Below are 287,018 nucleotides of genomic sequence, written 5' to 3'. Positions count from 1 at the left end.
CTCACAGTCTGTATGTACGTGCATATTTACACTTGCTCTTTTATCACCTTCTCCTTTTCTGAGTTTCTCTTTAGACTGTTGATAAACTGTCTGTAATGCTTAATAAAGGGGAGGGCGTTGGGTTTCAGAGGGTCTGACAGGGATTTGTGTGGAATAGCTGGATGCACAGGAACTACTGAAGTGTGGTCTTGCAGTCGGGCAGTACAAGCCGGCCGACTCCATCCTGGTGGGAGCGTGCTTGCTGCAGATAACAGCTGGTCTGATGGGGATGAAACTGGGAAAGGGTATTCTGTGTACTGGTAGTAAATCTTTCCTTGAGCTTTAGCTCAGAGTGGGCTAGCAAGTGGAATGGGCAGTGCTGGTGGCAGAGGAGGGACAGCCTGACTTGCAGATCCCCTGCCCTACACTCACCAAGTCTGGTTTGAGAGGGTGGAGAGGGAAATTATTTCTTCTCTTGCCTTTGTTGGTGTCTGCCCTCCTGGTCTCATGCAGGGCTGTGTGTGTAGTGGCTGCAGAAGCAGAGCGGGTGCCCACTTGTCTGTTACCTGAATCAAGCCTGCTTTAAACCTGGTGGAATTGAGGTCAGAGACTGGAGGTGGGATGCGTCCTCCTGTTTCCACAGTTAGCCGTGGACTGACAAACCCAGGAGCTGATGACACTCCACTGTCTCTGATAGGAGATCCTTGCCTTTTACCCCTACTTGGAGTGGTTGAGTCTGTCTGCAATGCAAAATATTCTGCCTCTGGAAGAGGAAATATTGGGCCTGCTTGTCTGAAATGCTGCAGGGTGGCCAAACATCCTAGCAGATAGAGATCATGTAATTCAGGTGGACCACTAAACTTTTAGGCAGCAATTAGGACTTATGCAGTAACTGTGAGTCAACTAATACATCTGGGTGTTGCCTTGGCATACTTCCGATGGCAAATTCTTCCTGTGTAGGCTTGATGTTCTTATATTCCCTGCTGGCCTCCCAAGTGCTCCACTTGGAAACCTGATCAAAAGCCTGTGGTGATGGCAAAGGGAGATGTCCTGTTGAATTCCCTGGCTTTCCTTTGGTCCTCTAAACCTGCAGATGATTCCAGGCAGTTTCTTTGATGCCTTCCTCCCCAGTGGATGAAGTAATTATGACTCCTGTGCAGCAGGCTAATAGCTCTGAAGACTTTAGTCAGACTGATTAACAACAACAACAACTGTGTTTTAATAAAAAATGTTCTGGTAAATCCTTCTCAATTGCAGCCCTAATTACTCTGCAGCCTGATGTGCAGCAATGGCAAAGCTAATGGGAGCACCTGAATCCAGTTAATGAATCCTCTGTTACGGCTTGCTGTGACTCACAAGATGTGCAGTGTTTCTTCTGGTCTCCCCTGCCCTGCTCCATTCCCTGGTGAATATTTGTGCTCTGTGTTGCCAAAGGTAAGGGGGTGTGCGCCTAAACTTTGAATGAATTTACTTCAGTGTATGTGCATCCTTCCTCTCATTATTTCAAGGGACTTCTAAGGATCAAGAGCCTGGGCTTTTTGCTTTGGTCTCAAGGTGAGCTCATTCAAGAAGTCACCAGTAGCTGCTATTGCCTGATAACTCTTCAGGCTTATAGGTTTTGGTGAGAAATCTGTTCAACCCTGTCCTCTGCTTCCCTGGCATTTATGTTAGAGAACAGAGTTAGGAGAAATACACTTGCTCTGTGCTAGAATTCTAAGGTAGTTTATCCTGCATCAGGAAAGAAAAAATAAAATGTATGTGGAAGTAATTTGTTTTGTTGGAACACTTTTTTTTTCAACCCTTTGTATGTAAACTTGCTTATGCTCTCTGGCAGTTCCCTCCACCCTCCCTCCTTCAAAAGGAAAAAGGCATATTAACCCTGAAGCAAAGTTCCGAGGTTATAAATTGGTGATACGATTTTGGAAGGCTCAGGAGCAGGTCTGTGGGCAAGCAACAGGGACCTAATGGTGCTTTTGGTTTTAAGGTGCCTTTTTTACAGGTAGAGGTTCTAGATAGTTTGAGGCTCGTTGTCAGACTGTTGTGTTAAAGGTTCAGCCTCAGTCACGGATAAAGAAGGATTGTTTGAAAGGAGCCTTTCAAAACTTCCCTCCTTGTTGACTTCTTGTTCTAAATATACTGTATTTCTTACACAGACTTACAGGATTAACTCCTGCACTATAAAATGTGCCTCTAACCATGTACCTTGTAACTACCATAATAGCAAGGAAGCCTGTCTGATGAATTTAGTGGCAGGAAGCAAAGTAAACATCTGAAGGATGTAATAAAGAGATTCAGGTGGGTAGGACATGGCAACATACCAGAGGAAAGACTTGACACCAGCTACATTTCTGGTCCCATAGCTCCAGTGCTGTCCTTGTCTGGACATAATGCAGAGAACCATTTGTCTTAACTGCTTATGGAGTTGGAGCTTGTGTAGAAGTGCAGATGTGGGGCCTGGAACGAACGACTGTCCCCCAGCTATGGAGGTATTCCTGGAGAGGGGAGGATACATGGAGAATATCTTTCTCTTTCCCACTGCTCACACTATAGCTGATTTCATGTATGGGTCAAACTGAAGAACTCCAGCTCACAGTGAGGGTATTAGTAGAGAATGTTGGATTGGGGTTTTCAGAGGCTTCATTAAATCTTTGAGAACTTGAAGACCTTGGGTAAGAGGGGAAGAATGCAAAATGATTCAAGTGTTGCTCTAGAGAGAGATGAATGAAGTTAGGAAGGAATTGTACAAATATTTATTGCATGCTGGCAACAGATTCTAGGCCAGCCCATTACAGTTGGAGGAGGGAATGGCACTGAGTTGTTTAAGCGAAGTTTAGAGGCAAAAAAATAGAAAAGGCTTGGATGATGTTTGGAGAGAGGAACAAAACCAAGCCCAGCAAATCTGCTTCTAAACGATAAGGAGCTGGAGAGCAGCAGAGGTGGTGTTGGAAGGTTTGTGTTGCTTTCCTGGGCATTAAAAGTGCATTATTGTCTCTGTGGCTGCTCCCACCTAGCTGGGACATGCAAAAAGCTCTCATGAAAGATGGGCTCAACATGGGAGAAAAGGAGTGCACTTTGTCTTGGATTTTTAAATACTATAGTGTCAGACTTCTGCATGTCTGGCCCTCTCCTGAAAGGGGGAAGGGCTGCTCTTTGAAGGCTCCTCTGATTTCTGGTGTTCACAGCATTTATCCTCTGCTTTCTGTGCTGGGCTTGTTAACTGGGAATAGATTAGGAATGTAGGAGCTGTAGCATGGGTAGCTACTGGTTTTCATTGCCTGTAGTGGGCTTTGTTGTTGTTTTTCTTCTTTATTGAAGAAATGAGTAATGTGTTCTGGGGCTGGAGCTAGCTTGGCTCTGACCTCTGACTCCAAGATACTGGCTGCCTTGGCAGTGACATTAGCTAGGTGACGTGGGGAGACGGGGAATGCTTGTGTTCCTTCAGTGCCTCCCAGAGGGTCAGATAGATAGGTTTTCTTGTGGTGGTGCAAGGAAGTCACTTCTCACCTCCTCCTCAGACGGAGCAGAGGTCAGCAGTCTCGCTTACATTGCCTGCAGTCTTGCTGATAAATATTTGTGTTTTTGATGTTTTGGAAGCTGAGTGCAGGAAGATCAAAACTCGTGCTTGTCAGCCCTTGGGGAGGGTGAGAACTGGCTGCTTCCCACATGTCATCTGTGGGATTGCTTCACATGGTTGCTCTGTGCTTGAGCAGTGTCTTGTCTGTCCTTAGAAGATGCTCCAGGTCCTTAGGAGCTCTTAATACAGGAGCTGGCCATGAAGGAGCATAGCTGTCAGCTGGGCAAAAGCAGGACCTGGTAACCAGGAAGAATGGAGTTTGTTCCTGCCACAATCTAACGCTGGCCACCTGGTTTTGGTGTCTTAGTGTGATGGCCAGGTATGACAGAGCATGGCAGAACCACATGTGCTTGATGCTGCTGGTCAGCAGCAGGCTGTCCTCACTTCACCTTACAATGGCAGACCAGATCCTGCCTGATGTTTCCTGTGCCAGTTGCCAGTGCTGAATCTGTCCCACTTGACTCCTGCTCCCAGCAAGGCTGGAGGGGGAGCTGTCCCAGCGAAACACCAGTTTCCTTCTCTCTGAACCTACTGTGGGAGTTTTTGGCATGCCCCTGAGTGGGACAAAGTTTTAAAATCCTTCCCCTAACCTACGGGGAGAATATTCAGGAGGCTTTCATCTTTGGAAAATGCACTGGGTTCTCTGGATGAAAGAGCTATTATTTACCTATCAACAACATAATCCCCCCCTCCTACAGATTGCAGGCAAGCTCCCGGGGCAAACGGCACTGTAATTAAGAACAAATATTTACTATGAAGGACTAGCTGAGGCCTGGCTGGGCAAGCAGCCATGAGCCTTGTCTGAACTTGCCTTCTGTTTGTTCCCCTTTGAAAGCAGGGAGTCAAAGTCTTTTGTCAGAGGAGTGTTTGTGAGGCACAAGATGGTGGGTTGGGCCTCCAAAGCAGCCAGGAGCCATCAGGCTGTTTGTTCCAAGCGTAGGAAATCCCTCCCAAGCAGAGTTACTTGCATCTAGAGGCAATTCCCTTCTCTGTTATGGATTGCTCTCAGGTAGATCTGCAGGTGAGGGTGGGTGCAGAGATAGACCTGCATGTGGGGACTGCAGCTGGTGCCATGCTATAAGCAAGTCTGTGGAAATATTTGTCTGCTCTAAAATCAGGAATTCATTTAGGCTTTGTTTGCATCTACTTTCCCTTTTGATTTCTGTTGCAATTCCAGCATTTACTTCCCAGGACTCTAGTCCTGGTGTTGAGATGCAAGGTGGCTTGGCTGCTGGAGAAAGCATGCCCTTACAAAGTTGTTGGGACTGTTTCATGGCTCAAACTCGCAGCCTACTCACCTGCCCTGTGCCGCTCTGGTCACAGCAAGGAGGGTGACAGGGATCTTGCTCACCTTCTGGCAAGGTTCAGCAAGCTGAAATTTAATAAATAAGTCAATTGTGAGTAATAGAAACAATTGCGAGGATGTGGTGTGTGGTTCAACCAGCTATCACTGCTGTGGTAATGCAACAAGGCATGTGATTAGACTGGGAAATTACTGTAGCAATACCAAGATTTACAGCATGAGTCCCACAGAAGGAGCAGACGTGGGAGACATACACAGAGCTTGCAAAAGGACTGAGTGAAGTGTCTAAATAAGGCCAGCACCAGCTTCCAGGGTGCTGAGGAAGCCATGGAAGTGACTGGAGAGGTGCACCGCAGCGTGCTGGGTTGTGTGTGTGGTGTAAACTCAGAGCTAGAACTTGTCAGAGTTTTTGAGGAATATGTCACCAGCTGGTCTGATTTAAGGGGTTTTTGGTTTCTTCCTCCTTGTTGTCGGGATGGTTGTGCCTTCTCAGCAGTGTAACAGCTGAAAACAGGGCTTATGGGTGCCTGTGCTTGCTCATGGTCTTTGCCTGGAGCTCTCATCTGTGAGAGCTGCTTTATACAGTAGATACCTGGTTTGTTTTTTTAAACTGAACTTTGCTCACAGAAAGAAAGGTTTATTTGAGTCTTTACTCTGAACGCTCTGTCTCCTTTTGTTTGGGAGCTTAGGTGCAACACCAGGGAGAAGGCAGGTCTTACCTAGTACAGCTAGTACCTGGCACAGCCTGGTACCTAGTCTGGGAGGGCTAGGAAGGAGGGAAGGCTCTCAGCTGAGAGCTAGGAAGTCACAGAAGAGGAAAGAAACGAGCTAGAGAGCCTCTGTGGGCTTGATGTTAGTGGTCCTTCAGAAGGTAAGAACAGCTTCATCAGTGCCTCATGCTGGGGCTTTATCAGTGCCCACCTCCTGCTCCAGCCCATTAGATGTGTGCAGGGAGACAGCCTGTGCACAGCCACTCCAGCTCTTGAATGTGACCCATATGTTAACGCTGGCGAACCCCAACTAACCCCATAGCTCAAGTGGAACAAAACTTGCTCACTGTTCTTTACATTAAACCCACGCCATCCTGGTTCGGGAGTGTGTGTGCTTTTTAGCTTCACTATCCAGACTAAACGCCAGAAAAGTTGTCAGGTTTCTGGTTTGGCTTCAGCAAAGTTGTTGTCCATTCCAGTGTGTCTCGTGCAGGGCTGTAGGAGGGGAGCGCTGCTTTTGTCATCTTTGCCAGCAGTCAGACATGGAGCCTCCCTCTGCCAAGCCTGCCAGAGTTTTGCTTGATTGTCAGAGGGAGGATGTGAGTAAAGCTGCCTGGAAGATGTGCTGTGCTTTTTGAAAAAAAAGGAGGCATTGAAGGTCTGGTCAGAGAAAACATAAGTTGATTCTTTGGGGAATGATTCCTGCCTCTTTTTTGTTGATTCCTGCTGCTGCTGCTCTTTCATGGTCACATTTGCTCCTTGGCAGGTTGAGAGACACTTGTATTTGGCATACTTTGGCCTGAAAAGGTGAGTTTAATTAAAGAGTGTCCCTGCAAGTATTTCTCAGATGAGGCCTTAGTTGCCTTGGCTAGTGTAAGATCCCGAAGCCAGATGTGCTACTAGACAGAGGTTGTGCAGAGACCTCCAGCATCCTGGTGCAGCAAGCAGTAACCAGGGCTGGGGAGACTATGTTTTAAAATTGTGTTTAGAGTTTCAACGAGTCTGTCCCTGGGACTGTATCTACAATGGAGAATTCCCTCATTTCTCTAAACTTATTGTGTTAAGGGGGTGGTTGCTGAAATGTTTCCTATTTCTGCTCTTCCCTTTCAGCCTAGAGACAAGCTTAATGATTACCGTTTGAAAAGGAAAGAACTCAAGATACTCTTTTCCATCTGAGGTTACAAAGAGACTTTAACACCTCATCTCCAGGGACTATCAACTGTGTTGTCTTTTCTGACAGTTATCAGACAAATAGATGAGGTATTTCCTAGCACTTCAGGTACACACATGACATTCTTGGATGGACCATGGGGAAAGGAACCCGAGGAGACTCTGAGGATCCCCAGAGAGGTGAGTGGGAGAAGCACGTTGCTGCAGCCTGCACAGTCTTACGCAGAGCTGGTGAGGAAGAGTTAACTCTGAGCTGAGCTGAGCAGCAGAGGGTGATTGGCTGAACATTGGAAATCCTCTCTTCATGCCAGGTGTAACAAGGATCGTCTGGTAAAAATGCGTGTCTGCCTGAGACACAGATCTGCCTTAGACATGCATTAGCACGAATGGAGCTTGCTGTCTGCTGGAGGAGCCAGGTCCCCAGTTGAGCAAAGCCTAACGGAAATTGGAACTGGTCCAGAATGTCTGGATGGCATATGATATTTACTGAAATATGGCATTGCTTGTGTAAGCAACACACCCTTCTCCCTCACTCTGGAAACCATCTGGGCTTCATGTGCGAGCGGTTAAAACCCAGAGCAGGAGAGCATCTGATGCTATATGGCTCTTGTGATGTGTTTCCCATTCGGGCCCCCTCCATGGGTGTCTCTGCATTTGCTGGCGTGGGAGTCTCAGCTATGCCCCAATGTCCTCTTAACAACCCGCTGAGGGTCATCTTCCTTTTCTCTGCGGTGGTTGTAAACAGAGTAGGGTTGTGTGAGGAGTTTGTGTAGGGCTTTGCTGATGGGGCAAGAGGCAAACTCTCTTGCCTAGACCAGGGTACAACCATTGTGCTGGACAAACCTTCCTCCATTCCTAGCTGTGTCTGCAGCCAGTAGCTCAGTTGATTCTGCTGATTTTTATAGCAGCTGGAGTCAAAGCTCCTGGGAATGAGGAGGGGATATTTGGCAGGACTGTGCACTTGCATAGCAAGTGTTTTTTCCAAAGGGAGCTGACCACCCTTAGGAGTGGCTTGGGACTGGGCAAGGTTCCCTGTTCTTCGCATAGCCAGCCTGAGAAAGGATTTTGTCCAGTTGCTTTGTTGTAAGGGCAGGAGGGACCAGGGAAGTACAGAAAATTCTCCCCTGCCTGCCTGAAATCATGCAAGTTTGGCTGTGCTTTTCATTAGCTTCTGGGATGGGGTTTAGTTAAAGGTAGCACCTCTGGGGTGGGGTTAGGGTTTCCTCTGCTGTTTTCAAGGCTTTCCTTGTAGCTTCCTTTCTGTCTGTGTGTGCACACTCTGTGGGTTTTGTTTCTTAAAGGGAGCGTCATATGACAGCCCCAGCATCTCTGATCTTTCTGGCAGGCTGATCCGTCTTCCTTCCTGAGCTTGATAAACAGTCCAAGAAGCTATGCCTGTGTGAGCGCATGTACGCCTTCGAGACCTGCAGCTTGCTTCTCCAGTACTTGGTGTGGTTTTTCTCTCCTTCCTGCATGGTTTCTGGTGCTTCTCTGCTTTGCCTTCCCATCTCTCTTCCTGCTGTGGTTTACCTGCTGCTGCTTGACATGAAGATGAAGGTGATACAGTGAACAACCATTTCTGAGAACTTCGACCTGTGCTCTCCAGCCTCACATGCTGGTGGCACACACTTTCTGAGGTGGTTGGAGTTTCAGGCACCCTTGACAAGATGTTGCAGTGCTTTCTGAAATCAGCCTGCTCTTTGAGTGGTGGCAGTTTCTGTCTGCAGCATGGATGCTGTGGCTTGCAGGCTACCCAGATGCCCAGTGCAGGCAGATCCTGTTAGAAGAGGAAAGCTACCTCTGTGTCTCTGTGCAAAGCAGTGTAGCACAGCAGAGCTCTGGTTCAGAGCACAGTGTGAATCGTTCCCAGACTCCAGCTGTCTTTGGCCTAATGTGGCTAAAATACAGAGAAGCATTAAAACAGCCTCTCTTGCTTCCAACCCCAGCAGCTTGTGCTTTTGTGGCTGGATCTGGCTCCAGCTCTTGGAAAGTGGAAACACCCTTGTGGAGACACCCATCAAGACCTGGGGGGTCTGGAGGTTAATCTTTGCACTTCTACTCTGAGAGGGTCTCATGGGCTAGGACTTCCCAAAGCCCTTTGGAGCTGTGTAATCTTTTGGGCTGAGAGGGATGCATTATCCTCAGTTCCTAAAATGGTGCGTATGTTTGAGTCTCATTCTCCTTTCCAGATCATTGCCAGATCTGAGTTCCCAGAACCAGCTGGACTAGCCTTGTATTGTGTCTTCAGCTCTTCCAGCTGAGTCTGTCCCTCTTCTTGAGTGCATCTGATAACTTGAGAAGTGACTTGTGTTTGTCCCCATCCTCCAGTGCAGGAGGAAGCTTCCCACTTCTGTGTTCTCTTCCTTGGTCTCTCAGAGCCTTGATGCGGCAGCTTGGCATTTGGTATCAGCATTTAAACAGGTCACTTCAGTACTAAGGTACCTTCTCTCCCCCTCTCCCTTCCTTTTTGCTACTTTGGCAGATTTGCCTTGCATGATTGATTGCATTTCGATTCATCTCTGATATTTAATCTCCTCCCTGGAGAAAGATGGGCAGGAGAGATGCTGTTGCTGCCCTGAGGTAGGAATCAAGAGCTGTAGAGTGTTATTTCATTCAGTCCCAAAAAGCCCTCTAATAACACAGAGGACGTGTTGTGCTATAGTGAAAGGCAGCTTTGAGAGATCATGTCATCTGCCCTCGCCTGGCCTTGTCCTGCCTCTGGCTGTAGGACTGGAATCAAAATACCATCTTGGATACTGCAGCTCAATTGATTGGAGCTGCTTCCACCAATTCCATCTCTGTGTTCTGGAAGAAGACCTTCTGTCCTCCTTCCCCATCCTGGTCAGATGACATCCAGGAAACTTGGTGTCCTGATGAGTTGTTCCTTTTTTTGCAGGGAGGTGACCTTGTGAAGGAAGCTGTCAGCTTTGGAGCAAGAGGAGGTGGGTGGGCTGAGGATGTTGGAACAGGAGAGTGATGGGAGGGAGCAGATGAAATGATGGGCCCCATCTCTCAGCCAGAAGGGTTGTCAGGGTGAGAGGGTTGGAACACAGATGAGCAGCTGTGAGGCAGAGGCTGGAAAGGGCTTTCTTTCATTTGTGCTGGATGATGTTTGATCCGTTGGCTGCCTGTCTCTACCTGTGTGCTGTCCTATGGGATGTCCAGCAGCTGTGCCCTCTTGTCCTTCTTCTTCCTCCAGCCCTGGGACCTTATGCTGGGCTGATGTCTCTTAAGGCTGAGCTGCTTCTGGGGCCCCTCTCTTAAGGGACTGAGGACACTGACTGATGATGTGCTTTGAGCTTTATGACAGACAGTTTTGGCCTCTTACCTCTAAAGAAGTGTTTCTGTTTCTGGTTTGCCACCACAAGAGAGGGGTGGGGAGTACCAAGACTTCCTTGAGCCAGTGTTGAGTGAAAGAGTAGGGATGAGAGCCCTGATACAGATTAAGTTCTCCCATATGAGACTTTCTGTGCCCCTCCATGTTGCCTGTGTCCCTTGGCAGAAAGGGAACAGGATGAGAACATCTGGATGTGTTATCTTGTTCTGGGCCATATCTCTCCAAGGTCATGCATTTGCAATGGCATCCATATGGCTCATGCCTCTGCCTAGCTGAGCTCTTGGAAGCCCACCAGGAGACGGACCTCATATGACTACAGAGGTTTTATATGGCCACCTGAAATGCCACTCTTTACCAGGACAGAGCCTACAGGGGCAGGTCTGTGAATGGAGCCAAGTCAAGACTCAATTTCTTCTGACCACTGCTGCCCCAGTCCAGCTTGTGTATCAAAGGCTTTCTGAGAGCAGGGTCCTGTGGTCTTGTTTTTCTCTAAGCACTTGTTCCTGCTTGCTGGGAGTGTCTGGTCTCTTCAGGGAATGGTGCAAGGGGGTAGTGAGTGTCCTTGCCTGGGTTGTGGCTGTGTTCCCTCCTGAAGCTCAGTACTTCACTGCCCCAGTGCTTCGAAGGAAGCTAACTGCAGCTTTATTTACATGGCATGGGTGGGGCTGTAATAAAGGAAATGAAGAAGCCCACACTAACAGCAATGGCCTTTGTTTGTCACCAACAATGCTGCGAGCCTGGCTTCACTAAAAAACAAATGCTGAATGGCCAGCTGCCATTCCCTGTTGGGCTCTGGCTCTGTGTTTTTGTCTGGAGAGCGGAGCAGAATCAGGCCCTTTCCTCGCTGCAGGTCCAGGCAGTGGGAATGATGTGATGCTCTTCCCAGGAATTACCATTGAACGAGGCACGTGTGTAACTGCAGTAGGTCGGGCACTCCAGGCGTTCTCAGAGTAAGACCCCCTCCTCTTTCCAGATGGTGAAATGTCTCTGAAGAGTTCTCACTTTGGATAGGCTTTTCTCTTTAACTGCTTGGCCTCTGCCCAAGAGAGTCTGTGTGGCTTTATGGGAAAGGATTTTTAGTTGAGCAGTAATGGTGGTGTGCACATTTGAACATGTGTATCCAGAGGATCCTTCAGCTGGGGGGGAAATTGCAATGTTGACCACAAATGTTTGTGCATATGCATTGGTTGCGCTTATCTGTAAAGTTAGAATCCTTACTCAGTTAAAGCTTCTGGTATTATATGTCTGTCTGTTATTCTCTGTCCATGCTCTGCAAGGCTCTCTTAAGCCTGTTACCACCTCCTTCCCTGCTGCATACTTGTCTTTATCATCTTCTTCCTTGCACCCAGCTGGAAAGTGGCAGCATCACTGGGCCTTGCTGCCCAGCTGTGCTGGTGGGAAAGAAGTGATTTCCTTGGGCTCTGGTGGCTGATAGTGGTGGAACAGCAGCGCTGAGGACCCAGACCTTCCCCTTGGGGTCCAGAAAGGAGGATGATGTTTCTGTGGCTCCCTGAAAGGATGTGTATGCTCTGTATCTGCAGGAAGGTAGACTAGATCTGGCTTCTAGGAGAATTCTTCTAAATGGATGGGAGGAAGATGAGATGAGGAGAGAGGAAGAGCTCTGAGAATGAAAAGGTGAGGATCATATAAGACTGGTGATATAAATCTAGGTTTGAAATTAAAGGTGTTTACTATTTGCTGTGCTGCTGAGACACGGAAAATGTTTCTGTAGGGACAGAGTGTGATCAAGTCGCTTGGTGGAGAGAGTCCTGTTGGGTTTTGAAGAGGGTTGGTTGTGAGATGGTGCTGTCTGTGCTAACAGTACTTTGAGCTGGTGTCCTGGGAAGTCCTCCCTGCTGTGTGTCTCTGCTTGTACTCTGTGATTCTCAGGTCTGTTTGGTGTCTTGAAGGCCTTTTGGCTCTGCAGGTAGAGGAAATGCTATATCAATACAAAAATACTGCCATGGGACTGATGGTGGAAAGAGGTCTTCTTGTCTGGGGAACATGGCTTTGGAGGTGCCTGTGTCTTTTAAAGGGATGTGTTGCTGATGGGACCTTTATTCGTCAGCTGCAGAGTAATGATCTTGGGAGATAGCATTAGAATTAGCATCAGTGCTTGTGTCCTGCAGATGAATATGGCTAATGCTGAAGCACGACTTACCAAAAAATCTCTGACAGCTTCATCCCTAGCTGAAACAAAACAGGGTTTGCATCCTTCAGGGGTAAAGAGGGGAGGGGAGAAAAGCAGGCTTGGAAATGCCAGAGCGGGGGACAAGCTTTCCTTTCTTTTGGTCAGGAGGTCAGGGGAAATGAGGCTTTTTGGTACATGTATCAGGGGTAGTAAGGAGACCATTGGTATATCTTTCTCTCTCTCTTCCTTACCAGGATGAGTTCCGTTGCAGCTGAACATAGTACCTAGAGCCATGAAACCTGCTGGAGGCTCCTATCTGCAGAGGAGGGACATTGTGTGGCTTCAGGTCATTTTCCAGCCCTACCTAAAACCTGCCTCGTGACCTTCAGGAAACTCGCTGTTCCTTGTGTGTGCCTCAGGTTTTTTCCTGTCTCTTCTTGGCTGGACCAGTTCTCTCCCTCGCAACATCTTGTCTTGCTTAGTGTCAGTGCTGTGGCCCCCAGCCTGAGCACAGCCCTGCTTTTGAGCTGGTAAGAACTCAAGCCTTTGTGGAAGCTAAAGCTTCCAAAGGGTCTGAGCTTCATCTCATCTGCTCCAGGGAGGCACATCTGGGAGGGAAGACATAAGGAAAAGTTTTGGCAAGATGGAGCAGCATGATTTTTCTTTTTCTTTTATTCAGAGCTTTGGTGGCCAAGCAAGGCCTGAGCGCCGCTGTTGCTTCTCTGTCAGCTTCTTCCACTGGAAACTCCAGCCCTCTTCTCTCCTCTACCTTGGATAAATGACTGCTGTCTCAAGGGCTGCAGGAATGCCAGATGGAAAGTGTTCCCTTCCTTTCAGACTCGCTGGGCACACAGGGCTGGTTTACAGCTTGCTGGTATGTGCTGGTTGTTCAGAGCTGACCAGGCACTGCCTCCTCGGCACGAGCAGAGGGAAGCCAGGCTCTGGGGCACAGAAGAAGTAAAGGAGAAGGGATTTGCGTGGCAGATGAATGCAGCTGACGTGCCTGTGCTGGCACTGCAGAGGTGTTGAGTGGGTCCCAAGCTGCAGGAAGACAATCTGCTCAGCCTCCGAACTATGCTGCTTTTGTTCAGGCCTCTTCAAACACTCCTCAGCACCTGTAGCCCAGGGCAGCTCTTGGAATCAAGTAACTCGAGGAAGAAGATGAAACGTGCCACAGGTTTGAGGCCACAAAGCAAATTAGTGGCATGGTTTGTGATACCCCTAGAATGTAATTTCTCCATCTGTGCTGGGTGCCACTGATTTTCTGGGGACATGCTTTAAAGGGGAAAAAAACATTCTTATATCCCATTCAGCGTCAGCCTTTTCTCCTTGATACCACCACTTGTAGTGCGAGGGCTTTCAGAAGGAATGGGGAGCTGGCAGTGGTGGGAATACCTACAGGAGAAAAGGCAGGGTGTGAGAACATGTTGGTAACAGGGGCAGTAATATGGATGGCAGCAAGGTGCCCAGGAGGGCACCTATGTGCTCAGACCTCTCACTGGGACTCCAGCAGCCTTTGGTACAATTGGAGAGGCAAAGTGCAGAGTGACTGTAATCTACAACCCCTGGGGAAGCAGCAGGAAGAGGACTTGTCCAGCATCGAACTGTTTTCAAATGGCACAGCCTTTAGAGAAGTGTTTCTGGAAGAGATGATGGGTTTTCTTCTTGCCCTGGCATCATCAAGGCAGGATCTCCTTGCCTTGACGGTGTAAATGAGTTGTGCTGAATGGCATTGCAGTTGGTACCAGTCAGCTTGGCTTTCTGCAAGGACGAGCCCCCTCAGCCTTCAAAGTGGTAGAGAGGTGCCTTGGGACATGGTGGGGAAGGCTTTGCAGTAAGACCTGAGCTTTTGCTCAGCAGCCCCCTACCCACTCTGTTTCGGAGGTGTATGCATGTGCTGTGGCAGTGATTGAGGTCAGATGGGTGCTCAGACCTGGTTCTCCTTCACTTGCCCTCTGGTGTTGGGGTGTGGGCTTGGGGCAGGTCTTTGTGGGTTGGTGAGTTTAGCTCAGACATGAGGGAGAAACAAGCTCACCCATTTCTGCCTCTTTGCAGGGCCCTGCTCCTACAGACAGTGCTTGTCCAAGCTCTGGAGTCCTGGTGCTGCTCCAAGGCTGCCAGCCTTGCAGAGAAGAAGATGGTTTTGTTTAGTTTGCTTATATGAAGAAAAAAGTCTGTCAAAATAGGGATTTGGAAAGGGGAGGGGGAGCAGGAAGTCTTCCTCTTGGCATTTATTAGAAGGGAAATGAATGTTTCATGTTCACGGGCCCTGCTGGATCTGCAGTGCTCGGGGACAGTGGTGTGGTGAAAGCCTCCTGACTTCTGGAGTGTGGGGAGCGAATGTGATCTGGAATAAGCAAGAAAGGGCTAAATATAGAAGGTGCTGGCTCCCATCCTGCCATGGCGGCGCTGCCCTCACTGCGCTCCTGGAGGCAGCAAGTTCTGCCTATTGTTCCGGTCACATTCCTCTGTCCCACGATGGGGCCTCTGTGATGGAATAAAATGAAGAGAAACAGATGGGAAAACAATAACCCAAGGAACAGGCCCTGAGCTTTTCTGGAAGCTTCCAAAACCCCATAAATCCCCAAATGCATTTGTGCTGGATTAGGGAACTGAAGCAAAGCAAGGGCCAAGTACTTGCCTTGCTGTATCCCATGTGCTCTTGTACAAAGACAGCTCTCTGGCGGGGCTCTACCTTGCAACACATTATTGTAGTGGCAACTCCTCTTCCTTAATGTTTGAATTCTGGCAACTTCCCCAGCTGTCCTTTCTCTGCCCTCCCTACCCTTTTTGTCTTGCAGGCCTGGATAAAGTGACTGCACAAGGAGCCAGCCCACCCCTCCATCCTTCTCATGTACAACTGAGCTGGCTGCAAGCAAAACATGGTGGGACCTTTGCAAGGCAGTGGTGCAGTGTCTCTGAGCTGCTGGTAAGTGCTCTACAGAACGGAATAACCATTAGTGACTGTGGGCCTCTTGGAAGGAGGGAGGGACTGACTTGAGTACTGAGCAGGGAATACGACCTGGTGGAGTTATCATGTTTGGTGACCATGAAGGTGTCAAAGGAATTCGAAGTCCTGATCCAGCCACAATTTGCTTTGTGTTTGAAGTCAGTGCATGATTGTTGCTACCTATGGTATCCCTTCCTTGATTGCGTGTGCAAAACTCTGGGCCAGCAGCAGAGAGGATGGATGGTTCTGGAGGTGAATGAATGAAGTTTGGTGCTTTCTGGAGAACTCTGCTTTGCTTTGCAAAAAGCAAACAACTTGTTTGCTCACTTACCTGTCTGTGAATTGGCTTTGCTCATACTCTGCCAAAAACTACAACTGTTTCTTTCTCTAACAGCTTATTTGCTGCTGTCTTTTTGGGATTTCCCAGGGGATCAGACCAATGTTGCAGTTGGCCCAGGGGAAGAGTGAGGCTGTGCTGTGGGGAGAAGGGGACAGGATGGGGGTGAAATGAAAGAAGAGTCTTAGTTTGAACCAACTGTCTTGTGAAACCTCATCTTTAGGATCTGAAGCAGGAAGAACTGCACATGCCGAAGCTGTGCTGCTGTAGCTGTGGTGTTACAGCATGGGAGCTGAATCGTTTAAAGCCAGATAGGGATCTATACACCAGTGATCTTTATCCTTGTTAAAATGCCTCTTTTCTCCTCCTGCATATATTCCCCAAGCATATATTCTTTCAGTCACCCTCCTCCCTGATAAGTCTGCTCCGTCTTACCACTGCTCCATGTTAAACAGCTATTGTTGCTCTGAATGGAGAGATCTATCGCTGTGAAAGTAAGGAAATGGTGAAACTATCCATGTGCTGAAGGGGCTTGGTCCAAAGCTACTGAAACCAATGTCCTGTTTAATGGCCTTTGAATTAGGTTTGATGTTACTCAGGCAGTTGCATTTGCAGGACACAGGTTTTCTGTTGTGTGAATGGTCACTGTACTAGGGGGTATTTTGTACAGACAGATGGGTGCTCTGGGATTGTAGTTACATAGCTAGTAGTAGATACATGTAGATTAATAGTTTATTGACTTTAGTGTTCCTTGCATTTGAGTGGGAGATTTTTTTTTCATTGAAATGATGGAGTGTTTATGCCTTTGCTTCTTTGAGTAAATGAAACCACATAAGAACCACTAAGTTGCTGGTAAAAAGCAAACCTGAAATGAGCACAAAATGCTGTGTTGTACACAGGAAAGCACATTGCTTCCTTTGACCGAGTGTTCTGCTGCCAAACTCATTTCATATCTTGCATCCTCTGCTGTGCTACAGCACTCTGATGCCCCCGATGTGCTCTTGTGTCACTGCTTCTACAGCTGGGTATAAAGAGCACACCTAACAAAGTGTATTTCAATGGCAGGGCCAGTCAGGTGCCACTGGCCCCTGCTCCAGTTCGTGTGTTTGCTTGTGCCACCTTGGAGGACTGTCCTCAGAAAGCACACGAGGACAGGGAACTGCTCCTGCCAGCCCCGTGGTGCTACAGGAAATGAATCTTCCTGTTTTGTTACCCACCTCGGTTCTATTTAGGGCGAGCCCTGCTTCCTGCTGAGTGCTGAACAAGGGACTGATAGAGGTACATTTCATGAGGGACATGAAATATGTCCTTCTTTCTTTGGGCTTGGAGCCACTGAGAGCCTTTTTATGCCATCTGAATGGGATGTGGGAGGAAGCAGGGGAGGAGGAAAAAGACTCCAGGCTGATTTTTCTCTTTTAGAATCTGACTCCCATTCCTGTTGTCTCGGGAGAGAGTGGTTTACACCACCAGCCCATGACCTTTTCTCAAATGCAAAGTAAATATTTTCTCAGCAGACTAACCATTGTGAAAGAAACAGTAGAAGGCAGGGACATGGCAGGTATCTTTAGGTATCTTGGGTCTAGTACCACAGAGCTAGGGTGGATAACACCAGTGAAGCCAGCAGGAAGAGACCTCTCTGCCTTTTAGAGAGGCAACTGTGCAGTTGCACAGAGGTGGGGAGAGCAAAGTCTGGTCACACAGTGAGGAACAAGGAAAGAAAAATCAGGGTCTCCAGTAGGTGTGAGCTCATCTAGCTCAGAGGTTAAGGAAGGAGAGAATCTGCCTGTTTGCCTTGTGTCACTCCAGAGGTACCAGCTAAAGCATTTTCTATGTGTGTAGGCAGGAGTCACTTTGGTCTAATGCAGTTACTATGAAAAGGAAAAAAAAAACCCAAACAAGCACATAGTAGGGCATAAACAGTTGAATCCTCAATTAACGAGCTGAACACATGGAAGAAAAATGTTTGGGCTGGACTGAAGTATTGAATTCCATTTGGGTGGGATGGCATTCAGTAATGCCACACCGCGAGCTTTTGTTTTGGAAACAAACCAGAGTCGTTTAATCCTTTCTTAACATTGAAGCTATTCTGTAATTTGCAGTTGGAAAGTGCAGCTTGGGGGAGCTGATTGCATTTCTCAGTGCCTGGTCTGTGCTACACACAACCCTGGTTGGGCTTTTTGTGCTCACGCTGAGAGCTGGTGGCAGGGTCTGCCTTTTGGAGGCAAGTGAACTGATTGATTTCACAAACAAAACTGAGTGTAGGCAGAACTATCTTCATGTTCAGAGCCCTACAGACCCCTTGGTCCTCAGGAATATAGTGGCTGGAGGGAGCTGTTAAGTCTCATTGCTATTATGGACAGGGGTTCTTGGCTAAGAGATCCTGGGAGGGATTGTGTGAAAGCAGGAACCCTCCTAAATGTGCTTGTGTCTGATTTGCAGGAAGAAGGAAAACTTCCTCCTCTTGTGATTTTAGATAGTATTAAAACTTGCGATAGTTCTGCCCCTGGATGCCCACCCCATTTTTGGAATCGTAGAATCATAGAATATTTTGGGTTAGAAAGGACCTTAAAGATCACAGTGGATTTGGATAACAGTGGTATCAAGTCCTCTTCCATGCAGTTTTGAAGTAGATTTTCTAAGAATGCTTTTGACTTTGATATGGACAGTTTGGTTTCCTTTGAGCTCCACACCATCTCAGAACAAGTTTATCTTGAAGCAGGAAGGATTCTTGCTGTAGTCCCTCAAGGCCTCATTGTGCTTGTCCCTGTGCGATCACAGTGCTTAGCTGGAGGCATTCACTTTTTGGAAGGAGTAGTTAAAGGAGAGACTTGCCCAAGGGCACAGAGGTGCTTGGGTAGGCAGCCTGAGAGCAGAACATACCTCTCCTGCTGCTGGAGCCAAGGGCATCAGCCAGCTTCCTCCCTGCTTCTTCCTCGAGCCTAAGCCTGACCTCACACTTGTGTTGATGCTTCTGTGATTTCTTCTTACAGCCTGGGAATGACCAAGTTTGTTGTTCCTTTAGCAGTCATTTAGCTCGTGCACCAGAGAACAGATAGAAACAAGTCGAGGCTTGACTTGTTCTGTTTATCACTCTAAGCACCTCAAGTGCACGTGGCTGTAACGCTGTAGCAGGTACGGCATTGTTTCAGCTTTGGGAGATGGGGACTCCACCTTCCCATTATCAAATCCTGCTGTAAAGCAGCACAGTGCTGCAAGCAGGTTCTCTGCTGGAGAGTGCTTTTGTTTCCTTTTGGCAAGTGAGTGACACTTAATGTTACCTTCAGTATCATGTTACCTTCAGTATCATGCATGTTTAACTTTTAAAGTAGTAGCTACTGTCCAGTTCATTCTGTCCCTTCCCATGCAGCAAACTAATCACTTGCATGTATGGCCGGAAAAGCATCTGTGAATGACTTCACCAGATAGAGAGCAATGGCAAATCCAGCTCATGATGTGTGTTAGCAATATGAATAGTTTACCCCCATTCTCCTGCCCCTTGTCTCTCCTGACAAGAGTAATGGAAAGTTAAAAGAATTATTTAATGTATAATAGATACTTAAAGAAACACTTCTTCCTGTAAAGTGTATGCCTGGGTATGGACACCGTAAGGAGGAGGATTTTGTCTTTAGCTCCTGAATGATGGGAACTCATAATATAGTAAATTACACCAATATAAAAGTTAATGTACTTGGCTTTAACACAGATATTTTACTGTTACTATGACTATTGAAAGTGACATCCATCACAGTGACATGCACCCAAAAAGGAAAAAAAAAAAAGCCTGATGTAGTTGTGTCTAATAACCCCAATTACAGAGCTCTTCTAATGCCTTTTTTATAACAATTTTGCAGCTCTGTATTATCTCCTATTAATGTAATTTCTCTCCTATCTATAAATTTCTCAGGATTGCCTCTTCCCCTCCACTTTCCATAATCACCATTTATTATCCACATGCTTCCCATAAAACAAGGCTGTAGGTGATAAAGAGAGATTGATGTTGACCTAGATACAGGCCCACCCCCAGCTTCTTTCCTTCTTTCCCCTCAGCAATAATGTGCTTGTTAGTGTTGAGGAGGCTCTAGTAAAAGGTTCACCTTCTCTCAGCAATTGGAGCTGAAAATAGTCTCATTAGCTGAAACTTTGCTTTATCAGCAAAGGAGCTCTTGGGAAGAGGTACTGGGATGGACTCAAGATGTAAATAAACAAGAGGAAACTCTATCCCGCTGCCCTGTCAGCTCCAGGACTAAGCTGGACCTTCATGGCAGCACACCAGCAATGCTTTTTGTCTGCAGAAGGAGGCTTCTTCATGCTCGCTGCCTAGAGGAACTGTGTACCTGGTGATGATTTTGCTCACGTAGTTTAGGGGCTTATTTTAATGTTCCTGAATTGAGCCTTTTCCATGGGCAGCTGAATACTCTGCAGGCCTTGCAAGGCTGCAGCATTTGTCAGTGCTCTTGGGGGATTTGAGGGGGGGCAGCCCTTTCTTGGAGGGGACAGGTATAAAACAGTCCCTGGCTCACTGAAGCCAAGGGATTTAGGATAATCTGCACTGGGCTGCAGGCTGCTTTACTGTGCCTCTTTCCAAACTGCTTTGTGCAGTTCTGTGTATTTGCCTGGAGTCTGCTGGGGCTCATTTCTGCCTGCCCAGGCTTCAAGAAGCACAGCAGAGTGCACTTGTCCTCTCTGCATCACCCCCTGAGCCAAGGGCCCTGCCAGGCAGGACATGTGTGACATCTGTGGAGACATGGGGCAGCTGCGCAGGTCGGGGATCCCTGTGAGTGGCCAGGTAGTGCCCAAGGAGAAGGAAAACTATTTCCCAGGAGTTGGTTAGTTTTCTGTTCTCCTGTTGCTAGGAAAACTTGGTGCTGTTGGCCAGCACTGGTAAGGGGGCAGTGGGTTTCTGCAGCTCCAGCTTGCTCACCCTTTGCCAGCCTTTGCCTTTGCTCTGCTAGGAGACTCTTCTGTATAGCAAAGGATATCTCATTATGTCCTGTCCAAAAGGGAAATGCAACTCAGAGAGTCATTATCTCTGCTATCCTCCCTGCCTGATTTTTTACCATGTTAGCATATTCAGAATTAACCACAAAGCCGCCTTGGTTTCTTTTCCTCCTTCCTCCCAGTTCTTGCAGTTGTACTGCACTGAGCAACTGAGGCATGTTTGAAGTAAAGCTCTGCCTGTTTCTCCCTATTTTGAGCTGAGTTTAACTCTGCCCTTTGGTGAAAACTGAAGGAAAGGGTCCAGGAAACAGGAGCAGGCATGAGAGGGAGTGGGTAGCAGGCTCTTCACATCTCCTTCGCTGGCTGGACTACAACATGATCCCTGTACAAAGAGTCGTTTTTGGGGAAGACCTTTGGAAGCTATACCTAATGAGGTTGTTCAGGCTGCTGGCATGGACTGTCCCCAGTGCTGCAGGGGGAAGCATGTGGCCCCTACATTACAGCTCTGTTTATCCTACCAGATTTTGGTAGAGTATTTGTGGTTCCTTCAGGGAATTTTCTGTAGTTTACATGTGTTTATTTCTTAGTACCCTCACTTTGTTTTTGTAGTAAAATAGTAATGAAAAGAAAAATCAATAAAGATTAACTCTGAGCCTGCTTTGGTAATGGGCAGTGCTTTGGTTAGGGAGGGAAAAGCTTATACTGAATACCAAGTTATTAATGAACCATTGGTTTGAGTGTCTCATTGCTGCCCTGAAATGTTGTTTATATGACCAGTATGTAAAGCCTTTGTATGGTAAATATGTCCAGTAACATACGGCATGCAGTAGCATTTCTGAAGACCCCTCAGTGGCCACCAGTCTGAACATCCTCCAGAATGAACAAGTTTTGGTTCTGTTTAGCTGGGGCATTCTCAGAAAAGGCTTGTTTCCTCCGTTGTTTTACCCATAGCAGTGGTGGGAGAGCATGAAGAGGTTACTGGTGATTATCCATGAGCCTGATCCTAGGGTTGCACCTTTGCCAGGGTACATAACTTTGGCCATGCAAGGGCAGAGCCAAGGACTCAAGATTGCCCTCCCAGGGCTGTGAAGGCTGCAGATGCTTCTGTCAAACTGTGGCTCTGCAGAGCAGGAGGCTTGCTCTTCCTCCTCCCCAAGAGGCCAGGAAACCAGCAGAGGAAGATAAGTCAGTGTTCACAGACAAGGATGAGCAGGAGTAGGTGGGCTGGGAGGTGGCTGGGCTGCCCCTGTTCTCTGTGGTGGTGTCAGCCCTGCTCTTTTTGACCAGAGCTGCATCAGCTCGCTGGCCCTCAGGCTGCAGCAAGAGGGGTGTGCTGGAAGGAGCCCCCTGTCTGGCTCAGCACACCATGGCTGCGAGGCCCCTTGCTGCCAGCTGCATGTTTGGGCAAGGGAGGATCTCTCCATGCAACAGGACACTGAGCAAAGGAAGGAATTATCTGCAGGCTGGTGGCTGTCTGGGCTTCCTAAGTAGTTACTTGGGCTGTATGACAGCAGCAAAGACTATGTTGTTGCCATACTTGCTTGTTTGATATGGCCTCTCCTCGATCTGCCATGTGGGCTCAGAAGCCCAGGCAGGAAGGTGTGCAGCCAGATGATTTTGGATTTTTTGTGGAGCACCTGAGAAACAAGTATTTATGGCAACAAATGAGCTGTCAGTTGTCCCTTCCTGAGCCCGCTGAAGTAGTTCAATAGACTTTTCCTCAGGTCTTCGGTACCTAGATGATGTGTGCTAACATATGTTACCTGTCTGAGTTCTTGAGGTGTCTGTTGGACCTTGTGTGGTGCGCATGTAAGTGTATTAGGGGAGGATTGACCAGAGTTTGGGTGTGTTTTCAGGATCACCTGGGAGGAACAGCTCTGCTGCCAACTCCACGATACCCCCTCCTCTTCAACAGAGGAAAGACTTCTGAGTCTGCTGACAGTGGCCCAGTCGCATGGGACGGTGGCAGGGATGTGGCTACAGAGAAGTCCATGTACTTATCTACTGGGAGCACCCACAGCTCTGCAGAAGCGCTCTCAACAGCTACCAGTAAGTAAGTCTTAAGATTATGATTTCTTGGGTCAGACACTGTACAACTCATACCTTATTGGGCCTTAATGAATGGAATCGGCATCTGGAAAGGCTGTAAACCTGGCTGTGCTGAGCAGATGGCACTGGAGGTAAAAAACAGGTTTAAAGACTATTATTTCAAGCCATGGCTTGATTTGGAAGTGTTGAAACTTGTGTGATGGGCATGTAGGTGTATTAAGGGAGGATTGACCAGAGTTTGGATACAGTTGGAGGATCCCTTGCCCACGTAAAGAACAGTTCTGCTGCCAACTTCATGATGGCCCCTTTTCCTGCCACAGAGGAAAGACTTTTGTCAGGAGCACTAAATTAGGTGCTCCTGCCAAGCTGGAGATTTTATGGCAGTTACTGTATTGGGAAGAAAGACTAAATAATGCCCTTGGTGCTACAGAAACAAAGGGTTCAGTGATGCCACAGCTTCCTATGTGTTTGTTCTGAAATCTGTGCCCAGCGCTGGAGCACATGGAACTGTCTGTTCAGTTCCTCACTCATGGGCAGTGAGGTTTAGCTCCTTCCCTTTGTGCAAGTCTCCTCTTGTTTCCTGTACCCATTTGTGACCTTCTTGGGAGGGCTGAAGCCCCAGGGTTTTCCCTCGAGGGATGATTGCTCATCCTTGAATAAGATGTTTACTCTTGCCTGTAATTGCATGGGGCTTTAGCAGCGCCAAACCCTAACTGTGCTTCCTTCCCATCTTATTGCTTTCATGTAGAGACATGGGTGTGTGAATCGCTTGGGGAGGTTCAAGTTGTGGCATGATAAGCTCCCATCTCCAGGCACTTTCCCAATCTAGTTTGTCAGGAGCAGGTTCTGCTTCTTCTTGTCCATTCCTTGCAATCCCCAGTGTACATCAGGGTCTCCAGGGCCTTCCTCCACTGCCCTGCCCACCTCTGGCCCACAGCATGTTTGGTAACCAGTTACTGGCTTAGAATCAGGTCAGGCATCCCTTATTCAACTTTGAAAGAAAGGGGAAGTTTGGAGTAATGGAAGGGAAAGGACCATGGGTCCATTCCACTATTTATTTTGCTTGTTGGAAACCAACCCCATTTACCAGGCTGCTTTTGGAAAGCAGCAATCCCTGAGCTTGGTTTTCATTAAAAAGGTACTCATTGTTTTTCCTCTGAGGATTTAGTGACATTTTTCAAAATCTTCTGTGCACAGTAATTGTAGTTTGTTGGTTTTTTTAAATCAAATTTTGTTCTGACTTTGTGACCACAATAAAGTTTAGGAAACTATTATTTGTTATGGGTTAAAAAATATTCTGAGAATCTGAGTGCTTTCCTTGATTACTGGATCATACTGTGCTGCTTCTCCCAGTTGCAAAACAACATTGTAAATGCTGCTTTCAGACTCTGGGGGATGTTCCCAGACTGATGGAGAGCTACTGTCTCCATCATTCACTACTCAGCTCTGGTGCTGGGACCGTGACAGAGAAACTTAAGGATAGATGTGATGCCACAGGGAGACAGAGAAGGTGGTATCTGAGCCCCTTCTTCCTTCAAGGTCTGTCTCCTTCCTGTCTTTCCTAGGCTCCAGAAATGGAAGTGTTTGCTTCAGGTATTGTAGTTTTACCTTCATCAGAGCTCATTGTTGGTCAGAAGCTAAGGAGTAAACTGCTCTCCAGCTCCCTGCTTCAGAACTGAAAAATAAGTTCTCCTGGAGACAATGGTAAAAGTCCTGCTGCAGAGAGAGCCCTGATACATCATATTAGCAGCCTCCAGAGGCTGTTCAATATTGCTTGAAGGATGGGGGTACAGTGGAGAGAAAGTTTCCCCTTGAAAGAGGATTCTTGGAAAATCTGTGCTTGCTTTGTAGGCAGGGAGCTGACCTTTGGGGACACCAGAGAAGATCTGGAGATGGGGAGGTGACCTGCAGTGACACTAGACGTCTGGTGTTTGCTGTAGCCTGGACTCCCAACTCCCTGAAAGCGTGTGAGCAGAAGGTCAGGGGAATACCTAGAGGTCAGGCATCCTGAGGGTCCTGTGTTCCCTCAGTACAGACCCAGTGAAGCTACTCACACATCACGTCAATGTAGATCATGTATGTTCATGAGAAGGGGAAATACGTCTTAGATGGAAGAGGCTGCTTAGCTTCCAGACTCGATTTGCTGCTGAGGTGGGGAAAAGATGGCTCTCTTCTAGGAGCTGAACCATCGTGTGTCAGGTCACAGATCAGCCTGCAGGTAGTGGTGGCTGTAGGGCACTATTTACTGCAACTAAATCTGAGCTCTGGCCTGTGAGTGTACACAGTACCCATCTTGTTACCAGTCAGTTGAGCCCTAGAGCATGACACTGTCTTTTGCTAGAGAAGCCCTCAGGTATTGTCTAAGGCATCTTAGAGATGATCAGGTTAGGCTAAGAAAATAATCTCTGCATGGGTTTTTTCTCTTCATCCTTTCCCAGAGGGGCTGTTGCCTTTCCATTCTCCCAGGACACACAGTGGCATTTCATTCCTCTGAGGTCAACTGACTGTGGCCTTAACCTACCAGAGAACATGAATTCCTCACTGCTTTACAGTGAGACTGGAGGGTTTTTAAAGAACATGCCATAATCCGTCTGTGGTTATGGTTTGTAAGGCAGAAGTGATCAAGTAAAATCTATATCCACATATAACCCATAGCAGCCTTCCAGTATCTGGAGGGGGCCTACAAGGATGCTGGGGAGGGACTCTTCATCAGGTCTGTAGCGACAGGACAAGGGGCAGTGGGTTTAAACTTAAACAGGGGAAGTTCAGGTTAGATACAAGGAAGAAGTTCTTTACTGTGAGGGTGGTGAGGCACTGGAACAGGCTGCCCAAAGAAGTGGTAAATGCTCCATCCCTGGCAGTGTTCAAGGCCAGGCTGGGCAGAGCCTTGGGTGACATGGTCTAGTGTGTGGTGTCCCTGCCCATGGCAGGGGGCTGGAACTACATGATCTTAAGGTCCTTTCCAGTCCAAACCATTCTATGATTCTATGATGCATCATACAGGAGGGAACTGTGAGCTGCTGTTAATCCTAGCAGAGGAGCAAATGGCTGTGTGAGATGGAAGACCATAGCGAAGAGAGCCTAAATGTATGTGACTGTTTCCATTTTGTCCCTGCAGTGGATGTCTGAAGGCACAAAATTATTTAACAAATAGCTTCATTTTCAGTTTATGGCCTGAACTGGGTTGCTCTGCACCTATTGCGTTTCACTCAGCCACTGGCAGCAGCTTGAGTCAGCTTTATTTCATCTCTCTCACACCCTTAACCCAAAGCTGCATGGTTTATGTTACTCGTATAACTGGTTGGGAATCTTTGGAGCTGATTATTTGTTAGTAAATGCTGCCTTATGTAGATGATGACTTTTAATAGAGAAATGTAAATTTTGGTTAAAATTTTTGTGGCTGCCACTTGTGCCCAGAGACACCTGCTACCCCTGGCACAGCCCAGATCAGGCACTCGAGCTAAGATGTGAGAGCTCCTACCTCCAGATCCAGCCCCACAGATCTTCAACTTCTTTCCCTTTCAGCTTTGGACTGTTGGCTCTTCTTGAATAGACACGTGGGGTCGTGTATGCTCTAAGCTGTGGGAGGCCCTTTTATTGTTGGGGTTTTTTTTAAAGGTTTGTATTTATGCCACACCAAATCTTAAATAATCCACCCCTGAAATATATTGCACAAGGACAAATATTTTTGTCTGGATTGCTTTTAATTCATGACTGAGGCAGAGGGAATCCTTCCAAGAGATTAAGCAGGAAAAATGCTATCTGCCCTTGGATTGTGAAAGTTTCTGCCTCTGAGGGGGCTATTTGAGACCCCTTTCAAACCCTGCCCATTGTTGCAACTTGCAGTGAGCCAAAATGCTTCTCACCATGATTGTGTGGCTGCTCAGGGGAGCCAGGCCTGGGCAGCTCCATGGGCCTTTGGAGCTGATCTAGCAATCGGTAACCAGTGCCCAAAATCATGGCACAAAGTGAAACACCTCAGAAATCTGGGATTGTGGCTGGTGACGTATGGGTCTGCTTTTAAGTTTGCTAACATGTGGGCAACTGGAAGCAGCAGTTTGCTTCAGTTCCTGTATCTACATTTGGGTAAGGCTTCTGGTTGACAGGAGTGAGCCCAGCTGGTCTCGAGTGAAATCTTGCCTGGTTTATCCGTAGGAGGGAAGAGCTGTATGTACCAGTTTTACTTTTTTTGTCAAGAAATAAGTCTTTCACCTCCAAAATAGAAAAGCTCTGTTGTGTTTTTGTGTGAACACCCACAAACTGGAAAGGCCAAATCTCTTGCTTTTCCTGTCCCCAGTGCAATTTGTAGGGAGCTGCCTTTGCTTGTCTACGTCCCCAGCTTCACTTAAGGGCTGTGTTTGCAAAGCTCTTCATGTCTGACCAGCTGAGCTCTGATTTGGATTTACACACAGATATTTTGAAGTCGAAGCAGAACACCCAGGAGGGTTCATTTGATTTTGGTTTTCCTTCTTAAGGGGGACTGTGAGACCAGGCTGCCAGAATCAGTTGGACCGAGTTGTGTATCTTCTGTCCTGAAGCCAGCTGACAGTTTTAAACCATCTTTAAATCAAACCTTTGTGGTTAAGATTTACTGGGAGCTTTTTTATAAATGAAAAGCAAAATCTGGTGCTCCCCACATGGAGGACAAATTCTTGAAGCTGGCTTCCTGTGCCCTGACAGAAACGGGGGGCTTTCAGGTACGTGTTTATGTGTGTGCACTGCTGAGCCCTGCAGTGCTGATAGACACTTCCAAATGGCCCTGCTCAGGAAGAAGTACTGTAGTGTTTGAAGGCAGAGCCTGTGAGCCTTGTGGATTTATGGGACCGAGGGCCCTGAAGTGGGTGAATGGGACAGGTACCTATAAATACAGTGAGCTAGTCTTGCAGGCAGAATAGCTACATCCAGCTTTATAAATAACAGAAGCCTTTTAGGTTTCCTAGGAGGTCTGGCAGTCTTACAAATGAATGTGCTGCTAGTTGTCTGAGACCAGACATCAGAAAGCTGTCCATGAGTGCTCTTGGCCCACTCTCTCTGTTTCCCTCTCTCTTGGTGGGGGTGAGGTTTTTTTGCTGGGTTTGGTTACTGAAGCACAGCCCCTGCCTGCCCTGCAATCTCTCAATCCATTGCTTGCTTAAAGACGAATGATTCATCAGGCCCAACCTGATAAAATTGTGCAAGCCGCTCACCAAAGTTAATCAGACCAAAAGGAAAGAGAGGAGGGAAGGGAAAAACAAAAACAAAACCCCCAGAGCTAGGTCTAATTTCCGAACCTCCCTTGGGAATTTAAAAATGCATAGATAATGTTCTCAGCCCAGATTCTCCAGCCTCCTCCAGCCTTCATTGAGAAATCCAAGAGCAACCCAGGCGATGGGTTTTGAAGTGCAACTTCCGATGTTGCAATGCGGAGGAACATGATTCAACAGGCCCCTGCCTGCGGCCGACGTCTCACTCATGGCGCCTGCTTTGTTAATAGCACTGGGGAGCAGGCGGCTGCGGTTGCAACCTGCTAATCACTTCCACTCGGATTTGTTGTGTCACCCCAGCAAGGATTGAGGTGAGGGGGCCGAGGAGCTGCTGGCATGAATCATGCGCTGCTCTGCCATGTAATTAGGAAAGAGCCCTGTGGTTCTCAGTGCACCGGTGAGATTTCTCAGGCCTGAAACATAATCAAGACTGCCACCCACTTCAGCGGTGAATTAGCATCAGCCTTGCTGATCCTGAAGGAGGCTGAGCGCTTGCTGGAGGCCGGGTTGCTTGGCAGCAGGAGAAGTTGGGGTTTGGCCAGACAGGGCAAGGCTGATAGCTAGGTCACTGCCATAGTGGGCAGGACAGGTCTAGTAGGAGGGAGAGTGGCAGCTGGGAGGGCAGAGTGCCTAGGGGTGCTCTCTCTGTGTGAACACCATCACTCCCTACTTGGTGTGTGGCTGCAATAGTCCTGCTCACATCCACCATGTGACTAAACAAGACAGAGTTGCACAATTGGTTGCAATGGGGTGTGCCTCTCCCCTGCCTGTGGTGCTCAAGGGGTTCCCAGGGTGCTGCTTCCACACCTGCAGCTGAAGAACATCCTTTAGTTTCTCTCAGCAGGTTGCAGCAGTCTGGTTGGCAGTGGGGTACTGCGCAAGACTCGCTGCCTTCAAGCCCAGTGTGGCCACAGGCTCCTCTTAGCCACCTGTGCTGTTGGCTTAGCAAGAGGATCACCATTACAGTCACGGTTTATGCCAGTTCATCTTGCTGTTCTTTGCATCCTTGGTGCTCTTGGCTTCAGGAATTACACAGAGCTCTGAGAGAGTATGAGGAAATGTGTTAAACCCTGAGACCTTCACACTACCCATGGCCTCATTCCAAAATTGAGAGACTAAATAGTCTGTGCGAATACTTCACGGGATTTCATCAAACTGTCGTGTAATTCTTCCTTTCTAGCCTCTGAGTCCACATTGCAATACAGAGGCATTCCCTTTACTCTCTCACATTTTAGGTTAATTTTGGGTTAGTTCAGTTCAGTTTTGGTATATTTGGTATTTAACAATATTGTATGAAAACATCTCCACATGATTTTAATTTAGAATTACATTACTGTGATACTGTCAGGAGAAAACCACATGCCAGACCCTCAGCTGCTGTGAATCAGCAACAATCCATTGATTTCAGCAGGGCAGAACTGATGTATCCCAGCCAAGGATCTGGCCCTCCCTTGCTTAAAAGGAAACCCCATGTCCTCACACTGGTTGCTGAAACATTGCATATCAAGATGGGATGTGTCTAAACCACCTCCTTTTGCTTTTCACCACTTGTGTCATTTTGTTTGTATTTTCCACTACTCCTCATTTTTTGCTGGGGCAGTGAAACTTTGCTGTTGGAGATAATTTCACTCTAAACTCAGCAGCTTTGGCACAGCTGAGTTTTGGGAGAATGGGTTTAGTGTTGCACTGAATATGAAAGATTAGATTATCTTCTGCAAAATAAGGCTGCTGGCTGTACTGTTTTACTTCTTGTACGTAACCTTCATGCTATACAAGCTGCGGGGGGGATGTTTCCTGCTGTTTTCTATTCTTTATGTGATGCTTGAAGAAGCCAAGGGTTGGTGTGTGATTGCACTCTAAGTCAGAGAGCACCTGAAGAGCTGGGTACCTCTTGAGACAAATTAGAGTATTTCAGACTGACTCTTGTGCAACTTCTCTGCAAGAAATAGCTTTCATGGGCTAAATGTCACTTCATTTTTGTGAGAAAGCATCTGCTTTCCACAGCACAGTTGTATTTTTCTGTTAGAGCTCTCAAAATGCTTTGTTTGAACGTCACAGATGGCAGCTGCATTATCCACTGCATCCCTTCCTTATGAGGGGAGACACGAGGGCATGGGAGAGAAGGAGTCCAGCTCTGCTTCCTGATCCAAATGGTCCCAGGCGCTCTTATGCCTGGCTCAGGGCAGGGCTACCCTGTCTGTGCATGAGTGTGGTCCATGTGTTTGAGAGCTTCTGCCTGGGTGACATTGCAACCTCAGCCACCTTCCCATGGCAAAAGGAAGAACCCCCTTTTTGACAGGTAACAGGAAAACCAGTGATGTAAAATGTTATAGGTTGGGTGTAGCTGCCACCCTTCATTTACTGCAGTTGTAAGAAATTATTAATGCTCCTTTGTGGAATCAGGGAACTGAAACAATGGTGGCCTCCACCCCAAGCACATGTCACTGCCCAAAACAAAGGCACAGCCCCAGCCTGCATAGGTGTGGACAGGTTTCCTTGGCTATTGGCTTGGGAGAGCCTGGCAGGAAAGGCAGGGAGAGCCCTGGGCAGAGCAGCAGTCAGTGCTTTGTGGGCTGAGTGATGCTGAAAAGGCAGCGGAAACAGGAGCAACTCAGCTGGGTCTGGTTTGTGAGCAGAGATTGCGAACCTGCTTCCTACATGGGCAGGATTTCTGCAAAGAAGTAACTGCCACTGCTGAGGGGCAGAATCCACATGGAGTCGACCCAAGGCTCTGGTTATCCACTTGTCTGAAAGAAAGTCACTAAAGAAAATGAACGGAATTGGAAAACAGAAGACATTGGCAGGAGAACAGCCTGTTACCGGAATATAGTTGTTGTATAGCAGTAAATGGGGGAGCCTGATTTGCCTGGCCCTGTGCAAATCCCACTAAGGTTTACAAAGCAAGAAGTGATGACTGATGCAGAGCAGAGGGGCAGCAGGGGGAGAGTGAAGTGCTTTAAAGCTCTCATTTTCATTTGACTCAGTTCCAGGATAACAGTCCACCCTTGATTAAAAATAACTACAGAAAGGAGTAGAGTGTTTCTTTTTTCTGTCTAAATCAAGCTTCAGGGTATCTTTTGGGAGCATCACAGGTTTGATTCAGCCTCCTTATTTAGCTTTTGTGCTAGCCTGTCATGCCTGAAGTAATACCATGGTGACTTGCAGCTGTGACAAGGACCTTGGGCTGCCTTCCTCGTTCTAACATAAAACTGTAAAGAAGACTTAGCAGTATCCTTGTTTTCACCCAGGAATGATTTTCATCCGGATGGCCTAATGGATCAATACTGGTTTGGGAGCCCAGAGGTGTGACTTGTATCTCTCTGAAGAATTTTTGGGAGAGCTGCTGGGAGCAGGGACTAATGTTTGCTATGGCTTTCTGTCACTTCTTTTAGTTCCCTTTGCAGGTGTGTCAGTAGAAACACCTACCCACTGTCCTTTTCAGTCTGGTTTGTGAGGAAATACATCCTGCATCATTGGCGTCATGATCTCCATCATGAGTGGAATTCAGCCAGCTGTGGCAAAGTGGAAGAGAACTCAGAGATACTAACTTCCAGCTATTTCCTTCACCCCTCATTTCTAGTAGCCAGGAAATGAGATCTAATTACTTTGCCACACTAAGTCTCAGCAAAAGTACAGATCTTCTTAGAAAAGAGCTGCTTGATCCTGTGGAGCCTTAGTACAGGAATCCCTGGGACACCCAGGACAGGACAGGACTACTGGACAGGTCCTCTGAATAGGTTTTCTGACTCCCTTATCTCCCATCTGCTTGGAATGGGACTGTAACAAACTGTCTCGCTCTCCACCAGTAAATGTCATCTTTTACAGTCATCACCTATGGGTGGTGTGAACTGATATAACCAGGGGATGAACAAACCTTTGCTTATTACTGGAAGATCTCCTAGGTTCAGGAGGGGAAAGTTGGCTTGATGCCTCCTCAGTAAGGTTAGAAGGTAGCTAATAACTCCTTTCCCCAGTGGTGGAGAGCTCATAAAAACTAGAGCTGGCCCAGCCCTGTGAAAGCCATGCCCTGGTCCTCCGGGGCTCCTCAGCCTCCCAGCTGAGACAGGGAGGAAGGATGTGAAATTTGCTGGACAAACTGAAAAATGAGGTAAAGAGGACATGCCCTTCCCTTTAAGGGATGGCAAATGAGGAAGAAGAGATTTAGCCCCAGATTGTGCCTTTTTTTTCAACAGGCACTACATTATCTCCAAGTAATCTCATCAACTAAAAGCATCGTTAAGTTTAAAACGGCTGCTTCGAAAGACTTGAGGGTTTGTAACCCTCGGGGGGTTTGTTGCCAGAATTATTAGGGGATTTGATTAACTTCATACATTTATCTGTGAAGATACTGGTATTTTCTCTCAAACCAAATGAGTTGCCCTGCTCTCTCATGGGGAGAGGGCTGAGAGGTGCCTTGCAAGCGGCTGGAAGCAAACAGGGCTTGCTCTGCCAATCCTCTCCAAGTGCTGTGAATGGCACTGCAGGGTATTGGAGATGCTGCTGTCACCTAAAGGATGTTTCCTGCTGCTGCAGACCAGTAAGAAAATCTCTTCTAGGCACTCAAGCCTGAATAACATAACAAATCCCCATGTTTCTTGGGTTTCTCCATGATCTCCTGAAGTGCTGCCTCACAGTACTGTCTCTTTCCCATCCTTCAGGGTGGCTGCGGTTGTTCCCAGTGTGTGAGCAAGGGAGTATTAGACACCTCCTTGTAAGGAGCACACACTGGCCTTACCTGCTGCTGCTTTGCCTTGCAGGAAGTGTGACTTGCACAGATCCTGCTGCTCAGCTCATGTGGGAGGAGGAAAGTGTCTTCATCCAGCACTGAGGTAGGAGTGACCACTTTCACATAGAGATGGGGCTTTTCATTTGAGGACAGGGCTTTTGCTGCTGCTGTTTGTCGTGAGGGCAAAGTCCTCCCATCAGAGATGGGGTCCTCTTGTGCTAGGAATGCACAGATAGAGAGAGGTTGTTCTAAATCACAAAAAATGTTAAAATAGATAAGGGGAAAGCTGGGAAAAGCTGCAGAGAATCACTGACTGTCCTGTGTCCTTTTGGTGAGCTAGTGGCACGCAGGCCCAGTGGAGTCAGTTCAGTGTACACAAAACTAGTTTCTCGAAAGAGGAAGTGTCCAGTGGTCCTTCAGCTCAAAATACCTGGTTTTGGCACATCACTGCAGCAGGCTCACATGCAGTCAGTGCATGTAGCCAGAGAAGGTGGCCGAGCTCATCACTGCCACAGTGGGCTTTTTTGTTCTGTTAGTTGTCTGCCAGTGCAGTGAACTGAATTGGCTCATGGAAACATCTCCAGTGCCAGAAATATCAGTGTACAGTGTAATCAAGACTGGCCCTTCCGACAGCTGTTAAGCCAGCCAGTCTGGTTTGCTCATTCCTGGTTCTTCTTCCCATCACAGGTGGGTCCTTGGGATCCCTGAAGTTCTGCAGTTTGCAACTGGTGAGTGCAGAAGTAGAGACCATGCTTTCCACTGCAATGCACGCAGCACTGTTTGCTCTGCTGAAGCTGCCTGCCGGGAAGCACACAAGCAGGTGAGTAGCTTACAGCTGGAGAGGGACTCCTGAAGTGAAAGAGAGGAAAACAAGGAGTGTCTAGTGTGTGTTTGAGGGCTCTTCGCAGAATCTGGCCCTGCAGTGACAACTGATGAAGACTTAACTTAAACCTTCACAGGTTCATTTTCTGTCATGGATGAGGAGTGGGCTTCAGGCTGTATATTTTTAATCTAGTTTGTGCTCTCTCCATCCAGGGGTTGAGATTGCAGCACCTCCTCAGCACAGTACCTCAGGCAGCTATTACGCTGGTTGCCAGACTTCTGCAGCTTCTGCTCTTCAGGCTGACTGCATGAGGTGGGTTGAAATTGCAGGGTTGCCTTGCTCACGTGATGAAACATCAGAAAAAAAAGCCATGTCACCCTGCTTTCAGACAGGCCCTTATGGCTGATAAAGCACGAAACTGGAGGGGGAAGGCTTTGTAAAGTAGTTAAGGATTAGGAAGTGATAGGTGGATTGCTGGGGAAGCTTTTGGGGTCTGTCTCTGGAATCTTTAGGAAGAGGCTGGCTGTACGCTTCAGCCACGCTACATGACATTGGGGCCTGTTTTAAGATGGGATGTGAACCGCTTGTCTTTGCACCATTCCTTCACCTTGTAAGGAATTCCTTCACTCCTTGGAAACACTACTTGCTAAGATAATCGGCAGTGATAAATGCTCATGGAATATTGCAACTGTGTGAATAGCTACCTAAGAAGGATTTGGAAATAGCTGCTCTTGGTATTCTGGGTTCAAGCTTTCAAAGAAGAGCTCCAAATAAGTAAGCAGGAAGGCAACACATGTTCTCTGAGCTGTGGGTACCCTGTGCTGAATGGGTGTGGGCAGAAACCCGTGCAGAAGCTGTAAGTAATCCTCGTGGCTCTGATGTGGTCACACTGAACCAGAGGCTTTGTGTTATATGTGAGTGCAGTGACTTTACTTTCTAATATTTGGCTGGCTTTAGAAACCATCTTCCTTTTTTCCCCTCCTGTTTTCTTCCACTTCCACAAAGCCAACATTTTTGGTTGGTTTGGGGTGTTTTAGTGACTAGAGAGGAATGTAGGCTTCTCAGAAGCACATGAGCTGTTTTGCTCTTCAGTTGCGTCCCTCCTCTGCCTATGGATGGAGACAAGGGTGGAGAGAATCAGAGTCATGAGGCTAAGGAGAGCCACAGGCATGAAAGAAAGTCTCTGAAAAAGGATGGAGTGGCAGAAAGGCTGTGTTTTCTCAAGGGATCTGTGCATTGCATGAAATGAGATGATCCTGATGCCTTTTCTGCAGCAGGTAATTGCATGTTTTTTGTGTGCTTTCCTTGTTCTTTGTGACCCAGAATTCCCAGCCCTTAGCTCTTTCTTTGCTCTGAGTCTTTTGATTTGTTCTTTCTTGTTCTCTTCTACTCTTTGTGCACGAAGCACAGGCCAGAGGTGCCTGCTACCCCTTTGACATCTCAGCACGACCGATGCTCGCCAGGCTTTGAAACAGAAGCAGCTGCAAGATGGGGCCTCCCAGCAGCTCTCCCATCCTGCTTCCGTTCTGTCTCCCTGCACACATCCAGAGGAGCCAGGCTGCTCTCAGTGCCATGGCTGCTGCTGCAGCCAGCCAGAAGTCATCTGCAGTTTGCCTCCTGTGACACTGAGTCACACGAGGGAGGAAGGCCTTGATTCAGTGTCTCATGGGAAGTGCTCTGGCTCCAGGCTTCCCTTCACGTTTCCTCACTGACACCAGTTCAGCACAGCGGTTGAATGGAGTTTGTGAGCTGCTGTCTACAGCTCACTGCCCCCTCTCTCCCCAGGGACAGAAAATGTCCTTGTGGCACTGATGGCTGTTTCTGGAAGAAGTGGCAGCTCTGTGGAGTTGGTTGCTTTGGTGTATTCCCTATTTGTAATGAATACTTAAAATACTTGTTAAAGATCATAACTCTGGTTTTCCGTTTCAGTTTTTTCACTCTTTCACTTCAGTAGTGGGGAAATAATACACATTTGTGATGGAGAGAGGGTTCTTTTTCCCACTTTCAAAAGAAATGCAGCATTTTAGGGAGAGAGGAAAGCTTCCCATTCCTTTCATCAGTAATTTAGCTTTAGAAGTGTCTAGCTTTTTGTTTTCTAACACCGTGGAGGAGATTTTCCACTTAGCCACCTTCTTGGAGGTGCTGGCCAGCTCTGCCTTGGCTTTGATCCAGAAGTGTCTGTGCAAAACTGTCCTGGAAACATCACTAGAATAGCCTTTCCTGTGAGATTCCTGCTTCCTGCTGAGCTGGGAATGCAGCTGGATTCGGTGGGATTTCCCCTGTGGTGAGGCGGACATGCTGTGGCTGCACGGTACCTGAAGTGTCAGGCTCCTCCTGAGCAGAGGAGGAATCTGGGAAGACCACATTCTACTGAAATACTTGAGGTTTTCACACTTGAGGGTTTTACTAGTAGGTATTATTTTAAATCCTTCACGGGTGGATGACAGCCTTTAGATTTGTCAATCTTAGGAAAGAAATTTAGTCTTTGGAGTATTGTGCTGGTGCCCCAGAGAACTATTTTGGGAGAACTAAGAATATGATATCAGCCATCTGGCCATGGCTGGGCAATATTGCTTCAATCTTTTATTCCTTCTTTTATCTGCTGTTGGCTCACCTATGGCAGGTACTGGAGGTACACTGACAGGGTCACTCACACTTCGGGTGCTCTGGTGGTGTTAGGGGCTACTGGACTTGTCTCAGGCATAGAGGGAGAGCACACTTCAGGTAGGGTTTTTAAATTCCCTCCCTTCCCAACCCAAAAGCTGCAGCTTTGTAGCTCCGGTTGTGCAGAGCTGGGTTGGACTCAGCAAACCCATTCATTTGCCAGCAGTGAGCCAACTGCCATCTGAGTGTAGTGGTTCTGTGTCATTCAAGGTGATGTTGGATTCCTAAAGCCTCTTTCTAAGTCCTTCGTTCCTCCTATTTCTTTTCCTGAGATCTGCTGTATTGCAGACAGGGAATCTGCCAGGCTGGAAGATGCAGCCTGCTACTCAGATCACATTTGCAGAGGGCTCATGCTAGACTTAAGCCCATATTATGTTTGTTCCTCTGTGGTGCTTATATTTGTCTTGTACTTTGTCTGGGAATTTGGATTGTGTGTCTTGGCTGGGCTTTGTCGTATATGTTTAATCCCAGCTTCTTTCCTCTCCTGCAGGGACTTGCTGGGGAACAGGAAGTAAATGGAGTGTCTTGTAGGAATGACTTGTGGGGCTTGCTGACTGCCAGCCAAAAACCCCATCCAGCTACAAAAGCAGAATTATTTTCTTAGCACCTCATCATGCTTCCTGCAGCAGCTCGGGCTGTCAGACAGGTTTTCCATCCTGGTAGGCTAGGAAACACAGGGTGCTTATTTAGGTAAGTTGGTGAATACTGCTTGGTGATCCCCTGGCTGAGGGGGCTGCGTGCACGTGAAGAGGGAGAAAGAGTCTTGAGGCATGAAAAGGGCAATACTTGGGCAAAATCAATACTGGAGGCTTGGAGTCAGGTTTCAGCCTTTTTCCTGTGCCTGCTAATTCCAAGCCCCAACTAGAGCAGGTTTGCTAACTTTTGCAGCTGGATGTGGAAGATGTGTGTGTGCATGCCTCAGGCACAGTAGAAGGCAGGAATTTTCCTAGGCACAGTCTTCCTGGAGGACTGGCTTTGGCTTTGTCCTGGCTCCAGGGTGAGGGGAGAGGGGAGCAAGGCCCAGCTGTCCAAGCATCAGTCCTGTCTGGAACCATTTCAACAGTGAGAAGTACCTGGAGTTAAAAAGGAAGAGACTAACTGTTAGAGGAAAGGAGACCTGCTCCCTGTATGGGACATACAGTCCCACTGTCAGTTCTCTTATGGAAAAAAAATCCTCCAGATCTTGACAACAGATGTAAGGAAAAGAGATTTGTTTGATCTAGCAATGCAGTTAAATGTAGTGGGCTTATTCCTTTTTGCTCTTCATTTCCCCACTGGCCCAGAGTGGGGAAATTCCTAATCTCAGCACTCAGATGTGCCCTCTTTGCCAAGCCTCATCTTGCCAGCAGCGCTTGTGTTGAGGCTGTGACTGGGAGAGCAAAGCCTGGCAGCTATTTTTCCAAGACTGGAGCAATCCTTTGCCAGTGTCCAAGGGTCTGCTGTGGAGCTGCTCTTCAGGGTTCTGCTGTGGAGCTGCAGGGGTCTTTCGAGCAGGTCCTGGCCAGAGCTGTCTGGTCTCCCCTATTCCAGGCACTCATGCACTCGTGGAGGGAATGACTGAGCCATGCAGAAAGCAGCTCTGACACAGTTTACAGCCCAGCATGTTAAGCTAATGCCGGTTGGTGCTGCTTGGCTGCACTGGCTGCTTCGTCCACCGTGTCATTACTTGTGTGGGTGACAGCCTGTTCATGCTGCTGCTGTTGCAAAGATGATTTCCAGCTGTGATTGTGAATGGCATTGCTGTCCTGGAGACAGACTGTGGTACCGCAGCTCACAGAGATCTGGGTTCTCCTTTTCTGCCTCTTTATCCCTTGCAAGGCCCATGGGACTAACTTACATTTTCAAAATTCTCATTTACTGTTTGGTCGCAGCTGGCTCTGGTTGTGCCCTGGCACCAACCAACCCTGCGGCATGGGACAAGAGACCTTTCGGCTGGAAAAGTCAGCTACTGTTTAAGCTTTGCCCAGGTGCTTAGGTAAGGGGTAGATCTCAAACACAGCAGTAAGCAGCAAGTTCAGGGTCACGGATGGCAGCACAACCATGGAGCACAGAGCTGCTGGGGGGGGTCAGTAATTGTCCTTGCCCCTGCCCACATATGTCTCCCTTTGGGAGATGATTACAAAATAATTTCTCTGCAGTTTCAATGGCACTTGCCGTCCCTTATTGCCCTCTCTTGTGGTCATGACATGTTTGATGATGGCAGTAATTTACGAACAATGTTAAAAGTACTCAGCTGCTACTCACCTTGCGGACCATCTGCTTCAGGCCACCCTTTCAGAGAGCTTCAGAAACAAGGTGCTGGGGGGATGTTGCTTGACCTGGGCTGAGGCTTAATTGCTACAAACAAGCCTAAATTACAAAGGAGATGTTACTTCTAGACATGGTAGTCTGAATTCCATGGCACCCTTACACATGCAGCTGGATGCAGTATATACTTTTCTTGCTGGCCAAAGCTGTTGAGTATCATTTGCTGTGTCAGCCTAAATGCAGGGCTGAATTTCACTGGGTAAAGTGATGCCTGAGTATGGATGAAAACCAGATGAAAGCACAATGTGAGCCAGCAGCTAGAAATTAAAGTTAGATGAATGTAAGCTAGAAATAAGGTACATGGCTTTAACAGTGACTGTTTAATTGTTGGCACCAATTACCAAGGGATACAGTGGTTCTCCATCACTTGATGCCTCTGTAGAAACTGTCTTGCTATGTCAGCCAGAGGAAATTTGGGACATCAGATGAAATGCAAGAACATTTTTATGCAGCAGACCAATATGAACATTCCTGCTGCCCTCTTAAAATCTAGAAAGCTAAACTTAGACATTTTAAAGGCACTTAGTACTCTCTAGAATAAATACTGCTATTCCGCAACAATCCCTCTTCACTCTCCTTAATGCTGTTTTCCTAACATGTTCCTCTGAGCTGGTGAATGGCAGTCAAAACTGGCTGTAAGCTGTTCATTAAGTGCCTTGGGATGTCTGTATAATGCAGAGTGGTAGTTTATACCCAGCTGTGAAACAGAAGTTGGTCTGTGAAGAGGCTTCATGCTGAGATCATGGCTTGCCGAGCATTTCTTTTGGTGGCAGAATGGTCAGAAGCTTCTCCTTCCACTCCTGCTCCTTTTCTGCTTGCTTGTTTGTTCCCCCCTCTTCCCCAATAAAGCTCCAACACTATGTCAGAATGTGTTTTCCTTCCAGCTGCAAAGGCTTTCATCTTGAGAGCTTTCTTACTGACTTTCAGCCTTGGCTGTTGTCTGTTGTCTCAGGGCTATGTGAATGTGTGTCTCCAGACCAGTCTGGGAATGTAAGAGCTGAGGGATAAGCTGGCTGTTGCTGAAAGAGACACCTATTGGGAGCTGCTTTACCACATGGGGGAGAGATTAACCAGGACCTCAGCCAAGGCCCTCAGCAGTGGTAACCTCACTGCACTCACTGCCTAGGCCACAGGCAACTGTGTGAGGGCAGCTAATGTTTCTGAAGGAGGTAGGACAGAGAGTGGTCTAGTGGTGGAAGGTCCAGGCTCTTTCCCTGAGATGTGGGGAAAATAAGTGGTTTGGAATCTTTGTGATCCTTGAATGGCTTTAGGCTATGAAAAGGAGTCTGGGCCTCCTGAAATGCCCTGTGCCACAAACAGCCCTACTGGGAAGGACTGCATTAAAATTTCTAAAATGGTTTCCTAATTGAGTTTTTGTTTGCTGGATACTTACTAAGGTGGGAGAAACCTTCAGAATTACTCTAAATGCTTATTTGTAGCTTTTAAAAGTTTGATTTTATGTGTCTCTAATCCTATTACCTGTTTTGGGCTTAGTAAATAAAACAAGCTTCAGACATTTCCTTGCTGAACCTAAGGGTGATGTCAGTGTTGTAATCTAATATCAAACCATCGCAGCGCTATGGACATGTTGATCCTCTCAACCAGTGAACTGACCAGGGGGTGATAAAATACACCTCCGCTTAACTGCATGCTCCTATGTAGGAGAAGTATCTTCCTTTACCTGACATTTGCTAGGAAGCCTCTCTGGCCTGCCCTGAAGGGGTGGGTTCCCTGAGGTCTGTGGGTTGCTGGGGAGGTTATGGTGGATGCTTCTGTTAAGCTGTATTCTGTAAACACAACATCTCCTCCTCCACCCAGTCATTGCCCTGCTCTCCCCACTCTCCCAAATCTCTTCTGCGTAAAAGAAAGTCACAATTGCGAGGTCAAGCTTTCAGATTCCTGGGTGCTGCTTGTGCATACTGTTGAGTTGGCCAAATGGTATTTGAGAAGTGCTAACAACCTCTGAGATCAACATAACAGATCGTGAGAGCAGATCAGACCTATGACACCCTCACAGAGAAATGGAGAAGTGTTGGAGGTCAAAGGTTTGAGCAATAGGATGAGGAAGTTAAAGCCCCATGTCTGAGTCATGGTCTTTCATTCTGCTCTTCAGATAAGGGGATCTTTGTGCTTTTAGAAGAACATTAGTTTTGCTTTCTAAATGTTCCCTTTAATTTCAAAGGGAGGAGAAGTGATTGTAAAAGAGGAATGTTTGTCTCTATTTTCTTTCTCTCCTTTCTGTAAAAGCCTTGTGAAAGCCCAAATTAAATTCACTTCTGCAGAAACGTGGCTAAGGCAGAGGAGGGGAATACGGTGCTTCCCCAGGCCAACAGTGAATTTTGGCCTGATATTGGCAAACGGCCTCTAGCTCACATGCTGTGGATGATCATCCGAGTCCAGACTTAGAACCTTCCATACAAGGAGCAGTGAAGCACTCTGAGATACTCAAACATGGAAAAGAGATGATTTTGGGGGGAATGTGGCAGAGACCTACGAAATCTGGAGTCACATGAGGAGAGTGAATAGGGACTGACCGTTCCTAACTTTTCCCATGCAAGAACTAGAGGCCAGCAAATGTGGGCAGTGGGGGCAGATTTCAAGCAGATGAAGGGATGTGGTTCGGGATGTACCAGGTAATAGACCTGGAGAACTTCTTGTCAAAAGGTGTTGTGGATGTAGGATGTGTACTTGTGTTCAAAGGAAGACAGTAGTGTTGGGAAGCAAGATTTGTTAGGGATTACTGAATAGACAAGTCCTAAAAATCTCTTCAGCTGAAAATAATTGAAAGCTAAGTTTGGGGAGGGAAGTACCATGTATTTTTGGCCTGCTCTTACTCTTTCCTAAGTGTCAATTCAGGTTTTGTTGGAGGCAGTAGTGGGCTAGGTGTGAACTCCTATGGCTGATGTAGAGTTCTGAGACAGGTAAGCCTGGAGACAACACTGTTGGTGTTTTTTAGTACCCCGAAAGAAGAATGAGCACAACTAAAGCTTTCTGGAGCATCCCAGGGGTGGCTGATCTTCTTAAAAATGGTTTCCAGGCTATTTCTAAATTGTCTGCAGTCTCAGTGATTATTTCCTTACCACACAAGCAGTGAATGAGAAGGACACAGGTTCCACAGGGACGTATCCGCTGAGGTATGAGGACTTAAGAGGAGGAGTAAGGCTGCCATGCACAAGAGGGGACAGAAGGCCGAGAGGGGAGCTCTGGGTGAAGGCACTGCAGTGGCACCTTGGAAACACAACATTTAGCAAGCTCTCTTTTGTTGGGAAGTTTCACCTGGTACAAACTGGTAGGTTTGGGAGAGCTGGGCAGGACCCACACAGGCTGCACTGGGCTAGGGTGGGAACTGGTCATGAAAGAGCAGCTCTGAGCTGGAAGGTGTGGGCATGTCTCTTTGCTCCATCTGCTCTTGAGCATAACCAACAAAAAGGAGTGATGTTAGCTGTTGGTTTTCTTAGAATGGGAAGCCAGGCTCTCTCCTTTCCAGATACTGCTATCAGCAGGTCTGGCAACTCTTCAGAGGGATTTTTGGGGGGCTGCTTAATGTCGTGTCTACATGGACCTTGTGTCTGGGAAATGCGTGTTCCCAGAACTGTTCTTCTGAAAGCAAAGCTGCAGTATTTTTTCCTTTATTTTTCACTCTGAAAAGTGAAACTTGACAATTTGTGTACCTGGCAGGACCTGCCTCTCCCTTTGCAATGTCTGCAGGGTGTTTTTGCAGCCAATTCTGCATACACAGGGAACTGGGGAGCAGGTGACTTCAACTTAACCTTCCCTCTGAGCTTGAAGAACAAGCCAAGGCAATACAAAAGGGACCTTCTAAGAGGCTTCTGCAGCTGCACAGCCCTTATACTGGCCCCATGATCTGTTTATCTTTTGCCTTCAAGGAAGTGTGAGAGTTAGGGGAAGCTCCCCCAAGTGGGACGGCTTAAAAGACTGTATCCTCTGCTGGGAGGTGCACATGCTTCTTTCTTTATAAGCCATTTGATATATTTTTCTCTTCCCCTTCTCCCCTGGCAGCAGGATCTCTGGCTGTTGCATGCTTTTCATTAGATTTTTCTGATTGTAAGCTTGTATGTTCTGACACAGGGTCAAAGAATACCACAGCAGGGATAAAGCTCAGCAACAGAATGGAAAGCTTGTTCTGGTTTTGATTACTGGACGTGGCCCATATTGCAGAGTGTGTTCTTGTCTGGAGTCTGAAGACTGAGTTAAGTATCACCCAGAAAGGAGCGTTCCATGATGCTCCTGCACTTCTCCTTCTGAAATAAGGGGGTGTCTGTGTATGAGAGTTGTGTCTTGGCCAATTTCCAGCCTCTCTGATGTTACTGTCACTCTTATCCGACATGTTCTGCTTTTGCAGTGTCCATTGGAGGAGGTTATTTAACTTCCCTCGCTCATATGAACAACTGCCACTGTTGTGTTTTTGGGTTTAGCTTGTTTGTCTCTAATGAAAGCTCCATGCTTAGCAATGAACTCAAATAACCAACTGCTTACTCAGCTTTGCAGTATTGTTATCTGAAGGTGTAATCACTTCCTACATCTTTGTTTGTCTTTACCTTGCTGCTCCTGCAGCTGCTTTTCTCTGCCCCAAGGCACATCAGCATGTGGGGAGGAAAAGCAGTTCCTGGTTATTGCTGCATCTTCCTTTGATGCCTTAGACATAGGCTGCTCTGTAACATGGAATAGTGTTCCTCTTATTTCTGAGGTGGGAGGACAAGGAGCCTTTATGTCTATTGTGAAGACTGGGGATTTTGCACCTAAGGGGGACAGTGGCAAAATCCATCTGTAACTTCTGGGAAGTGGAGAGAGGCAGAGGAGGTGTAAGTCAGAGGGGCTGATCCCGAGTTACCTGGTATGAGCATTTGTACTTAGATGGCATGAGCAATGTGGGCATCCCTCTTAGTGGCTGGCTGTGATACTGGCCAAGGCTGCAGGCTTGAGGTGTCAGGGCCCTGAGTGTACCTAATAGGGCTTAATGGCCCTGATGAGCCTGCCCATGGGCTCAGGGGCTCCATTTAAGCTCAGTCCATGACTTTGAATTTGTCTCTGAGCTGTGGCTTAGATGTTCCTGTTTCTCACTCCATGCAGTCATGCCTGTGCCTGTTCATGGACCTCAGACTGTGACCCTGACCCATGGCCTGGCCTCCTGGTTTGACACTGTACCTGCCTGGTGACCACTGCACTGTGTCTGATGCTGGTTACTGTCATGGGAGCTGACTTGCAGCTGCAGTTTGACTTCCAGGCTTGACCTGCAATATCACCAGGAATGATCTGGACTCTTGGTTGACCCTGGCTGCCGTCCCCAGGCTTGGCTGCTGCTCTTGCTTCTGTCCTGTGTGACAGGGCCCTGGCTGGTGAGTCCTGCCCTGCTGGCTGAGTTATCCTCCTGCAATCCTCATCCTGTAGGGAACTGCTGGCCCTTGCTGATCCCTGACCCTTTGGTCTCTCTGGAGGGGTGTTTCTTTAGAAAGACTCATCTTGGTGTGAAACACTTCCTCAACTGGTAACACAGCAAAACAAGAGCATGTGGCTTCGGGGATGTCCTGTCTGCCCACTGGGGAAGGTGACACAGTACATCAAAGCTGTGTCTGCCTTCAGATCTTCAGTGTGGTAAATAGGTTCTCACCAGCTCATTAGTTGCAAAATTAATTAGCATTCCAGCTGTGGGATGTGATACAGTTCTTAATCCAGCAGCCTGGCCAGGCAAGAGCTTCTTTTCAGCCCAGGAAAGCATATTTGGGGATTTGGGGGTTTGTTTCTTGTTTGCTTTTTAAACTGCTAATACTTAGAGTGTTTTCTGCTGGGATCAGCAACCTGCCCTGTACTGTGGGGCTTGCAACCTCCCAGGACAAGAAGAGAAACCACTCTTTTGCAGAATCCTTGCTAAACAGGTTCCCTGAAAAATATGAGGAACTCGTGATTGCTTGCTCCTTGGAAGCAAAGAGCATGTCAGATGCATTTACACAGAAGAAACAATAACAATCAACAACAGACAGGAGGAAATGGCCCCTCTGAGAAGAGGAGCCAGACTAAGGGAAGAAAAATGCTTGGGTAGAGAAGTGAGTTTTATGAGAAGGGGTAGAAAATGCCAAAAAGCAAAAAGGGTGGTAAAGGAGGGATGGGGAGTGGGAGCAGCCCCTGGCGAGGGGATGTGCCACGTCAGGAGGCCATGTGTGAAATGAAGTCTCCTCACTGAAAAGACCGAGCGGTGTAAACTGAGTTGCTGCAGCCTTGTCCCATGGGAGACCAAGACCAGCTAAGCAGAGTGGTGCATTTTGCCAGAGGGCAACTGTTTTGAGGGAGGGAGCAGAGGTTTCCTTGGGAAAGACACTGCCAGGTCACCCCACTTGCTTGTTCCTCATGGCATCTCGGCATCTCCTGACTGTGTTGTCACTGCGAGCCTCTGCTCTCTTGTTTCTTCCCAAATGGGGGGATTTGGGTGACCCAGCAGCCCTGTTGTGTTTGTGTGCCGTAGCCCCAAAGGAGCTTTATTGGATGTAGTACCTGCAGCTCACAAGGCACAGGTCCTTGTCAAAGACATAATTCATACCATGTTCCTGTGAAGCTTTTCTGACTGTTGTGGAGACAAATCAAGGCTGAAGAATCTTGTTGCAGAAGATAGAGACAATTATGGTTTTCCCACACAAAGTCACAGAAGAGTGCTGTTGTGTTTCTAGAGATTTGGGAGTGGATTAACTTGGAAGTCTGGAACTGGGGAGATGTGAACAACTTGAATCAAAGCTGAAGAAAATTTTCCTGTGATCCCTTGTGAAACATAATTCACCTACCCAGATAATGGGTATTGCAGGACTCTTATTATTGTAAAGCAGAATATGTTCCTCCTTCTAAACTTAGCTTGCCTTTTTCTTACAGTTTAGCAGCAATTTCTTCTTTTGTAGATCTTAAATATTGTCTGTATTATTATTGTCACTATTCTGCCTAAAGAAAATGTAAAGTAACACATCCCTGCTCTGATTATAAGTAAGATGCTAAAATTCTCCCTAGCTTACCTAACTCTGGGCTTCTAATGTGAGGACTGCACTGGAGCTTACCTGGTGGTGTGAAAGTATTTACAACTGTTCAAGCACTGTTCCTGCAGCCCGGACTGCCCACAGTGTCATCACTGGGGGGAAAAGATGGGTTCTTAGTATGTGTTAATTAACTTGCATGTGTACTGTCAGGTCAGGGTGGATCCTAAGCTCCCTGTCACCTCTAAATTGATGTGCTAGCATGTATACAGGCCTCTTGCATATACAAGATGTCACCTGTTATCTGCTAACTGAAATAAAGAATATGCATTTCTTTCCAGATCGTTACCAGCCACTCAGATGTGGTGTTCTCCTTTGCTGGGCTGTCCTGAGCCACTGTAGCAGGTGTTGGCCTTTGAGGAAACTCTGCTCTGAAGTGCATGTTGCTTTAGGTAAACCCATTTCCTCTTGTTCCTCTTTGCATGGGTGGGGATGTGGTTCCCTCTGAAAATTATGAATCAGCTAAAGATACACAACACTTCTTCAGGGAGAGCTGACTGGCGAGCTCTTGCTTTCACTCATGTTTTTTATTCTGGTTTGAGGCAAATCTAGATTAGCACCAGGAGTTGCATATATTATCATGACTCAAAAATGTCTTCAGGGACACTTTCTTATGTAACACCCGTTTGCCAAACTTACCTGCACACCAATTCACAGATCTTTCCAATCAAAACTGAGGTGATTGATTTGCTTTCAGATTGACCAAAGAGAGCATCAGCTCCTGAATTCTTCTATGTTGAGATCTCACAATGAAACAGGTACGGCCACTAGTTCCATATTTTACATGTGTTGATCTAGAGTAATGGGAACCTGCAACAGCTAGAAGGGATTCCCACATAATCCTACCTCCCACGCCACTGGAAGATCTGTGGGATGAAAATGCTTTCCCTCAAACACAGATTCTGGCTTGTGCAAAAGGCAGGATTCAGATGTGAAAAGGTTTTATGGCAAATTTTATATTCCCGGTGAGTCTGGTGTTGAGACCGCTACTCTTACATTAGACATCCTTTGACCAGTGGTGTTCACCCTTCAATCTGTTCACCCATGTCATCAATTAAAAGTAGCTACATGTTCAAGTAGTTGTTTCTTCAATATATTTCTTATGGTGGATGCTTCCTTCCATATCATAGATGCATGATAATAACACATTCACTGGGAGGGGAGCTGTGAATTAGCAGCTCTGTGGTGGCTACAAGCGATTACTTTCTTCCTTATTTGATTCTGTGTGATGCTATTAACCTGATACCTCTTCTCTTCCTGGGATAAACTGTAATCAGAATATGGGCAGTAGGAATCCTCTCTTCTGCTGATTTTCTGTGAGCCTCAGCAAACTCTTCTGTCTCCTTTTTGTAGTTGTGAAGTAGGCAATTAGTAGAAGTAACTTGCTTCTTGAGTCAGCGTGCGTGGCTTGGCCTAGAGACTTCTGCATCCTCAACTTCAGAAAGCAGTCCTTAACTACAAGCCTGGATCTGTTATGGAAAACATTAACAGGTAGCTGTCCTCCAGAATGAGCTGCAGAAAGTTGTGTGTAGTTATCCTTTGCAGCGCTTCCTTTTTGAAAAGAGTTGTCACCACTGATTAAGGACTGCTCTGAGGGGTTTGCTTTAAGATGGCAACCACATTTCCAAATACTGTGAAACGCTGGAGTTTTAAAAGCAAAGGTGAACAAGGAAGGGCAATTTTACACTCCTAGGAAGCTGGACCATAAAAAATACACCACATGTTGCAAGATGCTGTAGCTCTGAAAAATCAGGCTTTTCCAAAGTGTGTTCTGGGTAAGTTTGCTCTCTAGCTGGAGGAATGATTCCAGTCTCTTAACTGAATGAATACAGTCATCTTTCCAGCATTGCTGACACTGGTGCTTTGCTGCTCCCCTTTCTCTGTTCAGTGCTAGAGGAAGGATGAGGCAGTGGCTGGTCCTCTTTGCTGTCTGACAGAAGGTGAATTCTGCCAGTACTGCAGAGTGAAACACAGGAGTTAGCTCCTTGTGTGTCTCATTGCTTTACAGGGTCCTTGTGTTGCATAGGAGTGATGAGCACTCACATGGGGTATCTGGCTCCAGCTCAGAATATGTGAGGGTGGTGGCTGCCTCAGAATACTGGTAGGAATAGGCTGTGAGGCAGATACCTTGGAGTATGGAAAAAAAATCATCAGGAATAATGTTAATATTGATAATGGGAATGAAACTTTAGTCTTCATCATGATAAGAGATGAACTCTGGGTTAAAAACCTGCTGCTCCACAGGAACAGAACGGTTGATCTCTGTTCTTATCTATGAGATATGTTGTTGGCTTTTCCACTGACCTTCTAGTGGCTTGCTCAGACAGCTGGATCAGCTTGTCTTCTGCTGGAATGACCTATTATTTATCAGCTCATTATCAAAGAAAGGATTTAGTAAAAGCTTACACCAGAGGCCAAAGGGTCAATAACCAGAAACATCTGCTCTTCTTCAATTATACCTAGGAGGTGAATCATATGTGGCATTTGGCATAACCTGAGCATGTGAGAGGCCAGCACGTCTCATCTGTGAACTGGAGATACAAAGGAAGTGTTTAAATGGCTGGCTGCCATCGCTTGGTTGATCCTGAGCAGGAAGTTAAGTGTTCACTTGCTCATGGCTCCTGTATCTTCTACTATCCAACCTCTCTGGTGGACACAAAGCTTGCAGTGGTATTGAGGTGGGAGAAGCAGGCAGCTGAGAGGCAGTGAGATGAGGACTAAACTGTGGTCTGTGTACTCAACTTTCTTACCTTATCACCAGGAAACAGCTGAGAAAAAGCTCAATGGCTCAGTCTTTCAGGGTGATTTCTGAAACTCTTGCTTAGTTACACGTGAAGGACCCATGTGATGAATACATTCAGAAACAGTCCTGACAAGGTGGAAGGCTGAGGCCTGTCAAATATGCAGCAAAGGCAACGTCTGAACAGTGCGGGTGATTGCTGGAGAGAAGGAGCTGTGAATTGGTATCTAAAAGAAGGCAAATACTGGCAAAGGGCTGCTGCTTTCAGACATTCATCTTCAACCAGAACAGACGTGATCAGAAAACTCTGTTAGTTTCATATATTTGTTAGAGTGGATTGATCCTCTTGAATGTGTTGAACTTACTGTCCCAAAGCCAAAACCCATCAGGCACTCTGCTGCTGCTTCTTTAGCCAAGCAGATAGTCCTTGAGGGTTGAGCACTGTCAGAAATAGTCTCATCCCACCCAGGGGCTGTGTGGGACAGTCTCATTAGTGTTAAGAAGCTGCTGTATTTTTGGACACCTGGAAGCTGAGCTGAACCTTCAGTTGGTGTCTCAAGACATACTAACTGGTAAGAGATTGTGAGTAAACAGATGACATATTGTGAATTGGAGGGTCCTGGTGGTGTAAAAAATTGCATTTTTCAAACCCTTTGAATTTTGCAGATCTTTCATGAAATAGAAACTGTTTCATAGTTATTGATCTCTCTGATTCCTTCTGTGTGGGGAGGAACCACAGTATCCTGTGATGCTGAACAAGGTGTGCTAACAGAGCTATTAATCCTTTATTTCCCTCTGTGAAAGGCCTCAGCAGGCTACTGAAATGCTCCCTTTTGGCATTGTAAGTCCCCGGGAGCTATTGAAATGGAAATCAGGTTCCCAAAGCATCAGCCACAGGAGGAAGACAGAGATCTTGATTGATTGTTTTTCCTTAAACAAGGAGAGAGAAACGGGCTGAAGTTTTGGTGCAGGGGGAAATGGGGAAAATACCTTGAGGATTACACTTGATCATGGAGCGGCACCCTCTGTTCTTTAGCAGCCTTTAGAGAATTTTCCCAATGAAACACCATGCAGGAGCTTGGAAAACAGGGTCAAGAAAACACAAATAGGGATGAGACACATCTTTGGCAAGAAACTGTGTTTCTGAGGGTTTATGGGGAAAGTGTGTCATTTGGTAATTGTGAAAGAGCAGAGCAGCCTTATCTATGCACCAGCCTTTGAAAAAATGATGCCGTGTCAAAATCCCCCCGCATGCTTTTTCACAGTGTTTGTTTTCATCAACAGTTTTGGGAAGTAAGATGTGGTTTTCCTCTCTTAAAGCTGTTCTGCCTGTTTGGATGTTTGGCTCACATAGATCAAAATTGTGAGCAGAGACACAAATGTTCTTTGTTGATCATCATGTAGTAATTTGTTGTGCAGGCCTTGCCTCTGAAGACAGCTGGAGAGGTCTTCATGCCATTCCAAACTTCTGGACATCTCTGAGCTTCCCCTCTAGAAGGGACAGTTTGGGATGCAGATTGTTCAGGTCAGGGTGTTTTTTCCCCTGTAGCTTTTATCAGGACAGCATTACTTCTGAGTATGACATTTTCTCTCTCCTTTTCCCTCTGTTGTGAGATGTTCCATTGCCATCATGCCCTCAGAAGCACCTGAGGGTCCTGTTTCTTTACTCAGTCCCAAGGTAAACCAGCCTAGGACTATGTGTCCAGTGAAGCTGTCATTACTTGATCCTCGCCACAACATAATGTCTTTGCCTAAGAGATACTTGATCTAAGAACCTTCAAAGGCTTCACCTTGGAAGCCCAAGCAGCTCTGTCAGAATTAATTAGAAACATACAAGTGCACATGTTCTGGAGTGGCTTTTTGCAGTTCCTTACTCAATGAATGTGCTAAAAAGTGATCTTATTGTAATGCTGACTGTTCGCATTGAAGATTACAATTGTGTTTTTGCCAGAGCGAGGCTTCTAGATGATGAGAGGTGTTAAATACATGAGGTGCTGCTGCATGGCAAGTCACCCTACCTCTAGCTCTCAAACCAGAGAAGCTAGTTGCTACACTTTTCTTTGTCATGAGAAGACTGCCTGGCCCTAAAACTGTGCAAGAGCTTGGAGTTATAAATATACCCCAAATAGTTGAAAAGCCTTATTGAGTGCATCACTGATGGCAACACACTCAGAGCTAATTGTACTGTTGAATTATGTTAACAGAGTTTTAGGGGACACTTAGATTAAACTACAACTGCTGTGAGCTAGGGACAGTGGCTCTGGAAAACAGGCATCATCTGGAGCCTGCTTGTGTCCAGAGTTGCTTTTCTGGATCATCAGTAAACTAATCATTCCCCCTCATCCCCGAGATTCAAGTGGGAAAACCCATCAGAACTTGTAAATCTTGTGTTCCAAAATGTATTTTGCCAACTCTGCTGAGCAGGGGCTTGCAGACACTTAGACAGACTTGTGCTCTTAGTGAAACCAGTGGTTGTATTGTAAGGGAAAGGTGCATGGGGAAGGGGGATAAAATACTTCATTTTGAGCTGCCCTTCCACAGGGCACTTCAGTTTCCTTAAAACCTTTAGATCAAAAAGTCTGAAAGAGCCATCTGCAAGACAAAAGAGAGCAGGAGAAATGCAGAGCACCAATGGCTGTGAGTGCTGGGAGAAAAATCCTGCCCGCTGTCCTGGGAGGCCCAGCACTTGCACGCTGCAGAGCAAAGAGTGAAATGCAGCTGTCCTGGACAATATCTTCTGGGGAAATTCCTTCTTGGCTTGAAGTTTGGCCCCAGGAGACAGGTAAGGCATTCCTCAATCAGGCCTTGAAGGAGGAAATTGAAAGCAAAGATAGGAACAAGCTGTGAGCAATTCAAATTGCTGTAATTATTCAGTTGCCTTTGCACTAGTGTGGGTGATGTGAAGGTGGAGAGTGCTGATAATGCAGTGAACTATTACTAGGGAATCCTCGGGACTTTTTGATGACTTGCCTGATAACAGGACTGTACTGAAATGTAGACCAGAATCACTGTAGAAGCCCTTCAAGTGCTGAGTTCAAGATAACAACTAATGCTTGGGAAAGAGGTTTCCCTAAGGTCCTAGGCTAACCTCACCTGGGCTTTTCTGCTTGCCAGGTACTGTTACTCTTTTAAAGCATTTTACTCCCCGCTTGAGTGGGGTCAACCTTGAGATTCCATACAGGTTGCCCCTGCACTCTAGTTTTCAAAGCCATTGCACAGAATGCTGCCATCCTTTCAGACCAGTGATGGGGGAGAAGCAGTGACAGCAGATGGCTTAGGATATGTGAGCGTTAGGATATGTGAGCCTGAGCCTGGCTGTTTTGCCAGCCCAGCAGCCAGGAAGAAGGGGGCAAGATGAGCCTAGCTATGGGCGAGTGAACTGAGCTGTTCTACAAAGGCTTGGGCAGGCACATTCACCTAGCTTTTGGTCTCAGCTGTAGATGCCAGGAGAGGTGTGCATGCTTTCAGTAATGGTAGGGAGGGTCAGGCTTCCCCTGCTCTCCAGTGTGGTGACCCTAGAGCCAGGTACATCCAAATAGGGTTGTTTAAAATGCATATGCATAGTGTACTTAGAGCCCTTAGCTTTATAAATAACTATTTATAAAGGCTTTTGAAATGCAGTGATGGTGTCAGCACTGCTGCATTCAGACTTTCCACCCTCCTCTTTTTCTTTGCTGTGTGGCAGAACAACATAGAAGCAGCCATAAAACTGTGCTTGAAATAAAGCCTGGCATACCAGGAAGATGGTTCTGGGGCCTCAGCCAGCGGGTGAAAGGCAGGGTCACGGTGGGTTGGCTCACCTGTGCCAGCAGTGGGATCTGCTAATTGCAGTGGCAGGTGGTAACCGTTACCTTTGATTTGGTGGCCTGGGGAGCAGGGGAAGAGCTTGGATCCGAGTCAGGCTGGGCAGGAAGGGCTCTGAAATGAAGTTAGAGTTGTACTGGTTGAACAGGTTTGGAGTTTCTTGGCTTTGGGAAGCTTGGTCACTTTGCAAGTGCAAGAAGGGGAGGAAAGGAAGAACACTCCTGGTTTCTCATACGTGTGGTAGGTTTATACCGGTTTTATTTTCATTCAGTCTTGGAGGCTGACAGGCAGACCCTGAATGTTTTGAATCTATGGATCTGTGTGTGTTGAAAAGCTGGGCCAAGCTGTAAAGGCATCTCTCAAGGAAGAGTATTTTACTGAGAACTCTGTGAGTAATGAGTTGAGATCCTGTGTCAGGGCATGTGATGTTGTGCTGGGTGGAAGCAGCATCACCCTGAGAACTCCTGAGTTAAAGGCGACTGTGAGAAAACAAGTGACTGGATTTTATTGACTGGTATCTGTATTTGGGGAAGCAGCTCTACCTTCACCTCCAGTTCTCAGCCCTTCCCCGTCTCTTTGGTGCTTGCCTTGGTACTTCTCACCCTGGTTGTTCAAGTAATAGGTCTTTGTTCCTGGCCTTCTGTTCCCAAGTGCTTCCCCAGATTAATGGAAGATTAGAGCTTCTCCCAGCATGCATTGTTTGAAGTGCTTCATGAAACTCTGCATTTTCAGCTCTTGTACATAGGCTTGAAGAGAGTAGTGCTGGATGTTGCTGGTGGAGAGGCAAGCTGCATGTTAGCAGGGACTGGGGTGCAAGCCCCTGCCTAAACGTATCACTAAATGGCTGGATGCTAATCTGAGTTACTTGGTAAACTGTTAACCCACAGGATGCACAGGTCTGTAGAATTGTGAAAAACCCTGGAGACACAGGGGTCAGGTTTGTGTCTGTGGGTAAGCTGTAAGGGAGCTGGAATTTCAAAATACAGGAATTCAGAGGTGAGAAAACTGTTGCCCTGTGGGGAAGCTTTGAGAACGGGAAATGAGTTCTTTCTGCAGGTGGTTTCTGGTCCTCTCACCTTGTAAAGTGGGGAGGGAGGGACTATGAGGAAACCAGGATGGTAGAGAATGATAAAAAGTGGCTGCCTAAGTCAGCAGGGGAATTGCTGGGACTCCAGTCTCACAGCACTAAAATCCAGGAGCACTAGAACAGGGCCAAGCAGGAGAGAAGTACACGCTGGTGCTGAGATCTGCTTATAGCACTGAGCTCTGTTAAACCTGTGTGAGAACCCTGCAGCCAACGGAGGTGTTGAGCAGGAAGCTCAGCAGCTTGAGGGGAGTTCGTAGTCCCGTTATTTGCTTGCTTGGAAGCTCTCTCCAGCACAAGTTGCTTCAGCTGATAGATGAGTGGCTCTTTGAGCCCACGGGCAGGAGTGGGATCATACTGCTTTTAACTGAAGTTCTGGGTCTGTTTGACTTGCTCAGCTGCCTTGTTTCACTGACAAATTGTTCTGATGTTCTGATTACAGCATGTTCTGATAATATTGTATAAGCTTGAGTGTTGGTGGGTTGTTGTGATAAAACATCCCCAGAGCACCGGTGAGATGATGATTAAGCAGTCGCTTGTAACTAAGCTGTGTGTGCTGTACGTAAGTAATGGATCAACAACAAAAAGAAGCAGCAGAAGGGCAGGACAGGAAGAAAAGTGTTTCTGGAGAAGAATGTAAAATGGTATTTTGGTTTTTGCAGAGCATGTGGAGACCGTGGGTGGTTTGACTGGAACGTATTTAGAGTTCTGTCCCTGTCGTGGCTGAGGGAGTGAGCGATGGGTGTACTGTACTGGTAGGCGGCTTGTTCCCCACAGCATCACTGCATAACAGATACATGTACAAGCCACCCTTAACATGTCCGCTGCTCTTAAAATGATAAATCTCACATATTACATGAGGTTCCAATGCATTGCAGTTCACACAACAAAAGCAGGTGAGAAAACCAAGATGCAGAGCAGGGCTACAGTGTGCCCTAGGAAGACACAAGGTCTCCCTTCTTCTCAGCCACTTCTGCTTGGTGCAAAGACCACCCTACTTGGCCCATCCAACCCTTCAGGGGGTTTGCTGGTGTCTTACAGGTTCCTCAGGAGCAGCCTTCTAGACTTGAGCATCCAGTGTGAGCTATTTCCATCTTCCTCTGCCATGTAGCAGATATCTCTGCATGACTCTGAGTCAATCTGTGTCAGTCAGCTGTCCCAGGAGCACATGCAAATCTCATTTAGGCCTTTACAGAAAAGATGCACAATTCCCTTAGCGCTTGTATACATTTTCCACAGCGTGGTATTTGGCTGCTTAGTCACAGAGTTATCTTTGTGTTTTAAGAATAGACTTGAGTATGGTCTCCTTGGCTGTACTGCAAAAGAGAAGACTTTATTTGCCTTAGCACAAGCACCTTGGTATGAGTGTCAGATGTGCCAGCAAGTATGTGCTTAATTAAATAGGCTCCTTAATAGGTTATGTTATTGTTTTAGTGCTCTGCACTTGAACTGTGTCTCTGAAAGGACTGTTTAATGAATTTCTGAGGCTATCTAACAAGTCATGTTCTTTCTTTGCTTGTTATGTAAAATCCATTAATGTCTCCCTTTGCATACATTGTTGAATTGCAACTATTACGACTTAATCAGCTTATTGCAATTTATGGGATGGTGGAGCTAGGTTGGGGTTGTCTTTTTGCTTACTGATCTTATGCAGAATTAACCTGTTTAAAACAAGCAAACAAATAGAAACTCGAATTGTTTTGGTGTCCCTGCTGAGAAATACCTTCCCGCGACCCTCACTACCTGGGAAGTTTTCCATAGCTTGATAACCTTTATTGTTACCATAAAAGAGGGAAAAATCTGCTAGCAGTAAGCAAAGCTTTTGTGTTAGGGCATTGGCAGGACTCAGCCACCCTCAGTTCTTCAAGCACAGAACTTTGAGTATCTTCTTCTTACAAGCAGATCTCTCTATGTCTGAGTCATAAATACTTGGGGGTAATTCCTTAGCTGGTATAAATTGAAGTACTTCCACCAGTAGCTCTGAGAAAGGGCCAGAAAAGTACCCCGGTTTTTCCTATGCTTCCTTGGGAATTATTCAAACTAGGAGAATATCTGAAATGCCCATGCTAAGAGGGGTGAAGGAGGCTCCTTATGTGACAGCTGTGGGTCAGAAAGGGCACAATGTCCCTTGAAGGTCCTATCTAGTGGAGGTAGCTCTAGATAACCATCAGATTGAAGCATCATGGTCCATGCGTACCTTCTACTGGCTTAATTTCCTGTATCTTTACAAAAGCCCAGTGTGGAGTCACTATCCATCCAGGCTGTTCAGATTTACTTCCCTAATCAGGAGTTTTGCTGGATGGGAAAAATTTGCAGTGGCTCAGAAACCACAGTCAAATGGTTTGTGTAGGATGACAGTAACTGCTGTGCACCCTGGATATGTTGGGTGTCTTGCTACCCACTCCCTTGCAATGCCACGGCCTCTCTGGTCTGCACTGGAATGGCAATAGAGCAGTGTCAGCCCAGCAAGCCAGGGGCATAACTAGGTTATTTGTGGAGGATGCAAAGGTGAAAGTAATAATAATAGCTTGCCTAGAGCATACAGGGCATCTGTGGCAGATAAGCAGAACTCTGCCCGAGATCTTAATGGCAGCAGCATCCTTTCTTCCATCTGTATTGATTTTCAGATTCCTTCATGCTCCATTTCTGAGCTTTACCCTTGTTATAAGAAAAGTTGAGCTGCTTCAGTTGTCTCTCTCCTTTCTGATCTCCTCTTCCTACAGCTATCTCTTTTGCTCCTTGTTCTTGTTTGCTGCTATATGGTGCACTGAACTCCTTTGGAAATCAGCTGCTGCTGGTGAAGGCTGGACCTGTTTGGAAATGGCAGCCATAAAAGCCAGACTCTCCAGTATAACAAGGCCATTAAACCTCCTGTGGGAATTTTTAAAGCTGCCTTTATCTGCCCTGCAGAGAGAAGTGCAGGGAGAGGCTCTTGCACCATTGTTCCTCCTGCTGATGACACAGACTGGAATTACTTCTCCTCCAATGCTGCCTGCGTTGGGTTGAAGCTTGGCTTTGTGTTGTCCTAATCCCTCAGTCAAGACCACAGCAACCACAGTAACTTAGAGCAGCCCCGAGGCTCTTCCCTTATTCTAACACGTGTCACCAGCACATTGCTCAGAGATCAAATTTTTGAGGAGACTCTGACCCCGTGTCTCAGCTTCAACCTAAAACATAACCACTTGGTCTGGGAGATTCGGATTTAACATAAGCAACTGCTTAGCAGATTCAAAGCCTTATTTCCCTACTTTGATACCCTTCTTTCTCTCTTCTGTCATTTCATGTCTCAGCACGTGACTGTAGTTTTTGCTGGAAGGAGTCAGTCTCTCTGGGAAGTACAAATGTTCACGCAGTCTCATCTTCATTTTTGGATCAGAGGGATGGGTTTGGAGGGAAGACGGAGTTTTCTCATGCTGTAAGATTTTTCAAGATGGTTTTTTTTTCAGTGTTTTCCTCCCAAACTGGAATGAGTTTGACTGCAGTTTTGTGTTTCCTGGTAATTGTCAAAAATACCCAAACTGGTTGGCACCAGCAGAGAAGGCACATAAGGTACCCAAATTTCCTAAAACAAGAAGGTTTCTGGTCCATTCCAAAATGCCTCCCCCTCCCCAAATGTTCAGCTGGGAGATGGCTGAATGTGGTCTGTTCCCATCGCTGGATTAGGCCTCAGTGATGATGAGTACTGTGAGAAACCTCCTTGGGGAATTCCTGCCAGGCTGTGCCGGCATCACTTGCTGACTCATTTGGGAGCTTCCTCACGTAGCGTGGCTGCGTAGGACAATAGGTCAAAGTCTTGCTTGGTGCTGCAGTCCCGGAGCCCAGCTCTGGCTCACAACTCCATGCAGGAAGGCCCTGTCCCATCCTAAATCCCTTTTATCCTCCAAATTCTCCAGAATGTGAATGAACTCACCGCTCTGGTGCTTGAAGGGTGTTCCTGCTGAGGGAGAGGTGACCTGAGCACAGTGCAGGGATTGATCAGGGCAGCAGTGGTGAAGCAGAAGGAAAGACATGGGCCATGCTGGTGCATCCAGGTCTGGACCTGCCTGCTGCCCGGTCCTCCCTCGTGGTATTGCTGGCTTGTAGTAAAATGCTCCAGTACTGATGTACACAGTGGGTCTGGGGTGAGATTATACTCACTTACGTGCTTCTGACTGCACTGATCCTAGACTGCTGCTCCCCGAGGAATGTCGATGGATACTGAGGGTGTGAGGCACCAGGCAGGAGTGTAAGAGCCAAAATATGCACCTGCAGCATTCTGAACACTGAAGAACCTCTTGGCCATAGGCTGGCCACCAACCTGCAGCGGGGACAGAGGAAAAGCCTTTTTTGGAAAAGACTGTGGGCTTTGTGTAGCTCAGGAGCTCACCAAAAGTTGCTGGAATAAACAGGAGAGCATCATTCATCCCAGGAGTTATTAGATAGTGGGACAGAAGTTTACTTTTGAGCTTTTGATTTAATTTGTCCCATGTAGCATGCCTGCCTTTTCTCGATTTAAGAGTTACCTTGTCGTGTTTGTACCTTTTTAGTGTTCTAATAAGGCCCAGCCATGGGGCCAGAAGCTTTTGACTTCTGGCTTGGCTGCCTCCAAGACCAGATGTGATGATTCTACCTCCCTAATCTGTTTGATTCAGCCCAGTCCAGAACAGTTCTTAACTGGTGAAGAGACCAAGCACTTGTCAAAGTTGCCCTGCACGCACGGAGCAGAGCTTGATGAGCATTTTGGTCATTGTGGTTCCAGCTCCCTGCCTGGCAGGGGTGTTTGCTGCCTGCAGTGCTCAATGTCTGCTTCTGCACATACCGAGTTTGAGCTGTAGGTTTTCTTCCAGGAAATCTGTACTTGGCCTTATAACTTCCTGGGAATTGTTTGTATATAGGAAAACCTCTTCCTACTGTATGGGAAGGAGCATTCTCTGTTGTACCCTGTCAAATACATGTAAAGATTGTTTTTGTTAAATGAACTTCTGATGAGTACATGAGCTTGGAGTTTTCAGGGGCCTTGATGCAGTGGCTGCATCTCAGTGTTGGTGTGACATTTGTTGCATGGGCTCTGAGATGAACCTGGCAAAGGAGCAGAGCCACATGGATCTGTCCCTTGTTTGGTCTGGGATCCAAGACACAGAAACCACCAGTGTGGTTCAGTACCAGAGCAACTGGTGCAACAGAGTGGCCCAAAGTTGGTGTACTGGACCAGCCATAGACACCTTGAACCAGTAGATACTACTTTTGAGTAAATGTTTTGGGTCATCTTCCCATGTGCAGAGCCAGCAGCTGGCCCTGTGTTGCTGCTGTCAGCCTTCACTGCTTCCTGGTTTCCAAGGCCACTTGGGTTTGGTTGAGCAATGCATAACAAGGGAATGTCCAAGATGATGAACCTGTTCTTAACATTCTGACTGGCTCCCAGTTGCCCTCCACCCAAAGCTGACTTTGCCCTTCGGCCTGAGTGCTGCTCACCATGATTGCGGGGTGTCCTTTTAGTGCAGCAGAGCGAAATTCATCAGCGTGGAACTTGAGAAGGATAAAACTTTTTTCCAGTTTCCCAGCAGTAACAGTTCCTTGAATGGGGACTTACCTCCTCAGCACAGAGTTTACACTGGCGTACCTTGATGTTTGCAAGGAATGAGCCTTGATAGAGGTCCTGAGGGTAAAGCAGGCTTGAGAAAAGTGCTGTCAGTGTCACTAAATCCTGCCCCTTCTGAGGCTCTGTTGGTTTTACAAAACTGTTTGGATGTTGGTTGTGCAGTATCTGGTGTCCCTTGAGTGTTTGAGGGTCAAAGCAGAGCAGCTACATGATGTTTTGCATCTCGAAACTAGAAATCTCTTCTGGTTTTTTGCAGGAGGCTTCAAGTGTGAATTAGCAAAAAACAACCAACCCAATAACTTCCTCAGAATTTCTCCCAGGAAGACAAGTTTGGCAAGGGAGAGAGGGGAGAACTGGATAATTCTTTTGTAGAATTCATAACAATTCATTTTGCCACAGAATTAAGTCTTTTCCTGCATTCAAGCAGTTTCCTTTTACCTTCCTTACCTGAGCAGGTGGGAGAAAAACATGGCACAGCAGCAGCAAAAGGGCATAAGTCCGAAGAGAAATAAATCATCTCCATTTGCTGTCACTAGGTGCCAGGCAGTTGGCCTACACAAACACTGGTGTCCATCTGGTGCAGGAGCAGCAGAGTGTCAGCCCAGCCTAGCAGCTCTCCAGGTGCCAGGTACTTTTGGGTGGCATCACATGTTGAATGTTTCACAGAAAGAGAGCGTCTCTGTGTAAACATGCTGAATAAATACAGTCATTCTTTCTGTCCAGCCCCATCCTGTCAAGCATAAGGTACAGATGCAGGATCCGGGAGCTCTTCCAAATTAATTCTTTCCCCTCTTCTATTGCTGCCTCTCCTTTCCACCTGTGGTTTGTGAGCAAACTAAGGCCAACAACCTTGGCCAGAATCAGGCAGTGTCAGGCTGGCCCAGTTCTGCCCGCTGTGCTGCCAGTGCTTCCAGCATCCCCCTGCTGCAGACCTGCACCCGGCTCTGCCTCCTCATGGGCTTGCTGAACTCAGGAAGAGGGTTTGTTACCTTTGCTGAGGCAGAAATGTGATCCAAAATAGCTAGTTTGATTATAGGGGGGGAAGGTGTGAAGTAACCAGCTCTTTCTTATACCTGTGCTCCACAGATCTTGTGAACATAAGTACATAAGGAAGAATTGGGACAGGGTAACTCTTGTGCTCCTCTTCAAAGTGACTTAAAGGCTCAAGAGTGGTAGAACACCAGCATGTGACAGATCGGATGTGCCGCAGTTCAGATTTGAGGCATTATTTGTGCTGCTTGAAAGCCTAGGTTGTTAGAAGCAGTCAAGAAACTGAAACTGAGGCTATAGATAAGTGTTTGTGTGTGATTTTGGTTGAAAAGTGCTTAAGCAGCTCTGACTTCAGTGGAAACCTCACGAAGTTGTTTGATTTCTCTGATGTATATCTATTACAAGAAGGCCTTGACTCTTTCCTCTTTGACTGCTGAGGAGATTCCTGAGGACTCGGATAAGAAGGTGGGAAATACTATTTCTGCAGGGAGTATGTGAGCAGGAGAAGACGGTCTCTGAAGTGGGATTATGGAGAAATGTCTCTTCTGGGCCCTTGCACAGTTTGGTCCAAGATTTGAAAACTGTGTCTTGAAGGAGCACTTGGAAACTTGAAAAAGCCCTAAGATGGGTTTCTCAAGTCAAAGAATGGTGAATTTCTGCAACAGCATAAAACAGCCCTCTACGAGATGCAGCGGTTGCACAAACCATCCAGCTGAAGCACAGAGTGGTGATGGTATAACCTGTGCACTCAGTTCTGCATCTGGTTTTTGGGGGGCTGGAGGGGCTTGTCTAGCCTTCTGTTGGAGGAAACGGAGATGTCCTTAGTGTTATCCAGATTCTCCAGTTCCCGTCTGCTGCCCTGGCTGCCATCACGCTGCGTTCCCACAGTGGTGGCTTTATCTTTCCAGGTTGAAAGAAAACCATGTATGCTTGAGTGGCTCTCCCTTGGAGCCGAGGCCACCGTGGTGGCACTATAAAGGAGGGCACTGTGCCATGGCCCTTTTCAGCTTGAGCACTGCGAGGAGTCCAGCAGCATTTTGTTTGTGAGAGAAATCCCTCTGGCATTCTGTGTTAGAGCTGGATTTACTGGAAATAGGTCCTTGATGAAAACCTTCCTTGCACAACACTTTTCCCACCTACAGGCAATGGTGACTGGCGCAGTCCAAAAGTCTTCAACAGCCAGCTCTTTTGTAGAGGCCTGGCAAGGAGGCTCCAGAGCTGCAGAACAAGACTGAACTTAATGTTTCTTTAATTGGGGACAGTGCTGTGGGCCTGTGTATCAATGAGTAGGTGATGACCCTGCAAGTTCTCAGTTCTGCTCGCTTGTAATAGCTCCTTGGGGCTGTGTTTGGAAGGGTGTTCTTGGAAGAAGCTTGTATTACAGAGGGATGAGTGGACACAGCTGAATTTGCAGACCCAGATCTTGATAGTTTCTGAGGAGAGTGGTGGTGAGCTCCTTCAGTACTGCTCTGATCTTTTCAAATTGGTAGGATTGGGGAGCGGCAGTGTATATAGAGAAGAGAATGTGGGTTTCAACAATCCTGTATAATTTTGGGGAAGTCTCTGACTCTTGTGTTCTTGTCCTGCTTCCCATTCCAGCAATGCAGGTGTATGTCAGCATTCCTGTTGACTCAGCCCCCTATAAGTTCACGGTGAAAGCTTCAGTTTCTTCTCCTTTAATTGATGTGGTTTGCTCTGCTTTGCCGGAGACCGTGTTTATGGGCTAGATTGTGACTGTGGCCCCAGCATGTTACTCATGTCTACACAGATGAGCAGAGACAAACCTGGGCTTGTCTGCCTATGCAAAGGTGAAGTTGAATGTGAGCCAAACACCTCTTAGCATGGAGTCAGAGCAGAAGCAGCTGCCTGCCAGGCTCCACATAGCTCCAGTCGCAACCCATCAAAGTAGCTTTTGTAGCTGAGAGGATGGTTGCATCCCTGTTGCACATCATGCCTACCCCCTGGGAATCCCTTGCTGTACACCTTCCCTGCGTACAGTCATTTGTCATTAAATCCCATCCAAGTGTAAGAGGTGATTGGGATTTGCAGGTTTATGGGCTCATGACATGCTCATGGGCAGCAGGATCAGGTGCCGCAGCAGGATCAGGTGCCACAGCAGGAACTCTGCTCCTCAGGATGGCTTTCAGGGCTCAGGTGCAGAATGAGCATGCTCTCTTGGAGCATATCCTTACTCCAGAGTAAAACATGGTATCTCAAGAGGGCTAATCTTTCACATGTGAGCAGAAGACAGTGTTTGGATTTAAGATCTTCCAAAGAAGGTGGAAAAGCCAGCTGTAGTTATTTTAGGTCAGAATGGTTGTTCCAAACAGGTAATTCTTCACAGGGGCTATTAGTGCATGATGCATCAGCTTCAGCCAGGTGGGGATAGATTTGAAAAACAAGGATTATATTGTATTAACCGTAGGAGTGTCTCAAAGCTCAGGAGAGGTCTCTCCTTACCCCTCTGCCTGGTAACTGGTTTTTGGGTGAGGAAACAAATACAGAATGCAGAAATACAACACTGAGGTGGGAGATACATCGTGAACCTTGTAGCAGTGTGTCCACTGGCCTGCGGTCTGACTTCAGTTGACTTGATCTTCCGAACTGGGGCCTGGATGACTTATTAAGGTCTTTAAGCATAGCATGGGCTGCCTGCCAAAGAGGCTAGCTGGTGACAAAGTAAGGACCAGTCCCCTGAGCTGGCAAGGAGATCCCCCGAGAAGAGTCGTGCCTCAGAAAATGCCAGTTGTCGGAGACAGAACAATTTCTGTGGGAAAATGTTGGTTTTGATGAATTTCAGTTGCTGAAAAATATTGGAAGAAAATGTTTTGAAAACTGTTTGACCTTTTCGAAATGGCAAAGTTTCAATGTTTTTAGGTCCAAATGCTGCTTCATTTTGATAGTTAGCATTAATTGAAGGTTAAAAAAAATGTTGGAACTGAAACGAAATTCCTGAAAATGAATAGAAACAAAATGTTCTCTTCCTCTTTGCCTCCCCCAGAGTTCTTATTTCTGGGGAAATGGTGAGATTTTTTGACTTTTCCGTTTTCCTGAACTGGGATATTTAAAACCTCACAAGTTGTTGTGGGAGGGCATCCCACCCGCCTTGCAGCCACCTTCTCCAGTGCGGTTGCTAATATTAAAGTGACTGGTATTTTGTTTTGTGATGGAGCTACAAGCATTTTTCAGCCATCCCCAAGGGAGAGTCTCTGGTCCTGCGAAGGGACCGGGGTGCAGCCGGTCCCTGCAGCTCTGCCCAGCACCGTCTGTTGGCTTCCTGGCAAGTCTTGTGTCTCCTTGTCTGAAAGGAAAGAGTATGAGCAGTGTGCTGTGATTTGTGCTGTGGCTGAGTGACAAACGTGCTGTGTTTGCTGAACTAACACACTGGGAAAGCATGAAATGATCTCTTTAAATGCAGCACGGCCAAAAGGAGCCAGTTGTGTGTACAAGTCAGGAGCTGGGGCTCATGTCTAAACATATGGAATATAAGGTAAATAGGACTATGCAGTAGGGGGTGCCTTAAAGCCTCATCAAGCAAATACTGCTCACTGGTCCAGAACTACAGACAACAGGAATGTCATCTGTCTAAAGTGTCTGGAGCAAAAGCCTGTGCATCTGTGACATTTGCACTTACCAGACATCTTACTGATCAGATGAAGGACCTGGGGTAGAGGGAGCAGAAGGGCCTGAAGCTGCAAGCTTCATCCTCTTTGACTCTGCATTGGAGTGAAAATGCACATTTCTGTCTCCTTTCTTAAATGGAAAGGATTAATGTAAGATCTCTCATGCAGGGTGTGATGGGGAACAGGCTGTGCTGCCTTCCCCACATCTCAAGTCTGTTGCCATGTTTCTGGCTGATGCCAAGAGCATTTGTTGCTCCTCTGATTTCCATATGTTACTGTACTGGCTCCTTGGTTGGGGTATATTGTTTCTCTTTTTGAGGTGATGTGGGAGAGTTTTATTGCACCTCTTGGAATCTCCTCAGTAGGAACAAGAGTTTGCGTGTCAACTGTCCTCATATCAGGGAGGTGCCAGTGTGGATTTTAGCCTTACACAAAGGTTGTAGAGTTCAGCTTTGCCTTCTTGGGGTGTTCATGAAATAAAAAAGTAAAAGCGCATCCCCTCTGAGTCCACATAAACTTGCAGAAAGACTCTAGTGTCAGTAAGTGCCATGGGTTTACAGGTTTCAAAGTCATAAGCTCAAGGGCAGTTGCTGCAAATTAACGTATAGTGATGGTAAAATGATCTTTGTGCCAAGGGTGCTCCTAAAGGTCCCTACAAGAAGGCAGCATGGGTAACACACAGTCTGCAAGTAGAGTTTGGGGACCGCCCCATGGTGAGGTGTAATGTTCCTATAAACAACTAATAGTGATTTCAGGTTGGGGCAGTATTGGTTTTATCTTGGTCATTGACCTATTTCTGAAGCAGGGAGCATTTTGAAATCCTTGTCAAGCTGATTTGCCCCAAAAAGGGCTCCTGTAGGATAGCTCTTCTCTCATAGTAAGCCCTTTCTTCTTGATCCTCCTGTTGGTGTTGGCAGAAATGCCAAATATGAAAAGGTTGTGATGTAAGCAGACTATTTTATAGCAGGATATTTAAAAACGAACTGGCAATATGTTTTAAAAATTTAAATACTGTAATTTAAATATGTAATTTAAAAACAATAATGGCAAACAACAACAGAAAAAACCCACATGCAAATCTGAAGGACTTCTTAAGATGTTTTGCCTCACTCATATGGGTGCAGTTACGCTGGGAAAATGAAGGGGCACAAAAAAAGAGGGCCTAAGATGGCAAAATCAAAATACATGATTTCTAGGAGAGATACAGAGCTGTACTATATATATTGACTATATTCAGTGCAATAGTTCTGATGATTAATTTTGAAGCCAGTTTCTTTTCATTCACCTAATGCTTTGCACAGATCACTCTGAACTGCTGTTGTCTTAATGTGTCTCTCGGTACCAAGTCTGCTTTCTAAAATGCATCTCGCAGGTATTCTTATTTTGGGTACCCATGTAACTTGTGCCTTGGCAGCCATTAACTTCATCTGAATGCTTCTCTTGCTGAACATTTGTTCTTTGAAGCAGAATATAGGTGACGTTGTGTTCCACTGGTGCTCTTTTTGTGCTTCAGAATCACCTTGAGCTGGAGAGGGTGAAGTTTTCTCTTCTATGAGTAGCCTATGTTCCTCTGAGCAGTTCCTTCGATGAACAGGATGGAAGGCTTGTACCAAGAACTTACAGCTTTCCCCCTGTCTGCTGGTTTGCCCTAATAGTTGACATTACTTTCATTTCTGTTTTTTGTTCTAAATATGTAAAATGGGCTTTTAAAAATTATTGCTGTGGGCACTTGCCACAAGAGCATGGGCTTGGGCTGTGTCTGAACAGGGCAGCGGAGTTCCCTCTCTCCTCAGTGTGCCATTCTCCCTTCCAGCCTCAGCAGGCTGCACAAGCCATGTGCCAGGGTGCCATTATGCATGAACAGCTCATAGTGGTGCTGTGAAGGACATGATGGCTGCAATGGGCAGCCTGTGGTGTGCCACGCGATGCTCCTGAAAGGTGGGGATGCTGAGAAACCATCCTAAGCCAGCGTGGCCGGAGGTGGTGGTGTGGCTCTGAATTGTTCGGCTGTTGGCTTGTCCAGTGCTTTAGTGTGTCCATCGATTTGCGGTGTTTTGTTCTGCTCTGGGCATTGGCTTGAAGACGTGGAATCTGCTTTTCCTCCATTATTGCATTGAGGACTGGCCTGTTATCATCAGAAAAGGACAGAAGCTCAGATTCTGAGAATCTCAAAGGTTTTGGCTTATAAGGGGCCCTTCAAATAACTTCAAAACATTATGGGATTTTACAACCTTGGCATTTTTGCTTTCATTTTGGATTCAAAGAAACCCTTACACTTAAAGATTAAAACCCTGCTCACCAATCTATTCTTGTATCAAGTTCCATGAAAACTACCCACTCAGTTGCATCCATGTTAATTTTGAGCTGCTGTGTCAACCGATCAGAAAATCTTGTCACGGGTTTCAGCTGGGTACAGGAGTTTGTGCAGGAGACTTTCAGACTTGGAAGTTTCACATTTTTCTTGGGAGTGCTGCAGAATTTAAGCTGTAACTTGAAAGAGGGGGGGGGGGGTGTGTGTGTGTAAAGTAAGCTGGGCAATCACAGATCTATAATGCAGCCTGATTCTTTGCACTTTCATGTTCCCTAAATATGTTTACACTTTTCCATGAACGCACAACTTGAAGTTATTTCTTGGCTTTTCTGTCATCAGTGCTCTCTTTATTATTTTCTGCAGATGTAACTCTGCGTATGAGATTTCAACAGACAAATAATATCCTCTCTTTTCTGGGACTTTGGAAAGCAATGAGGAAAGCCAAACCAATCCCATCCCCCTGTCGTGGTTCACTTTGAATAATGATTGCTTTGTGGTTTCTTTAGTGCACAGCTTCAAGTTTGGAAGCGAAAGTAAAGCGAGCAGATTCTGGCCAGCTATTTCACCTGCCAGCAGGGTGCATTTCTTAGGTTTTACTGCTCAAGTGCCCAAAACTCTCCCTGCAAGACATTAACGAAGCAATTAATGGAAAGCACTTGTAGGTATCCCTATAGAGAATAATTGGTCTTCTTTTCATGTAAAACTCATCATTGGGAGTTACCTTATGCAGCTGGCCCTCTAAGGTGGCACCTCGTAAAGCCCTAAAGTACATGGGCTTTGGGCAGTTATCCTTCTCTGCCTGTTGTAAAATGCATCAAAAGTGTGATCTGTCTAATGATGTTACTAATTACCACTAGCTTAGTACTGGCAGTGCTCAAGTGGTGCCTGCCAGCATGGCAGCAGTATCCGGTAGAGCAGGAGTTCCCTTTTAATGAAGGGAGCTTGCTAGTTTGGTTGTATTAAGCAGCTTGCCTTGAAATACTGTCTCTGAAGCTCAGGAAGAGGAGAAAGCTGCCTCCTGTAGCTGTGCACAGGGATCCTCCTGACTGTCTCGTGTCAGGGAGCACAGGCTTTCAGGAGACTTTGAGACAGATTCACTCTGTAAGTAACGAGAAGTAAGTAATGGCAAGTAATGAGAAGTAAGAACCATCCAGGACCATGGATTTTAACAGGTCCTCTCTGTGTTTGGAAGTTGATTTTGGGTACTCCTACATGTTTGTGTGAAACAGTGATGCGGTGCTTTGTCTCTGACTGATTCAAGGCAGGGCGTGCTACAGCTTTGCTACCTGAGCAGTGGACGTAGCTTATGAACAAATACCAGAGGGTCCAAAAGGCCTCTTGTTCTTCCCAAGCATCAAGGGAATATTGCATTCTGGCTGCTTAAAGCTGTCTCTGGCAGGACAGGCTTTACTGGTTAAGGAGAGCTGATATTCCACTCTGACCAAAGTTCCAGTGCCGTGTGGCAGGCAGATCTGTGGCAGGCATGCTCCTTGCCATCAAAGCTTCTGTGTGTGGTGCTCCAGCCTGGGAGCTGAAATGTAGCACAAAGGGTAAACCAGCATCACCAAATCTGGACAACTCAGCCCGTTAGCCTTGAAGTTTACCTGCCCCTGTCTGCACCTCAGAATGGGGAACTGCCCCAAGTCTGTTGGTAGCTCTGGGTGGGAAAGCAGAGGTCACAAACAGGAGGCATCAGAGCACTGGCAGCCCCTGTCACAGGGTTTATTTAAGTAACTAATTATTTTACAAAGATGCTGCCTGCAAGGAAAGAAGGTCACGAGCCAGGGATGAAACAGAGCCTGAGACTGCTGAAGTGCAACGTCAGCTGGGTGTCAGAGTTGAGGAGTGGGCTGGGAAAGCACAGTATGTGCACGTGGCTTTGCCAGAGTCCAAAGGTTGTACCTGTGTGTTGTCTGCCAGCGATGCTACAGTCTTGTGTGACACCTCTGTATGTGCTGTGCCAGAGAGAAGTGCACCCTGGTGAGAGGATGATCAGGAAGGGGTGACCTGGTGCAGGCATCATAGCGTGCCTGCTTTGTCATCTGCCCTTTGTGGATGCAAGCTTAAGTTCAAAACTTGACACCTGGGATTCTGCTCATGTGCCCTTTCTGTCCTGGGCTGCAAAGGGTCCAGCAATAGAAAATGGTGGGCTTAGTAAAGAAAAAACTCTGCAAGATAGAAGTGGTGTTTACTTTCTCATCTCTTACTGTATTGCCTCTTTGCTATCCTCTCCCCATTCCAGGTCAAATCACACTTTTTAAGAACTCTTCGGTCATGATATTGATAAAGACAAATGGATAAATTACTTTAAAATCTTGGTGCTTTTAAAAGGAAAGGTTATCTGAGGCATGGTTTAAGGTGCTTGAAAATGTGGCAGTGGTAATTGTGCAATGAGAAGCAAATCAGTTCTCTCGCAGATGAATTACAGTATGAGTAATATGGCAGCCTACCTGCCAAAGTCATCCCCAGGGCTCTGGTGGGGGCTGGTACATCTCCCTCCTGCCTGTCTGAATTTGCAGTATGATTCCAGTGTATCATAGCTGGCTATCTGCCCCTGGGATGTCTGCGCCTTCCCTGCGAGCTGTGGTCATTGGGCTTGCACATCCTGGGTGAAACCAGGGCTAAGACTGGTGCAGTGGGGATTTCTGAAGGGTTTCCAAGGCCTGGAAGCTGCTGTGCTTTGGTGCAGTCTCCACACCTGAGGCTGTACTGATGGTGGAAGATACGCAGGAGGATCAGAAACAAAGGATGGAAGTGGGAAAGGTTGATGTGCTGGTGCAACAGGCCAGCACAGGGAGGGGGAGTGGAGGGAAAGGGTTTGCAGATGCAGCTCTCATGTGCTCTTATCTACCACCCTGGCAGCAGGCTCAGTGCTGAAACATGGCTCTTTGGGAACTGACCCAAAGCTTTAATGAAGGCAGGCGGGAGGCGCAGTGCATTCCTGGCTCTTGGGGGGCCCTTTGTCTCTTAAGGCTATCGGCTTTCTCTGAGGAGACACATCATCACCCAGCCCTGTGCAGGATAAGAGCTTTTGAAGTCTGTTTGATATGCGTCACTGCCTCTGTCACACAACACAAGACGTTTTCTGGTTTTTTCCTTTCCCTGCTGCAGTTTCACCCACCTGGTATCACAGGCAGAGATGAAACAGAGCTCAATCGGGTGTCTTGAAATAACTGGGGTTTGGGGAATGCGGTTTCCTAAAGAGAGTAATTAGCACCTTCAGAAGGCCTTAGCAGGAGTGAAGATGAGTCTCTCCCTCCTGTGCACAAACTGAGCTTTATTTCATTTAACCAGCTTGCTGATGGTCACAGCCCTTCTGCTGTGATCTGGCTCCAGGCTGTGCTTTCTGTGGCTGCTGTGGCCTCGGCTTCTCACCTGCGGTGACAGGCATGGACAAGTAGGCTTTGCCCTCTGCTCTTAAGCATTCCTCCGAGGTCAGGGCATGCTGCCCCTATCTCAGGAGGCCACACAGCCCCCACGATGACAATAGTGCCAACTGTAGTAAGGTATTTGTTGCTTAAGTTCAGGCTTTTGTCACTAATGCCTAGTAAAGACATACAAACAAACCAGTCTGGGCTTTTAGGGGCATTGCTAAATGTTTGGGGAGGGGGATTCCTGGTTTCTCTACTGGTGGCAGGAGGCTGCTTAGAACTTGTGCACTGGAGTGATGAGCATGTAGCTAATAGATTATCTTTTGTCTGAAGGCACATGGCTCCTGGCAATGGAGTAGTAAGAGCAGTTAGAAGCATAGGTGAGTGTGCTGGGTGGGATGACCTAGCCTGGGGACTCAGGATGCGTCAGGATGTGTGAGCAGGTGGTGTCCTGGTGAAACCAGGGTGCTTTCAGAGTTAATGTTTGACGGTGCTGTGTGTCAGGTGACCTCTTGCATTATAGGAGTCAAATCATGCATGGAGTTAACCAAAGGAAGAAGTCATATGAAGGGTTGGGGTGAGGTACTTAGCCAACAGGCAAAGCAAGCAAATGATGAATGAGGGTTAAAACAACGCTTCAGGTTATAAGGGAGACTCATCTGAGAAGGTATTTCCAATCTCTTGATTGTCTTTCTGATGGAGGGAATTGTGAGCACAATGAACTCTGCAAGGTCAATAATAAAACACATTCACCTTGGATCTTGCTATTTCTGCTGTGCAAGCAAACAGTATTTCACATGACTGCTGAGAAGGAAAAGCTCATTAAAGAACTGTTGTTTACTTGGCCTAGGTTCATCTTTAGTAGTCAACAGCAGACAAGCGAGTCTGGAAAGAAAAGCTCTGAAGGGATGAAGTGACTTGATCAAGATTAAAATAAGCCATGGCTTGAAATCAGCCCTTGTAATTCCCCGCAGGAGGAGCCTGCCCACTTGACCAAAAAACCCTTCTCTTGCTTGTGTTGCTGGCAGAGATCCTCAGCTCAGAGGAGGATACAAATGTAAAGCTTTTCCTGATGCCTACATACCTACAGTGGTGGCTTGGAGGGGAGTGAGGCAAACCAAACTGAGGGGAGAAGCAAGTGGTGCGTAGCCAAAGAGTCTGGACAGTCAACTTCCAAGAGGATTGCGTTGAGCTGCTGGGATGCGAGGATGGGGGTGAACTTGGCCTTGGAGAGAATTCTGCTGCTGTAGTCATGGTGCATTCAAAGGGCTTGAGGGCAGTCTTCTGTATTTGTTGGTACCTCTGCTCAACATATCATGTTTCTGCAGGTTTCTCCCCTAGTTTTCCTCTTTTTGGGAAGCTCAGCCTCTGAAAGATACTGTGCCTGCATGCCATGGTTTTAGGATCAGGCCTTAGATGCTTATAGTGCATCAGGGATGTTGTTCCTGAGCAGCATCTGAATTCTCTAGGATAGAGGCAAGGTAAAAATTTTATCGTTAGTGCTTTAATGGCAACTTCTGTGTGTGTAAGTAAAGTGAGGGACCGAACTCATCCCTGTCACACCTTTTTAAGAATGGACTGGCAAGGTTGAGCTGGTGTCGGGAATGCTGGTGGCAATTCCCCCTGACCTTTGCAAGCTTTCTCCTACTCAAAACTAGGGAAGCTGAAGAGGCACAACTTGCGGAGAAACCAGGCTTCAACTGCTGAAGAACAACACAGTTCAGTGTCATGTCCTGGGTTTTCTGGTTTGCTTAGAAAGAAGAGTGATGTCTCTGGGGACACCATGTTGGACAGCCTGAGGCTGATTGACTTTTATTCTCTCTAGTGGCTTTGCAGTTGATACCCATGTCTCCTAAAGTCTGGCTTGGTGTGAATCATGAGCCCGGCACTGATCTGTGTTGTCAGTAGCTTGGGTAAACATGCCCATGTAGCTGTCTAGAGAGGTAGAGCAGTGTGTGTTAGCAGAGTGTTCTTCAGGCTGAGTTGAGATTCTTGTCTGTCTCCTAAAGGACATCTGGGATTGACAGATACCTGACATAGTCTCCTGGGATACCCACTCATCACCTGAAAGCCTCTTGCACATGGCTGTGCTACCTCCAGAGCAGACACTGCTTTCCTGTGGAGGAATCTTCTGTGTTCTTGCAGTGGCTGTTTCTGCAGGAGTGTTTACCACACACGTCCTATGCTGACAGCTTAGCTTCTCTGACAAACTTTTGCCTGAGATTTAAGAGACAAAAGTACAGTGTTTGTTATTAACGATTGCCCCTGTCCTCTTCAGTCCACATCATTTCCCAGTCCAACATGGTCAAGTTACAGAATCAGTGTTTTTAGAGTCTGGATTCATTTTATTTGTGACTAGGCAGTCCTGGAGACACAAGCTGCCAAGTATCTGTCAATAATCAACCAGAGGATATCTTATCTTTTTTTTTTTTCCCCCCTTGGCTAAACACATTGTAAGGGCTAACACACCATGAATAATAGATAGTCATAAAAAAACACATCCCCTGTAAATCTGTCCCAGCTGTTACTAGGCTGAATTTATGACAGCAATATATAATCAACTGTTTTCAAGAAGAGGCTTGCTAAAAGTTGTGGGTCTAGCAAGAGATGTCTGCTTTCTGGCCTGTAAGAGTCCATCTGGAAATGGAGAACTGTGGGAGGTGTAACGTGGACAGAGACTTAGGGGCCTTGTTTTTGTCTGAACCCACAGCTGTTGTGCTCGCTGTCTAACCTGAGACAACCAGCGGGAAAGGGATTTGCAATGTCCATCTTCTGTGCAGTGTCTGGTGTAAGCAATGCTTGAGAAGTCTGATTCTGCTCTTGCTAACCTCCATCTGTTGCTCTACAGTTTTTTCCTCTCTGTACTGTGAGATGTAGGTATCTCAACCACCATAGCAAATGAGTTGTTAACTGTTGTACATCTTTCTGGCTGTCTACCCCTGATATTAAGGGAACTTGAATTTTCATTGATTTCCACTTGAATTCAGGCTTGAGTTCAGCTTTCTGATCATCTCTTTGGTGTCCTCATTCTGGTGGCTGCTAGAGCTCTTTGTTTTTAGCTGTTTTCCTGTTCTCCAGACTTTTTGCATGCTGGCTGTTTCAGGGATCTGGCAAATCATAAGTCAGCACTTTTCTACCCTTAGAATATCTTTTGTACAAATACTAGTTTGAATCATAGAATCATTTAGGTTGGAAAAGACCTTTAAGATTGAGTCCAACTGTTAACCCAGCACTGCCAAGTCCACCACTGAACTATGTCCCTAAGTGCCAAAGGCATAGAAACTGTCTTTCATTTGCATTCTGGTGTTTGAGACTTTAGGATCCATATTTTACGTGATCCTCTGTATAACAGTGATGGCTTCTATTTTTATGTAACAACATGGCTCCATCAGCCTCAGCCCTGAGAGGGTCCTGGGGAAAAACTGAGCATCAGAAATTGTCTCATTCAAAAAAGCCTGCGTGGAAAAGTGTGTCATATCATAATAGGATTATATATTAGGATTTAGGCTGCTGACAAATTAGGCTGACAGGGCTTCACATTGCTAATAAACTTGGAGCGAGTGTCTGAAATGCCTCTTCAATGTCTCAAGCTTAGTGGAATCCAGCATTATGGGAAGTCATTGAGGTGATTTCTGCATCCAAGCAACTGTATTGATACAAACAACATGCAAGTGCAGATAAGGGTAATCAAATTGTGTGCCTCAGGTTGTAAGATGCTATCTGCGTGGGCTGGGGAAGCGTGCTCTCCAGTGCTTGCCATGGAGGCTGGCGGCCGGCCAGGCCTCGCCATTGATTCGCCTGTCAGGCTATTAGGGAAGAAAAAGTTCCATTCAGCATAAATAACAGTAATGAAATCCATTGCTCAGCTGTTTTCTTTTGCTTTCTTAAAAGCATTGTGTCTTGGAGGTGACCAAGAGCAGCAGGTTATAGAATGCAATCTATTCTTCTGAGCCTTCTACCGTTAGTGCTTCAGTGTTTTTAAAGTCTCTTGGGATGGGTTAGGCATCCCAAAAGTGCAATTTCTATGGGCATACGAGCCTTTTCCATCTTTGACTCGGGCTTGTGGGTTTATAGGAGGGGATTCTTCCTGCCAGAGTAGTCTGGCTGTTGTGGTATTTGACTAACAATGAAGATATATTAATACCATGCCCTGGAGAAATGACTGCTGAAACAAACTGTCAGGCCAGTGCAAGACTTCCTGTCGTCTGAGAGGATCTGGGCAAAATCTACAGCCACCAAATAGCAGATTTATAGGCAGGGCTGTGGCAGCTGCAGTAAATCTCATGTCAGCTGAAACATGCAGATCTTTTCAGGCATGTTGCAAGAATGGCTTTCAGTGTGGTAGGGCAGCCTTCCCTGATCCCAGGCAAACCTCAGGAACTCTGGAGACACCTGGAAATTCATAGAATCACAGAATAGTTAGGGTTGGAAAGGACCTTAAGATCATCTAGTTCCAACCCCCCCGGACACCTCACACTAAACCATGTCGCCCAAGAAAAATTAATAAAATTTTAATTAATTAATTTTAATAAAATCAAAGAAAATTAAAAAAAAGTTGGTGGTGGCAAGTAATACCAAAATATTTCATTGGGCTGAGATGCGGGAGGGAGATAGGTTTGTTACCAGAGTTACTGCTTGTCTGCTCAATGCTCTTCTGAGTTTTTTGGTTGTCGTTCCCTCCATCCCCCAGCTGTGTTGTGTAGCATGTGTGCTTTCTGAATGTTGTGCTTGGTTTTTTGAACAGAGGTAAAGGATCAAATACTGCTTCCATTGTAGAATGTAGGTAAGACCCATCTGTTCCTCCCTTTTCCATATCTAACACCTTGCTTACAACATAGTTAGCTAGAATGTATTTCAGTGCTGCGGACCTCTGTGCCTTGGGTTTCCAGGTGTATTTTACTTGTCTGCAGATCCCGCTCCCTCCAACACAGGCTCTTAGAAGCAGTTTCATTTCAAGGGAAGGGAGGGATGGGCATTTCCGTGCACACAGAAAAGCTACAAGTGCCATGAGATCTGAGCCTCTTGGCTTCATGACTTCTTTTTTATTGCTGGCTGTATGATTCACTGGTTCTGATCAAACTGATTTCCAGCAATAAACAGCACAAAGAAGAAAAGAAAGTGTGTCATGTTGATAATACAGTAAGTGAAGGGACCAATGACCTTTAACTGAAAGGAGGGTGAGCCAGTCCTATTGCAAAAGAGATGGCTCATCTTGTTACGTAGCGTCACACCACCAGGAACTTGGGGCAGTAGAGAGATGAAAGCATGGGAGGAAGATAAAAGGATGAGTGGCCATAGCCCTCGATGCAGGCGAGTGCGTGTACTGCTTCCTGCCACATGCACCTGACACAGGCGCATCTAAAAGCAGGATTTGTCCCACACCTAACCTAGTACATGTGGGCAGTGGATCTGAGTGTGTGTGCGCCCATCACAGCCGTGGCTCTAGCCTGGGCTCTTTGGTTTTCATCAGTGGCCTGGGCTACCAAATCCCCCCACCCCACAGCCTGGAATCTGGCTTCCTGGTATGAAAGAGCAGTAGATCAGCACCGAGGCTGGGTGTGATGGCAGGGCTGTTTGTGTGCCTCTTCAGTGTATTTCTGTGAATCTTCAGCCCTCCCTTAAGAGGGAAGACTTGGTTTGTACTCAACTAGAAGGTATTTTGGATTGTAGCCTGTGAGGTGCCTGCCAGTGTCTCAGTGCCTCTACCTTGCAGTTTTGGGGCAAAGTAGCAGTGCAGCTCTCACATACTCATTGACCTAAGGAGCCTAAGCCTTCAGAAAGCAGCCAGGGAAAGTAAATGTGAAACTGAACTTTGACTTCATGGGTTTAGCAGAATAGAACTGAACTGCTGTAGATGTGAAAGAGCAGCAAAACAAGCTCAGTAAAGCAGTATATCTTCCTGGCTGTTGGGTGGATGTTCATGTTGTGGTCAGCAGGTCTATCTTGTGGTTAGGGAGTCTATCTCCAATTGTGTTATTCTTGCCCTGTGTTCTTTATGGTGCCTTTTCATCTGTCTCCTGGAAGATATGCTCAGCTGAAGAGATGAAATGGCCAGCCTGAATGGTTCCTTCATCTCCAAGTGGCTCACATGAGCTCATTTCCCCAGGTAAAGCCTTTGCAACAGTTCACAGGTCCAGGGCAGCTCTTGGAACTGGGCCCTGCTCCCATTTACTCTCAGGGTTCCACGTAGTCACTTGCATTTCTCATCCCTCTGCATGACATGCTATCACCAGGCATCTTATCAACATTAGTGCTGCCTTGAAGAGAGCTAATATATGTGATAAGGTCTTATTGCTCATTTCTCAATCTGTACCAGCACTACTTGCTCAAAAATAAGATTACGGTGATCAAAAACCAGCGGGACAGTCACCTTGGATAGTGTTGTACTCCTGAAAATGTGTACGTGACATACATCTTTATCAGGCTGTCATTTAACAAGGAGAGAAGCTGTTGTACTTCTAACAGCATATACTGAGGATTTAACATTTTTATTATGTGGACTTTATTATTTTAATGAATGCCTATGATTATTCAGTTTCACTGTTTAGCAATAAAGAGAGAGACATTGCCTGGCTAAGTCCATGGCCCTGGGTGAAGTCTCAGTGATGGCTGAAACCAGGCTGCTAAAGCAGCCCTGTTGTTGTCATATACTGTGTAAGGGATAGAGCTCGATGGGAAGAGCTGACAGGTTGTTCTGACAATAGCAAATCTCAGAAGTTTAATTGTAGCTGGTTTATTTTTCTGAACAAGCCAGATCTTTCTAGTTCCACTTTAAAAATGAATGGTTTAACTAGGCAGCCTCTTTATGGTGAAATGTGTATCTAAAGTGAAGTGTATTTCTTCATCTTCCCTTTGCTAACGAAAAGCACAGCTACAATAACTTGCCTGGCGAGGGAGAAGTGTTGTATCTCCATAGATTTTGGGGTTTTTGGTTTTATATGGAAGATGCCCTTAAACCTCACCTTGTGTTGTTAGTTTTTCCTACCTGCAAAAAGTGCCTTGGATAAGGCTGACACAAACAGAATGAGGGGGGAAAAAAGTGTCAAGTTAATTTCTCAGTTGCTGCGAACTGTCGTTAACCTTAAAAAGACACTGCTTTTAATGTCTGTTTGGTTCATTCAAAGCCATTTATCTGGGGGCATATTAAGCTGGCACGGGTACGCTTGTCAGCTCTGGTGCTCTTTGCTGTGGATTTGGGTTTTTCAGCAGTGGAGCTAGATGATCTGGCAAGGGCTAATGTTGGTATTGCTGGAGGTTCTCAAGGAACAGATTCAGTAGACGTCTGTCTGGAAAGGTGAGCTGTAACTGATCTAGCTTGGGACAAGGAAGTGGATGAGGTGGTGTTTGAGAGCCGGCTCACCATGTTGACCAGATGAGGGAAGGGCAAACAGTGACGTGGCTGTTTGGAAAGTACCCTCAGCTGGTTTTACAGTGCTGAAAGAAGATGGGAATGCCGACTGCCTCCATGATGGCACATTGTGCATCTTGCTTCTCCTTGCCCCTTCATCCATGTATGAGGCTTCTCATCCATGAGAGGATGATGCTCGCACCATCCAACTTTCCTTCTGCTGTTGGATGTTGTGAGCAATGCACTGTACTCTTCCAGACTGTACTTGGGGTCTTGTTGCCTTTAGTTCCCTCTTGTTTCCTTCTTCAAAAGGGCAGCTGAGCTTCCTTGGCTATACCGAGCCTGGGAAGAGACTTATCTCATCCTTTATTGGTTCTTGACAGTGGCTTCAGTGCATAAACCAAGCATGTGGTGATACTTCCTTCTGGGATGCGCTCTCCTGCTCTCCAGTGGAGATGTGTCCTGTGCTTAATAGCTTCAATGGGCTTTTCTGTGAATGTATCCAATTGTTTTCTGAACCCTTGGTAAGCTCCTGCTATCCTTGGCATCTGCTGGCAATTAGCAGGTTTACAGGTTGTGGTTGAAGGTGGCTGTGATACTTTCTTGTCCCGGTGCTGGGTTCTATTCTAAAAGCTTTGATCAGCCTTGTTCCCTGGCAAAGCCTGTGCTCTTGGATCTCCTCCTCTATCCTTCTCCTTTTGTGTTAGAAAAAGGTGAAGTCCACAATGTCAGCTAAGAGGGCGTTGTGTCTGAAAGCAGGGGTATGAGTTAGCAGCACAGGAACATTCAGATAAGGTTTTTCCATGTGCAAGTATATTGCAAGGGTTTTTAAAGTCACTGCTGTATGTGACCAGCTCTGTTTACTTAAATACCCAGTTTCTCATGTGCAAAACAAATTTCAAAGGCCTCCTTATCAGTGACTGGAAGAGAGAATTCTATGGGAGGGCTTTTGCACTGAATTAGATGTGAGGTGTAAGTAATGGCATTCCCATGACCACACCATGAAGGATGTAACAATGTGGCTGTCCCTGCTCTGCCCTGGCCTCCCCAAAAACCTGTTAAGATGCCATTTTGTGCTGGCTTTGGATCCTTTTCCTGTTAAAGCATTACCCTGGGAACTTGTTCCTTCTCAGCAGCTCAGCAGAGATTGTGGCCAGAACTGATCCACCCTGAGCTGTGCAATCAGACAACAGAGCACCTTCAACCTGAAACAGCAGGAAAACGTGTTGATTTCTAGCTGCCATCCTCATTTCTCCTTGCAGCTGGTTTAGAACATTACATGGTCTACCATTATTATTAATAAATTCTAAATGAGAAAAAATGAGATTGTTTTAAAGCCCCAGTTCAGAAACGTGTAAAAATTACAGAAGCATTTGAATTGCTTGCACACCCAAGTTGTGTTTTCAAAAGCTACTGTGGGCTCCTGTATGCCTGATTGCAGTTTGCCATCAGGGATCTAAGTGCCTCAGGAAAACATAATTTTCTTGCTTTACCCTCCCACTGCTGGGAAATCACACCCCAGATCTCCAGTTGGGGCAGATTGGAGTCTGTCCCAGGAAGGGAGCCAGAAAGAAACTGGGGTCCTTGAGCTTGTTCAGAGTCTGCCCCAGGCATCTCTTGTTTCCTGAGCAATGAATAGGTACCTAAACAGTGGCCCTTTAAAGTAACCCAGCAAGTCCTGACTCTTGCCTACGCAGTACTCAGAGGGACAAAAGAACATTTCATAATTGTTTGTCCAGATAAACAAGTGTCAAGCCTGCACTGTGAATTAGTTGTGGTGGCTTAAGTTAGCTTTTTATCGGCAGAAGAACACTTGTTGTTTGATCTCTCAGAAGAATGCCCAGGTTGCTCCTTTGCTCACTCGGTTAAGTAACACATGCGATAAGGGTTTTCGTGTGTCAGGTATTACTTTATACTGCCTAGAGGAACAGAGCTTTTGCTTTAAAAAGAAAAAAAGGAAAATCAAGGTAGCTTCCTAAAATTCCTGCGAAGGTCAATCAGTTTAGACCAGCTCTGGTCCTGAAGCTGGAAAATTACTTCAACTTCAGACAGGGTTACGTTTTTTGTAGTCAGAAGTAGGTAAGTGGTAAGAGTCGAAGTTGAAAGTTAAAGCTAGCTTATAGGTCAGAGGTTTTCTAGGTCTAAGGAAAAGAAAAGAAGGTGGGTTAGCTAAACTTTAAGATGGTGATTAAGTGTGGAAGGATCACAGCTCTTGTGCACTCTCTCAGAAAAATAAAATCAGTCTTTCTGTCTTCAGTAATACCACTTTGGAGTGTACCAAGATACTGATGCCGAATGGGTGGCTGCAAAAGAACCCAAACCAAAACTCAAGGTGCTGGCGGCCTTCCTCTTATCTTCAGTGAAGAAACAACTGGTTGTTCACAGCCTGTGACATGTAGTCATTTGAAGGTGGTTTGCAAAATGGTGAATAACAAAAACAAGGACATTTGAGTAGGTTTTGCACTGTGAGGATAGCGATGCTATCACCTCTGCTAGTAAATCCTTGCAGTATATAAATAAAAGCGACTGCCTTAGCCTCGTGTCTTGGCTCAAACGGGGATGCTGATAAAGTTACTGGGTTTTTTTGGAAGGGATGGAACATAAAATTGCCATCTCCATATAGGCCCCAGTGCGTGCAAGCAGCCCATCACCTTTATTGTGCCAGTGGGGCTGCCTAGGTGAGCAAATTCTTGCTGGGTAGTTTATTGATGTTGATGTGAACACTTGTGTTAGCTTCAGAAGGTTTAAGATGAAGTTCCAAATTGAAACAAAGGGCCCATGATCCTTACAGGTATGAATCGTACTTCTGCAACAGGTCAGTTTTAACTTGCCCATTGAAAAAGAACCTTCAAAGTTCAGAAGTGTAGTCAGTCTAAATGTATTCTGCCTGCCAGCTGGAGGGAATTCCTTGTTGGCCAATAGAACACTACTGGCCTCTCTGATACAGCTGGTGAATGGCCAGTTATATAGACCAGTGTGGGTCTTGCTCTGCATGATAACCACAGATTGTCACGTAGCACTTTCTATTCATAGATCTTCAAGCACTCTGTGGAAGTACATTTTATTGCTTGTACAGAGGGCAGAAAGGCATACAGAGCGCAGTTACTCATCCCAAGTTCACCAGTGGCAAGTTGTGGACTCGAAAACAGCTCTCACTGGTTCTAGTCTAATACTTCTCAATAGGTAACTGTTGCTCCCAATGTGGTAATTTATCAGCAATTATTTAGAGTGCGTAGGATAGGGAAAATTCCTAGGCCAGTCTAATGAAGATCCCTGTTGAAAGCTAAATGAGTGCGGGCGAGGAGGAATTCTTAATGTATGGCATTGGAAATCAGCATAATGGATATTTGAGTGAATGCCTAGGCTCTGATTCAGTCCTGCAGCTGGTAAATGCAAACTGTGTGTTACGGGAATGAGGTCCCTTTTGCCCTCTTGAAAGAGACAAACAGTTCAAGAGGAGCAAGTCACTTAACTTGCTGTTAGTGACTTCCGGGGTGAAGTAAACTTTACTTTCTTCTTTTACCTTTCATGGCAAACGTAGGGACAGAGACTCTGCCAAGACACCCCTCGCCTTGAGTGTGTTAGTCCTGGGACTGCTGGGAAATGAGCTCTGCAGCAGACAGATCCTGCTGAGGTTTGCATCCTGCTGTGCAGTGCCCAAGCTGTTAGCATGATGGAAAGACATGCAGTGGGAAAGGGTGAAATGCCAGCTTGTCTGCTGAGGGACAAGGCAGGTCTGGTACTTCTGTGCTCCTTGGAGGATATCCTAAATTTGATAGCAAAGGAGAAAACAAGACCAAGCAGCACAAAACGCAGGGTGCAAAAGGTTTCTGTTCAGGCTTGTGGATTGTCCTAGGTTTTGGTACAGAGAGGTGAAAGATGGCAGGATGCTGGTGCAGAAAACTTGGATCTTGTTTCGGTTTTCCTTTTTTTTGTAGGCAAAGGACAAATTGGAAGGTCAGGGAAAATGAGAAGTCGCTTAGCTGGAATATTATTGCAAGTTTGAGTGACAGTAACGCTTTTCCACTTACCTATTTGTAAGAAATAGCTTTCAGTGTAAGAGTTTACCTGCAGAAGATGGAACACAAGGGGAAAGTCATAAATTTCAATTTACAGATGCAGAGCTGAGCACAGAGGGATAACTGGCCTGCTCAAAACCACACAGGTGATGTGTTAGCGGAGCCCTGGCCCTGCTCCAGTGCCACTGCTTGCAGACTCGATCCAGGTTTCAGTCTCTTCCCATTCCTGCCGCTCCTCCTCCCCTATTGCAGCACTGTAGTAACACGCTCTTGGAGCGGGTCCATCAGCCAGGGAGAGGCTCGCAGCTTGCTGTACCAGGGCCTCTGCCAAGTGGCTCCATTAAGAATCGCTTTCATGATTACAGCGCTTATGCAAGCAGGGAGCAGGCTTTTGGGAGGATGTTTATATTGCACAGATCCTTTATCTGGCTTGGCTATCTCCTCATTACCTGCATCGAAGAATTGCCTTCCTTAGTGGCCAATAAAATCAAATTGCTAAATCCAGCTTTGTGTAACCCTATTTACCTTTTGTACCAGATTAACCTTTATCATATTTGCAAGTGTGTTGGGAAAGTAACATAAACAGAGGTAGGTGGTGGAGGCAAAGGCTAGCCTGAGAGAGCCAGCAGTGCCCTGTTTGCCAAGGGCCCACAGATAAGAGGAGGCTTGTGCCAGGCAGGGAGTTGCAGCGAAGCTGTTGCTGAGCTGGTGCTGATCAACATGATAGTCATAGGAGTTTTGCACGCCTTCGCTGGGTTAGCAATAATGGCTGGGGCTTAAGGTAAACAGTGAGGAGCCCAAACATTGCAGAAGTTGGTGGTGGGGAAATGAGTCCTCAGGGCTAGCTTTGGCAGGCAGCTGCCCTGGGTGACTTGGCAGCTGGGATGGTGCCAGCCTCACGTTAGCATGCCCTTCCCAAAACACACCGTGAGCACTGTCACCGTGCCGCTGCGCTCAGCCTGCGCCTGGGGCATATCCCAGCGTGTTCTGTGCCGAGGCGCTTAGAGGAGCTGTTCTCTGTGAGCTGTGGAAGGACTTCAGGTGGCACGGAGGTTGCTGTCTGCTGGAGAAGATATGGCAGGACCCAGGGACCAGCTCTGGTGGAATAACAGCTCTGTGGCCTGTGTTTTTGCTTGTGTGCCCCTAGACTAGGAACAGGAGGGTTTCCAAAAGTTCAAATGAGGGGAGCTTCCCATTTTTCTGAGAGCCTGCTCTGTGGGACTCACTTGGAGCAGGTCTGGTCACTTGGTCACGCTGTCCAATGGGAGCTGGACCAGTGTATTTCATCTCTTTAGGAGACAAAAAAAGTATTTTTGCCTTGAGATTGTTTATCAGTGAACAAACCAAGTACTACCTGGACGAATGATCCCCTTCCTCCCACACTGCAGAGCGTGTTCTCATGTCTTTTGCCTGCTTGTGTATTTAAAGCAAACATGTATGTACAAAATTCCACAACAAATACAGACCTGGCAAAAATTTCTAGGATAGATTAGTCTTACAACTGGGTCTCAGGTGCAGTTTGCAGTTTGGCTCATTTTGAGATCTTGATGCTTAAAGTTCAGGTGCATTTCCTAGAAAGTGGCTGTACCATTTTTAGACTGAGCAGCTGAGAAGTGTGTGGATGAATAGCTATGTGGATACATGTTCAAATTTCTGCCCTGGTGTTTTGTCCTTTCTAAGGTTCAGAAAAAGCAGCGAAGGAAATATTGCATGGATTTATTCAGCAATAGTTAATTTCATACCAGGATTTCTGGACTTGTGGACTATTCAGTGAATTTGAGAGCAATTTTTGCAGCATTTGGATGAGCACTTGCCATTGAGAGACGTATTGTAGCATCACTGAGTTCACAAGGCTGAGTCCCATGAAAGGGAAACTGGAGCTCCCTTTGGTTGTCACTCCTGTTTGACTGAATGGGAATACTCATCCCTTTAAACACCAGCTCCTCAAGAAGCGGTGTTAAGCTGAATCCTGTGATTTCAATTGAGCGCCTTGCCTCATCCTTGGAAAAAGAAGTCCCAAACCCTTGTTTCCAGTTAGGTCTGGCAGGGCAGGAGAGGCTTCCTCTGTTCCTTAAAGGAAGAACAAGGATGCACAAAGTGCTGTTTGCCTTTAGGGCAGGATCTTGGGGTTCTGCTGTCTGGAAGCACAGAGCAGAGGGAGGAGATCCCAAGAGAAATCTGGGTGTGCCAGTGTTCCCAACGAGAAGTGGGTCAGAGAGATCTTCTCCCATCCCTGACCTGGAAACCCCAGATTTGCCCTGGGGATGGGCAGTCTGAGCAAGTGTCTGGGCAAGGTGCCTTTAATAAAATATCGTGGTGAAGTGTTTGCTTTCAGGAGAAGGGACTGAAGGATAGAGAATCAGCAATATTGGACATCTGGCTAGACAAGCCAGTGGGTTCAGGGCTCCCATAGCAGCACTTGTGGTCAGGCTTAGATTGCAGGAAAGAACAACCTAAGGAACTTGAAGGACTTTTCTTATTTGGAAAGAGGTAAGGGAAGAAAGGTGCTACAGTTTAGTTCAGCTGTCTAAATAGCTTGTTGCATGGTGAGCTTTCGGGAAAGTATCTTCAATGAGGGGATTTAGAGATGGTGCCTCTATGGGAATCTCTTTTGGTCTATATCTAATTGTAGACCCTTCTTCTGCTTCCTGAAAGTGTGTGGTGATAAAAGGAGCAGCAGGATACAAATGAGTGCTGGCAGGGCATGATTTGGTGTAAAACAGTTTCTAGTGGGAAAATATGTAACTGGAAATCTGAAGTCTTCAACTACTGCCTGTGTTTCAGATTGCTTAAATGGACCTCGAGGGTAAATGTTGTGGTGGCTCAGGATCTGGAGTCAGTGTTACTTCTGGGCCATTGGTTTGCAGCTGAGCCAGTTTTGTATTAAAGGAAGTCCCAAGCAGGTGCCTGCAGCATCATCTCACTGCAGCATCATAAGCTGGTGCTGAATTCCTTCTTATGGCTTATGCACTAGTATAGTCTTTTCTTACAATTACTTACCTTTACCGTTTAAATTACAGTGATTTAATATAAACTCTTCCCTGCTCCTGTCTCCTAACAAGGTAGTGCTAATATTTAATGACTTGCATTTTCTTACCAGAGATGTAAGTTTTGTTGCTGCTTGAATTGCTACTGAATTTATCCTGAGGGTGTGCCTGCAGGCTGTATCTGACCAAGCCTTCATCACATTAACAGTAAGCTTGTGTTGACAACTATCCATGTAATTTCAAAATGTTTTCTTTTTCACCAAAAGACATGACAGAAGTGAGCACATAAGCATGTGAGCTTATTTGGTGATTCTGCTGATTGCAGAAGAGACTTGGAATCAGGCCCTGATAACAGCAAATTAAACATCAAAACCAATTCCTGAGAAGGTACATCCTGTACCAATGCCAGAACTGAAACCTTCTGGGTTTCAGCTGGTCTTGTTCTTACAACCATGTTATGTGATTCAGTCTGGGATAGATACTGTGCTCACTGAAGCACTTGACCAAACTCCCTGCATCCAGCATGGATGCATCCAGATTGTGCATTCAGAGTGGAACTAGCTTCACTCGGTTCTAAGCCTGGGATGCAGTTTGGACATGGAAGAGGTGAAGCAATGAGAATGTGGTACCCAAGAATATGCTGCACTTGAACAAAGACCAGTTACTTTGAACTCTTTCCATCCTACTGTGCTGTTAACAGTAGGAGTGTGACTTGAGTCACTTTTTAAATCACTTAAAAGAGTTATATCACAGAAAATGCAAGCTCAGTGGAAATTTTACTGTCCTGGCCGTTGCAACTTCTTCAGAGCAAGCAGCAGCCAAGCAGATAATCCCATCTTCTCCTATCTGTGTCTTTGTCCTTCCTGTCCTGATATGAATTTGATCGTGATGTCTCTGTGTACTGGCTCCCTTCGCAGGCTGGTGGGGACAAAGACATTGGGAGGGTATCAAAAAACAGAAGAATACTCATTGAGACCTGCTTGATTAACCAGCCTCACTTGCAGAGTAGGCCTACAGCAACAGAGAATCGTTAAAATAGGTCCAGAGATACTGGCAGGACTCTAGGCTTGGCTTTTGGTTTGTTTGAGTGGTGAAATGGTGAAATCAGGTCTAAGTGTCAAGGCTCAGTTCTGAACCTGCAGTCAAGTATTATCCTCAGCCCTTTTCCATGAAGCTATGAAAACCTTTGCTATCAGAAATCAAATGTGAAATAGAGCATTTCCAATTGACAGGTGAGAGAAAGGTCCTAAGCAAAACTGTTGCTTACTAAAGTGAAAAATATGCCTTCCCCCCTACAACTACCATATTCCTTCCAGGCCCATAAAGTGCATGTCCTAGGAATAGAATAAAATGCTAGTTGGCCACAAATGTTCCCATGAAAGAGTTTTTATTAGAAAATATTGTTGAAATTAAGACCTTTGTGGGAAAGGATCAGATTTAATGAATTTCCTGTTCTGAAAGTACTTTAGAAAACAAGTTTAAATTTGTGAATACATGATTCCCTTTTTTATGAAGAGGGGCTTTTATTTAGAGACACACTCCCACACATTTTGGCATAAACATCCATTTGAAACTTCATTATAGCTGCACTTTTAATGAGTTCCTGGAAAAAATGGCCATCAACAGTAAAAGGTCAGGCCTTTTGGGTCTGTCTCCTACTTCCTTTCAGTGCTCCACGACATTTCACTGAGCCATCGCTGAGGTCTGTCCCCTGCAAGCCGGTGGCATGTTGGCAGGGAGGGGAACACGTAGTCCTAAGTCACCACCCCATCTTGGGGAGGTAAAGAGGACATGGCTGCCTTAAGTTATGTAGGGAACAAATGTAACAACCCACAGGCCACAACAGTTCCTCATCCTTTCTTCCCCGCCAAGGGCTGTGATGGAAGCACACCCCACTCCTCCACTATCTTCTGCTTGCCTTACATGTACTTGTAACGCTGTGCTCTATCAACCTGTTACATGCGTGCCACTGACCAGCAGATTGATGGCCCTAGATTTTGCTGTGTCAGAGTTTTACATATAGTGTTGTTCTTTGGTTTGTTATATATTTTTTGCACTTCCCAGCATGTGTGGACAGGGCAATCCAGCTTCCCAGCACTGCCATCCCAGCGCTGTGTTGTGCTCCACTGTACAGTGTAGACTTGCCCTGTGTTTTCCCCTCTCCCTATTCCCCTTATCTGCCTCATCCCCAGACAATTTACTCCTTAGAATTTGCACTGGAATAGGAGCTAGGAGGTGTGTAGCTTCAGCTGGGAGAAGCACTTCTGTAACCATACTGCAAATCAGAACTGTGCTTTCCAGACAAGGCTTAGTTTGCCCTTTGAGCCTTGATCTAGCAAAGCCGGTGCTCACCTTCCAACCTGCTTTTAGTCAGGTTGCTATGCATGTGAATTTAGGCACCCAGTTAAATGGTGTTTGGCATCCTGTGGAGAAGCTGTATTTCAAGGTGATTGGTTCTCATGTTTTTTTTATCCTCCGTATCCAGTGTTCAGGACTGTAGTGTGAGTGACACAAAAGACCCGACATGCTGTGGTGTACGGAAAACGTAATAGTGTTTTGTGGCTGTTGTCCTGTCCTCTTCAGCATCAGGGAGTATGACTGGATCAAAGCTGCTCTACATTATCTGAATGCAAGAAGTTGGTGATCTCTTACTTTTCCTTAACTTTTGGCCTGGTAATCGGCCAGAGCCTGCTGAAGCCAGAGAAAAGACTGCTGTTGAATATAATGGATCAATGTGTAGGCTGGATCTGCACTAGCATGTTTCAACCTTGTTCTCTTTAATATTTGGAATAAGCTTTTTTTGCCAGTTTCCCAGGATATGAGGGCTTGAGAAAATTCAGAGCAGCACAGGCGGTATGTGAGTCACTCCGTGTGTGGAGCCTTTGCCCAGTCATCCCCAGATTTTCCACATGATTTTGAGCAGACAGGTTGTGTTATGGAACAGGAGCAGATGAGTAAGTTGGTTATGGAGGCTGCTGTGCCCATCTGTCGTAGGCACGTGTCTCCCATTGCTCCATGACGACTGACCCATTCATGTGGGGTCTGCAGACCTCGGCAGACCTCTTCAGCCTGGAACTCATTCTGAGTGGGTGCTTGGGACAGATGAATTTAAATGATGGGAACGGGCTCTTGCTGCTTCTTTGCTGATTGCAAACATACTGACAGGCCATAAATTATGGATGGCTGGGGAGTTATGTCAGGATTCAAGTAGACTCTTGCCATGTTCTTGCTTATGCCCCTTGTCTACTTCCTTCACTCTGTGGTTTCGGGAGCATCACAAGAGATGTTTCTGGGCTGAGACTGCCACAAGTCTAAAGGCTCTCCATCGGTACAGGCCTGACTTCCCACTGACACTGCTGTCTCATTGCCAGCCTGCCAATAATGCATGGCTTAAATGCCATTGCCAGTGCCAGAACTGCCAATGACACTGTGCAGGAGCTCTCCTGGAGCTGATTGCAAAAGATTGTAAGCAATGAGTAATTTGGGATTGTGTCCCTGCTCATGCTTAGCTGGTATATATATTCAACCCACATGCCTATGAAGTTAATAGGCAAAACTCTTGCTGTTGTGTAGGGCACCGGGATTCACAAGGGGAAAGGTTGCACATGGATCTTGTCCATTTCTCTGCTGTTACTTCTGATAGTCTTCCCAGCTGGCCCATCCTGAGTGCAGGCATTGATAGAGAGGTTAGGGGGAACTGGTGATACCATATGTGTGTGGCTTGTTCAAGGACCAGCGGGTAAATAAGAGGGGTTTTGCCAACAATGTCGGGATGTGGAAAACAGAGTTTGTATCATCTGTTTTGGAGTAGCTGAGAACATGATGGGATGTTCTGAACTTCTGATGCTATGTTTATGATTCTTCTCCACTTTTCCTTGCATACTCTCTAAGCTGTTGGTATCTTGACTGAAACTGGTCTACAGCAGGGAAATGGAATTTGTCCTGAACCTTCATTTCTCTTTTATTACAGTCTACCAATCTTTCCTCTTCTGTCACACAGAGATAAATATTGGTTTCATAATTAAAGACTCTGTCAGGACTAGACTCTGTCTTAATAATTTTATACAGTTTGTTTTATATGATGAAATTAATAAACATCTCTTATCTCCAGTGCATACTCCATAGCATGTGTAGGAAACAAAACCATTCTGACAGTCACAGCTGGGCTCTGCTCCCCTCAGCTTGGGTAGCGTGTTGCTGAGCCCCACAGTACTGGCCAGACACGTCCTGCCTTCTCCCAACGCAGTCCCCTGTGTAAACCAGATGGAGACCTGGCTAGTTCGGGAAAGGCTGTTTAACTCCATGTCCTAAATCACTGTTCTGTGTTTCAAAACTCTCACAATTGATCCATTTAAAGTGGCAGACCAACAAAAGTTTGCAAGTTGAGCTTGCTTTAGTGATAGTGCTGCTTCTCGCTAGAGACATATTGGAACCTTTAATACTTCCTCAGGTTTCTTCTTTCTCCCCTCAATTTTACCAGTACCTACTCCCCAGTATTTTATAAAGGAAATACTTTCTGGCAGTTTTAGAATAGCTATGTTAAGCAGGAGCTCTCTGCAGTCAAATCAGCCCATCACTCTCTGCTTCACTGTCCCTCTTTGAGGGGGGAAAGGAGTATAAACCTCTTCTTGGCACGTTCCCGTCACCTGGTCTTCAGTATTTAACTGTGCTGGGGATATGTTCTTCCTTTACCCTCAATGCCTGCCTTCTGCAGTCAGATTTAGCTTTTAGGGAAAGGAATCCATCTCTTGAAGTTCTGCCTTTCCACTGACTAGAAAGAGCATAGGGAGTCAGAGGTCCTGCATGAGGAGAAAGATGAGGCCATTAATGAGCTGACATGGACAGAACTGGTTCCCTGATTTGTGGAGGACAGCTGGAGTCCCTGTTTGATCCTAAAACAAGACAGTTCCTTGCTCAGACCAAGCAATCTGGGAAGATGCTTGGATTATTTCTTTTGCTTCTCCCTGGCAGTTCCCTGCCTCCTGTACTGTGGGCAAAGAGGGAGGGAAGAAGGGGAGCCTGAAGTAAAGGTTACACTGTGCAGAGGACTGCATTGAAGATGTGCTCAGAACCTGTGCAACAGCCTGTCCTGGGAACACCATCCTCACCCTGCTCATGGCTGCTGCTTTTCCTGACCTCTAACTGATCTCCTTCCGCAGTCCTGGTCTGCATGGAGAACTTGTCTGCCTTCCGGTTCCACAGCTGAGATGTGACCTTCTCTTCCTGTCTTATCTGGCCTGGGCTAGACCAGCTTTCCTTGTTAAGCATGTGCCCTGCTTCCCTATAGAAAAACAGTCTGCCTTGCTTCCAGTGAATTATATTTGACTTCAGTGGTTTGCATCATGTGCAGTGCTTCCTGCTGCATTGCTGTAACAGCTTATTTTATCATTATATTTTATCAAAAGAGGGTGCTGAGGGACAGAAAGCATTGAAATTGAAACTAGTCCATGGCCAATGAGCCATCTCCAAGAGACACCCCATGAGACCTGTGGCTCCTCTTGGAGGAGTTCCTGTTCTACCGACATTCTTTCACCCCAGAAAATCCCTTTCAGAGGAAGGGAAATAAATGATGGTTAGAGGTGGCCTGAAAGAGAACTAACAGGGTTGGGGAAGGAGAGGGCTGTCTTGTCCAGTTTGATTTGTTTCCAGAAGGTTATTTATGCTTCCTGCTATTTATCTTAGGACTAAACGAGATAATTAAGTGAATACAGTGATAGAACTCCATTCATCTGGGGTTCTCAGTATCTTGGAAATGGTGTTGTGGCTGCTTCTCAGACAAGCCAGTCTCTCTCCGTTGCTTTAAGTGGTTTGCTTCTGGCACAGGTCACATGGAGTGCTTTACTTCACCTTAGCTGAGGACAGGAGCAAAGTGCGTTGCACAAGGCCCCGGGATGAATCCATGACATGAGCAGAGCCCTCAGCTGTAAATTTCTGCTCCTCAGCCCTCCCCTTTCGTTCTTGACCCTGGTGTTTTGTACCCTTTCACACACACTCCGTTATCTTCTGTTTCTTCTGCCTCTTTTTCAGAGTGAGTGGCAGATGTACTGCATGAGGTAGTTATCTCTGAGAAAAGCTCTGCAAATGGTCTGTCTGCAACAGTGTAGGAGGACTGAAAAAGTGTCATTATTTCTCTTCTCCTGTATAAGTCCTTGGTTTTCCATAGCAGGGCCTGGGATGTGCTGCAGAGAAATCCATGAGTAGGCTGTCACATGCTGCAATGTATGATCTCGAGAGTGAGAAAATCCTTGTGGGATAATGCTGATACACTCTGGAAAGACTCGACCTGAGTGCATGAGGCACTGTGGTAACCCCCCAGGGGTGGTACCGTGTCTTCCAAGCAGAACAAACACTTGCTATTCCAGGTCCTATTTCTATCATTCCATTCCTGTACCTGGAACGATCAATTTCTCCGTTAACTTTTGGCCAGTTCAGGCTCTTTCTGAGTCAGAAATGTTTAACCTCATGGAAATTACACACTCCTGGTAGGTTCCCAGCCCTCACAGTAGTCAAATTCCAGTCCTTGAGCTCCCCACAGCCTTTAGGGTGTTCACTCACAGGGTGTTGACAGTTAGTGGCAAAATTGGTGCAAGGTTTATTCTGTGATGCCCTGCTATGACTGCAGGCATCCAGCCTCAGACAGACCTGCCTGTCAAAGCAAAGTCATCTCCTGAGTTGTGCACCTTGAGGAGGTCAGGGTAAGGGTACATGGCACTCCTGGCCTAGCTGTTCCAGGGAGAGGGGAAAGCTAAGCTGTGTGTGCTATTTTGGAGAAGAGTAGTGTCTACCCCATGAGACAGCGTAATCCTTTGGAGGCTTGTGTCAAAGTTCTGTGGTTTTAGTGTTTGTCTTCATGTAGTACCCATTGAAGAAATTTCTTCTTGCAGAAAGACTGTCCTGGCAGAGCTGGGAGGATGTCTTTGGGAAGACAGCAGCTCCTTTTCCAGTTGGAAGGAGCTGAAGCTGCCACAGTCTAGCTTTTTTCTAGGGCAAAAGAGTTCTTTCTAAGCCACAGCTTTAGAAACTTGCTGTGCTGACTGATGTGGAGGCTTGAAAGCGAGCACAGGCACCAGGAACCTGCACTTGTGAGAACATACAGATGTAGTTTAAACGCTAATTCAGTCTTTCTGGAAGTTCTAGGAAAAGGAGAAAATGTTACAAGCTGTAAGAGACTGACAAGGCAAGTGTGTGTTCTTGTGAAGTGTCTGTCCCACACCAGGCACAGCGCTCCCTCCCGCACAGAGCCCAGAGCTGGTCAGGAGAGCAGTGCAGTAACAGTGCTGTGTGTGCTCCCTGCTCTGGTTATTCTTTTGAAAACCTGCTCACTGGGCTACAGAAGCAAAACTGCAAGTCCTTGACTCCTGAAATTCTCATTAAAACACTTCCACAAAAAAAAAAGAGTTGGGTTTGATCTGCAGTCTGAAATATTTGATTAGAACATCAAAGGGAGTTTGGAGAGAGGAAGGGTTGCTTGATAGAATTAGTGTTGCAATTTACCTGACTCGTCTCCAACTCTAGATATTTCTGACATGGATGTTGTAATCTAATTTCTAAATTCCTGTGTTTCCCAAATATTTGGCATTTGGCTTTGTTTTTCATTGGAACCTTCTGAAAAGTCAGTACTTACCTAGGCAGTTTGGTATAAACAGTCACTGAATCATGACAGTGCTCTTCTGTACGTGTTTATATACGCTTATAGGAAACAGGGCTCTGATTTAAAGGCTGTTCTGATCAGTATCAGTGTGTGGGAAATTTAGGTAGAAGTCTTTCTGGTGGTTATTACAGTATAACAGCTGCTAACGATAGTGCTCTTCCAAATCATTAAAAATGTGCTTACAACTTCAGTAGCAATAATGACATCTTTGTTCTGGTGATGCCTGTTGCTTTGAACTGCTGCAGTTTAAGGGTCAAATCCAGCCACCACTGAAGTTGAAAGAGATCCTTTAGTTGGACTTGACTGGCCTTTGTAGAAGCAAAGTTCTTCAGACTGGCTGAAGTATTTCTCCCTTGAACAGAATTTTTAAAAGGCTGAAGATATGGGTGAAAGCTATTGCTTACAGGAGGACTTCAAGGTCTTCCCCTTTCCCCCATCCCTGACTGTAAGAGAGAACAGCAGCCTTTCTGTACAATATGCAGGTGGTTCTTTTAAAACCAGATACAGATTGTAGCTAAACTGCTGAGACTGTTAGGTGCCTCTTAGAGCATTTCATGAAGAGAAGCTGGTCAGCATGACAGTGAGACTAACTCGGGTTTTGGAGGCATCAGGGTACATGGTTGGTGACAGTGGGGACTCACAGGTCACGGAAGGAACTACTAAGCTGGAGTGAGTTCATTTTCTAGTGTCCAGGAGGACACGGATTTCGAGGGAGCAGAACAAGCTAACATCAGAGAAGGAGATCCCTTGTGATACCTCAGATTAAACACCCAGAATAAATGCAGTTCAGGTCCAAAGGCATATGTGCACAGGAGATGACCTTTTCTATCCTATAGCCACTTTGTGGAGGCTCAGTCCCACCTCATAAGTTTAAAATAAAAGAGCTTTGAAGCCCTCTTCTATTTACATGGCTTATAGTTGGTAAGCATGGCAGTGTGAGTCTTCAGCTGTGTCCCTTTGGAACAGGCTACAACAGAGAAAGCAAGGCTGGGGGAGTTGGCATGATGTTGGACAAAGCCAGTGTGTTTGTGACTATGCCCAGATAAGATCTTGCACTTAAATAGCACTTCTTATTCAAAGTGGTCACTGGAGAAATGCATGCTGCAACCTTTCTCTTTCTGTTGAAACTGTGTTCTCCAAGGCACTGCTGATAAAGCAGCTGATGTTGTTCTGAAAGGTTCATCAGGACAGGCAGTGAAGAATGCTTACTTCTTGCTTAAACTTCCAAAGTGACTAAGCTCTGGAAGAATAAACAGTAGCTATTTGCCTGTCATTAAATCACCAGGAATAGGCCTTTTCTCAAGAGCAGCTATAAAGTCTGTGGTGATGACTCTAGTTTGGGCTGTACATGTTAAATTATATCGAAGACGTAGTCCCTAAAATAGTGCAGTGCCCTAATGCTGCGCTTGCTGCCTCACCACTGAGTCAGACACCGCTTCCTGAAGAGCTCACGTTCTCCTGCGGGATCTCTGCTCAGCGCTGCCCACACCCAGTCCTGTTGCGTTCTGAGATGGGCAAGTCATAGCCTGGGGTCAGATGGTTGCAAGCTGTGCTTATGGTCTTTGTTCCTAAGACTACCAACATGATGCTTTCCCATCCTAAAAGCAGCCAGATGACTCTCGCTCCATCCACTTTGCTTGCTTGTACACAGCTATGCTGGTTGGGACCTGCCTCTGAGTAATCTCCGTGCCTTCTCTGAAGGGTGGTGTCTTAATAAGGGCAATGACACATGGTTTTGATATAAATTTATGAAAAAACATCCCTAAATAACCAGGACAATTGTTTAAGTCATATTCCTTAGAACTGTAGTCTCCAAAATTTTTGATGGCATATCCGTTTCACTCGAAAGTTGCTATTAGGAAGAACACCCCAGTGCATACTTCATGGAAACTTTATCCATATTTTGTTTAGTAATGCCCAGAATCTAGAACTTGTGGACCACTTGCTTCTACTTTTGACTAGTGAAATAAAAACTTGATCTGGGCTTTCAGTGTACAATCAAACCGGAAAACTGGAAAAGGTTTGTTGTTGAGCAGTTGGTTTCCAACTCTATTAGGCTCCATTTATTTCTAACTTTATTAGGCTCTATTTATTATCAAATCTATTAGACTTTATATATTACTAACTCAAACTCTATTTCTTACTAACTCTATTAGACCCCATTTATTTCCAATGCTATTAGGCTCTATTCACTTTGTAGTGACTATCTCTACTTTTTCTAGTGTGCACCAACAGCCCCATCGCCCATGGCCACAGCATTGGTGGTGCAGGTGGGACAACATGGGGCTGTTGGGCTTTGGCTGTGCGGTGGCATGGGCATGGCCATGGCAAGGGCTGCCGCAGCATGGGCAGTGCCAGCTGGGGGTTGCAGCCCAGGGGCCCAGCCCAGCTGCAGCACTGCAGGAAGTGGGAAATCCCAGCCCTGGAGCCAAAGGTGGCAGCTGTAGTGCAGGAGGTGCAGCCGGTGTGGTGCTGGAGGCCAGCCGGGGCCTGGCTGCTGGGTGGTGCTGCTGGGCTCTCCCTGCCCATGGCTCCAGCAAGGTCAGGAAGTGTTAGGGAACAACTCCTCCACCCCCGCAGTGGTTCCCCGTATAAGCTGAAGATTTTGGTGACTTCTGGGGTGCTTTTCACCCAGCTCTGCATCCAGGCATGATGCAGCTGCGGCTCTTGCTTTGCTTCCTGCTCTTGTTTTGCTTCCCACTCTTGGCTTGCACCTTTTCAACAGTTGGAGATGATCCTTCTTAGAGCTAGGGCTATAATGGAAGTGTAACAGCTAAAAAATTTAAAAGTTTAAGCTCAATTGTTAGGTGAAATTATTAAACTGCTTGTGGACACTGCTTCGTGCTTTGGCAGGTGAAAGTCTGGTGAGTCTGTAACAGTTTAGTACTAACTCTGAGGCTCTGTTTCCTACCAACTCTCTCAAGCTCTCTCTACTGACTCAATCTCTATCTATGAAAAACAGTGTAAATAAGACACTATTGACTTGCAGTCAATGGGCTGTGCTCTCTCTAGGCTGTGCCATGCTGGGGTCCATGGGCCAGGTTGGGGCTGTAGGTGCAGGAGGGCAGTGTTGGGGCCTTGGCATGGGCAGAGCTGAGGCCGGTGGCAGCAGGAGCACTGCAAACTCTGGAGGAGCAGGAGCGTGCAGGCTTGGGCGGCCGGATGGTGGTGGAAAGCAGAGGTCGGGAGGGATGAAGCTCTCACTACCTGCTGCTCTGGCAGGCTCTGGGCGTGTGGGAGCAGCAGCCCTTGGAGACGGATGGGCAGTGCCGGGGCCAGGAGGTGCTTCAGCCCATCGTTTGGTGGGTGGAGGCGCCTGCGTGTGCACCGCAGGCTGTGCATCGGGGCTTCTGAAGGGAAGTTCCTCCTCCTCCTGCAGAGCACCCGGGGCTGTCTGCTTGGTGGCACCTCTCCTCTTGCACTGCTCCAGCAGCTGGGGATGCTCTCTGTTAAAGCTGGGGTTGTAGTGGTAGAGCACCTGCAAGAAGCAAAGGAGAAGAGTTAGTTGTCACCATCCTGGCACTGGAAACCCTCAAGCTATGAGAACTAAGACTGAATTGCAGAAGACTAGCACGGATCCTGAAAAGGTCTCTGAGGGGTGTTTGAAACCTAAAGTTCAGGCTAAAATGTTCCTGATGGTCCTGTGCAGTCATTGACACCCCTGGGTTTTCACTGTCTGGGGGCAGAGCAGTGCAGGATTTTCAAAAGCCTAAGAACTGCTTTTGAAAGCCCGGTGCCATGACTTTTCAGCAACTTCAACCTACACAGGAGCAGGCAGGTAATAGTGTGGTCCTTAGATGTATTTTCTCAGCATTCAGCAGATGCCACAGGAAGGTGTCAGGTTTGGTAGAGCAAGACATGGAGCAAAGACATTAAATAAACCGTGTTACGCTGAATCTGTCTTTGCACTTGCTGAGTTCACACTAAGCAGATGCAACCAAACTGTATTTTATCTGTCTCTACTAGTCAGAGAGACTAACTGAAACCTTCCTGAAAACAACCTGAGAAGGAAATGAAAAAGACTGCTCACTACCATCCCCATCTCCTCCTCTACTGCAAGGCCCTATTTAATGTGTGGGTCTGTCTCTCCCCCACAACTATGGAGAGCGTTGATTGATGACTTGATGATCTTAAAGGTCTTTTCCAGCCTAGCTGATTCTATGATTCTATAATCGTACGTGCAGGGCAACTGCTGTACCTTGCTGTGAGAAGAGGCTGCTGCTTCCTCGACCAGGAATTCAGGCATGGAGGCAGATCTTTGGAAGTCCGGCTGTACTTTGGTGAATCCATAGATGTTCAGTTGCCGAATGAAAGACCTCATCTTCCACGTGGCAAAAACCCTGCCCAGCACCTCCTCTTGGAAGAGAACTTCATCGATGGCCACGTATTGTCCTCCCTCACTCCACCAGATGGACTGAAACTGGCCACTTTCCAGGATCTTTCAAAGCTTCTGGGGAAAGCAGAGGCCTGAGAATTTGGTGTCTTGGTCCCTGCTCCCGTTGGAAACAGCAGGGACTCGGATGGTGTTGTGTCCCTTGCTGCCGGGCTGGACATCCTGCTCCTCCTGTATCACTGCTTCTGCTGCACCACAGGGTGCTGTTTCCCCCTGTCCTGGAGGGCCGGCAGAAGTCGTGTTTGCCGACTGCCCCAGCTCGTCCGGAGCAGAAAGGGATGGTGTTGGTGCAGGAGACGGCTCCCGTTCCATTTCTGCCATTGCCCCTGACCGACGGCTCGCTCAGCAGCCACTGCCCTGCAGAACCAGGCCTAGTCCCGCCAGGCAGCGAGGAGAGGCTGCTGGCGCTGACTGACTGTGGGTACCAGCGGGTGCTCTCACATATCACTGGGGTGCCCATTCTGCACCATGGTGATGTTGCAGTGACGTTGGAAGATGGCGGCCTGGCAGCAGGGAGCGGCAAGGGGAGACATGGTTGAAGAGCCCTTGTTGCTTGTCCCTGCAGAGCCACCGGTGATGGGCCTCCAGAGCCCAGCAGTCCCTGAAGCTGTGTTGAAGGGCTGTAGGCAGCGAGAGGACCGCGCTGTGTGCGCCTGCAGCCAGGAGTGGGTCCGCAGGGAGGAGCGGGGACGGCTGCAGCGTGCGGCATCGCGGTGTCCATTTGGGAAGCTTTGGCATCTTTGGCACCTGGTGCAGCCTGAGGTATTTTCTCTCATCTTACTACTTGTTACTTGGGAGAAGAGATCAACATCCGCCTCACTACAGTATCCTTTCAGGTGGACTCGGGTCTCCCCGGCTCTCTTTTCTCCAGACTAAACAACCCCAGTTCCCTCAGCTGCTCCTCACAGGACTTGTTCTCTGGATCTTTCACCAGCTTTGTTGCTCTTTGGATGCCCTCCAGCACCTCAGTGTCTTTCCTATAGTGAGGGACCCAAAACTGGATCAGATTGAACGGGAGAAAAGCTATTAAGTAAAAATATGACAGGATCTACATCACCTCCTACTTTTCCACTGTGGTAATGCAGTGAAGAAGCATCATCTCCAATGCAAAGAATCCTTTTCCTGCTCTAAAAGTGCTGCTTTCTAGTACAAGATAGGAGTTTGGGCCAGTTTATTGCCACTAATGCATTTATGCTGTGGAGATGGACAAGAAGGCAGTGCTCACATCGAACCAACTCCATTTCCAACCATTATGTGCTCCACATTGAAGAAATGACCACAGGCCATCTGCTTATCAAAGCAATGCTGAAGGGAGCAACTATATTTTTAGTCTTACGTGAGAGAAACAGCCTGTTCTTTGGATTAACAAACACTCCAGTTAAACAGTCTAGGTTTCAAAGACCAATTTCTCTAAAGCAGCTGTAGTCAAAGATCTGTTAAAGCTCTCTTCAAATGAGAAAACGCTGTACCGTCACTGACTGGTTCATACTTTACATTGTATAATCATTGGCACTAAAGGTATATTGCAGAAATTTGGTAATTAAGACTAATTGGTGAAATTTAGTTACTTAACTGGTATAAATGTCAGCAATCAGTCTTAATTACCAAATTTTTGCAATATACCTTTAGTGTCTATTCTGGTGTAGATTCCGTGCACAATACAAGTGGAAATAGTTTATTAAACAGCTGAACTAATGGGACAGTGGGGGTTGTGTGTTGCTCAAAAAGAATTAGAATATTACAGAGGAAAAGCAACACTAAACTCTCAAACCAGGGGAAAAGTTGAAATACATAATAATTGACATAGCTAGCTTAAAAACATGATGGCAGCTGTTAACTGTTCTGGTGCAAATAAAAGCATTTGATTCTTGCCTGAGAAACCAAAACTCCAGTGATGATGGTTATTGGGGCTGAGTAGGAGCAATGGGGTCCTGTAGTAAGACATACCCAAAATCAATACTTAGAGAAATCAGGTGTGTATTGAGGATCTAAAAGACAGGCATTTCTTACAGGGGTTTTACAAAATATTTTTAAATACTATTGATACTCTACAGGACTAGACTTTTAAACAGTATCTGACATGGCTAAAATGTTCATCTAAATGCTAGAAAAGCAAGTGTGAAACCAGCCCGCTAGGAAGGTTCACAGATTATACAGCTCTTATCTCTCTGGACAAGAAGTACTAGAATGGTTAGAGCATCAAGCCTGGGAAATGAGACCAGAGCTAAGGTTTAGGGAGCATTTTCCAGAATGTTTGGGCCATCACAAGTCAAATATTTTCAAACAAAACTGTAACTGGGTCAGAAATGTGGTATAGTAGGTTTGGGGTTTGTAGTTTTGTAACAGTGGGGAAAGTACAGGTTAAAGACCATGGTCATTGCCATGGAGAGCAATATGGCTTTTTAGAAGGTACTTGGACTAAAAAGCTAATTTAATAGATCAATGTGAAGTTTTACGTCAGCAGAATTGAGAAAGCCTTGGAAAAAAGTTTGCTAAAGCGCATTTGCTGTTTACAAAATAGAGCTAATCATAGTGAGTGGGTGCAGTCAATATTGTACGTAATGATAAAAAGTAAAAAGAGAAGCTCTTTGTATTTCACAGCTCTCCTACCACTGTGTTAGAAGAAAGCACAAACTTACATAAGGAAATGAGCTAAACAAAGGATATGAGTACATTCTTTTTTACTTGCTTCCAGGAGAGTATGGGGTTTAGTACAGAATTACTTAAAATATGTGTGTGTAGCATGCATGGTGTGTACAATTTATAGCTGTAAAATATTAATATTATCCACGGTGGCATTTTCATTACAATCCTGCACTTGACTGAGATCTCTGAAGGTTGATCAAAAACCTGTGGGGAGCAGAACTCCCCAGCCCATATCCTTTCTTCTCTTTTCTCTTGGGAACCTCCTCTTTCTTCTCCCACCTCTTGTTTTTGACAGTGTAGTAACTATGTGCTTTGTCAAGTCCAGCAGAGTGCCAGTCAAAGTTTGTCATTCAGGCTGACCTTTGTAGGAGACTCTTGTTGCTTCCAAGTCCAGTGAAGAACATGGTGATCGTGGTGGGTATTTCTGTTCCATTAGGAGTGCACTGGGATGCAAGAACTGGGCAAAAGGTTTGCAAACTGTGATGGTGAGTGGATGGGGCTGCTTGTAAAGAACACCCCAAACTGTGATCAAATACTAAATACTGTGGGGAATGGTTTGGAAGGATGGGTTACCTAGTGGAGGTGCGGGCAGGGATGCCTCTCCTGGAGGTCAGGGTGGATCTCTGGAGGTAGATATGACTGGATGAGTTTGTGAGCCATCCTGATGGGGGGCCAGAAGAAACAGCCAGTCTGGTGCAAGGCTCAGGCAGAAGCTACTTTAGCTCCATTTTTATTTGGCAGATCTCTTGTTATTGCAGGGGCCTAGGCTATATGTGGGCAGCATTGTTTGCTTCATCCTCATGGCGTGTTGCAGGTATCGTCTCTTCTGTTCAGGCACTTGGCTCCCTGCGAGGCTCTGGAAGAGTCAGGTATGGAGAGGAAGAGTCCTGGAACAAGTACTCTGTGGGTCCTAGTAGAGGAAAAACTTTTCTGTAAGGCTTCCTGCAGTTTTGGGGAGAGTGATGTTGGTGGTTCCCATGTCCTCTTCTCACCTTGTGTTCGCTAATGTTGTTCTTTGGGAGGAAGGCAAAGTTGTAGAGAAAAAGAAGATGGACAACTGACTCAGCTATGTGTATGGCCTTCAGTAGCCATACGTAGCTAGCTGGAATTGTGTGGGACTTCTGCCTAATTCGTGATGATTGCCTGATTTGAAGACATCTGAGCTTGGGACCTTCAGATTTACAGCTTAATGTCCATGCCATTGGTGGTCTGTGTCCCACAGTGGATTGTGAACAGTGCCAGGTAATAGAGTTAATGAACTGTTTTTTAAAGCATGGTTTGGGGAAACTGGCACATGGCTCCTGCTCCTGTTGTTCTCCTGGGCAGAGCTGTGGAGGCCATCTCTATGCTGCAGAAAGGGAAGTTCTCCTTCACCAGGTGGTGTTGAAATTGTGCTGTATTTTTTGTACAAACACCCATTAGCACAGGATCTGAACACCTGTGAGGAGTTGCTGTACCAGGATGTGGTCAGGTTCAGAGGTGCACAATCTGGTGAGTATCACATTCTACCTCTTTAATTGCCACCCCACACAAATCTTTTTTTGGCAGATAAATCAAGGAGGGAGGTTGGTGCATGATTCATTAACATAATGCTCAGTACAAGGAAGGCAGGAGTGGACAGGTGGAGACAGGACTTCCAAACGCTGTAGGAGCAGCTCTCTGAAGCAGCCTGGAGATGACCGAAGCTTTCTTTGAGGTTGAACTCAATGGTTTTGGAGTAAATCTCACTGTTACCATCTTCCACCTTACCCCTGTGGTCTCCCTGTCCTTCCTCTCCACCCTCTTACAACTGCTCCTGCCTTATTCCCACTTTAGGCTTCTGTTTCCTTGCCCAGCCTTGCTGCTAGGTGCAGCCAAGCAAATGGGGACTCCAGGTTGGTAGGCCTGGAGAGTGCAGCAGCTTGAGCCCTCCTCCGCATCATCCCTCACTACTGGTTTTGGCTTATGTGACCTTGAAAACCTGCCTATTGAAAAGAGAGAGGCTTCCAGAAAATTTCAGAGCTAGCTGAAAATCACAGGAGGACTTATAGGACCGTGTGAATGTGGGAATGAGAATTAAGTGGAAACGTTTGACTTTGTTACTTAAATAACTGTTTACAAACAGGAGAGAACTTGTGTTTGCTGATAGTAGAATGTTCGTCCATGAGCAATGAGAACTTTACCAGGCCAACCTTTTGGTTGGGTGTAGCTCAGTGGAGCAGCTCTGCCTGCAAGACACCCTGCCCTTCCCTGCCCCCTTGTTCTCTTGGCTGCAAACTGGAGGTGATGGTGTGTGACAACATTGCGTCAGCCAGCGGAGATCCAGTCATGAGCAGTAGCCTAGACTCACCGTTGGCATTTATACTGCTTCAAGCTTATGGTTTTTTCCTAAACTGCATTTTCAACTAGTCTTAAGCTGCTTGTGGCTTTTGTTTGTGTTTGGCAAATAACTACAGCTAAGCTAATAGTTCAGAAATTAAATATTTCATATGGATATATTCAGAAAACCAATGTGTGGTGGTGCTCTTCCCTGTAGCTGGCTGGTGACAGCACTGCTACGTAAGGCACAAAACCTAGTTTCAAATCCCATCTCTATATTTAGATGCAGAATCTGGATTTAAAAGCCATCATAGAGTGACCTTGTCAATTGACTGGGGGCTATTTTGTGATGGGTTTTTCTGCTTTCTAGCCAAGCTCTTTGTGGAGGTGTGTGCAGTCACCAGGGACCAGTCTGTCACCAATCTGAAGAAATGACTAGCCCATGTCTGGTGTGCTGGGTCAGCTGTCATGGACTGTCATGCTCTGTTCATCAGAAGTATTCATTTTCTTCCAGTTACCTCTGTGCTACTGTTACTACCAAGCACCTTGGAGCACTATTAAGTAGTAATAACTACTGATACAAGTGAGAGAAATCTAGGTTAATACATAGCACATCAACAGAGCTCCAGGAGGAGCACGGAAGGGAGATTTTGTCTTGTACAATGCATGAAGCTCCCATGGATGTGTCTGAATGCAGGCTTACTACCAGAAGAGTTACACTCCAAAGGCAAGCGGTTTGGTTCCTGGGTATTGGACTCTGTCAGGTCAGTGAGTGGCAGAGCAATACTTACAGGTTGAGCCTCTGTGGTTTGCTTTATTTTTGTATTTATTCTTGGTTTCTTTTTTATCCAGAGGTCTTTGAAACCAAATGGAAGCTCCAAAATGGTGTTTGGAGTCAAGTCCTTGGTCTGGCTGTGGGTACATGGAAGTGAGCCAGAGTGGTCAAGATGGGCTGTATCACTCCAACCTGCTTTGAATACCATCTCACAGACCTCTTTCCTGTACTGTAAAGAGTCTTGTGTCTCCCCATTATGCTGAGGCAGTGAAATGAAAAGCTGAGTGAGCTGCACCTCTGCACAACGCAGTTGCATGGGGAGGGGTTTCTGGGGAAGAGCACAGCAGGATACTTGTGCTCGCCACCTGGAGCTCTTGGTTTGCTGCAGTGCTTGCAGCATCCCTGCAGTAACTCTTCTTTAGCCAGGACAGAGCCTGCAGGTGCAGGTACCGTGGTCTGTGTTGCAGGGCGAGGGGCTGCTCTGGGGAGAAGCGGAAGCGAGAAAAACAGTATTTTGTCACCTGGATTCCTGTTGTAGGCCATGTCCTGTCAGTGTGTTGTTGCTCTCTGGCTGCTTGTGTAGTGAATTTAACTGTACACAGGTCAAGAGTGGGGCAAAGTATGCAGAAGTTGTTTGGGTTGTGGTACTAGGTACTACACCTCGAAAGCCAGGAGTCCAAACCCATCTGTAACTGTGGTGGTCTGCAATTCTATGCTATGCAGCTGCTTGGAAAAGGACATGTAGGAAAGGTTTCTTGCAAGGACCTCTGAGATTGCTTAATACATACTAATTGTATTTGCCCAAGTGTTGTGGCTGACCATAAAAAATGAGTGGAACAACATCAGAAACCTCTTGCAGTTCCCTTCACCACGTTTGTCATCTTCCCCTCTGTGCTTTCAGTGCCTCCTCTCTGAGGTGACCAGCATCCTGGCTGTCCTGCTCAGATTGATTACCCTTAACTTCAATCAATCTGGTTGAATTTAGCTGGTGTAGAGTGAAGTCCTAGTATGGAGAGCACTGTCTGTACTTGTCTAATGGGTCAGCAGCTTGAGGCTGTTACCTCTTGCCCTGTCACTTGTGTTGACCTACAAGGGTAGCACAGGTGATGCACACTCAACTGTAGCTTCTTAAGGTGAAACTTCAGGACTTCCTGGCTGCACACCCAATCCTTCTCCTCCTTTTTGTCTACTCTTGAGAAGAACAAGCTCTGGTACTGCTGTCCATCCACATGATGTTCTTGCGGGGGCTTGCTCTAGTCTGTAGCATTAAAAAATAGAAGGGGTGTACCCTGTTATCACCGTGCTGTCTCAAGAACATGGTTGTAGTCATGTAGAACTATTGCAGTCTGTTTGTAAGACATGATATAATTGAAAAGTCTGGCACATTTCCCACAGCAAACATTGCTAATCCCCACTAGCTAGGATTAGTCACCACTTCTTACAAGCCTTGACACAAAGCTAGCAAGTTATTCGGTTAATCCACGCTTACAGGATAAATATTGCATCCTATGGGAAATTAGGCAGTGTCTTCTTCCTCTCCTATTGTACAGTGATGCATTGCCTCTTATACCTGAAGGTGGAAGGGAAAAATGCAATAACATGTGATTGATGTTGGTAGACACCTGCTATCACAATGCAGTTAGATCATCAGGGAAATTTAGTACAAAATAGCTTGCTGAAACCAGGCAGCAAATATAAACAGCATCTTTGTGCTCTTCATGGCACTGGAGAATTTTCCTGTTACGCAACAGCAAGTACTCCATGCCTTACAGCTGCAAGACTCGGTTCTAAGTGTCCTCTTTTCCTTTTTACTGTGGGTTTTTTCCTCCTGTGATCTCAGGCTGTATCTGCAAGTAGTGTCACTGGAGTTGGTTGATGTATTTCCGATGAAACTGAGGTTGCTGAGATGAAGGTGTTTCGGGCTCTGAACTTTTGCAGAGTCCAAAGTGCAGCTCCAAGTTTCCTCATGGACAATTTCCAAAAATTGAAGATCTTACAGAGTAGGTGACATGAGACTCCCATTTTTCTGTGCAAAATAGCTGAGTGGATCTGGAAACACGAGGTTCCAGCTGTTGGGCAGCTTACCCAGGGAAGCTGGCTTGAAGCAGAGCACCAAGAAAGCTCAGAGACTTCAGTTCAGCAGCCCTGCACATTGCAAGTGTCCAGTGAAATCAAGACCACCAGTGGACACAAGCAAGGCACAAGCTCCCGTTCTGGCTGGCGGCCCCTTGGTTTGTGAGGAGTTGTGAAAATTTCTGATTTCAGTGTGGTTTGATCCAAAAACCGTTAAAAATTTTAAAAAATCGTTGCTTAAGTAAGTATTCCCTTAGATGCTCAACTCTTCCTATGGTTTTGACCAACTTAAATTACATTTTATCTTAGGCAATGGGATAAATAATTACATACATGAATGGATGTTTCTTCACCTCACTGATTTGTCGTCTCATTGGACTGAGTTGTGTTTTCAGGGATTTTAAGCTTGAATTTGACTCCCAGTCAGTGAAGTGGAATTGTGAGTCTTAAGCATGGTGCTTTTGAAAAAAGAAGACTCATGCTAAGAGCTTTTTCTGTTTTGACAGTCTATGTAGTCACACACATTACTGTGTGTCAGTTCCCTTAAATCTGGCAGTGAATTATGTCCCCTCTTGCCCCATCCCCAAAAATTCTTCGGTGACCATGTGTGTGACCAGCCCTGACTCCCCAGCATCTTGTCTGGGTGGGTGCCGGCTGCCAGGCAAATCCTGGCATGCATATCATAGCAAGTTGAGGTTTTCACATCTGGTGATGTCTGTGTCTTATCCTTGTCCTTTGCTTTGTGGTGTCGGTTGTCTGTCTTGGAAAAGTTAGGATTCATCCCATCATTAGCAGGCTAAAATAGTTATACACATGATGTTGGAATTACAGCAGGCTAAGCATTTAAATTGTGTTAACGCTGTGAGTCCAGCAGAAAAGCAGCATTTTAACCTCTTACTTGTTTCTACTGATCCTGAACGTGGTGGGGACAGTTGGCACGCTCATTATCTGTTTAGAAGCTCTCCTACCTGTAGTTTAGATTTTTAAATACTTCTTTATTATGTTTCCATCATATTTCTTCAAGACAGGTCAGTAACTGCAGAAGGTGCTCAGCTCATCCTGTCTTTGCTGGCTCTGGAACCAGGTTGTGCCTGAAGTCTTTTCTTGAGCAGCATCCTGGCCCTGTGTTCAGGGTGGCCGAGCAGAAAGGTCCATCCCTGCTGGTACCTCATCCAAAAGCTGTAATGTGCTTTCCCCAGAATGCACCTTTTGTGTCTAATATATAACATTGGTAGGGTGCTTAGAGAAAATACAGCTTTCAGGCTGCCTTTGTAAACTGTCACTATGCTACAGCTCATGGAGGCCAGAGCTGCGTTTCTTTGGTGCCTGGAGATGCTCACTGAGGTTGCAGGCCAGAGGTTACAGGCCGGTTCAGATAAATCGCTGAGTCAATTGGAAATTGCCAGCAGTATTTTTCTTCCCTTCTGTCCCCATCTAGAATTTACATGAGAAGGTCATGTTACTGTTGTTTCCTGTTCTACATTCCCTGTCAGACAAGGTCATTTTCAAAGCCAATGACCAGTTAAGCTTTAATTCTGCAACCATGGAAAATTATTATCAAAGGGGACAAGCTTCAAAGTAGATGATTAACCAGCACATCCGATGACTGGTTACATTTTAACAGACTCCTTTTGCACAACTCCCTTCAGCTGTAGCAAACTTGAACTCATATGAAAATGAGATGTATTGGGGTGACTCTCCCTTGTAATGTGGCTAAAGTCCAGTCCTGGCTGAATAAGTAGATGCTAAGAGAAAGGATATGGTCGCCTCATAACAAATTCCTAGGAGCTTTCCCTGAAAGCCCAGATATTTTCCCTGTTCCCAGTCCCTTGTTATGGCTAGTAGAATTTGTTTTCTGTTGCCAGGACTATGAGATGCATAGTCTCAGTTGCACTGAGATAGGTACAGCCTCTCATAGTCCTTAACTAGGGAAAGCATCAAGGTGGATTAAAGCCAACCCCACTCCTGTGTTGGCTTAGCTTTTGGAGTAACTAAAAGCCAGGCCAAGTTTCTGTGAGACGTAATTCATCAAGGAGGGAAATGCACAGAAGTACAACGGTGCCAGGAGGAGCAAAGTAAGGGCTGGGTTACAGCAGCATGGCCTAAATTGATCCTTCTACTATTGCATTTTGGAAATGTTGTTTTCCTAAAATGAAATGTTGTGAGGCTGTGCAGTGTTTTGGTGCCGCGCTCATATGCAATATTTATAGTCTTCTCATCTGAATTAGCTGCAGAGTTTGAATGTTTTGCTTTTAATAAAGGAAAAAGAAGGCTGACAAACCAAAGGGGAGTACAGCTATGCAATGAAACCTCATGGAGAGGAAGACACTGTCACAAGGGGAGCTTTGATAGTAAATTCATTCAGTACTTTGTGTATATACTGCATCAGCCTTTCCCTTATGGCTTCCCTTCATTGTGGTTTGAAAGGTGCATTGAGGAACCTCAAGTCACCTTGCTCCAACCTGAAATGTAGTGGATGCTGATGTGGTTAAAGCCATTTGGAGCAAAACCATTAGCTGCCAGGCACTGGTATCTGTGGAGCTCTGCCCACCTATGTTAGCAGAGCGTCTGGCACTGAAGTTTACCCCTTGTTGAAAACTCACTTAAGATGACTTTTTCTGCACTGATCCTGTGCCACTGCAGCTAGCCTGCTTATGGGTGTCTAACCTAGCTCCTGTACCCTGGTGTGGATGTGTGTAGCCTGGCTGTGGCTGTCCCTGTTTGACTGCAGTCTAGTCCAGAGTCCAGCTGGTTACACAAGAAATAAGCTGAATTTGCCTTGCTGGTGGTGCCGGGGGAGCATGAGGCGCAGAGGCAGGTATGCAGCCCCATCCTTGGCATCGTTCCTCAGACTCCATTATCTCATCTTCCCTGGATGACCCCTACCTGCTCACATGCAGCTGAGGGCAGAAGTTGGCCTTTACTTTGGTTTATTTACGGCAGCTTCATTTTTGTTCTTTTTCCCCTATTAGCAATAAGGAATGAATTCTGTTCTTCGGTTAATCAGGGTAACTGTGAGCAGGCTCACGCCTGTGTACTTGGAGGCTGTGTTTGAAAGCTGGCTGATACCAGTGTTACGGTGTAAAGCTGATAAATCTTTAAAGAGAAGGTCACAGGGCTGCCTGCAGAGGCCTGACATTAGCTTCTGCTGGCAGTGATAGAATCTGGTGGTGTATGTCTCTGCGGTATCGAAGAAGGATATCTAAAATTCACCTCTGCCTAAAGGGCTAATCTCCTAAAGTCCTTCCGAATGGATTCTGAAACAGGCTTGAGCAGGGCAGGCATTCATGTTTGTCTCACAGGCTATGTCTGCCATCCCCTTCCCCATGAATAGCTTTGAGTCAGCGCTTTGACGGTGTTGTGTGCACAGCTCATTCGGAAAGCAAACTGGCGTGTGTCTCTGCTGGGCAGCTGTTAAAGAGAGCTGCAGCACTGAAGCCTCTGGCAATCAGAAATCTGGTTCTAAGAGTTTTTTCCTTTTTTCTTTCTAACCACATGAATGGAAACTGGGGTTCTCACTGAGTGGCACGATCCCCACTCCCAGGCCTTATAGTGAAATCTTGAATGCTTGGATGCAGGACTAGAGGAGGAGCCAGCACAGGCAAACACATCTTGTTCCTGTTCGAGGTGATGTCCTTGTGGAGACAGGCTCAGTTATGGGACCTGTGTGGCTACACTCCAGCAGCAAGTTCATCACCTTTGTTGGCTGCTGTTCCAGTTGTTTAACTGTTTGTGAGAAGTTGTCCAGGATAATAAACTGAGTTTTGTGCCTGGTAAAACTTGTCCATGAAATGCAAGTTGAAAACAGTGAGACAGATGCTTGTCTCTGATGATGCCAGCACAAAGTTTCTGGGAAGAAGATCTCAGAATAAACCAGCTGCTACAGCTGGGGATAAAGCTGACAAGAAGCGGCCATGGAGAACTTTTCCAGGTCTGAAATAGAAGCTGCTACATTTAGGGGATATTAACTGGTTAACCATCCTTAGACTACTGTGGCTACAGCAACACTGCTGTAACAGCAGCAGCACAGGCATTTGCTAACCCCTTTCTCTGTAACTGCACTGGGATATGTCAGTCCCTCATTTCCTTACTCTCATCAAACTTCTGCCTTTTCAAATGCAGGATGTTCGTATAAAGACGTTTAAAAAGAAAATCCAGAATTGATTTTACATGACAGACATTAGTGTCAAATTTAGGAAGGTGGCCAAAAGGGGAACAGAACTGAAGAACAATTGAATACAAGCATTTTTTCAGTACCAAGAGATCTGCTGTGACCTGGAGCGTTGTTTTCGCAGCAGCCTTTTCTACCTCTGAACAAGAGAGGATTCATCAAGGCATGCAGGGGAATGCCAGCGGGAGCAGTGGTGGCCTCAAGCCCAGGTGGTCAAGTGCTTAGGTAGTTTTGAACTATGCTTTTCTACAGTGATTATCTAGCTCCCTTCTTTTGTTGTTCCTGCTTGAAGGACTGCAGTGTAACTGCTCCCTGTTGCAAGCAAGGACCTGTCTGTTTGTGTTACAGAAGATTCCATAATAGAGGCCTAGATTTGGGGTATGCACATGATAGTAATACCTTTGAGACCTCTCCGTCAAGCTTAGTTAAGATATTACACCAGCTGACAGAGCCCAAGACCATGTAAAAAGCTGGCAGCCAGCGGTCCCAACTGGAAGCTGTTTGCCACAGAATTAGGCAGGGCCAAAATTTGCTGAGCCTTAGAGAGCGAAGCATTGCTCCTCTTTTCCACAAGGCTGAGGCTGCTTTGATGCACACTGAGGAGCTGGGTCAGAACTGGATCTTGTAAACAGGCATGAAGCCACTGCCTGAATGGCTTTGCACCTGATTACACTGGAGGGGCTTGGCTCACTCTCCTATTTCCTCCTAGTTTGACACAAGGTTAAATGTAGTGTTTGCTTTTGTAGTATAGTCTGCTTTCAGTGGTTTATATTGCATACTATTGGTGGGGAGTACCTAAGCACTGAAATGTCAATGATAGATATTTCAATTAACATGTTTGCCTGCTTTATTGTGGTGTTTTGTTATGCTCATGCTGTTTGTAAAGGGCCAGGGGATCCCATAAAAAGGAACATACTGCGAATCTGTATTATTATATGCCTTCTAGTGTCAGCCTCAAGGAAATCCCAACTGTATGTCTGTTCTTTAAGGACGACGGCAAAGAATCAGCCCTCTAGGAAAATTCAGGAAAGCATTAAATAAGCTTTTTCCGATTTTGATAGTTAAACTGCAAGGAGATAATTTGTAAGTGTGATGGATATACCTTATGGCCTGTGCCAGCACTCCCCAGATACCAGCAGTGCTGAGGGGGCCAAGCTGGTACCCACTGGGCTTAGGTGTTTGTGATCTATGCTGTAGGTCTGTCCTTATCATGGAGAGGCAGTGGAGTTGGAGGGGGCTAAGGAGCCTGGGATGCAGGAGGCTGTAAGAGGGGTGAGGGGGTTATAAGCAAGTCGATAAAAAAGTCGATAAAATTTGGTGGAGAAAAGCCAGTCCCAAGCAACTTGAAGGAAAGGCAAGAGCAGCGAGACCTATCTAAAAAGCCTCATGGAGGCATTTCTGGCAGCATTTCTGGGAGGGGACTGATTCTAACTTTAACAAAGCTCTGATCACAACCTTTTTCCAAGGCTTTTACAGGACGACGCAGCTTAGTGTTGCAACAAAATTGGGCTTTTGGGCTTTGAAATGCTCTATAGAGCCTCCCTGTTGGCAGCCACATCATCCCAATCAATAACATCAGTCCATCAACCTTTTAGAAGCACTTAGTAGTTTGGGCACAATCAGCCTGGTTCAAATGCAGACCTAGAGTGTTGCAAGTTTAATAGCAATTGGTCCTGTCCCTGACTGGTATGAACTGAACCTCTGCTGGCATCAGTGGGCTGTGCTGATTTGAATGAATTCAGGACTTGATAATAAAGTTGCTCCTGAAAATCCATTTTAGGAGGTGCTGCTGTTAACGTGGGTCTGTATCTCCACCTTAAATAAAAATGCAGAGTTGACTGCTATTAAATACTGCTATTAAATGCACAAGTGACTAAATCATATAGTAATAGCAGCATGCAGTTATCAGCTCCTCACTGTGCCCTTCAGAGTGATGGCTCCGGGGGCTCAAGGCTCAGCAGAGGCTACCCCTGGAGCAAGAAAAGCCCACACTTTGCAAGAAAGTAGGGTTTGGGAAGCAGCAGCCAGGTGTTTGGCATGCGAGTTCATCTCAAGCAGCATCTGCTTGAGTTGTACAGCACGGCTCTGGCTGTTCCGTTATTAATGTTCCTGACTCTATTTTCTTTGTAGAGTGAGTTCTGGATCTCAGGATAAGCTCTAGGGTAACAACAGCATCACTGTTCCCACCATTCTCACAGCCTGTGCTCATGCATTGTCTCAGGACAAGGGGGAAGGAGGCACTGGAAATCTCGGCTTTCCTTTAGGATTCCTAAAGGGTACCCAGCTTGGGTCAGAGACCTCCACGGTGCCAGAGTGTTGCTCTTGCTCCATGAACAGATGGCTCATAGCACTGGGCTTTGTTACATTCCTTGTCCTTGTTGCTTGAACCCTGTTTAGAAAACGCCAAGTGCCTCCAAGGTGTTTTATATGTGAGAGTTGACTCACCTGCACCTAAAGGCAGTGGATTGAAACCTGAGCATTTGTCTAGAAAAACAAAACAGAAACAGTGAGGTGGCTGGTGATGGTTTAAAGAGGTAGCTTTGAAGATAGGATTTTATCTTTAAAGAGGGTGTGCGGGGAGGAGGAAGCAAGTAAAGAGAAGCATGTAGCATTTGTGTCTGCAGTCCTTCCTTTTTTTTACTTCATTATCTGTCTGGAAGGTGATGGAGAAATACAGAAACCAAATAGTTGTTTGCTTTTAAAGTATTTTAAATCTTTCACCTCGAAGGTTGGGAGAGCCCTGTATTGGCCTTAAGCCCTGTGGTTTGGTTTGGGTTTTCTTGGGGGGTGGCAGGGAAGGATAATTTTTTTCCCTTCTCACTTAGGTGAGACTTGTTGAAAAATTCCTCCAAAATGAAACTCCTTTGGGCTTTATTCCCATTGTTACACTGGGAATAAATGCCATTCATGGTGTACAGAGCGTTGGTCAAAATATATAGCAGGCCCTTTGCAGCACGCTCTCTGTTGTGTCTAGCCTATCATACAGGGATTTCAGTTATTGCAGGACATAACTCAGAGTTGAAGTGATGCCACAAAATTTATTATATAAATCTTCACAAAGACCAGGGACAGGAAGAAGGGCAGCGCACTGGGGAGCGTTAATGCTGGGCATAGAGAGCATGTGATTTCTTTCCACTGAGCAAAGTTCTGCAACAAAGCTTGTTCGCATCAGTACAAACAGCAGCAGAGGTTGTTACTAGGACAGCAGCTCCTTGCCCTATTCTCCTCTGGAAGCCAGGCTTGATGTTACCATGACCTCCAAGGCAGGACTTGGGTTGTTCTGCTGGAGGTCGGGCTTGGTGCATGCTGAAGAGAAGCCCTCTTTTCCATTTGGAAGAAGGGTGGTATATCAGTAATGGATTTGAGGCCATCTCTTCTCTATTCTTCCATTGCTTTGTTAGGCAACTGGAAATACTGGCAGGGTCACGTACCTTGTTTTCTCAGAGGCACGTGTTCTGCCCTGGCTTCATTTCCACAATGCCAGACAAGTTCTTATAGATTATGCCAACCTGAAATTCTCTGGGTATGAAAACTCCTGTTAATACACAGAGAGTACTGTCATACATTCGAATATCAACTTATCACCTAGTTAGAGATAAGACACTAGAAGCAACTCTGCCAAGGGAAATGAGAAGAGATTCCCATGCCACCGAATGAAATATTATCTTGTGTAAACCAGACAAAATGTGAGTCCTGAAGCTCGATGTTGACCCAAACTACAGCTGTTTCAAAGCAGATCCAACAGCACTGCAAAGTACCTTTTTCTTTTTTTCATTTCCCCTAGACAAAGCACTTACTGTGGAAGTGAGGATGAGAATGAACAGGCCACCCCATCAGTCTGCTGCTAGATCAAACCTGGTAGGAAGCCCAGCTTCCAGCTGGCTTGTTAAGTGGCCAAAGGAGGCGAGACCAAAGCCCATCTCCCAAATTCCAGGTGTGCAACCAGATCCAGGAGGAGGCTGGGTCAGAGCAATTCCTCTCTCAACACACTTCTTTTTTCTGTCAATCATTTAATGGTTTCCAGAACACTGGAGGCTATACGGAATGGCCTTTTTCTCTGTAAATATGTTTAAGTTGGTGCAACCCCCGGCTCTGGCCTCTCCAGCAGCTAGTGGCGTGTGGTTGCGCAATCCCACCGAATGTGAAAACATACTCTGTTAGTTAAGCGGCAGATATTGGTCCTTGTTGAGCAAACCACACCTCAAGACCTTGTTTATAACAAGATGGGAGGGACTGCGTTTGAAGACTGTTTCATGGCAACTGAAATCATAATTAGCACAGCTATCTTCGTATGTTGCAAGATAATTTCTCTTCCGGAGGGGGTGGATGTTAAAGTATATGTAAAGAATCGATTAAACTGAAGGGCTTGTTGCTGGCTTGCTCCCTAGCTGTGCTGTGGTACACAAACTCAGATAAGGTGTATCCTTGAGCTGTCATTGCAAATTAAAATGCAAAAAGTTAAAGGGGTTTTGGGAAAGGATCTTCTACTGCTTTCTGGTGCGCACATCGTACTCTTTGCAGGGAAAAGAGCCACAACTGTGTGACTTCTTGTGCTGGGCGTGAGCGAAGCAACTAGTTCAGTGCAGTGAAGACCACTGTACAGTCCTTCAATTCTTAAGCACGGCTGGGAGCAGGAGTGAGTGACAGCACAGCAACCTTTATGGTATTAGCTATAATTACAGACTACTGTTCTTTGTCAGAACAGGAGGAAAAATCAAATATTTGCTACTGGGGATAAATGGAGAAGCAAGAGGTCTTTCTGAGTGTGTGTGTGCAGAGAGCAGGCCTGGTCCTATGCTCTGAAACAGGCTGATCTGAAAGGTGTCAGCATCTGCTGCTGCTCTTTGTCAGTAGATACAAGAGACGCAGTGATCATGTATGAAGGTCCAGAGCTGACAACATGCCATGGCTGACTTTGGAGCTCTTTGTATTTTTAGCATTGCTGGTGGCAGATACCGGCAGCAGAATGATCCCAGTTTCCTTTGAGTGAGAAATGATTCACGCTTGGTAAAAATAAAGCTTGATGCAAGCAGCCCTGTATCCTCTGAAATGAGGAGTGCAGCTCTTGAACTTGTAAAAGGACCTTTTCTCCCCAGTTCTTTAGAGAAGACTTGCAGGGTTCTGCTGTTAGTGTGGCTCGCCTCTTTCGGGACAGTTCTCCTGAACAGCATTTCCTGGGAGCACTGTCTTTTGCTCTGGCCTGGCACTGAAGCTGAGCATTAGGAGATTTTAAACTCTGATCCAATTTTGCATCCCCAATACTGATGTGAATTGTTCTCTTCAGCCAGATGTTGGTCTCCTCAATAAAGAAGCCTGTAATAGTTAACGCTTCCCTCCGACCATTCCTCTGATGTGTGAGAGACAGTGTGAGCTTGTGATACCAGAGCATCTTGTTGCTGGCCATCTGCTCTGGGTGCTTTTTGAGGCAGAGAAGAGATCTATTTCCAGACAAGTAGCACTTGGTTTCAGTGGGAGAATCTGGATCTTAAGCAAAGTGTTTTACATAGATGTGAAATAAAGAAGGGGGAGGGAGCGTGACTGGGAAAAAATATTTTAGTAACACTTGTGGTTTACAAGGTCTTATTATAATATTTCAACAAATGGCATGTGCATACCATACAAAGGCAGCTTAGAAACAACCTTTGGAGAGTTGATACCTCTTTTAATTAATTAAGTACTTGGGCTGCATTAAAGGACATTCACCATTGTGCCAGGAACACGTGATTTTAGCACAAAATACTGAGTCTTTACATCTTTGAAAGTTATTAGCCCTATCTAAACCCTTTTTCTTGTAGCAACACATCGTATGCAAGGTCGCTCCTCTGAGGCTCTGTCTGCACAGTGGGACTGAGGTAGAGGCCTGAGTTTTGCTCTGAGATCTGTTGGGGTGAGGCTTGGTGAAGGATGCAGTTCCCTCACCCAGAGCTGTGCATCCTCACATGAACACTCTGGACTGAGTGGAGCATCTCATGGTGTTTTCACATGCAGCAAAATACATGGTCCTGTAAAATCAAGGTTGCTTGTTCTGTGCCTGCTCTGTAGCGCAGAGCTGCTTTGTGTGTATTGGTGTGCAAGGCAGATGAAATGACTCAGCTTTAGGAACTGAAATAGTGATTCAACTAAAAGTTTGAACAAAAGTTGCAGGAGGGCAAAGAAAAAAAGCCTTGTGTGGACTTTCCACTGTTCCAACAACTCTTTGTGACCTTTCATACAGCCAGATAAGTGGCTTTATCAGACAAAAACCTGAAGCAGAAACCCAGCTTGTTAACAGAATCACTTGGGTTGCAAGTGACATTTCTTTCCTTCCCTTTACAAGCTTGATTGCCACATTTTAAATGGCAACATTTATTCTGAGAAGACTTGACTGAGACCTTAGCCATATCGTTGATTTATGCACCAGATACTGTCAAATTGTATTTACATTAAGGAATGAGCTGTGAGCAGGGAACTGGAAACTGGCTTAAAAGGTGAATATCCTCTGGATATCTAGGTTCAGATCTTGGGTCACAGCTTAAAATGAGTATTAGCAACTTCTAGAGTCTACGGGGGGGGTGTTTATTCTTTGGGTTAGGTGAGAATGGGTTAGGTGAGACTTGAGGTGCATCTGCAGAGCAGCGTACAACCATATGTAAGAGGTTCAGAGGTTCAGTTTATCAGTTGATATATTAGATTCCTTCATTCATCTGGGACTTTGAGAAACCTGAGGTAATGAAAGATATCCCTCATTTAGTGGGAAAGGAAAGCTGGGTGGGTAATGAGGTAATGAAGTTTCTGCAAAACCACTTGGAGCCACAGCCAGGAATGAGCAGGAACTACAAGGAAGATGAAGTATATTGCCTTCACACGGCTACTGTGTGAAGCTGGGAAAGCTTGTGTGTCAGTCATGGTAGTAAAGCATGAACATTGCTTTGGGTAAAACCCTGTAATCAGCTTGAAGGAAAGAATTAATAAAACATCTTAAGTATGGTCTTGGAATAATGTCCTTAAACATCCCCATAAATGTGACACCGCTGAAGGAAGTCTCTTCTTAAAAAGCTCTATGTTTGAATATTGCAATGAAAAATTGTACTAATTGCAGAATAGACACCAAAGTATCGGCATATCTTAGCAGTGTCTTAGCTCCAAACCAGCCATAGAAATGCCTGTGTTCCCCTTCTGTTGTCCAGAAGCAGTTTGCATGTTGGGGAAGACAGCCCTAACCCTGTGGCATCCTCCTGAGCAATCAGCTGATGTTCTTGGAGTCTAAATATCATAATATTTGGAATAAATCTGAGACGTTAAGTTAGAGCTCATTGCATGTTCTGTACCACGTAGCTTGCTGGGTAGGTCCTCCCTGGCCCCAGCTGGGCAGAGTGGTGGTTGCATCCAGCACTTCTTGCAGGATACTGATGCAGGCAGGCATGGCTTGGTGCTCTGGGGTTGCACAGAGGGTGATCTTGACGCAAAAGGTTGAAATCAAAGAGCCATGCAGGTTTGAACACTGCTTCTTCCCAGATGTGGTTTAGGTGGCTAGCATGAAAGGTAGCTATCTGATGTGGTGGTGGGTAAAGTCATGTCTATGTGGTGCTGACATAACTGGCCAAAATAATTAGCACCGTGACTTCACAGAGAGTAACTATATAAGCTGCTTTTGATAATGTGCTGCTGTTGTGATGACACAAATTGACAGTGTGTTTTGTGGGAACTGGCTGCTACTCAGCTTGGGCTCTTTGTAATCACTCTTGTTGGGCTTGAGCTCCAGCTTTTCATTTCTTTGAGACTGTGTTACTGATATTGAGGAGACACTGATATTTCAGATCCTTTCTTCATTTGGACTTCTTCATTTTGCTTTTCATTGTTTATAGAAACTGGTCTATTCTAACACTATCCTGGCTAGATCTCATTTTGAGCTGATGTTCAAAAACACTCTACTGCCATATGAGGCCAGCTAGTGAGTATTTGCCAAACAGAAGCTGGGCAAGCCACAGCGGGCTGGATTTGAATGAGTGAAGTAAAAATGGAAATTATAGGAATGTAATTTTGAATGTCTTGGTGAGTCACAGTCTGTTTGTTAGCAACAGAATGCCTTTTGGAGATTGCCTGAAAACTTGGGAAGAGTATGGGATGTATCACATCACCTTTGCTCACTGTGAATAGACTGTTGTCCTGCTGTGAGACTCTGGAAAACAAGAGTTTTGCTGGCAGAGTTGGCTTCAGAAACAGGAATTATGTAGCCTGGGACTTGAAACACCAAAATCAGAGTACAGTTATTCTCCATTCTCTTTTCTAGATAGATCTGTGATATTCAAAGAGGGAGAAGAATACAGAGCTCTCTGGTCTGGAAAATGTTGTATTTTGATGTTAATCTGAAAGTAGATGGGAAGAAGAGCCCTGTCCAAATGAAGGTGGCTTTGTGGTTTATCCTTTAATAATCATCTTATCTTAACAGGGAGGCATAGCATCTGTGTGATGATTAATCTCCAACTCTATTTGGTTACTGAATGTTATTCATTAAAAAATATGGTTTAAAGTAAACATATTGTACTGCCTTGGAGAGATCCTGCTTGAGAATCTCTGTTTCATTTGAAGACCCTAATTCCCTGGCACTTTTCAGTGATGACTATATGGGTAATACCATTTTAAAAGTATTACCTGGCAGATGTGATTTGTGTGTGTTGCCTCCATATCAGCCTTCTGTGCTCTGAGAAAATGCAACCAGGACACAGTCTGTCTCTATGCTGCTCATTGCCATGTTTGCTCTGAGCATGGTCTTTAGAGGAACTTCTCCATAGCCACCAAGAACCATGATTTTTTAACATGTGCATGGTGCTCTCACCCATCCAAAGCATTTGCTTGGAGTGGTTTTGTAAATAGCCTATAGTGGGAACACAGAGAATTTTCAATGACCTAATGAGGAAGGAAGACACTAATGCCCTAGGTCTGCTCTGGTCATTTTTGCCTAATCTCTAAGAAGAAACCAGGAGCACAGGCATGATTGGAGGCCATGCTGCTAATGATACTCGTCTTGAATGTCACATTCCTTTTTTGCTATGCAAGACCAAGAATTTTAGTGAATTCTTTACAAGCTGGTTCACAGTCTCAGTTAAGCAACACATCCATTATTCATTGAGTTTATGATGACAGTTCTAGGGACGAAAGAAGAGTAGGGCTTAATTACAGTGGGTATCAGAGCCCCCACCCCCAAAACAGGTTGTATAGAAGAGGAGGGCAGGCAAGAGAGGGAAAGGACTGGCTGCAAGGCCCTTGGTTACAGACTGAGCCCTGATCTCACTCAGCAATGCCTGTGCTCTAGTGCTGTGTGAAACGACAGCCTGATTTCTGCGCTCTGTCTGTGTTGGTGCGGGGGCTGCAGAGAGGAACGCTATGAAGTGTGCGAGAACATGACATGAATGGAGAGCAGAAGATTTCTCTGTTCCATATTTCTCTTTCTTCTTTTTCTACTCTTTTTCTGTTCTGGCTTCTTTTTGTGTCGTGTTTGGAAATGAGCTGGGCTACCTTGGTGAAAATGTTAGTTTTAAGGTGTGATGACTTAGAAACCAGGGCCAGTCCTGGTGAGCAGGGAGGCTAGATGTGGATGTGAGACAGGCTGCTTGTTCCTGGGCTCACAGCCTTCCTGAAGGCCAGGGGAACTGGGAGGGCTGAGGCTGTCATGGGTCTGTAGTCTAGTGGGTCAATTTAACTTCTGTAGAGTGAGCACTAAGTCATGCCAGCAACGCACATGGGCGTTGTATATGGCAGGTGAGAGAAGCCCTAGTTTTGGGAAAGTCAACCTGCTGGACCCGCGGGGATGTTTTTCACACACACATACAAATCTGTGTTTGACTCTGCTGGTGCAAGTCTGGATGATCAGTAAGGAGAGAACATCCATCAGCGTTGCAGGGCCTCCTTGCTCTGCTTAGTCCTGTTCAAATGGGGCTTGGTGGTGAACACCACAGGGTTGTGCTGGGACATACTGCTCAGGGAGCTGTACTGCTTGGCATCCATGGGCATCTGCAGGGTTGTAACAGTCTCCAGGGGAGCTCATAGTGACTGGGGTGGCTTGGAACCTCATACCTTGAGCATTTTGAAGATTCTTCTTTTGGTTTAGTGGAGCGCTGCTTGCTGCTGCTCTCACTGTCCTTGCCTGGGGGTTAGGCTGTCAGTGCGGTATCCACCCAGCCAAGCCTTCTTCCTTCTACTTCAGAGGCATCCAAGTTCAGCTCCCTGGGGCAGAGACACGGACTCAGAGGTACAAAGTTCAACTGCTGTGAACTCTGTCCTAATTTTGGCACTCCTCCTTAAGTGTATAGAGGTGTTTGTATAACCTAGGTATGCACTAGCTAGTGTTACTTGTAGCCAGATCTGTACTTTACAGCTCTTCATGGATCTGTCTTCCACCTTTCTGTTTTACAGAGCCCTTCACACCTTTCTCAGCCCGCTAGCTGTGTTTTACTGTCGTAAAACAGCCTTCTAGGCCATGGATGTGCTGTAGTACATACCTCTGGAGGTGCAGCTGGGGGGTTTTATCATCTGCTGCCCTGCTCTTCCTTCTGTGGAAGCACAAAAAGGACTTCCCTGGGGTACTCTGCCCACTGAGGAGCGCACTCAGCTGCTGGGACATGGCTGTTGGGATCCCTTTGGCAGTGCAGACTGTGTCAAAGTTGTATTATGCACCCAGTGCTCATATACAGATTTTGGAGTCAAGGCAGGGGGCATCTTAACTACAGATTTGCTGTGCTATGAACTCTACTGGAGTTTGGGAAGTTTGGCATCTCACTATCCAGGAGGGGCTCAGCCCATTTTTTTATCAAAGTAATGGTCTTTTCTTTCTGTCTGCTGCTAGTAAACTTGTAACCTAAAGAGAAAGGAATAAATTGGGAATGGCTGCAGTGGAGCCAATGGAAATGGGCAGGCACAAAGCTGGAGTCAAAAAGTTGATTTTTGAGTCCAATATTGTACTTTGGGGTTTACCTTCTGGGAGGTTGGGGAGAAGTGGGTTTGCTTCCATTCCTGCTGAACTCCTACAGAAAAGATACCCATATTCTTCCATTTTTATGCCATCATAATACTGATCTAAATTGGAACAGCACATGCCTTTTTACAAGGGCATGTAGAGATAGGATAAAGTGGAATGGCTTTAAACGGAAACAGGGTATATTTGTATTAGATCTTAGGCAGAAGTTCTTCCCTGTGAGGGTGGGGAGGCCCTGGCACAGGGTGCCCAGAGAACCCTGTAGCTGCCCCATCCCTGGCAGTGTTCAAGGCCAGGTTGGACAGGGTTTGGAGCAACCCGGTTAGTGGAAGGTGTCCCTTGGAACCAGATGATCTTTAAGGTCCCATCCAGCCCAAATCATTCTATGATTCTGTGATGCCAAGAAGATATCTTTCCATGGAGAACTTGTTAAAATTATTTTTATTGACATTTTCCCTATGATTAGAGATCCTTTCAGGATCCTTCTTTTTAAGGAGTGCAGTAAGTTACTGTGTGAGCCCCTCTGCAGCCGGTGCCAATGCCAGCCTGCCTGTCCGAAGGTGGAAACCAGAGGGGCCAGCCAGCAGGTCCCCTGCAGCACAGTGCCACCATTGGCTGCTTGCACCCAACTGCTGTGGTAGCTGTCAGGGAGACACAATGATGTGACTCATTTTCCAAGCTGCTCCCTTTACACTACAGTAACTGTTGGCAAAGACTGAAAATTCAGTGCATAACAAAATAAATGGGTAACTGTGGCTGGGCAGTGGGGGTAAGCATGTGTGCATCAGTGAGCATGTCTTTGAAATTTGTTTTTTCTTCTGTCTGTGTTTTAGATCACTCACCTTGTGAACCTTTGGGAGGAAACAAGTGATTTGGGATCTGAAGGAAACCTAATTCAGTGCTATCCAGTATTCTGTAGCTGCCTGTTGTTGGTACAGATCTGAAGATGCAGCACATGTGCTCAGAGAAATGGAACAACATGCCATGCTACGTTCTTCAGCTGTCCAGGTAAGCAGCTCCCTCCAGTCCACACCACAGGCTCTTACACTTCAGGGTAATAAAACAAGATGTCTTCATAGGGGCTTTGTCAAGAAACTCAAGAGCTGTGCACAGAGAACATATTTGAGGGATTTGCAATTAAAATGAAGGGATGAAGAACTCTGAACCCAACTGGAAAGTCCAGCATGAAGCAGGGGAGCAGAGGTCAGGCACATGGAAAGATACGTGCTCCTCCTACCTTGGAGAAGGGCAAGTGTCACATCAGCTCCGTTAGCAGGGGAGCAGGCTTGCTCTTGAAGGTCAGGTTGTCAAGAGCTGACTTGCTCAGACAGACCAAGATCTTTTTCATGAAGTGAGCCCAACTCCTGCTTGAGTCCTGGGGTTTTTTTCCAATTTCAGGGGAAAAACCAGCTGTTTTGAAATGCTGTTTTGATTAGGCCTGTGTAATACAGCATCCTGCCTTACTCAGCATTCAGTACACCTAAGAATTGGGGACAGAAGGCCCTCTGTCCCACAGTGCGCAGTACTTCTGTAAGCGTGAGGAGGTGTATTAGTTAATTGTGTTATACAAAAAGAACACTCTCTGAATCTGTTTCCTTTTGATGTTATGACTATCCCTTGGTGAATGTTAGTGTGTGGGTAATTCTGGTTACAAAATATCTCCTTGCTTACTATTTCCTTATCAAAACTAGAGGGAATCAAAACTCTCCCATGTGGAATTTCTGGGACGAGGTCAGCACTACTTGCTTGCCAGGAGTGTTTTCTTGAGCAGAAAAAACTAGAGATCTGGCTGCCATTCATGTGGCTGGGTTTTGTGTGCTCTTTTTTGGTTTGGCTTTTTTTCCTGGCAGTGCATTTAGATGATTTCATATGCTCATCATGCTCAGGATTGTCAGGGTTGCTTGGAAGTCTTTTAGATCTGTACTGTCTCAGGTAGATGGCTGACAAGCCACATGTGTCCCCGTGGTTAAACTTTTTTTATTCCTGGTTTGTCTGCTGGGTAGGTGAATACTGGTTATATATATGGGGTTTTGTATCTTCATTTCTCTGTCAATGAATATCAGACTAGCATCTTCAATATAAAGTCCTGTAAGGGTCTTAGAGTGGAAAAAGCTGGATGTGACCTCAGTGGTAATGCCACTGAGTTCTGGTGAGATTTAGACATGCCAGTGATACAGACTGGGATGGTACAGTTGTTCTCTGTTTGTTCCTTTGTCATCTGCTACACAACAGGAGCAGCAGCAGGGCTTTTCTACAAAAAGATATTTCCTCTTTTAGGTCTCTATGTTGCTGTAGAAAATATAGAGCATCCTCTTTCACTTTTAGAAATGAATGAATGTAAACAAAGCACCAACTGTGTGGTGGCCTGAAGGCTGATGGCCAGTGTCATTATCCTTTAAGGGCAAATGAACAGCAACCTGCAGTTCAGAGGCATTGATTTGTGTTTCTCCCATGAGATGCCAGAGTAGGAATAAGCATGGATCCCTCTTGTGTTGCTCAATGCTGCTGGACCAGTCAGTGTCGATGGCAAGAATGTTTGATCTGCTGTTGGTCTGTGTTCTGGACAGGGATTTGGAGAGGACACAGTAAAGGTGATGTTGCAGGTAAATGCAAGCTCCCAGACAGAATCAACTCTGAGACTGTAGGCTTTCCTGCAGCCAGATGATGTTAATAGATCCCACCCTCCACTGCATGCTTTGGAGGAAGGCACAATCTTCATAATAGGGCAGATTCACAGACCTCTATTTGCACCATAATCATCTCTGGAAAGACATTTCTCACTGATTAACATATACTCAGAACCATTTGCAAGGAATAGGCCTGATAGTTTTGTTTTCAGCGTACCGCAGACATTTGGTCGTATCTTCATCTGGTGAAAACTGGCATCACTTTGTTGCCTTCCCAAGTGAGTTTACAATGAGTGAAGATTGGTCTTTCTGTTCTCCTTCACATGAAGGTCATGTAACTTCTGTGGCTTTGTGCAGTATGTTCTTTCTAAAAGGAAATGAATGTGCAGTTGTCTTTTATTTTGCAATGATCTTCTAAAGTACCCAGTTCAAAGATTGGGTGTGCTTGACACACTTTCCACCCATTTCTTTCAAATTAATAATCCTCTGATGCTTCTCACATGATCTGTTGGTCCTGCAGGGGTTTGAGCTTTGATGGAGGAGGAGTCTTTGAACAACAGGGGAGGACTGGAAAATCTGGGGAACTTCTGTTTTAGAGGCTTTGATATTGTGCTGGTACTCTATCCTACTGTTAGGCTGCTTCAGTATTTCCAGTCTCAAAGGGTCATTCCCATAATATATATGGGCAGGATTCTTACTTGGCTTATCTGTGGTTTTCAGAGGTGCTTGGGAAGACCATAATAACTTGCCCACTCAGACTACCAGTACCTTGTTTTCAACAGGGTCAAAGAGTAGGATGCTTCAGAGGAACAATGTAGGAAGTCGGAGGAGAACCAGCCCCCACTGAGGAAAGATCTCATCCTAAAGCCTCAGTAAAAGAGCTGGGAGGCAGACATTTTTCTATCCCTCTCCTTTCTCCCCTGCGATGATTAAGAGTGTCAGCTACTACTCACTGTGAGCAAAGGTTTAAGAATTTCTCTCACAGATAGTGGAGACATGAGTTGTTCTACAGGCCTACTGAAATCAGGACTCGGCTTCCTGCACAGTCATGCTTTGAATCAGATCCCCCAGCATGGCAGGGAAGTGGGTTGTTAGCCGGGCATCCTCCAGAACTGCCTCTAAAGGAATCCTAAAGATGAGAGCTCAGAGCACTCTAGGAAGCTGGAGAGATCTTGAAGCATTTACAGGAACAAACTGACCTGAGAGGGTTTCAGGCACTGCAAGCTATGAGGAGGAAAAGTCCCCTTTGAAAGCCAGTAGATTTTGGGCTCCAAAAGCCAGCAGAGGTTTTCAGGAACCACTGCCTTTTCTGAGAGAAAACCACAGTTTGAACTACAAACCCACAGCCATCTTCAAGCTATGGATAAAGGCAGAGTATTGTTAAAGTCCAAGCCCAGCAAGCTTGGCACAAGTGGTTGGGAGCAGGAAGCATCCTACAAGACAGGAGCTCAATGCCTGAAGAATGTCAGGGTGCATCACAGAGTAATGGGGGAAGAAACCAGCAGGTTCACAACGAGGACTCAGATCTGTTTTCTAACATTTCCTTTTGGGCTTTCTCTGGTGTCGAGGGAGAGCTCAGTTTATCAGCCCTTTCCTTAGTAGGGGCACCAACAGAGACGTCCTGCTCCGTTTAACCCCCAGTTTTCCTGAACTTTGTAAGAACTCGGTATGTTCGTGGCTTCTCTTGTTCCAATTCCAGTTGAAATTGGTCAACAATTCCCAGAGGCAATTGGGCACATGGTGTGACCCCACATACGGGTTGTCTTTCCCTTATGTGTTGGGAGGAAATGGCTGCAGATCACTTCTGTGGTGGAAGTTGCTGCTTTCATAGGTCTGATCTCCAAGAAGAATCACTTCTAAAGAGAAAAAAGTGACTGCCCTGTGACACAGAGTGCATCTGTCAGTGCTGTTTCACTTTGAGGCAATCAGTAACTCATCTCAAAGGTCTTGTTTGCACTTGATGCTGCCTCAGAAATCCTGAGTCACTCTTTACCCGAATTCACCCTCATACTGTTTACTCTATGGTTGTGTGATGGTTGGAAAGTCCTGAAGTACAACGAAAGCTGAAACTGGCTCCTTCCTAAAAATATATTCCTGCTGCTTTTATAATGAGAAAGTAGGTTGGATGTCACATTCCTTGATAAAACAGCTGCGTATCAGTCCCAGCATTTCTCAGGTGCTGAGAGATAGCTGAGTTTCGCTGTCTGCTTGTGATCAGGATCTCCTGGCTCTTGAACTCCAGGAGGGCCAACACAGATTTATACTGCCAAGATATTAAATACAAATTGATTTGTGTCAAGCACAAACATGTCTGGCTGTTCTCTCAGTCCCTGCCCTGAAGCAGTTATAGGTCTGTATCAGTGCAGAGGAACCAAATGAACAATTTTCTTTCCTATTTTCAACCTTGAAGGGTGTTTGGGGCCATGCTCAGCTCAGCTCTGGCCTACGTTTGCTGCTATGTACATGCATGTCTCTGTTGCTTGGATCGCTCTGTCTTTGCTGAGGGTTAACGTTGTGTACCCAGCTAGTTGCTTGGGTCATCTGAAGTGCATTTACGTTTATTCTGTGGTAACTTGGTCACGAATTTAAGCTCTGAAGGGCACCAAGCAATTGTGCTTATCAGGAGGAGCCTTGGTGCTCACCTCTTCCTATCGGGCCCTTTTCTGAGTTATCTTCAACTTCAGTCATTGCTGGCAGGCCCAAGAGCTTAAAATCAGGCAATTGTTTGAGTATTCCTTTAGCTCTAAATAATTAAATAGTGAAACCTCTACAAAAGCACCTCTGAAAGCTGAAGAACAAAAATACAACTGCCTGTAACGAAACTTTCCTGCTGGTAGCCATAAATCAGCAGCTTTTCAGTAGCTTTTGATGAGTGTTTTAATGGGGCCTATCAATCTGACTGCATTTAAATAGTTTCATCCACTGTTATATTACCCAAGTGCTCACAAATCCTCTGATGACAGAGATAACTCGAGAAAGATTTAGCAGAATATGAGTTTAGCTGAAATTGAGCTGACAATTGCAGACGTTTTCTCTAACGACTGCCTGAAGTCACTGGTGTGCATCTTTCCAGGGTGCACAGAGAGTATGCTGATGCCATTTTGTCTTTTGTGGCAGCTCAACTATTGGCCTTCCCATTTCTCCTACCTTCATTTTCAACCTGTAGGCAATAGCATTCATTCCTGTCATACCTGGCCGTGGAGGACAGGGAGTAAAAATTCAGATAAAGGAGAGAAACTAGAAAAGCAGTGTATGAGCCAATATCATCAAGAATGTGCGATGGTAGAAAATTTGGGCATCTACTGCCACTTCTGGGTCATATAATTCACTTTCCTCTGGCAAAGGATGCAACGCAGCTACTTGAGACTCTCACCCTCTTTATTTTGCTCCTGTTTCAAAGCTAACAGTAAAGAAAAAAGGCATCCATGTGGCTTAGGAACTTGAGGACGCATAAATTGAGGGTTTTAGGCACTTACCTTCAGCCAGCTATCCCAGAGACCATTTGAGCTGTAAAGCCCATCCGTCACTTTGGCTACTGACGCCAGTGCCACTACCGGAGAAAGATCAGTCAAGCTGGATTACAAAGTCAAAGCCAGAAACGGCTTTTGTGGGAAGTGGTTGAGAAAGTCTCATGTCTTAATTCCTCATTGCGTAGGAAATAAAAAGGGAATTGTGCATGAGGGGTGGGAATGCCCTGTTTCTCATTATCTGAATGCATGGTCTTGAAAGAGAGGGTGGAGCCCCTGTGCCAAACATAAATCATATTAATGTGGTTTGGTTTTGCCTTCCAGTGTTGTCTTCTGGGAGCTGGAGTCCAGGGCTTTGCATTTGAACTCTTATATATGGCTATTAGTAAGGGTGGGTTATTTTTTTTTGTGATGAGAAAGAGCCAGGCATAGGGAAATGGTAAGACCAGGCCCCAAAAGTGGAGTGAAAGCTATTTACTCATAAGAGAGTGACCACCATGACGTTACAGATGCAAAGGCAGGCCCACACCTCTGTGCCCATTCAGCAGCGGTGGCTGTGCTCTGGGTGCTGGCTACGCTGCTGGCTTCGAGAGCTGTCACAACACAGCTGTCACTGGGGCTGGCAGGTTGGCTGTGCCACGGGGAATGGATGTAACTGATGGCATCTGCCCGTGCCGACAGTGGGGATCCCCTCTGGCCCTGGCAGCTCGGCACAGGCTGCAGCAGGCTTGGGAGCCGCAGCTCCGGTAGAGCGGGAGGAGGAACGCCTGGAAGCATCTATGGGGCACGCGTGTGAGCACAAGGCAGTGATGTGCACTGGCCCGTGAGATGCACTGTGGTGTGATTCAGCCACCACCCTGTCCCCTGGCTCGGTTCAGAACATAAAGCAACTCAGAAGCCTTAGTTTTTCTTATTTTTTGCCGTTGGAAGCTGGGGGTTTTGATAGGTATGTGTGCCGCAAAAGAGCTGCTTCTGTCAGGACATTTCAGGGCTTTTGGGGGGACTGTGTGTGAGAGGGGGAACCTAAGTAAAATGCCCAGGTTTTGCTAACCAAAACCCAGCTTTTCCCACACATTTACTCCCCAGGGTGGAATTCCTTGAGGGGATGATTCACTTGGATTTTAGGAAAGAAAGCTTACTGGGAACCAAAGTCTCCTTCAGAAAAATACTGATAAACCTTTTCCAGTCCCATGAAATGTTTCTTGGAAGACAGGAAACAATTCCCTGCATCATCCCTGTGGTTAAACAAGGCTGAGCAGTGGATGGGCAAGATGAAGCTTGATGGTGGTGAAGGGCCCTGCATGCCCTGGGGCTCGTGGGCACAGGCTCTAAGCTGGCAAAAGACAGCAGCTCCCACCCATGCCTGCAGTGAACCACGAACTGCAGCATTAGGAATGTGCCCCAGAAGACAGCTCAGTAAGGTCTGAACAAGAAGATACAAGTATTTACTAAAGGCTAGGGTCCTAAATCTGTCTTTGGGGGAACTTCGCACAGACATCCACTGAAAACCAAGGAAGTGGCATCCATTTTGGATGCCCCTAACCCTAGTTAATCACCCCCCCAGCTGAACCCATGGGAGAAGGTTCAACACTATGTCATTTAGGTGAATTTGAATGAAAGAATGATGCAGCTCAAAATACATGGCTGTAGCTTGCCCTGTGTGGTCTGGTAGTGCCAAGATGCCCTCTAAAAAGTTGTTCCAGCTTTTCTGGCAGCTGACTTTTAGGAGCATCGACACAAGGCACAACTGCAGTGCAGATAACTTGCTCCTTTCCCCCGGCATAACTTCATCACTGGCAACTTTGCCCCCCATCAGATTTGATTAAAGACTCTCAAACTGCCTTAAAAATGGAAAGAATGGGACTATTAATTTTCATGGCTGCTGACTGCAGTAGGCATGTTGCATTAGATAGTTCAATGGTTAGGTCAAGCTGTGGTGTCATTATAATGAAAGAGATGCGCTGTGCAGAGAAAAGCGAGCTGGGTTCTGCTCTGTGGTAACTCCCCTACTCTGGTCTTACAGGAGTATTTTGACTTGCATGTCCCATGGATGGGATATCACATCACAGTGAGTGACTTCTATAACTGCTGCTGGTGTTGGCTGTCTTGGCAGAAAGACCAAAGACTGCGCCATGGGGAATGAGCTGTGGGCTGGCTTTAGAAGAGACCCTTTTAGTTAAGGGTCAGGGCACATGGACAGGCAGCAGTGAGGGGGAGCGTGGACAGACAGCTGCCACAAGGCTGCAAGGCTGCTTATTGCCACATGTTTCACTGTCATTTAAAATTTGGGTGTATTTTTAATTCTTTAAAAAAAACCCCAAAAACCAAAAAACTGAAAGAAAGCAACAGGAAGAGGGTCTGAAATAAAAGGTTGCAGGAAATCAAATGAGCAGCTCCCAAGAGCTATCTGTATGTCTGGGTATCACCCTGGGTGGAACATGGCTTGTTTTCCAAGATTAGCTCTAACCTTTTATGGCTCTGTAGTGAGACCATGAACACCAGAGCATCTGTACTGGCTTTGTCCAAAGGCTCATCTTAAACCAATACCTGTCCCTGGCTGTGACTGGGAGCACATGCTTGCTTCTTGGTTGTATTTGAGAACTCTTTGAGTTACTGGCTGGTTTATGTGGATGCTATGCGAGAAAGAAAGAGGAAACATTGGTTTGAGTTGTAGATTGCGAGTGTTTCAGAATGACCTTGCAGTCTCCTGCATGCTGCGTCAGCCATCTATCAGACACTGGTGCTGTTAAGTAACAGGAGTGTAATCTGGCCCTGGGGTTATTCCATGTACATCCCCTGCTCCTTTTGTGGTTTTGAATTTCCCTAAAACGGTTTTTTCCTAAACTTAAGCAGTAAAGATGAAATCCCCCTTTGATACATGTTAATTCCTTTTTGTAGATGCTATTGTCTCACTGAGAAAATGAATTTGAACATGAAATACCATGTTCCCATTTCTCCACTCTTCCCCTCTGCATCTGGAGACTACCATCCCCTTTTGTATATGTTTTGATATAAAGCTCTTGTTGTACAGCACCTGTATACATCGGAATGTGCTACCTGTAGGCTATACAGCTGCTTCTTCACTGAGAAGGGGTGAATTTCTACCTGTTAATCAGAGCTGCAATAAGGACTGGACTTCCAGTTCTTGCTTTTATTTATGTAAGTTGCTTTTATTTACCTAAGTACAAGCCCTCTTCCTGCTCTTGGAAATTTCCACTGGCTCCACTCATATAGGGCTTCAGGATTTGACTTCATCTGTTGATTCTATCCATTTCAATAACAAAGTTAAGTTGGTAACTCTGAACTCTACTCCCTAGGAGACAGGCTCTGACATGGCAAATACCATACCATGTGCGTGACACATTTAGGTCCATTGCTTGGATTTATGTCTGTCTCCTCTAGGGAGGTAAACTAGTCTTGGTCAGAAAGTAAAAAAGTGTAAATAGAAATGCACTAGTTTAGATATCTAGATGACATCTGTAGAATTAAAAATACTTGAAAACTTGAAGTGGAATTAGGGAGATGGCAGCAGTATCCCCCTGGGCTTTATGTGAGAAGAGCTGTTGCATTTTGGGGGAGGAGAATGAAGTGCTGAGGTGTTTAGGTGACTGCTTTGTTTTGCTTCATCATGGGAAGAGGGATGGCATAAAGGGGAAGGGAGGGGGAGACAGTTTTTATGTTTGGGCATGGACTGGGAGGGAAAACATGCTGTAAATATTGCGGCTGACACAGCAGAGGCCCATTTGGCCAGGAATATAGGGCAGTAAACGCAGTCAGGTGATTCAAGGGTGTTGTGCATAAGTCTGCCAGGTAGTTAGGCGAGAGCCCATCAGGAAATAATTATGGCTGATAAGGGGAGCTTGTAAGGAGGCCAGCACCTTCTGTGACCATGAGAGGTTTTAATGATTAACTGTTGTGGAAGGGCTAGGAGCACATTCTTCCCTTTCTTCAAAGTCACACCCGGCTGCTCTCCTGCATCATTAAGTTCAGCACAGCCCGGCTGAATGGCAGACTGCTGTGCTGGGCCTTGCTGCCCAGTGTGAATCAGCTTTAATTCAGCACAGCCTCTGGGGTGTGAATGGGGAAGGTGGTTGCTTCCAAGAAGGGCACAGGGGGCAAAGTGCTGGTCTGCCCAGGTGCCTGGATCTCCTGGAGTTAGTTAACTCCTCAGGGAACCCATCCTGCTCCTGGGGAAACTGGGGGAGATTGCTGTCTCCTATATATTGCAAATGAAACCCCGCTCTGGCAATAGGCTCATGTGTAGGTGGATGACAGAAAGCTGTGTGGCTTGAAAATGGATTTGGGGAAAAGACGAAAGAGGCAGAAGAGGGAAGTCTCCTGTGCTTTGAGTAGGTGCAGCAGCGTATGGCTCAGGTGCTTCAGGACGGGTGCACTGACACACACAGAGCGTAGCTTCCCAGGACCTGGCCTGAATGCTGGTTTTGAACATCTTTCTGTTCCCTTATGTAATGGTGAAAACAGCAGATGTCAATAAAAACAGCTCTTGCCAAGGCAATGTTAAATTGACAGTCTGCGGGTATTTCCCTGCTGCAACATTTACAGCACAATATGGCCCTAATATTTTGCCTTGCTCACGCTGTGTGCTCCAGTTTCCTGGGCTCACACAAGAGAAGTGAGCTATCACCATCAAAACTTCCGTTCCAAGGAACTGGAACATGTAAATATCTCAAAGGCGGGTGCCAGGAGTATGGTGCCAACTCTTTTCAGTGGTGCCCAGTGACAGGATGAGGAGCAGTGGCCATAAACTGAAACACAAGAAGTGTCACTTCAACAGGAGGAAGAACTTCTTTACGTTGTGGGTGGCAGAGCACTGGAACAGGCTGCCCAGGGATGTTACGGAGTCTCCCTCTCTGGAGACATTCAAAACCTGCCTGGACACACTCCTGTGTAACCTGCTAGACGTGGCCCTGCCTTGGCAGGGGGGTTCGACTAGATGGTCTCCAGAGATCCCTTCCAACCCTAATGATAATGATTCTGTGTGAACTGCGATTAGTGGTCCAGACTGGTGGGATTCCATCTTCTAAACCACTTTGTCTCCGTTGTCTACATTTACAAGGTGCTGTAAGCACACACAGACCTCGTTAGGAGTATATGATAGTGCTCAGGATAAATGAGGTAAGATTTGTATATTCTGGCTCTGTATATCCCTAGGGTTGGCCGAGGGGATGCAGGGATGGGGGCCAGACAGCAAATTGGCCTTGCCTTTAATTGGGTCAGCCATTTGCAACATACCAGAGAAAATCACCAGCTTTCGCATGATAGCTTTCTTCTGTGCACAGCTTCACCTGTAGCAGCGAGGGCACAGCTGTGCCTGGTGCTGAGCAGGCCCCAAACTTGTAGTCTCCAAATTCACTCCATGCAGGGAACTGGCCTTGACTATTAAGATGGCAGTGATATATTAAATATAGACAGTGGGAATGGTGTCAGGGCAGGAGTCTGGATCTTGAGTAGACTTTCCTTTGCAACCTTACTGTACAGCAGTTATTATAGTGTTTGCTAATTGATTTTACTTGATTAATGCTAGCTAATGAATTTTATTAATTAAGTCTCATTTAGTGATTTATATGATTAGTGTCCTGGTTTCAGCTGGGATAGAGTTAATTTTCTTCCTAGTAGCAGTGCTGTGTTTTGGATTTAGGATGAGAATAATGTTGATAACACACTGATGTTTTAGTCGTTGCTGAGCAGTGCTTGCACTAAGTCAAGGACTTTCCAGCTTCTCACCCCACCTGTCCTGCTGTAAGCCTGGGGGTGCAAGAAACTGTGAGGGGACATGGCTGGGACAGCTGATCCCAACTGGCCAAAGGGACATCCCAGACCATGCGGTGTCATGCTCGGTGTATAAACTGGGGGGAAAGCTGGCTGGGGTCACTGCTCAGGAACTGGCTGGGCATCATTCGGTGGGTCATGAGCAACTGCATTGTGCATCACTCGTTTTATATGTTCTAATTCTTTTACCATCATCATTATTATTATTTTCCCTTCTGTCTCTCTCCTATTAAATTGTCTTTGTCTCAACCCATGAATTTTACTTCTTCTCCCCCCAACCCCCCAGTTCCCTTGCTGATCCCGCTGGGGACAGGAAGTGAGTGAGCAGCTCTGTGCCGTTTAGCTCCCTGCCAGGTTAAACCAGGACAGCTAGGCACAACTATAAACCTGCACGGTCTGTCTGAATTAGCACTAATTTTCCCTGCGCAGATTGCCCCTGGCAGGACAAGGTGCTGCCGACCCCGTGGACCCACTGTGCTGGACCCACAAGGCATGTAAATGTGTGATGGCAGGCCAGGGGATTTGGGGGCAAGTACATGGGCTATTGTTGGGACTGTCCACAGTCCCAACAGGTAACTCCTGTGTCGCTCTGCATCTCTGTATGTGTTGTATAACCTTGGCCAAGATACAGACTCCACCATCATTTCTGAGAAAATGACGTTGCTAATGTCTGTAATCGATAGGCCATGGCCCCGATTCAGCAAGACACTTAAGTACATGGCTGATATCCATCACACAGGCTGGTACCGTGATGGATTGCTTGCTTTTTTTGAAGAACCTGCTTTTGCATTTAAAATTGGATTTGTGATAAAATGAGTCTTTTGTACCTACAAAGAGCATCAGCCGTGGCCTGACCACAAGGTGCCATGTGCTCACAGTGGTAATAGGATACAAAGCTGGGAGATGCCATCATGTGGAGAACAAAAAGCTAATGCAAGCCAAGAAAAGGGAAAGACTGTTACCAAGCGGTGCATTTGGCCTCTGTGGCCCTTGTTATGGCCCTTCTTCCCTGCACAGAAGGTTGATGCAGAGATCACAGATTGTGGAGTGGAAGGTGTGAATTCAGTTAAAATGCATTTGGCTGTCCTTAATGCTGGACAAGCACACAGTGTCCAGGAGGGAGGGGGAGAGATTAGACTTGCTTGTGAACGGGCAGAAAAGTGGTTGGTGATTTCTCACAATGCATACTGCGTAGAAGTAGGAGCTCTGGCTTATTTTCCATGTGCAATTAAATGAATCCTTACAAGGCCCTATTTCATTTTGTGTTTCTTAACAAACATTTTTATCTTAAAAAGAATCTGTAATTTTATTTGTAATTGTTTCTGTTTTATTTGAAGGACGAGTTAGGAACAGTTGTGAAGCAATTGTTCATTAGGGCTGTAGCTGGGTTTCATTTATTTTTCACTCTGTTCAGCTTGGATAGCTTTTAATCAGTTTAATACTTATCCTTTCATTTCACTAATTGTTATTTATTCCATTCAATTACGCAACTTAAAAACATTAGTTTCCCCTCACAGATCTCCTATAATGACCCCATGAAGGGTCATTATACAAGGTTGAGGATATGAAGGCATAGAGTTTCAAACCACCTTGAGAAGAGCTTCGAGTGGCTGCCTTGTGTGTTAGGAGCCTGAGCCATCGCGAGCAGCAGAACTGGGATTCTCCACCCACTTAGATGTTTTTGAGAAGTTGCCTCTAAACTGTGTTTAAGCACTGCAGTAAAGCCCAGTTAAGCAAGGAGTCGAGCAGAAGCTTACTCTAAAGCACACAGCCAGACTTGCCCCTGCTTGACAAACCATATGCTGGGAGTTCAGTTCCTATCATCAGGCGTAGGGAATGGCTGGAACCATTTGTCTGCCAGGAAGCTTTGCCATAGGCATGTAGCAACGAGGGAAGAGTCTGAGCTTCAACTGTTGAGCTGGTATCACCTGTAGTTATTCTCTTGACTGGGGGGAAGTGGTGTGACTTATGCATCCATCAGAGCTACTCAGCAGTGTTTTGGGGCTTGTTTATTACTGCAGTGCCAAGTGAAGAACCGCTGGGACTCAAGGTCACCCCTCTACATGCAGGCAGCCACGCCTGGCCATGGGCTTTGTCTCTGTGTTACATTGCAGGGAGACAGGAACTTTCTCAAGTACTGATATTTTGGCAGAGCAGCACCGAGTCTTGGTGGCTGAAGAGCAATGAACTCCGTGCCCCTGCCCGGGTTTCCGTTGTCATGGCACTGGGAAAAGAGATCTACTTAGCATGGAACCCTGGGTCCTTTCCCTCAAAATCCATTTTGCCTGGTGTTACTGATTGCTGTAAGAGTTAGCATGCCTCAGCGGCCTAAAGCAGAGCTCACATCTCCTTGAGTTTCTTGGAGTTTAATGGTCTTTCTTCAGCGCGTGTAAAATCAAATTGAAAACTCAAAAGCCATTGTGGCCCAGGGCCTGCTGTTCTTGCAGCACCCTGCTGCTTCCTACCCGGCACCGCCGGGCACTCTCAGTTCCTCTCTGTGGGAAGGCTCCAGGGTGGTTTTGCAGCCAAAGAGTATTTCCCTGGGGGAACTACTCATAGGGAGCTACAGGCATTTTGCTTTTAGCTGGAGCTGATGGTCAAGCTGAAATGAAGTGATTCAAGAGTTTGGAGAGTTATTCAGAGTCAGGCTCTGGGAGAAGCTTCCCTAACTCTGCATTCAGCTAAATCCAAGGGCATTGCTCTGGCTTGAGACTCAAGTTAGCAGTGTTATCTCCATTGGTTCATCTCCTGAAGCAGTCAGATGTGGCGTGATGTATCCTGGAATAGATGGTTTAGTTTAAATACAGATGAATTTGCTAGTGTCTCAGTACCTTGGCTTCTGTATACCATCTTCCTGTGATTTCAGTGGCCTTGTGCTCAGGCACCTAATGATAATGGGTGATGGGTCCCTCCACTGCTTAATACAAGTCTAGAAATACACCTTAGTTGATGGTTGGATTTAGAAGCTGAAATCAATCCCCTGCTGCTTTTTATTTAGCCAAGCATCCCTGCTGAAGCTCTGAAGTGTTAAAAGAAAGCGATCATCTGTGGGCTACAGGAGGTAAGGCCACCAGAATGAAGTTTGGACAATACTGGAAAGAGTAAATGTGAAGGGCTCAGAGCCTTTTGTCACAACTGGAGATGGCTCGTGTTGACCTTACTGAGAGCTGTTTGGTGCTGTGTACTGGGGGATAGTGTCTGTGTCATAGCTGGCACTAAGAGTTGTAAACTCAGAACTAGAAAAGTACTGTAGAGCCAGGAGGGTTTTTTTCAAGCCCTCTAAGCATCCCTCCTTCACAGTGTAGAGGCACAAGGCAAGACCAGCCAGGAGGGGCTAATTCTGTAGTAAAGAGGAGATGCTTTCTCTTTGACCCTGACATCTTTCAAAGCTTCCACAGTGCTGGAATTTGCCATAAAAATCAGGAAAAGGAGGTTTTCCCTGGATTAGTGTTTCCCCAAACTTGGTTCAGCATGCTTACAGTTCAGAATAGATCTGGTTGGTTTAATTTGGTTGAGAAGTTAGGAGAGCCTGGCATGGCTGGACATGAAGTCGTGCATTTGTGGTCTTTATGAATTCTCTTGTGAATGTATGGAAATCATGTGTCATTATTTCAGCTCGCAGTGCTGGAAATAGTGCAAATAAATGATTGTGAGTCAGAAGAAGGTGAATCAGTGTAAGTTAGCTCTGCTGCCACTCGTTTAAGAGCACAGGCATGACATGGGCAATTATTTGGCTAATTAGAGAAGACTTTTGAGCATTTAAATCCAGGGTTTTCAAAGAAGCCTAACAGAATTAGGTACCGAAGTCCTTCTGCTGTCAGTGGGGCTGGGTACATACTTCCTTTAAATGCTCAGCAGAATACCCGAGGCATTTTATTCAGATGTTATGGGAGCAGCGTTTCCCCTGGGTGTGTGGGAAGCATGTTCCTACCAAGAGGGACAGAATGCCTTTAGACAGACACCTACAGCCTGAACCAGCCCCTGCTAATTCCCACTTCAGTCCTCCACTCACGGAGTGTGTATCACGGGGTGTGAGTGGGAAGAGCCCTCTGGCCCAAAGAGCTCTATGCCTGCAGTGTGGTCTAAGGGTGGCAGCTCTTTCCCATAGTCTTTGCCAACAGTGCTTGGAGACGAGATCTAAATGTATGAGCAATGGCACTGCCCAGCATAAAATGTGAGAGGGCAGCAGTTAGTCCCATGTGAGAGGTCACAGTTAGGATGGTTTCTGCCTGCTCTGCTGATGTGCAAAGTGACTCTTGTGTATCCAGCAGTAAAGTTGCACGTTTCTGACAGGCAAGCGATGTGCTCACGCAGGCACTGAAGCTTCCAGCAGAACGTGCTGCTGTGTCCCCAATGCAGCAGCCACTGTAAATCTTTGCAGCCTATTGATTTCCACCCCTCTCCCCTTTCTTTCCCCCCCCACAGGCAGTATGCGTGGGCTGGTGCTGTGCATGTCAGGTGGGCAAGGGTTAAATGCAGTCACAGAGCTGTTGGCTTACCTTTGAAAGCCTAGTGGGAGACATGTACCTCTGATCTTGTAAAGGATCCTGGTTTCTTGCTGGCAGCACAGCCTGCTCCAGTTAGAATACGAGGACTGAAACAAGTCTGTCCCCTGCTGCGGTGGTGGCACTGTCACTGCTTTTGTGGTAAGTAGGGCAATTTCAGTGCCAGTCACCTCTCTGAATACAGCCTTGCAAAGACATGTGCAAAGTCATTGATTTTTCTTTAGCCCCAGCATGTTTTCCCTCTGTGAGATCATGGAGCTGGCAGGACAGCCCTGCCTGCAGAGGATTTGCTTCCACTTGGGCTCCATCCAGGCAAGACAGGAATCCTAAGTGCTTGCTCCTTTATGGCTCATCTAGAGCAGCAACACTTGGTGCTTTCTCTTCCAGTTCACCCTCTCAGTACAGAGATGGCCCAGGGGAATTATTTGGGTTTTTTTTTTTTAATCTAATAAATGGGTTTAGCCAGGACAGGCAAAGGAGGAATGAAAGTATCTTTATCAAATGGGTGTGATGGTCATGTCATAAAGACCTGGCAAAGGCTGTTGTACAAGGCAGTGCAGAAACACAAGCACCAGAGGTGAGACACTAACGTGCCTTCATGTCGTGGACCAGAAATCAAGGTGAGGGGGCTGAAGTGATGTTAAGGCCATAGTGGAAGCAAGCAGCAGGCTTGGGAACTCGTTCACATTCCCAAGTGGCAAGGCTCTTCAGTGTTGCAGTCTTCCCATACTGCTTCTGTTCTTGGGAGCTTTTCAGGCCAGTAGCAATATCCGTGTAGGAAAACAGCCTTTGTCATCTGTCTTTGACAGACTTGTTTAAGGCCGTGCCTTGAAGCCGTGTACAAATCTAGCATCCTTTGGCAATAAATTATGCATTGGGGAATTGTACTGTAGAAGAACCAACTCCAAAGGCTGCCAGAGGGTGCCAGGAACTTGTTGAGTGTGAAATCTCAGCCTGACCTGAAATCCCTGACAGGAATCACTTGCTGCCCTAGTGAGTAGGCAGGTCCCATGCTGTGTTATACAGAAGGTTGTCCAACACATCTTCCAAACCCAAGACTTCTAGTTGCTTTCAGGGAATTAAGCCCAGGCCACCCCAATCTCCCTGGCTCTGCTTGTTTCCCAGTGAGAGATCTGTGCCCAGTTATGTCATCAAATTCCTGCATGGCTTATGGGTCCCAGCTTGAGAATTCAGCAGTTAGAACGGAGCAAGCAGCTTATTTGAAATCCCTATGCACCACTCCATAATTAAGAACAAGAGAGAGATTTGCTATTAATTAGCTTTCATTGACCCACTTTTGACCCTCCAAATGCTGTTGCGGTACACGAGGTCTCTCAGAAGGCATGTCACCCTCTCTAGGGAGAGATTAATCTTCATTACTGCTTCTGCATTAGCCTGGCGCTCTTCGTTAGTTCCTCATTAACGTTCTGGCAGATCCGAACTGCCAACTGAGGAACTAACATTCACACAGAACATTGTTAGGAAAACACAGTGCTTTTGGTACAGTGATGGCCCAGGGCACTGCTGCCCAGCCGTCATGGTGAGGCCCTGGCAGCCCTAACTAGACTGGTAGCAACAAATGATGGTCACAGATAGCATGGCATGTGCCACAGGTCATGTTAAACCACGTTGGTTTTGCTCCTCTCTTCACCTAGACTGGTGTCTCCCTTGGTTGTCCCATCTGCATGTTGCTTCAAGTCACCAGAGCTTCTAGGTCCTGCTTTGGTTGAGTTCCTGCTGCCTCCCATCACAGAACAGCCTCTGCTTAGCCCCATGGAAGGATGCAGCTGAAACACAGAGCACTGACTGAGGTACAAGCCCAGGTTCCCTAAGTAATACTAATCAGGATACAGCCCTGTGGTTTTTCAGCTGGGATGAGAGGGGAGGAATCCAGCAGAGGCTGCCTCGCGGATATTTTACCCAAGAAAGGACAAGTGGAGACCCTCCAGCAGGTAGCCTTAAAAATAAATTCCAACTGATTTTTATCAAAAGAAATCACATTGTTTTGCTACTCTGTGACCTCCCTGTGGCATCTAAATTAGGGGAGGGGCTTCAGATAGCTTCCCTCTACTACACTAGCATGGTGTTGTGAGAGTTTACTTGGCTGTGTCTGTGCTGTGGTCCTGTTATGACAACAGCACTGCTAACAAGGAATAACAGTATGGTGTTGGTTGCAAGTCACAGCTGCTGCCCTCACAGCCCGTTCTGCAGGGGGATAAACTGAATCATTTCTAGTGACTTGCTGGGAGTCAGTAAATGTGTCAATGGACAATGAAGGGGTCAGGTCTCCCGGCTCCCAGGGCTCTCTGATGTACTTGGCTTTGGACTTTGGAGAGGAGAGCACACTGCTGGAGTCACCTGGAAGTGGACAGACAAAGAAGTGGAGCCTGCTGTTCTCTCAACTACTTCAGGGTCCCACAAATCATTATCTAGAAGTGATTCATTTCTTTACAAGTGCTGCAGATGAGATATGTATCAGGTCTGTTGCAATGTTGAGTTTCATTGAAAGCCTAAGGTCCTGGATCAAGGGATTGTCTCTTTTCAACAGTGCATTGCAATTGCTTAAAGAACCTGCTAAATCCAGTCCTTTAGGGCTCCACAATTCAAAGGGAAATAAAGAGAAACAAAAATGTATTTATTTATTTTTTGTAAGAAACCAACCATTGCTTTTAGATTGCTTGCATATGCATTTGGAATCTTGGGGACTCTTAGTGCTGGTAGAGGCTGCTCTGGGAATCTGTGAATAGATTGCAAGTGTCAGTGGTTGCAAGTGTCAGTGGTTGCAAGTGTCAGTGGCTAGACTAGGACACACATGGTAGAATAGAATAGACTCTTTCATTTGGAAGGGACCTACAATGATCCATCTGGCTGACCAGTTCAGGGCTGACCAAGTTAAAGCATATTGCTAAGGGCATTGTCCAAATGCCTCTTAAACACCGACGGGGATGGGGCATTGACCACCTCTCTGGGAAGCCTGTTCCAGTGCTTGACCACCCTCTCAGTAAAGAAATGCTTCCTAATGCCCGGTCTAAACCTCCCTTGGCACAGCTTTGAACCATTCCCATGTGTCCTATCACTGGATACCAAGGAGAAGAGATCAGTACCTCCTGCTCCACTTCTCCTCCTCAGGAAGCTGCCTCCTTTTCTCCAACTAGACAGGCCCAAAGTCGTTAGCTGCTCCACAGAGGACATGCCTCCCAGCCCTTTCACCAGCTTTGTTGCCCTCCTCTGGATGCATTCAAGGACCTTCACGTCTTTCTTAAATTTGGGTCCCAGAACTGCCCACAGTGGTAGATCTAACTCACCCAATGGCCTTGGGGTATGGTGGCCCTGTCCCTTAGATTGGACCAGAAAAGAGCAAGCCCTGCTTTCCATGGGGTCAGGCAGAGCTGTGTGGTGGAGCGAAGGAACCTGTGTGGGTGAGCTCACCTGCGTTACCCAGGGCTGTGGCTCTGGACACGAGCACGTGCTGGGGATGAGGACCTTTTATTCTGGGCAGCAAAGGTAGTGATCAACACCCCAGGCTAAGTCCTCAAACATGAGGCCATTTTCACTTGGGAACCAGAATGAAGTTAAGCTGTAGGATGCCCGTGGATCTTATTTATGTGCTTGGGAAGATGGAAGTCCTCAAGATGCAGGCAATCCCTTCCCAAAGCACTTTTAGCTCAAAGAGTGTAACGCCACCAGTTAAGGTGGGGTAATGCAGGAAAGATGGGAAGGAATTAGATGTCATGCCTTAGATGTGTCTTGGTGTCACTGGTGTTAACCTTCCTCTGGTGGAACAAGAACCAGAATGCAACAGAAATGTAGCAACTGTTTGGTCAGCTGGCCTGAGGAAGCTCAAAAATATGAGAAGTGCTTGTGTAAACATGGGATGTGTTGCCTGCGAGGGAACCTGGATGGAACCAAATCCAGTTTCAAGCTATTTCCTCCTTTCTTCACCTACTTGGAGTGCCCCAGGGCTTTGCAGTTACTTTGTAAGGTGGTTGTTGGTGCAGGTACTTGGGACTTTTCAGGATGTACAAACAAAATCTTCAAATCTGTTGCTTGGATTCAAAGTTTCGATGTTTGGACACATCAGCGATGTGGTATGTTCCTAATCTCCAAGTGGATGAGGGTAGTTCTGATGATCAGGTTGGAGAGGTAAATACTCACCACTGCATATTTCAGTCTTAGTTTGAACAAACAGCTAAAAAATGTGATTTATTGTCTCAGCAAACATTCCTGTCAGGGAACATATTTGCTAGATTGTTGGTGAAAAGCTGGATCTGAAGGGATGTGAACTTACTCCAAGGTAATTTTGTTTACACATTTCAGATACATGATGGCAAATAATTTCGCTTTCTGCTCTCAGTGCCCCAGTGGAAGCTGTACACTGACTGGGAGAAAGGAGTTTCCTACTAGACTTAAACAAATCTTAACCTCTGTCTTAGCATGAGCTGAAGGGCTGAACTCCTTCAGACTGGGATTGGCAAGACAGAACCTTTTGCCTGTGGAAAAGGGAGCTTTTCCAGTGGTAGTGTGCTGTCCGGGACTCTTAACAGTAGTTTGAAATACTGCTGTGGTGCTCAGTGGGAATTTTGGGGGAATCTTTGGTCAGCTGCAGTTCCCATTGGTGCTGTACTGGTTCACCCCTTCCCTGGGGATGGAGCCCGTGTTTGGCAGACCTCCAGCTGTGCTGTGTCATGGGGGGATGTTGCTTGGTGAGAGATATCCTGGCCATCTTTCCATATGCAAATAGTTTCTGGAGGACAAAACTGTAATATTTCTATAAGCCAACATAGTGAAAAATACCCCAGCCATACGTTTGCTGTTCAAGCCTACTGCAATGGAAAACTTGTCATCACACCTACCCATTAAAACAGAACCTTCAGCCTAATCAGGTAACAGTTGCAACATTACGTAAAAATAAAAACCCCTCAAGGAGATGAAATATACATCTGGAAGGGGTAGAAATAGCACTGGCAGAGGAGATGCTTGGAATAAGGACTTGTCAGGTGGGGGGTGTTGAGATCCGGGATGTAGTTGTGGGAAGAAGAGAGCTGCTGCGTCTCCCAGCTGCAGCGGCTGGAGATTAGGGATAAAGGCAGTGTATGTCAGAAACGTCTAGACAAGGTGGAAACTTATTACAAGTATTGGGGAGGGAAAAGAAAAGAAAGGGAGAAGAAAGAAGAGAAACAAAGAGCCAGCAGATTGCATGATTATACGCTGCCTAAGGAAGACAGGGTGAGATTATAGGATTCTTTGGGGAAACTACATGAAACAATTACATGTTCAATTAGGTGCACGATGTTAGGGGGGTTTAATTAAAAAAAAAAGGGGGGGGTGTTAAATGCTCAAAAAAGTGTGGAGGAGGGTAGTGAAGTGCTGAGCTGAAACCCATTTTTAAATCTATGTACTGCATAGAGGGGGAGGAAGAGACAGCAGAGAAAAGGATGCGTTTGACACGTGTCAGAGATAGCAACAGTTCCAGTGACAATTTTAAGGAAATTAAATGGAAATGAAAGGGAAGCGTTTTAAAGCAGAAGTCCCAAAAGCACTTAAAAATATCGACCATCAGAAAAGCTCAGTGTCTGTCAGCAGTGGGGGATCAGCTCCTTTCATGACCAGCATGCTAAGCTCAGAGGGCCAAGCCTGCATCAGCTCTGAGGCTCAATGTGGTACACAGCAAAAGCTGTGTCAGTGCACAGAAGAAAGTCTAGGGAAAACCAGCTCCTTCCAGCAAGCCAAAGCTCTTAAATCCCAGCTTCGTCTAAGGATGAGTGAAAGGATTGGGACTCTTGGGTACTGAATTATCAGCTTCGTGCCTTCTCTAATTCTTCAACGAAGCTGGTCAGAGCAGTTCATAAGATCGTGATGATTTCATGGGGTTTGCCTCCTCATCACCCATCCCTTTTGCTGTCCTGCTCCAGGGGGGTGAGGAGTGGCCCCAGCCCCTGGCCATGCTCTTCACCCTCACCTCAAGGTGACTTTAAGGGGGACAGGCTCTTTGCTGCTCTTCTCAGCTGCCTGCTCTTGGTGCACAATTGCCGTCTGCAAGGCAGGGCAGCACAAGGAAGTGTGTTATGAAGCAACTGGAACCGAGGCTTTGCAAGCACAGTTTGACTTCCTGATTTCAATTTCTCATGGTCTTGCAAGGCCACCTAATACACAATTTTGGGTGTGCCCAGTGGTCTTCCACTAAAAATCAACTGGCACTTGGCTGTCATCACTTAGCCATGACACCGTGTGGCCTTTTTTTCCTTAGGGCCATGCTTTCTTTCGTTTCTCTGCCCCACTCTCATTTCAATCTCTGTCCATCTCATAGGTATTTTCATCCTTCTCAGTTCTACCACACCAGCAACAGAAGCAAGCGTGATATGACACCACTGTTACTTCTTTTGGACTCCCACTGCCTATGTGATCCAGAAGATCAGGCAGCCTGTGTAGCCTGACACAGAGAGGGCCCACAGATGTGCGCTCCAGGTTCTAAGCAGGCAAACAGTGAGTGTGTTCTGTAAGGAAGCGAGAGATAAAAAAGACACTGGCATGTTTTCATTTCCTCAGGAGCACATCCCAAAAAAAGCCCACAAGAGGGTGAGTCATGCACAGAGGATATTGGCCTCTCTGAGTTGCAGCTGCTAGTTTTTAATTCTATAATTTTAATTTACCAGACAAATAAAATAAAAGAAGGAAGGAATGACTGGATAGGACGCATATAATTGTCTCTCTGTAGGATTCTCCCTTCTACAGCGTGGATGTGTGAGATTGGCTGTTGGATCTCAGGTCTTTGAGCTACAGAGTTGGTCATGCACAAGTGAAGTTTGTGCAAACACAGCTGCAGGCTTCAGGTACAGTTTTGTGAGCTCATAAGATCATGTCATTGGTGAAAACAATGAAAAATAAAATGAATATTCTGTCTTTTTGCGTAAGTACTTTAACATTAATCTGTATCCTTCATCCTTTGTTTCATACAAAACCCAGGCACTACAAACCTGGGAGGAGTGGCTGATAGGCCAGAGGGTCATGCTGCTGTCCAGAGGGACCTGGGCAGGCTGCAGAAATGGGCCAACAGGACCCTCATGCACTTCAACAAGTGTGGAAGTGCAAAGTCCTGTCCTTGGAGAGGAACAACCCCAAGGCACCAGTACAAGCTGGGAGCTGCCCAGGTGGAAAGCAGCTTTGCAGAGGAAGGACTTGGGGGTCGTGATGGACACCAAGTTGAACGTGAGCCAGCAATGTGCCCTCATGGCAAAGGTGGCAACTGGCATCCTGAGCTGCATTAGGCAGAGCACTGCCAACAGTGGAGGAGGTGATCTTTTCCCTCCAGTCAACACTGGTGACATGTATCTGGGGTGCTGCCTCCAGTGCTGGACTCACAGTGTAAAAGAGGAGTGGTCATACTGGAATGAGTCAAAGGCAGGGCCAAGATAAGGGGTTGGTGTATTATGTGTAAGAGGTAGGGGTGAGAGCACTGGGGTGGTTTGGTCTGGAGAAGGGAAGGCTCGGAGGGGGATCTTATCAGTGGACACAAATGTCCACAAATCAGTGGACATTTAAACTTAAGAAGAAACTCACTGTGAGGGAGGTCAGATATGGGAACAGGTTGCCCAGAGTGGTGGTAGAGTCTCTATCCTTGTAGATACTCACAACCCGACTGGACGTGATCCTGAGCAACTGCCCTTTGTGACCCTGCTCTGAGCAGGAGGTTTGGACTAGATGATCTACAGAGCACCCTTCTGACCTCAGTGATTCTGTGATTTTATTCCTGATTATTACCACTAAATGAATTGTTCAGCTGTCAATGAGTTGAGATGATTTAGAAAAGAACTGAAGCGATTCTGTATTTAGCATGAAGCTTCCACTGGGCCGGTGTGGATTAGTTGAGTCAGACCAGTCTGTCAACTGGATAAACGTTCCTCTTCCATTTCTGACAAGGTCCTCCCTTTGGCACGCTCTGAGCAGTAGAAAGTCAAGTGCTCTAGTGCAGAGCAAAGTCATAGAGAGTTTATGACCTCTAAGTCTAGGAACCGTTTTTGTTAGGTGAGTAATAAATGGAAGAGCAGGGCTGTAGCAAGATCTTTTCCATATTTCAGGTCAGAACCTCTTCAGTTATCAGCCATCTCCTGCTCTCAGGCTTGGCTGGAGTGAGCACAGATGGCATTTTTTAGGGTTCATGCCACGAGGTATGCAGAGTTGGTTGCAGACACAACAAGGCACATGGGCAAAACAGTACCAGTACTTCAAATGCCAACTTAAGCTATCTCACTGAATAAGGAAGCAGTGTGGGAAGAGTTATGAATTATTATGAATATTCAATTTGATTATAGTTTGTATTGTTGATCGAATAGAAATCCTGCTTGTTTCTCCAATGGCTGGTACAACTTAGAGGGTGGGATTTCAAGGTCTTAATTCATGAGCAATAATGGAAAGATGAGATTGAGTTTGAATTCCTGACACCTTCTTCGTGACACTAAGAAAAGTAGTTTCGAGATATGACTGTGCCCAGGGGTCTCGGGAAGGAGAGGGCAAAGAAGTCTTAAAGGTCAGGTTGTAATCATGGAAAGTCTGGTGGGACAGCCTTAAGGTACAGGCAAGTCAAAGGTTCTGCAAAACTATGAGCTCAAGCAGCCAGTTCTGGGGTGGATGCGGCTAATGGTACCTTAGCTAATGGACACTAAGAATGGAAACTACCCAGCTCCTGCCTTGGAAGATCTTGCACTTCCTAGCCTAGGCCAGCCTGGAATGAACTGAAAGTGGCTGAGAGCAAAGTTCCATATATATGTGTTGTTCTAGGCTTTTCCACTATCATATTTTGTTTAAGGCCACCTCTGTTTCTTTCTGCTTTTTATTGCGGTATCCAAGCTAGCGGCACAGGAGGGGCAGAGATGAGGGATGGGTCTGGCAGTTGTGCTTCTAAAAATGTCTAGGACAGACCTGTGAAAGCATGAAGATACTCAGTAAAATACCTTTTTATTATTATCATTATTTTTGAAAGATATGGAAATCCTGAAACTGTAAGGTAGTGGAAAATAGCTCTGCAAGACCCTCTTCATATTCCTCTCCTCTCCTTGTGGATAAGAGGGTATGGGTTTCTAAAAGCAATTTAAAGTTGGAATGCAATGTTCCTATTCCCCTGACCCCTCCAACTTGCTTAAGTGAGGTAAAATACAAACTATTGCAGATACCATTTCTCTAGTATGGGAATGCACTTCTGTACACACTTCCCAGGACTATACTCTTGTGTCATGAAAACTAATCCTATACTTTGAATATGATACTGAATCAGATTCTGCTTTTTCTCTGTGTTGATTGTATGTAGTGAATCAGAATGGCAGCCTCTTGCCCTACCTGGCTTTTCTCTGTAGATTTAGACTTTTAATTTTCATCTGAAGATACTAAATATTTCTAGGGGCTGCGGCACTAGGAAATGCTGCTCCCCTCCGAGCTATGGTGATCAGGCTGTAAAAAGATGCCAGTACAACATTGCTGTCTAACCTACTGCTGTTATTTCTGTGCAATGCTGTCAGAGAAAACCAGAGCAAGTGGAAAAGGCATTATTCAGCCTAGAAAGAAAATTGTGGTAGTCAGGGATGATAGGAAAGGTGTGATTGAAGTTCTTCCTGTAAAACATCTTGTGGCCTACTCCACTGTCTCATTTGCAGCCTTGCTGGGGTGTCAGGCAGGACCTGGACGTTAATGAACACAAGGAGGCTTGAATGTGGCAACTGTTAATTGCAGACAACTGTGGGAGTGATGATGCCAAGATTGTCACTGTAATGCCAGAAGGATCCAACTGGAGTGCTTAAAATTCAGTCATGCAGGATTGTATTTAGAGCCTGTTCTCACCTCTCACGGTGCCTCTGCGCAAATCCCCCTGGATTATCATAACTCCTCAAAACAAGACGCACTTTTGAAGTTCATAAATTCAGGTAGAATGTTAGCATTTTTGCCTGTCTAAACAGTGGTTGTCTCTGGCTGTTCCTTTTATGTGCTGGCATCTCCTTTTACACATGAGGGTGTTGAAGATCCTCCGCAGCCTGCCCAGGCTCTGCTGCCCAGTGCCAAATGCAGATCACATCGTCCCTGCCTGGCAGGGCAGGAACAGGGAGCTGGTGGCAAAGTGAGCCAACCTCTTCTGCCACAGGCATGGCTGGGGAAGCTCTGCTTGTGTGTCTTGAGCTTTGAAATACCTGTTCAGGGCACCACTGGTTCCAGAAAATGCTGTTCCCTTGGATGGGAGTAAATCAATATACAGAAATCCCCCACCTGGTACTGAATGTACCATGTTTTTATGTTCCTGTTGGCCTCGATGTTTTATGTATGGTTCCTGTGTAATATTTGCATAGGTAGAATTGCACCAATGTCTCTTTCTTCAAAATGTTACCCTGCTTCTGCAGGGGCTGCCACCAGGCATAGAAGACAATCAGTAGGCCAGGAGGAAACCTACTGTGGTGACTTCATTGGCCTCAAGCTAATCCTCTGGGGACCTGAAGGAAAACATGAAGTGGTGCCAAAACTTGAGCTCAGAGTGAAACTCAAGGGGCAAGTGCAGCCTCTACCTGAATCATGTCACACGTTCCTTAGTCCACCCTGTGGTAAACCTGCACGAGTCCAAATACTTTTAAGCATTATTCCAGAAAAGGCAATACCCTGAAGACATGTGTCCAGTACACACAGTGTATGCAGGTGGGTAGAAAGGTGCACAGAGCATGCTGGTCTCCTCCTGGAGTAACCAGAGGCCATTACAATTGCCCTTGTCCTCGCTCAAGGAGTGAGTTGTCATGGGAAGAGGAGACTGCCAAGTGTTTGTGAGGGTTAAAAGTGGAAGAGAAGTCAGGGCTGGACCCAGCCTCTCCTCTGCCTGAAGTGCTGGGTTTGAGATAAGTGGATGTCAAGCCTCTCTCTCAGCTGCTGCATCAGGAACACAATGTTGGGGTTTTGGTTTTTTTCCCCATTAATGTAGCCAGGCTGACCCTTGACTTTCCCTCAGGGTCACGTTACATCAGCAATCGAAGGACACTGCAGGTATCTGGAGCCACTGCCTGCAAACCTCCCTCTGCCAGCATGCCTTCATTCTGAGGCAGCGAAGGGCTCCCCAAAACCTGCAGTCTGCTGGTGGCTGCTCATGGACAGGAAGGATCACACAAGAGCCTGGTCCTGGCATAGCTTTCAGCCCTTAAAGTGCAAAAGGTATCTCTTAGAAGGGGGTTAAACGCTGCATTTTCTCTTTCATGTGGAATTCAGAGGGTGGTTGTTTTGGTTTTTTCTTTTTTTTCTTTGGATTTCTGCTGAAGAGCACTGCAGAGATAATAGAGACCATCAAAATGCAGCCCTTCTCATTTCAATTGTGGTTCTTCGTAGAAAACTGTCAAAAGTAAACAATTCGAATGTACCTTTAAAGTAAAAAACTGCAGGTTTTGCACAGGAGTGCTCAACAGGCAGTTTCCATTTCAATTTTCCAACTGAAAACGAAAAAATCATCTCTATGCAAGATATGGGCTTTTGGTGAATCAAATTTGTCCTGGGCAATTGGGTTAGGTCAGGCTTTGAGGAGAGTAGCCTTGCCATGGGTGGCCACTGCTCCAGCACCACTTGGGCCATTGCCTTCATCTTGCAAACCCTGGCTTTAGCTTCAGCTCCCTGGGCTTATTCCGCACCCTACTTCTGATGGAGGGTGCTGTAAGAGTGGGGCTGGAGTGTTGTTTGCTAAGGCAGAGGGTTCCTGGGGTGTGTATTTGAGTTAACTCTCAGAAACACAGGAGGCCAAGCAACCAGCAGGGTGAGGGGAAACTGGGCTTCAGGAGATGGTGAACAGCAGGGACACCCCTGCTGGGGTGAAATAAATACCTCCTAGAAGGGGACTGTGCGTTATTCTCAGCACCTGAGCCGAGTTGATCTTTGATTTAGGGTGAGGTTTGGAAGCAAATTGAAGAGTTAAGCATACAGCAGTGGCTGGGGCTGCCTTCTGCAGCTCCCCAGGAGACTTGGACTAGGAGAGCTGGTGGCAGGAGAGTCACGGTGAGTGTGGTGTTTGTGCTGCTGTCTGAAAAGGCACTTTCCAGTTTACCCAAAAAGCAGTGGGCTTGTGGGGAGAAGGGGGGCTGTTAAGTTGCTCAGCAGGGATGAGGCAAGGAGGGGCTGGAGCCAGGCAGCAGCACTGCTGTGCTCTTAGAAGTGTGAAGCTGTCTGTGTTAAGCATCTTGGTATGTAATAAGCTTTGTAAGTTAGATGCAAAACCAGTTGTGTCTTGGCTGCTTTGCTTCGGGACAGCCATCTGTAAGGATGTAAGACTTTGCTGTCCCAGCAGGGTCTCAGATTGGTGGGCAGCACTGCCTGCGTTTTGGGAAGGGAAGGAGAGCTTGTGCAAGGGCTTGAGGTGGAGATGGTATCCCAAAACCCAGAGCACTGGTGGAGAAGCTGTGACCTGCAAAGATGTTCTCTCCCCTACTGCTGCTGGGTCTGTTTCCAAAGGGAAATAGGCTGTGCACAGTCTTTGATGTGGCCTGACAGGAGGAAAAAATTATGTTTGTGTCTAGCTGTTGGCATGGGTATTCTGGAATGGGATGTGGGAGGAGGTGGAAGTTGATGAAGTTGTATTCTGTGCTCATTACTGCAAGTTTGCGGGCTCATAAGGAAACATGCAGTACTGTATGGGGCTGACTTGTCCATCAGCCAGGGGAATGATGCCTTTGCAGTAACTTTGGTCTTTGATACAGAGCTGTGGTTGGGGGAGAGCTGCTTCCTTGATGACACTCGGCTCCTGAAAGTGGTGTACAAGTGACTTTGGTCTGGTGAAACTCCCTGAGCTTCCTTGTTCTAAGGGCAAGAGCACAGTCACTGGGAAGCAGAGGATCTGGCACTGAGTGGGTTCTTTTATCTGTGTGTGTTCCAAATGCTTTGTCTTCAGTGTTCCAGAGGTGGCCTCCAATATCCCATATAAAGGAAGGAGAACTACTGTTAACTAGAGCTCTAGAATGCAGGTGCTCTGAATTGCAGCTGACTTTCCGCTTAGGAGAGCTTAGGAGCTGCAGGGGATGATGCTGAGTGTGAGGAACAAGCCTTTAACTCACTGACATACATTTCTGCTCAAACAGTGTCTCGGTGTGACATGTTTTATTCCTCTAGTGGCCTGTGGCTGCTCAGTAGAGCAGAAGGCTGCTGGGGTGTGTTGTTCTGGTGCGTTACCCTGAGTCCCAGGAGGACCTTACCAGGCTGGGCATCCCTCAGCATCGGGGTTTGCTTGGGGCTGGGTGCTGCTGGAGGGGAGGGCAGGGCAGGGAGGTGTGTGCTGGCAGTAGTGGGCATCAGTAGCCATCTTCTTGCGGGCATCTCCTGAAGGTGCAGAAAAGGGGTGGGATGGACTAGCGATCACTGATTTGAGCAAATGTGAAAATAACCAGCAACTGTTTCTTGGCTTTCATGCCCATGCTCATTTGCTGGGCTGCCTCATCTTGCAGGGTCAGAGAGATGCTGGAACTTCAGAGAAGTGTGGTGCTTGTGGGCTGTGTTAGAGGAGTGTGTGTACACATGCAGAGTCAACCCCATGTGTGTGGCTAGAGGACCTGAATTGGAGAATTCATCATATAACTTGTATTTCTGCATTTAAGTAGGTATTTCTGTATTTGGAGGGGGGGGAAGAAAGGCAAAAAAACTCCAGTATGAACACAAGAGAACCCGCTATGGCTGATCTGAAAAGAAAATGTGGATTATGAAGCTGTCTTAAGTGTCCCTGGTGCTGTATTTGTACTTACTGTCTTTTGAGATAAAAAGGAGACAATTTGGTACTTCTTGTGCAAAAAAAAAAAAAAAGACGACACTTAAAGAATTGAACTTCAGGGTGTATGGGCCAACCTGGAAGTACTGAGACAGTGGCAAAGTACTGAGTTGCCAGCTGAAGGGGCAGATGACTTTGACCTGCCTCCCATCTCTGTGGAACATTGGAGACCCTTTTATCTGTAAGTACTCAGCCCTCACAGTTGGCCTTGCGTGTCACTAGAGGGAAAATACTACAGCTTTTTAGCGGCTTGATCCGCTTCTTGCTGGTTTCTCATGGACAATGAAGGAATTCTTTCTAAACCTCAAAACGTCAGTCTTTACAGCTGGCCAAGAAGCTGGAGCTAAGTCATAAATGGGGCAGATTTTGGATTGTAGTGTTGGTTTGTTTTGGTTTTTTTTTCCTAATGTTGTAAATAGTTTTGTGGATTTTGTTTTTCTTTTTAAGGACCAAACTGCTCAAATCTGAATTTGGGAGGAGGTGTAGTCTAAAAGCGGTATCAGTGGCTGATAGAAATATAAGTCAGAAGAAACTGTTTTCCTGGTTCTTGTTTTCAAAGTGGCAGTTTTGCTTCTAGATGATGCTGTCAGTGTCCTTAAATTTGTGACTTAAAGCTGCTTTGCCTGCTTCTGCTTTGGTCTGTGGAAGGTGTATTTGTTAGCTGAGCTGCAGAAGCAGCAAATGTCAGTAGAACATAGAAGGGACTGGAAGCTTTAGAGAGAAAATGCAGCTTCCTGCATTCATAGGTTTGGTTGTGTAGACTTCTGTACCCCACCTATACTCCCTACAGCAAGTCAGCAAGAGCAGAGTGGACCGGTTCTGTGCAGCTGGGCTTCACAGCAACCATTCATCTATAGCTGCTGGAACACTTGAGCTTTGTGGAGCAAGCCTCTCAGAAGTGAAGGGCAGTAGGAAACGGGCTGTGTGTGTGGATGCAGTTGGCATCTGCTACAAAGGGTAGGGATGCCCAACAACATCATGAGCACTGTGCTAATAATGCAGGGAGAGATGCCTTGGGCTGGCAGGAGGTTGTTGCAGTGGTGAGGCTGAGTATCGGTATCCTGGCTGCAGAGGAGTCCTGCTTGTCTGCTGACTATTCATGGCATGGAAAGGATCAGTTCCTGAGATGCTTTTTAGGGACAGGGGGAGGTCGGAGCTGGATTGTTTTAAGCTACCTTTCCTCCTGCCCCCCATAAGCCCATTGAGTGTCACACTGTGCAAGCAAAAGACATATGAGGAGGAGAGGTTATTAAAACACGTTGCAAAAATAGCTGAGAATCGAGCATGTTTGGACTTTAATGACTTGATGCCTCTTCAGGCTACAGTGGGCAAACATAGCAGCCTGTTCACTCACCAGTGCAGCAGGTCCGCCTGCTCTGTGTTACCACCAGGCTCTTGCCATAGACATGTCCTCTCCTAGGTCCCACAGAGCTGCACTAGGGCCAAGCTGTGGTCACAGTAGGGCTGCTGTGGCTTTACGGAGCTGATGCTGCCAAAATACTCAACAGTGGAAAGATCAGACTTTAATTCTCCATTATAGCATCCTGCTTAACATAATCCTGGCTGCCGTGTTCTGGGGAGGGGACAGCATGGTGTCAGGGCCACATGGCCTGGGGTGCAGGGACAGTGCAGCTGCAGGACAAAGCTCAGTTTTGCTGTCCTCACACATCTGGAGTTCACCTCTCATTTCTCCTGAAATACAGTGGGAAGAGCCCTTGTTCCCTGTGGTCCTCACATCTTCCAGTCAAGAGTTTGAAGAGCACTCCTCTGCCTCTCCAGCAGGATGGGTACTGCTAGGCTGACCTCACGTGAAGCCACTTCATCCCTTGGTAAAGCTGCCGTTGGGTCACCTCAGCAGACTTGACACCTTCTCTTGCAGTTCTGTGCTCCTGGGTGACTTTTCTTGGAAGGGTTTGAGCCTGTTGCCTGGGACAACTGCATGAATGAGTTGAACAGGCTGTGCTAACTCGTGTCAGAGATGTCCTTCTGCTTTGTCTGTGAAGGACACTGAGAGATGGCTTGCCAGCCCCTACCTCCAGCCCCTCTGCTTCCTCTGCAAGGGAAGAGAATCCATGTGAAAGGGAATATGGCACCATTTTCTTCTCACAAGAGACGTGCAGATCTAGTCCAGTACAATAAACTACAATTATTTTGTGGGTCAGGAGCCCACAGCCCTGTTATGGGTCATACAATGATTCTTTGGCATTGGCATAAGTGAGGGTGGAGGTGGCTAAGATAGAGGAGTCACATACTGTAGCTCAGCACAGAGCAGCATGGACAATACTGAGGTGTTTCTGCACACTCATGCTTCTCCTGAAGGTGGTATGGGCTCTTCAAAGTGAATGCCAAGATGTGGTGCCCACTTGGCTAATGGTGCAGGGGGCAGCAGGGAAGGGTTTGTCTTTAAAAAGCTGGTCAGGCTCTCTCTGACCATCATTGTAGAGTGTTGTCTTCCCCAGATAGAGATGCCGAGACTGGTGACTCGGAGTTACGTGAAGCAAACCTTGAAAAGCTTTCTCAGACTTGGTAAACCAAGCAGGAAAAAGTAAAACTCCTCACTGATTCTGGTAAGAGGGAGCTTTGAGCCCAATTGAAATATGCATAGCAAGTTTCATTTTCTAGCTTGTGGCAAACCACCCCACCACTTTTGCTGCTCTGAGTCAGGCATCAGATGTCCCCAAGGAGCAGATAAGCCAGGTTCTGCCTGGTGAGTTGGTGTGACTATGGTGCCTCAGGCCATGTGGTGCTGTGAAGGTTCTGGTCGTGGTATCTGTCATAAAGCATTTGCATGGTGGCAAAACCGATCTGCTACTTATGTTAGAACCAGTGTGTGCTTAGTCTGGATAAACCGTTTGCCTCTAACCTCAGAGATCTGATTGAAGCCCATCAGAAAGTGACAGAAGTTTCCCAGGGGGTTGTGTGAGTGGTAGAGCTGGCTTCCTCTGGCCACAGCCTGGGACAAACGTAGGCCCAAGCAAGCCTGATGGTGAACACTGGACAGCGCTGTGTCCCGGGGCTTTGCAAGGGTCTTTTTGTTGTACAGTGACCTTTCCGTAGCTGAGGACTCCTTGCAGGCTATCTTGGATGGTGAGTTTAGTCCACATGAGCAACTTTGTCACCCTGTGTCAGCAGCCTTTGTGAGATGGACCTTCTGGCTTCTGTGCTTGATGACTCTGTCACAGAGTGTTTCATGCAAATTGAACAAAAAGGATGGAAGTCCAGCTCCAGAGAGCTGTCAAGTGTGCAGTCCTGTCTGCTCCTCCACGTACTGGTGGGCTCCATCCACTGCCTTCATCTGCCCAGGCTCCTGGTGGGTCCTGAAGCCATAACCCCTTCCTGGCTGAGTGCATGGGGTGACCATTCACTGGGTGACCGATGAGGGCCTGGGGTAGGGATTTCTCCACCCAGATGCCTTTCTTCCTGTGTTTTGCTGTGGTCTTGGTTTCCCGCAGCAGCTTAGATTTAATCGCCTGGTGCTGAAAGTTACAGGGAAATGTGTCTCCCATCCAGTCAGCTTTATGGTCTTTGCCTTAAATGTCCTCATAATGTCTTCTGTTAAGAGTTCAATCCCTTGGTAATACCTGTAACTCAGATTTATTCCCAAAGAATTACTTGCTGCTGATACTTTGGTCATCAACAGCCTTTTAATTGGAATCCTTGGCAGTATTACAGCTGAGTTCCCTCCTACCTCGGTGACCGTGCTCTGTCCTCATGAGCTCCCCGCCAGCGCTGCTCTCGCGGTGGGCTGGGCTCAGCGCAGCGTGCTGCTGGCTCTCCAGGAACTGGAGCGGAGCACTCAGCCGCTGCGCTGATCCAGGCACTCACTGCTGGCACAAGCACAGTCTGTTTCTAAACTTGTCTCTGAGATAGTTTTACATGGGTTTGCATCTCCCTGATGGACAAGCCGGGTGGCATTTTATATGGTGTCATTGTTTGTTTAGCTAATGAAGTAGGGAAAACAGAGCTGGGATCCTTGGCTCTATGAAACAGCTGTCAACAAGCAGCCCTGGGAGAGCAGAGGAGCAGGGACGCAGCAGGCAGGGCAGTGGATCGGGGCTCCAAGGGGTGGTTTTGATTCCTGACTCAACATGCAGAAGTCATGGCTGAAATGCAGAATAGGATGCCTGAGCCCAGAAAGAGGAGGGAGCTGCTGGGAGCTGCGTGCTTTGGCTGGTTCTCTCCCAGGGAGCAACTGCTGCAGTGGTGCACGGTGGAGGCCAGCTTTTGTCTGCTGCTGCCTGCCCGGAGCGAACGTGACCCGCTTCTGCAAACGCTTCCAGAGTCTTCCTTCAGGAACAACTTGCCCACAGAAGGGTGGCTTCCATCCCTCATGGCTTGTGCCCTACCATGTCATGTGGGGCAGTTCTTTAGTTGTTTTATCTGGTGCTGAGGAGGCTGCTGCCCGAGGGCGCTCTGCTGGAGAGCAGAAAGCACAAGGAAAACAATAAAATGTCTTCCTGCATCCCCCCTTTAGTTTGCTGTTTTGACTTCAGACGCAAGCTGCCATCGTTTCCACATGGAGCAGCCACATGAAAAGCACCACTAAACAGTTCTCTGAGTTTCTCAACAAGAAACACAGCAGCTAAATATATTTAATCTGTGGGTATTGTTCATCTTGGCTTTAATTTCCTGTTCTCAAAAGGTTTAGGAATTTAAACCCATGAATCATTACTGAAGCTGTTAATGCTTGGAGTGTTTTTCAGAAATGGAGATAAAGGGGCTGATATTAATACCAGCTTAGCATGAATTCAGCCAGAACAACTCCGTGAGAAGTTCACTGCCATCCCAGAGATAGCACTTGGTTTCTAACCATGACAATAGCTGCTAAGAAGTGGGTAGGTGGATGAGCTCATTCTTCTCCAGGTAAACAGGATGCTTCCATTTAAAATAGAATTCAACAAAAAGTCTTTCTGGCAGGTTACAGGCTGCACCATCCCCATTGGAGGCCTCTTGAGCACTGCACTGTTCCTCTGTTCCTAAAATTGCAGCATCTATTCAAGCAGTGACTTTTTCACACTGTAGTCATGAGATTTCTCTGGTGCTGGAGGTCATGCACTTGCTCATCCTGAGTAAAAGATTGGCAGAAAACTTCGCTCAGTTCCAGCTAGGTGGGCTTTCAGGTTCCTGCTTTTATACTTACATTCTGCAAGCATCTTCCCAAAATCCTGACCTTAAAAGGCTCCCAGATAGCTCAGCAGCCAGGTCTGGCCATGAGATGCTTCAGTGGAGGAGGCTGCTTCCATTTCTCTGGAGACCAAACAGAATTTAGAGTAAATCAAGTTACTCATCTTCTTTCAAAATCCTGGTTTGGCTGCAAGACTACACCAGGCTTCCTTTGACTCCACTGGGATTAAAACTCAAAGGTCAAAACAAAGTCCAGGAGAACTTAGCAAGGTCCTAACTAATGACTGTAGTCAGAAGTGAATGTAGTCAGAGATGAGAACTGGATGGGGACTGGTTTTTACTTTTGCATTGACTTGGTTTTAATTCTGTAATGTCATAGAAATAGGGAATTATACAGAAGGGAAGTGACTTCTAGAGGTCTTCTAGTCCATTCCTCTACTCACAGCAGGGCCAGCTGCCTGGTTGATAATATTGGTAGATGTGACTGTGCAGAAGAAACTGCCTTCACCTTTCTTGTTTGATTTGTGCCTTTGGGTAGCACAGAAGCAGAGAAACATTTGGAAGGAACAAACTTGGTCCTCCTTAGCAGGTTTCTAACATCTTCCTTCCTCTACTTCCCTCAGGAAAGGGAAGGCCCTGGTGTAGAGGAGATGGTCCTGCTTCATCTTGCTCCCTGCACTGGTGATGTGCTGGAGAACTGTTGCTGCTTGAGGTGGGGGATCATTTTCTGTGTTCATCCGTGCTGTGACTGAGAGACCTTGCTGTCAAGCATATAGTGGAAGCAAGGTGTGTGTGGTGTGGCAGCTCAGGGATGTGCTGCCTTGCAAAGGTGCTTCATGTCCACCAGTGCTGCACCAAGTCACTCTGTGGTCTTAACCCTAAAGGAGCTGCAGCAGCTTTGTGAAAGTGGTGTCCTGTTTGGGAAGAGCTGCACTATTTGCTTATATACATGAAAATGTAGCTGAACTCTAATGAGAGATGGAAACATTCCTACAAATGTAGCTGTAATTTAATTTTTTCTCCCCTAAAAACCTGTCTTTAAAATGTGTTAGTGTTTTGCTTTGTAGGACTCTAAGAAGTGCACATCCTGAGAGCCTGTAGCTTCTACTACCAAAAATAGTAGCTAAGTTGGAATACCTGATGTTATTCCATGTGACTGCTGCGGTTCTCCTTTCACGTAAGCACCTGTGAGCCCATTCTGAGTAGTTTGGACTCACTCTGAACTCGTGCACCAGAGCCCTGTGGCATGCTGGCTCCTGATGAGCTGCTTATAAGGAAAAGGCCTCTGTCTCCTTCTCGCCTCTGTTCTCCATCCTCAATTAGCTCTAGTCTCTGAGGCTGCAGCCCATGACTACATCTTTTCCTTTCACAGAGCACTCTGGAGCCACTCCTGCTCCTGGAACAAGCACGCTCAGAGCCAGAAAGCATCAGGCTCCGTCTGAGCCTCTGGGGCTGTCTCTCCATCTGTTTAATGACACGCAGCAGCCTCATCTCTGCCTTTGCACCCTCAGGACAATAATCCACTCTGATGTTCAGGCCAGCCAGCTATTCTTCCGAGACGAGACTGTGGCTGGTGCACTGTAGGTCGGAGACGGTTTAAAATTCTTCTTTTGAACTGCTTTATGGCTCAAAATGTTGCTCTGAGATCTGCAGGACACACAGAAAGCTTGCGTGAGTTTTCTTGCTTGTTTTCCGCTATTTGTGAGCTTCAAAATCCAGATACACTTACATGATCTGCTCGGGAGGACACCAGCTTGAAGGTTGGGAGCCAAGGACTTTTATCTAGCTCGAATATGTAGCTTTGGCCAAGCACCTTTGCTCTGCTCTTCTCACTGCTGGCTTAGCATGAACTGTTCAGAGTCATTGAAGTAGGACAGAGGAATGAACATTTGCAGAGTTGGTGCCATTCTGTAAAGCTGAATGTAGATTCACACTGATGGTGGTGGCAGCAGCGCTGGGTTTTAGAAGCTTATTACACAGTTTTGTGAAGCAATGAGGCATGACTTGCTGCCACTTACAATCCAGAACCACCAGGGTTAGGATGTATCTAAGGTAAAATGCACTTGCCGGTGTGGTGTTAGAGCTGCCCTGTATCCTGTGAACACTGTGGTCAATAGAGGAAGGAGGAAAATAAAAATAAGGTAAAACAAACAAACAAACCCCCCAAACCACCCAACTGAAAGGGAAGACTAGCTTTAGAGGTAGTCTTTCCTTAGAGCTTCTAAGCACCTACTATTTCGTAGGTGCTTAGAAGAACCCCTACCTGGGATAGAGGGCGAAGCAGGTAAACACAAACAGGACAGTGGTGCCAAATGATTCTGAAGGAAGCTGGCCCCTGAAATCACTGAGTGAGAGTGGCAAAGCTTTAGGGAAGAGAGATCTCAGTAAAGTGATGGTTTCAAAGTTCTCCTTTGCTCTACTTGGTTTCTGTGGCCTTTTGTGTAAGAAAGTAGCATGATTCCTCTGTATGCAGAAGCTCAGGCATCAGAAGGGAAGAGTGGCAGGGACCGTACCCTCTTGGGGATACTCAGGTGGTACTGGTCCGAGTGAAATACCCCCAAGAAAGGAAGCTCCCCCAGGGATATCCTTTGGGTTTAGTGCCCAGTTAAATAGGGGAAGACATTTCTCAAGGATGGAATGAGGAAAATAATTGGCTTTCCCATAATCCATTACGATCTCTTTCCTTTTGTTTTGGTGGTGAGGAGCTTGTTGCACCTCAGGTTGCATTTCACGGGTAGACCAAAGAGGTTATCCAATAGTCTGGTTCTGTGCATGAGACCTTGTACAAAATGGGGTCCTGTTCCGCCATGTGCAATCCAGGCCCAGAGCACTCTGAGCCAGGCTTTCTGAAGCAGGTGATATGATCCCAAGCTTTCTTTTTGTAAGTTCCAGGTGGTCATGGCTCATCACGGGAGCAGGAGAAGATGCTTCAGGGGCTGTAGAGAATGAGGACGGGGCTGGGAATGGCAGGGGGAGCTTCTCTATCTGCCATGCCATTGAGAAACTCAGACTAGCCAAATATCCACATCTGAACATCTGCAGCTGCTGGCAAAGGTGATGCCAGGCTGAATGAGACGCAAGCCTTGAATTACAGAGACAGATGGAGCAGAGCAAGAGGGAGGCATGGGTCAGAGGAAAGAAGCAGCTGATACATGCAGGCATCCTTCTGCAGGGTGAAGGAGCAGGAGCAATTTCCTTTCCAGAGCCAGCCATTACCCAGCATAGTGCTGAGCACAGCGGGTACCCTTCATGTAGTGTCACCAACAGTGCATTAACAAAAGCTGTAAAGAAGAACAGAGCGGGCTTATCATTCACTGAGGAGCCACAGCTTCACTGGAAAAGCATCTTAAATTAATGATGAAAGTCAGGGCTATTGAAGTCTTTCTCTGCTATACCTTTGTGAAGGGACCTCAGGGCCCTGGAGAAAATGAGATGGTGCTTGCTTGTAGTGCCTTTGGAGTGGGAAGGACCATGGATGCATGGGAGCCCTTCTGCTTCCATAGCACAGCATCTTATGGAGTTTATCCACCAGCAGACTGTGCAGTCAGCCTTTCAAATTCTTCCATTTGCATCCTGGTAATAGTGGAACAAGGCAGTTTTCTTCATTATAAAAATCTCCCTTTGCTTATTCAGAGGGGTTCTGGAAATCTAGCTCTTTCCCCTCCTCTCCCCTGCTCCCCCAGAGCACTTTGCTTTCTCCAAAAGCAGCATGTCATGTCTTTCTCTCGCCCCAGCAGATGGGTTTGGATGATTGTGTATACCCAGGGTTAGTGCTGCTACCTGCTATTTTAGCAGGAAAAGCCCCCGCATGCAGAAGAGAACAAAGCCGGAGGATTCCCGAGGTCTCCATTGATGCAGAAGGCACCGAGCGGAGCGTGAAAGAGATAACAGAAGCGCAGCAAGATCCTCCTCCATCCCTCCCCCTTCCTCACCCTCTGATTCAAGGAGCAGAGGCTGGTTTGTGAATGAGGAGCCAAAACTCGTTCAGATGGAACAAATAACTAATAAAGGTGCACAATAGCGCTGCTCGCAAGCCGGAGTCAGCAACGAAAAGGTAGCGGCTCTCAAGAGGGGGCTTATTTCCCAGTGAGTCACTGGTGCGTGGCAGATGGAAGGAACTAATAAAATATTACGGACTTGCAGAGCTTTGATCTTCCTGCTATTTTTTCCTCCCTTCTTCCCAAGGGTGCAGGCCATGTTGTCCAAATGAATAGGGTGGAAATCTCATTTGGAAAAGGCTACCCTGGCAGCCGTGGCTTATGGAGAGAAGGTCAGGAGCCCTGATCCAGCACTGTGCTTTAGTGCGTGCTGGAGTTTAGCCCCAGTGTGTTCTCATAGCCTTTGAAGCACCTGTATGCCTTGTTCTGTTGATGCTGGTGCATCTTCTAGCCTTCTTGCAGGTCTGCTGGAGCAGGGGTGGGATGAGAACAGCTGTTTTTCAGCTGTACACTTATTTTTCAGGTTCTGGACAATGCACAAAAAATAGTAAAATGCATTTCTGGGTCAAGTGTGCTTGTCTTCTAATTTCTGTTCCAACCGCTGCAGCTCACAGGGACCCAACAGCCCTGAGCTGGGGCCCTCAGCAGCACCCAGCTTTTCACTTACTTTTCCTACTGTGACTAATCTTTACGGCGAAGAGGTTTGTGTTTGTCTCTGGGGCTGTGATGCAAAGCAGTTTTTCTTTATGGAGAAGTCAGCACAGTAAAAGCCCAGGCTCTGGGGCTTGAATACCAAGAACACGAGTACTGGCTGCATACAGGGTTGCTTCCCTGGACAGAGCGAGCTCTCCTTGATTTCAGGTTGTCTCTCTGCTGTTGTCCATCAGTCTGGCTGTCACCATACAAATGGAGGAGGGATAAGAATGCACATAAGGCTTTGCTTCTGCAAAGGATTGAACTGTATTTTATATTTCCTCTCTCCCTTTAACAAGGGGTATTTGTGAGTGCCTCTCTTGAAAATGCATTTAAGTCATCTGGTCTGGCTCTGCTCAGAGTTGCTTCTTTCCTGAGCTACTGCTTTGATCCTGCCACCCTCACTGCCTCTTCTAAGCAGCTCTCCCCTTCTCCACCTCACCACGGCAGGTCTGTCACAGCCACCACTCAGTGCTGTGCAGGCAGCTGGTCCACATCTCGGCCTCTGATGGATCTCACAGGCTTTGCAGCAGCAGCTTCTCCCCTGGCCCCTCCTGTTAGCCAGGATAGAAACCTGCCTCCGCAGCATATCCACTGACTCCCTGTTGTTGTTTTGCTAGGTACAACCTGCAGAAATGGGTGCTCTGTCCCTGAAATGGTGGAGCTGGTATACCTTGTATGCACGTGGGGTATGTGGGGTTTGGCTCTGCAGGCCTCTCCCCTCCCACTGGAAGCACTGCTGGTTGGCTTCCTTGTGCTGCCCTTGCTGCATTTACTCAGGCAAAGCTCTTACTCCTACTCCCTTGGCTGGCCTCTATCCCATTTGCTTGTGTTACTGCAGTAACACCATGAGGGTCTTGCATTGCCAGCCCTTGGAGTTCCTTCTCTGAGAAAAGGTGGAATTGGTGACTGAGGGCATTGACACCCGTTGTGCAGGGAGGTGCTGGTGTAGCTCCATGCTTTAATTCCTGGAGCAGAGGTGGGGAGCCTAGGGGCTGCTATTTGGGGGAAAACCCCACACCCTTGTGTGCAGTTTTCGTTATATTTCTTTAGTGCCATGTAGGAGGGTTACCTCTCTTTGTGGAAGAAACACATAATCCTGCTTCCAGGATTGTGTGCCTTGGCTTGTTTGTTTGTCTGCTTTTCCTAAAGCAAAATATACGTGGCTTCTCACAGGGAAGTATTGATCCAGAGCTAAGTACAAAAGCAACCTGAATCTGTAAGTGGGGATGGGAAATCAAACAAGTGTCATGGCTTTTGTTTGAAGGTTGTCACAGGACCTTGCAGAAATGTGGTGCTAGAAACAGGTAAGGGCAAAGGATTTGTTTAATGTCAGGATGTAGCATTGCAGCTTGGGACTTCCATGGGGCCTTTCTGTTCCAGACACAGTATTTCACTTTTTAGTCCATGAATATATTGTATTCCTTGGCTGATCCCATGAGCAATTAATCACAGTAGCTGGGGGCTCTGGATTAGGGTGCAACAGCAGAGCTGCAAACGTGCAGCTGTGGAATAGTTTTCAGCTGTATTACAGATCTTGCTTGCCTGGCTTCTTTTGAGCGGGAAGCCCATGGTTTCATGTGACCAGTTATCCCCTTGCTGAGTGGGAGGGAGGGAAGGAAAGGGTGGACTCTGCCCCCAGGTGAGTGCAGAAGTGATGTCCCTGGTCAGGAAGAGCAGACCCCGCTGAATACAGGTCATACCCAGGGCACGGGGCAGGGAGATGGGTCAGCGCTGGTTTGTCTTTTTGGCTTGTATTGTTTAACACTGAGAAAACTGAAAAAATCGGAGTTAAAATTGCTCTTCTTTAAACTTAAGAGCAAACCAGGGAGGGAGGCCTGTACAGATTGAACGCTTACAAAATATCTCATTGGGTTTTTTTTTAACTTGGTTTGCCAAAAACTCTTAGTAAGACTTTTTGCACTGATCTTGGACAGGAAAACATTGCAAAATACCACATTCTCCGTGGATGATAACATTGTTTCCTGCCCTGCTCTAATACCAGCCATGCCGTCCTTTTGCCTCAATTCCTGGGATTGCTCTACTCAAATGTTTGCTTTCTCCACTGGGCTGGACTCTGACACTTCCTACTGGTTTTGAGGGATTGGCTGAAACCGCTCCAAGCCCAGAGGCAGCACAGCTCAAACTCTTGCTTACTCCTCTGGAGCTAAATCTGTGTTCCCAGCTGATATTCCTGACAAGATCCCACCCCTTCTGACCTCCAGAGAGCCAGCTGGCATATATGAATCCAACCAACTGGATTTATAACCACCACAAGGAAGTGACAAGATAAGTCCCAAAGCTGTGTCCTTCAGTTATCCCCCGAGAGCATCACTGAGCTCTGGAGTTAAACTTATCACAGATAATGCGGTTCCTTCTGCAGACCAGTTGGATTTGATTTTCATAAATTGGCTTTGATTTCCATGGGCTGTTCAGCACACCCTGGTCTGAGGGCGATAGCTCTGGTTGTGTTTGGAGCAGTCGTACCTGCCTGGAGACCTGCGTTAGCTGTTTGCCTCATCCCTCAAATAGATATTTGATTTCTTGCCTTTATTTCCACCACAATGTTTCTGTCAGACCTACAAGATCCCAAATCCACCAGCCAAGTCGCAGTATGCTCTATGGGGAGTTTATTTGCATGAAAACAAAGCCAGAAGGGTGGTGAGCCTCCCTGGGTGTGCTGTGGTCACCCTGCCATGCCTGGTGGCCAGCTGGCCACCTTCACCAGGTTATGATGTGGAGCCTCAGCCCGGCTTTCCTAGTCCTATTTGCTTTGACAGAGTCTTGTTGGTGGCTTCAGGCTGAAGAGTTAGACTGCAACGGGAAGAAGCTGAAGGCCAAGAATAGCTGTGGGCTCTGCTGCATCTTAATATGCTGCCACCATCTTCACACAGGAGGGGGTGCCTTGTCCCTGTCCTCTTCGGAGCCTGCAGCAGGCAGGCTGTAGGCAGTAACGCAGCATCTCCTCTCAGCAAAGCGGGCTATAGCAGGATGAAAAACTGGTCTGGTTAAAGCTGTTGGCAGGACCAAAACCTGCCCATCTTCCTTGCTCCTGTGTCCCTGCAGGCGAGGGCTGGGAGAGCTTTCTCCTTGCAGGTTTCTGTCATCTGGTGCACATCAGCTTGGTATGCTGTTTACTGGCTCATCCGCTCCAGCAATGTTACACAGGGGGAAAGCTCTTGGCCAGCGCGAGGCTGTATTTTCCAGACTCTGTTCCCGTTGAGGTTTCAAGGCTTGCAACCTTTAGAGTGTTTGTTTTGGGTTTTTTATTTCTCCTTAAATCCAGGCCTCTGCAACCTTAATTAGCTGACTGTGGACGTAAGCTTGCTTGATACATGACAGTTTTGATGGGGAAATATAAGCATTGGAGGTGGTGCGTGGAGATGCATGGGGACGGCGGGTTTTGCTGATGGAAAGTTTCAGGAGTTGATGGCTCTTTCTCCCTCTTTTTCCTGAATCTGGATACAAACTCAGAATTTACCCCCAAAACCCCCACCCAGCAAGAACCAAACGAGATCTTGCAGATCTCACCCCTGCCATCCTCACTTGAAATAAAAACCTTAACTCTATTTATACTCTTTATTTAAACAAAGATTTTTATAAATACCCCACAGTATTCCTGGTGAGTCATTACTCCAAAAATGTCAAAATAGGCATTTCGAAACCTTTTTTTTTTTTTTTTTTCCATTCAATGTTTAACAAAAGTATTTCAGTGCCTTTGTTGAACTGTGATTGTTTAAAATAGGAGATTTCTTTGCTTGTCTCTCTCTGATGGCACATCCATGGCAGGTTCTGGGGACAGGTCAGTGTGGGGGCTCTCAGCAGCCTGCATGACCCGGCTTGTTGGCAGCCCTGACCTAGACAAGGGTAGGCCAGGTTCCTGTGCCCACTCAGACATGCTTCATACTCTTCTGCTTCATACTCAGCTGGGTGCAAAGCTAAGAAGGTGGTAGAGCAGCCGATGTGACTGTGCATTGTTACATGTGCGGCTGCGGGACTTGTGTTACCCTGCAAGGCCACCCAAGAAGAGATGGAGAAGGGAACTGAAAGCTTTGTCCATGGACCTTGGTCCGAGCTCAGAGGAGTAACTGAATGAACTGAGAAAAGGTCCAGAGCTGCACTGGCCTCATCCCATCCCTGGCCAGCCCCACTGAGCCTGTACAGGGAATGTCATTTCTGCTGGATTGTGGCAGATGGGTCTCTCCTTGGATTGCTGCTTCTTTGCTGCTGCTTGGTTGGGCTTCGCACCAAAATCCTGTCTTGAAGTGAAAAGAGGAAAGAGTAATGAGATTCTTACATGCTAACAGCACCAATGTACTGTTAGCTGGACTAGCAAGGGGCTTCCCACTCAGCCTTGCTCTCTGCATAATCCCTGCCTTCACCCTGGGCTGAAGTGACCAGTGTAGAAAGAGTTAGAGACATTTTCGTGGCTACCCCAAAATAACAGCAGATGTTCCCAGTGGTGGGAATCTTGTCTATCCTACATGGGAGCAACATTCAGTACAACCTCAGCCCTGTGTTGGTTCTATCTCCTGCCTGTAATTTACACAAGGACATGGAGATAATGGCAGGCTTATGAGAAACACAAGTAGATTTGGGTCTAAACTGAGAAATATTAGAGGTGATTTGTGTGGGTAGACGTTCATCCTGGGTTTTGCAGCGTAGCCACGCTTGCCACCTTTGATCTTGAGGTGCACAACCCAAGCTCAGTGTGGCTTATCCAAACCCCTGCTGGGGAGGGAAGCTGTGTGCCTTGCCGTTTTGTAAGTTGGGAACCAAATGGAAATGGCTCAGTGCTGTGTCCTGTTGCCAGGACCTGGTGGCTATTGTCTGGCAGGAGCGTGGGGAGCAGGCCCAGGAGAGACATGGCGCCCCAGAAGTGTTCACCTCTCCCATTATGATTGAAAACAAAGCTGTTGTATTTGGTCATGCAAGGCTAAACCCAACAGGGGACTGTCTCTGGGGTTGCTTTTATTTCTCATGCAGTCTTTCTGGGTGTGTTTTCCTTGTGCTTCAGCCTGTGTGCTTCCTTCTCAAGGCTGGGAGAAGTGGACACCCCTGAGAGCAAGGTGTCCCAGAGAGCCAAGTGCATGTGTCAGCCTTAAGCCTCTTCCAGCCTGGCCTCACTTGCTGAGCCCTTGTTCAGCTCCCAGCCTTGCAGTGCAAGCGGTTTGCAGACCCCTGATAGAGTCTTCAGTGTGTCTATACATATGTTTCCAGATATATACAATATTTAGTTGGGTGGAACAGTTATGCGACTTTTTTCTATCATTCCACATAAAGAATAGGCTGTTCCATAGGTAATTGTTTCCTAAAATCTAAGGATATATGAGTGAAGTTGCAGCATACTGACACTTATACCTACCTCTTCTGAAGCAGATCACCAGAGTAGTTCCAGGGTGGTTGAACTACCATGGACAAAAATAATCTTGAGAGTCAGTGTGAAGTATCTTTACAAGGCAATTTTCTACAGTCACCTACTGTGTCCTGTATTTTTGGCTGAGTTCAGGAGCCTGTTGTGTCCCTCTTATCTTTCAATCACAGGTATCCAATGAAAATGAGTAAAATTATGTTTGTTTCAGAATAATTGACAGTGATTAAATAGCTGCTTCCTCTCGGTGGAAGGGAACTGTCTGCATCTGTGTCAGAAGTGAAAGTTCCCATCTTCTCCTTAAAGAGTATCCAGTGGAGGTGTGTGTCTATACCAGCTGTCATACTAGACTCTGCTCCATCCCCAAAGGGGGTCACTAACAGCACTGACAGTTTTCAGAGCCGCTATCAGGAGATGCAGCTGCATACATAAAAAAAGTCTCTGCTCTAAACCCCGCTTCAACACAGAAAGAATGGCCTTTATTTGCCACAAGGAGCTGCTGTGAGAGTGGATTAGTTAATGTTTCAACAATGTTTGGAAGTATTTATAGCATTAAACTAATCTTTATACCACTCAGTAAATAGCTGTTATTTCTTTATGGAAGGCTGTAAAAGTGGGCTGTTATGGTGATGCAGCCAAAGGGAATTTTGATAATTTATTCCCATTAGGAATTGGACATACACATTTCCTGGGTGGTTTTGAAAATTTCTGCACTCAAATCATTAGCAGCAGGACTGATAATATGAAATATGGTTTTCTTCCCCATTTCTCAGAGTGACTTGGTGAGAGGGAGCAAAATGAGGTTTCAAGGGGGAGTGGAAGTGCTGTACCACCTAGCCAGGATGCGCACAAGTTCCAGCTCTGCTCACTGTCTTCTGCTTTATTTCAGTCACACCTTGGTAGCCAGAGTTGTGAGGGTGAAATGCAGACGCTGCAGCTAAGCTGATTTCTTCCTCCTGGCTGCAGTGAACTGTTATGTCCTCTCCCTGCTCCCAGCTGTGTCTTCCCATCTCCTCTCTGGCACAGGTCCTGGTGCTTGGCAGACCTTGTGCTGGGAAGATACACCTTGATAACCTGTCAGAAGCAGGGTTGCTGTATTTATGGAATTAGTTGGTTCAGTTCAGGGTCTGCTGAACACCAGAGCCATGGCAAAGAGGATAAATGAGGGAGTTTGAGGGAGGGGGGCAGCTCCTTTTGTCACCAGTGATCCATTAATTGGTTCAATCTCTACATCTGTAATTTGCATTAAGACTTGGGATTTCTGATCTTTGTACACATTTTCACTTTAAGGAAAAGATAGTTTTAGGCCAGCCAAAGCTGAAAATGTGCAAATGAAAAGTTGATTCATTTACTCCCAGCACCTTTGGGATCACTCTTCCAGAGAAAAAGCTTCTGAATAAGGCAAAGAGTTTTGCCTTTGGATTTTCACCCTCGCTGTAGGTAAGGTAGTAGAAATTCAGCTCCTTGCAGTATTCGTGATGAAAGTGAGCAGCAAAGGGGTTGTTTTGCTGAGATAAAAACCAAGTGAGGAGCTGGGACATGGGAAAGAGAGGAGAGCTGTGATGCATGTGTCTATGGTTCCACCTAGGCAGTGCTAGTGCGAAGCTGCTTGAGGCACTGGAGGAGCACAGCCTGTAGCTAAGTGTTCGTTGGCTTTAACTCTGATGATGTGCTCTGTCAATCTTGGTTTCTTTTGATTACAGCAGTTTGCCATTCCTGCTCACACAGAGGGTGCTGGATGCTGGCAGGGCACCTTGTCCAGCTGCCCCAGCAGCTGGGAACAGAGTGTGATACCCGACATTGCTGGGAGTCTGGAAGAGTAGAAAAAGCAAAGGGAAGCTTGGCAGTGGGATCAGAGCTGTTTACTTAACCCAACCCGTTAGTGTAGCACTGCAAGTCCACAGTTCAGTAAAAGATTCCCAAGATGATGAAAACTGGAATCTCCAAGAATGACTATTAGACACAAAAGGTGCTATTTTGTAGTGTTAGAATTGTTTGTATTTGCATACACATATACACAGCTGGGAGATCTCTTAACTCCTCCTGGATTGGGACCCAGAGAAGCTCTCCTTCATTTGCAGGACAAACTCTGTGGCTTCCTTGGAGCACCCAGACTTTGTCCGGCTGTCTCTGTCCTGCAGACTCTTACCTTGTCCTTTTCGCAGTGGGCCTTCTTGCCTTGCACAGTGGCTGTTGTGGGTCACCTCAACAAGCCAGGGTTGTTCTCTGCATGGGAACAGCTGCCACATATCCAGTGCAGGTAGGAACTTGAATGAAAGCAGATGGCCCTTGTCAGAGAAATGAGATATCAAAGGGTGCCTAAGAGCTGGCAAAGGTCAGTCTCTCTCTGCTATGTCCCATCATTTTTGTTCCTGTGCCTGGCTGATAAAGAGGAGAGCCATCATGGTTTTTTGCTATGACAGAGCACTTGGCAGGTCTGAGACAGGAAGAACCTCCTCTGACACCCATCTGAACTCAAGGAATTTATCAGTAAGCTCCCACCTGCCTTGGAGAGCAGATGAGGAGCATCTGCTGAGAACCCTAATTGTCCATTTCCCTGTCAAATATTCTGTGGTTGTCAGCTCAACACAGGTTTGTCATGGCAGACTCAGTGTGACACAGTTACATTCTCGCTCCCCACAGTGAACATCCCTACGAATCCAATTTTGCTTTAGCTACTGAGATTAAAGGCAGTAGATTAAGTAGACGGAGGTGCAGGGACTTTGAGGAAGACCTGTGGTTTTCCCTGATTGCTGAACAGGCTGGAGATGAGCAGGCTGTGATTTGGGTTGGGGCCATTTCACTTGGGTGTCTCTGCATTGGAGGAAACTGTCGTCATGTTCAGGTTTAAATAGCTCTTCAATAGTTTTGATGGAAAGAAGGCAGGCAAGCTACCCTCTTGAAGTGGTCTCTTCTAAACTCAACTGAGATGCTGTCTTGGGAAATGTGACCCTGAGACTGCTATTCTCTTCTGCCCAGGAGAAAGAGGCTTTGTGTTTCAGTAGCAAGATGCTTGTTTCCTGAATAGGATCAAATAATGCAAAACCCCACAGCATCACAGGGGCTGTCCTGCTTTTCTTTCAGGTGTAAGCACTTTTTCCAGGATTTTTTTTCCTATTTCCATACTTTCTTTCATCTAACTCTAAATCCTTCTAAAATATATCAGATATCTCCTGGATTGGCACATCTATGAACACAATTCTTACATTTCTTGAGTACAGTATTTTCTTCCAGGCTTTGTGAAGTCCTCTTTGTTAGAATGAAATGCAGAAGAGCCAGATGGTTTGGCTGGAGTCCAGTTACCTAAGAAACGTATCACCAGGACCCTATCAGAAGCTATTTCCTCTAAAAATCACGCTCAGCCTGCTTTGTTCTAATAACCGGCTTAGAGTCAACATTGAGCTGTCAATACGTATTTTTTCCCCCATATTTAATCTACGAGGTTCAGCCTGGAATCAATATAAATGACCTCCTGGCTCTCTCTTTTTTTTTCCCATCCTTCATTCCTCAAATAATGTTTCTCCACATGACTCTTCCTTCAGAGATGTGTTGAATCATACATGATTTTTTTTCCCCAGTAATACTGTAGTGGAAATTTTTGTGGTCTCTTGCTCTCCCCGGCCCAAAGTGTCTGGGTTGTCAGAGCTCCTCCAGCTTCCCTACATGTTCCCTACAGACACCTCCCTGGTCTCTAGTGGCTTCGGAGTTCTTGTAGCTTCTGCAACTGTTCGGCCCTTTGGGAATCTGTGCACGGGGGATGAGGCATGTGCTGCTTAGGTGTTGGCCTGTATATCTGCTGTGTGCTCACATGCAGATGTTTCTGTAGATATGATGTTTGTGACATGAACCTGAGGAGCACACTATACGTCTATTTCCCAAAAAGGACTAAAGCTCATACAGTTGCTGATTCTCTGCTGTGAAGGGACATGGGTGTATTCAGTCACTCAGTGCATGTGAAGTGGGTTGGGTGGATCTCTCAGGCCATCCTGCTATGAAAGGTGGCACTGGCCGCTTCACTGCAAGAAACAGGTTGTTCTGCTTGGAAAAGCTTTCATTTGCTTCTTTTTTTCTCTAGGATGTTTGAGGTAACGTTAAATATTCAATCTCAATTCAGACTTGAATCAAAATCTGACATTTTTTCTTCAACAGAAAATCGAAGGGAACATTTGGGTTAATTCAGTGGAGACATTCTTGCTTCAGTTCAAATACTTTCCATGTTCTTTGTCTTTCATATTGAAGTATTCTACATTTTGAACCAAATTTTTTTTATTTAGGAAATGTTTGCTTAAAATCAAATATAAAATGGGGAAAACAATAAAGCAACGTTGGAACATCCATCCTCATCTCAGAGAGGGATGGCAGAGGGACAAAGAAACATGCATGATTGTGATCCCTTGTGACAGGCAAAAATTTATCCCAGAGGCAATACCTGTCAGGATCCTTGTGATACAGAGGATGTGATTTAGCAACAGCTTAGTGTCATGCTCCAAGCTGAGTGCTCTGGTGTATTGACTTTTTTGGTAGTGAGATAAGAGCTGATTTTTCTTTCTGAACAAGGCTCTGATTGTAAGCTGTAAAGCTGGGTAGAAATCTGGCCCTGTTGACTTCTGCTGTGTGACCTGGTCATTGGCAAAGCCTTAACTCTAAGGCATCTTTCTCTCTTTGCAGTTCGTATGTCTCAAAGGCTTTTTTTTGGTCCATCTCTGATTGCTCTTGCAGAACTGCTTTGCTAAAGTAGCGTATCGAAATAATTGAGTGGAATTGGATGCTTCCTTCACAGATGTAGAATTTATTGTCTGCTCGTGCCTTTGCGCTGAAGTTAGGATCTTGGGTTTTAAAACCCCTCCTTCTCCTGGCTATGTGGGTGTTTCCCCTAAAGATGTGGAATGTTTACTGCATACCAATGGCAAGACATTATGCAGACATGAGGCTCACAACACCTACCATTTCTAAACCGCATGTGGCCTGTGTGGATTTCCTTGTGCCGAATCCACATGGAAACACAAACACATGTGGCATTTTTGTTGCTTTTCTAGGAAATCACTGAGCACAGCCCTGCAAAATAATACTTCCTACTGTTAGATCCACTGCGTGTGGGGGAAAGTTCTGCCTTTGTGTCCTGGGCTGTTGGAGCTGCATGCCAAGGCTCATGAGTCATTTACCCCAAGTGTCTGGCTCTCCAGGAAGGCAAATCCCACTTTTAGAACCTATCAGGGACTGAAGAGCACCATGGGGAAATAATAAAGGAAAGGTCATCGAATGTTATCAGAACTGGAGGTTTCCAATGGGGATCATGTCAGGAAGTGCATGATTAGAAATAGGAGAAACTATGTTGTGTCAAGACAGCTGGAATAAAGCCAGCAGGATATGAAGTGGCTTCAGCCTGCTGTAAGGAAGGGTAAAGTGAGCTGGCAAGGTGTGAGAAGAGGGGAGGTTGGGGAAAAAATGTGAGAAGTTAATAGCTGGCATCTTGCTGTGTATGTTCGATAGCACTGTACAGTTATCGGCTGTTCAGTCATCGCTTGGGTGAAGGCAAGGGGCATCTCTCTTGACTTTGCTGCCAGGTGAATATCAGCACGTGTTGATGTCCCTCATGGCTTCCTGATCTGCAGTCAGGATCTCTCAGGTTGGCACCCAGCAAGGTGGTGGTGCTGTATGCTCCTTGAGAAAGAGGTGTGCAAGTGAAGGACAGGAGTGGCAGGACAGGTTGCTGCTTCAGGGAGATGTTCCCTATGCTGGTACCATCAGCCTTCTGCCTTTCTGGTGAAGGAGAAGTCTTCTCTTTCCCATATGGCTGGGGGAAAAAAAAAAAAAAATCAGTCCTCAAGGAACACAAAAATCTTTTGATCTTCTTGGTGCATACAGCAAGAACAAGGACAGTTCACCTCAGTGGCCTGCCCAAATTGTGATGTATCCTCAGTTGTTTTGTTCGATTACTTGCATAATTCTTTCTTTGGATATATTGAGCAAAATACATGTGCACTACCAGCAGCTGCAGGACTCCACCCAAGGAATGGCTCCATTTCAGTGATGAAATCACATTGGAATGTGTTTCTCATCCAAATGTTAACCCCACTTAACCTGGAAAAAAACCCCACCAAAACAAAACCACTCTGAGTTTGTCCTGTTAGAGAACAACTTACTAGCCTGCTTTTCTGTTAAAGAGGGACTTAAGTGTCCCTGCTGACCTACCTCACGTGTTTGACAGAGATCTAGAAAACTTAGTCATATTATGTTCGTATTGGTTTGGGGAGAAAGACTTCTAAGTGGAAGAGAGAAAGACAATTTACTTCCCTTTTCAAAATGTCCACTTATGAAAAGCTTGCTGAAGACATATACTTGGTATGATTGACCTCTTGGTCATGCAAGCAGTCTAGTGTCTTTCATGGCCTTTTCTATAGCCTTTGCAACTTTAGCAGGGGAGTTCTAGTTGGGTCTCCTTTCCCTTGGTCTGCCCTCAGCCTCCTTCACTTTTAGCCATAGTATCATGCCTCATATAACTGGCCTCTATTGTTGCCTGCACAAAGATGGCTCTTCACAAGAAACTTAGAGAGTCCGGCTCCTACTCGTTTGTCTTCCTACTTAAACTGGAGATAATGGTCCACAGAGTTGGTACCTAGAGCAGAATTGCAACTGTCACCCTTGGTGACTTCAATGTGTTAATGACTTGTACTGAAAGACTTTGGTAATGTTTTCTTATTGTGACACTGGCTATGAGTAAGCAATTTGGTGCACGGTTTGTGATACCCCTAAAAAGCTCCTGGCAAGGAGCTGCATCTCTCTAAGTTCCTCTTGGGAATGAATGAAATGTGACCAGATGCATCTCAAGGCTTGGTCCCTCCCGCATGTGGTAACGGAGGCTACTTGGGCATAAGCATTTCACTGGTAGAAGTGATACGAGTTACCAGGTGGGGTTGCTTCATTGTTATATTGCCAGGGAAGAATATGAGAGATCATTCCCAAGAGGCCCACTGCTTGTTTCCGTCCACATTGTCATTGTTAGGAAGACCCTAATAAGGATATGAAAGGAGAAGCAAAAAAAAACCACCTGAAATGGGGGCTTGAATTGGTGGCATAAATTTTTCTGCTGAGCTGTTTGTTAACAAACTGGACTCGAGTCCTGAACAAGCGGGAAATCAGGTACTTCAACACTGGAAAGCCAACATTTTATTAAAATGCACCATCTGATTAAGTGACAACTGTGACTTATTCCCAGGGAAATCCATTTAATTAGTTGGAAGGATTCAGGATGTTTGATCTTCCAAGAAAGAGACACTTCCCGGGGCTGGTAAATATGAATTCAGGAAAGGGATTTTGTGAGGTGCTCACAACGCATCTGTTTGCTCAGGCTTCTAAAAAAATCATTACAGTATTCAATTCCCTTGCAAGTCTTTGAATGTAATGAGTGTTCATTTCAGCAAGTGCTTCAGGTTCACATTTCATGTGCAGTCAGTCCATTTTTCCTGTCCAGCTCCTTCAGTTGCCAGAGAACTCAGAAAGATGACCCAAAACTGGGTCATCAAAGAGCTACCACGGCCCACTGGGGAACCTGCATATCAGCTCTTGTCCACAGTAAGCTGGTAACACCATGGTCATGGCCTCTGTGTGGTATGATTTCAGGGAAGGAGGGTTCCCTCTTCCTCTAATGTTGCTGGTGGGTTTGGAGATCCATTTTCACAGCTACAGCTGGTGTTTGGTTCCTGTGGGGACAGATGATTTCACACTTTTTCCCAGTTCCCCTCCTTTCTGGGCCCAGCTCTCCTCCATGTGTATTGCCAGCGCAGCCAGCACTAGTTTTATATTGCTGGCTGTGTTCTACGCTGTATGAAAACAGGGGGTTTGACCCATAGGAGGAATCTTCCAGCCCAAAGGGTGTATGTGATTTCCACATACACATCACTGTACAGACAGGGCACGAAACCTGATTTTGAGGAGCCTGGGGCAAGGGTCATACTTAGAAATTTTTTGTCGTTTGCAAGCTACTGTTTTTAAGCCAGCTTTCCAGCCCTCCCTCACAGTGCTTTCATGAGCATGATGCAGAAATACTTCTACTCCTTTAACTCACATTATTAGAACTTTGATTCAGATTCAGTGTTTTATTTATTAATTCAATCTTTGATATTTGAAGAGGGTAAACTCTCCCACTACCTATTTCGTGGGTTCAGGATAATAGATTTTAGTGTCTCTGTGTCGTAACAAAAACCACCAAACAAACCAACAAACAAATAAAACCAAAAGCCACCAGTATAGTGTATCCATAACACTGTTACATGCAGAAGCCATTGCATGAATGGGCTGAGGTTGGGATGATTTTGGGGTAGATGGTGCCCTCCCAGCATGCCTGTCACCGAGTGATTTGAAATGTGTTCGCTATCTTCTTCCATATAAAGTTCCAGCCCTTCATCCACCTCTTCCCCATGTTAAATATTCCTCCTTTGGGAAGTAGCTCCATGAGGATTTCTATTGGGAAGGAGGGGATAGTTAATAACAGCATTAAACCTGACCTTCTGTGTGCGCCTGAGTCTGCTTTCCCCAAAGCAGTGCATAAATTAACATTCTGGCAATAATACTGAGCCTGTTTAATTTTCTGTTTGACTAGAAGCGTTGAGAAAATGTCATGATATTTGATTTCATCTTTGTCTATTTTTTGCTCCTGCTGAATGAAGCTTATTGGACTCTTGAGACCTAAGTGCGCACAGCGTGTCTGGGAGCACATAAAGGGATACTGTCCCTCAGGCATGTGCTCCTCAGCCATGCAGGAAGTATTGGGTTTTATGTTTGAAGCCTGGCTGAGGTTCCCTCATGGCTGTTAATCCACTGGTTTCTTTGCCTACATCCTGTGCCAGACTCGGTCCCACCTCAGAAATGTTGGGGTTTCTGCTTGCTTCACATGAGCGTTCAGAAGTGTGTAGGAGCAGGAGGCTCCATAGCAGATGGAGTGTGCGAGGGTGGGGTGGATCAAAGGAGTGACTGCAACAGCTAAATTTTCCTTGCTGAAACGGTGAAAAGTTGAGTGTACTTTCAAGCATGTGAAGGGGTGAGCCACTTTGAAGGAAGAGGAGCTCTAGCCCAAAGGGGCTTTAGTGTAAGAGGCAGCAGAGGAAGTTAAGAAAAGTTTAAGGGTGTGCTGAGTGGATGCTGCTGGTGGTGGTTGTAGCTTCACTGGGAGCTGTGGGAATTCATGCCAGACGAGGATGTGGCCTTGAGCATTGTTGACACAAGGAAGGGTTTCCCAGGAGAAAGGATGAAAAGACCTTAACCTGGAGAGATGGCCTGGCACATCACTGTGGTAATGAATCCTAAATATAAAATGTTTGGGAAGGAAATCACAATCATCCTTCCTTTTCCTCAAGGTTGTTGAAGAATGTTCTTCCCTTGAGTCCCATGCTGCTCTGACAGCTATGATCCCGTGGAAAACCTGTCACAACAAGGCATTTTTCCTTTAGCTCTCCTTACAGTTGTGCAACTATTCTCTCTGTGCTCAGCTCTATATTCTCTTTCCCCATGGCTTCAGGTAGTCTTGTTCCCTCTGTATTTACTTTTTCAAAGTGCTGGAATAAGAGAAGGAACTGGCTTTGGCAGTCTTTTTTTCCCCTCAAATACCTTGGGGGCTGCCTGTGTGTGCTGCAGGGCTGGCAAGCCCCTGTGCCCCCTCTCGCGGGGCTGACGTGCAGAAGGACATGCAGACCACATACCTGCAGCACCGCGTTTAATGGAGGACGTGATACGTTAGTGATAGAGCAGCGGCGCTGAAGGCAGCGTGATTAACCACCACCCACACGAGGAACATGCACACAGAGGGGCCATTGAGCACTAGAAGTTATATATTATTTCTTTTCCCCACCTACTGCTCCGTGCTGAGGGATCGCAGGCACGACAGCCAAACCCCGCTTGCTAATCTCCCCCAAAGGGAAACTGTGTCATTTCCAAAGAAAAGGGCCTTGCAAAGAGAAACAAGATGGGGTGGGGAGAGGGAGAAGAATATGGAGGCAGTGGAGAAAGGCGATCTGGGAATGAGTAAGGACGCTGGCAGAGGAAGGGGAAGTGTCTGACCAAAAGCCTCCAGTCGGGTGCTTCTGGAGGAGCATGTAGGTGTTGTGTGGGCACCCCTGTGCCATGGTACCAAGTGAGAGTAGCAGCTGTGTAGACATGGTGTTTGTGGTTTCCTAGGGACAGATGTTGTAGAACTGTTTCAGGACCTGCAGAGGAACCTGGGGAGGTGCGGGACAGCCCTTGGTGACAGGCATTTGAAGCTTGTCTGGTCTCACTGCAGGAGGAGCCCCATGTCCCGTGCTGGTGCTTTGGTGCAGACAGGGCTAGAGAACCTGCAGATGGGTGCTATGGGGACAACCAGCCCTCTGGAAAACATGCATCCTGCATTGTGTTATTGCTGGAAAGCTCACAAGGTTCAGCCTGTTAGAGGCCACATGCAGATGTGATTACACCAGCACAGACTTTTCACTGCTGTGTATTTTAAGTAATTGGATATTTGCAGAACATTTACTCCTCTTAGCTGCAGTTGTTGGACCGGAAGTTGAAATGTATGAATTGAAACGTGTGCAGGGAAGGTTTGGGCCCATGTTAAGTGTGATAAATACAAGATCCTTTGTTACAGAAAATCAATGAATCAAGATTGCTGTGGTAGAAACCCCAGTGAGTCACTGGTAGCTCATAGCCCCCAAGTGAGAGCTCTAAGTGATCTTGGACCTTTCAGCCAATAGATGTGATACAGCTTCCTCAGTTTCTCAATGTGATTTTTCATGTATTCTGCACATCTCAGGGCTTAATCCCAAGGTGGAAGCAAAATGGGACCGATCAGAGATCATTAATGTTTTAGTAAGAGCTCCCAGAGAGGAAAATCATTGAGTTTGTGAGCTTGCTTACAATGGGTCAATGGTGTAAGCTCTTTTCAGCCTTTCTACCTCAGTGCCATGCTGCTCTGTCTGCTGGCCAGCAAGTGCCCATAGGTGTCTCCATCTTTGCTGGGGAAAGCCTCCAGCATGGACTTCTTCAGTCGGTTTGCAGCCACCATGAAACCATAGTAGTCAAGACCTCCAGGTGTCTGAAGAGCTGCTGGCTGGAAGGCATGTGTATGGCAGGCACAGTCACCGAATGCAGGGCACTAAAACCTGTCCCAACTTGTCCTCCTCCCCTGAGAGATACTGCAGGGTGTTACAGTCCTGCCCAAAATTTCTGTTCAAGATGCTTTAACAAATTGGTTTCCTTGAAGCCAAGGGCCCATTGTGTTGCATGTAACATGATGTATGTAACATACTTCTTATATGTAACCACCAGCACTTTGCCTGATAGTCGAGATTTATGGTGCCTGGGAAATGAGGTAGGGCTTTCTAGGCCATGCCAAGGCAATACCTTGCTCTATGTCAAAACCAGGAACTTGCCTGGTCTTTGTTTAGAGGTTGATTAAAACTGTAGGACTGATTCAGTGCATTTTTTTACGAGGATTTGGAAATTAAGTGCCTGTTATAATGTGTATGAAACATAGTTGTGATGCAGTGTGAAACTTGCTGAGGGCTTAAAAGCAAAATCTGTGACTACTCTCCCAGGGAGCAGGAACATGGAGTGTGTAAATCAAGAGACTTGAGATTAGCAGCATCTCCAAAAAGGTGTTTTAGTAGCTGGGCTTCCTTTTGGCATTTTATTAACACATCAGAGCCTGAAGTCTTCATCATACTGTGTCATTCCTGCCAAGGAAACACAGACATGTTTGGTAGGGGGGTCGTCTTCTATGTCTCTGTCTACATACATATATGCTCCTTATTAGCCACTGCTCATCAACATTTGTGTTTTGAGACTCTGGTTAACAGTGGCCGTCCAGGCTGGGCAGAACACATGGGGAAGGACAGCCCTGCTCCAAGGGGCTTGTGCCCTTACCAACAAGGTGACGAGCAAGACATGAATTGTTAACTTTTCTCTTCAACAGAAGTGCCAATTGTGTGCCTGGCTGAGAACATGCAGGAACAGCAGCGCTGGCGGTGGAAGGGAAACCCACATCTCTTAAGTACCAGATCAGCAGCTCCTCCAAAGATTGCTGGGTTTGCTCTGGTTGCTGTGTGATGCTCAGCCCCTGAAGTGGAGCCTGTGCTGGGGCCAGTGCTTGCTGCAGCTGGTGGAGTGTTTTGGAGGTGAGTTGCTCAAGCAGGCTTTTCAATGTTTCCTTCTAGGTAACTCTGGATATTTGTGACTTTTGGTCTGGAGATTGAATTTCAACTTTAAAAGAGTATTTAAAATCATTTATTTTTCTTTTTTTTTTTTCCTACAAATTAACTGTGAAACTGTTTTTACAATTATTGGGTGGCTCTGAGGAGTTATTAAGAATTACCTGCTACCACAGTAACATGCAGAAAATGAGTGAAACTCTGGCATTTTCTATAGCTCTGTGTGCAAAGTTGCGGGCAGAGTCAACCTGTTAAACCTTGTCAACCTCAGGAAAAGAATGTGAATTCAACTCAGTTTTATTTTTCAATGGGTTTCTATTCTGTCTGAATTGAGCCTTGATGAAGTTTGTATGATTGCTGGCCCCAGTGCAGCAGATTCAGTAGCTGGTGGCCTCTGCATGCAGAGAGGTCTCTTTGCTGGGTGTAACTGTGAGGAAGATTTCAACCTGCTTGTGCATCCAAGGGTGCCATTTTCACATAGATGCTTCTCGCCTCCCTGGCACTGCTGCTTTCCTGCATTCCCCATTCTGTGGTTTTGGTAAAAGTGTTTTTCCCCGCTGCTGGCTCAGAGTACTTTCACTCATGGCAACGTTCATATGGTTTGAGTGGTTATTCACCCACCATGCAAGTATCTGTATGTTTGAGTCCGGTTTGAAGCCTCTAGGAAGGGGCAGGGGGGAAGAAACACACACCAGATCACGATCAACCCTGGTATGGCATGGTATTGGATAATGGTAAACACCTTTTGTTTTATAAGGGTGTCTCTGTCCCATATTAACAGCTCCCCTTGCCTCAGAAAATCAATGCCTTATACTGAAAAACAGATGGGGATCAGAATTATTTTGGTTTTGACCATGATGTAAAAACTCACAAGCGTGAAGTAAAGTTTTTCCCTCCACCATACACTACCAGCAGGTCCTACTAGTGTGGAGAGTTTGTGAAGGGCCAGCTCTGCTCAGAGTGTCGAGAAGCAGATGGCTCAGCTTCATAGGCTGCACACAGTGAAGGGATGGTGGCTCAGTCATTGATGATACTCGGTCCCTTGAGGTCATTTTGCAACAGTGTTATGAAGAATATATTTCTGGAAGTTGCGTGTGAAACTGCTGTAAGATCATAGGTGTTGGACAGAGGGGTTTGAAGCAGCAGAACACTCGGGCTTTGCCTTAACATCAAGCCTGAGATGTGCTGCTACAGGCGCTCGCTGCAAGGTGTATTAGGGATATGCACTGCAGACAACAGTTGCACATGGTGAATCGTGAGGGTCTGGCAAGCTCTCTACGGGTGAGAAATCCACCTCACATTTGGCAATGCAATATTAAAGGCTTAGTGTGGTTGGAGGGAATTCAGTAATAGTGGAAACACAGAAAACAATGGCAGGAAGGAGCCTCTACAGTTAGGGCCGATGGTAGGGACCTCTCATTGCTCAGGACTGGTACTGCTGAGAAGACTGTGAAGTCTGGAAGCAAGGCCAGAGGCCCTATGCTGAGGGGGAAGATCAGGTCTCTAAATTTGGGTGCTCTGTTTTCTGCTGGATAGCAGCAAGCCTGCCTTGAAAAGCCGGCAGCTAGTGGGAGGGAAGGTCTTGCATGACAGTAAATCACTGGGGCTGCATTGTGGCCTCAGTTTGCCTTGGTGATCACCATGCCAAGGACTCAAACTTGTGACTAGGAACTGAGAGTCTCTCACCAGCCCCTTCCCCAGAAGAAGCTACCCATCTGGCTCACAAATGCTCTATGTCACCTGCAATGAAGCAGATGGCAGGGGAGGTGTAGGAGATGATGCTGGAAGGAGTTCCTGCTCAGGGCCATGTCAACCAGCACTATCAGGATAATGTGACTGTGATGACCTGATATAGTGTTTGGGTAGCGCCTAGTGCCATGGAGATGTGATCCACATCCAAGCCTCCTACAGCGATGCACATAAATAACAGTGATTTAATGGCAAGTTACTGTGCTGAGTGGTCCAAGGGCCCCTTATTGCTGCAGATGAATGGAGTCTTACGGACTCCAGGATTCATAAATCCTGAGTTATTTACTGCAGGCAACCTGTCCCAGGCAGTAAATCATACTTTCATTTACCTGAAGTTAACTTCTTTTTAGAAACAATAGTGTTGCCCATGAGCCTTTTGGAAGATGTATCAGTTCGTGAACTTGTGGCTAATGGATGGTTTGGATGGGTTCCAAGACATCAGGAAATCACTTGTGCCAGTTCTAAGCTTGAAAAAAAATGTCAGTATTTAGTAACACTACCCAGAGGCAAGTAGAAGGATGAAGCTACAGACAAGCAGGAAGAAAATACCCTCTCCCGCTGTGCATTACTTACCTCTGGTCTGGGCTACATGATTAGTCCGGAGAGGTGCAGTGCTGGAAGTTGGAGGGGTTATTGTAGAGAGCAGGACACCCTCCAGCTGGGTGCAGTGAATTGAGAAAACAAGTCAGGCAAATCAGTGGAATACTTTGATGCCACAAGTCAGGAAGGGGTTAGAGGCTTCAGGCTCAAGGACACAGTAGCATATTTTGCACATTTGAGTTGTATCTGTAGAAAAGCATCTTCCTTCCTTAACCAGGAGCAAAGGAATCTGGTAGTCAAGGGCAGTATTTCTATGGACTGCAGTTGGAAAAGACAATAACTTGTACCTGCAAATAGTTATATCTGGAAATCAGGTATGTCAGGAGATACAAAAATTTAAAGGCCCAGTTCTTAGATCTTTTGCATCAATAAATTGCTGTGAAGAAAAAAGCTGCTGCTGCCTGTACCTGCAGTGCCCACAGATTGCAGGCAACTACTTTAAACTCTGTTCTCTTGAATAATGCACTTTGCAAGATTTGTTTCATTCTGTATGGGAAATGAAATCTGTTGCAAGCACAGCTGCTTTGCTAAATGGATTGAGTGTAGCTGTCTGCCTGATGTACTCCTTGGGCTTGATGGAATCTTCCGACAATGTCAAGAGGTGAGAAAAGAAAGGCAAACCACTTGCATTTTGTACCCCTGTGGATAAAGCAGGACATGGTGAACCCATTTCATTCTCAACATGAATGCAGACTTAACGCATATTACTTGGTGTGTGTTTCTTTTTTCTATAAAAGCCAGTAGTGTGGGTTTTCTTTCTGCACTTCACACACAGGTGGGCGATCCCACCCGATAAAGTCGTTAGCACTTACATCAAACTGGATTCTTGTAGGTCATTCTTGCAGCAGTCCTTTGGGCTTTGCATGGCAGCTAATGAAGTGCTGGGTGAACTGGTGCTCCTTTCACAGCCAGGCTGACAAAATGTGGCGAGGGGTACACATGTGCAGAAGCATGTCTTCTGCACCCTACTCTCTCCAAGAGTTTGGGTAGGATTTGCTCAGTAGTTCTAACTGGGGGGAAAAAAATGGGTGCATGATGGCTTGAAGGTGGACATACTTGCCTTTTATTTGGTATTTCAGTGACCTAATTCAGAATATCTTTTTCCTTTTATCGCTGGAAAGGGTTTAAGTTGGAACCTGGCTTTGCTTCGGATTTGTGGGTTGTATACACCAGGAGAGCACTTCCTTCCTTTCAGAGCTGTAGTTATCTCAGCTTTCTGAATCCCTGTTTTCTTTCCCATTCTTTGTGTACCATGTCTATACAGACTTCAAGTGCTTCAAACCCTCAGTGGTTTGCTACTTGGGTTTTTATTGTCTTATACACTGTAATCTTTTCAGCAGTTGCACTGAAACCTCTCTGTTTCAAGTGTAACCAACTGTGAATTATAACCCAGAAGCACATGAATAGACCCTGTATATAGAAAGTGACAATTTTTGATACACCACAAGCATCAAAGTAGATTTGCATCAGTGGAATTCCTTGTGATACAACTAATGGTCATGGTACAGATCTAAGTAGACAGAGCCCAAATTAGGTAGGTGTTGAGGATGTTAACAGAGGGTATGATGAGCATGAAGTATCAATGATCTCCAACCCTACCTAGAAACTTTGCTAATTTGGGCTGTTGTGCAGTGTATTGTGTCCCATGTGGTGGAACATGCTTGTGAGGTGGGCCAGTGACAACCTCATGAACTTCAACCAAGCCAGCGCGAGCTCCTACACCTGGGTCGGGACAATCCCAGGCACAGCTACAGGTTGGGCGGAGAAGAGATTCAGAGCAGCCCTGTGGAGAAGGACTTGGGGGTGTTGGTTGACGAGAAGCTTAACATGAGCCGGCAGTGTGCGCTTGCAGCCCAGAAAGCCAACCGTATCCAGGGCTGCATCAAAAGAAGCATGACCAGCAGGTTGAAGGAGGTGATCCTGCCCCTCTACTCTGCTCTCGTGAGACCTCCCTTGGAGCATTGTGTGCAGTTCTGGTGACCTCAACATAAAAAGGACATGGAGCTGTTGGAGCGAGTCCAGAGGAGGCCACGAGGATGATAAGAGGGCTGGAGCACCTCCTGTATGAAGACAGGCTGAGAAAGTTGGGGCTGTTCAGCCTGGAAAAGAGAAGCTTCATGGAGACCTCAGAGCAGCCTTCCGGCAGCTGAAGGGGGCCTACAAGGATGCTGGAGAGGGAGTCTTCATTAGGGACTGTAGCAATAGGACAAGGGGTAATGGGTTCAAAATTAAACAGTGGAAGTTTAGGTTAGATACAAGGAAGAAGTTCTTTACTGTGAGGGTGGTGAGGCACTGCAACAGGTTGCCCAAAGAAGTGGTAAATGCTCCATCCCTGGCAGTGTTCAAGGCCAGGTTGGACAGAGCCTTGGGCGACATGGTCTAGTGTGAGGTGTCCCTGCCCATGTCAGTGGGGTTGGAACTAGATGATCTTAAAGTCCTTTCCAACCCAAATCATTCTATGATCCTATGAATTTCCTGCCTAGCCTGGAGATGTATCTGAAAGGAAAAATCTGACCAAGTGTCACTGTTCAAACTTACACAGCCTCTCCTTTGTCCTGTGAAAAATAAGTCAGCTCCTAAGAAAGGTGTGAAGGGCTGAGCTTGTGCATGCTGCTGGGCCCTACCACCATGGAGGCACATCCTGGAGGTCTGCTCTGCCTCCCTGCTCTGCCAGAGGAGAACATCGCCACTGGGCAGCCTTGCCCAAGTGATTTCCGTCTGTCAAACAGTCCAAACGCATTTCCCCTTGGCCAGCAATTTCTGAGAATTCATCAGCGTGGTCAATAGAGGGGGTTTCACTCCTTCGCGTGTGGTTTCGCAGTCATTGTTTCAAGTGAGCTCAGCCCTGAGTCATTTAGGGTTTCTTCAGAGTGTTTGTGTCCCAGTGGCCTGGCAGGCATGTGGGCGTTGTTCTGGGAATGGTGCAATCGAGCTCTCTTTCCATGCTCCTGCTGTTGCGTGTGCTAAAGTGGTGTCCTGGGGCCATGAACTTGGTTGAGACCCGTCTCGTTACAGCCACTGTCCCTGCAATGCTAGATTAATGGGTTTTTTTTCCAGAAGTGATTAATAAGGAAGGATAAGACAAAGGGGAATGTGTCCTTTCTCCATTATACATGGCAAAAGGAGGAGAATACCCTTCCTGTTATAGATGTGCTCAGCTATCTTAGTGGAAATACTTCATATCCTGATGGCATGGGTTGCACCAATAGAAGGTGTTTGTACCACTTCAGCTTGGTCCCCTTCCAGTGCAAGAAAAGGTGCAGCAGCAGAGACAGCCTGAAAGCGGTACGGGCAGGTGAGGTTGTGCTGGATGAGATGAACCTCTGTTGAAGGAATGCGCTGCTTCATCTGAAGAGAAGACCCAAAATGCCTTTCCCAACCCACACAGGAAGGTGAGGGCAGCACCGTTGTCCTAACCCCCTTCTTTCTTTCCCTGCCGGCTGATGAGTTTCATTGGACTCAGTTTTCACACCAGAGTAAATTAAAGCTAAAGCAAACATAACAGCAGGGAAAGGACCCGTCATCTCACAGCACAGCTTCCCTGCAGAGAGAGATTTTGGACAATTTTGTTTCTTTATTTCTTAATTAGAAATAATGATGTGTTTTTCAGGTCAAGACCTCCTTTGCTGTGAAATATTAGGCTGATTTTGACAGTGTAACTAAAAATAGGCATGTGCACACACGTGTGTATGCGTGCACATGCACTAGCGGGAATAAACATGCAATGCTCTTTGCTTAATTATGACCATACTTTCCTCGGGGTGGGGAGGGAGAAGCGCCTTTGCCTCCAGTTATTTGTTTTTCAAGTAAATAGAGAGAAGGAGTTTTCTGAAGAACAGATGGGCTGGAATGAGGAATAGAAATATTTTCAGTCAAAGAGGGGCCAGATGATGTAATAAGCCACAGGAACAAAGTTCAGTTATTTTATGCTCTCATCCAGGCCTCGGAGCGAAAATGCCTCTGTTGTTAATTTCGGATTCATCTGCTTTTGAAGGCTGGCTCTGTATTAAATGCTGTTACAATACACACGGAGCTAAGCTGAGCAAATAGCGATTGAGCAACGATGGAGGAATATATTTGTCAGCACTGGAAGCATTTGGGTCGTGTTTGCACTGCAGATGATAGGCCAGATTTGCATTTGATTATTCTGAAGGGAGAAGGGTGTACCTTGAATAACCTTACTGGAGGTCCTTAAAATTTGCATCTGCCTGGCTGAAGTTGGCTTTTGAGGTCTGGCATTTGAGGGCTCAATAGCTGCTCACAAATAGTTCTGCAAGTATGGCTAGCTCTTACACTGGTGACTATACTCTCTCCTGCTTCATTGCATGCATAGCTCCTACTGGTGGGGGCTTGTTGATGTGCATGTCCCCCCCAGCTTGGGCTGTTAGGGAGTTCTTTGTGCTTCTGTGGGCAAACCAGGAAGAAGCAGGCATATGATGCCTGCTCTGCAAGGTCAACCACTTTGGTCATGTTGGTTATCATCACTGTAGCCTTTGAGAGAACTGCTAATGAAATGCTTGTTGTCATCCTGAGTCGGAGACCCTTCAGGCAAGGTTATCAACAGACTTGGGTTGTGTCCCACCAGGCAGAAGGTGGGACAAGGCCAAGACAAGAGAAAGAGAAGGAGAGAGGGATGGCGATCCTGCTCAGGAACTCAGTGCAATTTGGTACTTCCAGTGACGAAGTATGACTGTGAGAGTTAAAAAGATGATAGTTGGAGCTGTTGATGATGAGCACTCAAGCTGGTCAAGCAGCAGCTCCTGGGGGAACCTGAGCAGGTTTCACTTCTTCAGAGCCACAGGGCTGGGATGTAGTTCTGTGGTGTGCTGGTGTCCCAGAGCTGTCTAGGAGGAGCACAATAGTGGTATTGCAATGGAAAGATGCTGTAGGAGGTGCAGAAATTCTTGCAGTGGGTCTAAGCACTGAGATTTTACCAATCAAAGATGTTTTCAGAGAAAGGTGGGGAAAGTGTGTGATAATCACCTGGTGGAGAAAATGACAATAAGAAATGCTGCGAAGGATCATAGGAAAGACTGTATATGAAATGTGGGGCTCAGGGGTGGCCATGTACCTGCAGAAGCATTCTCTCTCGGCCTCTGCAAAGGTACTTTTCAGGACTCAACTTATATTTCAGTTGGAACAAAATTCATGCTGTTTATTTCAGTATTGATCGAATTGGTGCCAGTAGCTTGTGCAGCGCTACATGCTAGTCATGGTTATGTTCTGGTTAACTCCTTTCAAAGGCAACAGTATTGCCCATGAATCAAGCAGAGCAATTTATTTGCTAAGAGAAGCCTAATGGATGGTTTGGACAGCCTCCAAAAGCACAGCTCTCCCTGTCTGAACAGCCTGAAACGTTTCAGCACTTGAGAACAAAATCCAGAGATGGGCATGGCTGAGACTGCACAGAAAACTGATGGACCAAGATTGCTTTTTCCTTTCTCTGCTTCCTCAGTGTTGCAGGGAGACTTAACTGCTAAGGGAGGATTTGGGAATTCATATCCAGCCCAAATGCCATTCCCCCCAAGTCCATGGCTTTTACCTTCTAAACTTCAAGGGTTAGAAACGTTCTGAAAAGTATTGTGATGCCTTACAGGTGTAACGTGTCCTGGGTTCCTACATGGCTTTACTTATGTTTCTTTGAATTAGCATGTCCTAAAGTCTGAAATGGCAGTGAGAGCTGAAAAAAATCAGAAAGCTGGGCAGTGTTAGACACAGCTGAAGGGAGGTTTTGATTGGTACAGGATGGGTTTAGCTGTGATTATAAAAATAAAAAAAGTCCAGTAAAGATTAACCTGAAAATGTACTTTTGAGGGCTTTAGGGTGTGATGGGTTGGTCCTAACCAGCAGCTAAACATTCACCTGGCCAACTGCTCCCTCCTCTGCCCCAGTGGGATAGGGAAGAGGATTGGAAGAGCAAAAGTGAGGAAAAACTCTTGGGTCAAGGTAAAGACAGTTTAATAAGGGAAGGAAAAAAAGAGAGACACACACATGACACAAGTGCTGCAAAGGCAGTCATCCACCTTCCATCAGCAGACCAGTGTCCAGCCACTGTCTGAGCAACAGCTACCTTGGAACGACAAACCCACCCTTCGGTCCCACCTATGTCCCCTCCCAGCCCCTACCCCAGCCCCTACCCCAGCCCCAGCCTACTCACTGGTTGGGTAGAGTGAGAAACAGGGAAGGTCTTTAATGTTCTGCAAGCACTGTTCAGTAGAAGCTAGAACACTGGTGTGTTATCAACACTGATGAAGCCACAAATCTGAAACATAGCACCATACAGGCTGCTAGGGAGAAAATTAACTCCATCCCAACCATGTCCTGTGCATAGGAGGTTGGAAGGGAGAAGGCTTTGTCAGGTGTGTGTCTTGAAGTCAACCGGAGCTGGGGAGCAGAAGTAAGGGGCTATATAATGCTGCCCAAAAGGGCAGTAGGAAGACACTAGTAACTGCATGCCTGGACACAAAGCCGGTTTCAGCAATTCCAGCAGTGGTTTTGTTTGGTGATAGTCACCAATGGTACATGGCACAAAACAGGAGATAGAAAACCAGTATGTTAGTGCATGAGTTGAGGATGGAGTATGTTTGAGTGATGGCAGTAGCATTCGCTTCTGAAGGCAGCAGTGGACGATAGCTTCCAGGATCAGTTTGCACTGCTCTTCTGCCTGGACAAAGAGGTGCTGTCAGCCAGCAGAGAATAATGCTTTGTAAGGGAAGGAAACCTGGTGTTTCCTAAGGCCCTACAGGTGAGTTATTTCCTATGGAGCCCATTTTTCATCTGGGAGGGTTGGCTTGGGGAATGTCAGTTCAAGTGACTGTATGTGGAGCATGCACTGTCACTTTCTGGCAACACAGCTTGAGTTTGTCCAGATGATACATGTGTTTGCAGGGGCACAGTATGTGAGAGCATTGGGCAGCCAGGCAACATGGGGCTGTGGTTCCTTCATGTGCTGCTGTTAGGAGAGGATGTGCTGTGAGTGATGAGAGAGCTTGAAAATTCGCTTGGCCAAAGGGCAGAGAATTTCTTCTGTGTCCGTTCTGTGTCATAGCCATCAATTCATGAGTTAGTGCTGGCTGGTGGGGGTGTCTCATCTTATGTATTGTCATAATTGGGCAGTAATGGTCACTTTTCCTTGCACAGTTGTGTTAGAATAATGCCAAATGGATACAAAGTGCTTCCAAACCAGAACACAGCAGTGATGGTTGTGTGATGTTGCAGTAGGACAATGTATTCAAGTGGAGAAATCCTTACCCAGACATTGTAAAGGCTCCTTGGAAGCCAAGATGTGTCTGCTGCTCCATCCTTTGGCTGGAGACGAAAAGACCCTCGTGTGTTTAGTGTAGATTCCACGGAAGGAGACAGATAGCATTGGCAGAAGTGCACGTAAACAGAAAATACATATAGGAGAAGGAGCTGGTTTGTGCTATGAAGTCTTGAATAGCTGCCAAAAAGCCGATCTGTGTATTTAATCACTTGGAGGAATCCCAGAGCCTGTGTGGTGCAGTGAGGGTCCCTTGAGATGGAAGCATTACTGCCTGTAAGTAATATTCCTGTTTACTCCCACTGATGCTTTATGTAACAATCCTGCTCTGCCCCTGACTGCCTGTCAGAGCTGAAATAACTTTCCTTCTGATGGATGTCCTCATGCTGGAGGGGAATTGTGGGGATTTTCAGTATGAAATGGCCAGGAGCAAGAACAGGTATTCTCTCTGTGCTGTTTTCTAGAGCAGCATCGAGGCTTGAAGGTGGATGATGAAGATCCAGGCACTGAGCACTGCATTTATTTGTCCTGGATGTTTCTTTACCAGCAGTAAGGATTATGGGAACAAGAGTCTTTTACTTTAGGAGAGAGACTCTGTGATCACTCAGTTGCTTCTGGGAGTTTTCTCATTAAAATACAAAGTAGAAATCCTAACATCATAATAACTGCTGTTTTCTGACTTCCTTGCTGTGTTGTATTTCCATTAAGTTGTGGAAGGCAAGGCTGTTTGTGCTAGGAAGATGATGCAAAGGCAAATGTCCAACTGTGTCCATAGTATTGAAGAACTGATGATTATATTCCAGCCACCCCCAACCTAAACCCCAAATCAACCACTTGCATAGCAGCAGCAGATGGAGGGGTATTTAAATTGACTTGAATAATTTAAAAAATATAACCCCTTTTAGTCCCTATCTGCAGATATTGCTGTGTATTTTTTCCCCTTCTGTGAGAAGTGGAAGGGGCACCACTGTTGGAGAAACGCTGTAGTTCGGTGCTCCAGGGGACCACTGTGTTGTAGAGTAGGACATGAAACTTGCAGCAGCATCTCGAAACAGTTCAGAGTGTCAGCAAACAAGTTCTGTCAGGAAAGCTGCTTTGAGGGTGCAGCAAGCTAATCTTCCAGGACTTGCTGAGGGCATGGCTCAGCTTGCATTTAATGAACAGCAAAGTTGTGGTAGAGAGCTAGGCTCTGGTTCTTTTCAAATCTTCTACCTTGCTCTAAGATTTACCAGGACAAAACTCACCCTGAATCATTCTGAGCATCTCCCTTGGCTGTTAAGTAGAGGAAGAGAAGCAGCAGCTAAAGCTTGACCTTGTTTAGAAGAACTCTAATTATTTATGTCCTTTTTATGGACTGCTCCTGCCAACAGCTTTCTCTCACTTTGTGGTTGTGGGTCCCACTGCCTGCTGCTGATGTGTGTTCAGCTGGGCAAATATCACATGCTGTATTCCATGAATATATTCTCTTGATCAGAAATGAAGATTTTTTTTCAGCTGTGTTTCTCTCCATCTGTGCTGTCTCCCTCCATCCACCGTATCCCCACCAGTAAGACCTACAGCTCGCTTTTTCTCAAGTGTAATGTGTCCTGAAAATGCAGTTACTTTTCATTTTATGCATGTGACTGGACGCCTGTTGTCATGTTTTCACCCCTCTTCCTCAACTCTTCCCAGTGAGCTGTTTTGAAATGTGTCAAGGGATAAACCTGAGTTGCATTCATCTATTCCAAAAAATCTGGGGTCTTGGCTACACTGTGAACACCTGCCCAAAATAGGACACCAAAGGCTGTTACACTCACCAAATGCTTCCTCATCGGGACATCGCTGTGCTTTGTACTGTCAGAATTTAAGGGAAGAAGTACACCTTTTGTGTGGACACAGGCATACAGCACAATACAAGTTATCCTTGTTTAAAATAAAAAGGTGGGGGTGAATTGCTGGTATAAGTGTATCTACACATGGGATTGTTGCCAGCACGGCTCCACCGGTGAAGGATCACACCTCTTCATATCCCTGCCTCACAGAGCTGTGCTGGCAGAAATGCTTCTGCCTACATCACCGGTTGTTGCCTGAGTTTTCCCTTTAAAAGGACTCTGCTGATGGGAAGCAGGGAGAGCGAGAGACCTGGTGTGAATTCCTCCGCTTCACCCACAGAATAGCTCCCGTGGGAGAGGAGAGACTAATAAATGGGGTGTGAGTTTGAGGTACTGGTCCCCTGACAAAAATACACATCGGCTGAAATGGTGTGAATCCAGGCTGCTCTTGTCTCTCTGGTGCTATCTCAGTTACATGATTCTCATTACAGCTGGAGCACAGCCATGCAAGTTTGGTCCGTGTTGGGAGAAGAGAGACAATTGTGTGGTCCCAGCTCTCTAGGGCAATCCTGAAATTCATCCTTGCTTCAAGGCTGCATTGTGTTTCAAGCTTGCCAGTGGCCACCTGACTATTGAATTCAGTAGTATCAAAGAAGTCACCTGCAAAATCACCCAGTGACACAGGTTCCCGTCGAAAAGGCATCTGGGCCTGAGCTTGCTTTGGATACATGTTAATTCTCCATATTTTCTTTTAATGTCTTCATGGTTGTGCTGAGGTAGTCCTACACCAAGTGCAGAATAAGGCTTGCTCCTGCCCTAGACAGCTCAGAGTCAGGAACCACACTGAGTGCATCGCTGATGTCCTACATCCTACTTTCAGTTCTACAAAGTGAGACTTGTTCTCCAACTCCCTTCACCATACAGGCAAATCCATAGTGTTACAAAGTCCCTCTTATCCTCTTTCACATCCTATTTCTGACGTGGGCTGTTTGCTCTCGAGCATATAGGCTGGGAGGTCATTGTCCATGTTATCTTCAGAGGAGACATTTTTCTGCTGCCATCTCCCAGGTTCAGCCCTGGAGCACTAGGATCTCGAGCCATTTGTTCCTTCTCATTATCCACACTGATATCTAAAACTTTTCTTTGATGCTGCCAAGATCCTGATGCCAGAGAAGCTTTGCTGCAGTTGCTTCCATAGTTAAGACAATGAAAATTGTGAAGTCTTTCACCTGGTTTCATAGACATACCAAAGTGTTCCCCAGATACTCCTATTCTCGCACTTGAGGACTGGTCTAATGCTGTATAAGGTCAGTGTGTTCAACTTGTATCTCAGGTTTCATTGCAGAAGTTTGGTATTCAGTTAACTCCAGTTCAGATGCCTGTAAAATTCCCAACATGCAAATGTCCTAAATTTGGCAGAATTGGACTGGAAATCTCATTAGAGCAGGCTTTTATGTGCTGTGTCCCTGACTTCCCCTCCAAATAAGCTGTCTTCAAAATATTTTATGGTAATTCTCTTGGGATTTTTGCTTTTTTATTCTTGCCTTTCCCCAGAAAAGGAGGAAAAGAAAAAAAGATGGAGAATGACAAATGCAAAAATAATTGCATAAGTGATTTTTTTTCCAACCTCCTGCACAGGTTTGCTTCGGATCAAAGTTTGGGTTATTCCCCAGTGCCTGAGGTTTTTTATTTTCCACGTTTGCAGCACAGAGGATGATGGAACTAATATGAAGTGATGCCAGTGCCTGTTTGGACATTACTTGGATTCATAAAAATGCACTCACTGTTTTCCAAGTATAAAAAGCCAAAAGAAACCACCTTGAGGTATCATGTGATGTTATTTGCTTTGACCCAGGATAACTCAAATGAAAGGTCTCTCTGAACACAGGGTGTTCAAAATCATCCCACTTCTTTACATGTATGTGTGAGGAAGGAAATGTGGTGTTTACAGGGGCACGCTGAACTTCAGCTTGTGTATTTGCCTCTGTGTGTCCAGACAGAATTTCCCAAGTGAAATTGGTTTGGTTGCTCTAGTCCAGCTTTTAAAGGTGAGCAAACAGAGTGCTCTTCTCCCGGATTACACAAATTGAATCTTTTGTTGGAAATGTCAGTAAGCAGAGCAAGGGCTGGGAGGCTTCTTCCAGACATGCTCACTGGTCAAGTGAAGTCTCCCAGGTTGATTTTGAGGGGGGCTGTCAGGTGCCCCTGTGAGGTGCTGCTGCAGCTGGTTGTAGCTGCACACAACTGTGGTGTGTGTATTTTGAACATAAAAATGAAGTGGAGCTGCTGTTATTTCTAGCTCTTCATATGGACTGTTCTTGTCCACAAGGCTCTTGAGTACCTGTGCAGTTTGGGACTGAGGAAGCCAGGACAGTTTGAGGCTGGACCACGGGTACTAGTATTGATGAGCAGTGCTCACCTCGATTAAAACCTCAGAGCTGCTTTGTGCTTTATCTTGCCTGAAACAGGAATCACAGGATAGTTTGGGTGGGAACAGCACCACTCAGAATCAGCACTTTGTGCAAATACTGGGCTGTGATATGAAATCACAGGACACTGATATGAAAGGAGAAAAGGTCTCCATGAGCAAGATGTGCACCAGTAGGAATGGTATGATTATACACATGAGCATGTTGGACATCTATGAAACAACTGCATAGGTGGTGTGAATTGAAACAGAGGAAAACCAGAACACAGACAGCTACACCAGGAGGGGAAAGCCAGTGCAGTCTTAGGTATGATGTTCTCTCCATCAGCTCCCAGTGGAGTTTTAAGTGGCAGTCACTGAAGATGGGATGCTCTTGCTTATCCTCTGTGCAGCCTGGGAGCACAGTCCCAAGTGTGAACACAGATTCCACATCTGATATGTAAGAACAAGCTCTGATGCCATTGCACAGGCTTGCCGACTTCATCAGCTGCGATCAGAGTCTCTCTTGGCTCTGTATTAACACAGACAGCATTTGCAAAAGCAGGGTATCATGCAGATACCTTCAACTTGCAGGTGAGCACGTGTGCACAGAGCCTATCTGTCCAGGTTGTCCACGTCCCAGTCTCAACTGACAGGTTATTCTTCTAGTTTAAAAATTGCATCACCCGTCCCTTTTCCAGCCAGAGGAAGAACATCTCCCATCCTCACTGCAGTCTTTTACAGGATTGCTTACCCTCTGCTATCCTTTGTGCTGCCCTACACGTGACTGGGTTTAATCTGGCCTTGCTTAGACAGCCTGTTTTTCTATGGAGGTGGATGGTAGGGGGCTGAGGGCAAATGCCAAAACTGAGCATTTCTGAGTGTGAACATGTAAAAATCATTCTGTGTTCAGGGGTGCTCACTGTACCTGTTACTGAAGCTTGAAACAGTTCCAGCTCTGGCCTGATGCAAATAAAGGTGTCTAGTCTAATTGCTGCTCCCTGCTGCAGGGATTACTTCTCCTTGGTGTGCTGGGACTCACATCTGGTGACACTCACCCCGTTTAATCCCAGGGACATTATCCCTGCCAGGGGAGGGGCTCCCCAGGCAGCCATCTGTGCTCTGCCTACCTTGGCATTGCCTTGTTATCCCCTTGTGACTGAATGAAAGAGGGAGGATTAAAAGCAGGAGGAATATGTCTGTGGAATGGCAGGTCCCTCTTATAGCAGCAGGGAGGTCTAGCTGGGTTGAGTTTTTGGCTTTTAAATGAAAGAGGCACTAAGCTGCTGTTTGGTACAGAAGCTATTAATTAGCAGTCAGTGTCTCACTGGCCCAAACTCAAGGCTTTGCTTGTCTGGTTTAGTACACACCAAATTGCTCAGATATCTTGGTGTGCATTGGAAGCATAGACCCTTGGCTCTCTTTTTATTATTATTATTTATCTTTTAATTTTATTCTTTTTATCCCAAGCTATGGGAGCATTTGGGTTTAGACCTGGAGGGTCCTTACTTGCAATTGCTACTTGTAATGCAAACAGCAATCCTCAGGCACTCGCCTGGCACCCCTGTGGGTTAATAGCTAAATCCAGTGTCCTCTGCTGTCTCTGCACTAGGGCGTTCTCCCAAGTGTTCATAGCCTTCTTTTACAACCACAATTTCTTCTAAACTTAGAAGAGCATACACTTTGTCAGGAACTGTTCCCATGCCAAGTTTCAGGTTTCAAAGTATTGCCGTTTTTGAGCTATTCCTTACTTCTTTCCTTCTGTGTGTCTCCCTCACACTTGCACACAAAACTTTCTTTTTAATGTAGAAAAACTATATTTTTTTTCCACACGTTTGTAACTAAAACATCTGAAGAGGTTTTGCTCCAAGTTTATATTTAAAAGAAATAATGAAAGCCAACACTGGCAGAGAAAGCAGTGTGAAAAGTTGCAGCTCAGAAAATTCAGAACTTTATGGGCATTTCCAGAGGAGAACCAAAATGGAAGTCCTTGCAGCCTGCCTTAGCAGGAATCCATGTGTGATAGTGAGATTGTAGCTGCTGTAGCACAGAGTAGTACTCCTGTTTGGGCAACTTAATGTGCTTTATAAAGCAACGAGAAGGACTTGCTGGCAGTCCAGTCGGTTGTTGTGATCCAGCATCTTCAAAAGCACTGTGAAGGCTGAGCATTTATATATTTGAAGATCTAACTGGGAGGGCTCTGCTGTGAGTTTCTGGCCTATGAACAGTTACGATCATCGGGGCTTTCTTCATACTATCAGCATCAAGTCAGCAGCCTCTTGGACAACTCCACCTGGCCTGGTTGAATCTTCCACCATTTCCTGACATCGTGAGGTTTATTTACTGGCTTTCCCCCCTAAACTGGTGTAATATAGATTGGGTCTATAGAGGCTGGTAGGCTCAATTTCAATCTGTGTTTCAGAGAAGTGCTCTTAATCTATGTCTAGACATAGCATAGATACTTCTACGTATCACTCTGAGGCATCCACTAGGTTTTGATAACCATGTGGCTGTTGGTCAAGGCAACAAGCTAGACTTTGGGTTTCATCAGAAAGAGAAGTTTCTCCATTTTAATATGCCATGAGCCAGATGCTGCCATCTCCTGCAGATTCTCCTCTACTCCCACCCTGTCCTCTGAAGCCCCTCCAGCAACTGTTTTATGAGTAAGGACGGACACGTGGGTTTCAAATTGTGCACATCTTTTGTGGATTTGCTGGGCTCTATCACAGAGTTGCTCTTTCATCCACCACACAGTTGGCTACGTGGCAGAAAGCATGAGATCTGTCAGACAGGACTTAGAAAATAGTTCTTGGACTAGGACATACATCTGCTGCATGTTTTTTATGTAACAGAAGGGGTCTTCAGCTATAATCTAGAATGCTGGGACCAGGGTAACAACTGAGCATCTCACAGATATAATGCTCCTATGTGGCCCTAGTTCATGTCTCGACATCTCAAACTTCCCAAATTACTTCCTGTGGCACTGTTAAGGCTTTTGTGAATCCAGAGTTATGGATTTACTGGCTTGTACAAGGATTTGAGGTGCTACACAGTTAATCCTGGCTGCAATGCAAATTTCCAGATCCAAATGTTATGTCTGGCTTGAATCTTTGTGATCAGGTAAATTAAATTCTTAGGTCTGAACACTGCAGGAGTCTGTAAAAATGTGGAAATAGAGTAGGATCTAAACGGGCCTAGTTTAAGCTTATCTTTTTGTCTAAACAAGCTTCGGCTAGGAAATTCTGGGACCAAATTGTAGGTTCACTGCCCAGAAGGGGATGATTTAACATTTCATCTTTAGGCCTGGCAGGATTCGTTCTGGTGCAACCCATCTATTATGCACAACCATGAAAGATCCTGTCTACTTTCCATAAAAATCTTCTTCAACTTGGGACTGTTTCAGACTTTTGGCCTTTGAAGTATTTGTACATTTAAAAACAATCTGCTGATTTTCTTTAAACCAACCTTTTTTGGTGTGTTTCTCAGTTTCTTACTGCTTTAAGTTGTGCGTGGGCACTGTATTTAAGAAAAAAGGAAAATCCAATGATATTATTATCACCATTGACAAATTCCTAGAAGCGGTGCCATGGTGTAGTAAACGTTTTGTAAACCCAGCATAACAAAATGTTCTTTCATTTACCACCTACCACAACACAAAGCTGTATTTTTGGGTGTGAATACTGCCGTGTACCATACACAGCGTGTAGCTTCTGCGGCAGCCTGATGAAATGCTGCACGCTGTTATTTCTATGCTTGCATCTTTGGGACGCGCCAGGTTAGATACAGGAGGTTTCTTTGTGGCTTAGTGTCCATAAATGGCTTTGTTTGCTTTGGCTTCTTTGCCAGTTGACATCTGCCTCTTGCTAATTACGCACAGATTAAAAGGTGATCACCCAGCTACTTATCTTTGCAATCCAGGTGGTGGTGCCAGGCAGTGTGTGTTTAGCACGCTGGGAGAGCAGGGAGCCTCTCATCCCACACCAGTCACCCTCGGTCACCATGCCCACCACACAGCTCTATTTCTACTCATTAAATATACTTAATAAATAAATAGCACCTTCTAAACACGTAGGCGGGTTGTCTAGCACGGCGCTGGCCCTTCCAAACACACTCTGAAGTTGAAACTGTCTGTTCAGCTTGGCCAGGATTTATCATTAGAGCCGTATGGGCTAGAAAGCGTATTTGTGGCCGGCGTGCCAGCTTGCCTGAATGGCCCGCAGTGTAATCTCCCTCTTTCCTTGGTGGGAGGAGCTGCCAAAAATAGCAAGCCAAGAATTTGTCCATGTTATTTCTGGGATTGCACCAGGAATTGACATCAGGAGGGGAGAGGAGAGAAAAAGCAAGCAGTGTGAGAAGTTTAGGGTCCATGGTTGTTAGGGTTCGCAGGCTGTCTTGGGGCTGCCGGGAAGGGTCTGGTAGCCATCTCCTGTGTATGTGTGCTCCCATGTGCAAGACCCTCTCCAGGCCCTGGGTGGCTTGAACAAGGTGACTCAAACCTCTGCTCTCTGTTAGGGCAAACCTGCTTGGCCCAGCATCAGGCTGAGCCAGAGAGTCCATTTTGTGGTCCCATGGAGCAATAGTGCCCCCCCAATAGCTGTGGCACTGTGCGAGGAGTGGAGTGTTAGTTCCTGCAGCCATGAAGAGGCATGAATGAACCCCAGCTGAATCAGCCTTCACAGAAGCCTGTGAATCAATCTGTGGCTTTTCTGTGGAAAGGGCTGTTTGTGCTGGAGGAGACATCACTGCCGTGGACAGCTGGGTGGGATCCCAGGGACGGGGATGGAGATGCTGAGCATGCTGCTGCTGCAGCATGCAGACCCAGGTGGCCCTTATGCCATGGGACTGTTTCTGAGGCAGCTTGAATGATCCTCCCAGTAGAAAATTTTTGCTTGTTGCTAATCAGCAAAAGGAAGATTGAAGGTAATACTGTGTTGGTCCTACCTGATATTTTTTGTGCTATGTTGCCCCTTCCTTTCTCACCACCTCTTTGTTTTCAGTGCATACCTGTTGGAGCAGCCGCAATTGGCATCCTAGTTTGCACCCACAGCAACTTCCCTGTCAGCAGGGAAGCGGCTCTGCACTAGCTCTGTCACATGCTGCCACTTGCTTGGGAAAAGGGTAGGGGATGTATAGGAAGCTGAGGTTACCCTGGGCTGAATGATGAAACGCTGGGGGAAAAACAGGGTGTTCTTGTTGGAGAGAGAAGTGAAAGATGGTCATGGAGAGGAGGGAGGAACTTGAGCAGTTGTGTTGACAGTGTAGGAACACTGCTGCAAATGAGTGTTAAATCAGGCTTCGTTAGTGTTGCTACTGAAATAACCACTTTGTTAGCCCAAATGCATTCATACGAGTACGTCATACGCATTGCGGAAGAGATCAGAGCCGCCTCTGTGTGCTAACGAAAGATCTGTCTCCCTGCAACACAGGCTGTGAGCCAGCTCTTTGGCCTGTGATGGAGCTAATGGAGCATCCACGTCCTGGGTTCAGTGGCACTGGCCTCATAAGGGCCTATTTAGCTGCCTGACTTATCTCCAAATAGCTGTTTGTTCACTGGTTGCCATTGCATTCACCATTATCTTTACTTAATAGTGCATCATACTACAATGAAGAGGCTACTGAGTGTAAGTCCTAGGGAATGAATAAATTTCTGTGTTGTCTGTTATGGGGTAGGAGGAAAAAGAGTTCAGTTTCAGCTTTGGTCTACCCTTGCTTCTCCAAAATTTGTCATGCTCTTGAAGTTGGTCCATGTGCTATGTCAGTGGCAGTTTGAACATCCTGGGGGTGCCACCAGCACTTACCAATGCAGAGAAAATAAGAAATGCATGTCCACGTTTGACTATGGTAATTAATGACATTATACTGACTTCCATTTTAGAAAAGGCCACATCTGGAGCTCCTCACTGGTGCTGCCATGGTGGGAGATCCATCCTGCTTTGCAGAGCTAAAAGTCTAACCAGAGAAGCCAGATGAAGGATGATGGTGAGGGAGGAAGGGGAAAAGGTTCCAAGATCTTTTGTAAATGTAAAGGATCCAAGACCTAAAAGCATCTTCTCCAAGTCCTGCCTAAGCAGGGCTGGGAGCATGAATTGGGTGCCCTTTTTCAGAGTCCTCAGGGAAAATATTCTAGGCAAAATTCTATCCTGTAGGTTGAGGTTCTGGATAATGCCAGCTCCTCCCATAATCCTGTCTTTTGCCATAGTTAGTCCTGCTAGGATCTGACAAAGCAGCTACAGAGCAGGGGAACAGCCCTCGCCATAATGAGGAGGTTCAGCGTCGGACACTAATCCAACAAAAATCAGTCCTGGCTGCAGCAGGTAACGGGAGCAGGGCACCATGGTTTCACCTGCACCTTCTCCCTGAAAAAGTCACTTTCACCCGTCATCCCCTTTTTCTGTCCTCAATGAATCAGAAATCAGCAAAGCCCCTTGGTATAGCACTTGCAAAACAAAGCATTGAACACTTTTTATTCGAAGTAACGTCACAGTTCAAAATGTGCTTGATCTTTATTTCTGTTTAGAATGGCTTGAGTGAAGTATTTCACCCAAATGGGACTTTTTTTTTTTTTGAGAGATGAGTCCTGGGTATCACTCTACTGATTATTTGATCATTTTTAAGATCTCCTGGAAATGGCAGCTGGCCTTCGCCAGGTAAAAAAAGGATGCTTTAAAGGCACCAACCAGGGCATTCAAAGAGGATACTGTCGTTTGTTGTTTAACTCCCCTCTGGTCTGGTATTTAAAGGGTCATGTAGAGATGTGTGGACATTACAACTTGAAAACAACTCAGTAGGTTTTAAAATTTCACCGAATGAATTACTGCAGTGAAAAAATATAATCATAAACCTGTAACTGGGTCATCTGCCAATTATAGGAATAAAAGAGTTGCGAGGCAGAACACACCCCACGTATTAAACTCAGCAGGATTATTTGATTAATGTATTGCTGTCATTCCCACTAATGGTGCACAACCAAAGCTGCTGGAGGTGACCCGGCAAAATGGTTTCATAGTTTTTAGATTCAGAACTTTCTCTGAACTCTACAATGGAGCAGCTGCACTGTACAAAACATGGCATCTCGTTGAGGCAGAGCCTGGAAAAGCCACACTCTTTTCCTAGTAAATGCTAGCCAGTTAATCCATAATTTGAGAGCTGCACATGACCCATCAGCATGCAGGATCCCAAACTGTAAAATGAGGTAGAGAGGAGAGAATGAAGGAAACTGTGGGCAAGGAGGGAATTTGGCTACATAGCTTTCTGGGATGCTTAAACTGGTGCGAGTGAGGACCCATCAGTAAACAGCTGTGCTTCCGAACTGGTTTTATTGACAAAGGCGCTTAAGGCCTGGGTTCAGTGGGACAGCAGAGTGCTGAAATGCTGATCAGGAAGTTTTAAGGCAGTGCACCAGTACCTGCATTTGGCCTTGAAAGTGCTGCTTGGAATGGGTTTCCTCATGAGAGCTCTGTTTTTTCAGCACAAGCCAGAATCTGCTTCTCTGTCCAGGCAGCTTGGCTAGCAGGAAGATGGGAAGCATCCTTATCTTCCTGTACATTTAAGTCTGGCTATTGTACAGGTAACTCTTGTGTTGGAAACATGAAGTGGGTGGTTCAATTTATAAGGACAGAAAGGAAATCCAGTGTGTATTCTATTCCTCCAGGGCTAGTGAAGGCCCTTGTTTTAGGAAATGGCATGGAGAGCTGTTCAGGAGAGCTTTTATCCTAACAGGCCAGAGCTGAATTTGTTCTGCAAAGAAACAGGGCCTCTGGAGAGGAAGATAAACCTCTGTATGCTCAGGCAGGGAGCTGCCAGAGGATTTTCTGGCTCGGGGCTCTCATATTTCAACAGATCCTTACCCAGGCGAGGTAACTGGGAGATCAAGGACCACACAAGCCGACGTTATCTCCACGACTGATCCATTTCAATTCTGGATAAGGGTGGCCAGCTTGCTTTATTGTGGCTGCTTTAATAGGTTCTCTGTAAGGTCCCTAGATTTCGGCCTTTCCCTATGGAGCCAAGCCCATTCAGCTACCAAACCCCCACAAACCAAAGCTTTTCATCACTTCCCTGGACATTCCATCCTTCACATACCCCCAAGTGATGTTGGTGGTTGAAACCTGTCCTCCTAGCCCAAAGCCCTCACTCAAGACAAAGTCTCTCTGACTCAGTGGGAGTTTCCCAGGGTAAAAACTGATTCAAGACAGGATGATGCAGTGATGATATGAGCTATAACCTGTTTATTTTAGCCAGTATTTAGATTACAACTGAAGTGGGAAGCAGCGTGAGCTGCAAGCCAGCGCTTACATTTCTCACGGAGCACTGGAGATGGCATCGGTTCAAGGTGGGGCTGGTGCTGGTGGAAGCCTTCAGAGTTGATGTTAGAGGAGAACGGACACGTAGAGCATCACGTCAACCCCTCATTGTATATGAAGACCTAATGAGGGATGTTACAGATTAACCACAATGACGTATGCTCATAGGAAGCAATGGGCCTGGCACTCTTTCCTCTGTACAGATAAAGGATCAGATAAAAGACATTGTGCCAGACACGGCCTCCATTAGAGGAAGAGCTTTTAGGCTGGTAAAGTCATTGAAATATATCAGATCGAAACACTTGTCCTCTTTCCTATCCCACAGTCATTCAGAACAAGCTTACTTTGTTTGAGTCCCATTACTGGAGTCACTGGTAAGAGTTCATACGTGCATCGTTCACACCATTTTCCTGTTTGAGGATTTAAAGTCAGGAACCTCCTGTGCGCCTGTGCCTGCATCTGAGAGCTCACTAACGTAACATTTGTTTCAATGAGATGATACGTAAGGAAAGAAAAAGTTTTTTCCAAATTCCCTTTTTTTTGTCTAAGTTTAGCTTTATTTTTTTATTGTGTTTTGTTAGTTTTGCTTAAAATAGACAAAAAACCCCCAAACAAAACCAAATTGGAACCCAGAAGGCAAGCATAGATTTCCCCTCACACACACTATTTCTTTCATTCTAATTTTTGACATTGTGACTCTTCAGCAGCACCTTTAAACATGGGCCAGCTCTCAGGTGAGGGTGTTGCCCTGTCTATGCAGGTTCAGGGTTACTGCTCTTGTTCATCATTAACAGCACAGTTGTGACATTGCTTACCACTCAGCCCTTATTGATTTGCGTTGAAACTCACTGCATGTGCCAGTAGAACCAAAAAATTGCTAGAGAAGAGAGACATGCACACACAAAAATGTAACTGGTAGCAGTAAAGAGCACACAGGAAGATGCCAGTCATGCAGCTCTCTTGCAATGTAAATGTTGCCTGCTCTTGGGTTAGCTTCAGTGTGAAAAGGAGTTCTAGAAGTATATAGTGTGTCGCTTCAGACATAGCAAGCTGTTGCTCCAATGTGTAGCACTCCTTCAGGTGGGGGGCTCTGTGGGAGCGGTCATTTTAGGATCTCCTGCTCTGACCTTCCTCACAATTATGTTTACCTCCTCTCTAAACATTCCCCCTGTTACGAAGTGTATCTTTGATGAGTGTCCAAAGTTCATATCCGCTCTTGTTGTTTAACCTTCACGTCCAGCGGCCGAGGTCGGTGAGCTAATTACGTGCGCACCAGCCTCCGAGCACGTACACCAGCTCCTTTTCTTTTTACTGGGTGACTGATTAGCAGCAGTGGGCCAACCCGTAAAGGAAGGGGCAGCTGTTAACGCCAAGAAGTCAACGGGGTTTGTGATTGCACCTAGCAAAACATGCTGGAGGGTTGATGCCCAAGACCAAGTGCTGAGCCTAGCCTGTCATGGTTTCCATAGGTGGTTGTACAGAAAGTGTACTCTGTAGCTGATAGAAAATGTTTTCAAGGTGTTGTGAAGAGGCATGGTCCCATATTTTGTCTTGTGATCTGGCCCAGCTTTGCTACTCTCACAGAAATGAAAGGTTGAGTAGCTGCTGCCAGAGCTTACCCCCCAGCATGGGGAAGTTCCAGCCTTGAGGACTAAGTCCTTGAGGAAATAGTACAGCAGTCAGTGGGGTGGGACCCTCAGTGGTGTGATGGCTGTGTGTGAGGGAGAAACCGCAGAGAAAAGACAGTTCTTCTGCATCTCAAGGTGTTTCAGTGGAAGGGCGAAGCGAGCTGTCAGACTGCAGTGTGGTTGTCATGTTTGTGGTGTGTTTGATCTGTATCTGCAAACAGTTTTCTTTTAAGGTACAAGAGACCTTTGTAGCTCTTAACTGGAAGGATCTGGAGTCTTGAGAAGCTGTAGCCCTAAAACTGTTTGTTGTTGCCCTCCAATACATGCAGCACATGAACAGAGTTCGCAGTGGTCAGCATATGGGGACACCTAAGTGTGCCAGTGATGAAGGCTTCAGAAAAGGGTATGTCCTAAGTTCTCCTCTTATCAGGGCTAAAGCACCTCATGTTCATGGCATAGATCAGTTTGTAGAGGTCTGACACAAAATATGAAGAGGGTATGGCCTTCTCTTTTTAAAACAGCCCATGGTGGGATTGGCCTGTCTGTGGATACAGCACGTGCCCAAGAGGTGCACAGTGCCTCTCCTTGGGCAGAGGGGTTTGAAAGCCCCATTTCCCTCTCTACAGAGACTGCCCCAGCCCCATGGCAGAGTGCTCTCCCATCATGCAGCCTCATGAGGCTTTTGTTTTGTCTGGGGTTTGGAGTTTTTCTTCCTAAATACCTAAATAAAATCATCTGTTTGGGTTGCTTGGGTGGGCTGTTGCAGACACCAAAACCAGAAGGATTTTTCCCAAAGTCTCCAGACCTAAGTGGCTTTAGCACCCACTGAAAGTTTGGGAAATGGAGCTTTGCACATAGATTTCAGACTCTTTATTTCCATGTTTTACGTGGATATTTGGCTTTGCATTAATACTTTCGAGACATGATATTTTATGCTAATGAGCTACAATACTTATAATAAGGAGCAGAACGGAACTGAATAAAGTGCCAAAGGAATAATTATTTTCACACTTGAGCAACAGACTGACAAGGACAAGTCCTGCTCAACCTAATAAGCTCCTGGAGCAGGAGGTGTTTTAGTGTGTTACTGTGAGACGTTTGAGCTCTAAGAGGGTAAAAGCGTATTTCTGAGCTTCCTGGAGACTGATACCTGCAAACCAGAGCAAAGCAGGAAAGCATAAGCAAATCAAAGTGTATTCTTCACTTGAGATAGCTTCTGTCTTCAGGGACAGCTGGATTATAGGCACCAGTTTGGTGCAATATCATTTTTTTTCTCCACAATTGTGAAAGAAAATAAAATTAGTGCTGCAGTTGAGTAGAGAACTCTTGCTTGGTTCAAACAGTAAAATACACCTTTTGCTCTTGGCATATCACACTGTGAATATTTGCTTTGGCTAATAAACATGGAGCAGTTGTTAAATGATTTACCTGCTCTATGTACCTAGCATTTGTTGCTAAGCTCTTCAATATTTAAACACCCATCTCTTCAGCACACAGCTCTCTGCTGAGCTGGGGTGTGGAGGCTCCATACAGTGTCTCCAACTGACCTTTTTGGGGAAACTGGGTGTGTAAAACATCCCAGGGCCAAGGATGGACTCATGGACCATCAGCTCAGCTCTGTAGATGGGCATTGTGTGCTCATGGTGGGAGCTGCATGTGGGCCATCACTGGGTTTGACTGAGCAGCCTTGCTGTGGGACTGCTGGTGGCACTGGGACTGTACTGGCTGCAGGATGCACAGGGTGCCCGTGGGAAGGCAGTGTATTATTTTTGTAATCTGATTTTGGGGGGTTTGGTTGGTTTGGGTTTTGTGTTTGTTTTTTGTTTGGTTTTTTTGTTGTTGGTTTGGTTTGGGTTTTTTTGCAAATAATGTTAGGCTACCAATAAATTGCAGGGGTTTGCCCATGGATGTTAATAGCAACTTGTTGGCAAGAGAAAACTGTTGTTAAATGTATTTGTCCTAAGGCAGAACAAGCAAGTGAACAAAAATCCAGCCAGTCATCATCTGTGGTTTTAAAGAGAACTCAAGGTGTGAGTCCTGTCTTAAGATTTTGGCTGTTTCTTAAGCAAAGCTCTTGGCTTTTTATGAGCGTGCTTTCTTACATTGACTTGACTCCAGTTTCTGCAGCCATATCCAGACAGGGTGGCCTGACAGATGGGTATGTGAGACAAGCTGCTCTGAATCACTATCTCCAGTACAGGTTATTGTATGAATATGATGGGGACTGTTGCTGGGTTTTGAGCCTCCTAGGATTCTTACATAACCAGAGGTACCTCTTGATGCTATGTAGAGGTGGGATTTTCCAAAATCATCACTTAATGAAGCCATATATAGCCAAAACCAAATTGCCCCTACCTATCACAAGCAGGCGATGCTTGTGCTTACTGTTCTACTGCCATTCAGTAAGTCCATCCCTTGAAGCACACCATGCAGTGCATTCCTATATGCAGTGTCTGCCATTGCACGTGCCCATGTGTCATACAAACATCAGGTATTTGGCTGGAATAGCTGTTACTGTGCACGGCTAAAAATGGTGGACAAAGACAAAATAACACTTCAAGCTCCAGCTAGCAAACCAGCTATCTGGGGAGCCTACTTTTCCTTCCATAATAAGCTTAAAAACTGCAGATTACAGATTACAGGCTTTAAATGACCTTTACTCTTCATATTCCAGAGCAGGAAGGGTTCGATTTGATTTTTAAGTTCTGCACACCTGCAGGATGATCTTTTTTATCCCAGCAAGGACTTGGTGGTGGGTTGAATTTTGTACGTGGATTCCAAATCAAACTATTTGCTGATGTCATGAAAATTATTCCTTAAGCTGTGTCAAACCCTCAAAAATGTAACTAATTTCCTCTGCTCGCTCAACACCCCATACGCAGTAAACTGGGGCCGGAAACCAAACGGCAAACCAGCTTGTGGCTATTTTTGCCTGAGTGTTCCATTTGAATTGTTTTTTGGGTTGGCTTGTGGGGTTTTTTTACCTTTTCTGTAGCTTTTTTTATCTTTCTGTGATGATTCCAACAGTGGTATTTCTGCTGTGTGATTTTCTCTAAGCAAGAGAGATGTGTTTGCTCAAATTATCTCTGAGCATGAACTCTGCATCGCATGTTTCCTGTGATGTACTGCAAGCTGTTAGCACATAGCCACCAAAATGGGGAACACGTGCAGTACTGGGGCTTCTATAATTATTCAATATGGAACGAATTTCTAAATTTGACTGTGAGCTATCTGAAATTCACTGTTTGCAAGGCATTCATTGAAATAGGCTCAGACAATGCAGCAAAACTTCAAGCAACAAACTCATTCAAAGATTTGGTGAGATACCTTGGAGCATTCAGTGGGAGAAGTACAACTCAGCTGGTAGTTTCCAGGTAGAAAGTGATTCATGTTTTTGTTAATGTGGGTTGACTCCTTTGTACAGGACAATTTCCTAACAATTTTGGTCCTCAAGTTGTGTATATATGGTATAATTTTAGAGCGCTTTGAGATAAGTAGATCTGTGTGCCTGTCACAAATACTGATTGTGGCTTACATTTTCCCTTCCGTCTGGGAGGGCTGTGTAAGCAGTTGGGTTCCCATTTACAACAGAAGGTTGGTGATCATAGAGGGCATCTGATCTGCTTAACATCACGTACAGTATCTCAAGGTCAAGCCAGACCCAGGTATCCTCCCCTGGTGTGCTCTCTCCTAACTTTATTCACCATCTCAGGCTTTCTTTACATGTGCCATCAGAACGAAGTGTGGTTTTGGATCCCATATTTGCCCGTACAAAGGCTTTCTAACATTTGTGGAAATGATGGATAGGAATTGGTTTGAGACAATTTTTGATGTGAGCTAGGACTCTGATCTTGCTGATGTGTCAACGCTTGTCGTAAGAGTTGAAAGCTTAGAGAGGAGTAGTTCACAAACATCCAATTATATCTTTTGGCCCCAAATCGGAATGCGAGATCTTAACTTGAAGATACCATTAGAACTCAAAATACAAGAGCAATAGGAAGAGAATGCAGATGGAAGGAAATATAGTTGGGCTTTAAGCCTTAGAGCTTGATTTGAGGTTTGGAGCAAAGTCCAGGCTAGCTGCTGTGTACCTGTGGCTGGTAAGGACACCTTTTGTCTGCATACTGCCTGAATTGAAGCACTGGAATATGTTTTCCCCAGCTAATGGTCACTGCCTGTAGGAACTGAGCACTGAACATGCCAGCTGAGCTGCGGTGGCATCAAAGGGGACCCAAGTGTGGTGTTCAGGCAAGGTCACAACGTGTGTGGGGACTAAACCCCCTGTTATGGGCTGCCTTTGGCCTCCACCATGTTAGCCAGGCACTCGAAATGGGCTGGCTGCCCCTTACAAATTACAGAGGTCTTTGGTCTCCAGTGCTTTCAAAACCAGGAGCTGTCATCATTACTGCATTAATATTTCATAAGTAAACAGAATTGGCAGAGATGGCTCTGCAAGCCATGTTGGCTCCTTGGGGGGCAATTTTTCAGGTTCTCTGCTTACCATAAGCTTTGCCTAATGTAGTAACTCTCAGAAGAGCTCGAGAGGAATTTTAATCTGCAAAAGCTGGAAAAGAAGTGACCATCTCATGGCAGGATTTGCCTTTCCCCTTTGGCCTCTGGATCACTCTGCACTTCCCTTTGGGTTTTGAATGCGTTCCCAGAGAAACACCCTTTGCCCCCCCGGGAGCATCGCACTTCAGTGTTTCCTTCTACGCATTATTAAGCTCCAAAAAAAAAGCTTTGCAGCTTTGAAATATGTTCTCATTAGCTGTAATTAAATCTTTAAATTCTCCTTCAGGCTTGGATAAGGCACAAGCTCTGCTCATACCCAAAGTTTTTCTTTTCTTCTTTCTTTTTTCTTCTATACTTTGTTAGTCTCACACTTTGCTAATTACTGAACTCAGTGATGTTTTCCAAAGCAGCCACAAATAAAAGTATTTACTATTCAGTGAGGCATGTGTTAATTTGGCAAACTATTATATTGGCTACACAGTCTCTTATTTAATATGAATCACTCTGTAAAGTGCCTCAACAGCACAGCTTCTTATTCATTATTGCTTAATTTCATGATATCTGAGATGTGGGATTTCAGTCAACAGATAATTGAGATCATAAATCAAAATATTTTCAATCAGATTACACGAAACACAAGATGTTCAGGTTTGGAGCCTGAAACAGCGTTGTCCTTCTCAGCAGCTCCCAGCAAGCATGGGTGAGGTCTGCAGGCATGTCCTTTTTACTGTCTTGACTCCAACATTGGATCAGCCAGGAGGGGGCAAGTTTTTGATGTAATGTCCACTTTCTGTCTGTCTGATACACTTGCATTGCCTCTGTCAGTGTAGGATTCCCAAGTGATGTGTCTCTGCTGCTGACACTTCTGTTGGATGAGAAGCATTTCTATCCCTAGTTTACCAGTAGGAATCTGAGGCCAGTCACAGCAGATGCACTAAATTTCTGTAAGCATCTGGGCATCCAGTGATGTGCACGGGACTTGGCTGGGTTTTCTGGTTCTGTACTAACTTGCCAAAAACATCTTCCAAGTGTCCTCAGGGTTGCACAGGAAATCTGGGAAGGAGCAGAGACGTCGTAGACAGATGGTCTGAACCACTGACCCATCTTTCTAACTCTTTTCCATGGCAGAGACTGAAAATCAACTTACCTGGGATGAGTAATTCCTTCTAGAAATCCTAATTATTGCTTTTGTTGCTAAAAAGGACTCTTAGACATCATAGCAGCCACTGACAGAACAAGTATTTTAGAAGAGATAAGTTAGTAGATGTACAGATGGGCACTTCCAGTCTCTCTTCCCCATTTAGCCCTACTGATCTCTGCAAGCCTCGATCATGTTACCATGTTTTCTAACAAAAAATTAACTTTTTTATTCCTTTTTCTGAGAAAGCACCTTAATGATCACCAGGAGGACAGGAGTCCTCTTCACATGGAACGAAGATGTAAAACAAGAATGTCCAGTTCTAAATTCTTCTATTGGAGAAGAAAACCTGCAGCATATTTTTAATATATTCATATATTTCGTATATTTTTAAAGGAAAAGTATTTTGGGGCCAGATTCCTTTTGTTTCTGTTATTTTTTGGCTCATTTGTATCAGCCTTGAAAATAGTAGTTTCATATGGAAACACTGATGTAGCGCTCGGTGGCATAGCAGCAACCTCTATCTTCTCTGATGTAGTTTAGGCTGCCAGCACGGCCGGGGTTACTGCTGGCTGCATCTCACCAGGCAAAGTTACTGCTTTTTATAAGGTCAAATGTGTAGCTTCTTCCTACTGGAAAGCCTGAGGAAGGACAATGAATGATTCATTGTAGGCACTCCAGAGGCACACAGACCCCTCGTGTGCGTGGCTGTGAGAATACATTAGTACACAGATTTCCTGTTTGTATGGTCCAAGTTATGTAGAAAATGCCTTTGCTCCGTCGTTGGAGGACAGAATGGGCTGTTTGTGGCCAGCTTTCTCTTGTTTCCCATTCTTTTTTGCTCTGCCCCTTCCAGGGTGGTGTTTGACTTTGCTCCTTACCTGAGGGGTTGATCTGGGAGGCTCACCCAAATCATGGACCATGTGGATTTAGAGCAGCTGCACCATTTGACCCTGTGGCTGTTGCAGAACCTACTGTGGTTTTACCCAAGAGTTTCCAGGTTGCTCTATCTATTCAGATACTCAAACTAGGCTAATACATTCTCATTGCTAATCCCCTTTTACTGATCCCATACTCTGTGCACTCAGGTATCTGCATAAAATGCAGGGGAAGGACAGAAAGGCCATGGAGAAAAGAAGCCATGGAGGATGAGGGGTGGAGAGTGAAGAGAAGAGCATCTTGGGCAAATATTTCGTAATGCTCTGAGACCTTTCAGATCCACAGGTGCTCACACCTCTCAAGTAGGATGAGGGCACCATTTTATTTTAGGGAACACAGTCATTTTTGAGACCTGAAAAAGTTGCTTGAAGCCTTCAAAGCGATAGTGGTCGGGTGCCAAAGTAATTCTGTGGATCCAGATGTAAGTGGGTTTCCCCAGGCTGTGGCCAACTGGAAGCACAGCTTGCAATTTGATGCAGGGCGCATCGGTCCTTGGGTGCCTGTGGTTCTGTCCCACCGTCCAAACCATCTTCATCTTTTGCCTGTAAACTTCCAGGCTGCCTCATAGCTGCTTTAGTTTTGGTCAGCGTTAGCTACAGGCCTTGCGAAGAAGTTCATCCATAGGTAAGGGTGGGTAAAAGGGTTTAGGCAACATCAAGTAAGGCTCCTCTCATCACCTGGCCTGGATCACAAAACCCAGGAAACTTCACTCGCTTCTTGAGCTCCCACTACATCTCTGCTTTGCCCTTCTAGGTGGGTTTTCCTTCTTTTTCTTTCTTGCTTTTAATGGTTAAAATAACTCTTAATATCATCATTTGCTCAAAGTGTAGAAATAGACTGAAAATACATTCCCTAACTGAGCCCAAAACCCTTCAGGTCTCATGTCATTATTTTTTAACCAGGTCTGCATTAAAAGTTTTATGAGCTGCTCCAGTTTCGGAAGGTTTCCCGTAAATGAACTTTCCACCACTCTGTGACAGCAATGCACTGCCAACACATGGATAATATGGAAAAATGAAATAGGGAAAAAAAAAAAAGAAGCCCTTCCCCCTCCCCTTTCCTCCATCTGTTACAATACGGGACTGTGGCAGGAAATGAGGCTTTGCAGTTTTATATGAGCAGAAGTGTGCTGTGTTTGGAAGGGGGTTTGTTGGTGGTTTTTCTTTATTATTTTTCTTTTAAAGCTGTGGAGTGTGTCATTTCGGAGCGCTCTCCAGCAATCTGGAAGCAACCAACTTAAGGCATGGAAAAGACATTATGTAATTGCAGAAGACAAAAAAAAATCCCCTTCCCAGTGCTGAGGCCTTGTGGCAGAAGCCAGTGTCTGACCTCACCCTTCTCAGGATCTCTGGAGAACACTGTGTTCCTCTGGCCCCTCACAAAAAAACAGCCTCTGCCAGATTTCAACAAACAATTCCGGCATTTCCTTCCCCTGCCTCTGGTCTGTGGGTGTTTTGGAGTCTCTCGCATGTGTGGGCAGGGATTCATTAGCTAAAATAAAAACCGTACTACAGAGCTGCATTAGAGAGAAAGAAAAAGAAAGTTAGAGGGGGGGGGAAGAAATGCAGACAAGTGTAATAAGCCTGCGGCATCAGCCGGTTTGGACTCAATTCCAGTGTGGGAATTAATAAAGAGTAAGCCAGAAATACAGGGGGTCTCATGGGTCCGCTTGTCTCCCGTCTTGTCGTCGGTTCCAGGTGCCCTGTCTTGCCCGGCAGCAGCCGGACTGCTGGAGTCTGAAGTGCTGCCTTCACAGCTCCCACCGGCAGAGCCGAGCATGGGCCCAGTGTTTGAAAGATGAAGGTCTTTGTTCTTTTTTAGCTTTTCCCAGTATAATCCCTACAGAGATGTAACTGTTCGGTGGTGTTTTTCCTCTGACTTCTCTTTAATTTCCTGCCTGTGGTTTTGGGGGTTTTGTGAGGTTTTATGGTTGTGGAGAAATTTTGCTGTTTACAGTGGCTGTCCTACATGCTCTAAAAACGGCATCCCATTTCTTCTAAGAAAAGTCCTTGTCTGTCCTAATTTAAATTGCCAGGTCATCATTATTGCCACTGTGATACTCATGAGGCAACCCAAAGACATAGCCCACCCTCCCCATGGGCATCCTGCCTTCACTTTGGTGCCACGTCTCTGGAGGCAGAAGGACCCAGTTAATCTTCAGGCTGCAGGTTGAAGACCTTGAATTTCACTTCTGGTGTATTCAAAAGCAAGGGAAAGCTGCTCTGGTTCCCAACCACAGAAGCCAGCCGTGTTGCCCTCAACTTTCCCTGCAAATGTGCTCAAGTTTGGTTGGTTTCTGCCAGCTGGAGCTCAAAACCTTCTTTACAAGCTTCTGCTTTCTGCAGGCAGGCTGCCAGGGTGATAGATTTTCAATGGCTGTGCTATTCATTTGAGATCATGGAACCTCAGAAGGCTCCCAGAAGCAAACAGAAGTTTTGGTTGGCCTTGTAGGGAACCCTACATCTGCCTGCTTGGGCTCTGCAATTATTATTTTAGCATTAAGAATCATTTGTGTTGCATGTTCCTCATTTGGCCGTCATGTCAGGAGAGTTTTGTCCTGTTCCTGTAGGCAGTCATGCTTTCCTTGCTTGTAAAGCTCTGCATTAAGGAACAGGTCTGGGCTGGGAACTCAAAGGAGTCTGAAAAGTGGCTTCTTGGGAGGGCAAATGAAGGGTGAAGAGAGAAATTTTTACCTTCAGAGGGGCTTGCAGCCATGCCTCTGCATTGATCACTACTCCCTGGCACCAGTGATCTGAGTGATCACTTTGCACCAGTGATCTGCAAAAAGATCTGAGCGCTGGCCTTGCTGCTTGCCTCACTGGAGGGAAGCTGCTGCTTGTTGGCAGTTTTTTCTTTTTCCCCTGTGGAAGAAACCATAAATCATTGATGAGTTCTTTACCTAAATGACTCTGCAGCTCCTCCAACGGGGGACCAAGGCTGCAACGACCGGGTGTCACTGGGGGGGAGTAATTCCTATTCCCTTGTCCCTTGCCAGCAGCAGCAGAGCGTGCAGAAGCACTGTGGTCTGGTGGATTGAACAGGAAACCCTGGGAGCCTTTTTTCTAAGCCACATGGCGCTGCTGTCTCATTGCCTTGCTTCTGGAGAGGTATCTGACATCTCACTGCTGTGGGTTTGTCCCTCTCTTGCCCCAGAATAAAGATAAATATACACTTAGTGTATCTATATAGTCAATATATTAATTTATTATTAATAACTCTACATTATACAAATATATAATTAATAATATTATATAGCAGATAAATATAAATAAATAAAGATAAATAATAAATAAAGCTGTTTGCCTCACTTGCAAACAGCTCTAAAATGTGGCAGGTTTGTGTGCTATGGAAAATGCAGCGGGAAGAGGACAGTGAACTAATGGTGGCAAGAGTGTTGACAGTTGCCAGGATCCTTGAGGCCACTTTGATAAACCTCTGCTGAAATTTGATAGAAACTGAGTGATGGATGGATAGAGAGGATGAGCCAGCTCGGAGGGTCAGTGCTGGCTGCCCAGTCCCAACTGGCTCCTTGCAGTATTTTGTCTTAAACAAGTCAAGCTCATTTTGTAGGGCGATTGATAAAAGCTTCTGAGTTTCTTGAGGAATGTCCATCATGTTTGCTGGGGTGAGGAGCTGGGGAAGGTGTTGAGCATCTCCAAAGCTCTTGGAGAGCGGTGGCTGGGGAAGTAGCAGAGATGCAGGTGGGAGAGGGGGCAGCATGAGCTGGACAGGACATTAGGCCCTGGGTGGAAGGATGCAAATAATTCCTGCTGCCAGCAAAGCTGCTGGTGTTCTGGGGACCTGTTTCCATGATTGCTGAGGCTGGAAAGTCTAGAAGGACTGCACAGACATCAGATAGCATTTATGAATCTGATCTCAGTCTGGCTGTGCCTTGCCAGGGTTTCCACTGGGAAGACGTTGGCTCCGTACACCTAACTGCTCCTCTGAGGATCCCAAACCCTTGTTAAATGCCTGCCTGATTTCTCAGGTAATTTTCCATTTGCACAAAGTGACTTGATTTTGGAGAGAGAGCACAGAAAGCGCTGCCAGCAAGCTGTTACCCCTGACAAATAACACTGTGTGAAGAGAACCTTGAAATCCCAGCCCTGAGCCCTTGCTCTAAATGCAGCCTTCAGTGGGGTTTAAGCCGTATCCCTAAGGAGACACCAGCACAAACATCTTATCTTCCTCTCTGGAAGGGGTTCTGCCTTGCTGCTTGATAATGTTCCTCATGATAATTTGCCAGCAATTACTTCAGAGCTTGGTCTCCTCTTGTAAACAGTTTATCAACTTCAGATTTGTCATTTCTGGGCTGAAATAGCGCATGTGTGTCTACATAATCCCAAAGGAACCTGGTTTAGGTGAAATGAAGACCGAATCTGGGATGTGTTTTCTGCTGGGTTAACTTACCTGCATGGTTCAAACCTGTCATCATCTTTAAATGCTATAGATCAGCTAGCTGCTGCAGGGTTTGCAGTGGTGTCTAGTGATTAACGAGAACTTTGCTCCATATCTGGACTGGGTGGTTTTGGGTGGCAACTGGTGCCATTCCTTCCCATCACAGCTGATTCAGTAGCTATCCCCCTTGCTCTGTCTCCACTTCCGCAGCATGCTGTCAGTAATGTAGATTTTACCCCAGAAAATGAGATTTAAATGAGCTAACGGATACCTTGGTGTTACTGGGGCAGGAGGGCTAGAGAGGTTGTAAAATTGAGTGTTTCCCGCTGCGCAACACTTCTTTCCCAGTGCTTTTCTTCTCTGGCTCTCCCTGCAGTAAACTGGCTTGGGTGTGTCCATGCTCTCCATCTCATTGCAGAAAGTCATTTTGCTTTGGCAAGATTGAGCGCTTGTTCCTCATTTGTGCATTTTTGGAATTTGGGACTGCAGCTGCAACACCATCAAAGTGTCTGATGAGCATGTCCTCGGGTGACTTTGGACGCAGGGCAAGGCTGTAGCCAGGTCCTGGTCCAGCAAATAGGCTCAAGTGGCAGAGTTGTGACTCCCTGGGATTTTATACTTTTTTTTTTTTACTGGCTTTTACCAGCTTTGAAATCTGGTTCATGTGTCTGAACCCTCTTCTCCTCCTTAACCCCCTTCTCTGTCTGAAGAAGGAAAAACCCTTTTAAAAAAGGAAAGTAAGAGTTGTCTTGGCTCTTCTTTTACGTCTGCGTCAACACAAAACAGGGATGCCAAGCTTGGAAAAAACAGAAAGGGATGTCTAGCTGGAGCTGGATGGAATGCCATTGATTTTTAGAGGAAGACATTTCAGAAATAATTTCTATGTTTCATTTCTTGTTCTGCTGAGAATGAAACACAATGAAAAATGTCCCCTCAGTGCTGGATAACCTCTCACCAAGGAGGAACAGCCAGTGTCGGCTACACCCTGTAGCCAAAACTGCTTCCATAAAGAAAAAAGATGAGTCATTGCCATTGGAGGCTCCCTTCTGAAGGGAACAGACCAGACCCGCTTCTTAGGGAAGTCTGCTGCCTCCCTGGGCCCTGGGTTAAAAGATGTGCAGAGAAAGCTTCTTGCCCTGGTACAGCCCTCGGATTGTGGATTAATATGGATTTTTTGGGTAGGCAGCAATGAAGTTGCAACAAGAAGTCTGAGGGCAACCAAGGGAGACTTCAGGGCCATAGCATGAGTAGCTAAGGGATCAGGAGCTCAAGTGGTGTTCTCTACCTCAGAGGAGGTTGTAGCGAGGTGGGGTCAGTTCTTCGCCCAAGTAACAAGCCATAGGTCAAGAGGAAGTGGCCCCAAGTTGCACCAGGGGAGGTTTAGATTGATTATTAGGAAAATTTCTTCACTGAAAGGGTTGTCAAGCACTGGAAATCAGTTGAGTCATCCCTTGGAGGTATTAGAAAACATATAGATGTGGCACTCGGGGACATGTTTTAGTAGTGGACTTGGCAGTGCTAGGTTAAGACTCAATAGTCTTAAAGGACTTTTCCAACCTAAACAATTCTATGATTCTGTGTTTACCACTCAGCTCTCTGAATATTGCCATGTTGCTACAGTACATCAGAATGTTCTCTCCGAACATTTCTGGAGCAAAAAATAGCTTTTGCCAAAAATATACATATTGTTGAAAACGGACTTTTGTTTTATAAGAAAAAGTCAAAAAACGTCTCAGACAGGTAACGGGAATGTAAAATACTAAGTGGAAAGTAAAATCCTCCTGGTTTTCTCTCCTTCTTTCTCATCTGCATCCAGCCCAGCCCCTCAATATTTCCCATGTGTAGCTATAGCACAGCCAGTCTGGAGTTGTTAAGGGAATTTCTTGCTTCTGGATTGCCACTAACACTGAACAGAAGATGATCTGGCTTGGAAGGAACAAGCATTTTAGCTTGACAAAGAAAAAAATGGACTATTGTTTTAAGTTGAATTATTTGAAAAGACTGAAACTACTCAAAATAATTTGCTTCTTTCAATAAGCCGTACTTTATGGTGGAAAGATCATAACTTATGTGCCTTATCTTTTTATCACAGCAAGTTTTTAATGTATTACCATTTATCTCTGGATTAGTTGAAAAGTTCATCGCTGTGCCTTTCCTCTCCAAATTAACATAAATTAATTACTCCTCCCGGAAATGACTGTGGAGAGAATAAAAATGCCTTTTGGTAACTGATCAGACTTGGACAAAACCCCAAAAGTGAGTGTAGCTTTAAAAGCAGAGAGAAGAGACAAAGCAACCCCCAGTATTAGATGCCAAACAATAAAGCCTTTAACATGTCTTTGGGATTTTGAGGGGACTGTACTGCTGACCTCTCATTCCTGCATATTTTCTGCTGGCAGCCTGGCAGCCTTTTCCCTGTATCTGCTCTTAGAAACCCATCCCAAGAAACAGCAACACAAGGACCAAAGTAAAAGCAGGCACCGAACTGATGGCTCTGCTTTGGAGGGTGGAAGAAGCTCTGAGCTGGTGGCCCCTGGGGGTAAAAATGGTCCAAGGCACTTAATGCCATGGACAGATGTCCTGCTCCTGATCTTGCTGGGCTGGCCAGTAATGTTGCTGCTGCTCACCAGGAGTGATTTCTGCAGCTCTCCTGGCAGAGGGGTTGTCAAACCCCTGATGTGGCTGTTTCCTGTAGGCTTGTTTGGCTGGTAGCCGATGGGGCAGCTCTGGCATAGTCATGGTAGTAAACACACAGAAGGTGGGAATGGCTTCAGCTGGCCGCCCTGTGTAAAAGAAACATGGTTTAGTGCGAGTTGTCCCTGCCCATGGCAGGGGGGTTAGAACTAGGTGATCTTAAGGTCCTTTCCAACCCTAAGGATTCTATGATTCACAGCCTAAAGCCAAATACAAGTCTCCAGGTTGCTGTTGCAAGCAGCTCCTGAAGGTTTTGAGGCTTGTAGGAATTTTTGGTGATGTGGTTCTGGTCCTGAGGGATGCATGACGGCTCCTTTTCACTCCAGTGTTGGATGCGCTGGAGTTGGATGTTGGAGTTGAATGCACAGAGAGCTGCCACTGTGCTTATATCTGTGTCACATTGAAGGCGTCACCTGTGGTATGAAGTGCTCATTGCAGGCAGCATGCGTCTCTGGCAAATGTCTCTGCTCTGGAACCAGAGGAGAGGAGCCTTCATCTCCTGACAGTCACATTGGTTTCGTGTGAGCCTGCCCATGGCTTGAGTACACAACCCTTACACCTGCAGGAGGAGGATGAAGAGATGTTTAGAAGTGACTGCTGCGGGGACAAGCACCCTCCTTGCATAGTGACATGAGTGCAGACGACCCACTGGCTGTGCAGGGGGGGCATTGCTGATAGGTAATGGTGAGGTGGCTGACTTGGTGTATTAACAAAAGGGAGACCTGACTAGTAAAATGGTAATTACCTTTGGATCTAATAAGTGTAATTATTGAGTAACCCACCGGAGTATATAATGAGGTGGGAATATTTTTATCCTGCAAGTGAGTTCTTTGCAGTCCCCCGGTGCCATACTCTGAGTAAAGAGCACTTAGGCAGCACTGATGGCCTGTAGCTTTTAAGAAATTGCGGTGATGCATCTTTAAAACTGGCAGCTTTATTAAAAAGGGAGGTGGGGGGATGCTATTAACATAGCAGGGCTAAGAGAGAATACGCATTTCGGAAGGGCCCCGTTGCGCTGTGGGGCTTGCAGGCTTGGTAGCTTGAGGTGCAGCTAATAGCCAGAGATGCTGAGAAGTTTGGGCCATTTTGAGCTGAACATGGTGCTGTTCTCTTACCTGGGCGGTGGGGCTGGACTGGGCTCATCGGCACTGATGTGGGCACTGCCTGGATATCCTGTATGTAGTAAGAGCAGGACAAGGAGCCTTTGTCGAATGCCCAGAGGATGCTACAGCACAGAAACCAGCTGAGCTTGGAGCAGTGCTTTAGCCCCATGTTTGCTGATGGGGTGATGATTAGGAAAAGGGAGGGAAATTGTAACTTTCTGGTGGAGTAAATTTATTATTAATAACAAACAAACAAACAAAAATCAACAAACCCAAAGGTCCAGGAAATGCCACTCACATTTGCCATGTAGCCAAGGTGTGTTTTCAAAGAGCCATCACAGAGCAAGCAGCTCAGCATCATGTTCAGGTGCAGTTTCAGAGTACCTGCCCAGCTACTCCCGTTGCCAAGCACTTGGTGCAGCACCGAGAGCAGAGCCTTTGGGCCTGTGCCAGCACAAGCACCCTCTCATCAGCCTTTCTTTTAATGCTTCTGCATAACAAATACCAATTAATACCATTTATGAGGGCAGAACAGAGGTCACACTGGCACCCTGAATAGTGCTTGGAAGATTTCAAGCTGCAGTTTGTTACTTACATGACAAACATCTTTTGCTCCTACTGAAATCTTCCCTTTGCAAGTTCATTTATCTTTTTCCCCAGCTGAGAGTTTGCACTTTGGAGAACATTTTTCTAACATCAGGTGAGGATTTTCAGAGCTGAGTGGCTGTAGTTCACCTGAGCCAGCCAAGCATTCCCAGTCTTCAGTGCCTTGGCAACAGAGTGGGATGGTGATGGGTGCTTGTCATTGCAGGGCAATGGAGCTGGCCATTTCCATTGTAAACGCCTGTTTACCAGCAAACCGAGTACATAGATGTTCCCAGGGAAAGGTGTGCATTCCCCAAGCCCCCGCAGCAAGCCCATTAAAAGCAAAAAAGGGTGTAAAACCACTCAGCTAGATTCATTTCCATATTTGCAGAAATTTCTGTGGGAATGCCTTTCGCAGCACTCAGCCAGCTCGTGCTATGAATTAGCTGAGCCCTTTGCTTGCCCCCAGCCTGCAAAGCAATGGTGAGCTGCCTCTTTCTTTCTTTTTTTAGTGGACGTTTCAAAAGGCGGTATCTTATTCCAGCCTCTTCAGGCTGGAGTGGGAATGCAGACCTCAAAACACCTGCTTCCCACACCAGCAGTGCTGAATGGCTGAGGAGCACACGGCTGCTGAGCCTTTGTTTTGGGGTTTTCTTTTAACTACAAGGAGTAATCAGAGTTGGCTGTTAAATGAATGAGTTTGGTTGGAAGATAAGCCCGGACACCTGAGGTCTTGCATTCCCAGCAGGGCTGGCGAGCACCAAAGGGCTTTTTCAGCTTGCATCTCTGGAAAGTCGCTATTATGTGTGAGCTTTACACTCAAACACCTTTGGACAATGAAGGCACCAGAGGACACTGCTGCTCCCAATTGTCAGTGGCAGAATAAATCTGTGCTTCCTGCAGCGTTTCCCTCTGCTGGCCGCGGGGCCAGTGTGGAGCAGAGAGCTTTGCAGAAGCACAAAAGGTCTCTCAATAGAGCAGGGGTCAAACTGCGGGTTCCTCCTTTCAAAACGGCTCCTGATCTCTGATGCAGAGCCCTGCAAGACACCCTTTCGGAAATGCAGAAAGAGTGACATTGTGTTGCTAAAGCGAAGGAGAGGGAGGAGGAGGACGAGGGAATCCCAGGCCCTGCTCCTGAAGTGAACCTGTGCTGATGTTTTCAAAGCTCCCCACGATAGAGATGTAGGTGCCCAGCTCCCAGCAGGACTGATTGGAGCTCTTGCCCTAAATCTCTTTGCCAGTCTTGGCTGTGCAGCATCTCTTGCAGAGGGGTCCAAATATCTGCAGCAGGTGGTGGGTCCTGTTAGCCATGCACCCCACTTGGTCCCCCATGTGTGTTGGGGGTGTTTGCTGGCTCTGGAGTTCTAGGGAGGCAGTGAGATGGGCTCTGGTACTGAAAGACACTTGCAATTGCAGTAATTCAGGTGGATTTGTGATGTGCATGTCAGCACGAAGGGGCTGGCTATAGGGTTATGTGTGTGCTGTTTGCAGAGCTGTGGGCTCCAGTGTCCACAGCCTTTCCCAGGAGGCTGCTGAGGACCAGGAGAGATCTTTGGAATGAGTTATGCTGTGGTGCCAGGAGCATGTTCGATCTTTCCTCCAGGGGTGATGGGCTGCACATGGATTTGCTTCTGCAAAGCAGATGGAGGTTGCGCTGTCTAACATCAAAGTTGCTGGGCTCCCTGCAGACCCAGTGTCTACCCTTGAAGTGTAAAATACAGGGCCCTTCAAAATAGGCCTTTAGTCTTACAGCTGTTCTCATTCACAGTCGTCTGCTGTGGTGGTCATTGACAGCAGGGTTGTTTCGTACGGTGGGCTCAGCTGGACATTGCACCCCAGGATAGCTAAAAGGGTGTGTGGAGCAACCTCATTGCAGTATAGGTGGAATCTGCGTGAGCGGATACAATGGTGCCATAGAAATGGATGCTGAGAATGATAAATGACAAGGATTTGATGTCATAGAATCACAGACTGGTTTGTATTGGAAAGGACCTTAAAGCTCATCCAGTCCCAGCCCCCTGCCACGAGCAGGGACCTTCCACTAGACCAGGTTGCTCCAAGCCCTGTCCAACCTGGCCTTGAACACTGCCAGGGATGGGGCAGCCACAGCTTCTCTGGGCACCCTGTGCCAGTGCCTCAGCACCCTCATAGTGAAGAATTTTTTTCCTGTTATCTAATGTAAATCTACTTTCTTTCACTTTAAAGCCATTCCTTGCTGTACGTATTTTGGGGGTTCCTTGCGCTAGTTCTGGACAGATCTTGGGCCTCTTAGCTGATGGGAGATGTTTTTATTTGTACCTGTAAGGAATCCCATTCTCACAGCCTGAGTTCTCTGCATGGTGGGAGCTGAAGTTCAGAAAGTGGAGAAGATCAGGACTTCTCCTTCCAAACCACACTTCTGATTCAAATCAATTTCTACTGAGGACACCTTTGTGGACCCCCCACCAGCAGCATTGCTCTCGGTAGAGTGATATTTTGGCACCATTAGGGTGCCATTGTATGCTGGGTGGCAGCATACAATGGTGGAAGAGCTAACGGGATGTGCAGATCTCCTTCTCTCCTGTACAAAAGGACAGGTACCTAGGCTAGGTCTACCAGCAACAGCCAGAGGCATCCAGCCCTCACCAGATTTGAGTGTCCTGCGAGCACTTTGTTCCCCTGCATGCTGTGAACATCCCAGCCTGGCAAGCCAAGAGCTGCTGTTAGCCAGTGTATAAATGGATACAGCATCTGCATTTTGAGTACTACCATTTTTAAGGTGAACATTATCCCCAGAGGTTTCTGAAGTCTTCAAAGAGTGTAGAAATATGGCCATGCACTTAGCGCCCTTCCTGTCCAAGCCCTGCGAAATCCCTGGATGCATCTCCCTGGCATGGGGTAGGGTCTTCAATGGCCCTGGATCCAGCTACCAAGATCTCTTCATGTGAGTGAGGAAGCTTTTGCAAATAGTCCTCCTCTTATTTTCGTACCCACAGAAAGGACAGGACAGCCTGGTTCTGAGAAACTAACCTGGGGAGCCTGAATTTGGCCATCGCATTCCCCATCTGTTAAGTACATCCACACAATGATATTTCAGTGCCTGTCTTAAAACAATGATTTCCTTTTCTCTTATTGTTTCAAGTCCTTTGGATTCCTCGTGCAGATAAAGGAGTGTCCCTGTAGAGCTGAAACAGTGGCAGAGCTTCTGGGGTAAATCGGATCCCGTCTCCCTGCAGAGCACTAGCAGCGGAAGAATAGCCGCACTGGCATTGCATATGTGCTTTGCAGCTGGAGCCTGGGGAAAGAAAGGATCCAGCTTGTCCATTTTGCATGGGCACAGCCACAGCATTTTAAGGGCTGGAAGAAGGGAAGGGAAGACCCACCAGAAACTCACTGAAAACTGCTCTCCATCTATGGCTTTTCTTTCTGTGTGATAAAATCCTCTGCTTTCCACTGTGCAGAAAACAGCACGTGGGGAATTCCAGTGCCAGCAACACTTCTTACTGGAAACCAGGATGTTTCTGTAATGAGGAAAAAACCGTTCTTGAGTATGAAGTTATCAAACAACTTGACAAATTCAGATGCGCTAAATCACCCAGTGTAAACATGTGTCTGGCCTGCTTTTATGTGCCTACAGCAAGGGCGGCTTATCCGCTTCTTGGCAAGATGCGATCTCTGTCCTCTGGTGCTATTTTTAGCTTGTATTTATTTGGAGGAGGCTGTTACAATAATCTAATCAGGCCTCACTTCCCTTTAATTCCTCTTAAGACAGTTTTGGGGAGAGGGGCAGTTAAAACACTGCTGTGGCTAAAGCTTTTGCAGCACGCTATGATGTGAATGTGTGGTACCCCTTGAACATTGGAGCCATTGGTCCCTGGATTGCTGGTACTCGTCTTGGCTGCATTAGTGGCTTGCTTTCTGATGTTGGGGCAAATCACTTTGCTGCTCTGTTTCCTCTTTACCTTTTGTCCTCATGGACAAAGCTCTTCTGGGGCAAAATAGGCTGTTACTGAGTCTTCCTGGCCCTTGTCTGGGGGTGTAGGGGAGGAGAAGCATGGCTGGGAGCTGTTAGAAAGCAGCATTATATTCACGCGTAATCCCATTGACCTCACTGAGACTGCTCACATGTTTTAAATTAAGTACGTCCTTAAATATTTTCAGGAATCGGAGCTGGGTTGGTTTAGGCTGAATACATTAGGAAATTCATATGCATTTGGGACCAGAAGGGAACCTGACTGTTTAAAATCCATTAAATGTAAAAGAACAAGATTGTGTGTTGGCTTAAGAGCTGGGAAACCAAGTCTGAAGTCAGCATTCCCTGCTGCTGAAAGGAACCCAGCACAGCGGCTGCACGGTAGCACGGGAGGGAGCAGAGCTCCTAGAGGGAAGGCAGCCACCTCCCTTTGTCCAGGCAAACCTGGGCACCAAGAAATGTTTGGTGCAAACATCTGCTTGCTTTGCGTTTCACCTCTCCGTGCAATGATGTATTGCTTAGGGAGGTAGTCCCTGCTACCTGTGGGAAGTGCACCTTGAAGGCTTCGGTGCTCTGCCCCCATGGGACACTGGAAATAGATTTGTAGTTCATACCAAGGGAAAATCTAAAGATAGCTTTTCAGAATGTTGCCCACACTGGGATTTTTACCTTTTCCCATCTTTTTCCATAGGGACTTTCTGTTTCATGAAAGGATACTTTATTTGAGGAAAAACCTTGAGCTGTTTCTTTTGTTTGGCATCAAAGCCAGCCTTAGAGGAGACTTTTTTTTGTATATGTATAGCAGCCAGCTGCATTAGCAGTCTTGAACCGTGTTCTTCCTTCTGCTTTGAATATAAAGCCTATAGCAAGGGAACATTAGTTTTTCGTCATGGCAATAAATAGGTTCTTAAGCTGCTGGTAGTGGAACTTGCCCATTTACTTGGGAGAGACAGTCAAAATAAGCACTAATGAAGAAAAGAAGCAAATCCAGCATTTCAGGTCCGTATTCCCTGTTCCCTATGAATAGGCATATATTGCTTGGAGCAGTTATGGTGATGGACTGGAAATCCGCTGGGTGTTGCTTGTGCAGGTATAAATCCTGCTGGCTGTGAGCCACTTCTCTCTTACCAGTTTCTCTGCTGCAGTGAAATGGTTTAAAATTCACTTCTGAGTCCCAAGGCAATGCTTATGTCCTTGCTTTGGCTTTTGCATGTAACAGCAGAGCATGTATTGCCTTTTCTTTTTTTTTTAATTTTTAGATAAAAAATAAAGGGTGGAAGAAAAAGGAGAAAAAGAAGAATAAAAGAAGGTGTTTAATTTTTTCCAGGAAGGTTCTCCTCCAAATCTGAATGGAGTAAAATAAATGCTGCTTGGCTTTCCAGCCACAAGAGAGAGCTTGTCCAGTTGACGGAGCTAATGCCCTATTTATGGGCTAATTCTTTGCGAGAATTTCAGAGCCCACAGCCAACAACCCAGAGGCCAGGGAGCCTCTTTCTGCGCCAGCCAGCTCTGGGAAATGGGTTGCTCCCCTGGGATTTGCTCTCTTGCATGAGCTCTTCGTGGCCCTCGGTCACACATCACAGCGCTTTTGGGTTTTGGCTGGTTCTTAAAGGATGTCCCGGTCAGGCTGAGCAGACACAGAGTCTGTGGTTTTCTCTCTTCCTGAGCTCAAGTCCTGTAAAGTGGGAGTGCAGGAAAGAAATGAGCCTTTGTAAACTTTTAGTTCACAACTGTTGCTGGGTCTTGTATCTGTCCGCTCATCCCAGTGCTTGTCATCACGCAGCTGCCACAAGCTTCTATTTATCTTACTCCTTTTCTTTCTTCCTCCATCCATGGGGTTTTTTCCTTGCTGCTGGTTTCTGCTCCTTTTTTCTGTCTCTCTTGTTCTCCCCTTGTCTCTGTACTTTTTTCTCGCCTGTACATTTGCTCAGCACCTGTGTTCAACCAGGCTCAGCAAGGGTAACTCACTCCCTTCAAACCCCCTGGGGCATTCTCATCCTCTGCAGGAGGGAAACGAGCCATGGCCATGGGACAAAAATGAACTTTGCTCCTGTGATTAAAGCACAGTGAAAGTACTCAAAGGCCTATTTAGAAAAGAAGAACCAAGCTCATCTTTCCTTTGTATTTTATTTCATTCACCAAGGTGGAGATCCAGCAGAGCTGGACACCGTTGGAGTCCCCACAGAGCCAATGTTGGTGCATTGCAGCCTGGCCGGAGAGTGTGGATGGATGCTGGGCACAGTGACACCGGTTTAGCAAAGCTGCTGAGCCCAGTGGCTATTGTGGCTTCAGGGGGAATTATGGCACGCAGTCCTGCCTTCTTGGGGTGTAGAGTCAGAGTAGATGATGTTCTGAGCTGCCTCCCTGTCCTTCGTTTCAGACGAGCTACTCTGCCAGACTGTGATACACCTGCAAAGTGCCTTGCCCAACAGACAGTCTTGGCAAAGAGCGATTGAGAGCATCCATTTCTGCCTGAGGTCTCTGTCTGCGCAGTTAGAACTTGCATGAGAGAAATCCCATGTGTGTGCTTGAAGGAATTAACATAAAATCACCTTCTCACCCACTTCCCTGCATCCTCACCTCCCCAGTTAGTGTTTCCAAAGATATCTTTGCATCTGCTCACAGACAATCTCAGGAATGATTTTTGGAGATGAACAGGCTTTGCTGCTTCTACATAAGCTTTAGTTTTCCCTGTGGCACCATGAATTTGTTTAAACCTGAAGTTCCAGAAGCACAAAACCATGGCAGAAGGCTGTTGAAACACGTACAAACTGGCAAGCAAAATATGCTGCATCTTACTGAGAGGGCCAAAGGTTTCCTGCATCTTAGAATTGTCCTTCACTTACTTAAGGGCTTGAGCACAAGCAGACTCAGAAACCTAACTCTAGTAATTCATGTGTCTTAGCTATTTTATTTATAAAGAGCAAAAGGTCTTGTGTCCTGCTAAATAACCTTTTTTAACCGGAAAGCTACGAGATGACGTGCATAACTACTTTATAGTTACAGTACTGCACATGGGTTTAAGCTTTGAATTCTCATAGATACTCAAATGTCAAAACTTTTGCCCTGAACATGCTCTGTTTGTAGAAGATTTGCAAGCAAGGCAATATACAATTCTAATGGAGTATTTGGTAAGAAAACAACCCTATGATTCTCCTTCAAATGTGGATAAGTCATAGCTTACGTAGAGTTACAAAAAATTAGTTCTGATTGTAAACTGAAATTTTTATCTAAAATGAGAATTTTTTAGAAGATGCATTCTGGAGTCTCAGGTTGTGATTTGCCATATTGTCAAAAGGCAAATGCTGTACATAGCATACCATTCCTCTGTGTCTCACATCAGTTTTGGCCAACAGCTAGTGAAAGATGAGAAAGCGTGGAGAGGAAGGCAAGGTGGTTGCCTTCCTCGTCCTGCTGCCTCCCATCTTTGCGGAACAGCATGTGAGCCTGCAGAGCTGCTACTCTGTCTGACCGGCAACTATAGCAACTTTCTCTCTTTCCAGAAAAAAGTCTCAATAGCCAATAGCTTCTAAGGTTTTTGTAGTACCCATGCCAAACCCTAATTGGTTTTCTTAATCAAATGCCTCTTCTTCTTTGGCTTTGAGCAGTTGCTTGTTAAATATAAGAATACACTGGTGATTTGATTTGTTCTTTGGAAATGAGATATATATAATATTTATACATTTATTATTATATATATATTTATACATACATATAGTCTTGTGTCTTTGTCTCAGAAGTCTTGCATTGAGATGCATAGTGTAAAGAGGCATTAAAAACATCCATGGACATTTCTGTTTATTTTTTTAGGAACATATCTGATTCCTATTACATTGAACTGCCTCCAAAAGGACTAATGCAAAATGTCAACAATAGAAACCACTAATGCTCCTCAGGTCTTGCAGGGACTCAATGAGGTAAAGGACCTTCTTGTCCTCATATCACTTTGTTTTTAGCTGTATGTTTCCTGTTAAACTTATGTCGTGTATTCCCAACATCTGGGTGTTAAAAAAGAAGAAATTACCCCCAATGATCATTATGATTCTTGTGACTTTTTGATGGTTGGTCAGTCTCTGGAGGGGGAGAAGGTGTGGGATTGGGCAGTGAAAACCTTTCTAGCCCTCTCCTTCCATCCAAACCCCTCTCTCTGAAAGCCACCCTGTTCCTAACCAGTGAAACAAGGGAGGCCAAAACTGGGATACGTCTGCTTCATGGTAACAAGGCAAAAGGTATAATTGTGTTTGCATATTTGAAACCGTGGCTAAATATCTTGAAATATTGCCTAAAGCAATACTCTGGCTGCTCTCCTGCGTGTTGCTGGGCGCATGGCTTGTCAGCTGGATTCAAGAGCAGGCAAAGAAATATTATGAGGTGGTGTGACAGCTGTAATTGTCAAAGAGGGGGGAACCTTTGAGAAAGCTGGTTCAGTGCGTGTGTGGTCTTCTCAATGTGCCTTTCTCGTTGTGTAAGGGTGTATAAAGCTCCATGTACGAATCAGTTTGAACTCCAGGGATCAGCTTAAAGACCTTGTGATGAGCCAGGTTGTGTTGAGAAGCAGGAAGAATTGTTTCAGAAGACGTCAGTGCAGGAAGAAGTAATTCCAAGGTATTTTTAATGGTGGTGACTTGGAGTTTTATATTTTGAAGGAAAAACCTGGTTTCCACAAAAAACACATCACTCCAAGTATTTTTTACTGAAAACTGGGGAGCAGGCTTTTGAGGCTGGGGCAAATCCTAATCTTACTTCACCTTCCCGAATACTCACGAGTGCCTCTCTGAAGTTCTATCACAAGTTCTGCATTTTTGTCTGTGGTCTGGAATTCGCCCTGCCGCAGTGCACTGCACTTTCTGCCACAGGGCTCAGGTCCATACGACCCTCCACTTCATTGATAATTACCATGATTTTTAAGCTAGATGAGTTCTTGATTACATTAAAAGGGATGCCTGTATTCAACTGGATGTTAGCTATTTTGCTTCCAAGGGTAATTAGTCATGGGTTTAAATAGAAGGAAATAATTGACGTACACATAGAGTGGAAGCACTTCTCTGCCATTATGTTCTGAAAACTTGTATTTATTTGTTCATTCTGCCTGAACTTGACGTAGCTCTTCTGTTAGCATGGTAAAAGGAGTGGGCTTTTTGACATAAGATTGTTCTGTGTCCTATTAGAAGCTATTTTCTAATTTCTGGAAGAGTGGGTAAGAGCAAATTACTTTAATTTATCATACTCAGAAAAGGAAAACAAAGGTATTTTCCTGAAGAGTTAAAATGTATTGCTGACATAGTGGTTTTGACACTGGCATAACAGGGCAAGTGTATACTGGGGTACACCTGCACATACATGCTTGAACAGAAACCTGTAGTTTGGAAAGGTTCTGATTCAGGATTTCCATCTGGGAAGTCCAAGATACACTGGTATCATCAGCCAAGAGCACAGGAAGGGTCTTTGCTTTGTCTTTGTAAGTCCTTTTCCTCCACCGACCTTGCAGTTCTCTTCCTTCCTCTTCTTCCAAGTGGCCTGGTGTGCTTAGTTGTGTAATGATATCATCATGAGGAGGAGCATCACCTGGCTGTCATGCCTCAGTCATCTTTTGGAGTCATCTTTACTTTATGCTTCCCTTGGGTCATCCATCCCTTAAGTTCCCCCATTCTCTTGCAGCACTTGCTAGATATAGCCTCTTATGACTCACATTGTTGGCATCTGTCCTCCAAGAAAGTTGTCTTGATTATCTTTCCAGTTCTGTGCCCACTTTTTCACCTCGCTTGCATAGTGAGTTATTATGGGAATACATACCCTGCACGCAGGATGGAGACCAGTGCCATGTTGGTTGTTGGAAGATGCAGTGTCTCAGCTAGAGGAAAAAGTGTTTGAAAAACTGGGCTAGGATAAAGGAGCCAGGAGAGCTGAGCTAAAGGTCCCTCAAGGAAAGACAGGACCCAGTCCAGGGCTCCCACATTCTTTGCAAGAGCCTGAGCCACCGGCCACTAAATAGAAACCCCTTTTGTTTGCTGCTTCAGCTCATCAGATTTTGGCTCAAATCCACAGATTTCTGGCTGACCTACACTGTATTTCTGCATGAGTTTTATGAGTAAGCTGTTTGGTGAAAAATACCATCTATGTATAGATAGAAATCATAGCATCAATTCCTACCATGCTCTTAGTCTGACAAGAGTTACATCTTGCTACTGTATGTAGGAATTCCCACTGCTGTACATACAAATGCTAGTATGCTGCTTAAAAGATCTCTTTCATGTATCTTACTGGGCTAGAGAAATGCCTTCTCAGAAACCTGTGCTGTCAGCTAAGCTGACAAAGGTTTTATTTAACATGAGGCAGAACTAATATATCCTTTAAAGAAGGCTGCCATGCCATTAGTTGTCACTCTGGTTTGTGTCAGATGCTTGCAAGAAGCGTGCTTGGTTCCTCCGCAAACACAGCAGCATCTTTCACTCTTAATGAATAATGCACTCCAGATGTTCCACCCTGTGAGAATTTCTTGCGCCCACTGCAATGCCAAGAGAAAAATAAAACAGTTCAACTTATTTAACCCAGATCTCAGACTGTCTGTCTGCATCATCTAACTCCATCAAGCTGATGGAGCACATGGAATGGATGGAAAACATGTGGTTCCTATAGACTCCTGCATTTCATGTAGGTTAACAAATGTAGCATTAGTTTACTCAAGGCCATAACGGGCAAATGAGCTTAAACCCAGTGTTTTCATGGCAGGTTCTCTGTATCTTCTGCATACCATACCATCAACACTCTGGCCTGGAGCCCTTGCAAACCTTTGCTGGTCCTCCTGTTTCTGCTCACTATATCAGCCTCAGGACTCTTTTACTTACTTACTTTATAGGGCAAACACAGAAATAGTGCCTAAGCTGCCCTTAAAAATTTAAATGGACTACAATCCTTTTCTGCCTAAATATTTTGTGAGTGGCATTGAGACCTCTTGTTCTTGGCTGTAGCTCAAATACTCATTGTAGTGTTTCCAGGCAAATGAAGACTGGAGGCTTTATAGGAGGGTTTTAAAGAAGCCCCCTCAGAATGGGCTCTGAGCAGCACAGACTGTCTTGCTAACTGAAATGCCAGCACCACATTCCCACCATTGAGTGGTGATGGGAACCACTCAAACGAACCATTGCAAGAAAGGGCAGGAAAACCAGGTGTGATGCTTGATGCATTTCAGAGCCCTGGTTCTTCCAGCTGAGCATTCTGAAAGGGGTGAAATCATCTCTGGTTTTAGCTCAAGAGTTTTTCATGGTTGTTTTCAAGGAGGGGCAGAAAGACAGTTTCGTGGTTCAGGTATTGGGACATGATTTGTAGACTTACCCTAGTGAGAGACTGCCTGGGTAATCTCACTCATGTTGCATGGGAAGCTCATGCACTTGGCTTTGTCCTTACAGAAAATGGATGTGGGAGATCCCAACCAGTCAGACTCTTGCGAGGGTACTGTTACAGGGATGAAGGTATTGGTATGAGGATGTGTGCCTATGTGAACGCTGCAGTCCTGCATGGAAGTGCACAGCCATGAAGTTTGACGAATGACTTAAAAATCCCTGATGGGTTTCCAAAAGTCCTCCTCTCTCTGTGTTCAGAACTCATTCTTTAAAAGTTATCTAGATTTTGAAGAGGTAATTTAGAGGAAGCCTTTGTTGCCTATCTCAGGTACAAGACCTCAGACTTCTATGAGTAAGAAATCAGTATTACAATCAGTAGAACCAAGTGTGCTAGTTCAGTCCATTAACTCCATACCTTGCCCTCGTCCTGTGCAAGCTGGTGGGATCTTTGGTGGTGCGTGTGGGGGACTGCATTCTGCGCTTTTGGCAGGTCTTCATCAGGAGCATCAACGACAGGGTTACAAATGCAGGTAGGGAAAGTATAGGGTGGTTTTTTTCAGTGGCCACAGAATTTGGAGAAATTGTTTCTTACTGAAGGCTGGAGCTCCAAGTGTCATTTGAAAATATCAAGTGTAAAACTGACCTGTTTTCTACTGGTTTCCCATAAGGTCCTGGCATTCCCTGGTCCTTGCTAGACTGCACTGCAGGATACAGGATCCTGATTTCATGAAGGTGCTGGGACTCTGCTTTTATAAAGCCAGGCACCTCAGAAGTGATGGGGACATGTTGCTAGCACAGCAGCTACTGTGCTCCCTTGCTAACCTTCCAAAGGGTTCTTTAAAAAGAGCAACATAAGCTTGAAAGCAGAGCTACACCTAGTTTTCCACAGTGAGTTCTGCTAGCTTCCATAGTGATTTTCCAGCAGCATTTTCCTTCCTCTTATAGGACAGAGGAGAGACCACCAAACTAATTTTGTCCTCCAGCCTAAGAAAGAAACTCTGTGGAAGATGGTATCTGGTTACCCCATCTGTGCCTTTACCAGTGCCATATCTGTACAGGATTACCCATGAGTCTTTTGGCATATCCACCTCTACACCAGGGCTTTCTGAGGTTTATCGAGGCTGGAAGATGCTAACGTTCTGTAAGCCCTTTCAGAAATGTCTTTCTTCCTTTGAGCTGTGCGAAAGATGCAGAACCAAAGCAGCATGCAAGAACAATTATTAGACGTTGTTAATTAGGATGTGTGAAGATGGTCCCTCTCCCCTTTTCCTTTGAAACATGAAAGCCCAGAGGGAGCCTTTATTAAAGTCAACAAAGAAATCTCAAAGGAAAATATTCCCTTCTTTAATGTGGTCACACACATCATCTCCTGCCTGGTGCGACCTGACATGTGAATGTGATTATGGGCTGTGTCGCATCGGGGCACAGGCACGCTGCGCCCCGAGCACCGGTGGGGAGAGGAGAGGGCTGAGTCCACAGAGCTGGTCTAACACCCAGCTGCTTGGATGCCAGAAATGCAGCATCTGGAGCTTGCTTTTGATGGATCACATATTTTTTGTTAACTACCTTTGATTTAACATGTTTTCTCTCCAAAGAAACCTCTGATAAAAGCAAGCTTCAGCACCCAGGGTAGCAGCTGGATATCCATCCTGGATTTTCCTGCTGGAGGAATAGGCATTGCAACTTCTTTGCTCACCAGATAGTTTTGTTTGTGTGTTTAAATTTTAAACAAGTCTCACAGCAACCTGATAATGGTGGTACTGATGGGCTCAGAAATACCAAAGATCCCACTGTACTTTGGGAGTTGGGGTAGCAAACCTCAAGATGTCAGCTTGGTTACATGACACGCAATCACAGTATTACTTCCCTCTCAGATTCTTAAATGGTGTCCATTCGTAGGCATAAATACATTGTCCTCTTTAATCCCAAATGACAAAGACAGGATTTGAGGAGTGCTGCTTCAGGAATTTTTGCTTTCTTCCTAAACCTTCCATTACAGGGAAAGGTGGGGTGTGGTGAGCTCTGATCCATAGGATCAAAGACACCAGGATCTTGCACTGAATCTGTATTTTCTGTTGGATGCAGGTGATGAAGACAGGGCACAATATGTCGCACTATACTTTTATTGTATGAAAATATGAGAAGGTGATGCCCTTTCTCTGAGCTGGTCTGTGGGCTGGAGAGAGCGAACACTTGATGTGTTATAGCTTCTCAGGGATGCTTTGATAATCACGGAGATAAACCAGGGCATGTCCATTATAGGAGTCGCAAAGTGGAGAGTCTGTACTCGCATGAACTCTTTAGGAACATCACTGGTTATGGCTATCAGAAATGTTTTGTCTAAACAGGAAACAGTGCAACATGTGCAGTTCTTGTCCTGCTCTGTGCCGTTCCTTTGGTTTGGTCTGACCATGTGATTTCTAGAGGATTTTCAAAAATACCAGGATTTTCATGTTGTGTGTCCCTCTCCCTCCTCCCCCAACCTCATATCCCCACCCTGTTGTTAATTTAGAAAGGGGGCAGCATCCTCAGTGGACTCTTCTGTAGCTGATACCACCAGCCGCGTTCCTCCCCATGCCCCAGAGCTAAGCCGTGAGCTTGGAATTTTCCAACTAAAATTCTTTCTCCCTTTCTTTTCTCAAGGGAAAAAAAAAAAAACAAAAACATATGAAACCAAAACAATTTCCAAAGAGAAGCATCCAGCCTCTTCCTTCTGACACCCAGATAGCTTGGCTCGTTCATCTAATCTTCTGCCTTGACTGCTGGGCTGGCTGGCCACATCTGAAAGGAGGGGGATAAGCCAGCAGTCAGAGCCTGTATCTGGGAGCGATGTTGGTGGCAAGGAGACTTTGGCAGTGGGTTCCTCTCTCACAGCCGCTTTTTCCCCAGCTGGAGGCTCCAATTGTTGGGCAATGGCACATGAGCCTCCCCCAGAGCCGGCAGAGCCCTGCAGGAGCCGGCTTCATGCTGTGAGCAGACAATGCAATTAGCTGGGTTTCACAATGTGCTGCATTGGGTGACCTTTCCAGGGAAAATAATTAGAGGGAGACCATGTCTGCCATTGATAATTGCCTTCATTAGCTCTGAGGTTAATTTCGGGGATGTGCCCAGGAAGCAACAGAAGAGGCTCGGGGGAGGCTGCCCAGTTAATTACTTGTGCGTTGTGAGGGGGGTGGTTCATGGGCAGGTTGGACCCTTCTGCCATCACAGCGATGATGGGGTCGGACAGCCTCTCAGAGTGGGAAGTTTCCAACCCCTTTGGTAAAGACTTGCCTGACTATTAGTGGATATGAAACCCATGGGCTGGATCTGCAGAGACCCACTTAGTTGCCCAGTCTGCAAGCCGTAGGGTAGGGCTGGCTTTGGTGTAGACTGCTGTTTCTCAGAGCTTGGGGGGTGCAAAAGGGACATTTCTTCTGGGAACCTGTTCTTTCTGGTGTCACTGAGGGTCCAGAGGGTAGGAGCAAGATGAGCAGGAGGGAAGCGCCCTGGACAGCAGAGCCACAAGCCCTTTCCATACTGCATTTGGTCTGGCAACACAGACAAAAGTGCCACTTGCTGTCTGTCACCAGGGCTGTCCCCACATTGCCCTGGGGCTTCTCCATGGGGCCATGTCCCTCTCTACAGGCAGTCCAAGTTAGAGACCAAACCTTGCTTTTCCTGCTGGGAAGGCAGCGTTTACTCATAGCATGTGCGACATCTCTGCCTTTGTGCAGTCTCTTTTCCTTTGTCTGCTTTGGTGTCACGCAGGTAATCAGGCGCTTGACCCCTCTGACACCTCTGTTGCTTGCAGCCATGCTGTCTCCAGGCTGGGAGTGGTGGGAGCATGAGAAATTAAGATGGATGAGTGCTTTTCGAAACAGATTGGGATGAAACTATCCTCCTAACCTGGCTGGTCTTGGTACGCACTCACTAGACTCGGAGGGGCTGGTTAGTGCAGACCTATTTCAGACCCATCCTGGGAACAGACAGCTAAATACAACCCCTCCTTCCCCCGTGCTTGCCTGTCATTGCAATAAGCAAACTGTGGGTTCTTTTTTAGCTTCTTGGGGGAACTGCAAAAGCTTCTGCTTCCATTTGTAACCGAATCTGATCAAGCTTTGACTTCCATTTACCAGTGCTAAGCAGGCTCCCAAACACTGACCATGAGGTTACACTTGATGGTGTCAGCCGTCAGTTGTGTGTGCAGTTTGCAGGGGTTTGCTGAAACCAGGACTGGGAGAGGCACAGCATCAGTCTCTTCCTTCACTGTTGCCTGTGGTTCTCATGTTAAAAGCTTGTTACTGTCTTGTGGTACACGAAGGGGAGTGGGGAGCAGGGAGCAGGGAGAGCAGGAACACCAACCTGTGCACAGCCCTTGCTCCTCTCCTAACGCCTTTGAGGGGGCTGCAGCCAGAAATGGCAGTTCAAAGGGCATCCTGGAGGTACACAGAGCATTTAAAGGGCATTTCAGGTACACTACGTTAGTGTGGCATATCTTTGTGCTATGAACTGAAGAGAGATGGGACTGTCAGGCGTGGGTTTCTCTCAGTTTTTTTGTTGAAAGAGACATCAGAGGAGAGCAGGAGGCCTTGGGGCAGGAAAGCCAAGAATAAAGAAAGTGGGAGAGGGACACTTGGGAATACATTCCCACGGCAAGCAGTTGTGCAGGAAAGAGGTGACCAGGTCAAAGGAAAAGCATATAAACAACCCGGAGAGGGAATCTTCTTGGCTGCTGGTTTGTTTATATCTTGCAGAAAAGAGCATAGCAAGCCATTAGCATCTCTAACTAGCTACGAGACAAAGTTCCTGTCCTTTCCAATGATAATGCAGGGAGAGGACCCACAGAAGTCACGTCTGTATTTCCTGTCCTGATTTCGGCATAAGGAAATACTGTAGGTTGTGCCCTAATAAAATGATAAAAGTTTTTTTTTTTTTTGTTTGCTTGGTTTCCCTTTCCTTGAGCACACAATTCCCTGGGAAAGCTCTCTGCAGTGTGGTGAGGAGGATGGAAAGGTGGGAAGTATGTAGGAGGTGTGTGAGAAAGACCCTTCCTCTTGGCTTGAGTGAATCAATGCTCAAGCATGGCTGGATTTGGAAAGGCTTTGTGGATTAAGATTCAAAAATACATAATCTTATAAAGACTAGGGCTTTTAAGGGAGCCAGCACAGATGTGCTGGACCAGCCCGATGGGTACTGGGCATTTTTATGATCTTCAGGTTTTAGGAAAATCCAACTCAATTTCTTTTTTTAGGAGCTACCATTTTGTCCCTTATTCCCAATTGTTCAAATCACCTCTCGGTACTCTGCTCCTCCCTGGCCTGTCCACTTCCAGCATAAAAGGCATCTCCTGAGTGAAGGAGAATGGATTGTACCTTGATGGATCTAACATACTTAAAGAGTATGTTAGATCATTTCCAGTTTTCAGGTTCCTCATTTGTGTTTGGAGTCCAATTCTGCGGCTTTTATTATTGATTGCAACTAAACTTATGTACATGGTGTACTTCTCTGGACACTTTGCTGTGCCCATTCTACATGAGAACATTAGTTCAGTTTCATACACACTGGGATGTTCTTCCTGTTCTGAAAAGCATCACTGAAATTCAGCATACTTGAGAGCAGTAAAGTACTGCAAGGCTTATTTGAAAAGCCTATGCTTGATACCCAGTTGTTCAAAATCCATCTAGCTCCGTGAAAGTTGAAGTAGCTACACTGACTTTCATGAGCGGGGTGTCCCACAGTAATCTGGTTGCAGCTCATACCTCCATGATAGATATACAAAATGGGTCCCAAAGCCATAAAAAAAAGTGTTGCTTTCTATTCCATGCTGTAAGCTCTTTTTTCCCCAAAAAAGGACTGAGAGATGCTCATTTGTTCACACACTGGTCAGGTTTTTTTGCAACTGTGTTCCTGGTAAACATTTTCTCAGCAGTTGAGAGGATTTGCACCCAAACGGTTGTTTAATTATGGTTAATTTCTGCAGTGTGGAGGGTGGGTGGCTGGTGAGATCACGTGGTGTTTCTGCTCCATGAATCAAAGCCTTAAAGCTAGAGTTGAAGGACTACAGATAAAAGTTAATAAGTAACAGGCTTCTAGGAAAGGCCTTTGGAGAAATAAGTGTTGGTCAAAATTAAGGTGGTGTTGTGAAACTTGTGGACATTTTCACAAGTACCTGAATGCTTTTTAATGATCATCTTGGGTTGTGAAAAGGCAGAAAGCTACCCCAGCACTTTTATTCATGATACTTTTTGTGTTTCTTTAAAGTTTTTCTACTAGTGTTAGTGCAAGTATGGGTTCATTCGCAATTAGTACTTTGAACACAGTATTTTGTTCTAAATCACCAATTCATTTGCTCCCCCAGAATCACATCTTTAGCTTTATAACCTCTCCACACAGATACGGCCTTAAATCAATGCTTGGCTTCAGGCTAGTGATATTTCTTTACCAGGAAAATATCTGGCAGCTCCTCCCCAGTGGATTTGAGAACTAAGCTGTATTGAAAATAAGGTTATACTTGGTCATTTCTCTTTATGTTGTCTTTAGAGCAAGTATAAAGCTCACTGCTCCTTTATCCATGTCATTTATGGATTTCCATAGTGCCAAAGGAGGCACATAGCTTATTGCAAAAGCAGATTATCCAGAATAAATCATATGGTAAGTGCTGCAGGGTTGCAGGCAGCTGGCTTTGGGAAAGTTTGAACCTGAAATGAGGCTTGATGATGCAGGTGAAATGATCACTTGTAAATGGATAGGAATGCCCTCCATTTATGTGGAGAACTGAGAGACTCACCTAGTGTACAGGAGCTCTTTCTTTGTCCTGTCCTGATCCTGCCCAGCACTTCCCTCCTTTTCCTCCTTCCCTTCTGTCAAGGTTTAACCTCAGTGGCAGCTCAGCCCCACACAGCCACTCGCTCACTCCCCCCACAGTGGGATAGGGGAGAGAATCAGAAGGGTAAAAGTGATAAAACTCGTGGGTTGGGATAAAGACAGTTCAACAGGTAAAAAAACAAAAGCCTCTAGCACAAGCAATGCAAAACAAGGAATTCGTTCCCCACTTCCCATGGGCAGGCGGGTGTTCAGCCATCTCCAGGAAAGCCGGGCTCCGTCACGCGTCATGGTTACTTGGGAAGACAAACACCACCACTCCAAATGTCTCCCACTTCCTTCTTCTCCCCCAGCTTTATATACTGAGCATAACACCATATGGTATGGGATATCCCTTGGGTCAGTTGGGGTCAGCTGTCCTGGCTGTGTCCCTTCCTGGCTTCTTGTGCACCCACAGCCTACTCGCTGGTGGTGAGGAGCAGAAACGGCCTTGATTCTGTGTAAGCACTGCTCAGCAACAGTGAAAACGTCCCTCTGTTATCAACACTGTTTCTAGCACAAAGATAAAACATAGTCCTGTAGGAGCTAGTATGGAAAAAGTAACTTGGTCCCAGTCAAAACCAGCATAACTTCTGCCCCTTTTCTGGTCATGAAATCAGTGACATTGTCCAAGGACTCATTTTGAGGAGGGTCATGGGACCCCACTGGGTGCAGGGAGTTTGGAGTGAGCAGACGTGGCCCTCACCAGCCCACTGGTGTATTTTCACCAGCTATGTTCAAATCCATCTGCTTAACCCACAAATCCCATCCCACTAAACTAGTCTCATCGTGCGTCGATTTTCATTTCTGAGCAAAGCAGGAAAACAGCCAGTGTGTGAAAACAAGAAATAATGAGAAGCCCTGTCTGAGTCTTGAAGCAAGGTTTGATTTTTCACTGCAGGCTTGGGTCAGCTCTCTGTTTCTTTTTTCTAATTAACTCAGCAAATGGGTGTTGGGTAAAGCACCACCATGTGTGCTGGGTAGGAGCAGTGAACAGGGAGCTCTCGAGCAGAGCAGAGCTGGCATTCGTTAGGGGTGAGCTCACCTTCACACTGGGATTTTACTGCGCTTGGCTGTGGCCTCAGAGAACCACCACAGTGTAAACACTCACTAGGAGTAAACATCTGGAGGCCAGAGCTGTTGCTTGGGCTGTCTGCGGAGCATCTTGCACAGAGAGGTCCCAATCCAGGCGAGAAGTATGTAGCAAATAACAAAAAGAGGCAAAGCGAGTTTTGGCAAACACAGCTAATTAGCCCCTCATCCTTCTGTTCCCTGGAGATAATCTAACAGAGTTGTCTTCAAAATCCAGTGATTTTGTAAGTATGTAAATATTATTTTAGTCGTCTTTAAAATTACTTGCTCAAATGTCAAGAATGACATTAGTGTGCGAGAGGCCATTCATTCAATTACAGTTCCTCTTTTCCTGTGTTGTTATTTCTTGGAGCCACCTGCATAGATTATTTTTTAGCAGCTTTCTGCTTTGTAATCAGGTAATCCTGTCAGTGGTGCTGGGAGGGAGTCTCTCTCACTCTCTTTTTTACTTTTTTAATCAACTTTAATGTCACTGTCTTTTTCCAAGCTCCAGGTCTGAGCTGGAAGGTCATGGATCTTGCCAGAACTTCAGAGCTCTGTTCTTTCCTTGCCCAATCTGACAGGCATGGCTGAGTAGTTCGCACCCGGCCCTGAGGGTCAGGGCACCTTGACCTTTTTCTAGGTCTTTCCTGTATTTACTATGTGACCCTGAATGAGTCACGCTCTGAAAAACGTGACTGCAAATAGCAGTAATGAGAATTCCTTAATCCTCAGCTTGACTTTGCAGAAAGCTGGGTTACCCACCCTGCTGTTCTTGGTGAGACCTCCTGAGTTTCGTATCTTAGACCTACGCTGGTGTCCACTCTCCTGGGATTAACATAGGGCATGGATGCTGGTATGCAAAACATAGCTGCTTGCCAGGAAGCATGTGGCATCGGGGCTGTCCCACCTCCACTGCCTGCCACTGGGCATCCTACCAGCATGCATTTAGGGGAGGCTTTTGAAGGCCTTTAGTGCTGGCTTTCATCCATTCCTGTGGAAGACAGTAGGATACATGCGGGGGTTAACCTCAAATTCCCCAAGCCAACCCTTGCCATTGACCCCAAAACATCCCTTTTTCTGTGCAGAAATGGAATATTTCCCACGTTCAGCCGTGTTGAAGTTCTCCATCACATCACTGAGAGGGCTGCAGGTTTATCTAACTGGTGTCCGAGATCAGCACTTACTCCCCAGGGATCCCTTGCCAGCGGCACATCATTTCTGCATGGGAGCTAAATAAGAGCCTCACAAATACCAGCAGAACTGGAGATAGCGTTAATTTCTCCTGGTTGTGTCCCCCACCTTCCTTGCCCCACAGAAACATTGCTATTCCTTGTAATGTTGTTACTTCCCAGAGGAAAATAAGTAATTCACAGTAACACAATCTTGGTTCCTCAGAGCTCTTGAGAGTTCAAGAATAATTTCTGACCTGGAGGATATTTTCAGAAAGTAGTAGATGGGTCCTTGCAGCTGATGGGGTTTCACTGAGGGAAGCAATGATAACCTCCTTCAGCTTTCCAGTGCCCAAGGAACCTTCCAGATGTGCTCAAGTGTTGAGCAGGTTATGTTGAAGGTGACTTTGTTTGGCAGCACTCGTCATAAACCAAAGCCCAGCAGTCATGTTTGGTCAGTGCTGCTGCCAAGGGAGGAATTGCAAGAGAGGAACATTCATCTTCTGCCTGTGGCTTTGGGTGGCATTGAGAAACCCTTAATCTTAAAAAACACCCTTAGTGAAACTTGCCCAGGGTTTTATGCAAGCCTCAGCTGCTCCACCACGGCTGTGAGAGAGCCGCAGGTGGTGCCGTGGGCTTTCCCCAGTGGCTCTTCTCATCAGCTGCTGAATGTTGTCAGCAAATAGATGTGGAGTGCCTTCTCCATAGACAGTTTCATTTTCCACCATAGTCACATGATAAAATGCTTGTCAGGCCAGGTTGTATGCAGTGACCATAACAGTAAAAGGCAGTCATTTGATGAACTGCCTGAAACTTTTAAGTGTATTGCAGGAGGAACAAATGAAACAGAGTATGTGGAGGCCTACAGGGTCAGTCATCTTGTAAAATGCCTGGAAAAGTTTCATGAAGTCTTGATTTCATGAAATGTCTGCTTTCACAATATGGCCCATAGTTATTTAGCAAGTCAGCAAAAGCAGAATTTCATGCTCATATCTCCTTTGCGGGCATCAAACGTATGAACTATCTATACAAATGGCTTGTTTCCGTCCTCCCATCACTGCTCATTGCCATGTACTGGTGCACAGAGGCATTTGGACAGATCAACTGAAGTTCATCTAGTTTCTAGTTAAAGCAAAAGCTCTGTAAAACACTCAGCTTTTTGGAGGTGTTGAACACTTAGTTGTTTTCACACCTCAGTGCGATGCAGCAGTGCTTCCTGCAGCCCCACTTCATCTCGAGGGTCTCCTCCAGCTCAGGCTGGGATTAAGGCTGGGAGGGAGGGCAATTTAAGTAAGGATGGAGGAAACTGCTGCGTTTCCTGTGTTATGGATGCATTTGGTTGCCTAGGTGCTAACCAGGCAGCCTTCCTCACCAATGTTATGTGCCTGGCCAAAGCAAGGAGCATGGTGGGTCTTGCATGACAGCATGGAGCTTGTGTCATGGAGCCAAAGGAAGGGACACATGGAGGGCAGTTGTGGAGACCCAGGATGGTGGCAGAGCTCTGTGGATGCGCAATGAAGTTTTTACAAGGTTTCCTGGGGGAGGTGACTGCACTGGGGAGCTTCAGCAGTGCTGGTCACTTTTTCCCTATATCACAAGAACTACAAGAGGCAGAGTGGAAGATGGGAGGAGATAACTGTGTTTCTTCTGGCAGAGTAGCCTGAAGTTGGGAGATAAAGCACAAGGACTATTTTGTCAGTGCCTTCATGCTTTTTTCTTATTGTGTCTCCCAGTGCCTCTTGCCTCGGGTCCTTTCTCTTCATTGCTGCGTTTTGGAGGAGAAGGAGCAGGGGGCTGCTCTCTGGCTCTGGTGCAAGTAGGGCAAGGCAGCTGCTGGGCTTCTAAGTGCCCAGCTGGCACTTCTAAGTGCCAATCCTGAAGACCTTTTTCCTTTGGGCAGGTAGTTATAACACCTAGAAGGTGTTAGAAGGTGTCTCAGGACAGAGCAGGTCCGGGAGCCATTCCTCTATAGGCCTGTGTTTGAATCTTTGCCTGGGCTCTCCCATCACTCCCCTCCATCTTGTCCTTCCCCCTCTGCCGTGTGAGATCCTGATGCTGTCTTTTTCTTACCCGTCTCCTCACTGCTCTGTTGCTTGGTGCTTGTTGCTAGATGCCATTTTGGGAACATTTTGCGTCTTTGAAAACAATATGACCTTGTGCAGTCCTGAACATCCAGAAGGGATGTTTGCTGCTGGATTTTCAGCCTAAACATTGTGTTTTCTGGGGGAAGAGCCGTGAGATCAGGCTGTGAGGCAGCTGTGGTAAACTATTTCTACTCCAAAAGATGCTGCTTTCTTCAGGAAATGAGTTGGGACCTCTCCCTATGTATAAGCCAACTTCAGGACGCATTAGGAATAAGTGACTGTTAGATGGATGGAGTGAGCTGGAGAAATACAGCCAGTGCAATTAGTTGGTGTATGACTGGAGGGAATTAATTAATTCAGGCTTTGATTCTGTCCTTCGAGAATAAAACAAATGAGAAGACATGCCATTAGAGGACATGAGTTGTCCTAATCATTGGCTTGACATTCCTGTTCTTTTGGTTGGGCATCTTTTATCAGCAGAGATTTGGGTGCAGCTGAGGGTACAAGACAGGCACTGTGTTAGTCCTGGAGAAAAAGTCACAGCATCTTAGGTCATGGCTCAGAAATTTCCCAGCAGAACTACACTGGTGTAACACCACCTTGGTATTTGGGGTAGCTCCAGCATGTGAATGCGTTGCTTACTCTGGGGTAGGAGTGATGCTACACGATTATACTGCTCTAACCCAGTGGTATCATCATACTGGGACACTTGTGACGGTAAATTCACAGAGGTGGACGTGCCAGTAGGCGTATTGTGACTTAAATCACAGTATCTGCTAAAGGCAGTGTGTATTTTTCCCCCTATGTATATATATATTTAAGTAGGCAGTAATTCTGCGTCGTTGTTCACATCAGCCCACCAGTCCTACCTACCTCATCAATAAAAGAGTGTGACAAGTTCAGCTTTTGGGGAAAAACCAGTTGGTGCCTCTACCCATTGTTCACTTATGGTGTTGGAAATGGTCATGGGGAGCCCGTCTCCGAGACAGGTGTCAGACATGAGATGTTTCAGCCATCCCTTTTGGATCTGTGGAAGGGTGGCTCGGCAGTGAAGGGCTGCTCTTCTGTGAACTATAAAGTGATTCCTTGCTCAGGCTAATCCTATGGATCTCAATATGCGCTTTGGCTAAGCTCACAGTGGCACAGATTTTTACCTGAGGAGAAATGTTGCACGTAAAAGTCATAAATACAGAAGCCCCATCCAGCTGGATGAGGGCCAACTGCAAAGCAGTTTTAATTCACTTGTACCGGGGACAGTCCCAGTGCGCGGATTTTCTTGGTCCCTTTCCATGGTCTGTCAGCTCAAAATAGAGGCGAGGAGCCCTGCTCCCACTTTCATTAGGAAAGGTGGTATTTGGAGGGACTGGGAAGCAAGGTGTGAGAGGCAATTACACACCCCAAGCTTGGAGGCCGGTCATGACTTTTATGATCTCATTTCCTCATCCACACACAAATGTTTGGCCAAAGCCCAATCTCTGCAAATGAGCTTTGGTCACCGCTGGTTTTAATTAGCAGGAACAGTCCTGTGCAGTGTTCCCAATAAGCGAATGACAAAGTATCAGTCTCGGTCTCTGGCAGTTTTCTCTTCATCCTGCCAGAGGGCTTTTTCTGAGCCCCAAACCAGCCCCTTGATCTCCGCTTCCAGGAAACCTTTATAAAATTCAGACCAGATTCTTGAGCAAGAACCAAATGTTTCAGCCAGAAAGGTTTCTTTTTTCCTTCTTTTTTCCCCCCTCCCTGCATTTTATTTTTGGAAAGGGTGAATGGAGGATGATTAAATTTGAAGAGATGATATTTTCAATGACATGTTTAGCATTTATCTGAGAAGGCTCCGATGGGCATGGGATTGCTTGTATTTTCTTAAAAATATCAATCAAGCCAATGTATTTAAACAGGTTCGGCTGTTACCTTCTTTCCTCATGTTTCACAAGCACAACCAGCGAGTCTTGTGCAGTGTTATTTATTTGTATTACAGCACAGCAGTGATGGCCCATTGCAGGAAGCGTTGCAGAAAGCCCAGCAAGCAAAAGACTTCACTTTTTAAGATCATCTTTAGTGAAACACCCAAAGTGCTGGCTAAAACTGCTCACTCCCTTTTCACACAGCAGGGATGGAGGTGGCTGCCTTCCCATGGCAAACAGCGTTGCACAGCGCTAACATGATTCCTCATGGTGCACAGTGGTCCTGTTGGTCGTGCCAAAGAGTGAGCTGAGGTTCTCTGAGCCAGAAGACAACCTGCTGCTGGTGCTCATCTGTGCTCTCTGACGGATACAGTGTGCGTAGATCATTGTGCTTCCATGATCCAGCACCCAGCGTGATTGCCCAAAGATGCTTTTCTGCATTAAAGATGATCTCTCTCCAGGCCTTAGTTAACTTTCCGATTAATGCAGCCCCATTAATTATTCATCAAACCGCCAATGAGGCCATTAAGCCTCTCTTCTTTTGAAGATACTGGTACCTATTTCTATAACAAGAGCAAAGGAGGAGGCTGCAGATCTAATTGCAGGCTGCAAAGTGAGGAAGACTCCTCATCTGCTGCTTTCATACTGTGCCTGAAAAGCCTCTCTTTTATGGAGGTGTCAATAGCAATTTCATTCTCTTTTCAGAGGAACAAGTGCCTTTAACCATTTAAACCCACTTAGACGAATGGCTTTTGTGCTTCGATTAAAGACACAATGCAGAGAAAACCAGGCTTGGCTGGCTGCAGAGTCCCCCATTGGGGAAGGTCCAGCCTGCGGGCAGAAGGGTCGTGGGTGCTGCTCTGCCCTTCTGACCTGCCAACCTCTCCCAGCTGGGATAAACCAGTCCCTGCTTAACTGAGGCTGGATGCAGAGTTCCATGGGTAGGATTTGCCATCTTAAGGCTGCATTTTGGGACACAGCTATGGAGCAATGCCTCCTACCTGTGGGTGACACCCTTCTCTGTCCCACTAGCCACATCCAAGAGCCCCCATGTTGCTTCGGGAGGCCTGGGCAGCCAGTGCCTGACTTGGCATCTCAGGAGGCATTTGCCCTCTGCTTTCCTTTGCTTTGTTTCACCAGCTTTGTTGCATGCAAAACTGCTTGTGAAAATGGCCTTCTGCAGCCCATGGGGTCACCTTGGTGCAGAGCTTGAGCCCCTGCCCAGGCACAGTGGTTTTCTTTGTTGTTCAAAATACTCCAAGACCTCCAATAAATAATAAAAGACATCAATAGTTCTGAGGATTTTATAGCCACTCCTATCTTGAGATCTCAAAACATTTCACAAATGCTAATTTATGAAGCCTTACAGATGCTCTTGCCAGACTGTTTGACAGTAGAAAAGAAAGTCAGGACGTGCAGTAGGGCAGGAACCGGATCACGGCCACTCTGCCTCCTGGCTCCCCAGGTAATAAACCCTTTGGTCCGCAGCTATGAGCAGCCTGCATTTGTACAAGCATCCAGGGAGGCCGCTTTTGCTACCTAATTTTGATATGCATAGCACCCTATCGGTTGGATAGAAAAGAAATCAAGACGGCTGCTTCCTCATGTTGAAATTGTTTCCAGCAACCCGCAGTATAAATAGCCCAGACGACCTGTGCTGGTACCCACCTAGTAAGCACTGGCCTACTTATCTGCCGTGAACTATGTCTTTAAGGGAACATGATATCATTGTCATAGAAGAGTCTTATTTTGACATAAAAATGCGATAGGATTGAGTGGTAAGGGAAGGAGATTGTCTGTTCCAGACAATCTCATCCTCCAGGTAGAGTTAAGCAAGCTTAATGGTTAAACAAGGTCTTTTAATGTGGTTTTGAGGCTATTTTGCTTTCACAGTCCTTTATTAGGGACTGTATTAGATCTGTTCTCAATTAGCTCATGGCTGGAGTGAACTTGAGGAGGCTTTGCTGGGCAGGCTGAAGCACCACAACAGAGCTGTAGGAAAGCCCTGAGGAAGACACCCTGTCTTCCTTTCTACATGCTTTCAAAGTGTTTGCTTCATCAGATCGAAATGTGTTTCTTGTGCCTCTGCATGGCCTCAGATGGCTTGGTGCTCAGCTTGCTATGAAGTAGGAAGCAAATGGCAACAATGGAAAAATAGAGTAAGAAGAAAGTTGTCTTTCTTCAGTCTTTCAGGGCAGGGAATAAAGTCCTGCTGAACAGCAATATTTACAGAAAAGGGCTGAGATCTGAGTGGAGAAACTGTAGATGGTCTGGTACAGGTGGGAAGACATCAGCTATCAGCTTAGGAAAAGGTCCAAATACCCAAAGCCCAGAGCAGCTTTGGGTATGTGTGTGTCACTGTATGGTCAATGCTTATGGGGAATGAAGCAATTACTTTGTATTTCCTAAATATACTCAGTTCAAGCAACCCTGATCTCCAGGGAATCTGTTGAGCTGTGCTGTGACTGGTGTGGCTGCTTGGTGCCAGGGCTGAGCTCAGGGGAGAGGAAGGGTTGTGGCAGGAAAAGGGGATTGGTGATACTTATTTCTGTTTATCCCATCTAAAGTGACTCTGTAGTCTTGGCACAAGGGAGAAGGGATAAAGCAAGGCTCAAAATGCGTCTTTGTTGCTGACCTATGTTCGGTTAGCCCCACTCTGATAGCTCACCAGGACAAATTGTCTGTGCTGGCAGTTGCTAGCAAGAAAGATCACATCACCTAGGTGAAGCCTTTTCACTCACTGGAGGTTTAGTTGTTCTTGGACCAAAGGCCAAAATAACCCCATGGAAACCTAGATCCTCTTTCTGTTTCCAGAAGTGAGGAGTGGAGGGGAGGGAGCAGTTTCCACTGATGCAGCTGAGTACATGACAAAGTGACAGCCCATGGCCCTTCCCAGGGCTGCCATGCTACGAGATCAGCTGGGAGCAAACTGTGCCCATTAATGATCACAAAATAAGGGGATTAAAAGTTATGGAAAACAGGCAATGGGATGGTTAGTACTGTATCAGCAGATGAAATAATTTCCCTAAGAAATACGGGAATGCAATATCTGCATCTGCAAAGCAGCGAATCTGGTTCAGGAGCAATTTTGGAGGCGGTTTCTGAACCATGTCAAGATGTTCCCTATCTAATACTAACTCAAAGCAGCTACTGCAAATACTAAAGGATTATGTTCCTCTACGGAAAGGCTTCCCAGGTTCCTGCATAACCAGAGTAAAGGAGAATCCAGCTTGTTTGGGTTTGGTTTTTCTTTTTTTCTTTTTATATTCATCGATTTTGCTTTAACCCACCTTGGTTGGCAGTGGTTTCATTTGGCAAAGGTGCTGCTGTTGGTTTAGTGTGTAGAGCAGCAAATTCCCTCTGGTGATGCTGAAAGCTGCGGCATCCGAACATCTTGCACCACTGCAAGCCACAGATGTAGTGCTGCTTCTGGGTTTTTAACTGGTTGTTTGAAAACATGAAGAAGGTACAGCACAAAGCCACAAAAAGAGAGATGAGAGCTGGAGAAAATAGGCATCGAGGGCAGACACCTGTGTAGCAAGGCAAAGAGAAGTGAGAAGCGATTTGGCCTCTGTGCCCAAGTACTTTTGCAGAGAGAAAATGCCAGATACAAAATGGCTCCTTAATCTCAGGAGGCAATTCAGCACAAGCATCCCTGGCTGGTAAAATGAAGCAAAGAAAGTTCAACAGGCCTTGTGGTTTTGGCAGCAGGGACAGCGAGCCGTGGGGACAGATGACCCCCAGCAGAGGCTGCTTTGTCTCAAGTGCTGTAATAGTCTCTCTTTTGAGATAGGCCGTAATCAACACAAGCCATTAATCTTAATACTGGGGTAATTAAGCTTAATGCAGGGTAACTGAGTGAAAATGAATAGGCTGGGATGTACGGGAAGTCAGATGGGATAATTCTTCCTGGCCTTCCAGTATACAAACAAGCTTTGTAGTCCTAACACAGGCCCCAGAGACTCACTGTGTTTTGCTGTAAAAAGACATGGCTTTTATTAACAACCAGATACCCTTCCAGGCTGTTTTCATAGGAGCTGGGGGATGTTGCAGGGATAGAAATGGCACTGGGGTTTTTTAAACTGTCGGCAAGTCTGCTCGCACCTTTTTTATCTGCAGGATGCAGAGAGGTCAGGTCCAAAGCTGCAGAAAAGGGCTGCTTCTCCCCAGAAGTATGTGTGTGATGCACATCTCGGTGAATAGGTGCAGAGGGTGCCTATGTGGGGCAGGATGGGCAGTGCCATATGTGTGTTCAGCAATTGCCACCCGATGAAAGGTCAGCCAGCCCGCTGCTATTTGCAGCAGCAGTGAGCCGGAGCCACATGGAAAGATGTTTTTAACAAAGGTGTCTGTGAGCAGGGAGGGAAGCGCTGGGGGCAGAGGGTGGGAGCGCTCGCTCCGCAGTGTAAATGTCACTGCTCATCACCTCTCTCCTTGCCCCTGCACACCCAGCCCTCCACAGCCCTGTGATGAAAACCTCTTGGCATTATCAAGAGAAATTAATTTCTTTCTGTCTTCTTTTGGTTTTGTGACTGTGTTGTTTCTGATTTCATAGCTACATATATATTGTATTAAGATTTTTTGCATCTCCATTTGTTTCAGCCACATTAAGTCCTGTTGGGTGATAGAAGGGAGAAAATTTGAATATACTGTTCGCCCCAAATCTGGAGCATGTAGAGCTGAGTGGCAGTTCAGACTTGGCTTCTCATCTGAAAGCCAGAGCTGTGTTTCTAACAATACTGCACCCACCCAGCATGAAATTGTAATGGATCACGCTTTGCCCTAGGTCCCTGGCTTATCCTTGGTTGACACTGAATTAAAGGACATGATGTGTGGGACTCAGTAAATCCCTAACCTGCTGTCCCAGAGACAAGTATTACCAACCGTACTATGCTGACACATGAGATTAGTGGAAGAGGTGTCCTCAAAGCCACAGGCAGAAATGGGTCATCTCGGATTTGGAAAGCTCTCTACTTGAAGTGAGTAGCAGTGCAGCCTGTAGACATAAAAGGCCAAAAATGCTGTGTTTTCTACCTTGGAGCCCTGCTGAGATCCACACGCAGCGAGCCCTAAGTGGCTGAACAGGACCATTCTTGTGATGGGTATTAGCTTTGTGAATGGCATTTTATTCAAAATTAGGTAAAAAAAAAAAGAGAGGAAACAGCCCTGTTTAGGAGCTGTACCCTTAGCAAGTATGAATCTCCTTCCACCACCAAAATCCCTAAATTTATATTAATGTACGTCAGCCAAGAATTTGATGATTAAGGGCATTATTGTGAACTTCTCAAATGCAATCCAAGTGTCCCTACTGTTTCTAATAACTGTGTGCAGCAGCAGCACAAATCTCATATCTATTCCCCTTTCCTTCTTCCCCTTGCCCTAATCAAATCCTTTATTCATGCTTTACTGACATACTAGGTTTCCTGGCTTGGTTCAGCAATGACTAAGTAGCTGTACAGTAACGAAACAGTGCTGCCTTTGTTCTGGAAAAGTGGAGAAATGAAGATGTATAAACTTGAAATTAAGGAGGCTTGGAAGTGAGAAGGAAGCCACGCGCATGCACTGTTGTACTCTGGCATGAGCTGGGTTGAATTTACCAATGCTGCTTAGAAAGAGAGCAAAGAAAGAAAACACACTCATTTGTTGTTTTGTTTTACCACCTTTTGAATGACCCAAAGCTTATCAGAGCTGATGATGTTTCTGTGTTTAAACTGATGGTACTCATCTGCTTCTCACACATATTTTCTCCATTTCACTCTCCTACACTGCACGTGCTCATCCTGCCAGTCAGGGTCACAAGGAGCCCTGATCGAGTTCTTGCTCCTGTGTAGCATCACGTTTTCAATTGGTATTTCAGACAGGAAATCATCCCCAAAGCTGTGCTTTGCTTAGGACAGCTTATTATGCTGCTTCCATCATGTTGGAGCAAGTGCAGAGGAGAGCTATAAGGATGATAAGGGGCCTGGAGCACCTTGTGTATGAAGACAGGCTGAGAAAATTGGGGCTGTTCAGCCTGGAGAAGAGAAGCTGCGTGGAGACCTCAGAGCAGCTTCCAGTAGCTGAAGGGGGCTACAAGGATGCTGGAGAGGGACTCTTCATTAGGGACTGTAGCAATAGGAGAAGAGGGAATGGGTTTAAACTTAAACAGGGTAAGTTCAGTTTAAATATAAGGAAGAAGTTCTTTACAGTGAGGGTGGTGAGGCACTGGAATGGGTTGCCCAAGGAAGTGGTAAATGCTCCATCCCTGGCAGTGTTCAAGGCCAGGTTGGACAGAGCCTTGGGTGACATGGTCTAGTGTGGGGTGTCCCTGCCCATGGCAGGGGGCTGGAACTAGATGATCTTAAGGTCCTTTCCAACCCAAACCATTCTATGATTCTACGTGGGCCTCTCCAAAGACAGCCCTTTTGAATGTATGTGCATGCTGTAAGGAGATTGTAAGTGTATCTCTGCCTGGGTGTTTTCAGCAAATCCTGTTAATTCATCATTCTTCTAGAAAGCCAATTTAAAATACAAAATGTTGCCTCCTGCATAAATCCTCAGGGCAGGATGGTGTAGCCAATGTACTTTCACAGGGCTTTGGATGCCCCCAATCTGCCTGTACTTCTGGGCTGGCCACTGTATCTCTGAGAGCCTTCAAGGAGGGAGAGGTCATCTGCCATGAAGGTGTCACTGCTGCAAGGTGCAGATGGGATGGACTAAGCAAGTGCGTACAAGCTGGGGACAAACCCCTTGTGCTGGTGGAGCCAAGTGTCAAGCTGAGGAAAATGGGGGGTGAAGCTCTGTTTTACTTGCTGGTAACCTTGCAAAGTCTACACAGACATTCAAGGTATGCAGTGGGCAGGAAGGGGGAATGCAGAACCAGGTGGAAACCAGATGTGAGCGTGGTTCATCTGAAAGTTTGTGCACAGACCTGTGGAGCTTGGCTTTCTCTGCTCTTTTGAGTCCACCTCGTGAACTACCCCACAGCACGTGCACCAAGGGTACAGTTAAGTCCCTTGGGAAGTTTGGCTTCTCCAGCCATCTGATGGTACGCATAGTCTGCTCTCTGTCCGGTTGTGGTTCTGTCCTAGAGCTGTGTGCTCTACAATGGCTGTGTGCTCTAGGTCTGGCTCTGAAAGGGGAAAGGTCTGCCTTCCCAGAGAGTCCTGCATCCTGCTCTTGCGGAGGAACAGGTCTGAGCTGGCTGTAGGGTAGTGAGCCTAACGGGGAAGGGAGGCACGGCTGGCCTGAGGAGGGACCTGACTGCCCAAGAAGCCAGCTGGAGGCAGAGGCAGGTCACAGAGCCAGTGGGAAGACAGAGGCACCTGGAGGAGACTACATTGAGTTCACGGCAGTCTGGAAGGCTCTGTGAAACCATGCCTAAAAGGATTGACTAGTCTTTCAAGGCAAGAGCAGGAACAGTCTGGTTTAATACTGTGGGTTAGGCTTTTTGGTAGTTTTAACCTTTTTAGGGTAATTCTTTAATCCAGGAGTTCATTGCTTAGGCAGGCGCTGGAGTAGGAGGTAGTCATGGGGGCTGCTTACATTGAGGGAAGGCAGGGATAGATCCACCTCAAAGCTCTTGAGCTTTTGAAAACCCAGTGCCAGATTTATCCCTCCAGCCAGTTCCCATGGCCTTCTCTAGCCAGCCATGACTGGTTGCATCTGCACCAAGCTGGTACAACTTCATGGCCCAACCAGTGTCCCCAGTGGGGAAACTGGGTCTGGTGTACTGGAATTTTGCAGTGTCCCAGCAGTGCTCTGCAGAGCAGGTCCCCAGGTTCTCAGCCTGGAGGGATGTGTTACTCTAGCAAGTCCTTTTTCCCAGATTTTCCTTCTTCGGTGGGAGCCTGAGGAAACATGGGGCCACTTTCTGCTGTTTCCCATGTCTTCAGAGTCCTTTGGGTACTGTGGGCCTGCTTTCTCAACCAGGGTGGTTTCCCTGCACATTCCCCATGGGAAGAGCCATCAGTGCGGTCGTGATGCTGGAATTCATTACGAGATGACTGTGACAACTGCGGGAGCAGATGGGCTTTTAGAGACCAGAAATCCCATTTCTCAATTAACATCTTCAATAATTAGACACATGCAAAAGCAAAAGAAGGAATTAAAACACGCGGAGGGCTTGGGGCGGCAGCCTGTAGGCAGAGTTGCCTTAACACTCGTGTGAGGCTTTCCAGGTGGCTGCAGTGTGGTGCGGGCTGCAGGAGCTGTATGTGAATCACCTGATACGCTCTTTGCTTCATTTTGCTGTACTCATTGAGCTGTTGTGTGAAGATTTCCACACCGCCACCCCAAAGCATGGTCATCTTTCAGGGCTTTGCGTTTCATCAGCTCAGTAGTGTGACCCAGTTACGTGATTTAACAGGGGCATTTTGTTTTCTTTTAAGGGCACTATTGTGAAAATATTCTCTTTGTTTCTTTGATATTGAGGCAGTGACTAAACCCCATTCTTCTTCCCCTGTCCCATCCCACCCTGCCCATCTTTAAATCCTGTTGTTCTGCATTGAAATCCTTGACCACAGCAAAAATTAAGTATCATACATAGCAATATGTAGAAGACAAGGGAACTGTAGAAGGCTATGGAGAAGCAATGGTCATCTAAGGCATTAGTATTGCTTACAGCAGATCCTCTCGGCTCCAAACCTTGTACATTCTGGTTGTCTTGGGCCAAAGGGGCTGTGGATTTGTTGCCTGCCCTCCAACTAAGGTCTTTACTCAGCCCAGAATAGCTGCTGCTCTTCCCCAGGGTTAATGCATCACAGTTATGCTGAGGGAGAAGGCTCATCATAGGCTATGATTTAGGAATAGCAGCTTTGGATCATCATCGGCACAATTAGGGCTACAGTCAGGAGGAGAGTGGCAAAAGCTGATGGAGTTTGTGCTCCACTAGACTGAGTTGGTATCTTCTTTTAGGAGAAGAGAGATCTCAGGTGGTCCTGAGGGATGTCAAATGGGATGTGAGGGCTCATAGTGGTAGAGGAGGAAGATGCTAGGTGTAGGTGTGGGATACAGACGGGACAAGTGCCTATAAATAAGGAGATCCAGCTGCTCGGAGTAAGCTATTCAGGAGGCAGGTAGTTATGGCTGGTCAGGAAGTTTTTCCAGCTAGTCTGATTTTTTTCTTAGAAGGCATGTTAGAATTTGATACATAAACAATTGCCAAGGTAAGTTTTGTATTTTCCACAGTAATTTTGAGTTGTGCAGGAAAATGAAAAACTGAAAACCTAAACTCGATTTTTTTTTAATTTATTTATTTTTTTTTATTTCTTATGAAAGGCCTGAATGTTCCCAGGATAGGGATTGAATTTTCCAACGACTTCTGCTGAAACTGGTGGTAACTTGCTGATTTCCCGGAGGTAACACCTGGTGTCTCCCACGAGGGCTAAGATGTACAGTGACACCCTGCCTTGATTTTAAAGTGTCCTGTCCTGGGTTTGCTCCCTGAGAAGTGGCAGGTTGCCTTAAAAGCCCCTTGAAATGTGCTCTAGCCACCACTCAGCCACACTCTCACACATGGTGCTTTAAATTACCAGTGCAAATCAGAGTTGGTTTAAACAGTTCCTTCTCTCTAGCAATAAACGGAAACATAGAGCTCCAAAATATGCAAAGATGCAAAATAATCCTGGCAGGGGGTAGTTAATCAGGCATTAAAAGCCAGGACTGGGTCCAGGCAGAGATTAGACAGTTGCTCTTTAATCAAAGCAATTGAGCTCATGTGTGACTGCTAGTAACACTGCTTTTCAACCTGGAATTGGAGTTAGGAAAGCAAAGATTTCCTGTAATTCCATGAGTATTATTATTATTTGTGCAATGATCTGGAGGCATTCTCTTTAACCATGGTTTGGGATCACGTGCTGTCAACTGCCTGTTCCTGCTAGAGCAGCAGTAAAATAGAAAGATGTCCTTTCTGTCTTGGTCCATTGCATTGCAGAAACCATGGTGAACCATTGCTTCTGAAGGTTAATGACTTGTCAGGGCCTGCTACCAAACCCTGCTGTAGGGTCACTGCCGGGACGATGCTCTCTCTTAGCTGACCAGCTCTGGCAGCAGCCATGTGCCTGAGCCTGACAATTGCAATGCCTGAGCGAGCCGGTTGCGTGCGGTGCCCAGCCTTTGCCCTGCTCATAGCACCAGTAATGTGGTGGTTTGGTCTGTAAGGTGAGAGCTCAGTCGCAGAAGCCTGTCTCTCATCCCCCAGCCTGTGGATCATGCTTTATGTGGACTCTGAGGCTCCATTACAAAATATGGGTGCTGCTGTTGTGTGGCTTTAGCATTCAGGCACAGGGACGCACTGGGCAGACCAAGAGGACCAAAACCACCTTGAGAGTGTCTGTACTAAATACACAGCAGTCCCAGGAGCTGCCTCCTGCTGCATAATGGAGCTGTGCAGATGTGAGAGCACAGGATTAGAAGGGCCCTGAGCTCCTCACTGTCAGGATTTAGAGGTGGATTTGAGCTGCACAGCTCAAGCACAGGGCAGCTGCCCTCGCGGCTGGTGCTCGGTTTCTCCTTTCCCTCCTGTGTTGAATGCCAACTAGTTCAGCTTCTCACTCTCTGCACAAGTACCTCTCTTCTCAGCTCTAGCAAGGTCTCCTCGTGCCAAGCAGAGCTGGTGCTTACTGGAGCTTACTGGACCCTCATGGGCACTTACTCGAGCAAAACTGTTTATGGCACTGGGACGGCTGCCAGGTTTGCACCTCCAGCTCCATGGCCACTGAGATAAATTGCAGCCCAGACTCCCTAGTGCATGGACAGGGCAGGTTATTACCAGCCAGCAGAGGTGGTGGTAGATATGGAGTTCATTTTTGGCAGTTTTGAAAGGTTTCATAATTGGGTTTTGTTCTGGGTATGATAGCACATCAAGCAGTCACAGGTTGGCTTTATTTCTCTCTGGTCTTGGAAAACTTCTTGTCAAAACGTGATTGCAATATATGGCTTTTGACTTCAACCCACTATATTTCCATAATGATCAGTTTGAACAGTGGTGTTTGAACGAAGCTTTGCCCATCAGTTGCTCCACGATGCTTTAAGGATTGGAGGAACAGAGGAACTCCATTTCCTCCAAGGGCTTTCGGGTGGCAGTGACAGCTGGCTTCAGAGAACAGGTACAAGTCCACCTTCCCAGTTTTTTAAGTAGACTTGAAATGTTTCACTGCTTACTGAGCATGACCTGTATCCTTCTTAGTGGAGGGAGATGCACTGGGGACACTTCTCATTTTTCAGGATGAGCAGCTTTTCTCTATTCTAGTAAGGACACAGTAAAGAGTGCTTGTTGGAGGCATTGTCTGCAGATGAGTAGTGAGTAACTCATTAGCTGTCCTGGCATTCTGCTCTTAAGTTTGGCTTTCCTTGATATTAGTAATCCTCACCACTTTCCAGCTAGAATATTGCTGTACGTTGTGGCCCACACGGACTGCTAAAAAGAAGTAAAGCACTCGGGAATTGGCTCAGGCAGATGGAGCTCAATTGATCTTCATCTTAAAATTCCCCAAAGTGAAAAAGGAGGCAAATAGATTCACAAGGGAACCACCTTGCTGCTTTTCCATGCTAAAAAGCTATGGAATTAAGGAGTAAAGATGTACATGTAGACAGGTGAGAATGCTGCTGGACAAAACCAGGGAGATAGAAAGATCTTCAGGTCATGCTCTGACACTCTGCCCCTCTCTGTGGTGATGGGCTGCAGTATCCCTTCCTTCTTAACTGATGCTGCTTACTGCCATCAGGACTGCAGGCCAGCCAGAAAGCGTGCTGAAAACATGCCAGCCACGAAAATGGCTGTTCTGGGTTGATATCTGAGGTGTTAGGAGGAAAACGAATAGGCTATAAAGGAAAATCTGAGAGGGAGCTGCGGAAATCGAAGACAGCACAGGGGAGAGACTGCTAAATAAATGCAGAGTGGTGTTGCTGTCAGCACCCAGCAACCCCTTCCAGAGAGCCTCCCTGCACCCAGCAAGAAATCCCTGCGTTCTCCGTTAAGAGTTAACACCAGATCAGCACAATCCCTATTTTTAACTGTCTCCAAGTCTCCTAGCAGCCTGCTTTGACTGGGTTATGCTGAAGGCCTGCAGTAATGTTTCTGCCATTGGGGAAAAGAAGAATTCCTGTGCTGGCCTGGGAGCTGCAGGACAATTCCCAGCGAGTCCTGCTTCGCTCACTGCCTTTTCCAATGCTTCTGTCCGGTTGAAATAAGAGCCCTTCCAAAATTTCTGAATAATTAAAACTCCTTGGAAGGCAGGCCTGGATTATCTTTCAAGAAAGGAGGCTGACTGCAAGCAAAGTCAGCAGTGTCTGTGTTGAGCCGTGCAGCAATGCTTGGAGCAGTTTGCCCTCCGATGGCCAGTTGGAGCTTGCAGCTCCTGCTCTCCACTGCACATAGAGAACCTCCATGCTCTCCACTGCTGCCATAGAGGTTTTCCTTCAGCTCAGATGGCTCTGGACTCTGGATTAGTGCATTGTGCTCCTTGCCTGCATCATTACTCCAACCTGAGGATAATCTGTTGGGAAGGGAGAGCAGGGGGCTTGCCTGGAGCAAACCACTCACAGCACAGGCCGCTCACATTGTCTCTGGCAAAGCACTCCGCATCCAGAGCAAAGCAGAGATCTGGGAGCAAGGGACAACCCATGGAGCAGGCATTCCCCAGTAGTCAGCTTTTGTCAGGGATGAAGAGGAACTGTTTGGAAGGGGCATGCTTTTATCCTCCTCTGCAGAAGAAGAAACAGGATCAACAGAATCTTAAAGGAAAATGCAGTGAAAATAGAATAGTTTTGGCTTTGCATGGTGAAACAAGAAAGTAAATACAAACTCCTGGTTTCCATAAACTTGTTTGTTTGAAGTACATTTATTTCCTGAGGCTCAGAGTTTCAGGTCTTAGGTAGAAGACAGAAAGAGGTAGGTAGGCTGATTTACCCTCTTCCCCATCTTCAGTGACATCCCAGTAACAATGAGCTATGAGGCTCTGCCTGCTCCTCTTCTTCATCCTCCTATTGGAAAGCTGTTCTTCTACTTTGCCCTTTGGATTTGTTGGGGTTTTGGTTCCTAGCATTTTCAGTAGATTTCCGGCCCCCAGATGTTTCTGCAGTCCCCAGCTATCTGCAGTGGACTTCTAGGCAGTATGTGCATGGCAGCAGTTCTCACCGTGGTGACATCTGGTGTCCCTAGCCCCACTCTCCAGAAGACATACCTCAGAAATCTGGGCTCTGTTAACTGGCCCTTAGCACCAGCAATATCCAGAGTTGAATTTCTTGATCTTTGAGCAGCTGGTAGTTACCATGCTGTGTCCATTGCAGCAGCTGTGGAAAGGCAGATGATTTTAATGACAGCGTGTCCATTGAGTCTCTGGCTTGTCTGAGGTTGTGGTCATTTCCTCTTTCTCCCAGATAAAAGAAATACAGAGTAAGAGAAGTTCCTTGGCCATTTCTAGGTGGACACTTTGAATATCTCATTTAATTTACTAGATAATGATCACATTTATGAAACAGCTTGTTTCAATTTTCTCATTATCACTAACCGAGATGATAGCTTATTTAATCCACTTCTGCACCACTTCACAGACAATGAGAAATGTGGGAAGGAAGGTCATTCAGGGTAGCATGTGGAGCCTGCGCGTAAGCAGGCTGATACAGAAGAACCTGCCTCAGGTTTCTAATGAAGGCTACTAATAGAAAGCCATGTGAAAACGAGCTATTTTTCAGGGCCTGTGCTGTTGTCTGTTCAGGGAGAGCCATTGCAGGTCATTACATTAGATTGCTGGCATCCAAGAACAGTCTCAGGTTTGTCTTCAACACCTCATACTCCCATGCTGCTGGAGCTGCAGTTACTAAACCAGATGCCAAAGCTTTTTCTCTGAGACGATAAGAAGTCTGTGCTGGCTGTCAAAAGACTGATATATTGTCTACCAAGAGGACTGAAGCAAATGATGAATGAGATCAGAGATGAATTTGCCCTAATACTAATACGTTATTTGTAAGAGCACAGAGCATTTCCGCTGATTCTGAAAGAAATTTAATCCTCTGCCACTGAGAAGGAAATGGGTTTGTAAGTCTGAGGAAGGAATGCATCATAATCCCAGAAGAAATAGGCAGCAATTTCTGGCACTAGAGATTTGGCAGAATTTGGGGGTTGAAGCAGAGCAGGAGGTGCTTTAGCTAGTAGATTTCAGCAATGGCAAATGGGGTGAAGGACACCTGTGGTCTTTTGGCTGTCTCTCGGCTGTTGTGTCTGTTTCTTACCACTTGTGATGGTGGTAAGATTAATTATTTAGTGTTTTTACATGGAAAAGAGCAAGCTCTCATGCTGCTAAGCCTCCTTCCCTGCATCCAAGTGCACGTAAAGCCCTACTGTGGGAGAGGAGGGGGTCCCAACTTCAGGATCAGACATGGAGGAGAATCAGCTGATGGCCCAAACGGGACTCCCAGGGAGCTCTGATGTCCATCTCCCTATTTGCCCAATGCAACAGATGATGAACGAACCCACCAGCTGTCTAAATCAGAGCAGAAAGAATGTGACTGAAAGATTCTATCCTCATGCATGCCTTCATGAAGTTACACGTTCTCTGAAGGCTTATGCAGAACCCCCTAGAGTAAAGTAAAATTTTTGCTCTTATTTAAGTTGGCTTCTAAAGAAGGAGGTGCACAAAAAGGGCCTGGAGTACTTAGGCACTCAGCTGTCTTTGACAGTCTTTCTCTAGGACCTTCTGGAGAGCTCAAATGAAAACCCAGGTGTGCTTTGCAGTGGGATTTGTTTTTTCTAAATGGAAATTATAAGACAAGGAGAAAGACTGTCTTTTCAAAAGGAAAAAAACCTCTTTGGATTGCAGCTGTAAAGCAGACTGTCAGACCTTCTTGCATCCATTAAATATCTGCTTGACCTGTAGCTGTCTGAGAATCATTCTTAAAATACTCTATTGTAAATTACCGGGATCAGAGCTGTGCCTAAAAAGTTCTTTCTGATGCGCTGTCCTGCCTTCAAATCTTACTCATTTTATGCTAATTGCTGGCAGGTCATAATTTTCCAGTAAACCACTCAGAATAAGCTTCATGCAGATATTAATGATATAATAACTCTTTGAGAAGTCACTATGAATGAAATATGAAAAGCAAAAGCATTCGCTTTTGGGATTTGAGCACTTCGTATAGTGCTTGGCTTCTAGACAACGTGTACAAATTCTGTGTATAGATGGTTGAGGTTTAATCCCCAAATCACAGTGATCAGTTACCTATGGGATTGGCTTGATTAGAGTGGAAGTGCCAGGGCTGCAATTTCTGCCCAGCCTTAGGGCAATGAGGTGTCCGTTCCCACCAACTTTGGTAGCAGCCAGGTGCCATATTCACTTACACTTCTTTGATGAATCCGAGCTGTTACCACTTGCACTGCTTATTGCATTTCTACTCTCAGCCTTATGGAGGGTTGACTGCAAGTTGTGTGTCGTGGAGGGGTGTCTAAGGTGCACTGGTAGTAAACGGTATGGTCATATATGCCTGGGGGTACCACTGCTGCCTATGGCAATAGCCCAACTGCGCACAGGTCCAGGAAGGGCAGTGCCAGGAGGAACTGCTGGCTAGACCACCTAACCTAATGAGTAACTCCTCCTCTGCAGTCACACATCTGCTGTCCAGTGGTGAGTGGGGGAAATTCTACAGAGTGAGCTTGTTCGAGGCAGTTTTAGTCTTATTAGTTTTTGGAGGAAACCCAGGAAATGTTACATTGGAAAGCTGAAAGCTATTATGGCAGGATAGCTGCTAAGTGACTTGGTATGTGCCCTTGGGGACCAGTTTTCCCAACTTTATGAAAAAATGATATAACCTGATTCTCTGGTTTTATGTCACTGCAGACCCAGTGTGGTGTGTTCTGCAAAAGCATCACGATACTCAACAACTGCTATAGCATTTCCATTCTTTTTGGTGGGTAGGACAAAAAGGGAAATGAGAAAGCAAATGGTGAAAATGTAAAGTCTGTTATTGACTGACTGACTTCTTGGAACCCAGTAAGTTGCTGGACATTGTAGATTTTTTAGTCCTTTCAGTTACTCCTGGTATCACCCATTGATGTTTAAAGAGAGGAAAATGGGATTTTCCATGTCCGCCAGTTAATTCATTGTGATCAGCATGCAATCTTCGGGGCACCACCACCATCCGTGGACCTCTCCTCCTTCCTCTGCTTTACCACCACTGCTGCCTGGTGTATTTGTTGAGCTGTTCACTCTGGGCATGTGCTCCTATTGGAGAGGACCTTTGCTGACATCTTGTCTCAAGTCTGGAACAAGCTGAGTAGCTGAGCTGGGACTTGAGTTGTGTTTCAAGGGAAAGAGGCAGGTAATAAGTTCTTACAAATAGCTCAACCCAGAGGAGGGTTGAACTGGTTGGGAGCTGCTAATATCTTCCTCTTTCTTTCTGTTATTTTGAAGGAGCAGGCCGTGCTGCCTTTGACAAGCTATGAGCACCTCTAACCTTCAGGGAAGGTTTAATTGTCTGTTTGAGCCCAGGGCTGGCACCGGTTGAATTGCACCGGATAGCTTGAAGAGTATGAGAGGATCTGAGCCACTGGTTTCTGTTACGCAAGGTGGCTGTGCAGTGTTCCCCCCTTCCACTCTCCTGCAGCGCAAGTGCTCAGCATCCCACCTAATGAAGTCATTAGGAGGGACCTGCCAAAGCCTTCACATAGCTCGTATGTCTGCTCTGTACTCATGAGCTTGGGCTGAGTCATCTCCTCCTGCAGGTCCTGACAAAAAGTCAATGTGATTCAGGAGGTGCCCGGAACAAGGCAGCTGGGTTTGCTGGCTGGAAAAGCCACCAAATGAGGAAGACTTTCTTGTTGCCACCATGCTGCTGTTCCTGGTCTGCTTACAAGCAGGTATGACCTGGAGCAAACAGCGATCTCAGACAAGCTCTTAGGCTTAGGAAGGGGAAAGAAATGAATAGAAACTGGGAGGAAAGGATGAGAATAAGGATGGTAGGAGGAGCCATTTTGGCCAGGCAGGCTATGCAGCCGCCTACAAAAAAAGCCTCTTCCCATCATCCCAGTCACATGAAAGACTCCAGTGCGCACCAGAAAACTGGTGAAAGGTACACAGAGCAGCAAGCAGAGATTGGAAAGCTTTGTTAAATAAACTGATGGGCAGTGCCCAACGCAAGTGTTATCTTTTGTGCTTCAGAAGATAATAATACACAGTGTTGGGAGAGCACTGCTACGTCTCAGCCTGTGCCATGGTGGAGCATCCTGGGAAGGAGAGAGGCAGGGTTTGTTGGAGTAAGGAAGCATCTGAGCATGGTAGGCATCATGGTCATTTTAGAGGGCCACGGTCATCACCTGGAGGCATTTACTGTTGTATCTAGTCAAAGGATGAGCTAAGATGAAACTGTGGTGGCCTGAAGTGTGGAGCAGCTGCTTCGCCTCCCCTGTGGCATGAGTACCCACTCATGGTACTCATGAGGAAGAGGAGGCTGTTAGCCAGCCTGCACCTCCTAGACACAGTCATTTTGTTGTGTCTTTAACAGACCAGGCAGCACAACTAATGATAAGTCCTTTGAAGTTCCTAGCCCTCTCCCCACACTGGTGCGTTACGTTTGTGACTGTTTGAGGCCGAATGGTGTCTCCATGCGTGCAAGGAGCTGTCATGCTGTCATGAGCTAGTTAGAACTGGCAGCTAATGCTTGATTTTACATTGGAACCCATTTTTCCCCCCCCGTGCTGGCTGTACACGTCTCTTCATGCCCAGCTTGTGTCATTTCCGTTTACTTACTACATCTCTCTTGGCTGGCCTCGCTTCCTCACTGCCTGCTGAGCACACATGCAGCTTCGGCTGTGCCTGGAGCTGTGCAGACGTGTAGCGCCGTGTTTCCGAGCACTCACTCTGCGCCAGCCAGGTTGGTCCCACATGAAGAGATGGCGCGGGCTGAGCGAGCCTTGGGTGGCACCAAGCCAGCCAGGAGGTGAAGCCGACAGCTTGCCGCGGTTTTCAGGGTAGGTGTGGTGTGATGAACAACAAAGGTCTGAGAACAAATGAGTAATCTCCCTTTCAGTCCCAGCTCTTTCGCCTTTCGTTATTAAAATAAAACAAAACAAAAATTCCTTTGCATTCCATCACTGAGTTCCCAAAGGGCACTAAATGACCCTTTACAGTTGATTGCCACCATATATCCCTATCATCAGCGTGACTCCAACTGAACCTAGAGCCTCCCTGTGCTCACAAGCATTGTGTGTAGACAGCAGGGATGTCCTGAGGTGTCACCAGACATGGGCACAGCAGATGGAACCTTTCCCCATCTTCCAAAGGGTGGATGTGGCTTGTCCAGATATGGACAGGAAGCTCAAGGTAGAGATTGATGCTTAGTTCACATCCCCCTGAGTCCTAGTTGAGAGCTTTTGAACTTATGACAGCTCTTTGTTACCCAGTCTGGAAAAGCAGCAAAGCACAATATCTGATATTAAGCATGTGAGTAGTTTTGCTCTTGATTTGTAAAGCCTGATGACCAAATGCCCGAAAATCATTCCTTTTAAGGTGTTTCAATTTAAGAACACAAAACCAAAAGAACTTAGCCCATTTAAATAATTTGTCAAGTCATTTAAATCTTTCAAGAGCAAAGGTCAAGCTGTACAGCTCTTGTTAAAAGAAAGTGCTGTGAAAGTGTAAGATTATACATCCTTCATTTTCAGATTGCCATGTTTGACGAGTTTTTATGTATTTATCTTTCCTTTCCCCAGTGATGTGTTGAAGATAACTAATAAGCTGGTACGGCTGATTATAATAGATCCAAAAATAAGACTCAGAGATTCCCCGCAGCCCATATCCGACAGGTCTTGTCACTTGAATGCATTTGTAAAGAGCTGGTTTGTCTCTCCCCTTGACAGATGCTTTGATGAGCTAATCATCTCATTTCCATGAACTGCACATCTGTAAAAACAAAAGGGGATGAGACTCGCGTAAGTGACTAAGCCCTGTTCTTGTTTGCATTGTTTCGTTACTGTTATTTAAGTGGAGCTGGTATTCCTCCCATGGAGCCTGCCATGCCCTGTGCCTGCTGACAAGTGACATGCACACATGCTATTTCAAGCAGAGGACTTCTCCCTGAATTTCTGCTCACTAAAAAGTCCATAAGAGGCTTTTTCCTTCCACCAGTGATGGTCTCTGATACCCCAGGAGCAACCAGCTTTGGCTCAGCCAGCCACTTGTCTCATGAATGTGTTGCTCTCACTTAGGAGGCAGATAGCAAGGGCAAAGCTTGGGAGGTGACAGTGGTGCAGAACTTCCTGGGAGCGGCAGATGCTCTTCTCCATTTTCTGCACCAGTGGTCATCCCCAGTGTTGGATGTTCACACGGGCCACAAGCAGCAAGAGGGTCCTCATTGTGCTTGCCATGTGTGAAGCAAGTGCTAGCCAGGGGACAGAGATCATGAGCCTGCCAAAACAATTCTGCCAGGGCCATCAGCTTCGTGGGGTCTCCTGCTCCAGGAGGCAGTAGTTCTCTGGTGCATGTTACTTTGGTAAGACACTGGATGCTAAATAGGTGGTTTCCTGCCTGTGTTATTGCCAAGCTATAGATTCCCATTATGTTTTCAGTGTTGTGCTCAGGGGCCAATGAGGTACAAAGATGAACAACTTTTCTATACGTTTTCTGTAGTTTTCTTTTACATTGTGGAAGCCAAAGCCCCTACGATCCCCAGTTCCCATATGATTATTTGAATCAGGAAGTTTGTCTATTTTTTGTTTAGGTTTTTGTGGAGTAGAGCTGTGATGGAGGAAGAGTACATAGAATGATCTTGGAGTACAAGGAGGACTATGCCTGGCTACTGAGATGAGCAGGAACGTTAAGTACTAGTTGGGTTGTAAATCCTCAGAAGTTTGTTTCCTTTTTTCAGTTGCAGCTTGAATTTAGGAGAATGACACATTGTGTGTGCCTCACCTCCGCCTGTCCAGAGCCATTTATTTCAAAGCAAGAAGGTTTGTGCTCTGAAGTGGAAGTTTAAAAGGGAAATTATCAGGTACTTTCAAAACCAGTTTTGCATCTTTGTTACTGCTTTATCTGTAGTAATTTGAAATGCTGTGGGTGGAATGTTTTCTGGTGCAATGCCAGCAGGTAAGTAAAGCCCAGCTTTAACCCTTGGGCTTCTCTTGTCATGGCTTTGTAGCTTAGGATTGTGTTCTGTGGACAGTAAAACTACTTTATGCTTCTCTGGCAAATATGAAGGGAACCCTACACAGAGCTCTGTGGGCATTCGTTTCTTCTGAGCCGGGGTCACTGGGAAGGGGGAGCGTGTGGGGCTGTGGCCATTCTCTGCCTGCTCTGTCTTTGCAGATAGCTGCAGTGCCAGTGCTTTGGGCTGTGTTTTCCTTTGGTAAGAGTTGCAGTGAGCGGAGGAGCTCACGCTGCCCTTGCAGAGGTGTTTCCTTAGTCGGAGCTGCAGGCTGGAAATTCATTATTTGTGCGTTAGCCTAAGTTCCCTGGGAGGGGGTTGCTGGTATGAGTCTGTCCTGGTCCAGAAGCGGGCATGCGCAAAAATGAGCCACACTGTGAGCAACCAACTGGGGAGGCTCCTGCATTCGTGTTCACAAATCAGCACTGGAACATGGCTTAGTGATTGGTCTTTCTATGCAAGTAGATCCTGTCTGGGGTTTTTTGTTGGTTTGGGGTTTTTTTTTTTTCCCTTTTTTACTACTTTTTTATTAGTTAAATGCATCAACAGCAGCGCATGGAAACTGTGCCGTGGGCTAACATTGCTGGCAAGCAAGGGTTAAAGTGTGGCCATTCCCCTCTTCCATTTCCTTACTAACAGCTTTCACATCTTGGCATTTATCAAAATAGATGCTAGAGCCAAAACCTCACAAAGGTGGAAATGATCACCGCAGGGCAGGCCACTGTTTCCTCTAATCTGATCTCAGGCCAAGCAGATACAGCTCCAGCTGCAGCCCCTGCTTGCTGGAGATGTTTATGAGGAGCTTCCATGGTACCCAAAGCTGGAGCAGCCCAGGGAATTGTCTGTGCAACCTGAAAACAACCAAACCAGGGTCATGTCATACCTAGAAGTGTGGGTTTGGACAGAATATGCATGAAAAGACATTATGGGTGGGGGTTATAAGGGTGACAGGGCCATTGGGAGCCAGCTTTAGCTTACAGAGTAGTGTGGTGGGAGAAGGCAACTAGTTTAAGTAAAACATCTTGGCCACCCCGTGAAGTGGATAGTGAAGGAAACAGATGCTTTGTGTTCCCAGGGCTGCAGTCAAATGCAGTTGCCTCCATCCTTTTTCCTAACCCAAACCCCACCAACAGTCACAACAGCCAATGGTTCAGTAGGGCTTGAACAGGGACCTTGATTGGGCTGTAGTTCTGTTGATTTTATGGTCATGTGAAAACATGATGGCTTTAAATGCCAGTCTGGTGGTGCTCCTTGGTAGATGTGTGGTGTGGCAGTGGGAGGAAAAAGCAGCAGTAGTGGGACTTTGCTGCTCACTAGCAGCTCCAGCATGGCTGGCACTGGCAGAGATTGATGGCAGCTTCTTCTGGACTTGGTTGAGTGTTGGGGTGGCATAATGGGTGCCTCGTGGCTGCTTCTTCTGTACCCTGCCCCTTTTCTTCTGAAACGCAGAACTCTGGAAGAAGAAGAGTTTGGTGGAGCTACGTCTGAGTTGCAGAAGTGCAGGGAAGGGCAGTTACTTCTGATCCTGGAGGCATGTGGGGAAATGCTGAGCTCTCAGATTGCATTTGAGGACAGTGGAAGCTACACTGAAAGCCCAGTATGTTGGGAAACAGGCTGTAAATGAAAAGGGGATGTGATTTCATAAGGTGCATTGAAGCTTGTGGAGGAAGCTTACCTAAGTCAATTAGCAATATACATGTGCCTTGGTATGCGTGAATCCTACCAGCAGTGTTGAGGCTTTTAAAGCCAAATCTGATGCAGTTTTGGGCAATCCTGGAAATAGGAAGGTCTGCAAGACTCCTTTGAAAGTGCTTCATGCTGGAATATTAACTCAGTTTTAAAAGGGCTGCCAACATACGTAGCTCCATCAGTAGAAATGGAGGTGAGGTTACACCAGTTACATTGGTAAGGAATGGTGTATAGACATCCATTAAATTTTAAATCAGGCTTATTTTGACCTATTTAAAGTTGATTAAGAAAAGGATGGTGTTGAGCCACAATAAAGTACTCTCAAATAAAGGAAGCAATACAAAGTAATCAAGTGGGTAATAAGCTGGATCTAGAACAGCCAAGTTGCACCTCTGCCTGTCCAGTTTTCTATTAAGATTCATTTTACAGTACAGACTTTGTCTCTTTTATTTTCTCTGTGCCTATGAAGGCATTTTAGTTACCTGCTCTACAGTGCCTTTTTTTTCCTGTGGACATTTACCACAAATAGCATTCAGCCTCTTACCCATTAAAGTTTGTGCTCAAACTCTTCGCCATGTAGAGGGGGAAACAAGGGGCCTACAAGGATGCTGGGGAGGGACTCTTCATTAGGGACTGTGGCGATAGGACAAGGGGCAATGGGTTTAAACTTAAACAGGGGAAGTTTAGGTCAGAAATAAGGAAGAAGTTCTTTACTGTGAGGGTGGTGAGGCACTGGCACAGGTTGCCCAAGGAAGTTGTGAAATACTCCATCCCTGGAGCGTTCAAGGCCAGGTTGGGCAGAGCCTTGGGTGACGTGGTTTAGTGCGAGGTGTCCCTGCCCATAGCAGGGGGGTTGGAACTAGATGATCTGAAGGTCCCTTCCAACCCAAATCATTCTGTGATTCTGTGATTCTTCACTCTCATCACAGATCTGTACCACAGTGCGCTCTCTGCTTGAGACTGAGAAGTACTGGAGGTGAGAAATTCAAGCTCTGTGCATACATGTTTTTGCATTATAAGAAGAAATGAGTGCTGTGATGTTCAGAGCACCCAAAGGGCCAGTATAAGACACTGGCATCCTTGCATTTGCCACGGGTTCGGTATGTGGCCTAGGTTTAACTACTGCTCTTGCCCTAACGCAGTTAAGACCTCCTTGAGTTTGAAAAGTGCTTTGAGGTCTTGAGATGGTCAGGTCTTTCTAGAAAGACAAAGCATGGCTATATTCACCTTCTCTTTCAAACCTTTTATTAAAACTGCCTTCTGTGAGCACCAAATTCACACGAAAAATGCATAAAGCATTAAAAAGTCATGGCAGTCTGTCTCCTTTCCCCCACTGATTGCTGAAGTTTCTCGATTTTGTACTTGGTTTCCATCACTTGGGAGACACATACATCATGCCAATAGCATCCATAAACATTCTTAATCCCACTTTACTGGCAATTTTCTCTTGCTTTAATGCAAATGAGATCCCAACTTGTATGAGAAGCCACTGTTCTGCCTGGCTGCACTGGTAGTAATGCCCCCCCCCCCCCCCCCACCTTGAAGCATGCTACAGTTGTATTTTGAACATAAACCCACACTTATTTCATGTTTACATGGTCTCTAGACTTTCAAATCCTTCAAGGGCACCCCGAAATGTGCCTTCAATTTCTGCTGGTTACCAGGCGCTAGAGGAAATACTGGAGGCTGTTCAGAACAACAGCCGCAAGGCAGAAATCGGGATGTACTGGAGACTCATCTGGCAATGCCAAAAAAAGAAAGCACTGCGCTTTAGGAGGGTTTCTCAAGTGCTCACCAGCACAGTAGGCGTGGGGTGGTGGGCTGTCATCCTTGTGATGGCTGGAGCGAGTGGGGTCAGCCAGAATTAAGCTGCAGCTCACAGTTTTGAGAAGGGCTGCTGCCTCATCGCATTATCCAAAGGTGTGTTCGGTGCGTGGTGGTACATGTCACCCTCATTAAGCTTCATAACGTCACGCAGATCTGAAGCTGGTGATTTGCTTCTGGGACCACTGCCATGCCTCGGGGTGCCTGACGGGAGGATTATTTTTGTTCTTTGCAGAAGACACTGTTTTCCAAATGGATCATAAAAAGAAAAATGTGCTCGTAGGTGTTGAAAGAGCAAATGCTTTTGCGTTTGACTGTGCTGTGCTTTTTCTAGTTTCTCCAATCTTTGGAAGCAAATGGGAGCTTTCATCCTGAATTTAAATTCTGGGTCCTTGTGCACTGGCTTGGAGCACATAACTACAGTGAGGACTGTGATTTTTGGGGGGAAGGCAATTGAAGCAGTGTACAGAGATTCACAAAACACACCTTCTGAGATACCATCTGCTCCCTTAGCCAAGTTTTGCCTTTTACGTTTTCCTGGGTCTTCTCAGTTTTGTTTTTGGTTTGTAGGCATTCATGCTCTTACACACCCCCAGAGTGTTTCTGAAGCTCTGTTAGGTCTGCATCTGTGCCTGGTTTGAAATCCATTTCATCCTTTCTCATGGAGGTGATGGTAACCCACACTGCAGTTTTGCATGAGGCAATCTGCCATGCTGTGTCCTGCCCACAGTGCTCTCCTTACATGCTCTTTCTTTACTCCATGTTACCAGAGACCCTGCCTGGACCCATCCGTGCTTGTCCTGGAGGTTGCGTCTGGTGTATTTTTTTTCCCATGTCTCTGGCTTTTAGTCAGGTTTCTGCAAGTCCTTCCTGAGAAGTCCCTGGTGCATCCTTGTATACTGATTTTGGAGGATTGTGCCGTTGGTTTTCTGCGCTATAACGTTTGGATCCATACGGAGACTTCTTATTTGTTAGTAGCTCCCCAGGCCTACAGCTGGCCCAGTCTCCTCCACCAGCATGCTTCTCTTTAGCCTGTGCAGACTGTGCAGGTCTGTCATGAAATCCTTTCCATGACTCATCCTTTTAATCCTTTTAAACTGCCCACTTGAACAGCGCATTGTAGGCTGGGATGAGGAACTCACCCAGGCTTGAGCTGTGCTGGTGCCTTTCATCCAAGCGACTCTGAAGCTTCTGGAGGGGAGATAATTCCCACCATAGACCCACACAGACTGGGACATGAGTTCGTGTCTCTGGTTGCTAGGGAAAAGTCTTGAATTTGCTGAACCAGAGACCACTGCCTTCACTTGCTGGAAGGCAGGTTCAGCTGGGAGAGTGAATGGGGAAAGGCTGAGTCTGTTGGTCTTATCAGATATTATTCCGTGCTGCTGTTTCTTTGTATATGGTGATATCTCTTTTTTTGTTCAGTATTTTCAAAAAGCTCTTTTCTGTGAAGTCAACAAAACCAATTTTTCTTGGGCATTTTTCACATGAGAAGGAGCCAGTGGGGCTGCAAGTGAGGGTGTCCCCATCACAAGGCGCGTCCTCGCTGGGTACTGTGGAGGCAGAGCTGGTGCTCTCTGAATGGCCAGAAGGAAATCAATCAGTAACCACAGCCGATTCCTCTGGTGGCACAATCTCTATTATTGGATGCACAGAGTTATCAAATCTTACCTGCTGTCAAAACCACATTAAAATGGAAACAGCAACTTCAGAGAATTTTGCATGTGTCTCATTTCATTCACGGACCATCTGAGCTCTGGTTGCAGGGTTTGTCTGTTTGGAGCAATCTTCCTAGGTGGATGGGTATTGTCTCTTTTCCCTGTGAATTCTTCATGGCATTGTTCATCTCCTGACTTAATATTTTTAATGCAATTCAGGAAAGCATTATCACCAAACTGTCTGTGCAGGAAAGTGATGATCAGTGACAGCCTGAATGTAGCACATCAACAACTTCCTACGAGGCACTTGCTACCTCCACAGAAGTTATTTGCAGGTAGTTCTTGTTACTCTTTGTCTTGCCCAAAGGGGAAAGAGTTGCTGAAAAAATAAAAAGGTCAGTGGAGCCCCCAGAGATTGCCTCTTGTTTCCATGTGGTCTTGGGAGGTCCTGTTTTTCCAGCCTGTAAAAGGAGAATGTTCTTACTAGATGGAGGTAGGAAGAACGTTGAGATGTGCCGCACGAGTTTGTCAGGGACCTAACTGCAGAGAGAAAGGGAAACAGGCCCTGTGCTCTGCAGTGAACCCAAACTACATGGGGTAGAGTTTGAGCAGAGCTGCCGCTCCTGAACAGAGCAGGACACAGTTGTGCTTCTCCTTGCTCCAAAATGAAGTCAAAGGGGAACGTGCTAAGCAGGCAGCCATCTCTAGGGGCCAACACACTGCCTGCACAAACTTGCTGCTGCTCTGTACAGAGCATCACTGATGCTCAGTGAGATGCAGTTTCCAAAGTGGCCATTGATACTTGTCTCTTCCTCTTGGGGCTGGTCTGGGAGCTTTGTGCCAGGGGTAGGATGACAGTGGTTGCACGTGGGCATGTGTCAAGTGGAAGAAATAAGTGACCAAGCAGCCTTGCAGAGAAATGTAATCACTAGTAGCTGTTTGTGTGTGTGTTTATTTTAATTAACCTCCAAACAAGGTATTTGATTATTTTTTTTCTTTTTAAGTATTATTTGAGCCCAGCTTCAAAGTGACCTCCTGAGGTAGTGGTTCAAATTATTCTTGGCAGAGAACAACTTTTGAGTAAGAGCTAGAGCCTCCTAATGAGGCCTCAAAACATTAAAGCCATCACTTCATTTCCTCAGGTACCTGCATGCCTGGAATACATTCTCCTTATATGCCCCTTTTTTTGGACTTTAGGAGGGGTGACAGAGTTATTAATGAAAACAGTGACACGCACAAGGTTTGAAAAGGGAACAAGAAACACGAAAGGCCTGTGAGCGGTTTCCTCCTCTTCTCTTTCCCCTGCAATTTATTCTATTCCTGGTTTTCTATGTGATATCTCTTCCTTTAAAAAAAAAAACAAAAAAACCAACCAACCCACATTCCCCATCCAGACTTATTTTGGGATGGTGCTTGGGAACACCTTTTTCTTTGAACTGAATCATTGCTTTATTTCATAGGTACAGAGGCAGCAGCAGGGACCCCACACACGCTCCCTGCATCAGGTGTTGGTGCTATGCAGACATACCACAAAGAGACGTGTAGGCAGTAAATCCCTGCCCTGGTATGGGGATACGAGGGAGGCTCTCAGAAGCACTTTTTTCTTAGGGTTCATAGCCCTGTTTGAGTCAGTGAGGACCACTGATGTTGTCTCCATGTAGGTGAGGCTCTTGATGTGAAAAGACATGGAGCTAGTTACAGGTAAAGACTAAAAGTCAAATCAAGGAATCCAGTGCTGGTCATCTCTTCCAGGTAACAGTTCAGGGCCTGTTAACCAGCCTGGCATCCTCCAGAGCTCTGTGTCCCACAGAAAACTTCCTTTGTGTCATCTACTTCTCTGCAACCTTCTTGCCACTGTTCCCTATCACTGAGAAAAGCTGGTGTACTGCGTGGCCTGAATGCTGCAAGAGTAAGTGTATTGTCTACAGTGAAGTCATTTTAAAAAATTAATACATTAAAAATGTTTCCTTCCTCTGCAGTAATGATAATCTTAATTTTTGAGCTTCCTGCAGTGGAACATTTTCTTAATTGAATTCCTAATTCATTGAACATCTCTAACAAGCATTAATGGCAATTATCATCTTACTGGCTGCATTCTTCTAAGGGATGCTCTTTGGAGACAGGTTCATGAAACAAAGCCTTTTTTCCCCTCTCAGGACACGGTTTTAACTCTACCCTTTGCTCACCAGTCAGCATCAACCCAGGACACTCCACTCCTCCAGACCAGGGAGTGAAACAGGAGGAAGTGCTGGGCGTCTCTCATGGCTGTCTCCAGCTTGAAGGCACTAACCCGCTCGCAGGCACCCGGGCTCAGCTCTGGTAGTTCAGCTGAGCTTACTCCGCAGAACAGAAGCTGGGAAGGACATCCCTGAAGGTGAAGGCTGCTCTTGCCCCAGAACACCACCACCGATCAGGAACCCTGTGTATTCTGCTCAGTTCAGCACTGAATGAAACATGCGCTTTCCTGAATGCTGTGTGATCTTACTGCATCCATTCGAGACCTGCTTTTTTCCAAGGATCTGGGGAGCTGGAGATCCTTAGCTGGCTTATGATCAGTCTGGAGCATGCTGTCATGTTCTGGTACATGTTCCTTATCCCTCCATTTCCACTACACTTTTTATTCCTTATTCTCAGTATGATGGGTCCTTTGTTGGAGATGAGCTCCTGTGTCTGTCGCAGATACAGGTACATATCTACAAGAGCTAAGCTGCCTTTGGGCTGCCTCTCCAGCTAGTTCAGCAAACCTTCTCCAGCATATATGAGCACAAACCCTGCAAAGGACTTGCTTGAACCAGGCAATTTTTGCAGCATTCCCTTGCTACACATCTCCTGATGCTGCCCTGACTCCTGATGGAGGGCATGCTCCACCATGCCGTCTGTCCTGAAGTGCATCTGAAGACATCTCTATCTCCACGAAGGTTGGAGAGGCCTTTGCAGGGCTGGTAAAAATACATTTGGTGATGTTATGGTTGCCTTGTCTCGTTGGAAAAAAAGAGGACTGGAAAGAGAGAGAAGGGAAAGCAAAGAGGCTCTAGCTTCAATGTAACTGTCGGCACACAGACACGACTCTTTCTCCTTAGGGTTGTTTGAACAAAAAGCCTTTCCCAAGCATCCGGTCTGTCTCTGCTGTACCCCAGTGCATATCGCTGGTTAGCTCTCGCCTTGAAGTGGTGGCATTGTCAGTCTTTTGATGACCAACTGAAATCTAGCAGCGCTCCTTCAATGGGCACATCCCAGCTGCTGCCTAGGTAAAGCATGGCAGCAAGGTGAGCACAACTCAGTGCCCTGAGATAGCTCGTCTGCTAAGGCAGTGCTGCATTCTTGGAGTTAAATGAGTTCTCACAGCCAGAAGCTGGCATCTGTGGAGTAGGGAGTAAGGGCTCCATGTTTGCTGCATGGAAAAAGACACATGCGAAACAGTCTTTCGCATCTTGTTTAGATGTGGCATACCCAATTCTCACCTCTAGGACCATTTATCCTCTATCTTTGGTATTTCTAGAGTTTAATTATTATTATACCTCAGTGTTTCCCAAGATCTGAAGTATTTATTCAAGACCAGCACAGGGTGAATGACCTACGAAGGGATTTGTGTTCTTTTGGGAGGAAAATCCCAGTCCGGCATGCTTTGCGAAGCCAGCACCATCCCTTCCTTTCGCAGCCAGAGCTGACTGTTTCCAGTTTGCAATTCAAAGTGAAGAGACAGTCCAGAGGCTGCAGGAACATCCAGGGAATGATTTCCAGGGCAACCCCACATACTGCTGCTGGTTGTGCAGGAGCTAAATGGAGCATGCATGTATCAAATAGCTGCAGCTCTGCCAGCTTATTGCAGCCGGGAAAGCCATGCTTACAACATGCAGAACAGCCCAAGCAATCTTGGGCCATGCTGGGTCATTTCTCATGGCAGAGGCTTTTTGCATGATTACTTTGTGCCTGTTGTTTTGTGACTTGCCAAGGAAAGACTAGAGAGGAAGCACGTTTGTTTGAGGCGTTATTCTTTAGATCCGGAAGAGAGCTGGCAAGTTTGGGAGTGTGGGGGGGAATAATGGAAAATAATCCCCTCTTCACCGGAGGTCTGAATTCTTCCCTCTTCTCTGAAGGTCACTGTCAATCATGAGCCCAGTTACAGCATAGCTCCTGCAGAACATCTCTGCCTTGCTATCCAGCTTCATTATGGTTGCTATTTTCTCTTGCCTCCCAGGGCAACATTATACTGCACTTTCATTGCTGCTCACAGGGGAAGGGAGCCTTTGTAAGCAAACCTCTTGTGCAGGGAATAGTCCTGATATAAAGCTGTTCGTGTGCGATGGGAAGATGCATACCTCAGAATCACTCTGCAGTCTTCGTCTGTGGTTCATTATAAACGTGACAGCAGGCAGGTGAACACTGCTGGCTAGCAGAGAAGATTTTTCTTCCCCCCCCAGTAATTATCAAGTTGAGCTGTTTAGAAGGAAAACACTGATTATCTTCTATCTCAGGAAAACTGAGAACAAGCAGAAGTACAGAGCTATTCATATTAACTCTGCGAGGCCAAAGTGAGTGCAATAACGCCTTAAACTCCCAGGGCTCAACACATCTGCTAATAGAAGAAGTTGTACTAGGGACTGGCTGGACCATTTCACTGTTTAGTGGTTATTTTGCAGAAAATACAGAGTGCTGAAGATGCTTTTCCATTTGGGTTAACTGAGGAATGCTCTCCAAAAACACTGAACATGCACGATATTTTTAACTTAAAATGCAAGGAAGCGTTTGGCCAGTTAAGCCTCTGATCATTTAAAATTAGCACATGTGGCTCAGAGAATACAGCCCAATCCAATTAGAGCAGAGTGCTTTGCTAAAGGCACATATAAAACCAGGTGCTATGGAGAGGAAGAAAGGTCCAGAGACTTCTCAGTCCCCATCCGCAGACCAAGACTCTGCCCTTTTGTTGTAATTTTAATATTCTTCCCATGACTTTGATTTGGAGTGGAGAAGAAAGAGATCACAAACACCCATGGATCTTCTACAGCTTATGTCTTATTTTCCAGCTCTCTCCTTTTCACTGGTCACCTGTATGGAATGCAAAACATATGTTTTACTCAAGGCCAGAGCAGATAAAAGTGCTCAGTATGTTATACATATATTCAGTTAGGAACTTAAGTCAGGTTGTAGTTCAGTATTGTGGAGGGTGGTGGAGCAAGGTTTTCTTCAGAGCACAGCCCAAGTGATGGAGCAATTGATAAGGGCTCTCTGTTGTCACCTCTTGTTCTGTATGCTGGATCGATGGCTCAGTGACACATCCCACAGTCTGGGGGTCTCATTCAGCTCCATCCCTTATCAGTTTAATGCCTTTTCTTCATTTTTATTAGTAACGCCAATTTTTACTAAGGAAGCTTGTACCAAGCATGCATCGTTTATTTAAAGGGATGATGCAAACATGTGTCTGAAATTTCCTGTGGATATTGACTTCTGGGAGGTTGTCCATATTTTGTTTGGTCTGTGGCAAATTGATATCTGTGTAGTGCTTCCTTGGAAAAATTTGGTTTGCTTTGAAAGCAGTAGCTCATTTAAGGCCACTTAGTACATGCTCTCAAGGCAAGCTGCATCAAGGCTTTAACTGATTCCAGCTGTCATTAAGCAAATTTGAGGTGTCTTTTTACATCAGGGGCCTCTGAATATGCTGATATTCTTCATGGCTGTGGGCAGGGCAGTCTGTCCACTGGAGACCTGCCCAGAAAGGTGACCACTGCCCAGCACTGTGTTTGTTCAGATGGGCCTAGCCATATTTTCCAACATGGCATGTGTCTCATCATTCTCGACGGGTGAGCCCGCTATTACAAACCTCCAAACTGTATCTTGTTTGTATTTTTGGTTTATTTGTATTTTTTGTTTTGTTTTTGTTTAGAGAAGCTGGACAGGTTCGGATATGAGTGCACTGATGTTTCAAATCAGCTATTGTCATCAACGAAGAGCCTCCACTGTGTAAATTAGAGGATGTAGGTTGAAAAAAAACCAGGGTCACATGAAGAGAACATATTGTCCTTTGGAAGTGGCATGAATAAACTGGTTTTCTGGAGGCAATTTTAGAGGGTTCATTTGGAGGCACGCTGTCATCATCAGTCCATACAGCAGCCTTGGAACCTTCAGAGCACTTACAAAATTGTTGCAGAATTTGCTTTCACGTGGAAATCCAGATGTTAACGCAGGGCCCCGGAGCCTGTGCCTTGCATGTTGGGGACAGAGAAAACACCAGCAGTCAAGTAGCACAAGCACAGACAATTACCCCCGTCAGTTAGTTACATTCCCTTTGTATTTAAACTTCTGGTTTGTGTTTCAGTGCATTCCTTGCTGCATTGAAGTCACTGCTGTTCCATGATGTCTTCTCTTTTCTGCATCGTTCAGGTAGTTATGCTGCCTTAATCACAGCAATACTGGAGCTCTTCAGTAAGTGTATCACCACGGGACCTGCATTTATATTTTGTGGCTCTTCCTTCTTCCCTGTCCCTGAGATGATGACCCAGGTGAGTGTTTCATTTTAATGTTTTCCTTTTTTTATCACTGCTGATAAACAAGTGTCAGCAAAGGAGTAGTTCAGTAACTTAGCGCTTGAAACGTGATTCAGCTCTGAGATCTGCTGGGAACTCATTTTAGGGTTAGTGCTTGAGAAAGGTGGGGTTTATTTCCATGTTTCCCAACCAGCTGGCCTAATGGAGTCTGGGAAACAGGTCATCCCAAGCTTCACTGTGGCCTCAGTGGCCTGAAGGTATTTAAGAAAATTGTAAGAGCTGAAGATTGACTTTGAGTAGAGGAGAATGATGGGCAGGATGGCTGCCCATCAACTCATCGTGTCATTTAGCTGCTAGCCGGGTCAGTGAATGGCCCTGCAAAACACCCTGTAACACTTAGATTTTCTGAAGAACATGGTAAATCATCTTACCAATCTTACATCACCTAGAAATGAGAGGGGTCGGCTTCCTGGGTCCTCATCTTGAAAGAGGAGTGTCGGAGAGCAATTCCATCCCATTGCATTAGCATGGGGAGCTGGCAGAGAGCGCTCTCTGAGCCCAGGGTATTAGCTCTGGCAATACAAGTTATATTGCTAGCTAAAAGAGATTTAAGCTTGGAAATGTTGCAAAGGGATAAAAACGTGCAGAGAGACAAGTTACTGCAGCTCATCCGTGTCCCCCTGACAACGGTCTTTGGGAGAAGCTAAGCAACCTGTTGTGGCTGTCAGAGGAATAAATCTCTTCTCTCAAACAATTCAATATCCATAAAAGATTGATGGTCCTAGACCTGCTCTCAGCCAGGTAATTTTCACTCCAAAATGTAAAATTATTATTTACATCAGGACACCCCATACACTTACTGAGTGTATAAGAAGCCCAAGGTGATCTGCCCAAGCCTCTTGCGTTAAAAAAAAAGCCCCAGAAGAGTTGTCTGAGTGTCCCAGGCTGAGATCCTGTGACAAAAAGAAATAAAGGAAAGGAAAATGTGCATTAAAAACAGTATGTGTACAACTGGGAGATTCAGGAGGGTGATCCAACCCCTTGCAGTTAGAGGAAGAGACTGTTGTGACTCTTAACTCTGGTACTCTGGCTCAGATCCTAAATAGTTGAGGCCAGATTATTAATAGAGAAGGTGAGTGACAGATTCCAGACACTCAAGTCAGGCTGCCTCCTGACATTTTCCGTCGGTAAAAATAAGTAGCCTTTCTTTACATCTAACAAAAATCTCTTCCCTGGCTCTCCTTGATGGCTCCCCCTCCTCTCTCCACCTCCAGAGATGTCTGAACAGTATAATTTCCTTTTATTTTTAGCCACCTTTCATAATTGAAAGTATCTCTGTGTCAAAGAGAAAACGTTCCCATGAATTCCTCAACAGGCACTTACTGAAAGCAATTGATAAAAATGAAATATTTAATGGGGTTTTATACCTGTGGACTTGGCAACACTGGTGCATCTCAAAAGCAGAATTTTAATGGTATCAGGATGGATGGGCATAGGGCCATCATCTCCCCAGCTTCGCTGGTGCTTCTCTTTTGGGATCAGTATTGGATCCAGCCTGAGGGGTGCATGAGTCAGTGGCAGGTGAGCTTTGGGAAGTGGTGGCTGCCCTGACCCCAGAGTGTCCGGCTTTTCCAACTGAATTCCCACTGAATACTGCTGCTCGGGGAAAACCTGATGGTTCTCACTTGTCAGCAACACGTAGGGTGGCTTCATTGCTCCCCAGAGATCTAGCCCTATTCACAGGCAGCTATTCATCTCGTCTAAGGTAAGAACTGCTTGGAATCATATCCATGGTCCAGCTAGCCCCATTCCTTCTCTTGCAAAGTGGCCAGAGTAGATGCTTCTGGAAGACAACGAAACGGGAGTTCCTTCACTTGGTCTCCTGCATATGTGCTGCTCACCTGCCTGAGTTTGCATTCGGGATCTTCCCAAGGCATCGTTTTTGTCTTTGTATTCAATAGTCTTTGAAGGATTTTTCTTCCCTGGATTAGCTCACCTCTTCCCAGGCCAGTTCTGTGCTCCCATTTTAATGTTCAGGGAGACAGATACTGCTGATTCTCAGCAGCTCAGCTGGATTTTGCCTTGGCCTAAAGAGCTGCAACCAGAGCATTTCAAAGAAAGCAGAGGAGCAGAAACAGCCCCTTGACAGCACGCAGTGAGGCAAGAGTTGATTCAATTTAATGTGGCTACTAAAACCAGCCTCCAAGATTCAAGGTTTTAATTGTATCCTCTTTGCAAATCAAGCTCTTCTAATCAAGCTCTTTTGTTGTGACTCACCCCTAGCCCAGAGCCAACTGCTGTGGAGGTGGAGAGGACTCACCTCTGTTCTCCTCTGCCCTTTCTCCCTCCCTCACCAGCTAGCAACATCTCCTTCATATGTGCCCCCGTCTAGGCTGCCTCCCCTTGCCCCCTAAGTGTCACTGCTCTGTCCCAGCCACTTCCCAGCATGAGCAGTGGCTTGGTGGAGAAGGGTGTGGGGAACCCTGTTGTGTCCTCAGAATTAAGGAGGCAGGACCCCTCCTTCTCAATGCTGCCCCAGGTGTGGGTGTCAGCCTAAGGAGGGTGTCACTTGCTGCCTCTGTCAGTCCCTCATGGTTTTCTGTGGCAAAAGCTGCAGAGGAGAGTTTTCAGCGTACCATGTCCATCATAACATGGCTGGAATTTATGAATCATAACTAATCATCTTGCCAGGTACAGAGAGGATTATACAATGTGTGATCTAATAACTCCTGACCGTTTAATCACCTGTGGTGGTTCTGAGCATGTTGCATGACAGGTAACATAACTGACCTTTAAAAGTGAAACCACAAAGGGTGTTATTTCATAGGTGTTTCCTCACTCTGCTTGGCTAGAGCATCCTTGGAAGCAGCGGGACCTCCTGGCCTGGAGAAACAGGCACGAGTGTTGTCCCACGATGGGTGTCACATCTCAGAGGAGTTTGGGATTTCTGCAGTGACTTCAACAGCAAGGGAAGGAACTGAATCTGAATTTTGCATGAGGCTGTTGTTGCGCAGGTGTCTGTAGATGCCCAGAAGCCCCCATGGTCTCCAAAGGAGGCTGGAAGGGTTCTGCCACCCCAGAGAAGACGTCACTGGGGACCCGTAACTGTAATCTAGCCCTCCAGTGTACCCTCATGTGAGTTGTTTAGGGTCAGAGCTAGCAAACTCATGCCATTTGTGCATTCTTCATTCACTCCTGTCCATCAACTCCAGACAAACACTTTCCCGTATGAAGAGCTTCCTCCATAAGGAAGATTTGAATAATGAAGATAATGAAGTTGTCCCTTGCCTGGCAATGACAGTCCATTCCTGCTGACACCCCAGCACTGCAAGCAGCTGAAGTGTACACCACCAGCACAACGTCCTCAACAACCTCTTGGGCTAAACTTAACTTAAGCAATACAAATCTACCTGCCATGTGAACGTAATTACATCTAATTGCTGAGATAAATTTAAAATAATTGCCCAGGTGACATTCACCCTTCTACAGGCATTTGTGAAGGAGCAGGGGGTTCTGGGTAACCCCACGCTCTGCCCAGGTGCAGATGGTGACTTTCTCAGACAGCCAAAGCTCAATTCTTGCTCCTGAACATCTTCCCTGTGGCCCTTGAGTGGTTTCAACTGAAAAGCAAACCGGTGACATTTCAGATGTTGCCTCCCACAGTGTCTCTCTTCAGCCTCCACTGCTGCTTGCTGCAGGTTCAGAAGTCTCTTGTGGATCAGTCGGCTCTAAAAAAACATGTGGGTTTGCCAAAATAGAAGCAGTTTTGCAGAAGGCAATGATTTGGCTGCAGGTTTTGCCAGTGTGCATCTCTCTGGGGCTTGCAGTTTGTTTCAGCATTTTGTGGTTTTTTTTAATTTTGGATTTAATTTTCTTGTAGGAGATACCAACAAAACAACAGATTAGTGTTTGCAAATAACATTTCAAGGAAGGGGGAGGGGGGAGACATTCGTTTTTTCAAATGTATTTTGAAATGCCAGGATTTCCTACAGAGCAGTAATCCCGCTTTGCTGTCAGCTCACAGCATCACTGCTGGTTACATAGAACTTAATGCCACTGTGAAAGGACCTGAATGTCTTTCCCACTAATATTCTTTACTTTCAGGATGGTGAATTATTTAAAATGCTTTCAATGGCTTTAGTCTGTCCCAAGTCATAATCTCATATTTCATTAATCTCAGTCTCATAATTGATTATTTCTTTCGTGGGATCTCACGTCAAGGACAAAGGTGTAGTTGGTGCCTTCGTGGGTGGTGATGGAGATCAGGGCACATGGGCTCTTGTATGATGCACTTATTCAGCCAGAGCTAGGGATGGTCATGGCCTGCACAACCCGGGGCAAGCTGGAGAAGAGCAAAGCCAGCAGCTGAGCAGAGAAATTGCACAAGCAAGGTGAGGTAGACACTACAGTTGGTGGACCTTAGAGAGGGAACATGGAACAAAACAAGAAAAGTTCTTTGAAGGCAATGGGAAGCATTTGTATTTGACGTGCCTCTGTAAATGCAGTTTTCTGGCACCTGGGAAAACTGCTCAGTAGTCATAGGAAGAAAAGAGAGTGAAGAATAATGTGTCCAGCAGAAATTCCTGCAGCTCTTGGCTCAACAGAGAGTAATTGCTGAAGACTGGAGTCTGCTCAGGGCACTGGAGCTAATACCTCTGCACTCACAAGAAGCAGGACCTTGGGTGACCACAAGCAGTAAGCTTGGGATGTCACTAAAATAACAACGCCTGCCCAGGAGTTTCAGTGTGCTGCTAACTTGGAGGGAAGATGCCACCTACTAAATGCCAGCCAAAGTACTTCCTGGAGCACCTGGTTTTCCTCATGTTTCCTATCCAAATAGTGGCTAGACCTGTATAAAAATGCTCTCTCTGCTGAAATAGCTGGGCTGGGCATTGCTGTATCCACAACACACATCACCAGCAGGAGGCTGCAGGAGGAGTAACATACAGAAGGAGTAATGCCTGTGTCCATCGTCACAGCCCTCACTGGAGACAGGCTCTGCAGGCACTTGTGGCTGATTGCAGGCTCTTGGAGATGTACTCAGCCGGTACATTGGTGGTCCCTTGATCACCATGGAGTTGCATGCTCGCAGCTCACGGGACAAAGGCAAAACGTCCACGGTGATTTCCTCTGGTCGCCATTTTCTCAGCTGGCAGTTAGTCAGCAGCAGTGGGCACTGTTGGCAGAACCAGGAACCCTCCACAATGGAAGTTCTGCCTTGCTCCCCCTCCCGGAGAAGGAATGTGAACGTCCCACTTGCTCTTGGCCTGGAGAAGACCTGGCAGAGCAGATCTGCAATCCATGGGCATTTTTCACTCCCGTGCACTTCCCCAGCACCTGGTCAAGCTGATTTGATGACTTTGTTCCTCGATGTGGGCTGAAAGACAGGCAAAGACATCTCAGGCTGGCTGGAGCCTTCAGCAGGGAAGAGGCTGTGGCCCTCCCAGCTGCCTGCTTGCTCCTCAGCTTTCTCTTTCTCTGGGGCTTCAGGAAGCTGCAGAGATTCAGAGATATTTTTCCCCCCTCCCTTTTCTTAAAAGCATGGCTAAAAATAGAGTATTGAAACCAAGCCCAGCCCACGAAGCAGAGTGTGTAAATGTGATGCTAACCAAGGGGCTTCAGAGCATCCTGCAGGAGCTGACACCTGACAGACATGTTCTCTCTTGCTCCTCATTCTTTCTTTGGCACCTTGTCAAAGAGCACACAAGATGATGAATCTAAAGTCATTTTGTTTGAAAATGACCTACTCATGTTGTTATGGTCATAAAGAGAAGAGGACAAGGAGAGGACAATGGTTTTCATTTGTAAAACCATCCAGGACTCCCAAGCTGCTACTGTGCTCTCTGCTTGTATTTCCTGGCTGAAGGTTACAGAGGTGGCTGTAGGAAGCAGTGATAGCAGACCAGGATAGCTCTGAGGTTTTGCCCTTGGCAGATGAAAACAGACCAGCAGACAACATGAAGTGCACAGGGTGCGTTCTTGGACAGCCCTGGGTGGCAAAGGGGGCAGGTTTAATGTAAAGGAGCTTCTCCAAGTGTCATGAAACCATGGAACCTCACCTCAAGACCTGAAGTGAAGGCTGCCATGGCAGTTGTCTCATTAATTGCAGGTTCTCCATGGCTGCACAATGTGGACATGCCAGTTCCACAGCACACCCCACACTCACACCCTCATGGCATACATGTAGTATGATGGGGAGACACAGATCTCCGCTGGAGAAGGGGGATTTGTAGGGCCTTTGCTTAGTGAGGAAAGTCAGAGAACGTATGTGACGCTACCATAGTGCCCCCAGAAGACCTTTGCTTCCACTGTGCCATAGCAAAGGGGGTTGGGGCAGGGTGGGCATTAACATGTTAATCCTTACACAGCCTGGTGGCTGCAGCTACCGCAAATGAAGAGCTGTGGTGGACAAATATGGACTTAGCGTTACCTGTAATGCAGTGTTTGGTACAAACACTGATTGATGTTTGGTACAAAGGGACTTTGCCACTGTTGGATTTGGTAAATTGCTTGGTGATACCATGACGTTGGAGCAGCTCATATTGTTCCTTTGCATGGCCAGGAGGGGCTGTATGCAGCCCTAGGGATGGGAGAGTTAACCCATGATGCAGAATGGCCTGGGGTTTGATGGAGTAAAGGTAGCAGAGGTGTGGGACAGTCCATGTACAAGATGAGTTTTATGAGCTGCATGGGACTGAATAGCCTACAGAGGGGCACCCCTTGGGCTCAGCATCCCAGCTACTGCAGCAACCCAAGAAGCAGTAATTCCCCTTCCCTTCCTGCTTTCTTCATCCCTTGTGCTTTTGGGTAGGACTGGGAAATGGTAGGAAAATAAGTGTCCTCAGAGGAAACTAAGTTGGAGTGAGGTGAAGCTGGAAGGAGGGCTGTGAAAATCCAGGAGGGAACCAAATAGGCTGTACTTCCAGTGACAGCTGCTCAGAGATGGGTTTCCAGGGACAGTCCAGCCGATGCTGCCTGTGGACACCAGCAAAAGCCATGAACGTTGCCTAGGTCCTGCATTCACCTCCCCTCCCACCATACACCACCCCTGCCAACGTAAACACGTGGATGGAAGCAGCTTATTCCCTGTCAGCTCTTTCCTGCTTATCTGGAGCCAGTGGTGAGAGCAGGAGCTGCTGTCGCAGAGGGACCCTGCAAATCCTCGGATGAAGGCCTGGACCGAGTGCTGTTTCCCAGGAGGATCGGGGTGGATTGGATAATTAATCACAGCTTGTCTGGGGGAGGTTGAGGAAGTCTGAATAAAGGTGTTAACGGCTCTTAAAGGCTTTCCCGGTTCGCAGAGGGTGCTGCCTCAAACAGATTATCTGGAAATATTATTAGCTGGAGTGGGAAAGGGTTTTTTCCTCCTCTGGGCTCTTTGTAGCCACCCTAAATCTGCTTGAGCCATGGAGACAGGTTTTATTGTGTGGGGGGAGCTGGGGGAGAGGTGTTGGCTGTCAGTGGGTCAGCAATTAATTGGTTTATTCCTTTCTCACGGTTATTTTCTAACCAACATCTGCTAAAACCCCCGTGCCCACTTTGTCCCAGCTCAGCCAACAGTTGATCTGAACCACAGGGATTTACACTGGGGGGGACCTTGGACTAAGAGGTCGGCTTTGCAGGGGCTGCCGGGAGGTCCCTTGTCCCCTGCCAAGCCTCTTTTCCCGTTGTCTCATCTTAGGAGGAGGATGTGATTAGTGTTTTCTGCCATGGGATGTCAGCTGAGGGATAAGAACTGTGTGCCAAGAGAAGGAAAGAGCTGCCACAGATGGATGGTAAGTGAATGCAGAGACATGCGCCCTTTACTCCAACAGAAACTTTCCTTCCAATGCCTCTGTGGCCCATTAGTTCAGACAAATGTTCTTGTTCAGCCCCACACTACCTTCTCTCCTGGCAGAAGCGGCCCTCAGCCGTGAGTTTTTGAGTGAGGGTCTCAAAGCGGCCCTCCATTTCCTCCTGCCATCTGGGAAACCATTTATCGTGAAACCAGCCTTATTGGAACAACATTCCTGTTTTCCCATAGCTTTATCACAATTCTGGTGCTTTTGCAAGTCAGAAACAGGGGGTGCCATCAAAGCAGAAGCCTTGTGCCCTGCCAACCCCAGCTCAGCCCAGTTTCTGCCCACCAGCTCCACTGCTATAAATGAGCTGAATTCGGTGGTGGGGCTGTGCCAGGCTGCAGGGTCTTGCTGGGAGCATCACAGATGGCTCTCTTACAGTAATTGTTCTGATAGTGCATCTCAAGCTAGAAAATCACCTTTCAGACCAGAACAGGAATAGAGAAAAAACATGGCTTTGGCCTGAAGGATTTTGATATTTGTAGCTTGGCATCATTTGGCTTTGAGTGAAAAGCAAACATTTTGAGTCTTAGAAAGGTGATGGAGCAGGGTAGTCCCCACTCTGCAACGCCTGCCTGGCCTCCCCAGAGTGTGCTGGGCAAGTGGGAAACCCCCTCTGTGGAGAAATTAATTTGAAATCACATTGTCCACAGGGAACATTCCTTCTTGCCGTGCTGCTACTTCTCTCCCAGCTCTTCCTAGATCTTTAATTGGAATTAGGTGCTCTGAGTCCCTCAGGCTGCTTTCTGCATGGTCGCATTGATTTCCAACAACTAAGTTAGCCACAAAGCATAATGAAAGCAGCAGATTTCCAAGTCTCTCTTTTCCTTTACAGAAGACTGTCGCTTTCAAGCATGAAGCACAGCAAGTCCAAACCAGATCCCCATTCTCCTTGGGGGTCAACCTGCAGGGTCGATGAGAGAAACAGAGTGAGTCCTCAGCCCTCTCAGAGCTAAACTGCAAAACCGCAGGCTTCAGCAAAACCCTTCAAGCCAGCCCATCTCCCAGCAGAGTCTCTGTCCCTTTCTTGCAGCTCAGGACTGGAAATAGTGACAGGTATGGAAAAACCATTACAAATAACTAAATAACCCTTCATGCAGTGATGCTGGCTTCATAAGCACTTCCCCAGCTGCTGGGAGACTGTGGGAGCACTCTCTGGAGCAAGTGGACACGGGGTGCTGGAAGCAGCCCGACAGCGGTGGGAGGCTGAACTTTCTGGTTGTCTGGACCCTTCCTCTCTGTGGCTGGACCTCTCGCCAAGCCCTGCAGCCTCTCTGGGGTTTCCAGACAGTCTGATGTCTGCCCCAGGGGAGTCCCACTTTAGGCTGGGGTTTTGGGCTCAGTGATTTGAAGGCAGTGGCAGCAGAGCAGGGAGATATCCTGTTTCCTCAAGGCAGAAATGTAATTTTGTGTTAAAATTGGTTTTCCCTCCCAAAAGGTCCGTAAACGTTTATCAAGCTGTTAAGAGACGGGGGGATGTGGCTGGCTAACCTGCAAGGCAGCAGTGGGATAAAGGGGAAGGGACCAGGCACTGCCCATCTTAGCACTGGCAACCAGCATGTTAACCATGGGAAGGGAGAGATCTTGGCCAAGGGCTCCAGCAAAACCCAGTCATCAAGTGCAACCCACTAGGGGCTTTTAACTGTTGGTCCACTGGCACCTGAACAGGCATGTGTTGTTGAGTAGCCCCTACTGAAGCTAAGGGCTGTGTCCATACCTGACACTGCATGATTTTTCTCCAAGGGTTCCTGGAGAGCATGGAGCAGGCAGGAACCAGGAGAGGGATAGGTTGTTTTGGTGTTGGACTCTCAGTACTGTGTTAAGTAAACCAGAAAGCAAAGGGTCAATGTTTCTGGTGCGCAGGCAAGCTTTGAACCAAGCTAAGCTTTTGCGTGTTCCAGTGTCCCTTTCCTTCCTGAAGGATGTTTCCGGTAACACGTTTCTAGGGAAGGAAATCAGCCATGTGGTCAGCAGAGTGGCACAAGGAGTTCTGAACTTGATGGTGCTAGATAAAGGTGAAGAGATGTTCCAAGAGGAGCAACTGGACAAGGGGCTTGTCACAGGCATCTCCTGCCATATCCTTCCAGCACTCCTCGCTTCCCTGCAGTCTTTAATTCTGCAAAGCAAGCTGGATTGTAGCCACTGGGACTGAATAGACGTACCTGGTTAGTCTTGTTGCCCGTGCAGGGATGTATAGGTGTAGTGCACATGATGGAGATGGAAGTGAAGGACCAGGGTTCACACCACAGCTTATGTTTCACCAGTAACTTCTCCTGCTGTTGGAATTACATTGTCTCTCTTAATCATGCAAGGCTTATTTTCCCACACTGGAAAATGAATTCATCACCATTGGCAAAGCTAGGGGCTGGGAAGTTTTAATTACTGTTTGTACAGTGCTTTGGGGCTCTGGAGTGAATGGTGCTGGAGGCCTGGGAAGGGTTCTGTTGTATATTGGCAGTTACTTACATTTTATTATATACGCGAGCTCTGTGGTCCTGTCAGCAGCTCCTTCCTGATGCCTAGATGCAGTGAGGCTTCCTAACACAGGTAGTACAAATACCCCCCTCTTGTAGCCACTTAATGCTGCTGAGCATCACTGCATAGTAAGAGATGCGCCTGCTAAAGCTGAGTGTCCACCTCCAGCCAAAATAAACTCAACGAGCATATGCCTGTAGATACCCACCTGCTACACAGGGGAGAAGAGCCCTAAAGCTCTCCTCTCACGAGGTTTTTCCCATTAAAGCATCTCTTCCTTAGGCAATGCAGCCACATCCTGCATTAACTTTCCTGTCCCCTCCCCCTTGCTCAGAACACCACCTCCTTAATTATAATCCATTAAATTCCTTTCTCCTCTACCTGGAAAAAAGGGGATTTGGGGACAAGAAACAAATGTGAAGGCGTAAGTCTCTTTTCATGGGAAAGGAAATCTATCCAGCGCCCTGCTGGGAACCCTGCTTTGCCTAAACCCCAGCATAATGCAGTAAGAAGTTAAGGCTCTTAGCGGGTGAGCAGTGCAGGAGAACTGTTAAGCACGTCTCGGGTCTCTGTGGTCAAATGCTCCATGTTGTACTCAGTGCACCACGTTTTGCGCAACAGGGTGATTGTGGCTCCTCTGCTCTGGCATCAGCGCCCTGCGAGTGCTAGTGTGGGCTGCAGGGAGGACAGGCTGTTCAACAGCCTCACACAGGTTGAAGCCACTGCTTCTGAAAATGGTTTTGTAGAGAGAGGAGTGTTTCAATATGGGCAAAGTCCTGGAGAAAAGACACATTAGTTATTGATTAGCATATGTGCCCATGTGTGTACAGCTGTGGGCATGTGAAGTAGTACAGTATCTAGGCTTATGATACCATCTCCGTGGAAGTCAGTGAGGGAATATGATGACTTGCACCTAAAATATGATTTCTATTTTTTTGTCATCACATTTGTGCTTTGGTGGCACATTTGGTTTTCTGACAGGTACTGAAGAAACATTCAGCTGATTACCACAAGGGGCAAAACTGGAGTTACTTACGATTTGCCAGATCTTCTAAAATGCAAAAGACTCCCCAATAGATGTGCTTTCCCTGTCTAGCCAGCTGTCACTGCTGATTCCTCCTGAATGGTGGCTCCCTGGGGTGATGGGCAACCTGTGCCAAGCGTAGCAGGTAGGGCAGGATAGCCCAGGCAAGCCCCCAGGATGAGGACAAAGCCAGTGGGGCAGAACTTCAGTCACCACTCAATGGGTGACATTGCCAGAACTGCTTCCAATGTGTCCCCTTCAGCTTGGGGTGGACAGAAGGCAGGAAGAAGTTAGCTGCACCTCTGTGACCCTGCTGCTGCTGCTCAAGAGGGTTTCATTTACTGCGAGGTGCATTAATGGCTTCTGCTGGATGGCTGCTGGGTTGACATCTGTGGCTTTCTCAGGATGATTGGTTCCAGGTCCCATGGGTTACCACAGCCATGTCACTGAAATCAGGGGAGGACCGTATCTACCAGTCCTTTCAGCAGCACCAGCATGTCAGGGTGGGATGGTGTCAGCCCAGCCCCATGCTGGGGAAGTACAGAAAGGCATAGGGCTGCTAACGGGCTGATGCACGTCGCCCCAGTGCTTCCCCATCAACAAGCAGATTTGCAATGGGTTTATTCAGTCTGGGGTAATTCCTGTTCTCTCTCTTTCAGGATATTCTCTGCAGCCTGCCTGACATCCAGCAGTGGCAAAGAAACAAAGCACGGATCCAGGTATTGCCTGCTGCTGGGCTTATATCGCAAGCACTCAGGAGCAGTAAAAAGAGTGCTGAGACCACAAAGAGTGCTGAGACCACAAACTTCACCTTTAATTTAACCCCCCCTTTTTAGGGATGGAGCCAGCGCTGGCCCTGCAAGGGAGAATCCAGGTCCAAGAACTCCAAGGAATCAGAGACCCTTCAAGACATTTAATGCTGAATGAAGCAGGGAGGGATTTAGCATGAGGCCACAAAACCCATTTTGAGGAAGAAAAGCAGCTTGCCTCCTGCCCCGCACCTCTGTAAACTGAAGGGGAGAGCTTGTCCATCACTGCCTGTCTCTTTGGGTCAGCACCCTGGGCAATGACCATTGGGTGCTCAATGGTCTGTTGGAGCACGGTTCTATTTAGGTTGGCTGCTGCTGGTCCCAGCCTCTCTTCAGCACATGGAGGCTTTCAACCCCTCGGGCAGGGGTCTGTGAGGCCAGCTGGAGGCGAGAGCACCAGCCTGCTGCTGCCGAGGACACTGCCACCATTCATTCATGTGCCTGCTCAGGGCACAGGCCAAACACAGTAGGGAAGCCAGGCAACATCCCAGCCCAGTTTGGCTGCTGGCCTTGAGGTCTCCATCACCCAGAATTTGGAGCTCATCTCTTTTTCCATTACCTTTAAGCAGCAATGGTGAATGTTTTGGTAATGTTTCCTAAAAATAAAAATGTCAATAGAAGTAGCTGTTTAATAGCATGAGTCTGTGCATCTTTGGGCCCTGAGCAATCTACAAGCTGAGAAGAAAAATGCTGAAATAGCTAATAAGTGTGAAGATACTCTGAGAAGCTCTCTTACTGCACATGGACCAGCTCACCAGCATCACCTGGGGCAGGAGGGCTGTTTGAGGACTGTTTTCCCTACCTCCCTAGGCAAATAGCCAACTTCTCTCCAGCCCATTTGCCTGTTATTCCACTTGATAGAAAAGTCGGTATCTGAAAAAAGGAACACAACTTGTGCCGAGATGCCTCTAATGTGGCAGCAAATGGACTGGTTACTGTTCCTTCACTTAAGTAGGGTGTTAATTTTCTGTTCTGGCTTTCATAGGGAAAGAAGTCAAAGGATACAGGCACCCTATGTTGGGCAAGACTTTGCTATTCAGGAATGCACAAATCTGGCCCAGTTCACAATAGCCTTAAATATCAGTGAGCAGCTTCTGAAGGAAAACTCTGGAGCTGTCTCGACAGCAGCACTAAGCAGCAGCACAGGAGAGAAAACAGAGTGCAAGTGCTTTGTGCAGCCTTTTGGTAAATGTGTGGTTGAGAAGGGGTGTAAGGATAACAAAATTGACTCCTACTTGCAGTTCAGGCAATGTTAAACCCCTGCAGTTCAGGTTTTTGGGGAATGACCCTACTTGGCGCCCTGGCTTGCCTTTGTCAGGCCCTGATCTGTCCCCATCAAAATCCCTGGCTGGATCCTTTATAGGAACTTCTCCCCTTTATAGAGCTTCTCCGCACCAGCTGAGGGAAGATGCTGGGGTGGTTAAAGCACTAGTATAAGCTACATTAACCCATCTTCTGTGCCCCACCTGTAAGTTGGCAGGTCTGATGAGTGTGCTGCATGGGTACCGAGAGCAGTGCTCTCAGTATGGGAACAGGCATCTGAGGACATCAGGAGGACAGTGAAAGCCTTGTCATACAGCCTGAAATCTCACAGCAAGTGTCTATTAATATGCCATGCCTACGCTTCCTCCAGGTATTTACAGTGCACTTCCTCCCTGTTAGCTTTGAAAACCACAGCTCTGTTCTGACATAGCAAGTCCTTTTCTTTTACTAATGCGTTTGGTACCGCAAGTGCGTTTGGCTGGGACGTGTGTCAGTAACAACCTACCTCATTTTGGGAAGCAGACAGGATTTCCCTCTAAAAATGATCTTTGTCTCCAGATGAACAGTTTCAGCCTGTTCTCTGGGAGCCTCTCTGCTGCAGAGACGGTGGCTGGCTGGCTTTAATCTGGCTGCAGATGGATGTCACCAAACCGATGTGAAGTATCACAGTGACAGCATCAGTCCAGCCAGCGAGGTCACCTCCCCCTGTGCCTGCTGTCCAGGGGAACGGGGCAGGGAGGGATTCCTGGGTGCTTGGAAAGGGACCTTGGGAGGTTTGCCACTGTGCAGGGACCCCCCAAAAACCCTGAGAGGTTTCTTACCTTTGCCCAGGGAGGAGCCCCTTGAGCCATTCTGATTTGGCAAACGAGCCAAAACTGGCATAGCTGCAAAATGGGGCCAGCTGACAACTGGGCTGAGCCTGGCTGGTGGGTCAAGTTGGGCTGGAAAAGCGAGGAAAAAAGCATTTTCAGCCCAGGGAAACAATGGGGAAATGAAATGGAAACTGAGACTGCTGAGTTCCTCCGCCCTTCCCCAAGGAGAGCAGTGGGGTGCAGAGGGCAGTTCCCAAAATGCAACATCTGTTGTAACCCAGTTACTCATACTCTCTGAGAAATGTCTTTTTGCCTTTAGATGTGCAGCTCCTGCTGGAGTGACTTCCTTCTCTTCAGCTGGAGGCAGAGACAAAGGAAAAACTCGTTGGTAATGAGCTATTTATGGAGAAATTAATCTTGATATTTGCATCACTAGTACAAGACAAGGCAGCGATACAACTTTCCTACTGTGGTTAAGGGTAGCACTCAGAGCAGGTTGGGAGCCTCGAGGTCCTGCGAGTGGCAAGAGCATGTTTCATCATTGCTTGTTTGCAAGAGAAGAACTCAGTTTGCATCACTTTTAAAACAGCCATGCAGAAAGCCACAAGAACCCGTCATTCTGGTCAGGCCCTTGGATTTTGTCAGGAGTTTTTGAATACTGCTTTGCAATTAAAATTCCCACTGGGTTGTCTTGCTGTTTGCAAGGCCAGTTGGGATTGGGAAAGTGCAGGTAAGCTGGCAAGCCCTGAAGCATCAAACTATATTCAATTAGCCCACCTCAACTGCAGGAACATGGTTAGCTGGCAGCACATCACCCCTCCTGGTAAATTAGATACCGCACTGTGGTTTAGTCACACCAGAGAAATAAATGGCTCGCAACTTGCTGAGGCAAATTCCTCCCAGCTTTAATTAGCCGTGAGATGTTGGAGTGCCTAAGGCTGCCTCCCTGCCCCTGCCCATGTTTACACTCAGTCCATCAATCCAGTTTGGACTGAGGTTTCCAAATATTTGCAATTAGCAAATATTGCTAAGTTTTGACAGTCCAGCTCTTTGCAATTAGCTGGAAAACTCAGACTTGTATTCCCAATCTTTTCAAAAACAAAAGGACAGATGCTCAGATCCCAGGACTTCAGCAGGAGAGCCAGAGCTGCTCATCCGGCTTTTCCTCTGTTGTGCACTGGCTCGGTGTCACCCCAAAAAAGAAACATCAGGAGAGGCTTCTGGCCTCTGGCCTGAGGATGGAGGGGGAATTAGGAACTGCTAACATACGTGGAAGATCCCTTAACGCTTAAGTCTTGATCACGCCTTTGCTGTGTGTTTTTTATACCATGTCTTGTAAAATCAGTTGCAGATCATGTGTGTGGTGCTTGTTTTCACTGGTGTGTCTGTAGCAGGTAGACTGGCTCAGTGGGAGACTGGTGTAATTTTGGCTGCTTGAACTGTCACCCCTGTGTGTCCCTGTGCATGAGTCAATCAGTCCCCACAGGGGGGCCCAAAGCCAGTGCAGGCTGGAGGGTGCTGGGCAGGGCTGGGGCTGATGTGGTTTTGCTGTGGCTTTGAGGCGAGATGCTCTCATCCTGCATGGCTTGGGCAGATCTGTTTGGAAATGGAGCATTTCTATTCAGCTTGTGATGCTTGAGAAAATTCTCCCACTTCCCCATCTCCTCTGCTTCCATCCTGTTTCTCTTAGTGATGTGATGACAGCCAGGTGACAGAGGTCTTTTCAAATAAGCCTCCAAAATTCTGACGGTGGCATGAAGTTTCCCAGTCCAGGCAGCTCGCTCTTGCCAGCACAGACTTAGCACTTCTTATCTCACAACAAATGCACTGAAAATCTGCGTTTTAACCTTTTTTGTGCTAAAGAGCTTTCAGGATGCAGCAATGCATTTTGCAAGTTGTAAAGAGTGCTATTGTTTTTAACAAAGCACACAAAATCCATGTCCCATAAACTGTGCTGAAGATAAATGTTACTTTTATATAAAGACCTACAGGGTTAATTTAAAGATTTG

The 287,018-nt window shown here is 46.3% G+C and overlaps 1 long non-coding RNA gene across 2 annotated transcripts; it reads left to right on the top strand.

Annotated features, from left to right (window-relative positions):
* Window positions 1-175,173: 175,173 nt before the first annotated feature.
* On the top strand, window positions 175,174-283,605 carry LOC115614410. Of its 2 annotated transcripts, none has more exons than XR_003993717.1 (5): window positions 175,174-175,499; window positions 270,685-270,803; window positions 278,470-278,563; window positions 279,462-279,682; window positions 282,785-283,605. It is a non-coding gene; the product is annotated as an uncharacterized LOC115614410 (long non-coding RNA). The 2 variants fall into 2 exon arrangements; XR_003993718.1 differs by lacking the exon at window positions 175,174-175,499 and adding an exon at window positions 222,423-222,529.
* Window positions 283,606-287,018: the final 3,413 nt, after the last annotated feature.

The sequence above is a fragment of the Strigops habroptila genome, chromosome 11 (assembly GCF_004027225.2).
Source record: "Strigops habroptila isolate Jane chromosome 11, bStrHab1.2.pri, whole genome shotgun sequence".
NCBI classification, from domain to species: domain Eukaryota; kingdom Metazoa; phylum Chordata; class Aves; order Psittaciformes; family Psittacidae; genus Strigops; species Strigops habroptila.
This window is presented reverse-complemented; position numbering and strand designations above follow the sequence as displayed.